The following is a 288,358-nucleotide window of genomic DNA, read 5'->3' as shown; positions in this document are numbered from 1 at the left end:
GGGTAATGGCAAAGCAAAAACTAAAGTGTTACTTTACTAAGAAAATTGATTACTGAAGGTCTGAGGTGAGAAAAAAAGAAAACCAAATCCTGACATTTTTTGAAGGAGACTAAAGCCGCTTGTTGTCATACCATTGCCAAAATTGAAATGCCTGCTCCTCCTCCTCCAAAAACGCTTTATCCTAATATGAATGAACTGTGCTTGACAATCCTTTATTCCAAAGCACTCTTTAATCCTGCTCCTCTGTTGTCTATAGAAAGACACATGAAAAGGTAAAAATAGAACAATTTTGCAACAAAAATCCTAACCAACAAAATAAAAACCCATCTTCCCAACCATAAGCCCACTGCTAACAAACATACAGTGGCAAATTCCTCAAACATTACTCTAAAGCATTTGAATGTCTCCCTTGTCTAACATATGTACAGATGATGGGTATGAAAATCCAGTTAAAATGTGGATGCAGAACAAAAACACAAAAGGGAAAAGTTGGAAGAAGAGACAGGACAGAACACTAGGAAGAGGTTTTAGGAGGAAGGAAGAGGAAGACAAGGGAACATCCACTTAGCTACACTTTGCTGTTGTTAGCTAAATGATAAAAGAAAAAAAATCTGTTCAGCTGCAAACCAAAGATAAACTGGGGCCATGGGAAGACAAAACAAGTCAAGAAGGCGATGAAGTACAACACTGGGTCCAGCAGAGGGCGACACAGGGTGTATGGTTGTGGCTGGAGAACTAGCTGTAATGTGGGTGCTTAGGTGCGGGATCGAGAACGGCTGTGACGGGGCGAGTAACGTGGGGATCCTCTGCTGCGGCGTGGTGAATAGCTGCGGCTGCGACTGTTGCTCCGGCTGCGACTCCTGCTGCGGCTGCGAGAGCGCGAGCGCCCGTAACTCGGGCTGCGGGGACCATCCACCCTTACACGGATGTAAGCTGTCTCACCCTGGGGAACACATAACAGACCACTTTCTATCAAGGAAGGAGAGAAGGCGTCATAATTCAGGAGACACTTACCGCCTGCTGACCTGAAACAAAAGTTATTATAATCTCTGTGACGCTTCCCCCCCCCAAAACTAAGGCAAATGGATAGTAACATGGGAAAACTACAAAATGTAATAATTATGGCTTTAGTAACACCACATGATTGGAACAGACCTGGCAGTAGCTGGCACAACTCTGTTTGGCAAATGCACAGCCCAATGGCAAAATCACTTACATTGAAGTGAGCATCCTAAGCCATTCCTTGGATCCTGCTAGTCCATGTGGCTCCACCATGGGTTCCTGACATCACTCTTACCTTGATATTTCCCAATCCTTAAGCTATGCCCTGTCCTGTCCTGTCCTTCCCAATGGCGGATCCTATTGAGAAACTCAAACCTACCTCGTGTGACCGGAACTTAGTGTTATCCAGCTTTCGCACAGCGTAGGTCATGTCTTCTTTGCGCACAAACTCCACAACACCGGTGCCATCTCGGAAAACATCAGCGTAACATACATCACCTGCTTCACGCATGTGATCCTTCAGGTCCTGCCAGCTTCCGCTAGGAGGGAGTCCTGTGCAAAAACATTCTCTTTCACATAAAGTGCCCAAACATCATCTGCAAGCTTGCTTAACCAACACATGTATCCAGACGTACAGAATAAAGCTTGTTTCACATATACTACCTCTGCCTGGTGTGAGCAACGTGGAACATCTTACTTTTCCTTTCAATGTTCCTGTTAACAGTTCAGCACCTTCATATCGCATATCTAACAAAATATAGTTGTACACTGTGTTGCATGTAGACTTCCCAGTTGGTCTACCAGACTTCAAATGATTCCCTGTTCACAAGTCAGAACGCTGCCCAGAGTAAAAAAAAATGCAATATGCTATTTTAGAAATTACATTTTTATTAAGTGACTGATTTGACTACTTATCTGTTTATCTGTCTTTAAAACTTTCTTGCTGCAGTGCTCTGCAGTATGAACCTTGTAACGGTAAATGGCCCGCATGTGTGAGCTGTGCTCACCAGAACTTGTGCTGTGTCGTTCACACCACGCAGAGTTAGAGGTAGAGATGAGTCAAAAAGGCCTTTAAAAATAGGTGTTGTTAGAATTGTAGGTAGAGGACATCAATACAGAAAAGAGCTTGTATTAAAAGGCATCAACAGTCCAAGCAGAAAGACCTCACTCACCTGAAACTATGACCCTGTACTCAGAGCGCCTGGAAGGAGGGCCATATCTGCCTCTAGGGGCTCCAACTCCACCTCCCACTCCACCTCTGCCACTCCTAGGGAATTCCACCCGCAAACGGTAGCCGTCATAGTCATAGCCATCTCGTCCATATACAGCATCCTCTGCATCTCTGGAAAGGCAAGACAATAAATGAAAGAAAAAAATTAAACAACCAGCTATATATACACACACACACACACACTTGTGTGTATTGCTCAATGCATTATAGCTTGTATTTGTACCTCACTGCTTAATAATTAAGCAGAATTTAGTGTTGCTTTTACCTCTAGTGTTTAGGTAAGCAACCTGTGTGTTAATCTAAAACACCAGTCCACTTATTCCACACTATTTCCTCATTACACTCAGTGTATTTAGACCAAAACGCTAAATACAGACCAAAGATAAAACTTGTTTGTCTTACAGTAGAATGAGGTCTTATTGAGAAGCTTCACTGTGATCTGGCACTAATGGTACGAATCTGCTTCTCGCACTGAGTGAATAACCGGAATCAACATTTAGTTACACTGTGTTTACTGTCTGCTGTTCTGGTTTTCTGTAGACAGAGCTTTTGTATTTGCATGGAAGACAGCTGTACGAAAATCCAACACTAATCTTTCCTAAACCCTCCGATGACAGACAATGCCCAGTTTTGTTCTTTGTCACATCGCGGCATTATAAACTCCATGATCAGATACAGGAATCACATTCAACACTGCTAACCTATGCAGCACTAAATGCATGCCATTAATTGCACAAATAAGTTACAAAATTTACATCTTAATGCTTTCCCCTTCTGCACAAATGTTCAATCCTTCACAAAGTTCAGCAAATAAACAAAAAAATAAAAAGACGGAACAAAAACAACATTAAATGATTCACATGCGTTAACCGTATGTTTTTGTTTGCATTCAGTCGATGTGTAACGCTAACGGTTTGTTGACGGTGCGCAGCGTTAACTACTCCTTTCAAAACTGAAAAAAAAAACTTTAAAATGTTAACGTTAACTAGAAGATATAACCTAAACTGTCACTTCAGACCGGCTAAAGCAGAGAGTAAACTTAGATTAAATAAACTTTATCGTAGGGTGAATCGAAAACAAAAACCAGCAAGCGAACCTACCAAACAGGAGCCAAGAGGCTATGTTGTGCTAGCAGCGGATCGGGTTTTAAACCCCTACGGGAGAAAGATTTACACCACTAACTTAAGTATCGCCAGCTATACAGACCTTGAATAACTAAGGCGGTGGCTGTAATAACCTGTGTGATCTAGTTGTGTGTTTGGGTCAGAGAACTTCGGGACTGAGCCCCAGCGGTCAGAGAAGCTAAGGCTAACGCTGGCTGCCCGCCCTGGCGCTGCGCCGGGGACCGAGGCCTGCTGCCCAAAGAAAGCGCTTCTGTTTGTTTTCACCTGGGGTCCTCGAACTCAACAAAGGCGAAAGGGGGTCCTCCTCTGCGATTTTTCAGGTCGATATCACGAATTGCCCCGTATTTGTAAAAAACGTCCTCGACGTCCTTGGTGCGAATATCGGGAGGTAAATTCCCGACGTAAATCCGACAGTCGTTGTTTCCTGCAGGACCTCGGATCACACCGCCGCCAGACATCTTCTAACAGGAAAAGACGGAAAGACTTCACCGAGAAACGAGAGCTCGGGGTCACGCCGAGTACGCACCGCTAGTAAGTGAGTAATTAACAGAAGTGATGTAGAGGTCAAGGTAATTCTACCGAAAACAACTCGCAACCAAGGCAGAGAGAAAAACACGTCTCTTAAAATGGCGCCGTCTCTTCTTCGCGCTCGGCGGAAGGATACGTGAACGGAGAAGCCCTTGCGTACGCGGAACTCTGTCCGTGCTGGAGGACTTTTACTCTAGAAAAGCCTGAAGTAGGTGTTGATGAGCTGGTGTATGATTTCTTGTTTACTTCTTGTTTTGTTTATCTTATCATAAATCTTGTTATATAGAATGCCACCTGTGCAGCAACAACTGTGGACAAGATCATTTCCTTCCTACGCGGAATAACAGTGTTTATACGAACTATTTGCGCTACCGTACGAATGAAACTGGTCAGACCAATTTCAAAATAAAAGAGGCAACAAGCTAATTTCGCTACATTTAATTCGAGTCTTTACGTGAATGTTAAATTAATTATGTTACAAGACGCCCATGCTTGGATCTTTATAGAGGGCTTTCACTCATTTAAAAATGTATGCATAATTACAGACTTTTTTTTTTACAGTGGTGGTGACTGGAACCTGGGGTCACAATGTCTAAAACGCAAAGACTAAAACAGAAAAGTTGGTCTCATAACTATCATAGAGCTATGCATTGGGCTTCAGACAGCGCTTTCATTGAACAGCTTTTTGTGGTATAGATTTTAGAGGCAATAAACATTTCAGACGTTTAAAGTTGCACGTCTCACCATGTACAGCCAACCATAAAGAGGAATTTCAAAGATTTTTCTTAATTTCTCAATAAGTAAATCGTGAAGATGCAGCGAGTGAGTGAGGAATTCAGAGTGTTTTGTCGTGAAATGCTCGTTTCTAGAGAAATTAACCGAGTCAGAACAGTTCTTGTTGTGGTGACAGGAAGCAGAGGTGTGAATTCCTCTAAAAGCCCCTCACAGAAAGAGATGTTTCACTACTTGATGCCCAAAACGGTGTGCTTTTTAAAATCCATTAACGATGGAGAGATATATGTTGGATGTTCCAAGGCAAACTAGTCTCTAATGAACACTTTTTCAGATGCACCATTATTTTATCATTCTCAACATTATAAAAACTCAGAAGGCACCTGTAGGTTCACTGGTGGTTTTGAATAATAAATAAAATGGCTGTATTTGTGTTGTGGGCATTGTGACCCCTGGTTCCCATCACTACCACTGTAAAGAAATCGGAGTCTATAAGTTTTTCTATAATGAACCATTTCACATCAGACCACTCTGCTTTGAAAAATCGCAGTGCAATTCTTTTTTATGGGCTCTGCCCTTCTAACACTTTACCTCTGCCCTTAATAAACTGCATTTATTTTGATTAGTACATGATATTCCAGACAGCATCTATACGCTGGTCCACTAGCTTGATAAGGTATCTCTTCAAGCATTTTAAATGCACATACTTTTATTTTGTAAAAATAACCTAAGACAATTATTTCAAACCATTAAGAAAAAAATGTATGACTGGGCCTAATATAAAACAATTTAATTGAAAATGTTGCTGACACTGTGCTGGAGTGGTTACAGCTGAATAACCAATTTTATCAAATCAAATCACGTTTATTGTCACATCACATTTACACAGGTGGAAAGTGAGTGAAAATCTTAGGTGCATAACCCCCTTATAGAATTTAAATAAATTAATTAAAAATATCTTAAGAAGAAACAAAATTTATATATATATATATATATATATATATATATATATATATATATATATATATATATATATATATATATACACACACACACACACACACACACACACACACACACACACACACACACACACACACACACTGACTCTGAATATACACATATACACAATATACCCTAGTATTGCACTATTCCAGTATACAGTTGTACAGTAATAAGTCATGAAATAAAACTATGAAATGTGCTGTTGTACACATTCCATATGCGCAGTTAGTCTGAGGTAGATAATAAATGAGATGCAGGTACACAGGGGATATAATACTGATATAGAATCTTCTAGATTGTACAGGATATGGATAGAAGATGTACAAGATGTCAACCTATATGTGTAAGTACAGATTTGCTAGATTGAAGGTGCAGTAAGATCAGAGTGAGTCTGAAGAGATGTGGATAAGGTGGTGATGGTCCATGGATATGATGACTCAGAGGTGCACTGACAGGCCTATAGACCGATACACCAGCACTACTGGCTGTTCAGCAGCCTGATGGCCTGTGGGAAGAAACTATCTTGGAACTGGCTGGTTCTGGACTTTATGCTTCTGTACTTCCTCCCGCTCGGCAGCTGTGAGACAGTGGCTTGGGTGGGTGGAGTCCTTTAGAATCCTCAGGGTCTTCCTAAGGTAGCGTCTAGTATATAAATCCAAAAGGTTTGGGAGCTGGACCCCAGTGATGTGCTGTGCTGTCCGCACCACCCTTTGCAGAGCTTTCTGCTCAATGGCAGTGCAGTTTCCATACCAGGAGGTGATGGAGCCTGTAGAATGTTCTGAGATGTTGAGCCGTGAGATGTAAATACAGAGGAACTGCTGACCCTCTACAGTGGCTCTGTTGATGGTGATGGGGGTGTGCACTCGCTCTTGTTTCCTGAAGTCCACTATGAGCTCCTTGGTCTTGTTCACATTGAGAGAGAGGTTGTTCTCCTGGCAACAGAGTGTCAGAAAGCTGACCTCTGTAGGCCTCCTCTTTCTCATTGGAGAGTATTAACCCTGGCTGACTTTGGAACTAGCACAGTGGAGGCCAGTTCAAAGCACGCAGGAACAAGTGAGAGAGTGTTAAAAATGTCTGTAAACACTCCTGCCAGCTGATGCGCACAGTTCTGCTTAGCCAACAGTGGGCCACCTGAAAAACACAGAGTCATTTGGGACAGTGGGCAGCACTCTGGCTCTGTTCTCCCACAAGCAACAGGTTTTAGTGACCCAATATTGCTGTAAAACAGATCCAGTTAGAACACGAACCACTGAGACACAGCTAGGAAAACTGAAGTATGCATTAGTTGTCAAAATGAGACCCAAGCCAAACATTTATCTTACCAGACTTTACCAATGTTGAGTGTTCACAGCACTGCAGTTGCATTTTTAATGTACAGAACTGTTTTATAGAATTATGCATTTACATTCACAGGTGGCATAATCACCTACAAACATAATTGTTTGTCCTGGAAGGAGTCTCACTGGACGGAAAACATGACTGACTTTTATGGAGTACACTGTACTCCATATATACACACACACACACACACACACACACACACACACACACACACACACACACACACACACACACACTTTTATATATTTACATTTATATTTATATGTATATGTATATATATGTGTGTATGTATATATATATATATATATATATATATATATATATATATATATATATATATATATATATATATATATATATATATATATGGGAATACAAAGCAATAAATAAATAAATATATAAATAAAACTCAAAAGACAATTCTCACATAGTCAACACTGATAGAAAGACTAATAGAAATAGGAGGGTGTTACGAGTGTGGGGGACAAGGGGCCCAGGTAGCAAAGCATCACTCTGCCAAAGTGCAATTCAACAGCACTGCTTGCAAATGTGAAGAAAAAGAGAAATTGAATCCGAACATTTAACACCAATAGCATCCATGAATGTAGAGAAATCTGTCTAAACATTATCCATGAAAACTGAGTCTTGTCTATGTCATAAATACAGAAGATTGGATGAAGTATCAAAATGACACTCTCACCTCCCCCCACATCCCACATCTGTACACCATTATTCAGTTATACCATAGATTCCCAAACATGAACCCAGAGCCTGTCTGAGTCTGTTGGGTCTCATGTGACAAAACAAGAAGCTGTGCAGCAAACAGAATTAACGGGAGCATAGAGACTGAGCCAGCCTTACCCAGAACGCCATGGGCTGCGACTGCAGTGGAAGTGGCGGTGGTAAAGGTGTGTGCAGGTTGGTCAGGTCCAAGCCTTGGTACTTCTCACTGATTAAGGCTAGTGCTTTATCTACCTGCTGCTGGGCTTTAAAAATAGGGGCAGTACTGTGAACGCTTAAGTACCTCCACTATCTTCCACATAATCAGCTCAGCAGTCTTTGATTGGCTGGCCTGAGCCTGGCTGCCACCAAAGTTCTTTTTAATACTTTAATAAAATGTATGTCATCCTTCACAGATCAAGAATCATGGCACTCACCTCCAGACTGGTCAGCCTCTGTTTGACTGCTTCCATTTCGAAAGCATGCCACCTCACACTCAGCCGGCATGTTCTTTGAAGTCAGCACTAGCTTTTCCATACCGACTACATCTGAACTCTTCTGCAGTCCATTTTCCTTTTCTTCAGAACCTCTGGAGATTCCTGATATTTGAATATAGTCCTCTTTGCCTAAATGTACTGCTGAGGACAAACCGGTCCTGAGGAAAGGTCCTTGCGGCAGAGGCCATCCTTCTACAGCTATGTGCTACATCCTGAATTCTTAGTTTTGGTTACAAGCTCTTTGGCTTACATCTTGGGCAGTACTGGGGTCGATTCCAACTGTCCCTGGCAGGACTTTATACACTGCTGCTCTTCTCAGACTTCTTCTGACTTCTACGGACTTCTCCCATACAGAAGGAGTGAGGCAGTCATTGATGTCCTCTGTGATCTGCATGACTCTGAGAGGAGAAGCCCACCTGAGGTGCACAGTGGTCTTCGTCCTTCATGGTTTCCTTGACATTAAAGTAGGTGTGCTGCTGCCTCTGAGGCCTCACAGCTCTTTACTGCCATGACCTCCTGGGTGGCCACTGAGATGTCTTCAGTGATGAGCCTGGCAGCAGGGCAGTAAGGTTCCTTAGTGCTGTTGCAAGTCTCTTTCTGGCCTAAGCCCCCATTCTCATGATGCTGAGCTCCTACAGAATTGTTTAAGGTGTGCTGGCAGAAACAGGAAAAGAGGAACAGTGGGGCTCTCTGGGCCAAGATACTGCTGAAATGCAGCTTGAGTGCATTGATCTACAGCTGCAGGTGTGGAGGATGGCAAGTCATCTTTGCAGGAGGAGATGCTGTCTTTTACTACATCCGTTTGAATATGGTACAGCCAATGGGCTGTCAGCCACAGTGTGAGTGACAGTGGTGGCGGCACATACAGGTTTGTCAGGTCCAAGTCTTGAACTTCTTCTGATCAAGACCAACTACCTTCTGCTAAGTTAAACTGTTACATGGCATATAGTACTTGCTCTGCGTTTCAGAAGGAGCTTTGCAGGCGTGGAATGTAAAACTAAAACAAAACTTTTCAACATACCCCAGATATAGGTTTGTAAAGTTTATAGCCCCTTATGTACCCATAGCCATCCCACTACACTGCAGAAAAGGGCATTGTTAAAATTATAACAGTTCTTGGTGACAACCAGCCTCATCAATGTGGCAACGTGAGGGTTGTCTTGAAACCTTCCTCCTTGCAGTCAGGGGTCCCTACATAGTGCACTACATAGGAATTTAAATACTGACTCCTACGCCAAAACAAACAAACAAACTAATAAAACAGTGCTTTATATAGCTGAAAACAGTTATTTAGGATTCAGTTGCAAAACACAGTGCACTTTTTGGCTGTAGAAGCTAGAATTTGCAAACTTACATAGCACACTATTTAAGAAATATGGAGCCGTGTAAGATACTGCTTAGGTTTGATTCTTTGAGTGAAACACAAATATTTGAAGCATGTAAGCAATTCAGACTTTTACACTGGCATTTTAAAGTGAATCATAACGTACTTTAATATAAACCTATGATGTTAATGATGAAGTTTTTTAGCCTACCAACTATCCTTTAGCTTGCTAGCTGACCAGTCTAGTTCTAGTTTATATATGTTGCCACCCCTCAATTTAAACAACAACAAAAACAACAACAACAACAAAAAATAGGTCCTTACTTCATCAGTACGATCGTTGGTCCAGGCAAACAGTGTTTTTTAAATACACACAAAGGTTATTTATATATGTTAATGCTCTGTTTTTAAATCTATGTCTTGATAACGTTACGTTCTGTTTGAAATTGTGATTTCAAACTTTTGAACGCTAGTGTATATTGTCTTGTATAGATGTCTAACCAACAGATTTATATCTGTGCTTGTACGTCATCCACCCCAGCTTTGAATAGTGATGCTAAAAACCTTTAACAGAGGCTTCCAAACAGTGCGGAACGCACGTGCTCTGCGTCATCACGTACTGGATCCAGTTCCCACCAATCAGTTATTGTATTGCTGCGCATAACCTGTTTCATGACGTCAGAAGCGAACTCGAAACCCAGATTTTGAATCAGCTCAAAGCGACGGAATGATTCGATGATTCGATCCGCTCATCACAATTAAACGCTACTGTAAAAGTCGTCAATAGGTAACGGCGATAGAGGAAAAGAAGAACAACACACTGAACTCGTTCTTTCTCACGCTAATCCGATCACACCATAGTCCAGAGGGTAGCAACACTGGCTGTGTTTACATGCAAAGATTTTCGCCAATCCGATTGAATACAATCGGATTACAGATTCAGACTGAGGTGTTTATTCTCACTCTGTTCAACAGTCTGATGAAAATCTTCGTTTACATGCTCGCTACAATTAATCCGATGCAGAATGACGCGCATGCGTAGAGCAGTCCAGTCGGCGTGAGATGAGTTTCCAGTTGGAGCGCTTGTGTTTTTAATGGCTTTAAACTGATGTCAGACTCAGGAAAACGTCCTTCACATGTACTTATAAAGGAAGACGTCGTGCTCGGAGACACATAAGCTGGACGTCCGTCCCACCGCCGTCTTTTAAAGCTCCTCTGCAGACCAGTTTCTGCTCCGCCGTGTTGAACGGTATAAGCCTCCCGTTATGACGCGCCGCACATGCGCAGAACGTTCTTACACGGTCCGACTGGAGTGTAATCGGATTCCGGCGTTTACACTGATATTATTCTTCTGTTTAACGGGTTATTTAGAGGTTCACCCACCTCGTTCAATCGGATAGTAATTGTATTCCGAATGGTCTCAATCGGATTAGTCTGTTCCGATTGAGGTGTTTACATGGACGTATTCTATACCGATTGAGCTATTAATTGGATTATTAACGGATTATCAGGCTGAATGTAAACGTGGCTACTGCTCACATAACGGACTAACGGCTGTATGATGCTTCGTGTTGTGACCTCACATTTACATGATGACGCCATCCGAGTGCCGCCAGAACATGTCTTTGATTACGGTATTCATAAAGTAAAAAAGATGTATGAAAAACTTTGGAAGTTTAGTGTCATGTATAGGCCTGTATAACATTTACAGCTGTTTAATCAAGGCACACATTGTGTATAATTTGTTTTCCCTTTATTCATTCATAACTTTACAAATAAATATTTTTAAAAACAAGTTTTGTATTCTCAGCCTGCACAAAATTGGGTAAAATGAAAAAAAAAAAAAAAAAAATCAGTAGTTCCAAAAAAACGGTTCATACTGAACCAAAAGTGCTAGGCTTTACACTAAAATCTTTCTTTCCTTCCAGTCATTTGGACAGTGTAATGAAATATGAAAACAATGTGTTAAGCAACAGCAATACAACCTGTTCTAATGAGGCAAGCCACAATCACCAGTCTCTCTCATCATTGAGGATGCTACAGTACCTTTAGGTTACATTATGGTATTTTTTCCTTCACAATTATTGTGGAATCACCAGAGGTGGGCAGACAGGCCTAAAATAAAATGCTAAAAATCTGAGGTGTGACCAGTCACAAAGCAGTACAGATGACGTCACCAACAAAATATAAAATGAAATTAACAACTAAACATGGATGACAAAAATGGAACTGAGTAAAAACCGGATTCCTGTACTTGTTGATTTAATTGTGAAATATGATGTATAAATACTCAGAGTACAAATCTGTCAGTGTTTTACTGAAGTACATGTACTTTAGCCAGAATCTACCCCACCTGGCATCACCATATATGATACATGAGCATATTGCTGCTGTCAGAAGTAAACCTCATATCTCCAAAATGGTAATTTTACAGGAGAAGGAAAAAAAAAAAAAAACCCCACACTTTACTTTTAATGGAAGTCAATGGAACCAGACGTTTTCCCAAGTCATTTTGTGCTGTTTCTTTTGGTCCAATCATCATGAAATTTACACGCAATGAAAACAACAGGCATTTTCAAATTATGTCAAAAACAAAAAAGGTTTTCTTCCGACAGCAGCGATATGCTCCTTTCACTTTGACCAATGTTCTTTAACTGTACTTGTAATCAAATAATAACAAACTTCCCTCACCACAGAAGCTGCCTCAGTCAACGAACAGGAAGCATGAGCCTAATTGGCCAGTTCAATGCTGTTGTGTGACTGCTGATATATTACCATTAATGTACATGTCGAGCCAGTATCGGTACACATGACTCTGCACAAGGGCTTCTTAATGGGACATGAAGGCAGCACATAAAAATAAGAGACATTGAAAATGTGTGAAAGGGCCGATCGAACACAGTTCCAGTGAGTTCTGCATAATTAAATGATTGTGATGGAAACACGGTCATTCAGAGTGGTTTGATGTGAAATACTCCATTCTTGAGAAATTTAAGAGTCAGAGTTGTTCACACTGGTGGTGATAGGATCCAGACATCTGAAGAGCTTAATGCCTCTAAAAGCTACATCACAGAAAGCTTTTATATGAAATGTGTGCTTGACACCTGAGAAATTGTTTTACAGTTTCCAGAAGGTTTTGGCCTAAAATGTAATGTGTTATGGCTATATTGGACGTTATGACCCCTGGTTCCTGTCACCTCAATTATAAAGAAATCTAAGCTGCTATGTTTTCATAAATGCACGACTTTGCTGTGGAAATTCTGAATAATAATAAACCTTCAACTTTATAAAGATTCAAGGTTCAACCTTTAAACATTTTACAATGGACAAATCAGAACAAACTGTTACCAGGAATAACCTTGTAATGAGGAAAAAAAAAAAAAAAATCAGTGCACAGAATTAATGCTCACAGGCACACAACACACACAATTCGCTGGCAGCTTTCAGTCTTTTTTGGCAAGTTTGTCTGCACGTCTTTGTCTGATCTCATTGGCAATCTTCAGCAGTGAGAGCACAATAGGCACACACATCGGCAGGAAAAGAGGGATGTAGATGGCAAACTTCTGGTCATCAGGAAAATATAAAAGATGCAAAAGAGAGGGATCGAAAAACGCCCTCTCAGATGCCAAAATGGCCTCCCTACTGTACTGCAGTGCAAAGGCCAAGTTTCCAGCCTCCAGCTCAGCTACAGCTGCCTGCAGTGATGTCACCGCACTGGAAACCTGCAAAAAAAGAAACATTGCTTAGAGACTGAAATTTACTCCATGTACTTGAAATACTCAGAGCATATGAAGCATGAATATTGTACTGTGTATATCCAATTTGGTACCAGGGCCTTTTGGTTCAAATTAGCTTTAATGTTAATGAGACTGAAAGAAAAGAGTAAGTGCATGCGAATATTGGACATTACCAAAAGAAACTGTAGTCATTTTTCAGTTGTTAGCCGTTTTTGAGAAGTATTTCATTAGATGCTATACATCACTGCCGTCCAAAAATATGGATTTCTGATTTTAATTTTTCTGCATCATTTGAGCACAACAGCTGTCCTTTACATTACACCACAATGAATGAACCAATAGAAATTATTTGAAATTTCTTCAGTGTAGGGTTAGGGGGTCTCATTACACTGACTTACATTAAAAGAAACGCTCATTTTTGCCTTCTCCTATGAAGTTACCATTCTGGAGAAATTCGTTTTTTTCTGGACAGTAATATTTTGCCTAGGAATTTTTCCCATTAGAATTCCTGCTTGATACTAAACCTTCAGTAGATGCTCTAAAAAGCGCAGAGAACAAAGTACTTCTGGGGAGATGGATTTGGGCACATCTGCTCATCTCACCTGCTGGGCAATATTGTCATTGATGACAATGTTGCTGATCTGGTCAAGGAGTTGGGCGAGGGAGGTGATGGTGGTGCTGGCCGTTGCAATGTTCTCCACGCTGCGGCTCCACATCAACCGGTCCAGCTCCCAGTCCGCCAGTCCTTCACTGCCTGCACTCTGCAGGACAAAGCCAGGAGGAGGCTGAGTCTTCTGTACACCCAGCATCAGCCTAAGAGAGAAAGAGGGAGAAATGTTCAATATTAGAAAACTGTCTGTAGGCAACTGAACACTAACATCATTAACTTGTTAAGAGCATGCAGAGTTTAAAGGAGAATGCCACTGATTTAATACAAATCTGCATAATGCAATAATGAGATGTAAAGTCCTTTAGATTGATTTGATGTGAAACGGAGAATTGTAGAAAAAATTTGACTTGGATTTCTTTACAGCGGTAGTAACAGTAACTAGGTTTCAGGATGTTTAGAATGCAACTACAGCCTTTTCATTTACCATTCAAAATGACCAGGGAACCTGCAATAGCTTTGTTTTCATTGAGTATTTAAATTGCAAGCAGTGAAATGAGAAATGGCAAAAAAAAGTTTCCATCATACTTCTTGCTATTTAATGCATTATATAATGATGTCATTTACTGCAAAAAAACTGTTCTTGCATGTTGTTGCACCTTCTCATAACTATTTTAAAGCAATGTCTATGGCACCAGGCAGTGTACTCATAGCAATACACATAAGAACTTTGCTTTTAGAGGCATTAAACGGTTCAGATGTCTGGTTCGTATCACCACCACTGTGAACAATTCTGACTAAGTTTCTCTAGAATAGATAATTTCACACCAAACCACTCTGAATTACTTTGCATAATTAAATGGTTGAGATGTAAGCAGAGATTTTGAAAAAGCTCTTTAGCACCAGCGCCATCAGCAATGTGCATACCTTAACTGTGCCAAGAAGACCCCCATTACTTTGCTCATGCTAATGTTGATATCCACAGGAAATTCAGCCTCAGGCCCATACATGTCATTCACATTGTACACCTAAAAGATCAAGTGAGAAGTATAAAGAAGGCATTCTAATCATTATGCAGTAGAAGTGTGGCCTGTAAACAAGGCCCATTTATTCTTTTAGAATACACATTAAGATGAGCCGTACTCCCACCCTGGACGGTCACAGCGCTACAGAGTTTAGTGTTAAACTCTACCTTATTTAACACCCCCAACCGAACTCATTTACAAAGTAGCGTGGCATTTTAAGGCCTAAGTTAGATGGAAACACTAGACTCTCAATGGCTAGGGCCTTCCAGGAGGTTTGACAACCCTACGTTAGTGGACTGTACCATGATTCCCCCCCAGCGTGGGCTGTGGAAGGCATTGGAGGGAATCTCCCTCTTGCTGTGGTCTCTAATGAAGAGAGGAGAGTGTTGGGCATCAGGCACATACAGGAGGAAGTTCAGCACAGGGTTTGAAGATGCAGCATTGGAGCCTACACATGATACAAAACCCAGTTATCATGTCGTTCTTTTCAGTTTCAATAAAGTGGTGAGATACATGGCTTCCTGTAAAACAGGAATGTCAATCGTTTTGCTCAATGATGGGTGGGTGAGGAAGATGGGGAGGTAAAAACATTACAGGGATTTTGTCTTAACTGATAAATCATACTCATTTTGAGATGATGGTAATTTCAAGATTCTTCAAAGGTGCAGGAATAAACAACACATTACGCTTTAGCTTCCAGAGCCATTAATGTGGATGATACATTTCTCATCTATAAACATTAAAGTTGATATGTTTAAAGTCTAAACATCATCCTCACCAAGTCTGGCCTCCACAGGATTGATGACATGTGCCAAGCTGTCTGCGTTGAGCGTGTAGGCTGACACACTGTTATCAAAACGAGGGTTGACCCCCAACACTGCATAGTACAGGATCTGATGGGAAGAAAAAACAAAATGGTAGATTCGTCATACTTGTTGACAAAAAGCAGCTGGAAAGCAGCAGATGCCCCATCCAAAAACTCTATTCTTAATAACCTGTGAGTCCACTGAGAAGTTAGCTATTGGGTTCAGTTTGTCCAGGAGAGGCTGAATGTAGCTATTAACAGCACCCTCGATGTCCCAATGCAGGCTGTGCGACTTTGGGTCAGGGTTCAGGAGACTGAAGGTGATTTCATAACCTAAGGGTCAGGAAAAAGACATCAGAAAGGCATTAGACGGGGTGCAATCAATGTTTTGATGTTCATATATATATATATATATATATATATATATATATATATATATATATATATATATATATATGCTGTTATAAGAAAGCTTTGTAGCTATATTTTTTAGAAAATCACTTGAAAATGCCAGTCTCACTCATGTATGAATCAAATAAACCAACAGAAAATCTGAAAAGGATGTTTTTCCAGATTAACAATCTAAGAAACTTTGTTATTTTCCTATACAAGCTTTTTTGGTCAGGGACAATACACTGCCATTCTAATTTGTCAAATTAATACATTTCTTTTACATATTTCTCACATCTTTGTAGTGTTCTTCAAAAAGAATATAAACATCATACCCAAAACCATAACACAAGATCATTTTCTGTGTAATTCAATTGTTGAGATGTAAATAAAGCCAAATTGTTTGATGTGAAACAATACACTGCACAGAAAATGACAACGTGTGCAATAAAATGGTTGCACAAATTGACAGTTTCTATACAATGTATATAGCCATTTTATTTTCTAACCAAAACAAGCACGTGTCCCATGAGATTTTATATGTAATGCTGATAGTAAAATGGTGGTAAATCCACTAAAAATAATTTTCTGTGGGGAGTATTTTGCCTTCCAATACCCTGCATGTACACATGCAAATTAGCTTTTAGAGGCATTCAGTGATCTGGATGTCTGGTTCCTATGACCACTGTGAACAACCCTGACTCTAGAACTGTTCTTTAGAACAGACTATTTCACATTCAACCAATATGCATGGCTTTGTTTACATCTTACAATTGAATTATAGAGAAATATAGAAAACTCAATTCCCCTTTAAGATAAAAACAGTGGATGAAGATAAGAATAAAGCACATATATGACCTGGGCTGGACTTTATGGCCCTCATGCTGTCGGCCAGGCTCTCCTTGCTGACCTGGCCGACACGGATGCGGTCGCTCAGGGCAGCCAGGATGTCCTGATGGCTGAAGGACATGGTGTCGACCACTTGTTTCACCTGAGGCTCCAGAGTGGACAGCACCTCTTTCAGGCCAGCAGTGCCTTCAAACAGAGCAGCACGCAGCAGGGCAGTGCGCCGCTGCCCGACATATACCTTCACATCCTTAATGAAAAGAGGAAGCAGTCTATTTTCAACATTTGTATCTTCACAAATTAGGACAAAAGGCTTTGGTATTCTGAAGTACCACCACTGAGACAATTAAATCTAATGTAGGACTATGTGAGAGGAGTGTTTTTATATTTAATAGCCAGCTTGTGCAATTATGTAATTTACACTGACTTTTGCCACTATGCACTTAAATATAGCAAATGGTGTCATCACTGTCGGAACAAAACCTCGTACGTATCTCCATTTTTGGAAATATGTTTTTTTTTTTTTTTTAAACATAATTTGAGAACATTGCTCTTTGGATTTTATGGAAATTTCCTAACAAACAGACTGACAGAATGATGGACTGGAATCAATATATATTCAGATACAGCTACTATACTGCTAAAGCCACTTCCTCTCCAATATATATTGTACCCAATCCCACCTCCCTGTTAGCACTAACCGCCTGTTCTGTTATGTGAGCCAACAGATGCCTGTGCTGACTACTATCGCGCTGAGTGATGGGGCAGAGGGAGGGCAACTGAACCCACTTAGAGAGAGCGAGGCCAACTGTGCTGTCTTGGATTCCCAGTAACAGATAGCTGTAACATCACCAGGGGTCACACATGTGATCTCCTTATGACAGGGCCAACACTTAGGTGGTTGCTTTTCATTCAAATTTTGAACAAAAATCTAGCCTTTATATATGATGATTGAAAGTAAATCCAAAAACATATTATTAAATATATAGTTCTCAAATCTGTGTGCCACATTTGTTGGCACCCCTTCATTTAATACTTTACACAGCCTCCTTTTGCAAAGATAACAGCTCTGAGTAATGTTTAATGAGACTGGAGGACACATGGCAAGGCATCAGAGACCACTCCTGCATACGGAATCTCTCCAGATCCTTCAGACTGCATCGTCCACAGATTTTCTATGGGGTTTAGATCAGAGGACTGGTGTTGCCATGGCCAAAACCTTGATTTGGTCAATGAACCATTTTTGTGTTGATTTTGAGGTTTGCACTTATAAAACCTACACATATAGAAAGTTATTTAAAGGAATTACAAACAAAGAATGAAGGGGAAAAAATAAAAATAATTTGTAAACTGTATCAAATGTTCATGTCTATGAATCTAAATAACTCCTTACATATAAAGCAGAGATGGGAATCAGAACTAAATGTGGATATAACACAGAGTACTTGGAACGAAATATGCACCGAAGCAAGTCTAGTGACCAACTCGAACATCTGGAGAGAATTCAAATGGAAAGTCATTACCAGATATTTCCGAACGCCAGAAAGTGTCAAAGATGGGTCTAACACATAATAGTTCATGTTGGAGAAATTGTGGAGCACAAATTGTGGAGCACAAAAAACCATGTTCACATATTTTGGCTGTGCCTCAAGTTACAGATGTTCTGGAAGGAAGTATTTGATGCTCTTAACGACATGTTTCAGCAGAATATTCCACAAGATCCTAGAGTACCAATACTGGGAGTAATACCAGATAATCTAGAGGGAAGATCTAAGAAATACCTTCTAGGAATATTATTAACAGTAGCTCTGAAATGTATTACAATTAAATGGATGGATCCAGACCCTCTCGCATATAAGTTATGGATCCAAATGGTATGGGACGTCTACCAAATGGAACAAATTACACACTTTTTAAGAATTCAAAAAGATGTATTTACTAAGAGGTGGGGCCCTGTTAGAGATCTACTAATACAGTGAGAAATCTTGTGGGTTTTTTTTCTTTGTAATTTAAAGATCTGTCTAATACATCATTTTCATTTATTTGTATTGTGCTATTGGCTACTTTTATTTTAAAGTGGATTCCCTTTGTTGCTTATTCATGAAAATGTATAGAATACAGCTTGTACCTTTTTTTCTTTTTCATGGAAACACTGCAACACTTATTTAAAAAAAAAAAAAGATTGAGGTTTGCTTTGGATCACTGTTCTGCTGGAAGATTTCATTTAAAAAATATTTGGAACGAGAGTATTTTCAAAAAACATAAAAGAAATAAAAAATAAATAAATAAATAAATAAAAAAGAACAAAGTTTTGTTCCAACAGCAACAATATACTGAAAACTAGTTTGACTCACACTTTTTATTGTATCAATGGTGAGAACTCTGTAGAAGACCACATAAACTGAAAGATATATCAACATGTTTGCCATTCATTTTAGATGGCTACCTCAACTCCTGAACCCCAATTTAACCCCTGAATGAGTGTATGCATGTGTCTTACTGCTGGCAGCAGGGTGGAAGTCTCAGGGATGATATAAACAACCACAGAGCCACAAGCACTCTCGCTAAGCATGTGCAGGGAGAGATCAGCCTCTGCGAAAAGAAAGTCAAGCATGAAGGAAGACAGGCACGTTTGCTACCATGCAATATCACTCATTAAACACAGAAAAATGACTAACCTTGAGCACTGGGCTGGTTCAGAGCATCTTCTTCCATGATAGTAGCAGTGCGATACTTAGTTTCATATCTGTACCGCAGCACTGTTTTAGCTACGGTAGAGAAGACAAGAGAGGGTAAACGTGTTGTCCGTTCTCTCCCGTTTTTTTTTCACGTAGAGAATAGAGAAAAAACTCTTACCATCTATTTGGTGCTCTTGTTCTCTGGTTTGACTGAGTGGAACCTTCTTCTGCTGCTCTGGGCTAAGCGTTCCTCGAGATAAGACCACCTCTACTTCAACACTTAACTGGAGCTTCATACACAAACCACAAACACCACATGGCTTAAACACATACACACAGCAGACTGGCAAATCAACGAACACCTTTGTAGCTACACTTATCAAGTATACTGACCATATAGGTACACACAGTTTACAATTACTGATGGAAGCCCATCTGTCACCAGGTGCACCATTCTCAGCACAGCAGAGACACAAGCATGATACTACTGATATGGATGATACATTCATAACATGCCACTATCATGTTGGCATCACTGCTGCGCTGAGAATGGTCCACCACCAAAATAACATCTGGTCAGTGGTGGTCCTACAGTCATCCAATTCCATTGACAGAGAGGGTAGAAGGGGAGCTAATAAAATGTATTCCAACAGATGGGGGTCAACAATTGTACACCCAGAAATATATGATGGGCATACCTGATAAAATGGCCAATGAGCTATTATATTATACCAAACATACTGGCAACTGAGCGTACATGGAATGGGCAAACAGCAGGATACGGGCACGATGGAAGTTACCTGTAAAGAGTCGAGCTCGTTGATTTGTGAAAAGGGGAGCCAGGCTCGGTATGTTTCGGTGGTCTTCCACCATAGGGGGATGCCCAGCACGATGACCACAGCAGCTATGGCCAGGGCAGCATATCGCCCTCGCTGCTTTTCTGTATTCAGAGGTATAAAACATATCTCAGAGACACAGTGGACAAAACAGGGCAGCACACACATAGAGAAAAATCAAATGAACATATCTGAAGCCCCCCTGTTTCAGACTGAACCCACCCGGCTCTCATCTCTATTAACCACAAACACCGAGCGGATCTCGACTGCGCGCTGGTTAGAACTCAAACTAGCAACGTTCACCCTTCTAGAGCTACTTCAGCAACGAGAGCGGGAACGCAAAATAAACTGAGTCGAACTAAAACAGTAAGAACAGCGCAGAGAAGGAACCGAGCATTAAACACTCGCCTGTCTCGATCGCGGCCATCGCTGCAGGAAACTACTACCGCGTTGGACGCCGACGCAGCGCGCTGGCCAATCAGAGCCGTGAAGGGGCGGAGCTGTTGATGTACGGAAGCCGCGACAGGACTTCTCGTGTTTGATTTAAAAGCGCTCGGGACTCTATTCTCAGTCCCAAGGATGAAGACAGGAAAGGAGTTTTCACACAATAAGAAGCGCTGAGAGTCACACAATACGCAGTTATTACTGATGGCATGAATGAGCCTCTTCACGCGCTGGTCGTTCTTAAGGGACACCGTGTCAGTTTAATTAAATGGTCTAATTGACCCAATTAAGACAATCTAGAGATAACGGCAGACAAATAAACTAAGCAGACTATTTGGGTCTAGCTAAATCGTGTCTGATTTTCTTGGTAGACATTTATGGCAAGATGTTTGTAAGCAACAATGTCCAAAGTAAAATGCAGCCTGTCTATTGATTCGGGTTGTTAGGACATTTGATCTGACCTGCCCAAAAAGTCACCCTCCTAACCCCCACAGACCAATAGGTGATGCTGATTGGCAACCCCTGCGCTATTAACTGGCCAACCCCGACACTCTTAACTCAGCAACCCCGACACTCTTAACTCGGCAACCCCAACACTATTAACTCGGCAACCCCTGCGCTATTAACTCGGCGACGCCTAGACTATTCACTCAGGTAGGTGGGTTAATCAGACCCTGACTCTGCAACAAATTTGTTCCTCAAGCAATCAGGTTTTTAAACTCACCTAACCTGAATACCCCTTAACACACATAGCTGAGTGCTGTGTCTGTGCTGCACTGTCCTGTCTGTTTATTGTATTGTTTTAGTTTAAAAAATGTTTTGCACACTTATGTTTGCACTTTGTACTTTTTTGTTCCATGCTGCACCGTGCTGTTCCTCGTAATTTCACTCCACTGTATACTTGTACATAGATGGAATGACAATAAAAGCCTCTTGACTTGAGCAAGTCCTTGTCACAGTCCTTGAACACCTCCTCTTCAGTGAAGAAGACCCAACAGTGCCTCTACTTCCTAAAGAGCCTGAAGAGGGCCGACCTGCGCCCCAGCATCCTCACCTGCAGCATCACTGATTGGTGTGTAAACTGCTCCTTCTCAGACAACTAAGCACTGCAGCGGGTAGTGAAGACTGCCTGATGGACCTTTAGACATGATCTTTGAATGGCTACCTCAGCCTTACTACTCAATTTCATCTGGTGCACTTTATCTACTCAGCCACTTTACTGCAAAACTTTATGTACACAGTCACTCTAGTCTGGACTTTGCCTGCAGTTTTATTCATCAGACAAAAACATGTAACTATTGCCGTTGCTATGGATCAACAGCTGGCCTGTTTCCTCTGTTGCTCTGTGCTGAATGGTTGTACAGTTATTGTATATTGTACAAGTCTAGTTTGTCTGTGTTTGTCTGCTGATGTTAAATGTAGCACTGTCCTGGAGAAGCTCCATTTCCTTTCTCAACACATCTTTGATGACAAGAAATTACAATAAAGCCGACTGACTATATCGTTACAAAACAGTGTCAAATAAAAGCTTTTTTTAAAACAATTTGAAACCTACCTTCTTCCTTTATGCGCATATTATTTTGCATTCATTTTTGCCCAAAGTCAAGCTTGTCCAATAGGAAAAAAGCTGAGGGACATTGGACATCTATGATCTACTGGACAATCTTCACATTTGACCTACACATTTGGTCAGACTCTGAAGATGGGACTTCCCAAACTGTAGGTTGGTCTGTGTGAACCTGGGGAACCAACTGCAAGTGGGTGGTTTAGTTGTTTCTTACTTTATTTAACTGTTGTGTTTAAGCAATAGGAGAGGGAGTGTTATCGTGAAATGACATCACTGCTGTGATTTGGTTGTGAGGTCATAGGCGATAACACGACCTCGAGTGTTGTATTGCTTTTATACAACAGTTTAATAAATAAAGCAAGAAAATAATAAATTGGGCTCTGAAAGTGGCATTCAGTGTTTTAATGTTCACAGTTCCTTCCACCGAATTAGTTCAACAAGCAGCTCATTTGCTATGTCAGAGTAAGGAGCTCCACCCACTCGCACAGCCGGCAGCTCATTCTCCAGCTTCTCACTAAACTCCCCCAACAGCTGTTTTTTTTTTATTGCGGCAGTTTTATGGCTCAATCCAATTTGGTCAGACTCTGAAGATGAGACTACACGTTTGGCAAATAGTGTTGGGTTCATTTCTGGCTAATTCCAGGTCGTTTAGCTGCTCTTCTGCCACAGCTGCCGAGTGAAAAGCTGCTTAGTGGTGACGACAGTTTGGAAACTTATTGTAGTCTCATCTTCAGAATCTGACCAAATTAGCTGTAGGTCATGATCTTAAAAGTATCCTTTTCTGTTTGTGAGCAAAGTAAGAAGTAACAACGTTGAAATGGCTTGAGTGTTTCCCACAGCTGTCAAACTTGTTGCTTAGCAACAGCAACTTAGCACAGTGATAGTTTGTAAAAAACCTGTGATGTTATGGCAAAATATCAACACAACACTTCTCAACCAATCAGCTTGCGTGGCTGGAACTGTTGTATAAAAGCAACAGAACACTCCAGGTTGTGTCTTTTAGCAAATAACACGAAATAACATGACGGCTGTTATGATCTCCGCACTCGCCTTCGGCCTTGGGCTCGGCCACGGCCACCAGCCATGCTCGTGTTGTGTTGCTTAAGTATAGACTGGACCTAGATGCAATTCCATAGTTATGTAGTTTACATCAAATTTCAACTGAAGTAAAAATATTGCTTAACATTTTAAACCTTTACCCCAAAATGTTTTGTGGCACAATTACTAACAAATAAAATCCAATTTAAGTAAATTATACTTAACTTGCATCTTTAGGAATCCGTTAAAGTGAACTTCGTTTCATTTACTCTTCTGCGAAGATACATTTTAAATTCAAGGTCCTGTTTGTAATTCTTTATGGAATACAATCAGTTGTGGCAAAGAGAACTTCTTTACCAAGTTAAATAATAAAAATTTGCCCCATGTACGTGAGCGAAGATCCCGTATTCACTCGGAATGGCGGTCCATCTGTGTGGGCTATGATAACCATGGCAGGAAGTTTGAAGAGTCATACGTATGAAACACTGGGCAGTATTTGTTCAAAAGCTTCAATGGCAAGTCTGCAAAGTGGGCTATTCACCAAAAATGAAAAGCATCTGAGACGTGGGGATTTTAATCTTTTTATTTTAGAGTTTTTTTTTCTAATCTGACACACCAAGTGCTTAAGAGAACAACGACACAACGACGTCACAGTTTATCTGACTCAGACGTGACTATGCTCCCCCCTAAAAAGCTTCAACGTTTGGTCCGAGCCACGAGTTAAGCCAAGGAATTACATTTTACATTGCACTGTCTATTTTACATTGGAATTTGTCGTCTCCAAGGTCCCTGCACCACTGTGCCACTAAGATAAAGAGGGAGAGCATAGTACACTTAAGCAGAACACAGAATAGCACATTTAATCGCATAACTGTTCATGTCTTTTAAAACCAATATAGTTAGTATTCTATGCTTAATCAAACAGTAGCTGCACACAACCCAAAACCCTCATCACTACAATAGATGAGAATTGAACATTTAGCTAAATGTTCCTCAGTGTTCGGTGTAAGTTGATCGTTTCTGAAAACCATTGTAAGGCTGTGCATTTGTCTTTTCCTGTGTACTGATCTCACTCCCTCCATCTCTCTCTCTGTAGGATCAGACTGATTGTTTTGCTCCTGCTTAGCATTCACAGTACTCTCATCAAGCAATGCTAATGAGACACAGTCTGCATAGCATGAACAGATGAGACCACACAACACATCAACTGGAGAGGCTGTGGCTGCATTTTACGGGAATGGAACATAATGGAACTTCTAACTCTGCAATAAAAACTACAGAAGCTGGAGGAAGCGTGCCTGAACTGAACACTTATACGGGGGGTGGGGTGTTAAAAAAAAGACTTAGTTGTTAATATTTGGCCGTAAAGGCAATACCGTTTTTTTTTTAAATACAGCATGATGACCACTACTAATGGGTATATAACTGATTCATTTTATTTAGTAACTCCAACAATATCAGAGAGCCCGTTAAGACCCTCTTAAATGCCCTTTAAGCTCTCCGTTCCTTGCTTTCCGATCTTCTTCTCAATCAATTTTAAATAGACAGACTACAGGAACATTGCAATGACAACCGTAAAAGTACAGACAACAGCGCAGGCCTGTGATTGTTCGGTGACATGAGGGGTAGTAGTGGTGGAAGATACTATTGGTCGGCGGTAGCTGGAGTAGGTGGGCGGTGGGGGCGCATTAGTAGGCGTGGTTAGCCACGTACAGAGACTGTGCTGCAGCTCCAGCAGTTCCACTGGACACATATTTACCCTGGGCGGCCAGGCCATTAGCCTGTGGGAGAGAAAAAAAAAGGTAATAAAGATGTTCCCCATTTCTAAGTTGGAGAAACAAAACACTTCAGTTCATAACAGCTCAACAAGTCCATTGAGCATTGTTTCCTTCAGCTACCCATCTTAGCGGCATGTCAGCAATCAGATACTAATTAGAGGTAACTGTCTTGCCAATTAACCAAAACCTGTAACATTCAGGCTATAAAATATAATCAATGCATTGTGAAGTATTGACCTCAAGGTGGTAATCCAACTGGATTGGAATTGATTATAGTAATATTAAATAAAGTAGGTGCTCATTTTTGGCTAAAACAATTCTCACTTTTTTTCAAATGTAAATTACACAGACACAAAAAAAAAAAAAAAGTGTGTTTTATAGTCTATATTTCTACTATGGAGTAAACGGTCCCTCCAAATCAAATTTGTGATGCGTCATTTCAAAACAATCAATGCAATCAAACAGCGATGAAATTCAAGACTTCATTATGCATCGGACTGAAGAATGAATCGTAATCTAATGCACCTGTTGTAAAGCCAGTTGTACACCCCTAGTAACAATGGGCCTCTGTGTGGTTATGGGTTTTCAAGGTCAGGCAGGATTTGAATAACTGACCTCAGCACGCTTGATGAACTCTTCGGTGGCAGCCTTCTCATTGTCCCTGGCTCCACGCCAGGCCCCGAGGGCAGAGGCCTGCAGGGCACGGCCATAGGAGAAAGTGAGGGCCCAGGGCTTGCGGAGGGGGCAGGTGTTAATAGCATTCAGATTGATGGATGCCTCCTCTTCACTCTGTCCTCCAGACAGGAAGGTCACTCCTGGATTTAAAAAAAAAAAAAAAAAAAAAAAAAAAAAAAAAAAAAAAAAAAAAAAAAAAAAAATCAATCCAGCCACTTTAGCTCTGCCTTTAAGCAAATGCATTGTTGACAGAAGTGTCAATAGTGGCCACAAAGCATTCCAGACACCACATGCTACTGCACTATTGGATATTGTTGCTAGCAATGAGTGAAAGCATCATCCTATTGAGAAACATTACTGTACGAATAAAAGCAAATCCCCACGGGGATCATCATAAAAGCTCCATTTCTAGGTGAAATGTAGATCTGTTAGTATTATTATGTGTGAAAAAGAAACAGAGCTTAAGGTCTGAAAACTCTTAATTACTACAACCATCAGCAGTGCAATCCATTACCTGGGACTGCAGGAGGTACAGTGCGGCGCAGGGCGGTGACTGTTGCCATGGCAATTTCCTCACTGGAGAATTTGGTGGGGCAGGAGTGTCCAGCTGTTACCATGTTGGGTTTGAGCAGTGTGCCCTCCAGGTAGACATGGTGGTCAGAGAGAGCCTTGTAGCAGGCAGCAAGGACCTACAGCACAGAAGAAACATCAGTGGGTGGATTAGAGACTGAGATTCAGTGATTGAGATCTGTTTTAAGGTCATAATCAAAAATAAGTAAGCACGTAAGGAAATAAATAAATAAATAAAAAAAATGACAGCCACTACACCTATGCAAGAGGTTGCTAAATATCTACCTTCTCTGTGACATACTGGCAGCGCTTAAGGTCATGATCACCATCAGGCAGGATCTCTGGCTCCACAATGGGCACAATTCCATTCTAGAAGAGAGAACAATGAAGAGAACGTTACATATTTGAAATTTTCCTTTGCTCAGTTCAGCAAAACAACATATGATGTTTGAGTCTAGGGTGTCTGTGGTACTCTGGGGAAATTCAGTCCACTTCCTTAAAAATATTATTACAGAAACCACTAATTAATCCAACTCAAAAAGGGCTTTCAAGTAGAGTGAGAACGGTTTTAGAGCTCACTTGCTGGCAGATGCTGGCATAGCGGGCCAGAACGTTGGCATTCTCTTTGATGGCTAACTCTGAAGGTGTGGTCTCACTGATCTTCAGCACACTGCGCCACTTAGCAAAGTCAGCACCATCCTTCTTGTACTGAGCACAGCGTTCTGACAGGCCATCCAGTCCTACAAACACATATGCATGGTGTCAAACTATCTACTAAACATTTACTTTATTTATTAAACAGACACAACAGAATAAGCAACACCGCAGGTCAAATAATTAAATGTCATTTGTTTCTTTTACTGCATCTGTACTAGGCTTAACTAATGGATAATGTACTCACCCTGTGTTGTGGTCTCGCCATTGGTTCCTGCCAGAGGGACAACACCTTTGTCAACCTGTTGGGCAAATAACCAAAATGGAATCAGAAAGCTCGATGTGTAATAGCCTAAACACTTGTTAATCATGTGGGACATTGGGGAGTGGGAGGAGGGGGCAATCATCTGCAAGCGTGTAAATGAGAGGACCACATAATCTTATGCCTGCACTGGCTGGGGTGTTCATATAAGCGCTGACAGCTACAGGTCTTATGTGCGCACACACACACACACACACACACACACACACACACACACACACACACAGAAAATTTTTTTCACATAAGACACCTACACAAACCAACAACAATGGCAATACAACTGCAGAGAACAGCGAGATGGTGATTTTACTGGATGAAGGTTCTATTTGTGTGGATAGGCCATCCGAGATCCTCTTACCTTGATGCCTACAACAATGCCCCTGTCCTTGATCATCTTGACGAAGGGCGTGCCATCATCTGCGTTCTGGTACAGTGTCTCGTGGAAGAAGATGACTCCACCAATGCACTTGTCGATGCGTTCATCAGCAGAGAAGAGAAGCTGGCGGTACAGACGCCGGTTCTCCTCAGTGTTCTCAACACCAATGGGGTTAAGGCGCTTGGCCATGCTGCCTGTTCACACAATAACACATTATGAAGCCAAAGGTTCGTAAAAAAGGTGCAGAAACCGTTTAAATCAGAGAAAATGTGAAGGGAGATAAAGCCATGTGTTCATCCTATAGCCTTCTTCTCTATTCTATAAGTACACAGTGATCCACTATACATCTGACTATTTACTAACTTATATAGGAAAAGCCCCATAACATATGATCGTCATATTCTATATGGTTCACTGAAGTTAATGAGGACTTTCCATAATGAACAGAGGTGACATTTGATATTAATGCACTGAATCGTTTCCTAATGAACTGTAACTGAACTGTGGGGTCAGATATTTACACCCCTAACACTTCAGTGTTCCAAAATGGCTAAATGTTCATATTCTAACCTGTGGACTCATCTGCAGCGAGGATGCCTTTGCCAGGAGCAACGATGCGCTGAGCGATCTCCTGCAGCTCCTTCTTCTGCTCAGAAGTCAGGGCGGGGTACTGGTGCGTCATGATGCCAGCTGCTCAATAAATAAATAAATAAATAAATAAATAAATAAAATGAAATGAAAGAGAAGAAGCTATGGTTACACCCTCATAGCTACAAAACTCATTTGTTGCCATCAAACCTGAAAAAAGGGCGCGTAGAGGCTAACTGTTTGGCAGCTACATGGCTTTTGAGGAACCCAAACTGCAGTTCTTGGATTTCACCATCGCTGTATGGCTCAGCTATACCGCTCATAATGTGTTAGCCTATGTAAAATACACAGGACAACAGGTGAGCCAGGTCAAATTTTTGCACTGGAAATCCACCCAGCATAAATAACCAAGGCCTAAAAATTCTGACTAAGCCACCTGAAAATTACCATTCCCAGAACTCCAACAAACAAGGGTATCAACAAAACTATGATTAAAATTCCTCCAATGGGTCTGCATAGCAGACAACAAAAAGGCTACATTACGTAACCACAGCTGAAGTACTACCAGGCCAAATGGCTACCAGGCCATTTTCAGCTCGCTGCCCTAATACTGGTCACCAGGGAGATGAACAGACAGAGACAGCAAGATTATGTAATCATGCTTGTCTAAACTTTGCTGTCAGTGCTCATTACCTCTGCTTTCTGGTCAGTGTGCTGAGGATAGTGCCCAGCTCTAGTTTTCTAAATATATCCCTACTATTCACTTCAACTGTACATACTGTATACATGTCCTTTACTTAAAACACTCAAAGGCAAATTTACACTCCTTGCAAATCTCATGTTAGTTTACAGATTATTTTCCTTGCTGTGCACTGATGTGTCATTTGTACCAAATGAAATCCCTTATACATCTTACATTTATCAGACAGAAGGGTCTAAGAAACCAGGTACTCTGGTCTCTGTCAGCCTCATTTTAGAAACCTGCACTCTCAGTTTTCTAGTATGAAGATTAACAGAGTATCAGAGATTTTAATAGAGTATCAACTGTCTAAGATATTTGGTCCATGTCCTACTCTCACTTTTACATTGTCGACTGCTTCCCACCCTCCCCCACAACCATTAGTACAAGACAAAACCGGGACAGAGTGGCTAGCGTATTGTGTGAATAACACTAGGCTGCCATGGTCAGCACAGAAAAAAATTATAAAGTGGCAACATAAATAACCAGCATTGTAAACCAAAACCTCACTACAATTGCTGCAGTACAACACAATGGCAAAACAGCATGTGTATGCACAAACAGATCCAACCCTCCCCCCCCTCAATACTCCACTATATCTGCAGTCTCTGCTGTTTTATAAGCCACTGCCCCCCCCCCAGCTGGGCCAGTAGGGGGCATCTTATATTCCCATCAGCATTAAGAGCATGCTTAGCTCTTGTGCAGTACAGGCTTTGTTAGAGGCTACACCTCATTGGCTCAGCTCACCAAAGGAAGTTTCCACTGAAAAACAACCCCAGAGCCAAGGCAACGTACCACCTCATTTATCACCTCCATACACTGGGGATGTAAAGGTGCACATCTAGGCCTCCTCTGTTCCAACTGTTTTGTAACATTGAGTCAAACAGCTTTGTAAGAGGCCCAGATCCTACATTTTTCTTATATTTCAAGTATTTCCCTTTGGCTCCCCAAGCTGTTAAGTCTCGATGCTACTGATCACTAATGCTATTAGTGGTAATATCCAGCTTAAAAAAAAAAAACAAAAAACAAAAAAAAAAACCTGTTGTGCTGTTTTTGACCCTTTAAATTTTACAACTCCATATTTCAGGACCATGGTCCGTTACTTATAACTCAAAAGGTATTTGCAAACTTCACAAGTGGTTTCAGTCTTATTTTGTTATTAAGCAGATTAGCTTAGATAATTTAGTGTGATTTATATCTGCATTTGTAGTGAATTTAGGCAGGGCTTATGTTTCCACTGGCTCTTTAAAAGTGATCTGCACTAGTTTCTCTGAGGTTTTGTTGGGGGGAAAAAAAAAATCCTAGGGAAATGCAGTATAGCAGGGAACCGACCACAAAAATATGACCAACATGCATGTTGGCAGTGGTAGGTATTTGCATACTTCTCACCAAATGAATGAGGATACTAGTGCAACACGCAGTTAGAAACAATGGGGAAATTTCATGCAGATCAGGGTGCCCCAATAAACTCAAAGCCCAATCATCTTGACAATGCACACCAAGTATCACTATGAATAATCCCACTACCACATCATCATCATATTTGTGTTATGAACCTTGAAAAATTCCACCCTTCTTTGAACTTCGCAAGAGTTTTCGCAATACAATTAACACTTCGCAGATTAAAAAAAAAAAAAGTTGGAAAAATTCAACTAAAAGCATTGCAATAAGATGCAAATATTCTAAACAGTACATTTAAATCCTACAAGTGTAACAGTATCAAATTATGAGCTCAGCAGTACAAACACAGAACTCATCAGGATTATGTTAAAAGATTGCAGTTCAACATTATTATTATGTTTTTTTTTTTTCTCCCAATGTTTAAGGCAGCAACTCCCATGACTGAAGACCAAGTATGTTAGGTTCTGTAGCCTAAAAGAGAAAAACTAGTCCTGGCATGCTCACAATCGAGCCAGAGACTGGCAGTTCATCAGGGTGATTCACACTGTGCGTTCAGGTTAATCCAAGGCTTAAAGCTTTGAAATCAATGCACCTCTCTCATGTTCCTCTATAGCTTAACATACATAGGGTATGTAGGCTATACAAGCAATTGGGGGGCCTATAGTGCATATAGACTAAGTGACATGCAAGAAAATATTAAGTTGCATAGATAGTTTGTTTAAAGGTGCTGACTAAGCATCATAAAGAATTCATGACTGGCATCCGGTGTCGTTATTACATTACAGAAGTCTAGTAGTTGAGGAGTTGATGAGTCATGGTGAGCTGTAGTTATGCTTTAAGCCCTCCAGCACATTCTAATTTAAATGATCAAAGGGGAAAAAATAAAAATTAGATTAGAGGAATAAATGAGATGTTTAGATAAAACACAAATTTATTTATTAGACTGGGTGCTGCAATTTCCACTGCCTGTTCCCAGTTCATCTGTTTTTTGCTTGGTCACATGGCTTACATATGTTATGACCAAGAAGGATGATTGTCCAGCGCCATGATGCTTGAGCCGGAGCTAAAAATACCAAGACGCGGATACCCGCTGACTGCAGGCTTGCAGACAACAACTTGAGCACGTAGGCCCCGAGAAGGACATCAGGTGGTCAACTACACCATCTCATGACATGTGCTTAAATGCAAATAATTTCCATAAAAATATATGCTAGGAAGACCATTCTTGAGCCATCCCAATGGAATTAGACATGTTGTAAATGAACAAAGCCTAGTGTTAATTATTTTTAAAAACATCCTACAAATTTAGAATAAGGCAGCTCAGATTGCTGCAGTACATTCAGGGGAAACATGATGGCTTAAAGACCACAGAAGGCACTACAAGGATCTAGAGATCCAAGGATGCACACTGACATCAGGTTCATATCAGGATTAGCAGGAACAATAAAACTCAGCACTGAACAGCCGTTTAGATTGACCAATATATATTTACCAAGTATTTCAGGACACATTAGGCGATGCTGAACTACTGTGCTAATATTCCTTCACTTCATTTTATTCAGTGTACTGCATATATAACCCTATGGAAATGTGTTATTTCTCTGTAATGCTAATGTAGATGGATCTAGGCCCAAAATTTGTTTATGTATCTGTACTGACAGACACCTGCATGATAAAACATTTAACAAACAAAAAAAAACAGAATTCCCACGTTGGGTCATCCCTACACATCATATTCATAGTTATACTATAAAAGAAACTCAATCCGAGTCACAAACTGTTTAGTACTTCATTCTCTGCACAGACATCTTCATGTGGGCAAGCCCTCTAAAAGATCCTAAGAGGGAGCCCAGTATAATGACTCCGTCTGCATCCTGTCTTCAACAAGGTCTGTTGTTCTGCACTGCGTCATGCCAGCAGCCAGCCACCTCCCACTCATGTACCTGTCACATCCATCAGAGCAAGGCCACCACGGCTGGGGCGTACCAGAAAAGGATCTGACAGGAGGCAGGCTACTGCACATGAGCTGTGCTCTGAGCATTTGCAGTCTGAGGATTAGACACCACAGATATGGTAATGTTTTAAAGGACAACAGACTATGATCCAGGTGGTTTCTGAGAGATAAGAGGTTGAACAGGTCAGCACTCAATGACACTGAGAATGACAGAGAAAACATGACAATTCTCTGAGAGAAGACCAAAGGAAAACCATCGTCGAGACTGAATCAGAGGCTTATTGCCGTTAACCCACAGCAACATGAACGGTACCAGCAACGTCATCCGCCCCTAGACCAATGGGAGACCGCCGTCAGCACGTAAACATTCCATTAGGTCATCAAACGCGGGTGGCGTTCGCAGCCGAGACGCGTTAAAGGGCGCAGAGGCTTGTTTATGATCTGGCCAAAGGTGGCGGCGTCCCAAGGACGCGCTGCTGATGCTGCCCTTGTACGTCCTTCCTCAGCTCACAGCAGAGGGAAAAGCAGAGCTTCTCCGGCGTGTAGATTAGAGTCTCCCCCATTTATTTTTCTGGAGTTTCGTGTATTAAGCGATGTGTTCGCGGACTAATGTGCTTTAATGTTTGAGGTTCTGCCGTAAATTAAACTGTTTGCGAGACAATCCAGTTTCTTCCGTCCCTCGTCGTAGAAACGTGATATTAAACGTTAAACCAAATATTGTGGGCTGTGTGTGGAGAATCCTCTTAGGTAACCTACGCCTTGCCCGCACGTTCGTAGATTTCTCAAGTCCTGCTCGTGTTTTATTTCCCGTTTTATAACCCAAGAAAAAGGCGTGAGGCGATGAGTCAACCCGACTAGCGGCGTTTTCCGGTGAAGCTAAGCTAACCAGCTCTGCGGTTGAGGTGGCTACGTGCAGACGGCCACACAGCCCTGAACGAGCATCAACCTCCGCATCCACGATGCGGTCACTGAGCACAGACGAGGAACCGACATCTCCGCTCGGAGAGCGGATACTAAACGGGTCTGAACGGGTTTCAACGTTACGTCTTTTTCTTTCCCGTCCTCTGGCCCACAATGCGGAAGAGGAGGAGGAGGATGTCCTAACTCGTGTTCAAGGTTGCCAGTGATGAGGACGGCGACATTTTTTTCATGATGATGCTGCTCCACTTCTTGCAGCCCGAGGCTCCGTTAAACTACCGTCCGGCACACGAGTTCTGTGCGAACACCAAGCTGACGACGGTTTGATATCCGGCTGTTTTTCGCTCGACTTTCCCCGTTCCACCTTAAACGGTTCAGCAGCCGGAGGCCACAATTTAACTGCTGCACCGTTTAAGGTGGAACGGGAAAACTCGAGCGAAAAGCCGGCGAAGATGAAACCTTAGCCTCGTTTTACAAACTCAATTGATATAAAATGTGCGTACAAGCTCCGCTCTTCAACATAAAGTACCTCCTAGTTTGCCGTGTGCTAGATAGCTAACGCTAGCAAGGTTCGTGAGGGTTTTCCGATGTCAGGCTAAACCACCTGTCGAACAGACGAGTTACCCCAAAACGTGCCTCCTCCGACGTTAGGCCCAAATCTACTTTTCTCACTGCAACGTGTAACATTTCCATTCAAAATAAAGACTTAAAATGCGCGAACACTGTTAGACATTATCCGCTGTAAGATACAGCTGAATGCACGGTGTGTAGTTGTATGAACTTACCTGGTTGAAGTGGCGAATCTAGAGGTCGGAGATGAGCGGAGGGAGAGGATGCGCAGCTGCTGATACTCTGCCGTTCTGGTACCGCAGAGCAACGTGACCGCTTACAAAATCACGAGCCGTTCGTTAATATTCATGAGGGTGATTAATATTCATGACACGTCCTCCTGACGTCTCTACGTCACCGACTTGTTCCTGAAGCATGTCGCGTAGCACGTAGGCTAGTGGGGTGGCGTTCCCCATCAGACGATGCTGAAATGACTCAGATCCACGCAGAACTTTGAAGTGTGGATAGTCATTTATACGTTTTCACTGAACGAAAGAATAACGATATACATTATAATTACTGAGCTTGTTTTTCATATTGGTGGCCGAAAGAGTGTATAGGCATCCTCATACAGAGCCACCCTCTTCATATAAATACTATTTCACTAGCACAAACTTTAAAAGCGCTTAGAATTGCCTTGTATTTGTATATTATATTCAGTGTGGCCAGCATGTTTGTGGTCCTGAGACTCGCCGTTTAAGGAGAGAAAATGGAGAGAAGAAATGCTGAGTCATGAAGCAGTCAACAAGAGTCGAGGTAGATCATTTGATACAATCTGGTTTTTATTAAAATACCTGTACTTGACTACTAAGCAAGAAGTCACACATTAATTATAGTTGTTCAGTTGCTTTTAACTGTAAGAAAAGTAATCAAATGGACACAAAGCGCATGAGACAACAAGCTTGACATCATCTTAAAACTGTCCTTATATTCTGATTAATATACATTTTATGATTTACCATACAAGAAAGGATGAAAGGTGTGAGGCGTTCAGGGCAAACCGTAAGGACTGTCATCTCCGTCAAAATGCAGATATTAAGGGAGAACTGTGCATAGATGTGAAGAGGCTCTGTTCTCTGAAACAGCAAATCATTATAAATACACTCGAACAGTAAATGATGTTGTATTTGGGGCAGTGGTAACCCACTGGTCAGGAAAGTGTCTGTAAAATCAAAAAGCTGGGCTTGATCCCATCCTGATAACATCCTGATACTCCATTACGACCTTGAGCAAGGTGATTCGACCCCAACAGGCCGCGCCTGCAATAGGCAATGGAAGTTGCCTTGAATAAAAGCATCCACTAAATTGTTATCATTTAATATACATATTTTTTACATTGCACTTTCTATGCTCAATGTTTAACTCCTCCACATTTTACTAAAATAAAAAGATGCCTCTCATGCCACAACATATACACTTGTAAACACATGTTAAAAGACAAAAGTGCATTAGGCAGAAGATCTGTGACATACACAGTTTTAACTATAATATCATGCAAAGGTAGAGGTATCCACTGGTGGCGCATACGAATATTGAGGTTTGTAGTTTAGGCTAATCACATTGAGGATAACTGTTAAATGTACTATTCACAACAGCCCTGAGAATTGAGAAAAACCTATGGCTGGGGAACACAGGAGCTTTTTACTTATGGCATAAAATAAACCTTAAAACTGGCTTTTTGCTCAAAACCTGACAAAGAAACAAGAGCACTCTGCAATAATTCTATGTTAAGAAACATACCACAGGAAGGGTCAGATGTACGTGTCTTAACAGGATGCATTCTGCCCCAAACTGTCATACAAGCCTAAAAGCACATTTTATGCACCATGATTGGAAAATCTGCACATCTAGCGACAGACAGATTTGTATGGAATTTTCTTAGTCTCTTAAAACGGGTGTAAATTAGCATCTCAAAGACGTGTTGTTGGGAGACCTCCTTTAACAATGGCAGCAGTCATATGGACTAGACAGAGACACAGGCATAGAACAAGTGCTCAATGAATATTTGCCAACGCAATAAAACTGTATCAACTCTCTATGTCAAATGTTCAAACACCGCAAAATGTCTTCATGCAGCTTCAACATGTGCTGAAAAAAGTAATGCACTGAAGTAAAAATGTTCAAATTTCCACATGAACAAAGCAAATTACATCACCACAATTTCGTCTTTCAGTTTACATACTTTTGAGAATAACTATATTATTTCCAAAAGTATGTACATTTACGTGGAAATGCTATGTGGAAATACAAACGGACACATTTGAATCAAATAAATTCAGTGCTTCATGTTTTCAGTAACATCTGTAATCGATGTCACTGTTTCCAAAAGCCTAGTTTTTGAGTTGGATTTACATCCTTGTAAAATGTATGAACTTTACTTATTAACACTTCTAGCATAGGTTATATGATAAGCTACAGCCTTCGTAAATCACATCTTAGTTTCATGTACATTGTGAGCGCACACTACGGCTGCATCAAGGCACATTTAGTGCAACGGTCTCTCACGTACATAAATGTGACCCAGATTATCTTGCGCAGTTAAAAGTTAAAAAACGACACCTTTTAAAATTCAACCCCAAAATTAGGTAGCAGGCCTGAGCATCAGTGAAAGCGAGACATGATGTTTGATATATGAAATGTAAACAATCATCCCTGTGTCTCACTGCAGACAGTTCTATTCAGTCAGCGTACTGCTACACAAACACTTCCTGCTGTGGAACATTGCCCTGAGATACATGGCCTTGGATGAGGGCCTCCACTAGTTCTATGTTAGCCAGAGTAGGGGACATCTCCTGGGCTGGAGTGGAGGTTGAATCTACGAGGAAGTCGCAGTCAAAGTTGGGGAAGGGTTCCAGGGTGAGACCTCGACGGGCTTTGGCAGGACGGTCGGGCCGCGTCTTCAGCTCCAGGATGAGCTCCATGGGCGTCTTTTGCAGCAGCTGTGAGTCGAAGGGTGTGCCGCGGAAAAAGGTCTGCCGCTTGAAGCGCTCCAGGGTTCGCAAACGACGGGTCGGGGTCTTACACAGAAGCTGGGGAGGGGGTCAAAGAAGATAAATATGACTTCATATTTTGTCCAAAATAAAATTCTCATAAACAGTTTTAAGGACTTTCTTAGGGACTCTACAGCAAGTTCATGTAATTCGTCTTCTATTAACCTAAAGTATTGTGTGAACTGTTGGACCTCCAGGATGATTTCGTGCCTCACCTCAGTGAGCAGAAGAGCAAATGGAGGAGAAAAGGTTCTGGGCATCTCATATGGAAAGCAGCGCACCTTCCTTAGCATGCTGCAATGATCTGGCTCAGGAGGTACAGGGAACTGAAAAAGGAAAAGACAATGCAGTTAGATATTTCATCTTTAAGGCCAAGGATCACAAGTACACACTTGAAATTAGCTGATAAAGTCTAATAGTACTGGTTTATCAAAGGTATGAGACTTCTCTGCTGTAATCATGTTATTTCTCAACAATGTTGTTGATTTTATTTGAAATGTAAAGAACACTCTCCAAACATCAGCCACACTTTATCGTTACCTTGATTAAACAAATCAAAAATAGGACGTGTTTATTGATCCAAACTGTGCCATCAGTGAGCTTAGATTGGGAAAAAAAAAATATCACAGGGCAACAAACAATAAAGGATCATGCATCTTTTATATACTGACAGGAAACAATAGCACACACAAGACGTGGACTGGCTGATGCATTGTACGTTGGCCATTGTAAACATACATGCATCGTAACTCCTCCATCTCTGAATGTACTGCTGGGGAAATGTTTGGTTTGATAGGATTAAAGTGATGGTTTGTTCAAAAATCTAATTTACACAAATGTACTCTAAATATGTTGCATAGTTAAAAAGAGTGGCAGCTATACTGAAGCCTAAATTTCCTCTTGCCTCACATGTACATAATCAACTTACTTATAATCTGAGGTTTCCTTATTAAGCTGGATGAAAGTATGGATGAAAATTCAGGCCTCACAATGGATGCTACTACTGTTTTTTTAGCCGTGCAATGTACTGTATATTAGATTGTGTCAGAAACCAGATTATTTAGGAACATAACACTGTATGAGACGAGTATGAGATGATTTGAGCCTGCAGTTTGCATGATGCTAAGTGGTGGGGTAATGAAACACATTTTATACCCCAAACAGGTCTTACATTGGGCACAAAGGGGAAACTCTTCATCAGATTGTAGACTCAGAGACTCATAGTCTAGATCAAAATATGCCGTGCTAGCAGAGAAGAGGAATGTGCAGAAATATAACATAATGCTCAGATATTCTCTTGTACTCAAGCATCACTGGTTATAAATAACAACGACTGCACAATGATGCAGTCACATGGCAGCGACATGTTTTATGACCTCACCTTGCCAGTGGCCAATGCAAAGAGCAGGATGCCGAGAGACCACCAATCAGCAGCATGACTGTATGGGCCTCCACTGAGCACTTCAGGAGCTATAAGGGAAGAGGCTGCTTTTGCAAGACTATAGAAAACACCCTGGATTTTAACTTCACTTCACAGTGCAGTTTCCTACATACCTGTCACGACGTCATTATTATGTCTATGAGCAGGTCTATGTGTGTTCATTTAAATGATTCACAATGATTCAATAAGGTTACATACTACACATACATTCAGGATTACATTCCTGCATATATGAATGGTTGTTCTGTCTGTACTTCATCCGTTTCTCCTAATATAATTACCCATGTACTGAATAGTGCCACAGATGGTGAATGCCCTCCCTCCTCGCTCGAGCCGTCGCGACAGACCAAAATCAGCCAACCGTAAGTGACCTGCAACACATCCACATACAGATGTTAAATCATTACAATAATCTCGCACATTCATAGACGATTGGTGTAGTATCATGCCCACTGCGCTTGCCTGTGCTACTTGGCTAGCACTCATAAAAGTCAAGGTCATTTCACATCTGTTACATCTGTGTAAGAACAGCAAGCATTTTTGTGTAATTTACTTTAATTTCTACATATTTTCCCAATACTCTCAAGAAGATGTAGGGCTATTTATGTATAACTGCTTACAAAAATAAAAATGAATAAAAAGCTTTACTAAGGATGGCTTTCATAGTTTTTCATATCTTGAAAACAGCATCCTTATGAAAACCATCTTATTTCCAGGACTAATTAAAATGCCATCATTATGTGTGAGAGCATGAATATCTGTCTTGTAAACAGTCTGGATTCTGGAATGTTCTGTGCTGGCAGAATAGAAAGGCTATTCTGTATCACCCTCTAGTGGATGCAGTGCAAGTTACAGGCTGCTCTTACCTTGATCTGTTAAGAGGATATTCTCCATCTAGGACAGAAATGAAAAATGAAAAACTTCTTAATTTACAGACGCCTGATTGAATATCCCTTCATCTGACCACTCATTTATCAACATGGTAAAACACATTGGTAAGTATTTACCTTAACATCACGGTGGATGATCCCAAAATCATGAAGAAACCCTGCAATTTGGAGTATTTTGAGAATCGTGACTACAGCGTTTCACTGTAACTCAAGTAAAACAAAATATTATATGATATTATATATTATATATTCCACATATGTTTCCAGATACTGGACTTTAAGTGGACATCCAATTATTTGAATACTAATATAATTCTAAAACATTTTACACCATGTAGCTTCTGAGACATCAGAAACGCTTACAATTAGTCTTCCCTTGGTTAAGATTCCCTTCACGAACTGACTACATAGTGACACAGGCTGCATAGTAAGTCACATCACGGAACACAGAATGACTTTTTCTTTTTCTTTTTCTGATACTCCCTTGTGTGAAAATATAAAAAGAAAAAGATCTCAATGGTGGTTGATCTGCCAAAGCATGTTTGGTGTGCAAAGTCATTAGATTCTTTAGATTTTCACTGGAGCTACAAGGCTAAAGTAGCTAACAAGTAATAGAGTCTAATAGCTCACCATTAGCATCATGCAAACTGCATCCCTAAATCATTCAACCCTTGTCTCAAACCATGTTGAGATGTTTATTGTTCTCTAACAGACAATGTATGACATACCATTATCAATAAAAATGGACAAAAATGCAGACAGCACTCAGGCTTCCAGGTGGCTGCTATTTTGTTCATGTTTTAGAAAACGTGTTGTATTTGAAATGATTTAGTCTCACAATCCAGACTTCTGTCTATTGTCAAACAGTCTGGTGTGCTTTGTTGCTCAATGTGGAGAAGAACCACTTACTTTAACAGGAAAAGGCCTTTTGACTGATATGTAAAATAACCAGTGTAAGACTGTTGTTTTTGGGTGGCCACTTTTGTAATAAGGCTACAACAAAAGCACACCCTAAGAAACAAAGGGTATGCGTTGGAAAATATTCCACAAAGAGAACCCTTAAATAAGTCTTAAACATGTGATGCCGTGAAATTTACAAACTTTTTTGCCTCGCTCCGAAATACTTGAGGGGGGTGAACTGCTTGCAAAAGTTTATTTCTTGTCTGTCAAACTAGAACATGGAAGTGAATAAACACAGATGTAAAGGATCAGAAGGTAACTGAAAAATCCTGACAGCTGTGGGTGCACCACATAACAGATACACCCTTAAAAGGGGGGTTCTTCAAGGGTTCTTTTATAAAAGCCAAGGATATATATAGAACATTTGAATGTTTAAATAGTTCTCTGCATGGTTAAATGATGCTCTATGATGGAGAAGCTCTTTTATACAGTTCTTTAAAGAACCATTTAAAAATGGTTCTACATAACATCAGAAATGTTTTCACATTTTTATGAGTCAAAGAATGTTGGTATTATATAGATCCCTTTTTGCTGAAAGAGTGCATTACAATATCCACCCAAAAATGAGAGTGGTGTCTTGGCGTGGCTTGATATGTGATGCAAATATGTGATGATTTATTTATGCAGTTGAAAGCAATAACCAAACAAGTCTTGGTTTATTCGCTGCATTTGGGATAAATTGTGTACACTAGATTTTTGGCCACTTTGAAATAATGTGAAACTAGCAGATGTTCAGTATGTTTATCTTTGCAACCAGTCCACGTCCACAACTTACACGGAGGAATTTAAAGAGAGTTTACTTTCAGGACTCACCCAAAGCAGAGCCGAGCTCCGCAGCAAATACCTTCACTGCATCTTCCCCAAACTGACCGATCATCACCCAGTAGGTGTATAAATCTCCTGTACTGCAGTAATCACACACTAGAAAGGGAATAAATAGTGTGTTAGTACAACATACAGTCAAACAAACCCCCAGCAACACAAACAGAAAGTCAAGTGGGCAAACAGAGACAAAATACAGACAGTAATATAGACCCAGATATACACACAGACAAATACCAGGGCTGGCCCTGAATAATTCAAATCCTCGAGCACTCATTCGTTACAGTGATATCCAATTCTCCATTCAGGATTTGTAAGCTTTGTCTTAAGCCACAACAGTTGCAGCTTAAATACATTTAATCTGCAGCAGCCTTTAGATAGAACAGTGGTTCTTAGTGGATTAAAAATAACGACAGTACATACATTTTAGCTATAGATGAGAAACATACTCAATATACAACATGCAATAAAAGGCTAGTATACTGTGAAGGCATCTTACAGTGCTGTGAAAAATTCCCAATTTCTTCTATTTTTGCATATTTGCCACACTTGAATGTTGGAGATGATCAAACTACTTTTAATATTAGACAATGATAACCCAAGTAAGCACAAAATTTAACTTATTGACAATAAAAATGGAAAAATGCTGTTCATAAAAAGTAATTGCTCCCCCAAACAATGGTGAACCTTCCCAGGAGTGATCAACCACGTAAATGTCACCAAGAGAACATTGACAACTCTTCCAGGATGTCACAAAAGAACCCAGATGAACATCTAAAGAACTACGGGCCTAACAGGTCAATTTACAAAATTCCAAGATTGAAAGACACTGAGCAAAATTGGCATCCATAGGAGAGTTGCAGGGTGCAAACCACTGCTGAGACTTTTGAGATAATAGTTTGTAGACTGATGAGTCAAAGGTGGAACTTTTCAGAAGTCATGGGTCGTGTTAAATCTGGCGTAGAGCTAATGTCGCATTCCACCATAAGAACATCATACCAACAGCCGAACATGATGTTGGTAGCGTGATGGTCTGGGGCTGCTTTGTTTCTGCATGAACTGGATCAACTGTCATAACTGATGAAACCATGAATTCTGCTCTCTATCAGAAAATCCTGAAGGAGAAAGTTCGCCGTCAGTTTGTGACCTAAAGCCCAAGCGCCTCTCAACGGCTCAAAAGAAACAAAATCAAGGCTTTGGGGTGGCTGAATCAAAGTCCTGACTTGAATCCCATTAAAATGCTGTGGCAAGACCTTAAACAGGCAGTTCATGCTTGAAAAACACCCAATATAACTGCATTAAAACAAGCCTGCAAAGAAGAGCAGACCAAACTCCTCCACTTATCCCAAGTTATTGCAGTTGGTACTGCCAAGGGCAGCACAACCAGTTTGGGGGCAATTACCTTTTCACGTGGATGATGCAGGTTTTGAATACATCTTTATCTTCCAATACACAGAATGATCATTTAAAAGCTGCATTGTGTTTACTTGTGTTGTCTTTATCTTGTGTTAAAATTAGTTGGATTTATACCAACGGTGTGACAGATCAGAAGGATTCATATTTTGATGAATCTAGGACACACGTCTAGTGTAAACTGAAACACAGATTAAAACCAAAACATTTCTGTTCCATCAGACAGCTGTTTAAAAAGTAAACAATGCGTCCAATTGTTTTTGAGGGTGGTTTTGAGTAATACCAAGTATTCAATTACTCTATTGGAGTATACAACGAGTATTTGAAGTCTGTTCAATGCTATTCGGGCCAGCCCTAACAAATACACAACCGATTCTAACTCAATCACGTACACAAACACATGCACAGAGGTCACGGCTGTTATGCTGGCAGAGTGCCAGACTCAAACCAACACATCTGTCCACAAAATCTCAATCACAGATAAACACACACGATATGTATAGATCCACATACACACACAAAAAAACTGATTGAGGGAAAAAAAACAAAGTTAAATCTGTGTTCCAGATAAACCCAGAACATCCTGTGTGATTAACTGCATCTACAGGCACGCTGCCATGCAGCCGTATCAGCAGCTGACCCACAATAAATAAACACAGGTAGAGGTCATCTATTAAGGCTGTCCCCTCTAAGTCAACTAGTCCTTCTGTAATTTTTTATGTTTACATTTACATTTAGATATTTTAGCAAATGGAAGTTTGGACCATGTTGCTAGCAAATTTGCATATATATTTATATTTCTGCAACATTTAGGAGTTAAAATGGAAACAAAGTCATTCAGAGTAGTTTGATGTAATATTCTTCAGTCTAGAGAAACTCAGTGAACAATTGTTCACAGTGGTGGTGATAGGAACCAGACGTCTGAAGGGTTTAACACACAAAGTTATTACATGAAATGGTTATGGTTATAAAGCACTGCCTGAAGAATGACAAAATGTTTTACAGTAGATTCCTATATGATTTTAGTTTAAAGCCCCCAGAGATTTCTAGATCTACCACTCTTTGGCTATTATTAACATTACAAAAACTCTGAAGACACTGGTGGTTTTGGAGAGTATATAAAATGGATATATTTTTATATAGTTGTAGAGACGGTTTCTTTGCGATGCACCTTTTTACATTAAACATCTCTGAATGTTTACATCGCCAAGATTTCATTATGTAGAAATGACCCTTTTACTGATTTTCTTACTACCTCTGTAAAGGTGATTCTAAGAAGATGGAACACACAGCATTTTATTTACAGTAAGTAGCTAGCCATGATTCAAACGTTGCTAAAATCATTCTCAGTAACATACAGAGGTGAATTGAAAGCTTTCATTTAAGGTGCAACTGCTTTTAAGTTCTACAATATAAGGTTCCTCCAAGGTTTTCCAATATGCTGTTACTTAAGCCTTTATTTTCTTGGGGATGCTTAGTTGGGGACGGCCCTATTATCTACACAGGTGGGTGAAAATCAGAAGTCAAGAAGTGCAACAGTCACAGCCTGGTCTCAACACTGTACCAGGGGAACAAATACCACAGTTAAAGGAAGTAAGAAAAACACACTCTGCTAATTCAGTGAAGGGAAAGAAGGACTGAGGTTTGAACAGGGATGTGATTTTGGTGGTGTTGTGTGGTACAGATCAGGACTGGGGTCACATTAAACGGTGGCATTCCTTGCATTCTACAGTACTGACTTCTGGAGCTGCTTCAGGACAGGGGATACGATGACTTGTTATCAACGATAATTTACATCACATGCGTCTTTCTCTCATAGTCTGCTACTTTTAGAACAGTCTGTATATATTTTCTTCGTCAATTCTGTCTTAACTTTAAGACAACCCCAGAGGTGTCCTAACGTCTGTTTTAACTGCCAATTTCTAGCGTTTTGATAGCATTGTTAAAGCATATGTGACATGGAAACTAAAGCTGCGGTTGAATCTTCAGTTTATTGTCATTTAGTTTAGTTTTGACTTTTTTTATATCAGTAATAGCAGCTGGAACTTACATTTATGACATTGTTTCGATTACGTGTTTACTTTTCAGCTGCGTGCATATCGTCGGTTGCTAGGTAACAGACATGACAGTTGATTGTCGACTTTGAATGAGTAGATTTAACTAGATCTAACCAGAGATAAGATGCTGTAAGATAAAGTTCTTAAATTAAGGTTTAGCTTCTGTAATACGAATTAGTAAAACATTTTGACGTGTCAGATCTTAACTTCAGATAAATAGATAGGAACTTTCTGTAAAGCAGTCCCAGCTATACAGGTCTGCAGGTTGGAGCAAATGAAAAATTTATTTGGACTGCATCTTGAGTTAAGACAGATTGTTACCTCACATCAACAATAAAGTGTTGCAGCTCATGTCTATTTCCACCGCTGTTGTGCATTAAGTTCACATCTAGCCGAAGGGTCTGGTTTAGGAGGCGAAAAAATCAGCAGCAGGCAGAGGAACCAGGTTTGAAAACATTGTTTTATTCAAGACAGGCAAAGGAAAATTGGTAGTTTTCATGTTGCCTCTTCAGCTAAAACTCCAGCTAAGGGTACACTGGATGTTGATGAGAACTCAGATCTGCACAAGATATTTTCTCCAAAGTGGATGATGCCCCACATGATTGTTTCTGGACCCAACATCAGCTAAAGTCTACTCTAGTAAGAAATACAGCTGTGCTACCTGCCTTCATGGTCATGTCCTTAACAACACATACTCTGCCTTGGCTCATGTTCCTGCATTTTTCATTGCACAGCGTTTCATTGAATTGTTCTCCATTTAACTGTAATGAAACAGAGTGAGCACCTGAATAGTGACTGCAGTGTTCAAACACTGGCACCTTGGATGGTTAAGGGTTTTAACATTTTCGCTGTATCGCCAGCCATTACTTCAACACCAGGATTAGGAGCTTCACCTTGCCTTTTCCAAATCACTCTGCATGGCCTACGCGGTGTTGTAATGTAAAACTAACCTGTGTCTCTGTGCATGTTCTAATGAGATACCCTTAATTCTCTGGGTAATAAAGGTAGAAACAGACACGGTAGGTTTGGCCTATTTTCTACTCAGACAGCATGTAATCACTCGGAGTACAAAACAGCAAAGTCTGGTTCCACAGAAAATCACACCATGATATACTGATAATCTGCTTGAGTGCTTTTTAGCCTCTTGGCAGCTATAGACTGTGCAGTGCTGTTTCTTTTTGGCTTTCCGTTAAGTAAGTGCTAGAATGTGCCCGAGTCTGGAGTCCTGAAAACGTCTCTTCAGAAGGCTGACTTGTGTACTTGATGATATAAAAATTAAATAAACAATTTAATTGTCTTTTTTATTTATTTTCTGTAATTACTTATATACAAAAAGTGGTCAAATTGGCTGATTAGCCATTTTGATTTCTAGCTGTCAATACTTAGTAGCTCACTCACACTGCTCACTACTGCCCTCTATATGTAACATGGCATCAAAGTTCAAACTTTTGTTGTTGTTTTAGTGTCTCAACAAATACTTTCTGTAACATTCATTCACCTCAACCCAACTGACAAAATACACCAACACACATTTTGACTGTTGTGACATAAACACAACTAACAACGGTGGCGATCAGCTCAAACAGCTGCAGTCAGGCGATTGTAGCAACTGTGACAGGCCAAGTTCTCTGGGCTCATTCTCTTTTCTGAATTAAAGTGAAAGGTGCTTCACATGATCGTTTAGAGAAAAATCAAATGTACACAATCTTCCTCACCCCGAAGGTAGTCAATTAGATAAGCTGGCTGTTTGGTGTCAGAAGTTTGCTTCTTAAGTTCTGCACTGGAGCTGTGAGGCTTGCTTGCTTATACGGTTTCTTGCTTATATGGTTTCTAAAGAAGCACACATCAGACACCAAACATGTTTTGAATGACTCACTACATTTCTGTTAAGGGAAAAGGTACTTTTTCACCAAACTATAAAGTAGAAAGATTTATAATATAAAGGAAGAGCCTGAACACATGAAAAAAAGAGGGTTTGTGGAAGCTAGGGAAACAGTGATTAGGTGTGAGGAAATGTGGACATTCTGGTGGGAGAAGCAGGAGGAAAGCTGGGCCAAGGAGGGGGCAGGGTCTGAGTCACTCACTAATGTAGAGATGACGCTGGGTCTGCCAGCAGTCCTGCAGATCATGGACGAAAGGGTGGCGGACCTGACGCTGCAAGGCAACAGTCAAACAACAACAATGGCACAGACTAACTGAGTAACTGAACCACTGCGGGTCCACAATTCTGCCTTTTTATGGACAGGGGTCAATATAGGCAAGGACACAAAGGTTGAGCTTTACATTCACCCTCCCTATAGTTTTACCTTGTGAACAAGTAAAATCCAGCACTCCTCTGATTCAATGTAAAGATCCTATGTTTGAACTGTCCTTCAGCTGTTCCAACTTGATCCTTTCACAAAGAATTGGATTCCAAATGCCTGGAAGCTACTTAAACTGTGCCATTTTGAAATTGTGGACTATACAAGAGACATTAGACATTTATAACTGGAGCCAAAAGCACAAGAGAAGGCCAGTACGGATGTGCCTGAACTCACCTGGACTATCACTTCTTCTTTAGACTGGTCCAGCACGCCGAGCCGGAGGATCTCAGATTTTGGGATAACCTGAGTAACCAAGAACAGGTACACCAGTATATGAAAACTTGTGAAGTTTACTGTGATGATCATAATACATTTCAGCCACAGAAGTGATACAGAGCTGCAGGCTTCTATGATTCATACATACAATGTTTTATTGTGACACTATGAAATGGTAAGAGTATTGAATTTACCTTAACTGCATATGTCTTTTCTTTTGATTTATCTTTCACCTTTAAGATGGGGCCAAATGATCCTTTGGCTATGTAACCCAGGACCTGGGGGCACAAAACACAGAGTATTTTAGAGCAAGTGCAATGACCACTGTAATACTTTACCATAATGAAGCACATAACCAGGGAATTTCCCCAATTGTCAGGGCCCTGTTTAAATAGTCATTATGGGCCCCATTCCTAAATTTAAAACTGTACAACTATAAGAAGCAAACTTTTTAATCCCCCGTCCACCTAATGCAGTGTTTACATTGCAGCTAAAGCGAGACCATTTTCATTATACCTCTCATTAATCTCTATAGAGATAGGTGGCAGTTATGCAGAGGGGGATTAAATAAAAAGTTGAGCTTCAAATGAGAAGCACATTTTTCTGGTTGGGAGCCAACTGGATTGTTGTGGTGAGGCACCCACAAAGCGACCAATAGTCAACAAGGTAAGTGTTTTGCTTCACTGCAATGTAAATGCAGCGTAAGAGCTCTGGGTAGTTAGTTCTACTATTACCCCAGTGACAAATACCCTGTGTGTAACTATGAACCCCTGTAAACTGCAGGCTATCTATTCAGTTATTGATTATAAGATTTATTATGACAGATGTTACAAAAGAGGAGACAGGTCACTGGCTGAAAAATGAATAAGAACGTTTTTAGCACTCAACATGACGTCTGTTTAAGGGGAAAGCCCCGCCCTTCAACAAAAAGAGCCAATCAGCTTGCTGATAAAGCCACAAGTGGAAAAAGCCCCTCCTGGTTGAGATATGCAGAAACCCAGTAGCCAGAATAAGCTGCATGCTTTTTGAGTTATTTAAGCCAAATGCTGCAGACTATTGATGCTGTTTCTGTCAGATTTTATCAGTGATTTCAATTATCTTTTTAAAACATTAACGTGGCTTTCAGTGTTTTCCCCATAAAGACAAAAGAATCTGGGCTTGAATGAATGGAAATAAATATCCAGGGGCGTTGCCCAGATTGCCCTTAAGTGGACAGACTTTATTATTAAGTAACTGCAACAAATTATTCAACAACTGTAATGCAAATTATATGCAAGTTATGTAGTTATGAGAGTTACCTTTAGGTTTCTGAACTTTTTGATTCTATCTAGCGATTCACTGCAAAAGTGGCCTACCTGAAAGTGCTCGTGTCCAGGGATGGTGCGGTGGGGGAACTCAGGCAGAAACATGGTGATGAAGCCAGGGAGACTCCACTCCATGCGCAGTTTCTCTGGGCCGGGCATGGAGGACAGCAGGTGCTCTGGGATACGCGGTCCCTTGTCCTGAATCATCCGCTGGGATGCACCGAGTCGGCACAGCGGCGGGGGGAGAGAGATGCCCATACTGGAGAGAAAGCCGCGCCATCCAGACAAATAGCGGCGCTCCTGCTATAACACACAAGACGTGTAACAATTCACAAAATTAAATTTCAATGGTACATAATATGAAAGGTGTCTCCACTTAATACGTGTTTAGGTAATCAACTAAAAACGTGCCTTAGGCTTTTTTAATTCCACAATGTCGTATATCCATTTCTAACAGTCTTGGATGTAAAGAGTCTTTAAAAGAATAATAGCTAACGTATAACGCAAGACACGTCTTTAATTCTCTAATAAATGTGGTCTTAATCATAACAGAGCAGTAATAAGTCTTGCATATGTAAAGCCCACTTTTAACATATAAGTAACACAATATTTGAAAGAAAAGTTGCGCTTTATAGTGTCCCGTACCACCTTTATAGTCTCGTACCACCATCTAGCCACCAGCTAATATGCTAACCCCAAGCTAACATGCTAATCATCATGAAAGAATACAGTATGATGCTGATGTAAATTAAAGATTCCCAAAATTAAAATATCTTGGATTATGCAGGATAAAACATAAATAAAGTACAATATGGCCGAGCATACTGGAACAAGTGCCTTAAAACAAGCTTCCTTAGTAGGGTGTAAGAGGGAAGAAAACTTTTTAGGAGGCGAGTGAACTTATGAACTTCTCAAGGCCAAACGGCCAAGATGGAAAAACACCAGCAATCGTGCTAGGGTGTGCTAACGTGTGCTAGCGTGTGCTAGCGTGTGCTAGCGTGTGCTAGGGTACAATGTCTATTTTAAAAAAAATCACACAGATCTGGCTTGGAGATAATGCTTCCATATGATTCCACAATTGGATATAATATTTCCATAAGTTAGACGTATGGGTGGAAGAAAATCATCAATTTGGACATAATGGTGATGTAATGAGATTAGGAGATAAAGAAGGGGGTTGGGGTGACACCACCCCATCTTTACTGAGGGTATAAATTATGTGTACAAACCCTGTATCTGTGTGAGTGTTGTCCGAAGGCCTTTGGGAAGCATTCTTCATGCTCAAGAAGAATAAATGACCTGCACTTCTGAAATCCGCATTTTTTAGTTCGTTTGATTCTTTTATTTTCCTTCAACAAACCGTTAAATTCGTCTTATTTTACCAACCATAAATAATACCTAGGCTTAGCAGTCGAGTGTCAAGCGATGACAATGCGCTGCCATACAATGCCATTCACTTCTGTACTCTGTATTAATAATTACTATTACATTCATTAACTAACCAGTGATTCAGTGAGGAGGAATAATTATTGTAGAAAAGTTCACATCAGCCTAAATTAAGGTTCACTGGATGACTAACTGAGTGTGACCTAAAACATTCCTTTGCTGTTCTTCAGCACTGCTTGCAGCAACATTGCTCGAATGTTTTATAATTAAAGCATTCAGTGTGTCACCGTGACACGTCATATACATTATGGGTGTGTTTAGACAGCCAGTCAGATCTGATCCTATCTGTACTTTCCATGTGCGTTTGATATTTTCTGCTCTGTCAAAACAACAAAGTGCCCTTCACTCATACTGTAGAAGAATGAGCTTCTTTATGAAAAGTATTTTATTTTTTATTTGTTTGTTTGAATTGTTTTTTGCTTGTTATTATTCACTCGTTTATTTGCAGGAGGCGCGTTTTAAACAATTCAAGGGTTCTTTCATGAAGACAACAGTTAAACATTTTAAAGACTCTTTAAAAGAGATGCCACAAAACATTCTTTGAGCAATGTCCCAGAAGAAGCACTCTTGGTTTCCTAAAGAACCATGTGTGCAAAAAAGATCTGATAGTGTGAAGAACCTTTTAAAGGTTTAAAGAACCTTCACAAAATGTAGAGGTTCTACGCCTTTAAAATTGTTACTCACATTAACACGTCTCATCCACAAAAATAGGTATCCAAAAAACAAAAACACTTCCACCGCAACGTTCTTTAGGGGAACAAAAGTGGTTCTTCTATGGCAAAGGATGCAAAGAACCCCACTTAGGCACCTTTATTTTTAAGAGTGGATAGAACCGTGATAAAAAAAAACAAACAAAAGAACCACCAGCATGCTTAAAAAGTTTTTCTTGATGATGGAGAACATTTTGTCCATAAAGAACATTTTTCAAAAACGGTTCTGTACACTCTTGAAAAAAAGATGGTTCTTCAAGGCTTCTTTAGTCAAGAGAACGGTTCTATATAGAACTATTTCATGCTTAAATGATTCTTGGCATGGTGAAATGGTTCTTCTTATTGATGGAGAAAATGTTGTATATGGTTCTATTTAGAACCACTTTAAATATGGTTCTGCTATTGTGACCATGTCAAGCTTGTAACAGCAGAAGAACGCTTTTTGATGCTACATAGAACCATAAGCAACACATTCTCCATCAATCTGGAAAATCAGTTCACAATGTAAAGAACCATTTCAGCATGAACTGGTTCTACAGTCCTCATGGTTCTACACAGAACCATTCTTTTAAGGAGTGTATAGCACCAAAAAGTTTTTAATTACTGTTACAAGCCATAGAATCTTTGTGTGGTACTATAAAGAGCCCTTATTAGAACCCATTTAAACCAAGCAGCTCAATACTTGTGCATTATGTGCATTCATTCAGTATTATTACATCTAAATCCTGCTCTGTTTACACCTAACCCTGCTAACCCGGCTTTAACCTTAGAAAAACCCTGTATAAATAAGTCAATGTGAACCAGCAAAATGTCTAGCAAACTGGTCATTTGGTCCCCACAAAAAAACGAAACAATCACCACACACGTCAGCCTACATCACACAGATGGGCCCCTAAAAGGCAAAAAAGAGCACCTGTCCAAACTCCCACCGGACTAACTCCCTGTACGCACCTTGCTGCTCTTACTCCCATCGGCGCCCATCACATCAATTTGCGCTGAGAACTAGCTCCATCGTGTATTTCGTTCGTCCATGTCGTGCGCGGCTATAACATTAGCCCGCAGTTTCCCAGCCTCGTAGAATGAGTTAATCTCTCAGACTCTGCTTGTTCATAACCACACGACAACCTGCCCGCGGAGCCGAAATGAGAACGAAGTCACATTTAACTCCTCATGAGACTGACAGCGATGGCGACATAAACAAGATAATCTCTGTGAGCCTTGTTTTTTTTACATCCACCCGTATTCAGACACGCCCCGCCCTCCTGCGCAAGGATTGGCTCGTAGTTCAGACTCCCGAGCTTGTCCGCCTATCGGCAGCTAATCCTACAGCAGTCACCCGCGCTAGAGGCGGGGATTCCCGAATACGGGTGGGAAACAAATTAATGGTCTCCGTTGTCGTCGACGTTCTGCCCACCTCTGATTGGCTAGACTTGATCTACTGTCCAATGAAACCGCTCGCTTGTCTCTGAGCAACGCCTACGCACTTAAGAGCCCTTGCAGCCTTGAGTTCTGAATAATTCACTTCAAATTACTTCCATATGCATGTTTTAAAACGACGTTCCAACCGCGACTAAGTGAAAAATTCACATAAATAAAACTGCAAAGACAATCGCTGCCGCTTCTACACTTCCTTTTAAAGTGGTAGTGTATTACAATATGTTTATCTGATTATCTCCGTTTAAACTGACACTGAACAGTTGACAAAGATACCAAAACCTACCGTAGACTAAACTTTAGAGCTAGGTAAACTGTAACTTAGGTCCAGGCAATATGACAATAAACATCGGTATTGTTATAAATTATGCCATAACACAATATGCTTTTCTGAACAAAGCGTGATATAGTCAGTAACACTAAACAACTGCACGTTCCATTAGAAACAAAGCAAAATTAGCTGGTTTAACTGGATTTAATACAGCACAATATCCAAATACTGAATAAAATTTGAATTAAAAATGTATTGAAGTGGCTCAATATTATATTTTTGGCATAGCACTCACCTCTACTATAACTCTAAATATCTTAAACCCACAAGTTCATAATGAACACTGTGTGAACGCTGAAATCATCAGTCATGATGCTGATGAAGTGAGGGATTGCATAAGGCATGGCTCAGTAGATTGGATTATCTCAGTGGTATGGGGGAATTTGACAGATGATATTTTACAATCTCTTTCAACCCCTTCATGGGCATGAGAGTGACTGCGGAGGCCTGAAAGTCAACCTGTAACATACAGGACACTTTCCAGATCAGCAAGAAGACTAGATCGGAATAGGTCATACATATAAAGCACACTCCAAGAAAACTGTTCAGTCTTTTTCTAAGACCAGCAGAGGGAAATCTAAAAGTTTAAACATTGTGTATGAGGATGGATTTTGAGTGTATTCTCCAAGGAAGCATAACAGAGGCTGCTCATTTGTCGGAAATGAACAACTGCCATCCACTCAGGCAGTTTTCAGAGGGAGGAAGGACCCAGTCATGCCTGAATTAAATGTCTGCATAGTAAGCTGCCTGCTGATGTAAATCCATCTGGCTGATTACTGAAGGCAGTGTAAGAGTATTTTACATTTTCCATAATCCTGTGTATCAGCTGTGATGCAGTCAGGAGGGAAAGCGCCTGCACAGCTGTGGAGATCGAGAGGCCAGTCTATGAGTTATTTGTAAATGTTTAAAATTTCTGATGTGATGTTGCCAGAGTATCTTTCATCGTTTTGGGAATAAAGGTATTTGGAACAGTGCACCTATATGTTGCACTGTTGCAACAACTTGATTTCAGATTGACTTTAAGTTTTGTCCACAGCCATTTATCTCCATTTATTTAGTCTCTCTCTTTTTTCTCTCTCTCTTACACACACACTATACTGCTGATCCTGGGAACAGTAGATTTAGAGCAGTTGTTGCATAATTGCCCATAACGGCCCAGTGAACAAACCTGATTACAGCCTGAATTCAGCCATATACCATATGTGGCCTCTATGACCGTGTTAGCAAACTATAAGATAATAAAGAAAATTAAAGTGTGTGTGTGTGTGTGTGTGTGTGTGTGTGTGTGTGTGTGTGTGTGTGTGTGTGTAAGAGGGATATATTTTTGACACCACATACAAATTCTACTATTCTACATTCAAACGTGGAAATAAACAACAGAAGATGTTACATTTTTTTACAAATTTAATACAAAGTTATGACACAAGAAAATGGGGAAGAATGTTTAGGTCACTATTCAAACAGATTTGTGATCATAGTAAAGCCTTTGTAAAAAAAAATAATAATAAATGTGAGTTTTTCTCAACATTTTTCCTTCCATTTATCTGCATGTCCAGACAGTTCCCAGGTTGGTTTGATCTACTGATCAGCATCAGTGGACCAAGTACACAGATCATGAACTTGAGTTACAGTAGAGATACCCAAGGTAAAATATTACTCCAGCAAAAGTAGAAGTTCCTCGCTTTAGACCTCCACTTGAGTAAAAGTAACAATACTAAAAGATTAAATAACTTAATGCAACTTAGTTACAAGTTTCAGTTCAATAAAAACTTGCTTTAAACTTTAAACTCAGGTTCACAAATGAGTTCTCCTTTACTGTATTTCATCTGTAGATCTGTGTTCATAAACATAAACTAGCCAAAACAAATTTACTATAAAATAAAATAGTGTTGGTATAAATTCAGAAAAAGACGCATCAGTCACGACTGCATACGTGTACATATTTCTACATTGTGGTCTATTTACACAAAGTTGGGTTGGTTCATCATTTATGTTCAACAGAATCCCAAAAAGCTGCTGCGCTGACGTTGAACCGCATGCTTGCCCTGGGTCGGTATGACCAACAGGTCAAAACAAGCTCTAAACAAAGTGACCGCTGTGCCCTGATTGGCGCTCTTGCTTTGTGCTTCTTTCGTTTTGACATGTTACGTTTTTATACACACAGAAACCAAAAGGAACGACAGATTTCTCAAAACGTAGAGGAGTAAAAAGTCAGATATTAGACTTTGAAATGCAGTGGAGTGAAAGGAAAAAGTCGCCCAAAATAGAAATACTTCAGTAAAGTACAGATACACAAAAAAACTACTTAAGTACAGTAACAAATTACATTTACTTAGTTACTGTCCACCACTGCCGATCAGAGGCTCCTACACAAACTTGTCTACGCCAGCTTACGTGTGCACTGTCGTTAAAGGAAAAGAAAGACATACCACGAAGAAATTCTAAGAAATTCAGAAATAACGTTAAAATGTCAAAGGAATGCAACTTACATACAAACAAACACATTTACTGCCTTCTTGCATCCACTCTTTCACTCCCTCGGTGCATTAATACAAGCTCTTTTCACTCCCTCAGTCTATTTAAATAGGCTCTTGTCCTTTTCAGTATTATAGGGACTATTTCAGTGTTACTCTCACTGTTAGGGTGGATTTCTATGGTGTTGCGTCGCCGTTAATCTGCTGTGGCGGTGTTCCGATTGGAGTCTGTATGCTGCCACACTGGCCAGTGTACAGCGGTCTCTAGTACAATAACGTTCCCAGGTTACACTACGTGTAACACTATCAGACTGACTCTGGTCAGTGCACTTAAAAGCGCCTCAGTCAGCTCAGCGGATATCATCATCATCATCATCATCATCATTTTCCTTTCTTTTCACACTTCAAAGAAACGCTGAGTTGATTAGTTAGCTTGTTGGCTATTAGTTAGCTAAATACTCAATCGGTAAAATGAACATGAACATGGTTTGAGAAGTGAAATTCTGGGAAGATTACATTTTTGCTGTCACCATGCTGTGACTCTGGAGCACTGACGGTCAGAAATGTGGCAGAATTTTTCACACTATATCCGAGCGTCAGTGCACAAGCACACGGATTGGAACGCGGCCCTGTACCAGCAGTAAACATGGCGACGCTCATGCGGTTTGCTGGAGGCGTGTGTACAGGACTAGAACCGACATGGACAGTAAGAATCAGCAGATATGTGAGACGCAGTCCGCTGACCGTTCGCCCCGAGTCCGAATCCTCAGGTGTGCGCGACCCGCGGGTTAAAAGCCTAGACTCCGCTCCAGTGAGCGAGACTGAAAGAAGTGTCGGTCAGAGACGTGGAGACGAGGCTCGCGCTGCGTCTCTGCTCGGCGCACGCGGACATCCTCGGAAAACGGAGAGCGGAGAAGCTGCGCTTCCTTCCAGGTTTCCACGTTTAAACCAAATAGACGGCTTGCGGTATGAAAAGGCCCAACCTGGTGACAAGAGACTGTCGTGAGTGTTGGCGTTGGACTTCAGTAAACTGCAGTTAAAGTTCCACATGACTAAATGATTGAGATGCAGACAAACCCGTTGAGAGTGGCTCGGTGTTGAATGCTCCGATCCAGAGTCAGATTCGGTCACAGTGGTGGTGAAGGGAACCAGACGTCTGAGTTTAATATCACTAACAGTTTCCTCACAGAAAGTTATTACATGAAATGGTTATGAATACGCTGCCTCATGCCCGAGAAGTTGTTTTAAGGTAAAGTTTTGGCCTAAAACGTCTTGTTAATCCTTTTATTTTAATTGTGGTGGAGGAATACAGGCATGACGCTGTAAGAACAGAGGACTAGGTTATATTGGGGTGTATTGGTGATGTAGACGTTGTGACTCCTGGTTCCTATCAACACCACTTCAGAGAAATCTTAAAGAGTCTGTCTGCCTCTATAATACACCATTTCATATCAAACTTCTCTAAACGACTTTGTTTACATATGCAAAATTGGATGAATTGCACTTAGAACTGTGTTAGAGTAAATGAACGTCATAAATATGACAATGCACTGCCCCTGCTATCTGCTGTTCTATGCAGATTGCGTAACTGTGAGAGAACCCTGAAGTAGCCTAAGCCACCAGTTAGAAAGTATGTCTGAATACTTTTGGACATATGTATTTATTCTGATCATTTATGTGGGCGACAGTTGAAGTGTGAGTTGATCTGAGAGCGGCAGTCAAACCAGAAATCATTTTCTTATGAACGTTTGCAGACGTTTGGTTAACTTGGCTCGCTCCAAGAAGCTCCGTGAACAACAAGGCAAGATTCTTCTGGAAGGAAGGCGTCTCATTAGTGAAGCTCTGGATGCAGGAGCTTCACCACAGACCATCTTCTTCACCGCTATGGAGAGACTTCAGGAGCTTCCCCTGAGCAAACTCACACAAGCTGGCTTAATCAGAGTCAAGCCAGAGGACATCAGAATCTGGTCTGATGTTGACCCACCACAAGACCTTATAGGTAATGGCCAGGCCTTCTCATTATGTTATGTGTTTTTTTTTTTTTTTAAATATATATTCTAATAAATAAAGACCTATATATTTTACTTAGTCCTATATTCTGTTACATTTGAACAAACCAGTCCATTTATAGTCCTGTTTACATGCACTCCTGAGTAGTCTGACTTAACTACAACGTGTCTTGGGTTGTAACCTAGCTTCACACTTTAACAAGTAAAAACACACAGCCTCATGTGGCTTATTGCTCCTCTTTTGGGGAGGTCCTACAAACCCACAGTAAACCGTTCTCCTCAGTAGTTATTTACTTGGTATATACTGAAAGATTTTGGCTGTGAATGAATGATAAGCCTCAAGTTCTTCTATCATAAAGTAAAACACAAAGCAGACCAGAACAGGGCAGTTGTTTTAACATTGCACAAGTCAGTCTGACCTCATGAACATCAAAAGAACCATACCGAGACCACCTTGGGACATGGTCTGAGTTTGGTACTTTTGTGGGGCCATTGGGTGTGAGTTTGTTTGTTCACATAATCACAGAAAACCACAACTCACAGCAGTCCACTTAAAATGATGAAATGGTCCAAGTGAGAAAATGCCCTTAGACTAATATCAAACCATTGGTGTGCATGTTAATATATTAACTATAAGCAAAGGCTTCCAAGCTACCATTAATACAGACCAGTTGTTACAGGAAGGAGCTTCTGAGGCTCTCTTCCCCATGTATGGTGCTGACTGAAGCTTAAGAGCAATGTATAAACTCACGGTGTTTGACAAGTCAAAGCTGTTATGGTGTTTGTATTTAGTAAAGTTTCACTGGAATGAAGGAAGGCCTGAGGAGGTGCAGAAACTATCTGTAATAGAATCAGACTGTAAGTCTCACTTTATTATGGTCTGTGGTTAGAATTGCTTATAAAAAACCCACTAGTGAAGGGCTTAGGACGAACATTTCCATGTACCCTCTAGCAGACAGACTATGAAACTCACCTGTTATTTGTATTCACAGCTGTCTTCAAGCGTCCTGAAGTGTCTCAAATGCAGTTTTCTGAGGAGAAGTATGGGAAGGCATTGCCATTGACCCTTATCTGTGATAATGTACGGGACCCTGGAAACTTGGGAACAGCTTTACACTGCGCAGCTGCTGCTGGATGCCGCAGTGTGCTGCTCACTAAAGGTATCTGCACAGTGGAAATTTTCAGAGTGCTAAAATGATTCACTTAATTACTGGTGATTTTTAAATGGATGTAGATTTTGGACTTTGAGCATCCATATGTGTAATTGTTAAGGGATAAGATTTGAATTGATGTAAAGTTGCACCACTTATTATAGTAATTAAAGAAGATGGAATGTCTCTGTCAGCTGGTGAGGCTTAAAAACATGATTTTCATCATAGTGGAACCCATCATAGTGGATTTCCATCATAGTGGAAGTTTTTTTTTCTTTCTAAATTAACACTGAGAATGACAGAAGACGACAAATAAGGAAGGACAAGTGCATTCCCTTAAGTAGTAGTGACAACAGATGTAGTGATTTCTTGTATGTGCTGCAATTAAAAGGTGCACACACACACACACACTAGGTAAACCGCATTGTACAAAAACACTATGCATGAACAGACTATGATACACAAATGTACAAATAATGGATATAAACCTTTTTATAAAATTTATATTATAAAACTGGATGATATGTAGGAATGTTTTTTCTTCTGATGCCTGACAAGCCGGTGCAAAGTAGTGCCACAGGAAAAAAAAAAACCCTATCAAAAACCATGAATCCAGTTATTTGTATTCATAATGTCAGTGTTTCCCTACCCATAGGTTATACTTTGCACCAAGGTACATGGACATCTGACCAAGTTTATACTATTTATTTAAAAAAAAAAACCCTGTAAGACCACCACAGCGATTCACAGAGAAGTACATTTTGGTAACTTCTCAAGTAAAAGACCTGAGTCTTGCATCGTCGTTTTCAACATATGTTTAACCCCTTTTGCCAGAGATTATGGCTTTTTCTGTCAGAAATAAACTCTTCCGTTCACTGTTCTTAAAAATAACTAGTAGGCTACAGTGCGACCTACCAGAGAAAGACTCAAAAACAGATCTAAATAGTCATATTTTACACAACTAACAAGATGCTATGTTAAAACTGAGGCAGGAAGCCGGTGTTATGTATATTTAAGTGACCGTGTGTAATTTAACAAAGTTTAAGTATTTCAAGTAATGTGAAGGATGTGAATGTGAAATTTGTGCATGGTTGTTTTCCATGTGTTTTTTCCCAACTCTTAAAATCTGAATCGGTATGAATAGGCCTTTACTCCTACCATGCTTCTTTATTAAAAACACATACAATAATATACAGTGAGGAAAATAACTATTTGAACACCCTGCGACTTTGCAAGTTCTCTGACTTGGAAATCATGGAGGGGCCTGAAATTTTCATCTTAGGTGAATGTCCACTGTGAGAGACATAATCTTAAAAAAAAAAACAATCCAGAAATCACAATGTATGATTTTTTTAAAATAATTTATTTGTGTGTTACTGCTGCAAATAAGTATTTGAACACCTGTGAAAATCAATGTTAATATTTGGTACAGTAGCCTTTGTTTGCAATTACAGAGGTCAAACGTTTCCTGTAGTTTTTCACCAGGTTTGCACACACTGCAGCAGGGATTTTGGCCCATTCCTCCACACAGATCTTCTCCAGATCAGCCAGGTTTCTGGGCTGTCGCTGAGAAACACAGAGTTTGAACTCCCTCCAAAGATTTTCTATAGGGTTTAGGTCTGGAGACTGGCTAGGCCACTCCAGAACCTTGATACGCTTCTTACGGAGCCACTCCTTGGTTATCCTGGCTGTGTGCTTTGGGTCATTGTCATGTTGGAAGACCCAGCCATGACCCATCTTCAGTGCTCTAACTGAGGGAAGGAAGTTGTTCCCCAAAATCTCGCAATACATGGCCCTGGTCATCCTCTCCTTAATACAGTGCAGTCGTCCTGTCCCATGTGCAGAAAAACACCCCCAAAGTATGATGCTTCCACCCCCATGCTTCACAGTAGGGATGGTGTTTTTGGGATGGTACTCATCATTCTTCGTCCTCCAAACATGGCGAGACGAATTAAGACCAAAAAGTTCTATTTTGGTCTCATCTGACCACAGAACTTTCTCCCATGACTCCTCTGGATCATCCAAATGGTCATGGGCAAACTTAAGACGGGCCTGGACATGTGCTGATTTAAGCAGGGGAACCTTCCATGCCATGCATGACTTTAAACTATGATGTCTTAGTGTATTACCCACAGTAACCTTGGAAACAGTGCTGCCAGCTCTCTCCAGGTCATTGACCAGCTCCTCCCGTGTAGTTCTGGGCTGATTCCTCACCTTTCTTAGGATCATTGATATGCCACGAGGTGAGATCTTGCATGGAGCCCCAGTCCGAGGGAGATTGACGGTCATGTTTAGCTTCTTCCATTTTCTAATAATTGCTCCAACAGTTGATCTTTTTTCACCAAGCTGCTTGGCAGTTGTCCCGTAGCCCTTTCCAGCCTTGTGGAGGTCTACAATTTGTCTCTGGTGTCTTTGGACAGCTCTTTGGTCTTGACCATGTTAGTAGCTGGAGTCTTACTGATTGTAACGTGATTGGACATGCACCTAAGATGAAATTTCAGACCCCTCCATGATTTCTAAGTGGGAGAACTTGCAAAGTCGCAGGGTGTTCAAATACTTATTTCCCTCACTGTAAGTGCATCTCCGTGGTCAATTTGAGATACATTTACCTTTTAGGTTCCGCTATACATTTCATACTGTAGCCCATCTGATGCTCATCTGTAGTTTATCAGCTCTACTCTGTCCAATTCTTTGGTAAATGTCTGACCACAGGATAGCTGTTGACTGGAGATTATTTGGGTGGTGAACTATTCTCAACACTACAGTTCGCTGACAGGGCAGTGGCGTGGTACAGGTGTATCAGGCACGGCAGTATTGCTGGGTTTTTACACATATTAGTGTCACTGCTAGGTCCTCCACCAAAATATATCCAACCAAGAGCACTTCTGTGGTAAGAAGCTGACTGTTGATAAAGGGTTAGAGGGTGGCTAAACCAAATTGTACATCAGCAAGGTGGACCTACAAATTAAGAGTTTCTAATAACGTGGCTAATGAGTATAGTACAGGATTGAATATGTATGTGTGAGTAAACAGTCATCTTTCAATCCTTTTTTTTTTTTTAAGGTTGTGTTGATATCTGGGAGCCTAAAGTTCTTCGTGTTGCCATGGGTGCCCACTTCTGCCTTCCCATAATCCCTAGCCTCACCTGGACTGATATTCAGACTCATCTTCCTGCCAACACAACTGTCCATGTGGCTGATAACTGTAGAGGAACCATAAAGGAACCTGAATTCTCAGCAGCATCCCAGCAACAGAAAAAAGCCGGAGACTATGGATGGGTCAGCAGCCACCATAACCCTAGGAAAATTCATTATGAGGATGATTTTAACTATGATGAAGACTACAAGGAGGATAGTTGTAGGTCGACAAGGCCAGTTTTAGACACTCAGCCTTATCATATTAGATGGGCCGGTAGGCATACGGCCGTGGTGATTGGTGGAGAGACTCATGGTCTGAGCCATGAAGCCTTGCATTTGGCTGGTCAAACAGGGGGGCATAGATTGTTGATTCCCATGGTACAAGGAGTGGACAGCCTGAATTCTGCCATGGCTACCAGTGTGTTGCTGTTTGAGGGGAGGAGACAACTGATGCATGTGACTGAATAGAAGAGGACAGGGTTAAAGGAAGACTCCAGTGTTTTTAAACTTAATCTCTTTCTGCCACATCTGTATTGTGTTATCAGTTACCCTAGACAACAAATTTGACCTGTTTTGCTGTAAATGGGAAATATATGAAGTCAAAATACACTGGGAGGGTTGAAGCATTGGCTTCTGTTTGTAAGTGTTTCAACAATCAATGGTTTTCTTGAACTGTTTATGCTCTGCATTGCCACAATACAAAAGTTTAATAAGAAAATCATTTCTTTGCACTTTGAATTGGTCTGTGTTGCATTGCCTTAGAATGAGTGAATTATTTCTGTTTTAAAATAAAATTTATCTCCAAGTTTAATTCTCTCAGGCTTATTTAATATTGGAGGTTTTATTGTGCAGGGTACTCCAAGTACAATGCACAGTAAAATATTAGATCTTAACTGACATTGAGGGCCAAATGTATGTATGAGCGCAGCTGCAGCACAAAATGTGCCTTGCTATGTGCCTGAATTTAACATTCAGTTTACTAAGACTGCAGCTTAGCATGCAAACTGTGTACTGCCCTATCCACTAACAGCTCACTTGGGAGGTGCAGGGCTTAAAAGAGGCAGTGAAATAATGCAGCCAGCAGCACAAGAGACAAGAGACAAAAACAAACTGCTTTCCCAGATAAACAGTCTCAAGGATTGTTCTGTTAGTTTGGCTAAGAAGATAAAAGGTTTGTGAAAAGATGTTGTTGAAAGACTTCTTTTAATATTGGTAGAAGAAACAGCAGCTAGATGGAAGCAAAGTTAGCCTGCATGCACATATGGCTGCATCATGCCGTATTTTGGACTACATCTTTCCACGCATCTGGTCTCGAGAATTTAAACAGTGTTATTCTGATGCTAAACGTTATTTTAGTGTGTGTTCAAGGCTTGTGCGAGGAAGTCTTTCAACACATCATTTGAGACCCTTGAACAAATTTACACCTGGAGTTGGCACAAGTTGTTCAAACTATAGTAAATTGAGTGGAATATGTAATCAGTCATATGTGTAATATTTCTACATTTTGCACAGCCCTCCATCAAATGCGTATGTATGAGCAAGAAATGTGCATTTTGCGTGTTTGCCATGCCCAATCGTGTTTAGGCTCATGTGCTAGTTTCATACATAACACGCATGCAGAATGTGTCCAGGCGTCATTGGACCCTGATGGTTTCATCTAACAGTCATTATAAAGTGCTCAATTTCTAATGTGTTCATTTCTTAATGCTCAGGTGAAATGATTGTTAAAGACGTCACACAAAGTGGAGGTGTTTCCAGTTGCCTCATATTTGCTACCATACTTGTTACTTCTAAATCACTTTAATTCTATTTCTTCAGTGTCCCATCACTCTAACTGGGCTGTAATAAAATGATGCTGATGTGCTATGACACCCAATCTGGGCAAGCTGTTGATCTCTTCTTCAGCTTGTCATCTCTGCTCAGTCTTAAAGAAGCAGCAACCTTTTTCATCCTTTGTTTTCCAGCGAGAGCTGACATTTTTGGACTTAATTGCCTGGCACACACTAATATATCCGACAGCCATTTATATTCAAACGTAATGCTAATGACAGAGAAAATGCACAAACATCTGTTTGAATTAGTGTTGGTTCCAGATTCAGTCTAAAGTGGTTAAAATTTTGAATATAGTAGAGCTGTCACGACTGAAACTTCATGACTGGATTAAAAAAAAGATTCAAATTTGGAAAAACATGCAGGTGGAGAGTAAACTGTTTTGCAGTCTCTGGAAGGGTTTGTTACTTAAGCGATAGAACATACGAGAGAGTACATTGTTACAGGCACAAGCTGCAGCTGTGATGTTGTTCATGATAACATACGACCTTGAGTGTTCTATTGCTTTTATACAATAGTTCAGCAAAATAAAGAGACAAGTAAAACATAGAAGCCCCAAGCAACGAATTAAACATAAATATTTAACATGAAATATTTGCATTTCCATCCACCACAAGGAAGGAAAAGTGGTACCGGTTGCATAACAGTGTTAAATCAGTCACAATATCAGGTTCAGCTCATCTTTTACAGTATTTACCATACTAACTCAAAAGGAATTTTGTTCCAGTCAGTCTGTAAAGCATTTCACAGCCCATTTTGTTTTCTGAATTGTATTCTGTTTTTTTCTGGCAAATTCCAGCGTGTTCAGTTGTTCTCTCGCAACTGCTGACCAAAACTTTGCTTAGGAGCAACGACAGGTTCAGGATTTGATGTAGGCCTGCTGTCACTCTTTTTCAGAATCTGACCAAAGGGACTGCAGGTTAAATATTATTTTATAGAAATGATCTAATGCAGGATTTCTCAATCACCAGGCCATGGACCCCAAGTGGGCCAAAAAGCACCCTATGGTAGTTCTTGTCTCTGTGCTAAGGAAGAGTCAGTGGTGGTCCAGTGGGCCAGTGATGGCACTTAATCATAAAAATCAGAGGAAAAAATAAAAAAAAGTTTTCAATTGTCAAACAATGTTAAAACAAGCCTTTGCCTCTAGAAACAAATGTCCCTGCCCCAACATTTCACTCACAAGTTGTTCACTTTTGAGTGAAAAATAATTTGTCACCATCCCGCCTGATGTCAGGTATAAAATAAGTGTTATATTAGCCTAAACTGTTGATAGTTTATGTTTGCATATTGTGGCACCCAAACATTGCCGCGTTAAAAACGTCCCAAAAAGTATTTTTGTTTTCCTTTGGGCTTTAATAAGTAGGTGATAATTAGGTGGACCTCGAAGTGGAAAAGTTAGGAATGCCTGATGTAACATACCCATTTTATGTTTATTCATTTGCTCAAGTAGAACCTTAGTAACAGTGAGCTGCAGCATAAAGTCAGTTGTTACTTACTAGTATTACAGATATTACATATGTCAGGCTTACCTTAATGGAAAGATGGGTAATATATAGAAACATATCATAACTAACATTGCGGCTAGAACAATTCTCAACCAGTCAGTCTGTCATCAGGACTAAGCGTTGTATAATATGAAGTTAAGTCCATTTATATTGCTTAGCCTTTTTAAAAAAAGCTCAGATTACGCTAATGAAAGTAATGAGAGTATGTTCTATATTTTAAAGAGCCCATATCCTATATTTTTCTTGCGTTTTTCTTTCCTCTAATGTCCACATTAGTGTGCTGTTGTGTACCATGAACTGTCATAATTCATGGCCAGTCTCTCTTTATTCCTGAGATGTAAACATGCTGGCTTTGTTGCTGTCCCTTTAGGACTCAAATATGTATTTTTTCCTTTTAGAATTCATATTTAAAAGATAGAAGACCAAAGTATAGCAAACACAATATGTCTTTCAGGATGCAAACACTGTGACTTCGATGGCTCCCTCAAGCGTACATCTTCAGGCAATGCAGTGCAGTATACCATAGTATATCCGGACTCCAGGCTTTTTAAGGAAAGGTAAAGATATGCCTTTTCATTTAATGTCCATTTAAAACTCATTTAAGGGACAGGTTTGGACCTAAATGACAATGTCGTACCTTTGAGGGTGTAGGAGCCATTTTATTTGCACTTATAGGTAGGTTTTAGTGTAGTTTTAGACTTAGTCACTTGGGGGAGCACTTCACTTTAGCTTAGGTCACTTAGGTCACAGGTATAAATGCAGGTGCCTGTGATTAGTGAGGAGGACGGCTTGGACTGGGGAACACACGGTTCTTACCGTAGCCGTGTGGAACCAGCCAAGACAGCACATTTTAACGCACTGAACAGCACCGAGGTGAACTAGCCTTTGTATTAAATTTCATTTTTTGCAATAAACGGGGAACAACCTCAAAGGGATATTTTCGGCTGGAGCTTCACCTTTTGCTTTGAGTTGAGAACACCTTCAGTCCAGGCTGAGGCTTACAGGGTAGCCTCCATAGAGGGTATATTTGCATGGTTTGTACTTCACAGGACAGAAATCCACCTGGACAAGTCCTCTTTTTTCTGACCATGTTTGTTGTTTGTTTTTCAGTATCATGTGTAAATACGGAAAACGTTCATTTGAACTGATTAACATTCTTTTCTAGACACGCACGTATGGTTGTCTGGAAAGAATACTACCTTCCCTGCTGTGGCGGCGCGCCTCTAACCTAAAAATCCTTACTGTGTGTAACCGAGCAGCAGGAATGACTTCACATGCATGACTTCCGAAGTGGAGCACAGCATGAGACATTGTCAGGCAATTACAGTGGCCCACCCGCACTGACTTACGCTGACTAGAAACATATTTATCACTCTGAAATAAGGTACTAAACGGCCAGGGAGGGGTACCCTCATAGATACGTCTTCAGTAACTTTAGTCAGGCAACATAACTGGACCACATACTATTGCAGTTCTGTTTAACTCCACATGTCCTGCTGTGACTTCAGACTTTTCTAGTTTATTGTTCTGCTTTAAAACATTACATTATAAATAGGTACAAATATGTACCATTTTCCTTTGGGGAAAACTTAAAGTACAGTTTGGCCTTAAAAACATTGTTGTGCACTTTTAAAAAAGATGGTTCTTCAAGGGTTCTTGAAAAGGAATGGTTCGGTTGAGCACCATTTCATGCTTAAATGAATCTGTGCACAGTGAAATGATTCTTTACATTGATAGAGAATGTGTTGTATATAGTTCTAAATAGAACCAAAAGAGTTCTTCTATTGTTATGAAGTCAAGCTTGTAGAAGATACAATAGAACAATAGAAGAACCCTTTTTAACAAAGTTATATACACCTATCAATCTGAAGAAACATTTCACTGTGAAAAGAACTGTTTAAGCATGAAATATTTCTATATAAGAATAGCATTTATGATACATCGTTTGTATCTTGATGAACAATAAATGTGGTAACCAGTCATGTGCACAGATAGACCCCAGAGAGGGCTTGAGCTCTGGCCATTTTGCTCTTTCGTGCAAGTGCCCTCCTGGTAGTCATGGAGAATAACTGCCAATGTTTAGGATCCATTTCACAAAGCGAAATGGAATCGCTCTGGGAATAGAACTAGTGGTTTGGTTTGGCTTGGGTTCAACAAGCCTTACTGCTCTTGGCCGCTCACTTTGGTGCAGCACTTGCCACCTAAAAAGATTAGTTTATCAGTGTTTCTGCTTTACAGCAGTGTTGGAAATCCCACCCATAAAAACGGTTAATGTTTCTTTAGTAGTTGTGGGAGTAGGTGTGTGCGAGAGCAGGGAATTCACTGTGCTGGACTCGTGCCCTCAGTTCCTCACCCCTGCTTTAAAGGGCCCATCTCACATAAAACTGTATAAATAAAATAATGTTATGTTGTATGTAAACATTGTTAATGTTTCAAAATGGATACTTGACTCCAGAGTCCATACAGTTCATATATAGAAACTAAGCTGTCTGCTTTCAATTAATTGTTTTTATGATATCACAAAAATAAAGCATTTGAATATATTTGCCTATTCAGCTGGCAGCAGATTAGTCCTGCCCATTCATGTTGAAGTTACAAAGACTATATTAGACTGGACTGCTTTGACTGATGCTCAAATCAGGACAGCCAAGTGAATTTCAGCATGGGATTGTAACAGGATGCCACCAGTCGTGAAATTTCCTCACTACTAAATATTCCACAGTCAACTGTCAGTGGTATTATAACAAAGTGGAAGTGATTGGGAACAACAGCAACTCAGCCATGAAGTGGTAGGCCACGTAAAATGACAGAGCGGGGTCAGTGGATGCTGAGAGGCATTGTGTGCAGAGATCGCCAACTTTCTGCAGAGTCAATCGCTACAGACCTCCAAATTTCATGTGGCCTTCAGATTAGCTCAAGAACAGCGAAGAGAGCTTAATGGAATGGATTTCCAAGGCCGAGCAGCTGCATCCAAGCCTTACATCACAAAGTGCAATGCAAAGCGTCGAAAGCAGTGGTGTAAAGCGAGGAATTGCCAGGAGAACAGTACTTGTCTGACTGCATCATGCCAAGTGTAAAGTTTGGTGGAGGGGGGATTATGGTGTGAGTTGTTTTTCAGGAGTTGGGCTCTGCCCTTTAGTTCCAGTGAATGGAACTCTTAATGCTTCAGCAGACCAAGAGATTTTGGACAATTTTGTGCTCCCAACTTTGTGGAAACAGTTTAAGGACGGCCCCTTCCTGTTCCAACATGACTGTGCACCAGTGCACAAAGCAAGGTCCGTAAAGACATGGATGAGCGAGTTTGGTGTGGAAGAACTTGACTGGCCTGCACAGAGTCCTGATCTCAACCCGATAGAACACCTTTGGGATGAATTAGAGTGAATACTGTGAGCCAGCCCTTTTTCGTCCAACATCAGTGTCTGACCTCACAAATGTGCTTCTGGAAGAATGGTCAAAAATTCCTATAAACACATTCCTAAACCTTGTGGAAAGCCTTCCCAGAAGAGTTGAAGCTGTTATAGCTGCAAAATGTCATATTAAGCCCTATGGATTAAGGATGGGATGTCACTCAATTTCATATGCATGTGAAGGCAGACGAGCAAATACTTTTGGTAATATAGTGTATCAGTCGTAAAGACACAGAAACAAAATAATTTTTAATACTCATATGTTTTTGTTGTAGTAAAACTAGATTTATGTTAGGCTATATTTACAACCCCAATCCCAATGAACTTGGGATGTTGTGTAAAACATAAAAATATGATGATTTGCAAGTCCTTTTCAACCTATATTCAATTGAATACACTACAAAGACAAGATATTTAATGTTCAAACAGATAAACTTTATTGTTTTTTGCAAATATTCACTCATTTTGAATTTAATACCTGCAACACGCTCCAAAGAAGTTGGGACAGGGGCATGTTTACCACTGTGTTACATCACCTTTCCTTTTAACAACACTCAATAAGCGTTTGGGAACTAAGGACACTAATTGTTGAAGCTCTGTAGGTGGAATTCTTTCCCATTCTTGCTTGATGTACAACTTCAGCTGCTCAACAGTCCGGGGTCTCCGTCCTCGTATTTTGTGCTTCATAATGTGCCACACATTTTCAATAGGAGACAGGTCTGCACTGCAGGCAGGCCAGTCGAGTACCTGCACTCTTTTACTACGAAGCCACGCTGTTGTAACACGTGCTGAATGTGGCTTGGCATTGTCTTGCTGAAATAAGCAGGACGTCCCTGAAAAAGACGTTGCTTGGATGGCAGCATATGTTGCTCCAAAACCTGTATGTACCTTTCAGCATTAATGGTGCCTTCACAGATGTGCAAGTTACCCATGCCATGGGCACTAACACACCCCCATACCATCAGAGATGCCGGCTTTTGAACTTTGCACTGAAAATAATCCAGGCAGTCCTTTTCCTCTTTGGCTCAGAGGACACGATGTCCATGATTTCCAAAAACAATTTGAAATGTGGACTCGTCAGACCACAGGACACTTTTCCACTTTGCGTCAGTCCATCTCAGATGAGCTCGGGCCCAGAGAAGCCGGCAGCGTTTCTGGGTGTTGTTGATATGTGGCTTTCGCTTTACATGGCAGAGTTTTAACTTGCACTTGTAGATGGAGCGACGAACTGTGTTCACTGACAATGGTTTTCTGAAGTGTTCCTGAGCCCATGTGGTGACATCCGTTACAGAATGATGTGGGTTTTTAATGCAGTACTGCCTGAGGGAATCGAAGGTCACAGGCGTTCAATGTTGATTTTCAATGTTGATTTTCTTTTGATGATATTATGGACTGTAGATGATGAAATCCCTAAATTCCTTACAATTGCATGTTGAGAAACATTGTTCTTAAACTGTTGGACTATTTGCTCATGCAGTTGTTCACAAAGTGGTGAACTTCGCCCCATCCTTGCTTGTGAACGACTGAGCCTTTCAGGGATGCTCCCTTTATACCCAATCATGACACTCACCTGTTTCCAATTAACCTGTGGAAAGTTCCAAACAGGTGTTTTTTGAGCATTCCTCAACTTTCCCAGTCTTTTGTTGCCCCTGTCCCAACTTCTTTGGAATGTGTTGCAGGCATTAAATTCAAAATGAATGAATATTTGCAAAAAACAATAAAGTTTATCCGTTTGAACATTAAATATCTTGTCTTTGTAGTGTATTCAATTGAATATAGGTTGAAAAGGATTTGCAAATCATCGTATTCTGTTCTTATTTATGTTTTACACAATGTCCCAACTTCATTGGAATTGAGGTTGTACAATTGTTGTTACCCTAGTCACACAGTGAATAGTACGGAGGCCTGCTGGTGATATCCTGTATAAATAACAGCAATGCGTGGCCACACCTTATTAACGTGTGGGAATGAGATCCTAATGCGTGGCCACACATAGCTTTTATTTATACAGGATGTCACTAGTGGGGTTCCATAGAATAGTTCTTTAATGAATAATTCTACAATTTTAAAACAAGAGATTGACAGTTTGATGGCCTCGTCTGACTCTTGCTGTGTTATTTTTGACTGCCTATAAGAGTGTTTCTCAGAAACATGACTACACTGTATTTCTATACATAGTGCATAGTATATGTTGTAAATTAAATTTCATCAACATTCAGCTTGCCTTTTTTTTCTCCTTTGAATCCCTCCACACCAAAATGTCTGAGGCCTGGTGGTAACTGCAGTGTTGCCTGCAAAGGGAATGGGAAACTGGAGCATAATATCACCACATCAGCAGGAATCAGAGGCAGAATATGATTTCAGCAGTAAGTGCTGTAACATAGTGGGGTATTGACACATTTCCACTGCAACTTAATGAAGTCTGTAACGTAATAATCAAAAGAAAAATCTATTAAGCAGCTCTTGCTTAAAAGCCATCATTTTGCCTTTGTTTTTATTATAAAAATACATTCACTCTTCATCCCTTGAATCAGTTGAACCAGGTCTTTGAGTAAGGAAACTCCAAACTGTCCAGGAATCCATCCCTCAAGGACTGGAGTTCTTCATAGGAATCCAGAAGACTGGTAATTTCAGATGTACTGGTAAATAGCTAGCACCAATGAATCCTACTCAGCTGTGTGTGTGTGTGAGAGAGAGAAATATGAGAATTATCTGATTTTATATGCATGCTTGAATGCACAGCTGGGACTGTATGCCATTTATATGGAGAGGCTTGGAGCCATCATCAATATTATTGAAAATGGTGGTATTTTACCCTATGAGTGGAGTCATATCAGCTCTTTAATGAAGTTCTGGTTGGGAGCTGAGATAAGACATACAATTTCAACAAACAAATTGACTGTTAAAGTGTAAAGCTGTACAGACATTCCAGCTGATCTTCCAGTTGTTTAGGCTCTCACTGCCAGTGGGATTCTGGATATATTTGTCTAAGGCATTTATAAGAGGTACCGTGAAAATGAAATTTGTATTAACATAGCATAGCTTTACATCTAAAGTAGCTTTTACAACAACTTGGGAACTTATCGTTCTCAATCCTGGTTCTAAACCACTGTCCTGGGTTCTCTGATCGCTCACCCCCCCCACATCAGGATGGCCTTCATAATTCTTCAACAGTTGCAGCAGGTGTGCTTGAAGCAGTAGAAACTCAAAAATGCCCAGGACATTTACTCCAATAGAATATTTGCTACTGGTATGAACATCAAATGTTGAATGTATATTGTATGTTTTAATAGAGTCCACTAGAGGGGGTTACTAGACAAGCTAGACAAGTCCAGTAGAGGGGGTTACTAGACAAGCTGGTGCAGCAGCTGAATACACAGATGGCAGACAGAGTTTTAGAAAGTGCAACCAGACAACTTGAGAGAATTACCGCTTTGTAATGTCTTCCAGGTTTCTCAAATGCTAGAGGGCGCTACTGAGCAAGTCCAAAATGAATGGGTTAAAATAAAGCATTTGAGCAAAAACATCAATCATTTTCTAAACACAGAACAGCATCACACATTTCAACAGCGCTGTTATATTTTGAGAGCTTTTTAACTAGAGTTACAGGTGTTTAAGACGTATATGTTAATGAAGTCAGTGAGCACAAGTAGCCAATGATCTACTCCGCTTGCCAACCAATCAGGACTCAGTAGCAGTATGCAGGTAAGTTTCTTTGCTTTTTAGTGAAATACATCCTATTTTTTTTTAAATGAAAGGAAAGTGATTAGAAACTATTTTAACTTTCAGCCATTTAGCTCCATTCACCACTTACTCATTGAGGACTTGCTTGTGGGCACCCTCTGGCTTTTTGCAGTCCTGTTTTTGATATAATGGGGGAAATAGGAAGAGGCCATGGCTCCATGGCATGCTGCAAGCAAAGTTTTACCTTTTTCTGTGCTCACTCCTCCCACACTACTGACAGATCCAAAACAGCTGCTTGCAAAGCACTGTACTACTCTTGTAAGTAAGATGCATCAATGCCATTTTTTCAGACTGACTATGAGTACGTTTTTTTATTTGCCTGGGCTGAGTCCGATACTACACTGAGTAACCTACTTAGAAGCAGTTGTTAGTGTAAATGTGTGTAAACTAAGCTAACAGTTAAATCATTCAAATCTAGCTGATTTTAAGTTTAGTGCATTTGCCAGCTATGCTCATTTTTTTACACTACTTTGGATTGAGCAGCACTGCAGTGGAGAAGAGCGAGTTTAGTTCCACGTCAGAAAAGCACTTCTGGTTTTGATCCTCATCTGTCTCTTCCAATATCAGTCTCTGTAGCTCAGTGACAGCAGGAAACACATCTCAGGCTAATGCATCTGAGAAGCTCACGTGTGGAGTTTTGTTTTGTGTGAGTCATGTGTTTGCCTGGTTGAGCTGTTGCTGAATGTCTTCTAAAGCCAGACATTCACTGTATGAGTGTCACGTACGGGCAAAGCCTAAAATGTATATACTCGCACTATATGAAAACGCTCAATCTGACCGACATGCTACATGAAACACTGCCCTGACAGACAGCTTCATATGAAAAATTTCAAATAAACATTCATTCACTCATTCAAAACAACATACTGTGCACCGAGTACTGTTGAGTACAGAGCACTGAGAAACTGAGCCGTGCTGATAACACTGTGCACTGAAGCTAAAACCAAGCAGTGATGTTCATGGTAGGTCAATACAGTCTCTCCACAGCCAGTTTTCCAAAAAAAATCACTGTACGAATGTTTATACCTTGTTATTCTATTCGGTCATACAGAATAAATTCAGGTAGCAAATGTTGACTTTTTTGCCTCTGTTTAGCTGGCCTACTTGTCTCCACACATATTGGGGAAGCGGTTGTGATTGTGTGCAAAACAGGCTAAAATCACACAGTTTAGGGCAGACGGGAATCTGCCAAGGCAGAAGGTTTACAGTGACCAATGACTTTGTGTCCAACTTTCACAAAGTCAGAAATGCAGCTTTGTGCAAAATCAGACTTTGTCAATGCTGTTGTAACCACTGCTGTAATATTCTTTAGCACATCTAAACCCTAGTTATAGAAATTTCATCAATTCTGCCAAACTTTAGTGAATATATTTCTCCCTTTGAGATCACAGTGAACTTTCTTTTGCCATTTTTGTGATTGTGTAACAGGGAGCGAGGAGGGGGACGCACGTGCTGAGATAAGTGAGATTTATTAAGGGCAAATCCAAAATCAGGGTTGAGACAGTCCAGGGTCATAGAGCCAACACGGATTGAACGGGGGGCAGACATGACAGACCAACAACACACAGTAACCAGAATAACCAACAAACAGCATGATCAAACAAAGCAAACAAATACCAACGAAAACAAAGGGCGATCACAGGGCCTGAATATGACACCAGGAAGACGAGGAACAGATGAAAACAATCAGGGGCGGAGTTACAAAACAAGGGGCAGTGCTACGGATACCAAAACAAAGAAGCACGTGGACTGTACCAAAACACAAACACGTACAGGCCTGCGAGGAGCCAATCGTGACAGATTGTTAGGGACTATTTTGAGCCTAAAACACATTTTCTCTGTTTTGTTTCAGGGTTTGTTCAGGCAGCTGCCCTGTCTTTCTGCACAGGCTGCCCCTGTTGCCCCAGGAGATAGGGGCGGGGAAAATGGTTGACAGAAGACTTTAGCAGACAGTAACAAAATACCATTTTCACACCATTAACTTGAATAGGCACACAATATGTTGGTTTACCTTTACCTTATATACAGAATCTTTGAACATGTCGAGTGATGAAGGAGATAGAATGTCACTTGTTGCTTTTGTGTAAAAAGAGTGCAGATTTGATGACCTTTAAACCCTTAGAATCCCAGGCTTATTACATACTAAGGCTTATTATTCAGCAACTACAGTGGCTGAGTAATAAAACTGCGGGGCTGTGGGTGGGCCCTGCCGTTGAAGGGGTTAATGTTGTACAATTAATGTTGTGCAACTGTGTCTGATTCATGAACCTTTCAAGTGACGTGGAAACAAGCAGAAATTCGAGTGGAGATTTGAGTGCAAATGCTGAATCAGCTTCAGTGCGTAAAACCAAGCACCAGCCTACCAGCACCGAATTTACATATCATTTACGTCAAACGCCTTGAAGATGTTTTGGCAGGGAGCCAATAAATCAACAGCATTCAGCAGCTGGTAAGCCAATGTATGTGCCCATTGGTGGAGTTGATTGAATGCATTGCTTCCTACTGACCACATTCTATACTTAAAGTTGTCATGACTAGAAAGAACAATGTGAAAAATGTGAATGTCTTTTTTACGATGGTAGAATGATATGATTGTGCAGTGTGATTGTTTACCTTATATAAGCGCAGAATTATTGCAATATATGAGATGCTTCTGCACTAGCTGTGTTTTTTATTGTTCATTTATTGGGCGGTGTCAGTAGTTTAAAACAAAAACACACTGTAATATGTCTTTAAATATAACATGGAATAAGTATTTTATAATTTACATCAATATGCATGCAAAATATGTACATCTGTTTTTGTCCTGGATTGCAATGTACGCAAATTATTACTGTTATTGTATATGTTTACTCTTTTTATTGCTATTATAGATGATTATTGATAATAGTTTGGGTTGCTTAGTGCAAGTCAAGCATTTTTCAGGTTTTTAGAGCATTACGTTCAAATTCACACACATTCCTACCAGACGTGAGTTTGAACGTACAGATACACTAAAGAGTAAACGAAACTGTCAGTGAAATATGTGTGCGGTAATTTCAAGAATTAGAACTGATCTCATGCATTGATGAATAAAGGCCATTCTCTATTCTGATGTTTGCACATGAAAAAAGGTTGATCAACTTGAATTTCTGATGAGGAAGGGGTTCCAGTAAGCTGGGTAATAGTTATGTAGGGACATTGCACAGTGACATTGGTACCCCCAACATAAGCCTAAAATGATTACTACTACAGCCTGTCAGACAAAAAAAAATGCTAAAAATGGTTTATTTTTGTATGCTATTCAATGTGGACCCTGTGTCAGTGTTAGAGAGGTTTAATCCATTATGAAAATATGTACCATATGTAGTTTTTCCCTGGGTTTATTAAATTGGAACAGACAAAAAAGCAACCAGTAATGTGACTTTTAAAAAATAACTATAAAAACTATGAATACAATCGTTTTTATTCTACGTTTCACACATTCCAACACACTAAATTCAATTCTACAGGCCTAATTATGCCTAACATGCTCTTGATCACTGTTCTCTAAATACTTAATTGAAAATAGTACAAAGACAACAAATGTTGAAACTGAGAAATGTTATTGTTTTTAGAAAAATATATACCCATTTTGAATTTGACTGCAGCAACATACGTGTATAAAAAAGTTGAGATGGTGGCTTGTTTACCACTGTGTTGCATCACCTTTTAACGACACACTGTAAGCGTTTGGGACCTGAGAAGCCCAAGTGCTGTAGTTTTGAAAATGAAGGGATTTCTCAGTTGCTCAACAGTTCAGGGTCTCCTGTGTCATTTCATAATGTGCCAAATGTTTACAATGGTTAACAGGGCTGGACTACAGGCAGGTCAGTTTACCACTACAGAGCCATGCCATTGTAATATATGCAGAATGTGGTGCCTTCACAGATTTGGCAGACATGGACTGGATGTTAGTCAACTAGCCTTGTGACCGGAGGGTTGCCTGTTTGATCCATTGAGTTAACAGGACATGACTGAGGTGCCCTTGAGCAAGGCACCTAATCCCCAAGTGCTCCCCAGGCACCGTGGATAAGGCTGCCCACTGCTCTGGACAAATGTGCTCACTGCTCCCTATTGTGTATGTACACTAGTATGTATGTGGTTTCACTGCATAGTTGGATTAAATGTGGATGTGAATTTCCCTGTTGTGAGATAAATAAAGGGCACCTTAAACTTAAATGTGCAAGTCATCCATGCCATGTGCACTAATGCACCCCTTACCATCACGGATGCTGGCTTTGGAATGTGCGCTGATAACAAGCTGGGTGTCCATGAGTTCCAAAATGAATTTCTTATTTTTATTTGTTGGACCACAGGACACTTTTCCACTTCACCTCAGTCCATTTTAAATATGCTCAAGCCCAGAGATGGTGGCAGCGTTTCTGGGTCCTATTTATATAAGGTTTCTTTCTTGCATGGTAGAGTTTTTACTTTTATTTCACATTTGTGCATGCAGCAACAAACTGTGGTCACAGACAGTGGTTTTCGAGGTGTTCCTGAACCCATGAAGTGATTTCCACTATAGAACTGTGTCTTTTTTTAATGCAGTGCTGCCTGATGGCCCAAAGATCACAGCCAGCCAATATTGGTTTTTGGCCTTGTCCCTTGCACACAGAGATTACTCCATTAATGTTTTTATGTACTGTAGATTATGAAATCCCTAAGTTCTATGTGAATACAAGGACAAAGGTGAATCCGATCTTGTGTCAACTTATGATTGCCTTGCCAGGCAATGATTAAGTGTTGGTGAGCATGTGGGAATATAATTAAAAGCTAAGAGCTGATGAGATGGAAAATGGACCCAGCTGTTGATGAGGGAGGAGAGGCGAGCTCATTATAGGCTCATTACAAGTCAGCTAAGTCCTAGGTACCTGTGATCCATACACTCAGCCAAGTCACCACTGAAAGTTCCTTCAGTTCTACACACTGATATCCAGTGTCTGAAAGAAACATACCCATAAACATGCCCACACACACACAGTTAAGTGCGAGTGACCTTGATAAGTCACAAACCCACATTGACTGATGCATGCTAACATGGAGCAGACTGAATTGACTAGTGCATGAAGGCTGCCTATGCTTCTACAGTCAGACACCCAATCAATGTGTCCCAGCCTGAAACACATTGCACTCCCTTATAAAGCATTTTCTTTCAGATCAGAGTGAATTAATAACATTCATACTTGGATTGATCTCCACTTAATGAAAATTGCTTGTAGTGTGTTGTGGTCCAGGTAATTATTTTGGTTTCAGCAGACAGAAAAATTGATTTGGCTAATTTGTGTGGTTAAGAGCCAATGATGGTGGCACTGAATATTGTCACAGACTAAGGGTGGGAATATAAGGATATGTTATTGTTTTAGTGATGAATAATGGCACAATAAATTTTTCTGAATATATCCTAAATATATATGTGTATATATATATATATATATATATATATATATATATATATATTGTATGAACTTGGTCATATTAAGCATCATTCACCATGTAAAATGCACAAAAATAGTATTTTTTGAAATGACATACCCGCCTCTAAAATGTCTTCTGGGCTTTGATGACATCATTGTGCACCAGCAGGCAGGGAAAAAAAAACAGCAATATTATGTTTCACCTCCAATGGCTCCCAACTGTCGTAGAGGGAAATGCTCAGCTTAGAGACAATCTCTGATACCAGGTTTCAGGATTCAAGAAAATATTTGCTGCATTGGTGTGTGGAATCAAGCGCCTGTGCGGGAGACCCTTATTTACATATCATTAGCAACAGACATGCTTCAAGTTCCCCTCATATGCATACAGTAGACATAAAGCATGCCCTAATTCATAATTCAATGGTGAGCCAATGACAGAAAAGTATTCAATAAGCGCTGAACTGCGCGTGAGCCAACAGACCTCTGGAGTCATGTTGTCATTCTGTAATTTCAGTAAGGCTGAAACACCCCTTATAACTTCAGAATAAATGGGAAGAGTGAAACTGCTGCAGGCTGAATGAGCAGATATCTGTAAATGTAATTGTTCTCTATTTTTCATCACATCATAGAAACAATTCATTCAAAAATGGCGGATCCTTTTTCTCGTTTAAATACACTTGAAGCAAGCAAAATGATCTGTGATCTGTGTAATAATTTCACTTAATTAAAATAAATAAACTTAAAACATATCAAACAACAACATAAATGTTATTTAACAGCAACATGCACATGTACATGTAATTTGTATTTTTATAGGGCCCTTAGTTCATTTGGGCCCTAAGCAGCTGCTTATTTTTGTCTAGTGCAATGACCGCCCCTGGCATTATTCGTGTTTTGACTACTAAATGACCTCATTATTCAGTGATCCAGTGACGCTTGGGGCAAAACTGTACACAGGACAAAACATGTTCACTTAAGGGCATTTTTGTTTACCACAGTGTCAATTTTCATAAAATGTCATTCATTTCTTCTGTAAAATAGACCCAAAGTTCCTAAAATGTGCTCAATGCTGACAACAGAATGATGTTCTTCAGACTAAGTCTGTTAGGTGGAGTTTGGGGCCTAGCAGGTACTACACTGCCCCATACCACCCTTCCAATAGTGGCCAGAACTTAAACATTAAATAGATCTTTACAGAAAATATGAAACTGATGAATAACTTAACTGTCTGTGAAGTTTGTGTAGCTCATTTTATGACTGATTTGATTTTATGACTAATACAGATTTGACCGTGTACAACACTGATGAATAATGGCCATTTACTTTATTTTGGCAAATGTTGAATGAAAAAACACTTTACTCCTAGTTTTTCAGTGTGTTTTAACTACCTTTTTGCTGGTGCTTTTTATCCATTCCAAATGCAACTTGTGGAAATATCTTCAATTATTATAATGTTATTTTTTGTCATTTTGCCAGCTGTCACTTCAGATTATTCTGATGTGATTATGGGGAATTAAAAAGAAAAAAAAACTCCTGAGAAGAACGGCGAACCAACCTTCCACCCAATACTGATGAGAGCTTAAAATAGTAACAGACAAAATGCAGAGAGAGAGAGAGAGAGAGAGAGAGAGAGAGAGGGAAAGGTGGGGGGAAGAGAAGCTTTTGACGTCAGCACTGCGCTCATTCTCTTGTAGGGTCTGCATGGTGTAACTGGCTCTACACTGCTACATTCTGAACCTCATTCACCTCTCCAAACCCACCATAGCTCTCTGAACCTTCTCAGAGATAGAAGATGAAAACGTGCCGCCCCACAGTCTGGCAGCATTTATTGTGAGCCCCTACACTTGCCACCTGTTGTTTTTTATACTCCCTTTCAACGACCTGATTTTATCATACCGCACCATATTAAATTGCTTTTTCCATCCTTGGCCTTTCGGTTATGGCTTATAATGCTGATCACATGGTTTCATCAAGAGGCATTCTTCTCTCACTCTTAGTGAATTTGAAGATGATTTGGCCAAAAATCAAGATTAGACCATTTAACCCTTGCCTCAAGCTTCATTAATCTGGTATATCACTGAAAAACGTTCTGCTACTGTTACAAACTTGACATTATAATGACGCTTTTTGAAAATGGTTCTGTATAACACCATATGTATATATATATAAAGAACCCTTGAAGAACCATCATTTTTAAGAGCCCACATTGTCTGAAACCAATTGAGACTGTTTGATATTACACAGTAACTCAGTTTGAGGTGAGTGTGTCATGATTATGAAAACAATCTACTATAGTTACAGCATGCCTAAGCACCTCCAGGCTTCAAATCTGTCTTGTTTTACAAGATGTACTCTGATATGTATGCTAAAATGAGGACTCTAAAATGGGAAAAATCATGTTTTATTCATAAAGTCAGTCATTGGGGATGATTTGGAAAGTCAATTGCCTTTAACAACTTTTCTGTTTCCTTTCTCTTGGGACACGTGGGAGGTGAAAAGTGCGTGGAAAATCACTTTGCTAGAGGTAACAACTCGAAGAAGTGCTTCACTCCAGGGAATGATAGAGTATCAGACACCATAGCCTCATTAAAGGAGGCGGCAAAATGGGGTGGAAATGGAAGAATGTGCCAAATTTAAAAAATGGCCTTGGAAAACGTAGCACTGGTGAAAGCTGTGAAAGGAATATTAGAAATATTACGGATTAGTAAGCAAAGATGCAGTGTTTGGAACCCGGCTGCTTAAGCTCCACTATGACTGTAGAAGAGCAAACTGGACGTATGCCATTTAAAACACTGGACATATGCCATGTACACCAAAATGTAAAAAAAAATAATTTAGACATTAATTTATGTTACATCATTATGTTAATGATGTTAACCTGGTGGGATTAAGCCTGCGTTAAGTGTAAGTGTAAGATGCAAATATCAGACAACTAAGAAATATTGGCTCAGCGACTGCATTTAGGGGAGTAAGGGGAAAACTGAAATTGTAAAGTTGATATTTTGCCAAACCGTTAATTTAAAGGGCTCATTTGTGGCCACTTTGTTACAGGAATCTGAATGTAGTTAAAACATGTTGCTGATGACCTTTTAAACTACAAATATTTAGAGTTGTCCGTTCTTGGACAATCTTGGACCAACATGAGGATGTGCAGACCATGGCAGCCAGAGCAACAGGGGCATGCAAGTGTTTAACCCACCACTTTTCAAACTACTGGGGCAATACCCCACCACTTTTTAATATAGTGCATGCTGCTCTCACTAACGGCATGGACCACTCACCTATAAGTATGAATAGACAGCATAAACTCAATGGCAGAACCCATTTAAATGTCTATTTCCCTTAGGGGATGGGGACATGTCCTAAAAAGTGAAACCCACATGTCCCCAGTATACATGCATTTACAGGGATACACAACCTAATGCACTTGGTCACATAGTTTGCTGCCACATTATATGAAATTTACTAAATGGCAGATGCATTTTTCTTACTCTTGCCTTTTTAAGCTAGAATTTGATGTTCTTCAGAAATGCTAACTTGTTCATGGAAATGTTTATTGGGACATTTTATTATATTATAGCCATGCCATATGCTATTGATGGAGCTGAAAGGTTTTTTGCCCACTTTTTGGAGGTGTGGCACCACCATTGGTGTAGGCTGAGCTACACATTACCAGACTAATTACATTGAGGACAACAGTTCAGTGAAGATAAGCAAAGTTACCTCTTAGACCTTGCATTAATGTATGTTTTATGTCTGGATCATATCTGGATAAACTCTAGCAGGATTACATTTATAAGCTTAGACTTTGGGGCAGTCGTGGGCTGGAGGTTAGGGATCTGGCCCTGTGAGCGAAAGGTTGCCGGTTTGATCCCCAGGGCCAACAGTCCATGACTGAGGTGTCCTTGAGCAAGACACCTAACCCCCAACTGCTCCCCGGGCGCCGTGGATAGGGCTGCCCACCGCTCCGGGCAAGTGTGTGCTCACTGCCCCCTAATGTGTGTGTTCACTAGTGTGTATGTGGTGTTTCACTTCATGGATGGGTTAAATGCGGAGGTGGAATTTCCCCGGTTGTGGAATTAATAAAGTATCCCTTGACCTGGATGATTTTATTGTCCCCGAGTGAGAAAAGGCTCTTGGTTTGGGGCCTTCACAAATCCTCTATCGTTCAGTTCCTTGTTTATCCTCTCATCTGCTAGTCAGCGCTTGGCTCATTTTCGCTCATGCAATTGTGGACGGATATTGGAAATGCATCCTGATTACACTTGTCAACCATCTCCAACCACCTCCAATTGTGCATTGAGCGATCCATTCGTAATCTGTTCACAGTGCGTCCTGAGGGTGTTTACACCTGGCTTACGCTTGTGGCAGAAAATCTTATGAAATCTGAATGTGATACAATCATTGAATGCACCTCCTGTTGCAAGTTGTAAACCAGCTTTTAGACAAAGACAATCAGCTCAATGATCCTCAATACACATCACCTGTACCAGTCCTAATCAAATCAGTCTAACATGGCTAACATGTATGAACATCTGTGTTCAATTCATGCTATATAAGGAAGACATTCCTCAGAGATACATTTAAAAGCATCTTAACACCAATACGCAGTCCAAAGGTCATTTTTGCAGTGTCAAGCTTTATTGATATTCTATAAATGCAACCTTTTGAGGCAATTACCTGAAGGCCGAGGTGGAATGAATGCAAAAGACTAGTGCTGTTAACGTGGCCTTAACATTGATTTGCAATTCTTTACATGTATAGTTTGTGCAGATTATGCGGCGTGTTTTGAATTTTGAGTAGGTGGACTACAAATTGAAAAAGTACACACGACACGCCTCAAGAAGTATGAAGATTCATGTGGTTAATCTTGTACACAGCCAGCAACTGAGAGTGATATGTGTTGAGGCACAGAAAACAATCTACTATAGTTACAGCATGCCTAAGCACCTCCAGGCTTCAAATCTGTCTTGTTTTACAAGATGTACTCTGATATGTATGCTAAAATGAGGACTCTAAAATGGGAAAAATCATGTTTTATTCATAAAGTCAGTCATTGGGGATGATTTGGAAAGTCAATTGCCTTTAACAACTTTTCTGTTTCCTCTCTCTTGGGACATGTGGGAGGTGAAAAGTGCGTGGAAAATCACTTTGCTAGAAGTAACAAGCCGAAGAAGTGCTTCACTCCAAAGAATGATAGAGTATCAGACACCATAGCCTCATTAAAGGAGGTGGCAAAATGTGGTGGAAATGGAAGAATGTGCCAAATTAAAAAAATGGCCTCGGAAAACGTAGCACCGGTGAAAGCTGTGAAAGGAATATTAGAAATATTACGGATTAGTAAGCAAAGATGCAGTGTTTGGAACCCGGCTGCTTAAGCTCCACTATGACTGTAGAAGAGCAAACTGGACGTATGCCATTTAAAACACATGTACACCAAAATATAAAAATGTTAAAGTCTCTAAATCGAACTTCTATAAATTCAGTAATATTATTTTCATTATAATTACTTAAACTGTGGTTAGGTAAGATATCTATAGATCCCTCTATTACATGATGTTGCCTCAGGGTAAGTTTTCCAGTTAACCAGTTTACCTCATCTTACATTCAACACTTTAGTATTTGTCATTTTTGATACAACAACAAAAAAAAAGATTCATTTTTGTATGTTATGGAAATTGCTGAAATTTCTCTGTTGCCTTGAAGCAACATTTTGCCACTGTGGAATTGATTTAGCCAGGAGCAAGTGAGGTGTCACTTATGCAGCCAGATAAATGTACATTGTAGTTATTATTTAGTTTTTCATGCACAATTATTTTTTTAATTAAAATCTTTTTGTGATTTTGCTTATTTTAGTTGCAAATATTTAAATAAAAAAAAATCCATTTTCCTAATTAACACTGTATTATTTCTTTCCATTGTTGCACAACGTTGCCTCAAGACACACCAAATGGACCCTAGCATATTTTTTTTTTTTGTTTTTAATTGTGGGCCCATTTTATTTTGCAAGAAAAGTGAATCAAACATTTTTTAAAGTATTACTCTCATAATGCATGAAATACAGCAATATGTATCAATTCTTTTCACTAAGCAATGGGATAAACAAGGGCTGAACAATTGGGGATGAAATTGTATTGCAATATTTTATGTTTCTTTAAAGCAATATCTCAGAAACAGAAATCTACCCAGATGCTCTGTTTTCAAATAGAATTAAGGGAGAGATTAGAAAGGGACTTAAGACACTTGTTCAATATTCTGACTAAATATCATATCACAAGTATATTGTCTATGTATTGCAATTACAATATTCCAACCAATCCCTTCTAATATTCCGACAAAAAAATCAGTGAACCCTTAAAAATAACGTGTTTTGCATTGTAGTTGATGTAGTAGGATCATAGGATGTAACAAGCCTTAGATTGTAAGGGGGTCTGCAATACTTTGACCAAAGTTATTAATGTTTGTTGGTGTGTATATATATATATATACAGTGCATCCGGAAAGTATTCACAGCGCTTCACTTTTTCCACATTTTGTTTTGTTACAGCCTTATTCCAAATTTAATTATATTAATCTTTTTCCTCAAAATTCTACACAAAATACCCCATTGTGACCATGTGAAAAAAGTTTTCTTGAGAGTTTTGAAAATGTATTAAAATTAAAAAACAAAGAAATCATATTTACATAAGTATTCACAGCCTTTGCCATGAAGCTCAAAATTGAGCTCAGGTGCATCCTGTTTCCACTGATCATCCTTGAGATGTTTCTACAGCTTAAATGGAGTCCACCTGTGGTTGATTGGACATGATTTGGAAAGGCACACACCTGTCTATATAAGGTCCCACAGTTGACTGCATGTCAGAGCGCAAACACCAAGCATGAAGTCAAAGGAATTGTCTGTAGACCTCCGAGACAAAATTGTCTCGAGGCACAAATCTGGGGAAGGATACAGAAAAATTACTGCTGCGTTGAAGGTCCCAATGAGCACAGTGGCCTCCATCATTCGTTAAATGGAAGAAGTTCGGAACCACCAGGACTCTTCCTAGAGCTGGCCGGCCGTCTAAATTGAGCGATCGGGGGAGAAGGGCCTTGGTCAGGGAGGTGACCAAGAACCCAATGATCACTCTGTCAGAGCTCCAGCGTTCCTCCGTGGAGAGAGGAGAACCTTGCAGAAGGACAACCATCTCTGCAGCAATCCACCAATCAGGCCTGTATGGCAGAGTGGCCAGGCGAAAGCCACTCCTTAGTAAAAGGCACAAGGCAGCCCGTCTGGAATTTGCAAAAAGGCACCTGAAGGACTCTCAGACCATGAGAAACAAAATTCTCTGGTCTGATGAGACAAAGATTGAACTCTTTGGTGTGAATGCCAGGCGTCATGTTTGGAGGAAACCAGGCACTGCTCATCACGAGGCCAATACCATCCCTACAGTCAAGCATGGTGGTGGCAGCATCATGCTATGGGGATGTTTCTCAGCAGCAGGAACTGGCAGACTAGTCAGGATAGAGGGAAAGATGAATGCCGCAATGTACAGAGACATCCTGGATAAAAACCTGCTCCAGAGCGCTCTTGACCTCAGACTGGGGCGACGGTTCATTTTTCAGCAGGACAACGATCCGAAGCACACAGCCAAGATCTCAAAGCAGTGGCTTCAGGACCACTCTGTGAATGTCCTGGAGTGGCCCAGCCAGAGCCCAGACTTGAATCCGATTGAACATCTCTGGAGAGATCTGAAAATGGCTGTGCACAGACGTCTCCCATCCAACCTGATGGAGCTTCAGAGGTACTGCAAAGAAGAATGGGCAAAACTGCCTAAAGATAGGTGTGCCAAGCTTGTGGCATCATATTCAAAAAGACTTGAGGCTGTAGTTGCTGCCAAAGGTGGTTCTACAAAGTATTAAGCAAAGGCTGTGAATACTTATGTAAATATGATTTCTTTGTTTTTTAATTTTAATAAATTTTCAAAACTCTCGAGAAAACGTTTTTCACATGGTCACAATGGGGTATTTTGTGTAGAATTTAGAGGAAAAAGATTCATTTAATTCAATTTGGAATAAGGCTGTAACAAAACAAAATGTGGAAAAAGTGAAGCGCTGTGAATACTTTCCGGATGCACTGTATATATATATATATATATATATATATATATATATATATATATATATATATATATATATATATATATATATATATGAGCATTTTGAATCATCCCACCACCCAAAGAACATCTGTGATCTGTAAGCACACATTAAAACATTCATTAAGAGTCTTTTTGAATGTTGCCTACTTCTGCAATAACACTGTGAACGTTGTATTGTGTTAACATTCTAGGGACAGTATATTGTGCAGCTCTATATATATATATATATATATATATATATACACACACACACATATATACATATCTATGTGTGTATATATAATTCACAGCTCAGTTGTTCAGTTGTCTTCTACAGCTGGACTGTTATGGGTACTGATACTTTGAACTTGATAAAAGCATTTAATCTGGGCTTGGTTTTCATTACTTCCACCTGATGTACCCTATCATTTTAATCAGATCATCTCTCCTCTGACACTGCACTAAATTAACTGTGGTTGTGTAGGAGAGATGTTCCAGATAAGCACATTTTCACTTTCTGGAAGCTAAAATTACCCACCAACAATAAGTCATGGCATAAACAGACAGCAGTATGGTTCCTCTGAGAAATACCCAAAAGAGAACAGGTTCTTATCAATCCCTTAGGATGATCCTGGTACCCTGTCCAAAAACATCTAGACACCCCACAATTATCTCAATAAAAAAGCATTGACCAGTCTAATTGGATGCTCTGGAGCTGAAGGTCACCATGCCCAATGACAGGCATTAGCTAGAGGGGTATAAAGCCCCCCCAGCATAGGACTATGGAGCAGAGAAATTGTGTCTTAGCAGTGTTTGCCTGTATTTCCTTTTTGTTTTTGTTTCCTTCTTCCTCCTTTTCTCTGCCCTTTGGTCATGTCCATCACCTGTGTCTTGTCTATTACTGTGCCATGTAATTGTGCTCAGGTATTTCTTGCTCTGTTGCACCCTGTTTCATGTATCCCTGTTGGATGTTAGTATTCTTCTCTTTCCCCAGTTCTTTATTGTCTTTCAGTTTAGTATCTTGCTATCTAGTGTTCTTTGTTTTCTTTCTTATTTCAGTTATTTTGCTTCATTGCTCTTGTGAATTCTATTTGTTTCCATCATGGATTGCAATAAAACCTCTGACTTGCACGGCATCCTGTTTCCTTCAGCATTACAGTTCTCTGGAGTTATCAACCTCCATCTAATACCTTTGGGATGAGTTGGAATCCTCACAGCGATGTTAAAGTATCTAGTGCAGCCTTGCCAGAAGAGTAGGCAGAAAACACTATTAATGCCCTTTATTTCAGAAGAATGCACTGGATAAGCAGGTAACTACAAACATAAAGTTTTCTGGTAAATTTCATTCCACACTGTAAAAAACTTATGGCAACAAGTGACACGTAATTGAGTAGATTTTACTTACCTAAACTTTGATTAAAATGCATTAAATAAGTGAAGTAATTTAAGCAAACAAAGGAAGTAAATGTTAATAAAAGCAACAGTTAAAATGTGTGGATATTTAGTAATAGAATTAGGAATTAATGTAGCCCATAAATATTGAGTAAATACAAATTAATTTAACAAGGAAAATGTTGTAATATCTACCAAGTGTCTGAGCAAAATTGCTTTACATTTACTCAATACCTGGGGAAAATGTATTGACATTTACTAAACATCTGGTGAAAACTGGTTTAGGTTTACTACACTTCACTACAGCTGTGGTTGCCAGATCTTCACAATAAACATATATAGTGGAAAAGTATAAGACTTTACAGTATGCTTTTTTGCCAACCGTAAATTTCTTATATTGTAAATCTGTATACAGTAAATTATTTTGAAATCAACAGATATACTATTAACAATTACAGTCTATAAATGATTAACACAGTACAATATTTTATTGCAAAGTCCAAATTTACATTAAATTACCAGCAGCTGTGGTTGCCAGAATTTCATTGCAAAAAATACAGTACAACCCATAAGGAATTACAATTAGTTAGCATAGATTTAACAGCCAAAAACTGTTTATGGTAAATTACAAAGGAAACAACAAATAACACCCATTACAATCCAAGGTACAGACTACATTGGTGAACTTCAAGAAACTTTTCTTGGTTGATTCAATAAAATGTCCAGGATACTTACAAAGCTATGTTGAGATGATGGAAAAACAGCACATGTCCATATATAAAGGCTGATCAAGAATAATGAGCCACCGAGTCCAGACTTGACCGAAGATGGTGCTCAACACAGGATACAGTCTCACGCGGACATGATGTTGGATGATGACTGGAACGTAAAGTGTGAGAACTAAAAAAAAAATACAAATGAATTTACATCACTGTGCTTGATTATATGTATATAATTACTGGCCACTTTATTTACTTTTCTATTGAATCAGGTCTATTTAAAATATATGTGCACTTTGTAGTTCTGCAATTGCAAATTCTAGCTGATCTTTATCTCTGCATACTTTTTAGCCCCCTTTCCCATGATTCATCAATGATCAGGACCCGCCCGGACCACCACAAAGCAGGTATTATTGGTTAATTCTCAGCACGGCAGAGACGCTGTCATAGTAAGTGTGGTACTAGAATATCAGATACAGCAATGCTTTAATCACCTCAGTGTCACTGCTGGACTGAGAATAGTCCACTGATGAACGACTACAGGATGACCAACAGAAACTGTGCAGCAGCAGATGAGCTATCGTCTCTGACTTTACATCTACAAGGTGGACTGACAGGGTAGGAGTGTCTAATAGAGTGGATACTGAGTGGACACAATGTTTAAAAACTCCAGCAGCACTGCTGTGCCTGATCTACTCGTACCAGCACAACACGCACTAACACACCAACACCACGTCAGTATTACTGCAGTGCTGAGAATGTTTCATGAATAATACCTGCTCTGTGGTGGCAGTGTAAAAAGGGAAGGGGGGGGGGGGGGGGGTCACTGTGTACAAAGAAACAGATGGACTCCAGTCTGCAAGTCAGGAATGCTGTAAAAATAGCCAGTGAGTACATGTGTAGAGTACGTTTGGGAGAGAGAATGAACATCTGAATCCTACCTGTTAAATATTCTCAGCTCTTGACAGGTGTGGTCAATTTCTTTGTCGCTTGCAGTTTGTGAAGATGGATTCCTCATGACTGCATGTAAAATGAAGAAATAAGTGAGCAAAGTTAATAAAGTAATAAACACCATACAAAACATAAGGATAAATAATCCTGAACAAACAGTAAATGGCATCAAAAATAATGCTCTACAAAGTAACAGCAGGTTACTGTGAACAACAGTGTCTTTTACAAAAGCACACAATCTTTAAAGTTCTATTGTTTTCATAAACGTTTTGCAAAGTAAAGAAAAAAGCAAAGCAGGTGAATCAAATACATGTTAAAATATTTAGTATTGACAATGTCTTGTGCTAAAAGACGCAATAAAATATTTAGCGTGATATGTAATAATATCACAAAGAGCAACACCATAAAGATACTATAAATGAAAATACCTGGGACAATTCCTGATCAGCTGAGAACCAGAAGCAGCAGTGGAAGGATGGCTGTAAAAGATAAAACATTTGGTAAACGTTTAAAAGACTAGCTTCAACAACTGAAACAGATACAGGCACATTTATGTTGGCTAACTGCATTTGTATAAGCATTCATGCTCTGTGCTGGCCACCAGGCTAACAGCCCCACACGTCACATACCCAGCTCAGACCTCAATATGGGTGGATTCTTCCCATATGTTTATTTTCCAACACATCAGAGAACGTCACCTCTATCTGTACCTCAACGGCAAAATCTATAATTTAAGTCCAGGCCTGGCTTTAACGCTAATCAAAACTAAAATTAATCTACTAGCTACTAGCTTAAATTTGACCTGACCTACAGCACAGGAAATTTGACATGTTTGGTAGCTGTAGTAACTTAAAAGAATGGGCAAACATACTTGGCAAATGTTTGTTTCCTAGCAATAATTAAAAAGGTCTTACCTTCGGGAAGTTGAGGACTGCAACCCCTGAAACGTGTAGTCATAGGCGTCCATGATGCACAAAATGCTATTGAAAATCTATCGATTTTCTGCATCGTCGTTGTTCCTCATAAAACATAAGTAAATTCTACTCAATGCATCACAGCTAATTCCAATTAAAATCAAATTAATAAAACATTCACATTTATTGGATTGAGCTCAGTTTGATTTCTAACTGAACATAGTCTTTTTATTATGTAGAGGTCACTATTAGTTATCTAGTAAATATTAATTAACCCCAGTCCCACTTTTTACAGTGCAGTACATTTGCATTATCCAATGTAATTCTCTTTAAATTTGATGCAATCAAGCTCAAGTGATACCATTTAAAAGCTTTCACTGTGGATCCGGCTAATACGATTTGGGTGATTGGTCAAGAAGGTCATATCCCATTTGCCTCTTCTCCTGATAACACTCAAGATTACTGAATCACTGACCTTTGAGCGACTGTTGAAACACCATTTTTTTTACACAGGATTATGAGCTTGTCGTCCACTCCCACTCACACCATAGATGACAGGATGAGATATTTATATCTTGCGTCACGCTCTCTTCATCTGAGGTAGCACTGAAATGTGAAAAATGCTGGGTAGATGCAGCCGAGGACACCATTATCCATTATCAAAACATCAGTGGTTATCAGTAACCGGAAGAACATTTGCCTGGACCCTCTCCACCCTCGTCTCTATGCTTAGATATAGTCTTGTGTACTATTGGAGGTTACCATCGATGACTCCTGGGTGCAAAAATGACCTCTTTATGTCAGTCTTTCACATTTCACAAAGCATTTCGATGCTTGCAGTTGCTATGGTGCCATGTTCTCTTCACTTGAGGGCTTTCTCCACCGTTGCTACCTCTTTCACCACTCAGACTACACATTCACTGCATGACAGCCTGTGATAAATAAATAATTAGGCTTTCTACTGTAAACCTTCCCTTAATTGAAACAACTTGGACCCCTGCGTTCCCCCAACGAGATCCACTTAGAGTGAATGTTTTCTTCTGACGGTGGCACTCCTGAAAGCCAATTAGTCTGATTAGTTTTCAGGAGGCTGGCATATTAGTTGCAGCGGATTTCTCCAAGATCACTTTAAAGACGTAAATCAACACGTCACCTCTAAATGGCTAATATGAGACAAGAATGCTCAGAAATGTCTTAGACACCCGTGTTGATTTAAATCAAGCAGGTGATGGTGAAATACAGAGGTGGGTAGTAAATATTTACATTTTCTCAGTTATGTGTACTTGCAAGTGTAGTTTTGATGGACACTTTCTTTTCCACATGTTTGTCATTCATTTAAGGCAAATTCCTTTTTGGGTCTGATTCTGTTCTGTCAGGGTAATAACAGCACCTGGATTGCTTTGAGAGGGAAGAATAGCATCAGTTCATTTCCAAGATTCTTTAACAAAGGCAAAGGTTATGCAGTCCTGCGCAAAAGTCAGAGACCACCCATTATGTATTTCATTTCCAGTCAAAACAGCTGATAAGTACAAGTTATTCCTCCTTCAGGAGATATGTCTGTGGAGATTAGATATAATATGACCCACTTGCACATGGAAGATAAAAATCTATAGAAAATAAGTGTTTCCAGAGAGACGTAGCGAAAATGGGACTAAGAATTGTGCAAGACCTGGACCACCAGAACTGTCACCATTACACAAACACATCTGTCTTTAAGAGATAGAAAAAGATCAAGGTCCATTCTTGCTTCAGGTCTGAAAAAAATCCACAGGTGAGTCTCTCCATCATTCCATCATGAGAAGATAAGTCAACACTGCTGATGAAATAAACAGAAACAAAGATCATTTTAAAACCAAATGAGGAGCTGCTGGTGTTCTCAGAATGACTCACTGCCTCAGTGTGCAGACCCCAACATCACTGAATGTGTTTGGGAGTGTTTGGAGTGTGAGAAGCAGAAAATGCAACCAACTTCTCAGGCTGAACTTTGGGGGTGTGGAAAGATTTCTTTGAAACACTGAAAGTGGGTCTGCATTGACTTTATTTGGTTAAAATGTGCAAATACCTCCGTATGAATCAAACACACCACATATGCCTAAAGTAAGTAAAGACAGTGTTTGATGTAAAATGGAAATTGTTGTTCAATTCAAACTGTTGTTCAGTTCAAATGACGTAAGTTCAACGAATCTCTTTTCAGCCTGTAAAGGTTCCACAGGAAACCCAGTGCTTGGGATTTTTACTCCAGCTGGAGGTGTTTTTGTTTACATCTACTCGAGCCATCGCTGCATTAAACAAACACTGATCTCACGTGTGTGAAATATATGCTGCTCTCTCCAGTTCTAGCTACATTTATTTCGTGTATGAGACACGTTCATGTCCCAATGCTGAACGAGCTCCGTCCGCTGGTTCTAGTCCGTTCGTAGTTCTTCAGAGTTTTGGGTAGAATGGGAATGGGAACTCCATCTATGACGTCAGCGCCATGACTGCGACAGGTGATTGGTTGCGGCTAAATTAGCATGAGGAGGAGCGGCCAATCAGATCAGCCGGAGCGCCGAGGATCAACAGTGATTCGTCAACTTTCCCTCGCTTACCTGAGCTGGAGGAAGCAGGTCGAGGGGCTTTCATGGTCGAGGGGAGAGAAGTGCAGGGACACCTTCAGTCAGTCTGACAGGACTCCGACCGCCACGGAGCCGACGCTCACCCCGCCGAGCGGCCACTCAGCGCACACACAGCCGCGGCACCCAGAGGAAAGGCAGAATGGCGAAAGACACGCGTGAGAGAGGTAAGGGCTTTTTGTTCCACCTGGCCGCTGTTTCTCGGTAAGCCGTCATTAAGGGCTAAGATGGTGAAGTGGATCCGAGTGCAGTTTGCCCTCAGGAATCCAGCTGCTGCGCCGCGGTGGGAAAGGCAGTGGTGGTGGAGGGTGACGCACTATTTCGACGAAGTAAGACATGCCCGAGGCGGCAACTCGGCAAATCCGATTCGTTACCAGACGAGCTCAAACTTACGAGCTGAAATTCGTTACTAGCGCGGCGCCCGTGGCCCTTTTCCTCTCCGTGGAAATTAAAGGAAGTGTCTCAAACTGTGTCCGCAGAACTGCCATTAATGTTCAGCGGACGTTTTTCCCAGAACAGCAGGCTGTAGCTTCTCGGAAGTTCTCACGCTCTCCCTGTAGGACAGGCTTCAATTTCATTTCTGACTTCGACCGCACACGCCGAAAAATTGGGTTACGTGAGTCGTGGTTGCATATAAAAGTCTGGGTCACCTTCGCTTCCCTCACGAATTTGACGGCTGGGTGATTTAGACCTGGCTGTAACTTTCAGTCAGTGGGAGGCTTTCAGGCTCGGTGTTGGCTGGGCTGGACATCATTCCGTGTGTGCTGTGGTTTTAGCTGCGTCTGTCACACGTGAGCAACATGAATAAATCCCAGCTGATTTACATACAAACTTACTGCTCGTGTTGTGGCCGCTCACAGTGGTCCTGAATTGCAGCAGGCATAACAGCTGGCACTCTAATACCTGAAACATAAGAGTTGAAGAGCTTATTAAGGACATGCGTTGATCTTTGAGACTAGGGTGGGCAATGTGGTGATATGTCAGTGTAATCGTGATGAGTTATGACCAGAAAATTCACACATTTCACTTGTGAAGTGTATGAAAACCACAAGTAATCACGCTTTCACATTTTTTCACATGTGAAGTGGGCACTGCAACACTGAATTGCTTTGTCGTAAAAAGACATTTATTCCATAGATCATAAGTTACAGAGAGCATGTAAACAGTTATAGTAACTGCATAAAGTGCACTGTAGGAAGTAGCTACAAGGTGTCAGCAGTTTACCCGCACTTTTTCTTGCCTTTCTTAAATGTGAAACTTTTCCTGATGTTTTTTTTCTGTTGCAACCTGTTTACATACCTCAGAAAAATGAAAGTATCATCACATATACAGTGTAACTCAATAAGTATCATGATATTATATTTTTGCCATATCGTCCAGCCTTAGTTGGCGGCAATGAGTGACACTGTAGGTGCTCCCTGTGCTATTAAACCTGTTCTATTAAACCTCACAAAGAACAGACCAGAAGAATGGACCACTTTGTCCTACCCTATGCTTTTAAGGACGCAGTCGGGGGGGGGGTGCATAAATATTGAAGACCGCCAAGAATTTGGTGACCCTTCAGGTTCTTGTAATTTGCCAAGTGTGCTTGGTTAAATCATAAGGGAACACTGTATAACATGTAATAATCACAGCATCTCTGTACTATATCACTATATCCCTCATTTATTACCTTAGAAGGCCAATATCTCACAGAGATACAGTAGTCAACCCAAACCTGTCAACGTTCATGAACCTGTAAGAGATTTATATACATTTTAAGGAAGTGACAAAGAGCAGGGAGGATTTTCAGAGTGGGCTGACATAAAAATTCATCTGTACCAACAGAGATGAAATGCTCATAAGTTTACATCTCGTAGAATTGTATTATTTCAGCAGAGAATTAGCTACACCAGCATTTCAGTCATAAACCACCCCTCCATTTTCTTTACCTTATGAAGTCTTTGTTCCGCAGCAACAAGCATGTTGTAACTATTACATTATCAGGCTTATTACATCATTTGCAAATCATCTGATCCTTAATGTATAAGAAGGATGAATGGTAGACTGGACTGACTGGTGAGTCTGGGGCATTTAAGGAGCTGTTAAAGAAATACTTGAGTGTTTTTCTGCCTCATCTGCCACATCTGTTGCAGATGCTTTTGCCTCTGACCATAATTAAGACATACATCTTTCTCTATGGCTTTGTTCCAAAATGCTGTATATCCATTTGTGACAATTTGGGATATTTTTGTAAAGAATACCAGACGATATATAGTTGAAAACACTGTTTTATTCCTCAGATAAAAGGAGTATTAATCATAATATCTAATTGATATTTCTTGTGAACTTTAAGCACCCTGTCTAAAGTGTATAGAATGGAAAAAAAAGAAAACTCTTGAATGTTGTCTATAATGCATTTTGACAGAACTGATCATTTATTGTTTCAAAATAAACGTATTAATAAAGCCAATGGGAAGATTTTATCAGCAGTTTAATGATATATTATTTTCAGGTTTGAAATGATTTTTGATTTCTGTATCAATTTTTGACCGTGTGTTAAAAAGTCTCTATTATGAAATGCTCTAATTATGTTGTATACTACAACAATATCAGGTTTGGATATAAAAAAAAATTACTGACCACTTACATGGCCATGGGCCCAAAGCCTTATTACACACTTCTGTAATGTAAGAATAGCACAATCCGTTTGCATTGAAATCCCTGTAGTTACTGAGTAATAAGCTTTATTATGTAATATGCCTGATTTTAAGGGCTTAGTGTTGTAAGACAGTGCAGCTGAGCTATAAACAATACAAAACTTCCTCATATGCAGTTCCCGAACTTCCTCATATAAAACCTTTTTCAACCTCCCAAAACTGAAAGGTGAACATCAAAAAGCCACAAAAGCACAATTTAACTGTAAGACTTAAGCAAGTGACTGCGAATCTGAACGACAACACTTGTCAATGACCATCTGAATAGCCCAGAGGACATATCAGCAGTATAGTTTTAAACTTAAACTTAAACTTAGTTTGCTGTTTATATTTAGATTTTTAATGCTATGTTGAAATTTTTACACCCGTAGTTGAGTGCAGGTTGCTTGTGCTGCAGATGGAGAAAAGGCTGGAAAATGCTGGAGTATTCCTTTAAGACAGAACATGCTTTCATGAAAGAAGAAAAGGTCTTTGACTTGATTTACATCTGATACATCTAAGACCTGAACTCCGTGTCCTTATATAGTGAGACACAAGCACTTCAGGTATGGACATTCATTGTGTTTTGTTTGACACTGGGAGCACTTGGCTCACCTTCTGAGCCAAATACTCTTGTAGACACAAGAGCATTTTGTAACCAAATGTAGGCAGAATATCTGATCATATTTATTACAGTCTTATCTGGCATATCTCATTTAGAACATCAAATAACAATGTCTTGCCAGATGTGTTTGAATTGCCTTAATTAAACCCAGTGTCCAGTTCTATTCAGGCCCACTCAGTACATGTGTGATAGGACATGATTACAGACACAAAGGCGGCGCTATGTTTTGTATATGATGCTCTTGTTGATGGGGTTACAGATGTCAGGACAGCTGTGCCGTCAGAAGCTTTTGTTCTGTTTTGGGAGGTTGGATTTCTCTTAGAAAAACAAATGGAGTGATGACATGGTTTGAAGATTGTCTGATTGTCTTGTGTTTTACAAAAGAAGGCAGATAGAAAATACAAAATACCCTTCTTTCTTTGAGAAGTGTTGAAATGGCTTGATTCTGGTATGAATGTTGTATTCATGTGGAGATGATGTGCTCATCTGTGTCAAGTAAATTCAGTGCATCTTTTTTCAGTATAAAGCACGTTGAAGACTACCATGGGTGGCATACACACACACTCACATGCTGTTGTGCAAAGTCATACTGTGAGCTGATACACTCTAACAAGTTTCTTCAAGCTGCTGAAGTGTTAAAAGCTTGTGCTCCCATCAAAAAGACCAGTCAGGGTTGCAGTGTTTGTAACACCTGAAGAGCTTGGAGGCAACATCAATCTCTCTCTCTCTCTCTCTCTCTCTCTCTCTCTCTCTCTCTCTTTCTCTCTGCTCATCCTCACATTTCTTTCAGCTTGAAATATCATGTGAAGGGCTGGCATGATTACCTCAAGATGTGTTTGTGACTGCACAAATGAAAAGTGCCTACTGAAGGTATAAAGGCAAAGAAGACAGTATGTGCTGAAGTTCTAGAGGTGTGTACAGGGAAGAGTCAGAATTTTTTAATGTTGACATAGTTACAGAAGTGTGACTAATCACAATAATATAATCTTATCATATACAGTGTTCCCTCGTTTATCGCGGGTGTTACATTCCAGGACCACCCGCGATAAACGAAAATCCGTGAAGTAGGGACGATCGTTTTCGATGTGTATTCAACCACTGCACTATGCACTAGAGAAAAAACCGCAATATATTTTTTCCATTAATATTTTTTGAAAACCCGCGATGCATCGAGTCCGCAAAAGGTGAACCGTGAAGTGGCGAGGGAACACTGTATTCATAAATATGCATATAATTTTTATATGCAAATTGGCTGCATCATTCTCGTATTAAAGAACAATGAGGTGTTTGAACTACAGACTACAGCAGTGTAGAGCCTGTGTATTACATTATGGTCAAAAAAGAAGCTCCATGCTGCACCTCTAGAGAGTCTCTGGGTAGCAGATGGTACAAAGCGCAGCTATAGCACATACACTCTATTGCCAAAAGTATTCACTCACCCATCCAAATCATTGAATTTAGGTGTTCCAATCACTTCCGTGGCTACAGGTGTCTTAAACCAAGCAAATACGCCTGCAGAACGCTTCTACAAACATTTGTGAAAGAATGAGCTCAGTGAATTCCAGAGTGGTACTGTGATAGGATCCCACCTGTGCAACAAGTCCAGTCGTGAAATTTCTTCAATACTGAATATTCCTCAGTCAGCTGTCAGTGGTATTATAACAGTGGTATAAGTGGATGTGATTGGGAATGACAGCAACTCAGCCACGAAATGGTAGGCCACGTAAAATGACAGAGTGGGGTTCGCGGATGCTGAGGCGCATAGTGCGCAGAGGTCACCAACTTTCTGCAGTCAATTGCTACAGACCTCCAAACTTCATGTGGCCTTCAGATTAGCTCAAGAGCAGCATATAGAGTTTCATGGAATGAATTTCCATGGCTGAGCAGCTGCATCCAAGCCTTACATCACCAAGCGCAATGCAAAGCTTCAAATGCAGTGGAATAAAGTGCCGCCACTGGACTCTAGAGCAGTGGAGACTTATTCTCTGGAGTGACCAATCAAACTTCTCCGTCTGGCAATCCATTGGATGAGTCTGGGTTTGGCGGTTGCCAGGAGAACGGTACCCATCTGACTACATTGTGCCAAGTGTAAAGTTTGGTGAAGGAGGGATTATGGTGTGGGGTTGTTTCTCAGAAGTTGGGCTCGGCCCCTTAGTTCCAGTGAAAGGAACTCTTAATGCTTCAGCAGACCAAGAGATTTTGGACAATTTCATACTTGCAATTTGTGGGAACAGTTTGGGGACGGCCACTTCCTGTTCCAACATGACTGCGCACCAGTGCACAAAGCAAGGTCCATAAAGACATGGATGAGCGAGTTTGGTGTGGAAGAACTTGTCTGGCCTGTAACATCCTTTAGTCAGTATATCACATTTGATATTTTCAACTTTCTTGCTATAAAAACATTTAGGAATGTCATGCATCCTTCGAGTACCTCTTTGGATTTGGACTCAATCTCCCAGAATCCTCTGGGAGATTGCATGACCTCCACACAGCCAACCAATGCTGACACCAACCTGGACTCAACCTCCCAGAATTCTCCGGGAGATCACCAGACTCATTACGTGACTTCGCGTTCCTATCAGCGCTCTCATTTGCCTTAATTCTAATGTGTGTCACCTGTGTTCTTGATCATGTGACAAACCTAGTTTAGTTTATAGCCCAGGCTTTAGCATAGGGCCATTGCAAAGTATTGTATTCGCTGCGTGATCTACTGAGCGTTCTTTCCATTGTATGTTTGGATTATTTGCCCTGGTGTATGATACGGATTTTTGACCTTTTTGACTGTTTACCCAACCACATCTTTGCCTTTCCCTTTTTTGGACGTTTTGCCTGGTGTTATGTTTGTGTGTTTGTTTCTCTTTTGCCATGCTTGTTTTGTGACGATGACTTTGGATTGTGATTTTATCAGTAAAACCTCCTTTGTGTTTTATATCTGCGAGTGTCTGAATCTGCTTGCAAGAAGGTACAGTAGACTAGGGCTGAGTGATTTGGGAAAAATATCTAATTGTGTTTTTTTCTGCCCAATATTGCGATTGTGATTTACATGAGAATATGTTCTATAAATGTAGCTCTAGGCCTTTTTTCCCTCAGGCTTGAACCTTGAATACTAAACATACCATGTCCAACTGCCAGTTCAGAAGCTCTTTGTCTCCCCACTTCAAACTTGTTAAGACAATGTTTAGTGATGTAGGATATTAAAATTGCAGTTTTTGTGATTTGAAAACGACACTTTCAAATAGTGATTTCGATATAAAAACAATTAATTGTTCAGCTCTACGTAGTCAAAATCTTTGCCAAATTCAGTGAGAAAAATGCCCGTTTGAATGTAGAAAATGTCCATTCGAATGTTTGAACCTCCTTCTGCACAAACCCATTATGTTTCAACGAAGGGGTTAGTAGCATTACTACACATGATGGCCATTGTTTTCCTTTAACAAACAAAAACAGCAGTCTGTTTGGGCCTTATTTTTAAAATAAATGGGAATATATGCCGTCATCCTACAGCTCTATAACCCCAGTCACTCTGAACAAAGTGATACATAAACCAAATAGCAGTAGGCAGGATTAGGCTCTCATATGAGCTGAATGAAATGAATAGTCTGCTTCAGACCTTTACTTTTAATGACACGTTAAATGTAGACATTTCGTAGAGTAGTAATTTAATAATTATGTACATTTGTAAGTTGTTGAGGTAGGTTGCACACTTAGCTGCTTGGCTAAGCACTGCTGCACACTGCCTAAGGTTTGAGATATTTACTTACAGTGCTCATGGACATGGCTTGTAACTTGCACACATTTAACAAGACTGTCAGGAAGGAGGAGCTACTGGAACTCTAGTAACTAGAGTGAGAACAACCTTGTGTTAGCTGAAAAGGCTGGGTCTTTTGAGGATTGTGGACATGTGAGAAGTGCATGCGTTCTAGGACTTTTGGGGTGCTACAGGCTGGTGATTCACACTGGTGTTCTTGTTATTTCTGCATCATTTGCAGCCACTCTCTTTTTTTAGCGATTGACAATGGGACATCATTAGCTTGGATATTTTACCCTAAAATGTGTGTCAAAAGTAGGTCTACGTACCTTTTTTGACAGTCATTTTGTGACTCTAGGCTAGTAGTGAGTGATATACCAGTTCGTCCAGTATAGCTTAATGAACTTATTGCTTTCACTTACCACCAGCTTTCACTTACCACCATACGACTCTGAAAACACCTGATCTCGTCTGATCTTGCTAGCTAAGCAGGGTCGGGCCTGGTTAGTCTTTGGGTGGAAGACTGTGTGGAAATATTAGTTGCTGTAAGCTTTTCAGCTCAGGTATGACATAAATAAGCACAGATAATGTGACATACAAGCAGTGCAAAACATTCTAAGGTTCTAAGGATGACTGACTGATTGAAGAATGTTTCAACAGTCCCTCATCTCCTGCTGTTTAGACAGTTACAATCTGATATAATTTTAGTCCTGTTTGTCCAGTTCGTACCTACTATGGACACCAGGTTGCTTCAGCAATCTTTGCAATCAGCCTTTATTTTGACTCAGAAGTACATTGAGGGCAACCTTCATTTTCAGTGTAGCCGAGCATTTACAAAAACAGGGATTGGCATGAAAGGAACATAATATCTATATTTAATCATTTTAAAAGAAAATTTAAAACTAACTGAAAAAAGTAAGTGCTGCTTATTAAATGTGCTGCTTATTAAAAGTGAAGGGATATTCCAGAATAATAAGGCACTGTTGGCCTACAAAAGTAGATTTTCCTACATTATGACCACCTCCTTACATCATTCTTACTACACTCGCTGTCCATTTTATCAGCTCCACTTACTGTATAGGTACATAGTGGTCAGGACCCCCATGGACCCTCACATAACAGGTACTATTTGGGTGGTGGATCATTCTCAGCACTGCAGTAACACTGATGTGGTGGTATGTTAGTATATATAGACTTAAACCATCAAAAATTTCAATTATACCATGATATTATTATTTTTGACCTTACTGCCCACCACTGCTACATGCTAAGAACCAGTGGTTTATGAGCTTTTGGGGGACGCTTGAAATTTGCTTGACACTTGTGGGTTTAGTAGACATGACATTGATTGAATTTAATTTCTGAGCCAAGCTGACAGACATAAAAGTAGGGCTGCTCGATTATGGCAAAAGTCATAATCATGAGTCAGTATTGACATCATGATCAATTAACACAATTGCTCATTGGCTTTAGACACATCATGCATTTGTTGAACTTGAAAAATAAATAAATAAATTAACAGCAAATTTTCTTGGACTTTGACTTGGAAATATAATTTAGCTGAAAATAAATTATTTTTTAAAAAGATGAATAATTATATAAAATATAAATCTAATATAAAAATAATGATTAAAAAGATAAAAAATGTAATAAATCATCTATGTGCTACTGCACTTCAACAACCTACTGAAAACTACTAAACTTATCTAAAAAAATAAATTAGATCAAAAGAAATCACATGAGTTGGCTTCGCGACTGGCTTAGGAACAAATGGAATGCTTTTTTTTTGTCTATACACTTGTTGGTAATTCTTGGTAATTCAGAGTTCTAGCACCAGGGTGAGATATAATAGGGATGCCTCAAGCTGTTAGCTTCCTAATCTGTGTGCGAGCCAGGCAGAGATGTGGTGACGTAGATTCACGGTCACCTTTGTCCGCTGCAGTTTCCAGACAACAGGGATTCTCCAGCCTTGACTCTCTGAGGACCGATCCTCAGTGTCAGAACCTGTCTGTTGCAGAGACATGGCAGATGACAGGAAGATCCAGCAGCACACAAGGTAATACATGAAGAGAGAGAGAGAATCATGATTCGTATAAGAAGGGTTTTGTACATGTGGTTTTATATTATATATATATAGTGCCCTCTGTAAATGGACAGTACAGTGACACGGTTTTTATTGTCTCTACTCGCACATTGGATTTGAAGTGGAACGATAGCTATTAAAGTGCAGAATGTCAGCTTTAATAAGAGCTTGCTTACATCTGTAGTGGGTGAACAATCTAGAAAATCACAGCTCTTTTGTATAGACTGATGAGCCAAAAGGACAGGAGCTAGTTTTGTGTAGGACCCCCTTTAGCCTGGTGAAGAGCAGCAACTCGACATGATATTGATTCCACAAGTAGACAGAAGTTGCCTGGAGGGATGTTGAGCCATGCTGTCTGGATAACCACCCACAGCTCTGTGGGTGCAGGATCTTGGGTGTGATTGGATCTCTCCACCACAACCCATATATACTTGATTGGGCTCATGTCAGGCGGATACGGAGACCACACCGCTCATGTCGTATGGCATGGTGCATTATCCTGCTGGAATATCCCATTATTGTGGAAAGTCCAGAAGGGCTGCAAATGGACACCAAGCAGTGAAACACAGAAGCCTGGTCAATGACGTGTTCAGGTGGACCACTGGACCCAAACCATGCCTTGAGAACACACCCCACACCAGTTTGGAGCCATCACCAGTCCACACAGTGCCTTGTTGACAACTGGGGTCCATGGCTTCATGGGGTCTGTGCCACACACGAATACTACTATCAGCTCAAAACAATTGGTACCATGACTCATCAGACCATGCCACATGTTGCCAGTCTCTTAGGGTCCAGTTAGCAACCTCACAAGCCCACCATTTGAAAATGATAGCCACCCTCTACATGGTGTGAATGTTTTATAAGGAATAGACTAAAAGATATATGCAAACATGACCTGGAATTAAATTTGTTCACATTAACTTACTGTAAAATTAAAAACGCCTTCCCTTTTCCCATCAAGTCACATTGATGTGAGAGAAAGGTTTTGTTTTGACAGAGATCATAATGGTCTTGTCGATACTTGTTTAGTAGTTGGCCACAAATTTTCTGCATTCAATGACGTCTGCAGCCCATGGACATGTCTAGACACCGGCTATCGTCCCTGGTGATGTTCTGCATAGCCTATAATGCAGCCAGTTTCAGTTCCTGTTTGTTTTTGCCTTAGTCTTTCTGCCAGTAAGTGAAATGCATGTACAGTGAGTTTCAGCTCGGGGGACTGACTTGGCAAGTCAATGGCATTTCACATTTTGGCCATGAAAAACGTAGAAATAAAGGTTGTGTAGGTTCATCAAGGTACAGACAATATAAATATACCTTGAAAGATACAACAGTGGTTTTAAGGTCTAGTTTTGTACCCCAAATATGTTTTTTTTGTGGGTGAAAAGTAAATATTTGTACATTTTCATAACGTAATATTTTAGAATAGAAAATAAAATAAGAATAAAATTAAAGGGCTGGGGACGAAACAGGGTGTGTGGTGTCAGTTCAGCTTAGAAAATATTTCAATGAATTATGGTACAATTGTGTTCCCTGACTAAAGGTACTGAGATGTACCCTTGAGAGTACCACCCCACTGAGAAGAGGGGTACTGCCCCAGTGACAGTTTTGTACCTTTTTACTGAGAGTCTATGTTTGAAGTCATTGTCTTCCTGCAAGGTGTAGCATGCTTAGCTGGATTTAAGCAGTTAACACTTTCGTGGTGCAGTCCGAGTTACTTTAATACTACAGAGTATTAAAAAAAATTCCATCTCATTTAACTACAATTAAATGATTTGGGGACAATATCAAATTTTCTGACCAATACAGTTTAAACATGATTAGTTTCTATATATTCAGTCATGATTTACTCAAGCAGACCAGAGTGTCTGTTTTGTCAGACTTGAGGCTTGAATGCTGAAGGTAGTGTGCCAGAATGCCAGTCCACGAGTTCTGTGCTATTAGGTCAAATTTATCCACTCAACACTTGATAAGACAACGTTTAATAATAGAATTAAAGTTACAGCTCATCAGAGTTGAGATTTCAGATTTTGATGTAAAATGATTAACTGGTCAGCTTTACATTCAGCTATTTTTTAAAAATTCATTCTAAAAAATGAAACCACTGTAGGATTGATTCCAAAAGATGGTTGCATGACAAAATTCAGCACTTCCTCAGTTTATGCACATAAATAAGACACGTGATCAATATTGTTGCATGCAAAAGCAGTTTATGTAATTCTGATTGGACCCAGCTAAATTGACAACATGATTACACAGACAATGTGCATTTCAAAACCTCTGTTTTGAACTCAGACGTCCCCAAAGAATCAAAAACCTTGAGACTGTCTTACTGACAACACTATTTTTGCCTTTTGTCCAGGTTTTTTTTTGGTTTTGTGAATATGGATGTGTCTAGTTTAGTGATGACTATGAGGGTTGGATCGCCCATAGTAAAGCTAACCAGCACATGTTCCCTGTCTCAACTCCTCATTTGTTACATCTCAAAGGTATTTTAGGTGGAGGTTCTTTAAACTTTAAAAAGGTTTTTCCATCCTCGCACATCTCATTTAAAAAAGGATCCTTTAATTTAAAAAAGAACCATTTGAACCATCAATTAAAATGTACTTGAGGGAACTAACATTGGTTCTTCTGTGGCATTGCTCCAACAAACCTTTTATGTCACCTTTGTTTTTAAGATTGATAATAGTCATCTCCTATGGTCTGACAGCTTGTTTGCTATTGCTAAACTCAACATAACATCAGCTGAAGTGCTAAATTGGGTTAAGGTCTTTGTTTGAGGCCATAAAGTTGGTAGAGCATGACATATTAACGCCTGCCACCATGGCTGAGTATGCTCTGTAGCTTTGGGTGCTCGCTTACTGTTAGTGCTAGAATGGAAATATAGTGTCATGCTGGGTTGCTGAAGCCAGGAACCCAAGGCCCAGTCTTATTTCTGCATTCTTTACTCCCTGCTTCCACTCCAGCTGGCAGACATGTTTGATGTATATAATATGACACTTGGAGGCAAAACAGTTGGAACAATGGCCTCACAACAAAAAAAGAAAAAAGAAAGAAAGAGTGGAAGATCTGTTGAAGAATGTTGGCTCAAGTTCACATCTTCACACACTCACGCGCTGATGTCAACATCACAGCCCACAGCAATGAGCTGGGCCTCGCTTTGAAATGGAGGTGTGGTTTTGCGAGAGGCTCCTCTGAAAGAGAAAAGCCAATGCAGTTGGGGTTGAATTAAAAAATGTTGTATTAAGATTTGCTTTGAAACTGCTTGTTCTGATGGCAGTCAAAGAAGACAGACAGAGTGCCCACAGTCACATCTGGCCTCAGTTTGCCCTTTGCAACGCAGGTGTGCAAATATTCATGGTTCACATTCACAGTTGGCACAGCTTATCACGTCACATTCACTTGCACTAAATCTGTCTAAGGGTGGATTCACACCGACCTTGTTTGGTGTGACTGAACTTTTTCTTTAGTTTGGTCATTTTTTGGCAGGTGCGATCACTCCACTCATGCTCACACCCAGATGTTGATATTATTCTTGCAGCACGAGTTTCTGCTAATAACAGCAGACATGCAATAGAATAATAACAAAGCAATGCATTTCATTTTGCCACATGGATCACAAAATGTATTTCTGGCCAATCAGTGATTGGTTACAATCAAAATGACAAACCATTCAATCACAAAGGTGCAGAGATCAAACAAAGTTTCTTCATATTGCCTTGGTTTTGATTCGCATATTGCTGTTGTTGGAAGAAAACCTTCTATCTCCAAAATGGTAACTTTACAGGAAAAGGGAAAAACCAACTCAATGAAACCAGACTTTTTTCCAGATCATTTTGGGTTGTCGTGAAATTCGTCATGAAATTTCCGTAATTGTGAAGAGCAACAAGCATTTCTTTGTTATTATGTCAAAAACTGAAAAACAACAGCAGCGACATGTTAAGCGTCTGTATTTTAATACAAAGTATGGATAAAATGATACATTCAGCTTTTTCAATGAGAGAAAAAATGGTCTCTATTGTAAAAATAACACAGTACCCCAGCCAAATGTCTGACCAATCACTTGTACACACGTGCTCTTGTACACATGCACTGTGAAAGCAGCTGAACCAACTGAAAAAGATTAAATGTCAAGCCCTGTCTTGTTCTTCTGCATTATAACTACAAATCTTAATGTCGTCTAAGATAAATCATCAGGTTAACTGGGAAACCCTTTGTAACGAGGCATGTGATAACCCCGTAAAAGGTTTACAAACAGGAGAAGTGTAGAAGCCATTTGAGGCTATGGAAATCCAGCTCAGTGTCTCGGCAGGGAGCATTCCAAAAGCGGAACTGTGTGGAGTTACATTAATTGAGTTTGCAGCACAGATGTAAGAGAGGAATTAGTTACCAAGACCACCTGAGGTGAAACTTCAATCGTGGTTAGCCTTTCAGATGTATAAATGAGTTCAGTTTGAGTCAGAGTGTGGGAAGTGAAAACAGACTTGATGTAACTGAGCAATGGAGTGAATTCAAGGGTGCTAAAATTCTGTTTGGAATAACTTTGGTGGTGAAGGTGTTATTATGGCAGTTTGATCTGTTTCAGTACAACTATTGTGCCAGTCCACCCTGGTCGCTATACATTTTCAGTACTTTCAGCAACTAATAAATAAATACATTTAGGGATGGGCAATGGGACGATGTTTTGTTGTTATTGTGTTAAGTCACAATATGCTTTTCTGAGTATGTTGTAAAGACTGTTAGTTCTTAAAGGGCAATAACTGCATGTATTGTTACAAAGTGAGCCTAATTAGGTCTGTTTATATTTGGATTTTGCGCAGTACAGTTTGTAAAACACTGAATAAACATCATTATAGCTGTAGGTTTGTTATTGTTATAGTATATTTTATATGTGGCATTACTGGTTCTGCTTTGTCTGTTCCAACATATTATATATCAGAGAAACTAAATATTGTGATGCATTTTATGGATCAGGAAAATGTCTTGAAGTTTTGTGATGTAATAATTCTGGCATATATCTGTCCACCCCTACATAAGCAGCAGCATGTAAACTGTGGATTTTGACAAATGTCCTGTAAAATATTTCATATATTAGGGCTTCACATTTGTTAATTGTTATTGTTATATTGGTTTTTGCAGTGCTGATATTGGACACACTACAATTTGCAAATAAACCCCCTATCCAATCCCATTTTTTCTGTTTATGGTGAGCATCACACATTTGGTAAATCAGATATTTGTCTGATCAATTTTGGTCTACAAAATGCAGACCAATCATCCAATGACCCATGTCATATTATTGGTTTACCAGTGCACTGTATTGCAGGTCATACTGCAATCTCAATAGGAAACAGTATAATCACAATAGTTGTATTTTGGGCAACACTAGTTTATATACTGTAGGTACTGTAACCAGACACTCCAATGTTCAAAGAAATACACTACCAGTACAACAGGATGCTCTGGAGCAGCTGCACATAAACCTAAGGTCACGTTGCCTAATGTCAAGTGTCAGTTAGACGGGTATGACGCCCCCCTTCATTAGTTCTGTGGAGCAGTGAGAAGTGTTTTCTTGTGTGATGGAGCTTGTGTGATCCAGAACTAATTGGCCAACTGACCTCACTAGTGCTGTTGTGGCTGAACGCAAACAAATCCTCACAACAGTGTTCCAACATCTAGTGTAAAGCCTTCCCAGAGGAGTAGAGGCTGTTACAGCAGCAAAGTTAGAGCAAACTCCCTATTAATAACCTTAATTTCAGAAGAAACTATGAATGGCTTTAGGGCATATACTGTATTATTAAAGATAATCATTTTTAATATTCTGATGAATTCTCATAATCACCCCATGGACATCAAAGTCCTGAATCAAAGCTCTTGATAGCTCATTTCAAGAAATGTGCATAAACCCTCCTGTGCTGTTCGAACTGCAATGTTACAGTTGGAAGTTTCTTTAATTAAAATAGTTTTGCTTCTTCAGATCTTCCCAAAAGGAGGGGGCCCATATTTATCAGACATCCTAGATTAATAAAGCTGATCTGATGTCTTTTTGCACCTTTTACGTAGCTTAGAGTAAGACTACATGGGCAGATGAGGCCTGATCTTAGATAAGTGATCTTAGTGAAGGTTGGATTTCTGGACGTTCCAGAACTGATGTGCTCACTGAGCTAAAGCCTGAGCTGGTACGTGCAGCGTCTCTAAGAACTTTCTGGATCAGTTTGGTTTAAAATGTTATCCATTTTGAATCTAACAGGTGTTTTGGCTCGAGTGACAGATAAAAGAGAGTGAGACAACCTGTGAAAGGCTGTATATATTAGGGTTCTCTAAAGGATTATTACCCTAATGTATTTCTGAGAACAAAATTGGGTTTTAGAAGCTGGATTGTAATTATGGGTCCTGCTGCTTTTGAAGTGCTTGATCAGAAGCGGTGCTGAATCTAAAAGCTTTTATGAATGAACTCTCTGATTCTCCCATTTCAGTGTAGGGTGTGAAAATACCATTTAGGATTAATCTATTTTTGTACTGCAGTGGTATTACATAATTTTATTAACCCTTTATTATGTCATTATAAAATCCAGAGCACACTGATGACAAAGACTCTGCATGTTTGTGGAGTGTTAGCGCAGGGTTTAAAAAGAGTTTTTTAATCTCTGGAAGCAGCACTACTTTGTCTGATCCACTCAAACCAGTGCAACACACACTAACACACCACCAAGTTAGTGTTATTGCAGTGCTGAGAATGATGTACCACCCCAAAAGTACCTGCTCTGTAAGTTTCCATGGGGGTCCTGACCACTGAAGAATAGGGTAAAAGCTATGCAGTGAAACAGATGGACTACAGTCTGTAATTGTGGAACTACAATTACTGATAAAATGGGTGCAGAAACAAGGAGGTGGTCATAATGTTATACCTGATTGGTGTATCTACTCCTGTTAAGGCAGCTGGGTAAAGGGGAGATGTTTTCTCAATCATATGCATTTTTTTGAGCTTTCAGCTTTCAGCAAATTATGACAGATTGAAACATCATGGGCCAGATGTTCACATCAGGGTTATGCAGCAGGTGCCACAGGCAACATCATAGCAACAACTATAACGTCACAGCACATAGCCATGTTTATTAGCAAGTTTTTGTTATTATTTCACCGTGAGTTCAATTCAGACAGGACTGCTATGTCTGATGGACCTCCGTTCAGCCAATAACTTCAATCACTTTTAGAATTATTATTGTCTCAGCCATTACAGATTCTGGATTAAAATCACAGATCTAGAAAGTAATCCCTTAAATTACTGTACCACAGTACAGGTAAAACTAATCCAGCTCGAACAGGAATAAAGTCATATATTAATCAAACTTGACCAAATTCAATTAGTCTTCCCTGTGATTTATGACCATTATGCCAGAATATTCAGTCTTATCATATTTTGCCCACGCTAACATTAATATGACAACATAAGGAGAACACTTTGCCCTTACGGGTAGCGCTGTGCCTCTGTGTAATCTCCACAAGGAGGATATTAGAACGAGAGAATTCATTAGACATTTTAAATATTGAAAGCTGTTTAACACATGTCCCCTCTAAGCATGGTCTTTATCAGTAGAAAACCCGGGCTGCATACAAATGTCCAGGTTTGTCACCTTTGTCACATGTAGCCAAATTTGTTTTCAAGGTTTGAATCATGAAGCAATCTAAAAGCCCAAGAAATATGTTTTGTTTTTGAGCTCCATCTGTCCGAAAAGAACTTAAAACACTGATTTAATGCACTTCATTCATCAAAGTTGAATGTTAAAGGAAGTCATTTGTCACAAAATGGGGCATAGAAGTGATTTATGATACAGATTAACCTAGTCTTCCTGCTTCTGATGATTTCTGCCACTGCTTCCTGCCACCACTAAGGCTGTTGGTAAGTTTCTTGAAAGAATGAAACATGAATCACTAAAACAATTTTTATTATCTGCCATTTTTCATCTGTTGAGGTTGGTTATTTCCCATCTGTCAACTTAAGAAAAACATTCACTTTAATACTGTCATTGCTGTAATATTGGAGATAGATAGCTAATGTTGTTGTGTTTTCTGCGCTTACTAGCTGGAGGGTTTGGTTTTTTTGTGTGTCGTTTTCCTGCATTAGAGAAAGAGCTTCTTCAGAAAGCTGCATATGTATGCCAGCTCTCAGTTTTGGCAAACATGAGACTGCAAACACCATCAACCTATTGGCTTTCCTCCAATTATTTTGTGAGCTGACCTTTTGCTGCATTTCCTTAGAGGGACTGAGATGCTGCTCATATTTTGCAAAGGAGGGACAACATGCATGAAGGAGCAGAGAGAGCTTCAAATTTGAATATTGTAAGCGTAGTCTGCCCACGAGCTCTGAAAGCTGATATGGTTGGTACTGGCCCAGGGTTTATAATACAGTTTTTGCATTTATTAATCTAAGAGTGCAGTACTGTGCAAAACTCACAGTTACTTACAGTTATGAACTCCAGCAGCACTGCTGTGTGTGATCCACTCAGACACACAATAACACAATAATGTATAATTACACTACCATGTCAGTGTTACTTCGCTGCTGAGAATGATCCACCACCCCAATTTTATATATACATAACATATTTACATAATGTTATACCTGATTGGTGTATCTACTCCTGTTAAGGCAGCTGGGTAAAGGGGAGATGTTTTCTCAATCATATGCATTTTTTTGAGCTTTCAGCTTTCAGCAAATTATGACAGATTGAAACATCATGGTCCAGATGTTCACATCAGGGTTATGCAGCAGGTGCCACAGGCAACATCATAGCAACAACTATAACGTCACAGCACATAGCCATGTTTATTAGCAAGTTTTTGTTATTATTTCACTGTGAGTTCAATTCAGACAGGACTGCTATGTCTGATGGACCTCCGTTCAGCCAATAACAGAAGGTTCTTCAATTTTATATATATATATATATATATATATATATATATATATATATATATATATATATATATATATCACTGCTGGTGGAAGAAAACCTTGTATCTCCAAAATAGTAACTTTACAGGAGAAGGAAAAACATACTTCACTTTCAATGTGAGTCAATGGAACTAGAATTTTTCTCGTTTCATTTTGGGTCATTTCTTTTAGGCCACTCATCACAAAATTTACAAACAATGTAAAGAGTAACAGATACTTTCAAATAATGTCAAAAATGAAAAATGCCAAAAATAGAGATACAAGGTTTTCTTCCAACAACAACGACATGTATACACACACACACACACACACATACACACAAACAAACACACACACACACACACACACACACACACACACACACACACACACACACTATATTTCCATTCCAGTTTTCACTCACCCATCCAAATCATTGAATTCAGGTGTTCCAATCGCTTCCATGGCAACAGGTGTATGAAACCAAGCACCTAGGCCTGCAGACTGCTTCTACACACATTTGTGAAAGAATGGTTCGCTCTCAGGAGCTCAGTCAATTCCAGCATGGTACCATGATAGGATGCCACCTGTGCAACAAGTCCAGTTTTTCTTCACTACTAAATATTCCACAGTTAACTGTCAGTGGTATTACAACAAAGTGGAAGTGATTGGGAACGACAGCAACTCAGCCACAAAGTAGTAGGCCACTACTATGGCCACTCCACACGGGTGGTGAGGCGCATGGTGCGCAGAAGTCGCCAACTTTCTGCAAAGTAAATCGCTACAGACATCCGAACTTGATGTTGCCTTCAGATTAGCTCAAGAACAGCGTCGACAGCTTCATAGAATGAGTATGGTGTGGGGTTGTTTTTCAGGAGTTGGGCTCGGGCCCCTTAGTTCCAGTGAATGGAATGCTTCAGCAGACCAAGAGATTTTGGACAATTTCATGGTCTCAATTTTGTGGGAACAGTTTGAGGACGGACCTTCCTGTTCCAACATGACTGCGCACCAGTGCACAAAGCAGGTCCATAAAGACATGGATGAGTGAGTTTGGTGTAGAAGAACTTGATTTGCCTTCACTGAGTCCTGACCTCAACCCGATAGAACACCTTCGGTATGAATTATAGCGGAGACTGCAAGCCAGGCCTTCTCGTCCAACGTCGGTGTCTGACCTCACAAAAATTTGCATAAACACACTCCTAACCCTTGTGGAAAGCCTTCCCAGAAGAGTTGAAGGTGTTATAGCTGCAAAGGGTGGGCCGACATCATATTAAGCCTTATGGGTTAAGAATGGGATGTCACTCAAGTTGATATGCGTGTGAAGGTAGACGAGAGAATACTTTTGGAAAAATAGTGTATATATATTTGTATTTAGTGATATTGCTACAGTAGCTTCTTTTTTTTTTTCAAATTTGCCAGAATAATCAGGTGTTTCTTCACTTTGGAAAATCTCTGAAGACAAAGCTACACTGTGGTATACAAAATACACAGTACATTTTGTTACTTTCTTGTTAGTGTTAAATGTTGGTCATTGTTGAGCACCAGCCATGTTTGTGGCAGACCAGCTTGGAAAATAACAGTAATTATCCCCAAGGTGTCTTTGAATGAGTCAGAGGGGGAAAATGACAAAGCTGCAGAGGTGCAGAGTTGCCTGAGGTGGAGAGAGAGAGAGCATCTCTCCAAATATTGTCAGCATGCACCGTTTGAGAGAGGGCAATTAGATCTGCACGCTACATCACCTGTCAGTCGTTACTGCAGTGTGGCATATTATAATTGAAGCCATTTCACAGATATCACGATATTTACTTTTTCTGAGGTTTGCTGAATGGCAATTCCTCAGTTGCACAATTGCAGAACTAATATAGTGGTATGTAAACAGTCACTGAGCAGTGAAAACAGATTGTGAAACATTTACTACCCACAAAGGCTACAGGACAGAAAGATATTACATGAAATGGTTATGAAAAGACTGGCTGATGCCTGAGATAAGGAAGAGAGCTACATTTTTTCCAGATTCATTTTTTTTTTACCATTTTCAAGATTGCATATCAACTCAGAAGTCACATGGTCATTTTGGATAGTAAAAAAATGACTACATTGTAGACGATGCAACCCCTGGTACTATCACTGTTAAGAAAACAGTCAGTAAATTTCTTTACAATGCAGCTTTTCAGTTCTAACTAATATGATTGATCGTATTTACACCTTATTGATTGAATTTTGCAGAAATGTTAACAATTGGTAAAAATAAATAAAAAAGCTAATGGCATAATGGGCTGCAGAGGTGGTCGATATGGCAAAAATGTAACATCACAAGACCTCAAGAAGTGTTTACGATACACCATGTCATATTTCATTTGTCTTACCTATGATATGTTGGAACAGCCAAAGTAGTGTCACGTTTAAAACATAATATCAGAAACTATGAAAACAGTGATTTGTGATAAATCTAACTACACATTTGATTTCAAAACTCTCTTTACGGCTTTGCTGCGTAACCAGGGGCAGGCCCTGGGCGGCAGAGCTTGGGACTCGCTCTTTGATCTGGTGCCTCTTGTGGCTGGCACCAGCGTCCTCATCGACTTGGGGAAGCTTGGGCTTTGTGCTCCACCCCCTCCACCCTCGTGGCTCTCTCCCTGCCGTCCTCGCCAAGGTTCATCACCGCTGGTTGTTCGGGCCCCGCCTTCTTGCCGGGCGCATGCCACAACTGCTTTACAGATTCTTTAAGTGCTCTTTTTTATGTTGAGTTGTTTATTATAGAAGTACTGATGATACCCAGGATACATTCAAAAAGCATGTTGTGATGTAATTTATCATAATAATGATATTATATCATGTTGCCCATCTGTGTTGATGGTCTATTTTCCATAATCCATCTAAAGCAAATTACTGTGGTCAGAATATTGCTGGCAAATCTTCAACTGTGTCAAACCATTGATTCATCGGTGTATTTTTAATACATTGCGCTGCATATTCCAATCATAATAAATGGCAGTATAGTTGCAATACTGGTATTTTGTCCATACTGTACATCCCTTATTTCTAATCTCTGCTCATTTCTAGACTGACAGGGTGATGCTACAAGACATTAAATTGATTAAATTCGTAATCATTATTACTGTTCTGCCCTTTAAGTGCCCTAACATGTGGCTCCGGTCACTGACTGCACCATCTTATTTTGCCTGTCTGTAAAACTGAAGATAATATAGGTTTAATATATTGTAACACAGCTTTGATGATGGACTTTGGGCAGTCATCTGCATTAAATACTCTATTGGTTTGCCCTATTGATCTCTACTGTAATGCCTGGCATCCCTCTTTTCACATAAATTTCTGACGAACTTCGGTGCTTAGCCTACTTTTGCTGGCAGGCCTCTGTTGTACTCTTATGCATGTTGTATGCTAATGTAACTGCAGCCACTGGCACTGAAATCCCCAGACTTATTAAAATCCCAGCTCTGTTTATAGTTGCATCTATTCCCAGGCATTTTTATGAGTTGGAGGCTGAAGATGAATAGCTTCATTATAAGCTCATAGGGGAGGTAAAGTGCATTTACCATGGCTTGTGGATGTGGATTGGGTAACGTAATACCTTTTTCTAATAAGGAGGGAAGGGCATTTTTTTCCTCAATATTGCCTCATACCAGCACAAGTGAAATTGAGCTGTGTTACAACCAAAGGGGGCTAAGGTATTTATTGCCAGACATAATGTCATCCTTTAATTAGGGCTGCACTAATTATTCAGCAAAGTCACAAGAATTCTACAAAAAATTTTCACTGTTGATTTTATCTCCTGTTGTTGCGTTGTTTGCTTAAAAAGGTGCCTAGTAATGTTAATAAGACAGAGTACCATACAGTTTATACACACAGAGATGATATGGCTTCTGTTGCTTCTTTGCGTCACAAGAAGTAATAGTTTGTGCCAGAAAGATAACTTTGAACATTTTAGCGGTTCAGTAATGAAATGATAAAAATAACACTGACCTGTTTAATCTGTTTAAATATGTTTTTGGGACAATAACACAATTGTTATTTTTAACACAAGCCTGAAGCTGGGGAGAGTACCACAACTGTGGAAAACATCTTGTGTGGTGCCATTGCCAAAAACACAGCACACAAAGGACCTCAGCAGCTACAGGCCGGTGGCACTGACGTCACACCTGATGAAGACACTGGAGAGGCTGGTCCTTAGACAACTCCGCCCTATGGTGAGCTCATCTATGGACCCACTTCAGTTTGCCTACCAGCCTGGCATCGGGGTGGATGATGCCATCATCTACCTGCTGCATGGAGCTCTTTCTCACCTGGAGAAGCCTGGGTGCACTGTGAGAATCATGCTCTTTGATTTCTCCAGTACTTTCAACACCATACAGCCTGGGCTCCTGAAGGACAAGCTGGAACAGGCAGGGGTGGACCATCACCTAACACACTGGATCCTGGACTACCTCACCAACCGTCCACAGTATGTGAGGACAAGGGACTGTGTGCACCCCAAGTGTGTGAAGGAGCGCTATCGCAGGTCCTTCCTTCCTGCTGCTGTGAGACTGTACAACCAGCACTGCTCCCAGTAGACCACATACAATACAATATACACTTACATTCAGAATGCAAACATTTTTCATTGTGCAATAGGCTAAGTGCAATACAGATTTATATGCAACTCTTATTTTATTTTATTTTATTTTATTTTATTATTATCCTTATTTTGTTGTACATAGTCTAGAGATTTAGCTTTAATTTTTATTATTTATAATGTTGATAATGTTTATACTGTTTCCCGTTTCTACTACTGAGTGTCTTACTCCTGTTACTCTGCTGCTGCTGTAATACTGTGAATTTCCCCGCTGTGGGACTAATAAAGGATTATCTTATCTTATCTTATCTTATCTTATCTTATCTTATCATTTTGAACTTGTATTTAATCATAGTCTTGATCCAGGAACAGGTTCAACTGAGAAATAAAAATAATATTAATGTAAACAAAAGCCATTTAATGTTTTCGATGATGAATTTTTCAAGTTTCTTATGCCATTGGGTAAATGTGTTCCTTGCTGAAGTAATAACTCAGTTAATGAACCAAAGTCAATAGTTGAACTGATTATAGAAATAATCATTGTGTGGTTCTCTGGCTGTGTTATCCTTACACAATAACCTAATTTGGTGAAGGCATCTACATGGTAATACATCAATTACCCAACTTCTTCTGTCTAATCACATCGCAATTGCTATCCAGGTTTTGTGGAAATGCCAACAGTTTTGTCATTTAGACCAGAGAACCAGTGAGTAATCACTTTGAGAGGTGGATTGTCATACCCCTTTGATCCACCCAGATTTGAGAACCAGCGGGATGGCTCTCTAATGAAGTAGAGCTGGAGGAGCATTGATTGAGGTTAGAAGGCCGAAAATGACCCTTCATCAGACGCTAAGGGGAAAAAAGATGTGCCCGTAGGGATTATGGAGCAGCCATTTTAACGACCCGTCGTCAGAGATGCCATTAAAAACTTACCGCTTTCATCCAAAGATCTGTCAGAATGAGACCAGGTGATAGACAGGGGTAGAGATAGGTGTTAGAGAGGCAATGAAGTGATGAAAAAAGCGATTCTGTTGCTAGGCCTGCTGAAATAAGATGCTTTGTATGCTCTCTTATGTAGCTCAGGGATTTTACTTAAGGTCCTCTGAGTTGGTGTAATGATATGGAGCTAATTTGTAAGGCGTCACGGTACGAGAGTTATTCCTTACAACTTTAATTGAAATATTACTCACTCTGGAATACTATTAATTTTACTCCAGCTTAAATTTTACGAGAGCAAATGGAGAATTTCATCAGCCAACACAGGGTCATAGATTGCAGTACTAATAAGGGTGAACCGGTCACATTTATAATGAGTTTAAGTTCCCCCCACAGAGCTTATGAAAAGAAATACTCAAGCACAACATCTAGTGGTATTTCTCAGGGACTTAATAGATGTTTGAGGTCATGCTGCCCAGCACCAGGCAGTGGCCACCTGAGCCCCAAAGATGAATCACTTTAACCCTGCTACAGCTCAGAAGCTCAGTAGTCTGCTTTATTCTCCATTAAGAAAGGCTACAGGTTATATTACTGTACTAAACCTGTCTTGTGCAAATGGCATATTTTTAGAGTTTATCTTCATTAATCCAGAACATTAATCAAAAAGTATGGTTTACGTCTCTGCTGGGACTTGCCAGTCTGAGGCTTTTGTTGAAGAGCGCACAAGCCTCAGAACATGCATGTAGATCCCCTCTCATCTCTGAAGCTAATGTGTCTGCTGTCTGGCGGGGAGAACCAGATTGTCGTTGCTTTCAGTTAAGATGTAAAGGGAGAAAATGTGCCGTATCTACAAAGAGGCACAGAACAATGCAGCGTGAATGCAGGGGTCTTTTGCAGGCTTATCAGAGCTTGGCTAAATCCAATGCTGGCTCTCAATTTGCTTCTCCAGCGGCGTGGGCGCTTTTCCGTTTTAATTAGCCACGCTCAGCTTCAAAGTGGCACTCCCTCAGGGAGATGTTTTCACAACTGTATTTCTCTACAAGAAGAGAAGCTGTGGGACAGTGCCGTCGTTCTTCAGGGTTCAGCTGTTTTTCTCTGTGTTTACTGTGTTCTGATGTCAGGAGACAAGACACAATAACAAACAGCAAGAATGGTGTCAGCCCTGAAACATTTCAGTACTGTTGTAGATCAGGGCCTTATCAGTAGTTTGTTGCCAGTGTTTTGAGAAATGCAGGCATTTGAAGGACAGTTTAATACCAAAAATGTGTTTCTTTGCGTACGACAGCGTTCTTTTAAGAATAAACCTGGTCATAATTCTAGATACAAATTTAGATAAAACCGTTGTAAATTCAGCCTCAGAAAATCCAACAGCAGCAACATAATTTTTAAGTATTGACTTGGCTGCATTGATGCCAGGACTGTGCATTGATTATAGGGTTAGGGGTTTTTGGATTTAGTAATTGGTGTACAGAAATTTAAAAAGGTAAGACTTGGTATAGATATGAGCATTTGGGAAATGCTTTGCATTTAAGCAATTTATTGCCCTCTTTTGTTTTCTAGTGCCCTCACGAAAGTTTAGTGCATCACACTGGAGGCTCCAGAACATTGCACAGGAATCAATGGACAGCTCAGATGAGGAGTTCTTTGATGCCCGAGGTAAGTGGCAATTTAATTCATGCTTTAATTCATGCATGCAATTTACAGCTTATTTTGAAATGCTGATAACGTTTTGTTTAATATGAGATAAATGTAAATATAGGACATGTAACTGTATTATAGTGGTGAGCAAATTGTTGTAAATTAGGCCACAGTTTGTTTTTCTGAGTGTATTGTTGATATTGTCAGATCATGCTCACTTCGTTACTAAGTGATCATAATTATGCCTGTTTAATTGGAGTGAAGTGTAGTTTGCAGACCATTAAATAAAAATAATTGTAGTCAGTTTTTTTGTTATTATTGTATTTTATATGTTGGACTGCAGGTTCTATTTTTTCTGTTCCAAATGATTAAATCCCAGAAAAATGAAATATCGTGATGCTTATGGTGTTTCATTAAAATGTGTTGGAGTATTATTTTGCCCTCCCCTGTTATAATACTATGCTAAAAACCACAATTCCAAAAACGTTAGAACAGTGCGTCACAGGCAGAAAACAGAATGCAGTGATTTGTTAATCCAATATGACCTTTCTTTAAAAAGGACAGTACAAAGACATGTCATGTTTTACCCTATCAAGTTTTTTTGTAAATATACACTCATTGTGAAACTTGCGGACTGTAACACATTAAAAAAGAGTTTAGCAATTTAAGACGAGAAACACTGTGAAATGTTCAGAAAACATCCAAAACAGCTGATACAGTCATGCTTGGGTAGAAAAGACTAAGAAACGTATCAGCAAATAATCAACAATGATCCTCAATGAGCAATTGCATGGATTTGAGCTATTTCACCCTCTACGGTGCATAACATCATCAGAAGATTCAGGGAATCCAGATTTAATTCATCACATGGGCTTGAGGCTACATTGCTTACATGGATACATGCAACAGCAAAGGCGTTATGTTATGTGCACTGTGCTGTTGGCAATAGTAAAATCTTTTCTTTTTTTTCAGTACATCAATTTCAGCACATAGAACCAGAGCTTTCTGTATGCTACCATGTTTCTACAGTGTACAAACAATGGATGAAACTTTTAAGCTCATTTCAACCTGACAATGCCAAGCTAAACTCTGCACACAGCAGCATGGCTGCGTAATTAAAATGTGTGGGTGCTAGACTGGCCTGTCTGCAGTCCAGATCTGTCTCCCATTCAAAACATTTGGCACATTGTGAAGCGCAAAATACGACAATGAAGGGCATTTACTGTTGCCCAGCTGAAGAGTTGTTTAACAGAAGAATGATAAAAAAATCTGTGTTCAAAACTAAATCATTTGGTGTCTTCTGTCCCCAAATGAATATTAAGTGTAGTTAAAAGGAAAGGTGATGTAACACAATGGTAAACATCCTCCTGTCACAACTTTTTGGAACGTGTAGGCATCATATTTGCAACAAGCCTATATTTACCAAAGAAAGGTGAAGGTAACATATGAAACCTTGTGTTTTTGTAAGGTTTTCAATGTAATACAGAATTTCCTTATCACTGCTCACTGTTTTTATTAGCAATTTTCATACTGTGCCATTTATTTTTGAATTGATGTGCCAAACAAGGCAGTTTATTGTGGATGAACTCAATGTAGTCAGAGCTTTAACAATAATTCTTTATTTTTTTTTATCTACTTTAACACATATGCTACTGCATTCATATCTGAGAGTACAGTAACTATGACAAATAAGCATATGGTAAACTGACACCTAACATGCAGTGAAGTAACTACTCCAGCCTGTTATTTTATTTATGAGGAATATGAGGCAACCATACCATCTGCAACAAAGTAAGCCTTAAGACTCATATGTCCAGGCATCATCCTGAAGGTTTGCAAGCTATTAAGTCATTGAATTGAGACACTGTTTAACAAATAAAAAGTGTCAGTTATGTGGTATGTCTAGTGTATTGTGTTAGTCTTGAACCCAGCCGTAAACATGTCATGGCATTTGCATATGCTATCGTGAGTTGTCATGACAGATTTTGTCCAGCAATATAACAGTCATGACAGTTGTCACAATGTTTGATGTCATGACAGCTTATGTCACATACAAAAGTGTACTGTACTTAGCCGTCATGACACCAAACATTATGACATATGACGGTTATCGGGAATGGAAACATGACACTCATGACCGCAAAAGAAATCTGCCATTACATGTTTATGACATGTTTATATGAGTGTTGTGTAACATGGTTCAAGGGAAGTCTTACCAGCTATTGCATGATAATATGTATCATATTTTCTGCCAATTACTGGCTAATCACCACTCATTTTCCTTCTGTCTGTCTCCCAGCAACACTCAAAATCTCTGAGCAATCATTAAAGTGTGGATAAAACGAATCTGTCTGTCTAATATTTACCCCTGAAATTTGAGTGCAAGAGCTCTGTTCAATTTCAAGGCTCTTCTAATCTACTCTGGAGTGAGTCCTAAACTACATCTGATAGCGGTGGGCTCACACAAGCAATAAATGACTCAGGAAGACAGGACGGATATGAACAAAGAGTGCAATAGTGCTTTCTGTTAGAAAATTGCTGAAAGATCACAGAGGTGCAGGGCACATACCAATAAAAGCATGACTGAAGTGTCTAGATAGATGACAGAGGTGCATTTTACCCTATTGATTAGTGCTGGCTCTGTAAGCACTTCTGACTCAGCAGATTTTATGATGTAGAACCCGTCAGAATCAGTAAAAGTGTGTGGTCCTGCATAAGAAGTGTTGTCACACTGCAGCTCCTATTTGGGTTTTTGACACTAGATTTCAAGAAAACAATCAAAACTGTTCATATTATGTAAATTTATGGAAGCGCAAGTAGTGATGAACTCCTTATGTAATATTATACACCGTGAAATAGGAAAGTAATAGTACAGTAGTTATATGTGGTCTTTGTAGGTGCAGGGTCTCGGGGGTGAATGAACCTCTCCACCACATAACATAATATTCATGTGCCTTTCCTGAATTAAAGCCTCGTTTTGCACCTGCATCCAGTCTAAGCCGTGTTTTTGACAGAAGCCATACTGAAAGTGACTGAGCTGTTCGCTGCGAAAGAATGGCATCACAGCTGCACTGCAATAAGTTTCCAAACATAAGGTTTTATTTACCATGGTACCAGGCTTTACTGAGGTTTTCATCAAGCAGAATTTCACGAGTCTTCAATCTAGAGTTGTAGTTTGAGGTCTAGTTATGAGTGAGTCAAGTCGTCATGCAACTCATGTGGCTTGAATCTGAATCTCTAGCTCGAGCTCCCATCTGACACACACACATACAGAGCTACAGCAATAAGAGTGCTTGATTTTGACTCATAACATTACGTTCTCCTACCAACACACGGTATAAGAAGGTTTGCTAAAGAAGCAAATGTTTTTACGGTATTTGTCTATATCTGATATAGTCATGATGATGCAACATTAATCAACAATCTTTTAAGTCTTAAACTCACTGCATTTTGCATATGAATTATACATAATGTTTTAAATGTAAGAACTTGTTTTCAACAGTAAAATTAGTTATTGATGTATCAGTCAATTAAGTATTAGGTGCTGAAAAAAACAGTATTTTGCTAGTGGCTTGTTTATGCAAAATAATTGACTAATAATATATTGTTAAGTTCAACTGTGTTCTGACATAATGAGGTGGTGTTCACCAGGAGGTAGAATATGGAAAAGATATGAGGTGCTTTGTTTTGCTACAAATGAGTGATATAATAATAAAAATGCAGATTGATGTCATAACTCCTCAGGCTGCAGCATTATTTAAATGGTTTAACACTTTAAGCTATGTGTGAATAGGTTTCCAGGGCGAGTGTGAAATGTGGAAACATTGTACATTAAGCTAATTAATCAGTTATATATAGATAGCTTGTTAATGTATGTAATTTTGTCACAGGATTTGTCACTGAATATTCAATATTCTGCTGAAGAAAAAAAAATGTAATTGTAATAACTAATACAGCTTCGAATATTCAAGTGAATAAACTTAGTAATGTAACATAATGAGCTTCAGTGATGTTTATGAATAATGTTAGCTCATTCTGACACACCTCCACAGAAAGTGTTTTAGTTTGTAAGACCTCTGGCATGGAGGGAAATGTACCATTTACTGAGTGTGGTTGTATGTAATGGATGTATTGTTGTGAAAAGCTACGCAGACTCTATTTTTTACACCATTTGAACATGGCAGCTGTCCTTTACATGCTACTAGTAGAAATGTTTCAAAATCACTTGAAATTAAACTTCTTTTCATTAATGTTTATTAAAAGTTAAGACCATTTTTGTCTTCTCCTCTAACATTTCCAATTTGGAGATACCCTTTTTCTTTTTTGGACAGGCATGATATGTTGTTTATGACTATCCCTGATTTTTAAGAAAATGCTCCCAGACTTCACACCTTTTTTAACTTTCAGCTATAATTGTTCTTTTTCTTTAGCTGCAGTGCTCTGAAAAAGTATTTGCCCCCTTCCTGGTTTCTTTTATTTTAGTCCTTACCTGGCTCTATGTGAAAAAGTAACTGCCCCTTAGCTAGTAAATCAACCAGTTAACCAAATAGCCACAACCAGACATGTTTACTCCCAGACCTGTTGAATCTAAACATCACTTAAATAGAACTTGTCTGCTGATGTGAAGCAAACTACAAGGTCTCAAAAAGCAGCACATGATGCCAGTCTTTAAAGGATTACAACGCTATTGCTAAGGCTCTGGGTCTCCAGAGAACCACAGTAAGAGCCATTGTCCACAAATGGAGAAAACTTTGAACAGTGGTGAACCTTCCCAGGAGTGGCCACCCTGCTAAAATTTCACCAAGAGCGCAGCGGCGACTCATCCAGGAGGTCACAAAAAAACCCAGACAAACATCTAAAAAACTGCAGGCTTAACTTGCTTCAAGGCACAAATCACTGCTGACCAAAGGGAACCCAAGACTCATCTTGCCAAAAAACATCCAGCTGACCGCCAAGACTTTTGGGATGATATTCTGTTTACTGATGAGTCAAAGGTGGAACTTTCTGAAAGACATGGGTCCTGTTACATCTGGGATGAAGCTGTTACTGCATTCCATCATAAAAACATACCAGTAGTCAAACATGGTGCTAGTAGTGTGATGGCCTGGGGCTGCTTTTCTTCTTTCCTAATTGATGTGACTTGTCCTAATAGATGGAACCATGAATTCTGCTTTCTGTCAGAAAATTCAGAAGTAAAACATTCACTCATCAGACTTTAACCTAAAGCCCAAGCGCAGTTGGGTTATGCAACGGGACAATGATCTGAAACACACAGGCCACCTTTGAACAGCTCAAAAGAAACAAAATCAGGGCCTTGGAGTGACTGAGTTAAAGTCCGGACTTAAATCCCATTGAGATGCTTAAACGGGTAGTTTATGCTTGAAAATACTCCAGTGTATCTGAATTAAAACAATTCTACAAAGAAGATTGGGCAAAAGATTCCTTCACAGTCATGTAAAAGTCTGTGCAAGTTATTGCAAATGTTTGATTTCAGTTTTTACTGCCAAGGGTGGCACAAGGTTAAGAGGAGAATTTACTTGTTCACATAGGTGATATGGGTTTTGAATAAATCTTTATCTTCATTAAATGGAATGATCATGTAAAAGATGCATTTTGTGTTTACTCATGTTTTTTTTTATCTTAAAATAAAATTTGTTGGTCTAAAACATTTAAATGTGACGAATTAGCAAAAATAGAAGAAATTGGGTGAGGGGCAAACACTTTTTCACAGCACCGCACCTGCTCACGCAAGCGAAGTGCTGCTTTCTTCAGGCTAAGCTGTACACTCCCTTTAGGTTGGTTGTCAGCACCATTGGTAATGTTAAATAATTTATTCAGACCTCTTATTATTAGCAAGCGCTGTTAAGTCATTTCCAACTGGTGACCATATCCCTGTCTTCTCTTTGGATCTTCAGGCTTTTGAATGGCTGGCTTATGATTCCTCTGATTGTATCCATCCATTGTGTAGCTGGTTATCCAATTCCTTTTTGACCTCTTCCAAGCATAAAGGTCTTTTCTAATAAAATGATTCGTCTCAGGATATGTCCAACATAAGATAGTTTAAGTTTTATTATCTGGGCTTGAGTTGAGAGGGCAAGCTTGATTTGATCAAGGATCCATCCATTAGTTTTCTTGGCTATCCAAGGTACTTTTATCCTTGTTCTCCTTAATGCCAGTCATAACCATAGTCTTCTTCATATTGAGCTGAAGTCTCATCTTTTCACTCTGTTCTTTAACTTTCCTCGTAAGGGCCTTCAGCTCTTCCAGATTTTCCGCTCTGAAGGTTGTATCATTTGCATATCGTCTTCCACCAGTTCTTCTCTAATTATACATTCAGTGTACAGATTGAACAGGTATGGTAATAGTATGCTGACTTGTTTAGCTCCTTTGCCAATATGGAACCAGTCTGTTTCTCCATTATTTGTCCTGACATTTCTTTTCATTCCCATTTTCCTGAGGACATTCCATAATTTACGCAGTCAACATAGTCGAAGGCTTCGCTGTAGTCAATGAAATATTTGTTGACTTGCTTCTTGAGTTTTAGCTCTGTAATGTATTAATTATAGGTTGTCATTATTAGCTCAGAAATCACATGAAGCTGAGCTCAGTGCTTGCATTTCATTTGTGCCCTCATGTAGGTGGCAGTGTCTGGTAATAGTCTATACTGATGTTCTGTTTTCATGGTGCACGCAGCAAACGGCCAGTGTTGAACGATGAATTGTTCATTTGTGCCGAACTTGTTTTAAATGGACACTGCTGGGTGAAATTCAACATTGTAGGTGTTAATTCAACCATGGGCATTTTTTTCTAAGTAAGATTGAAACCAACTAGACTAATGCAAAGTGCAGATGCTGATGTTATAGTCTGAGGTGCCCCCTTTTCTTCTAGTTAACCAGTCACACAATGCACCATTCAAGCTTATAAACGTTAGTGGTGTGCACCATTGCTCAAGCATGGCAAACACACACTACTGTTTTCTCCATGTTTACATCACTTGGTTCTTGCAGCTCTTCATGCTCATGTTACAGTGGGATACATACACACTGGGCAAAGAAAGGGATTGAATGTACTGATGTAAATGTTTGCATTATTTTTATGTGAACAAATTTTAGCTTTTAGTTTACTTGGCTTTAACCATGTTGATGTATTTTATGTGGAAAAGATGAACACATTTGAATCAATTTAATGCATTATTTATTGTAGTGCAGCAGATTTTTGTAGAAAACACACACACACACACACACACACACCCACACACACACACACACACACACGTATATGGATATGTCTATATATGTACAATTATTGGCAGCCCTGGCGATCTCAATCCAAATAAGCTGTTAAAAAATTCTTAATTACTTATTTATTTGATATTTCATTCAAAATATTATCAAAACTAAGGAGACCCCGGGGAAGACCCAGGACATGTTGGAGGGATTATATCTCTCGACTGTCTTGGGGACAGTCTTTGCTTAGGCTGTTGCCCCCGCGACTCGGACCCGGATAAGCGGTTGAAGATGGATGGATGGATGGATGGATGGATTATCAAAACTTAAACCTTTATTTAAGGTACAATGGTTGAAAGAAGAACCTACATCTAAATATTTTTCTTATTTATAGGGGTGCTGATTAGGACCAAATGGTAAGCCATAATTTCCTGTTGATGGATGAAACCGAGGCCAAATTCCCTCTGTCATCCATCTCTGTGTAAAAGACCAGAGAATACAGAAAAAATCAGCAAATGGCTACAAGAAAACAGCTGAACAGTTTCCACTATCATGTCAGTAATTAAGAAGTTTAAAACAATTGGAAATGTTAAGAATCTGTCAGGAAGAGGACGCATGTCTGTACTGACCCTAGGCACACTGAGGATGATGGTTGGAGTGGACAAAGAATCTCCATGGATCACAGATGGTGAACTGCAGACATTGGTTAAGTCTTGGGGTCACAATGTCTCCCAAACCTCAATCAAACACCACCTGTAACCACAAATTGTTTAGGGGGGTTGCCAGAAGAAAGCCTCTGCTGTCAAGGCCCAACAAACTCAAACACTTACAATTGGCCTTTTACTGGAATGTTCAGTGGGACTATGATTTACGGTCAGATGAGACCCAAATAGAGGTTTTTGGCAACAAACACCAGAGGCAAGTTTGGTATGGACACAAATATACCTCATTATTGTTGTGAAGCATGGTGGTGGATCTGTGATACTGTGGGGCTGTTTTTTCTTCCGAAGGCCCTAATTTATTTTCCATTTATTATTTATTATTATTTATTATTTATCATTTACCTCTCCATGGATCACCACCTTATCGTGGTGGAGAGGTTTGTGTGCTTGAAGGACCCTAGGAGCTATGTTGTCTGGAGCAAAAGCTCCTGGTAGGGTCTCCCATGGCAAACTGGTCCTAGGTGACAGGCCAGACAAAGTGTGATCCATAACCACCCCTATGAGGACAACAAAGCAGGACTTGTGTACCCTGCCCGGATCAGGGTTACCGGGGCCCCACCCTGGAGCCAGGCCTGGGGGAGGGGCTCGCCAGCGAGCGTCTGGTGGCCGGGCATTCACTCATGGTGCCCGGCCGGGCCCAGCCCGAAGGAGCTACATGAGTCCCCCCTCCCATCGACCCACCACCGATGGGAGGGGCAGTAGTAGGGGTGCGGTGCATTGTGGATCGGGCAGTGTCCGAAGGCGTGGGCCTTGGCGTTCTGATCCTCGGTTGCTGAAACTGGCTTTTGGAACTTGGAACGTTACCTCACTGGCGGGGAAGGAGCCTGAGTTGGTGCGCGAGGTTGAGAGATACCGGCTAGATATAGTCGGGCTCACCTCAACACACAGCTTGGGCTCTGGGTCCAATCTCCTTGAGAGGGGCTGGACTTTTTTCTTTACTGGAGTTGCCCATGGTGAGAGGCGGCGGGCAGGTGTGGGCTTTCTCATAGCCCCTCGACTCGGCGCCTGTATGTTGGGGTTTTCCCCGGTGGACGAGAGGGTAGCTTCCCTACGCCTTCGGGTTGGGGAACGGGTCCTGACTGTTGTCTGTGCTTATGCACCGAACAGCAGTTCAGAATACCCAGCCTTCATAGAGTCCTTGGAAGGGGTGCTTGAAAGTGCTCCTCCTGGACACTCGATTGTCCTACTGGGGGACTTCAACGCTCACGTGGGCAATGACAGCAAGACCTGGAGGGGTGTGATTGGGAGGAATGGCCTCTCTGATCTGAACCCGAGTGGTGTTCAGTTTTTGGACTTCTGTGCAAACCACAGTTTGTCCATAACGAACACCATGTTTGAACACAAGGATGTCCATAAGTGCACATGGCACCAGGACACCCTAGGCCGCAGTTCAATGATTGACTTTGTTGTCGTGTCAGTGGACTTGCGGCCATGTGTACTGGACACTCGGGTAAAGAGAGGAGCTGAGCTGTCAACTGATCACCACCTGGTGGTGAGTTGGATCAGGTGGTGGGGGAAGATGCCGGTCAGACCAGGCAAACCCAAACGTATAGTGAGGGTTTGCTGGGAACGTCTGGCAGAAGAACCTGTCAGATTGATCTTCAACTTACACCTCCGTCAGAGCTTCGACCAGATATCGGGGGAGGTGGGGGACATTGATTCAGAATGGGCCATGTTCCGCTCCTCCATTGTTGAAGCGGCTGACTGTAGCTGTGGTCGCAAGGTAGTTGGTGCCTGTCGGGGCGGTAATCCTCGAACCCCAGGTGAGAGATGCCGTCAAGCTGAAGAAGGAGTCCTACCGGACATGGTTGGCCTGTAGGACACCAGAGGCAGCTGGCAGGTATCGACAGGCCAAGCGATCTGCGGCTTCAGTCGTTGCCAAGGCAAAAACCCGGGTGTGGGAAGAGTTCGGTGAGGCCTTGGAAAGTGACTTTAAGTCGGCTCCGAAAAGATTCTGGCAAACCGTCAGGCGACTCAGAAGGGGAAAGCAGTGTGCCACTAGCACTGTATATAGTGGAGATGGTGTGCTGCTGACTTCGACTGAAGACGTCATTGGGCGGTGGAAGGAATACTTTGAGGACCTTCTCAATCCCACCAACACGTTCTCCAGTGAGTCTGGGGACATGGGAATAGGCTTGTCCATTACTGAGGCCGAAGTCGCTAAGGTAGTTAAAAAGCTCCTTGGCGGCAGGGCTGCAGGGGTGGATGAGATCCGTCCCGAGTTCCTCAAGGCTCTGGATGTTGTGGGGCTGTCTTGGCTGACACGCCTTTTCAACATTGCGTGGACATCGGGGGTGGTGCCACTGGATTGGCAGACTGGGGTGGTGCTGCCTCTTTTTAAAAAGGGGGACCGGAGGGTGTGTTCCAACTACAGGGGAATCACACTCCTCAGCCTCCCTGGTAAGGTCTATGCAGGGGTACTGGAGAAGAGAGTCCGGCTTATAGTCGAACCTCGGATTCAGGAGGAGCAGTGCGGGTTCCGCCCTGGTCGTGGAACACTGGACCAACTCTTTACCCTCTCCAGGATTCTGGAGGGTTCATGGGAGTTTGCCCACCCAGTCCACATGTGCTTTGTCGATTTGGAGAAGGCCTTCGACTGTGTTCCCTGGGGTATTCTGTGGGAGGTGCTTCGGGAGTACGGGGTACATGGCTATTTGCTACGAGCCATTCAGGCCCTGTACAAACAAAGCAGGAGTTTGGTTCGCATGGCCGGCAGTAAGTCAGACTTGTTCCCAGTGAGAGTTGGACTCCGTCAGGGCTGCCCTTTGTCACCGATTCTATTCATAATTTTTATGGATAGAATTTCTAGGCGCAGTCAGGGGATGGAGGGTGTCCGGTTTGGTCACCTCAGGGTCACATCTCTGCTGTTTGCAGATGATGTGGTCCTATTGGGGAAATCAGGCCGTGAACTTCAGCTTTCACTGGATCGGTTTGCAGCCGAGTGTGAAGCGGCCGGGATGAGGATCAGTACCTCCAAATCCGAGGCCATGGTTCTCACGCGGGAAAGGGTGGAGAGCCCTCTCTGGGTCGGGGATGAGCTCTTGCCTCAAGTGGAGGAGTTTAGGTATCTCGGGGTCTTGTTCACGAGTGATGGTACAAGGGAGCGGGAGATTGACAGGCGGATTGGTGCTGGGTCAGCAGTGATGCGGGCTCTTTACCGGTCTGTTGTGGTAAAGAAAGAGCTGAGCCATAAGGCAAGGCTCTCGATTTACTGGTCGATCTACATTCCCACCCTCACCTATGGTCATGAGCTTTGGGTAATGACCGAAAGAACGAGATCGCGAATACAAGCGGCCGAAATGAGTTTCCTCCGCAGGGTGGCTAGACTCTCCCTTAGAGATAGGGTGAGAAGTTCGGTCATCCGGGAGGGACTCGGAGTAGAGCCGCTGCTTCTTCACGTCGAGAGGAGCCAGTTGAGGTGGTTCGGGCATCTTGTTAGGATGCCTCCTGGACGCCTCCCTTGGGAGGTGTCACAGGCAAGTCCACCGGGGAGGAGACCCCGGGGAAGACCCAGGACACGCTGGCGTGGCTATATCGCCCAGCTGGCCTGGGAGCGCCTCGGAATCCCTCCCAGGGAGCTAGTGGAAGTGGCTGGGGAAAGGGAGGTCTGGGCTTCATTGCTCAGGATGCTGCCCCCGCGACCCGAACCCTGGAGAAGCGGAAGATGATGGATGGATGGATGGATGGATGGATGGATTTATCATTTATCAACCAACCTTCATTTATTAATTTCCAGTTAAATCGTGTGAGTGGAGTGGCAGATGTTTCTGCTCCTCGGTCAAAGCATTTCTGTAATCACTGCACTCTAGCTTTGCTCCAGGTTTTCTGTTTTTCGTTTCTAGATCACTCCTCGCTCACACATCAGAGAAACTGCCCCGCTCCGCATCCGCTTCTCATTAAACATTCTTAAAATATTTTCTTAAGATTTTTTATCTTGCATGTGTGGACACAGCACACTTTATTCATTAATTATTTATATGCTTCATTAATTATGCAGTTTATGGTCATTATTAAATGAAATTTAGTTAAATATTCTGCACCAGATTTTTTTTGGTTTAAGGCATGAAGCAATGACCCGATCACAAGCTAGAAAACTGCTGAGAGTAGGCTAAACAAGTTTGTGTACGAGCTGTTGTATACGAGCTGTAGCAGTGATGCTGACGCGCCGCACCAAATCCGTTCCTACTCCATACGTGCTCTGCTCCAGACCTCAACATTTACTGAATGTGTTTGGGATTATTTCCATCATGTGAAGCAGAAAATGAAACTTTTAACTTCTAAGACTGAGCTTTGGAAACATATCCCTGCAGATTTCTTTGAAAAACTGAAGGCAAATCTGCTGAAAAAGAACAGAAGCTATACTAAAGGCAGAGCAGACACACGTAATATAAAAAACCTTTATGTAGGCTGAGTGAGCGACCGACCAACCCAAGTATTAATCCCGGAGGGAAGTTCTTCTAGTGCAGCAGTACAAAGCACAGCGAACGTACACCATTTACAGGTATATAAAAGGAAAGTACAGATAAACTATAGAATAAAATATAGTAAACAGTAAAGAATAAGAGTAATGTGTGGATGCGTAAACAAAGTGACAGTGCAGTGTTCAATATAATATTTAGTTGTTGTATAATATTATATTTAGTTTATCAGTTGTGTAATATTTAGTTGTTGAGTCTTTGGTGTCATTTTCTCTATAATCTATAATTCTGCTTTTTTCCTGTTTCTGATAAGTGAAGATTTTTTAAATTGCTGTTTAAATTGTTCACAACAGATTCCCAACCCTGGTCCTGGAGTCCCCCCTTCCCTGCACATTTTGGTGTTTTCCTGCTTTTCTGCATTGGAAGCAGGGAAAACATGAACATGTGCAGGGAGGGGGGGGCTCCAGAACGTGGGCTGAGAGCCAATGTTGTAACGTTTAATCAGACTTATCTTAAAATTGCATTTGATGTGAATTGTTGTTTAGAAAAATGCTTCCATGAAGGTATAACAAACATACATTTGGCTGCCACTAACAAAGAATTCTGATCTTATCTGATGATCCATATAGCTTTTGGAAAATGAAACATACATGCGTTTTAGCTTGTGGCAAAACAGCCTGCATGACCTAAAGACATGCATGCTTTGCTCATGTTCTCTAGAATCCTCTGGGTGAATACTGCTTTTATAACTGCTGACAAGAGATTTGTAAGCAGATATACACAAAATATGTGCTTGTTTACAGTGAACTCTATGTAACAATAGGCATGTGCAAACATGACAAACCTTAGAAGACCTTAACATTCAGTATCTATTTTTTTTTTATTATTAGAATTTGTGGAAATATGTTTGTTGCCTAGAAGCAACTTTGTCCAGCTGTGGAATGTACACTGCTCAAAAAAATAAAGGGAACACTTAAACAACACAATATAACTCCAAGTAAATCAAACTTCTGTGAAATCAAACTGTCCACTTAGGAAGCAACACTGATTGACAATCAATTTCACAGCTGTTGTGCAAATGGAATAGACAACAGGTGGAAATTATTGGCAATTAGCAAGACACACTCAATAAAGGAGTGGTTCTGCAGGTGGGGACCACAGACCACTTCTCAGTACCTTTCTACTTTCTGGCTGATGTTTTGGTCACTTTTGAATGCTGGTGGTGCTTTCACACTTGTGGTAGCATGAGACGGACTCTACAACCCACAGAAGTGGCTCAGGCAGTGCAGCTCATCCAGGATGGCACATCAATGCAAGCTGTGGCAAGAAGGTTTGCTGTGTCTGTCAGCGTAGTGTCCAGAGGCTGGAAGCGCTACCAGGAGACAGGCCAGTACACCAGGAGACGTGGAGGAGGCAGCTAGGAGAGCAACAACGCAGCAGCAGGACCGCTACCTCCGCCTTTGTGCAAGGAGGAACAGGAGGAGCACTGCCAGAGCCCTGCAAAATGACCTCCAGCAGGCCACAAATGTGCATGTGTCTGCACAAACAGTTAGAAACCGACTCCATGAGGATGGTATGAGGGCCCGACGTCCACAAATGGGGGTTGTGCTCACAGCCCAACACCGTGCAGGACGCTTGGCATTTGCCAGAGAACACCAGGATTGGCAAATTCACCACTGGCACCCTGTGCTCTTCACAGATGAAAGCAGGTTCACACTGAGCACATGTAACAGACGTGACAGAGTCTGGAGACGCCATGGAGAGCGATCTGCTGCCTGCAACATCCTTCAGCATGACTGGTTTGGCAGTGGGTCAGTAATGGTGTGGGGTGGCATTTCTTTGGAGGGCCGCACAGCCCTCCATGTGCTCGCCAGAGGTAGCCTGACTGCCATTAGGTACCGAGATGAGATCCTCAGACCCCTTGTGAGACCATATGCTGGTGTGGTTGGCCCTGGGTTCCTCCTAATGCAGGACAATGCTAGACCTCATGTGGCTGGAGTGTGTCAGCAGTTCCTGTAAGATGAAGGCATTGAAGCTATGGACTGGCCCGCCCGTTCCCCAGACCTGAATCTGATTGAGCACATCTGGGACATCATGTCTCGCTCCATCCACCAACGTCACGTTGCAGCACAGACTGTCTAGGAGTTGGCGGATGCTTTAGTCCAGGTCTGGAGGAGATCCCTCAGGAGACCATGCGCCACCTCATCAGGAGCATGCCCAGGCGTTGTAGGGAGGTCATACAGGCACGTGGAGGCCACACACAATACTGAGCCTCATTTTGACTTGTTTTAAGGACATTACATGAAAGTTGGATCAGCCTGTAGTGTGTTTTTCCACTTTAATTTTGTGTGTAACTCCAAATCCAGGCCTCCATTGGTTAATAAATTTGATTTCCATTGATGATTTTTGTGTGATTTTGTTGTCAGCACATTCAACTTTGTACAGAACAAAGTATTCAATGAGAATATTTCACTCATTCAGATCTAGGATGTGTTATTTGAGTGTTCCCTTTATTTTTTTTGAGCAGTGTATTTAGCCAGTCACAAGCCAGGTCTCAACACTTTAGGGAACACACATCATATCTTCACATTATTTACTTCACATTATTATTTTTTCATGTTTTTGAATTTAATAATCAGGACCGATTATTTAGAATCATTTTATAAATGTATGATTATACAATTTAATTTAAAGAACCATTTTATACAAGAAAAGTGATTGCAAGACAGTGAAGTGTTTTGAATTGCTATCATAATGCATGCAGTAGAGGGTGAAGTGGATATACTATAACTAAATACATTTTATTACATCAATTTGGCACATCATGTCAAAAGTAGTTTTATATATGCCAGTCTCCACTCTGTTTTCTATTAGTGACTCGCTACCTTATTGAATCGCCTGAAATAGTAACGTAACAGCATCATATTTTTCAGGTTCATCAAACATTTTTCTGTTGCGTGGCAGCCAGCAGGGTCATAATTGACCAATTCAGTTATTCATGAAGCACAAATTGGCTGATGGTGTTTTTCAAGTGCCAAGCACACTCAATGAAGCAGTGAAATGAATTTTGGACAAACGTAGTTATCATCACTCTTAGAGGATTAGGTTGTATAGACAACTAATATATAAGTCTGTATTTGCTGGGAAAACATGGATTTCTTTGATACATGTGATTTCATTTTGTTTTAATCCAGCTGGTTTTTGTCATGGTCCATTTTTTAATACTTATAGATTTCTCATTGTCTTTAGGACTATGGTAGATATATAATGGCATCATAGTAAGTATGTGCAAATTGGTCACCCCTAGCCAGAGGGTTTGTTGATTTGTGAACACAACATCTGCAGCAAGCTATTTGAAAAATGCAGCTTTCTGTATTTTCTATAAAAGTTAATGCACATTTACTTTATATTTGTTTATCTTGAAAAATAGAGAAAACTAAACTGGTAATTGTGTCTTGTGCAAAGGTTTAGAGACCCTTCCAGGTGTTAAGTCCTGGAATGCACATTCTCCAGCATTCTGATGGCAGTGCAGAAAGTCGACCCAAATCTTTAATGAGCCCATCTGTACAAGCCAGGCAAGCAGGGCTTTCCATTTGTCAGCAGCATCCCCTTATCATAATGGGCTCTCATGGGCGTTAGGCCCACACTTTTCACCCATTCATTACCCCACTATCTGTCATAAAGTGCTAAATATGGCACCCGCCGGCAAGACTTTAAATAAAAATGATATAACGTGCCAATTACTGGGCATGCAACCAATTAGCTTCCCAGTTTCATGCTTACTGAACAGAGTTTTCATCAAAGTGTGGAAGTCTTCGAGGCACATTGGTAAAGTAAAAATGATTTTTACCATCTAAACTCTAAACAAATATATTGCTCTTAACAAGACCCACGCTAACAGGTTTTTACCTTGTGGTTTTCCAGGATAGTTTTGTTTGTGGGACTAGAATGCTCGCTTTTGATTGTACATCATGGTTACCATTAAATTAAAGATAGCCATGAATTATTGAAGAAGTGAATCACATAGTAATGTTCTGGGATGGTTCCTATAATTTCCCTTACCTTTTAAAATCTCAGCCATTTTGATGTAATAGCATTTTGACAACGTGTTGTTTTGGTCCCCACAATTTTTTTATGTTTTTTAAGTTTATGTCTTCATAACCTTGAAATTGAATTCTTCAGAATGTTGTAGCAACATTATCTGATAACATTCTAGGAGTTTGTGACAATGTTATGGAATGGCTCCCAAAAAATTACCAAAGTAATATTCTGACTTTAAGGGTGTGTGTTCAGTTTGTTGAACTGGTGTAAGTCACCAAAAATTTTATTTAAATGTCTGAGACCTCCACATTTTTTTTCAATTCTTTATTTTGAGAGACAATCACATCTTGTAATGTTGGGGAGCGATGTTGAGGCGGATGCATGTGCGGAGACAAGCGAGATTTATTATGGGCAAATCCAGGGTCATGGTCAAAACAGTCCAGGTTCAAACAGCTGATACGGAGAGCAGGAGGGACAGACATGACAAAATTAACACAAAACCTCAAACAAGAACCAAACACCATGAGAATACAATACAGTACAGCCAACACATCAAAAACGATCAAACAAAGACCAGCGAATACAAAGGGCAAACACGGGGCTTATAAAACACAGGGATAACGAGGGACAGGCGGAAAACAGGTGGCGACAATCAGGGGCGGAGTCACAAAACAAGGGGCTGGACTAGGAAACCAAAACAAAACACGAACACATGGACAGGACCGGGAGGGGCCAGTCATGACACATCTCTACTTTTAACCACCTTCCAGGTCAATTTTGTCTCTGAATAATTATTTTTTAAAGCAAACAGTCAACTACAATGAAGAGAAAGAAAAAACAAAAAAACAGTCAACTATATACATTCTGTCAGGGAGCAATATACAAACAGTATCGTGAGTGGGGAAGTGTACACAGATATATAAACAAATGTCAGAGGTAGATACCTAAACATGAAATTATATAACAACTTTCAAAATGTATTTCAGTAAAACAGTAGTTCTTATTCATTGGGTACTTCCATGAAATGTGGTCATAATGGTTTTATATAAGTAACCCACTTTGACCAAGACTTAACAAGTTTATTCATTTATAAGCGGAGTGAGAAAGTCATTTTTTCCATCATATATATTTCATTCACTAGATCTATCCAGCTGTCTGTTATAGGAGGCTGGGAGTACACCAGCACCTTGTTAGATTTTTTTTACAAGCAGATATCAAAATCAAGAGACCTTCACATTTTAAGATCATTGAACAAAAAAATTACATATGAATAAAAAATAAACATATATTTTTACTATTCCAAAATGTTGTTGATCATCAGAGACAGTGGAGTGGCTTCTTTAGTTGCATTTTATTAACATGTAATAGAATCTTATAACCTACCTCTGTTAACAAGGTGTGGACCTTGTAGCTCCAGTACATAAAAAAATTGACTTTCAACTGAAATGTTGCTTTAAAATCATTGGCCTATTATTTCTTTTGCCACACATTTGTGTACTAATTCTCAAAGATATGATTAGATGTTTCCATGCTTGTCTTTCAGTTTTGAGAAGCCCTTAATGCGACAGAGAACAGTTCACTGAGTCACTGGCTACTGACTGAATCTTCCACAGACAAGCTGTGAGAAAAAAGCCATGACATGCCATCCTATGAAGTGTGTAATTTGCTTGTTTTTAATGAAAAGAAGGGACTCTCTGATGATGAGTCTGGAATGAAGCTGTATTTCTAATGTTATGGACATATTCTGTCAGCATGTTTTATATTGTTATATTAGTATGCTGCCTCTGTTTGTGTCTGCAGGGAGAATTATTTTTGGTTTGTTTTCTTCTCTTTTTCCCCCCTTTGATGTCACAGTCTCTCATTTCTGCAGCTTCTTTGTCCTTTTCCATCATTTGCCATTGTTGTCTGTCAATTTCTTTCTTTCAAATTACAAATATTCAGGCTGAGTGCTGCCAAAATGGTCCTGAGGTGCTTGTCACCTCCAATGTGACAGACCGTGCTTGACGTCTAGTGCGCAGTTCTCAGAATTTCTGAAACCAATAACTATCTGGAGAGCTGTTTTAGGGTAATTTTGTTGTAAACATTCGTATACCCGCATTCAGAAATCATGTATAAACCCTGTTTTCTATATTCTGTCTGTCCCTCTCTCTTCCTCTGTCCTATTGATCTGTCCGTTTTTTCAGTCAAAACACAGCAGATGCACACACACAGAACAATGCGCAATGTTACAGACTATTACAGTAACTTCAATCACCCTTGGCCTGGTGCTAACAGCACCCATCTGCAAGCAGTCAGATGGATGCTCCTGGAAGCTGCAGATCCTCCAGCAAAGCCAGAAGACTTGTAGGCCTTCAGAATGCCTGCACATGGACACCACATGTTTATAGGACTGAATTAGGGATGTGGATTCAAAAGAAACATGATATTTGAATATCTGTAAGAGTTTATAAACTGATACCCAGTTTACCACAGGCAAGAGCAAAGAAAGCAGAGACTGTTTTAGATAACAGTACTGGTGTTGCACAAATATATAGCAATACGGAGAAGTGCCTGTTTCATTATTGAGTTACATGATACTACCAGCACTAAGAGGGTGAAGGATAGTACAGGCTTCCTCCGAGACCTGTGAAGCCCACCACCGCATCTTTTCGTACTACTGATGCAATGTCATTGGACAGCTGAATGGGCTCGGAGGAAAACGCTAACTGCCAGATCTGTTACATCAAGTTACAGATGCCTGCACTGACTAGTGTTGCATTGGGTGATGGGCAGAGAGGGAGCCATCCTTCCCACCCAGACAGCAAAGCCAGTTGTGGCTATAGCATCACCAGGTATCGAACTGGCGAGCTCCCGATGATAGGGCCAACGCTTAGATGATTATGCCATTCGGGAGCCCCATGGATTAAATTGTTGACCATTTACATTGTAAAATGTGACATCATGGCAGGTGAAATTTCATAAATCTAATTAATATATATAATATTACTAATTGTGTGATTATTGTAAGAATACTATAAGATTGCTAAATACTGAGGCTTATTATTCAATAACTTCAGGGCCTAACTGGCTGAGCTAGTTTTAGGTTATAGAAGTGTGAAATAAAACTTTGGGTCCACCAGCAGGCCCTGGCCATTTAAAGGGTTAACTTATTTCTAAAGACTTTTAGTAAAGTGATTTTGCATTCAAATTGCTGAACATCACAAACAGTAATCAACAACAATCACTGCAATTGCAGAGAGCTATTTTTCTCAATAACATGTGAATATTTTAGAAAAGGTTATTTTAAATCAACATTACAGTATATCTAATTTGTATTTTCATGGAACTCCTGGCTTGTGGTGACCCAAGGGATCTTTGTACCTTTTCATAGTGCAAGGACCCCCTCTAGTATAGCCACATTGCAGTATAGAAAACTTGTAATACTATGAATTCTTCCCACGAATGCCTGTACATTTTGTCCTATTTACTCCATGACATTGTTGAAATGCACAGGAGTATAGGCTCACTTGAAGTATGCATGTCGCAATATTTGTATTTCTGTTACTTTATGACCCCATAATTTAGAGGACCCAGTGTCATTCGTGGGAAGAATGTACACAAGACAAAACGGATTAGTTTTAGAACATTTCTGTTTACCACATGGTACGAAGGGAAAATGCCATTCATTTTTTCCATAGACAAAACCTGGAGTTCCTTATTTGGCGATAGTTGCTGACTACAAAATGAGCTCCAGCCTTGGTGCTTTTCATTTCAGTTTCTCACTCTTGTAAATACATAGTTTACATATTAGCATCATACTTACTGAATAATATATATTACTGAACAGTAAGTCTTAGGGTGAATAACTTAATAATAAATGTGCAATTTAAGGGTTTTTAAGTACCATGTTTTTATTGGATTGCAAACTCTGCTATTCTAATCTGCTCAAAGCTTCATTTTTTACCCATCGTCTCTAAGACATTGTCCCTTTCACTTTCACCAGAGCCTGGAGAGCAAATCTGAAGGAAGTTCATGGGGAATAGTGTGGCGGGACGTTATTTTTGTGTGAAATGACCCCACAGCCTCTGGCTAGTGTTTAATGAGCAAATTGAAAGATAATAGAATGGGTATCTGGAAGTCCATTTGACATAACAGATTTCCTTCTCTCAGACACGCCTAGTTAGTTCACAGCTGGAGGTGAAGTCCAGAGCTGGCAAAGAGACATTTATCTTCATTAGTTCTTTCTGTTCCTTCTCTCTGCTTTCTTCTTTCTTTCCCTGTTGTGTCCTAGAGAGCTATTTTTGGCCTTGCCCTGCAACTGCAGTTCTTTTTGCCTCTCCTTGGTTTACTTTTCTCAACTTCCAGCCGTGTTTGTCTGAAATTTTTCCCCAGAGCACTGGGCTCTCACTTACTCTACTTCACTCTTAAGGGTCATTCAGAAGACATGGCCTAGAAATGGGCACACAAAACAAGCCCACGATGCCCATAAGGATTTTGCTGAGGATTCTTTGAATGTTTTACAGATTTATCCTGCTTGTTACATCTAGCCGGTAACAGTGTGTTTGTTTTTGTATGTTTCCAGGATAAAAATGTCCTGACTATGTAAGAAAACCAGAGAAACACAGTGCTAGTCTACAGTTTCAGACAAAAACTGGTCATGTCTTTGTAAAGTGCTTTATGCAACATCTACATGTTTCAACAATTTAATTAAGGTTAATCATGTAAAAGTCGTCACTTTTCCTGCCATAATTTTGAACAAGACACAGCCAGTTATGATTAAATGACTAGAAAGATGCAAGTGCATTTTTATTCATCAAGGTAGAAACACTGTAACTATACCCTCAAAGGTACAATTATGGGTTTAAAGTTTAATTGTGTAAAATTGCAATCAGCAATTAAGGTTTTTCCTAGCGAAAATGTACATATGTGTATCTTTTCATGACCTAATATTTAAAAATGCAAAAGTAAAATCAAAAGCTTGTAGACAAGACAGGGCAGGTGGGGTCAATACAGTTAAAAACATAAAACTGCAATGGAATATGGTGCCATTATGTTACCTAACTAAAGGTACTGAAGATGTACTTTGAGAGTACCTCCCCAGTGAGAAGCAGTGCGCCACATCAGTGACAGTTCAGTATTTTTATTTCTGAGAGTGTATTTAGGTGAGTTTAAGGCTCTCTCTTCTTGATCATGGGGGACTTTATCCATTTCATATTAGTTTGTTTAGATGCTTGGATAGATTAATCATTGAGTTTAAAGTGGTGGAAGGTTTTTCGTTCACACTGCACTCGTCATGCTCATAGTCAAAGGCGCTGTCCAGGCTGGCACACTAATTCAAATTGTGTACAAAGACAGATGTGCATGATTTAGATGTTGGAAATTTAGGTTTTAAAGTTGGGCTGTCAAATGATTAAAATAATGAATCTCAATTAATTACATGTATCATATTTGCTTAAGCAGCTCATTTGTTTAAGCATGTATCATGAGTTGACCATTAGCAAATGACTTTTTTTTATTTAAAAAGCATGGTCGCTAAACAAATAGACAAAATGAGCTTTATCAGGATGTACTTATTAAATGAAGTAATTCAATTTGAACTTGAACATAAGGTCCCCTGAACGTAAGGTGAATGAGAAAATAAGGTGAATGCATGGCTGACATGTCGTGAATTTGTTTATCCCTGAAGTGTGTCAAGTGCGAAGCATTGCTTTATTCTGAAGTATCTATTTTGTTAATAAAATTTCATTAATAAAATAAAATACCAGCTTACTGGTGATTGTCGCCTCTTGCTCTCATACTGCTGTGTTAGGTCTTGTTTCGAGGAGCTGGAGTTTTCTTACTTTACTTCTGCTTTTGTTAGTTTAAGGGTTGTTGAGGTATTCACAGTGTAGCACTATTCAGTGTAGCCTCCTCTGATGCTGATATTGCTGCTATTGGCACTTGTAAGTGGACTTGACATTCTTGGGTGATAAACAAATTTATGACATGGCAGTAGATAGAGATAGCTTTTATCAAGAACATCTGTGGAAGCCGCCATGTAAAAGCTGTCTTTGAGGGAGACGTCTACACAGTGGCAGAGTCATAGCAACAACATGTGAATAACTGAGCTTTAGGCTGGAAGTACGGATTGCCTGAAAGGTTCAACTGTGAAATTGTGCCATTCACAGCGGCAGTAAAAGAATTGTGCCCTGAATAATTTAATGCTGACACCACTATTTTAATCGCTTTTCACAGAAAAGCATTTTTAGCCTGCTTTGGAGGTCCCTCAATTCAGCTTTGAATTTTAAATTGTAATATTATATTAACTGAAGCAATTTTATTAATAAAAAAATCTGATGTCAATTTCAATTCTGCTGGTGGAATTGCAACAAAGAGGCCAGCAGAAAGAGGTCAATGCATTGCACATAATCAGTATTGTTCTATTATTGTTCTGTTGGCACACATGTCATTATTATTAAGTCAGTAACTGTAAGCTGATTACAAGAATATTTTAAAATGTAGTGCATTACACTGCTTCAGTACAAAGTTACATCACTGTAAGGCTAGACTGTGAAACATAGATATGATGCAAGATTTTAGATTGGACATGGTACAAGACTACCCTTGCACTTAAATGAACTTAAATCTTCTTCTTCTTCTTTCGGCTGCTCCCTTTAGGAGCATCTGCCTCCATCTTGCCTTATCCATTGCCTCCTCTACTTTTACACCAACCATCTCCATGTCCACCTTCACTACATCCATAAACCTTCTCTGAGGTCTACCTCTTCTCCTTCTACCCGGCAGCTCCATCTCCAACATTCTTTGCCCAATATATCCACTATTCCTCCTCAACACATGTCCAAACCATCTCAACCTGGCCTCTCTGGCTTTATCTCCAAACTGCTCCACCTTCACCGTCCCTCTGATCTGCTCATTTCTAATCTTGTCCATCCTTGTCACTCCCAACGAAAATCTCAGCATCTTCATCTCCGCCACCTCCAGCTCAGCCTCCTGTCTTTTAGAAAGAGCCACAGTCTCCAAACCATACATCATAGCAGGACGCACTACTGTCTTGTAAACCTTCCCTTTCACTCTTGCTGCTGACACTCGTCTCCACCCACTCCATCCTGCCTGCACCCTCTTCCTCACGTTTTCTACACCGTCCATTACTCTGGATGGTTGACCCAAGATATTTGAAGTCATCCACCTTTACGACCTCTACTCCTTGCATCTGGTTGACTCATTTAAGAAGTCATTAGGGATTTAATTATCAGCATTACCTAATAATAGCAAACATAAACACGTTAGGGCAACAGCAGTGAGCCAAGGAAATTGTTCTGTAATAACCACTGGAGTAAACTAAGTTAATTGTTTCTTGCAGTGTGTGTGCAGACCTGTTTTAAGTAGTGCTTTAGAGGGGATTTGAGTGTGTTTGTGTTTCGGTTGGCAGATGTGATGGAGGGGAAGACAGCCATACTGCTGGGGATGAGTCAGTGGAACTCCAATGATCTGGTGGAGCAGATTGAGACGCTGGGACACTTAGAGCGCTCACGAGGTATGAGCCATACCTTTCAGTACACTCATACAAATGATTTATGTCTGCTCTGGTCTTTGAAAATGTACTGCGTTTATATGAACAGTATCAAACTACTAATAGCCTGTCATCAAAAAATGAAACATAAAACTATGAATAGCGAAAGTACAGTACCAGTCAAAAGTTGGGACAAGCCTGATTAAATGTGTTTTTCATAACGTCAGACATTTTCATAATCACACTTATGCTTAGTTCTTTAAAATCTGAGGGCTTGAAATGGGCCTACACTTTAATTCAGTTCTTGTCAAAACTTGTAAATACTAACATACAATACTGTGCAAAAGTCAGAGATTACCCATTTATTTAATCTCTGAAAGTTATTAATTTTTCAGCAGCAGGAAATCTACAGGGATGTTTTTGTCACACCTCTAAAGTTCAGTTTCAGACGTTCTTGACAGCTACACATCCTTTTAGACTCAAATATGAGTGGAGCTTGATTTTCTCCTCGCTCTCGAAAAGCTAACCCTAACCCTATTATTCGCTGATTGAAAAATAGAATTATTGTCATCAGTGTAATATTGAAGTTATGGCTGATAATTACAGCCAGCGCTTTGGCATACGTAGCCACTAGTGAATGAATGCCTCAAAGAGTGTTTCACAAATGAGTCATTCAGTGAAATGCATTGCTTAGTGAATAAAACTACTGTACCACACGCATTTCAACAGGAATACCACAATCTCTTTTCATGGTCTCTTTACAGTATCTGTAACGTTTGCTATTGCTGTGTTTCTTTAACCCATTTTATAGCTACTGTTCTTCATATATGGTTAACATAATGGTTCATATGATAAAAATAAGGCTTTCTGTGAGAACTTTTATATCTGGCTCTGTAAGTCACAGACTCATTTCGTTTTATTCTGCCAGGAACAGAGGCACAACTTATTTTCTGCTATGCAACTAAATGGAGTTAGGGAGAGAGGAGGGAGATCACACGATGACTAATTCACCCTATGTGTGATAATCACTGTATTGCTTTGCTGACTCTCTTAAAGTCTTATTAGTTCCATGGGATGCACTGCAGCTCAGTCTATCAGAGCAGCATAGCCTAAAAACTTTTACACACACATTTAACCTCGCTGTTGCCTCTGTGTTGATTTAAGGCTTGAGTAATACGATGTGGCACCTTATTTCAAATGAAGAGAAATAACCTAGGGTCGTGAAATTCATCTTATAATTTCATGCATTAGCTATCAGGCTGGCAAACAGGCCATTAACAGAGCTTCACTGAGCAGAGGATGATTGCCCTGCCTGGACCAAAGCAGTGGGTAAATGCTGGGAATAAGATTGAATTGCTTTTAAGGGTGCCCATGCAGAGTTCTAGTTTACATTAGGGGGTCTTACGCTAGTCCAGCAAGAATTGTAAGGTTTTATGGGGCTAGTAGGGGTGTAGCAATGCAAATGAAGGTGTCTGTTCAACTACATTAAGATTATAAGAGACCCACAATGGGGAAATTTCACCTCCGCATTTCACCCTTCCGTGAAGTGAAACACCACATACACTGTAGTGAGCACACACACACTAGGGGGCAGTGAGTACACTTGCCCAGAGTGGTGGGCAGCCCAATCCGTAGTGCGTTAACCATTACGCCACGTAACCGTATCATAGGTTTTGGAGTGCTAGAACTGCTTATAATCAATTATAATAAAAAAAAGAAGTAATACACAAAAGGCAGTGTCTAATTCTGCCACAGTTAATGGGTGTTGAAGGACACAAAGCAGAGTGTAATAATCACAATATTGTGACACATATCATTCAGCCAAAAAGTGTTCTGTTAGCAGTTAGTTCAGACCACACATGATGTACTTCTCTTTTTACATCTAGATGGTTGCTAAGTAACAGCAATGATCACTTTACTAAGCTGCAGGAACTACCTTTGGTGGAAGAAAATGGCAATATTAAAACAAATATTTGAAACAATGTACAGGACTTGTCTTCCTTGTATAAATAGTAAAAGAGCACTCATGTGAGGTTTAAGAACACACTCATGTTCTTTTGGCTTTAATGGGCCCAAATAATGAAAACATTTTCTTTTCTTTTTAAATAAGCACTTAAATATATTATGGAAACACTGTTAAAGTTTCAAAATGTATTGTTAACTCTCTAGTCCATAAAATACTTATATTGGAGCCTAAGCAGCAACAATGAATGAATGAATGAATGAATGAATTGCTTTTGTAATTTCACAAAAAACCAAAGTATTAACTTATATCCAGCTATTCAGCCTACAGTAGTTTTGTTCTGCTTGTTGTGCCACAGACGTGCTTCAGAATGACCTGCTTTTGGAATGAAACACAATACAGGGCAGCCAGTTAGAACAGAAGTCATTTACATATGTCAGTCCCAAAGGCAAAGTACTAAAAACAGCCTGTTTGCAATACTGTATAAATTGTTCTTCATGGTATATGTTTGTGTTCTATGTATTTTTAGTAATAATTCAGAATCTTAACAAAGTAGCCTAATCACACTAATCCTGCTGAAATTTGAGATTTGATGATGAACTGAATTATTTCTTAAAGAACTGAATGAAGGTCAGAGATTTAATGGCTGAGAAAGTAGCAGTGGTGTTTTGTATTTTGGCTCCAGTGGGAAAAGCTTTTCTGTCTTAAAGCTCTCTCAGTGTTTGAGTTTGGTATTTGTGCTGGGATTTACTGAGAGCTTAGAGCTCAGAAACGCAATATGTGGACGTAGTATTTCAGAATATCAAGCCAGGAAGGTCACTGCAGAGAGATAAAGGAAGGAAAGAGAGAGCGAGAGAGAGAGAGGGAGAGAACTGGAGAAAGAGAGAGAGCGAGAGGGAGGGAGAGAAGTGGAGAAAGAGAGAGAGGTGGAAGGAGGATTATCTCCCTCAATTATTTGGCCGTGTTTGGCAGTTAATATGAAATAAATTGCAAACTTTTCAGTTGGTAGTGAGGAATCATCTCACAATGTAGAATCTTTAAGCTGTACAACAATGGAGAAAATATATATATAGGTGTGTGTGTGTGTGTGTATACATACATATACACACACATCTACATATGTATAGAGATGTGTGAGTATATCATGTTGAGGCTGGGAATTTTTTTTTTTTGGAGACATTAATGACCAATTTGAGTTTGATGCCAACAACATGTTTCAAAATAGTTGGGACAGGGGCATGTTTACCACTGTGTTGCATCACCTCTTCTTTTAAAACACTCTGTAAGCATTTGGGAACTGAGTAGAGCAACTGCTGTATTTTTGAAAAGGAAATGTTTTTTTGTGTTCTTGCTTCATATAGGATTTCACCTGCTCAGCGGTTCAGGGTCTCCTTTGTTTTATTTTTGGTTTCATAATACATCAAATGTTGTCAGTGGTGGCAAGTCTGGACTGCAGGCAGGCCAGTTTGTGGACCTGTTTTCTATAGAGCCATGCTGTTGTAATACATGCAGGAGAATTTTGTAGAGGTTTGTCATTGTGTTGCTAAAATACGCAAGGCCTTTCCTGAAAAAACTAAACAAAAAGAGTTTTAACTTGCAGTTGTGGATGCAATAATGAACTGTGTTCACAGACAGTGCTTTTCGAAAGTGCTCCTGAGCTCATGTGGTGTGTCCACTAGAGAATCAAGTCATGGTTTTAATGCAGTGCTGCCTGCGGGCCCGAATAGCATGGCCAGCCAAAATGGATTTTTGACCTTTTTCCCTAAACACAGAGATTTCTCCAGATTCTCTGAATCTTGTAATGTTATAATGTACTGTAGACGATGAAAAGCAAGTTCTTTGTGCCATCTTTCACAGAGTGAACATCATCTTTACTCCTGAAAGACTCAGCCTCTCTGGGCTGCTCTTTTTGTACCCATTTATGTTACTGACCTGTTGCCAATGAACCCTTTTTTTACACGTGATTGTATTCTGTTTTTATTTATATTGTACACAGCGTCCCAGCTTTTAGGAAACAGGGTTGCACTGTCCATCCATTATTATTATTATTAGTGTTAGTACTAGTCATTTATTGTTTATTTCGATGCTGAATCGAGATGAATAGTAATGATAATGATGGTGAGGATACATTATTTATACTTTATCTTATAAAACTTCAAAACTTTATATTTTGTTTTATTTATTTATTTTACTTTATTTATACTGTCATACATTTATAAAGAAGCTCAAATCAGAAGGAAAGTAAATGAAGTAAAACTAACATGCCAGTAAATAAAAGGAGAATAATAAAACCTAGTTAAATGCTAAGTGAACACTCACATTTTATTTATTTATTAATTTAATCAGTCAATCAATCAATCATGGTGAAGTATTGTTGGTAATGTGCTACAGATCTTTGGTGCATAAAATTCTGGATAATCTTAGGACATAATCTGGCACTTAGTTTAGCAGACATTCAGGAATGTATGAAGATGCTTTATTGCCATTAATAGATTTATCCATCCATCCATTTTCTAAGCCGCTTCTCCGTCAGGGTCGCGGGGGGGGTGCTGGAGCCTATCCCAGCAGTCTTCGAGCAGAAGGCAGGATACACCCTGGACAGGTCGCCAGTCCATCGCAGGGCAGACAGACAGACACAGACAGTCACTCACACACACACACACACACACACACCCAGGGGCAATGTAACAGGTCCAATTGGCCTGACTGCATGTCTTTGGACTGTGGGAGGAAACCGGAGAACCCAGAAGAAACCCACGCAGACACGGGGAGAACATGCAAACTCCACACAGAGAGGACCCTGGTCGCCCGGCCGGGGAATCGAACCCAGGCCCTCCTCGCTGTGAGGCAACAGTGCTACCCACCACGCCACCGTGCCGCCCTTAATAGATTTAAAATAAGGAAACAGGCAGCCAGTGTGGTGATAATGAAATTACTGTGATGTGATCTTGTGGTTTGACATGTTAATATTCTTGTGGCTGCATTTTGCACAAGTTGGAAGTCCTGTGATCGGAGCATTACAATAGTCAAGGTGAGAGAACTGAGGAAATAAGACTTTTAACAATATTTTAACTGTTTAACAATATTTAAAAGCAATGTGGTAAATAATGCATATAAATAAATGTGTCCATCAGACTGTGTTCCTGTGAGAAACCAGTAGGAAAATTCAAAGTATGCATATAATTATGCAAATTGCCAACTAATCACTGCTGATACACCGAGAAGACAAATTTGAATCACTACTTTTTCTTGAATTGAGTAATTGAGGGTAATTGATGAATTGTGGCAGCTCTAATTGTGATGACGGAAAAAAGAAACAGTTGTTTGTCTGAGCTGGAAGCTCCTCTGGCGGCTCTGGACCCTCTGTTTGTCTTTTCTGTTTCAAATGGGCTTTGAATTTGAAACACAGCTGAGCACCACTGGCTTAAGAGAATGCTGCTGCAATCTTCCTTTGATGAATGAGTATCTGAATTGTATTGGAACTGTGATGAGGGGAAAGGAGAGAGAGAAGGAAAAACAAAGAGATGTCCATCAAAATGTTTGCCTAGAGAGGAGGAAGACGAAAAACAAACATTTACATTTACATTTGAGAGGAGACATGATTAGTATTTCCTGGATCAAGGGATTGATTATTTTCAAGCTATTTATGGTTCCTTCATGTTGCCATAATCATAAATCCAACTGTAAACAGGCAGAATATTAACATTATGCATCCTCTCACACACAACACCAACACAACACTCTGCTCTGGATGAACGCTTAGAGTGTGGAAATATATCACTGCATGTTTGAGTTATCTACTTTGATTCTTTGAATTCTTTAGTTTATATCTGTGGACGTTGTGCTGCTCAGTAAAATGTGTGCAAATGTATATGGAAATTCTGTAGTAAGATACTGTATTGCATTAGATTGCTTCAGATACAGGTGAGGCTTCTTGTTCAAGAAGTCTGAAAATGTCAGATTTCTTGTTCGCAGAGCATTTCAGGAAAATGGCTAGTAGTTTGTGTCTCTGAGCGTTGTAGTGTGAGGGGGCGGAGCTTTCCAGCATTTCTTGTATTTTTGTTTGTTTCTGTTAAATAGCTTTTACTTTCTTATCGTCGGTTTGTGTCACAGATGTTCTTTTTTATTATTAGAAAAATATACTTCAATGCATTTCACATGCTTTATTACAATTGTATTCAAAAATTCACCACTGGTCATATTAAATGTTTAGTTGTTTACTTTCTAAGTCTCCTCTATAGAGAATACCCTTAACCCCTCAAAATCCCCATATTACATAACTACATGAAATACAATCTGGCTGAGTTATTATTAGTTTATAGAAGTGTCTCGTAAAACTTTGGACGTGCTGGTGGGTCGTGACCACTGTCCTTCCTGCAGATTTCAGAGCACAATTATTTAACATATTGGAAGACAAGTTGGTATAAAATAAAAAATGTCCATGGCAGAAACAGAAAAAATAGGCATAAAAAAACAAGAACAAGAGTAAAGCAAACAAGAAAAGAAACAGAACTAAGAGGCAGAACTAAAACAACATAACAAAGCTTAACAAAAACATAACAGCTTAAGTATGACCAATCCAGAACAAACATACATGCACGTTCACATTCAGTGCTAAGCAAAGACAAGACTGAAACAAGGGTCACAGTCACAGGGGCGGAGCAAAGAGCAAGAAACAAGTTAAAGGTGCGACCAAGGGCGGAGCTGGAAACCAAAACAAAAACACATGAAAGATATAAACAAAACACACGACACAGGAATACAGCAAAACAAACAAAGACAAGGACAAGGCACAACAGGACATTATAGTGTCAACTTTTGCATGGGCCATATTTAGTTTTGTTATATTTGTGTTATTATTATTATTAGAATTATTGTTTTATTTATGTCTTAAATTCAGCAAATAAACAGTAATTGTGTAAAGTATAAAGGATGTACAAACTTTTTTCACTTACAAAAGCAAGAAAACATGTAATTTATCTATAGGTGAGTGAACTTTTCTGCGCAACTGTATGCCAACAAGGACGATGTTTTGAGTTTAATCTTATTATATTATCTTATTCAGTAGCAACTGTAATTTTTTGCAGCACTTCCGAAGTTGCACATATTTCTCATATTTGCAGCCTGTTTGTGAAATGAAGCTCAGGTTTTCATTTTGATGAAAGTGTTTTCTGAATTCGCTACTCATTTATGAGTTTGCCACACAGTTTTCATTCCACTGTGCTTCGGGTTGTGTCGGCCTGAAATCCGTGGAAATACTCCAAAAGATAGCTTTACGAAACTGTGTTGTTGTGCTTGTGTTTGCGTTTGTGCTCTTTAACACGAAACCAATATGTATCTTTGCAGATCAATATGTTGTAAATTAACATTGATTTTAGCTGGGGGTAATGAGTAATGTCCTCGTTGGATGTGAGCATCCACACTATTGGAAGTTCTATCTGCTCAGACAGTAAAACTAGCACCATTCCAGCATTAACCTCCACAGACATCTGTGGTAATGAGTACTCTGACCTCGTAAGGTGAGCCTGTCTATTTCCTACATGCTTATAAAACAACACGAAGGGTAAAAGCCATCAACATTCAGTAATTATGTTGTTTGTGTGGCTAATGTGTTTGGTGTAAGTGGTTGTCTTTTAACCATGCCTCTGAGGTTTTTGCAGTAAAAGGCCCCACAGGGCGACTCATAGAAGGTTTTTACGATGGTTGATGGCTGAGCAAAGACTGCGGTAAACATACCAGTATCTTATTTGAGTGTGACTTTTCACATAATTAGTCATCAAACACATTTGCAGCAATTATCAGCACTGAAAGTGAACTGTTTTGCCCAGTGAGATGTTTATGATCCGCTCTGAATTCGGTAACAGCCTGTGATTGATGTGTGCTGCGTAATTGCCGTTTTGTCGTGCTACGTGGGCACTGAGCACCATATCAAACATTTATAAGATGAACAAAGAAAAATAGAAACAAGACAAACTGTTGTTGCCCCATGGATACAGCCTGCAATTTGAGTAATAGCTTGTGTGGAGAAGGCTAATGGCAGAACAGTAATTTGAGGGAGGATGTTTATGTAAAAAAATTGCTACTTCAATTTCTCCTTCTCTGTCTCACCCCTACCCTCTCTCTCTTTCTTTCTCCATCACACAAACACATACAGTGCGTGTTAAAATTCAGTGGCCGTAAGGGCGCACGCTTTAGCAGCCTACTTGTAATCCTGGATAAGTCTCGTATTGATTGGCAGAGAAAAAATGTTTAATAGCACTTGTCTTAAAGGGCTTCAAGGGTCTGGTTAATGTAAAACTAAAACTTTTTTAAAATAATAGAGTTTGACTGTTTTATCAAAGTACAGTCAGTTCCAATTGTGCTGTCGGTTCCGTATGTACAGTTGGTTCCATATGTCAGTACAGTCCATATATGGAATCTGAGCTGCAATGAACAGTAAGTCTCCCAAACAAACTGTTCAATACCATTCATCTCAGGGGGTATGGCCAAAAATATATCAACAGCTAATTAATATTACTGATGATTTCACTACATAACACTGTGACACCTATACAGGTAGCTAAATGTATATGCTACACCGTTTAAGATGGAACGCAAAATTGAATAAGAAACCATTATCAAATTTGTCAAGTTGTTTGTATCATACATGTGATCCATAAACTGAATTTGGAAAATATTACAGCCATTAATGTTTCAGTATCAGCTGGTTTATGGCTTTTTTGTGGTAAGCCGCAGCTTACCCAGTCAGGTGGTTTCTCAGATAGTACGAGAGAAAGGGTAGCATGGTGTCCATGGTGCTTCAGAAACAAAGTGGGCCATTTCAGATATTACAGACAAAGCAGCAGGAGGAGAATGAGGGTCTGCTGTGTTTTTATTTACCTTTAAAAAATCACAGCTTTGATTCCAGATGTCACCTCGATTAACCCAGCCATCACAGTGGTTTGTTCAAATCCAACACAGGCACACCTGATTAAACATAATGAAGTATTTATCAGGTAAGCCAGAAATTGATGATAACAACTAATATGACATCTAATTTGTGGTCTTCACTTACTGTTAACAAGAATGTGTGTTTTATAGCTTATTATTTAACATTCAAATAACTTGACATTTTAAAGTGGACAGGTAATTGACTTTTATGCTGAAACCTCCTTTTTTACACTGTGGTTAAATAAACACATTCACATACGTAAAATTACATTAAATTTGTATGTGTAAAACACTTTCTGCCCAGATAACTGGCTTTTTAAATATCATTTACTCAAGTGCCTAAAACTTTTGCACGGTACTGTATATCTAGCTATACAGCCTACAGCAGTTTAGCTTCACCCATTCATATTGTTACAGGAGTATTTCAGCTTGGACTCCTTTTTGTAAGAGGCACAATACAGGGCAGCCAATCAGAACAGAGTCCATTTTAAAGGTACATTAACAACAACCTGTTTAATTCAAAGAGATAAAGAGAGGTTGGAAAATAGTCATGCAAAGATGAATTATGACTATTTTTGAGCATAAAACCAAACACATCATAAGTGGACCTCAAAAATATATTATGCAAAGTTTTATATTGCTGGTTATAACAGTGTAGTTGTGATATCAGTTATAAAGTAATATTAAAGCAACCTGAGCACAAGTGCAAAGCGACAACAACTGCTGCATTAATTTTTCATTAACTGATAAGGCAGCTTTGGACTTTGCAATTAGCAGATTATGACAGGCTACAATTAATCTAATCTATATAATAAAACACCTGCTGCATATAAATATACGCTTTATAGTTACAAAAAGCATTCACTGCATGTGTGCTCTACTACAGCGTGGAAATGACAGTGTGTGTCTGCTGTGAACTCGGTGACCAGTTTTAGATGTTCCTGTTCACTGTTCCGTGAGAGGTCTGGAAAAAAAACAGGTCTGTGTGTCTTCACTCCAGCTGTCCTGAGTTCAGCTATGACAATTACATCCCAAACAACCTGATTGTCAACTTGAAATCAAGGCTGCGATGTTCACTCATTCAGGCCAATCACAGGCTTTCGTACAGTGTGCTGTGAATTGTAATTTTGCTGTTTAAATCTGTTTAAAGTTGCAATTAACTGTCTCAGTCAATGACCACCTGATGGCTGATATTATGTTTGTCATAATTATGCAGCCATTAGACTAAAATCCTCATAACAAACATAAAATACAGTCACAAGCCACATGTCAGGAAAACGCAGAACGGGAAGAGTGACCTGCTGATGGGTAAAGAGATATCGATTGAAGACGATGGGAAAATGTCACAGTGATCATCTTTTCAGCCAAAAAGCAATCTTGTACAAATAACTTTACGAAATCGCTGGTGGGGCTCATTAAGGCATTTCCCAAAGGCTTCATAGCCATTTGGCTTGATCTTAAACTGTAATAATGAATATCACTTTATTTTTTAGGAACACATTGGCGGTTATTAAAGTTGTGTTCTTTGTGCAAAAAAGCCTTTGACTGTTTTAAACAGTTTATGTACTGCGCATTATTGATTATTAGCTGTATAATACATAGCTGTCCATAGATTCTGCATAGTTTCAAATGTATTGCTTCATTTCCATTCATAACTATTATAGATATTAAGAGTTAAATAACTTACTAATACTTTGAGATGTTTTCTGAAGTGGCAGTTTTAGTCATCGTTTAGTCACATGCCGATATATTTGTGAAATATTTTGTCTTTCTTGGCAACAAAAATGCCATGCAGAGGTATCAAATTTGTGAAGGAAACTGACTTATTGAGAACATGTTTAGCACTTTGCTTACCTTCTAATTAGTAATGATGAAAACGGCTCTTTAGAGTACAGAACACATCAAGTGTTTGTAACCTTGTAACGGTGTGGAGAGATGAGGAGGCGGATGCATGTGCCAAGACAAGCGAGATATATTAAGGGCAAATCCATAATCAGGGCGAAACGGTCCAGTGTCAGAGAGCCAACATGGAGAACAGGAGGGACAGACATAATGAAAGAAACACAGGATAATCAACACGGGGGCTGGAATAAACAAACAGCACGAGAATACAACACACTTCAAACAGTACATCCAACAAAGACCAGCAATAGACTAGGGAAAAAACAGGGCTCAAATACAAACAGGGATAACGAGGGTTCACAAGACAGGTGGAAAACAGGTGGGAACAATCAAGGGCGGAGTCAAGGAACAAGGGGGCAGAACTGGGAGGAAACAAAACAGAAGCACATGGACATGTAAACAAACGCACATGGAAGACTGGGAGGGGCCAATCGTGACAAACCTGTTAAACTCTCATTAGCTCTAAACTAATAACCACAAGAAGTTACATGACACTATCTAGAATTTAAAGGAATAAAATACAGCAAATTATGCACTAATACATGCATTATACATTAATATATTGAGCTGTACTACACAGCATTGTGACATATAACAGCAACTGAGAGTTAAAAAGGCATAAACTGTCTGAAAAATGTGTATTTGCATTTAAATCTGCATTCTTAAGCAGGGATGCAGAAAGGTATTTTATATTGGGGGGACTAAAATTTTAAGTAGCATATAAGTGATATGCGTGATTAGCCTTTTTTCATTTGAACATTTTTAATCATTTACACCAAATGCCTACATCTTTGCATACCCTTCCCTTTTAGTGCCACAACCAACTTTAGTTTTAGAGTCACACCCCCAAAGCTGGCAACAGCTGTAATTGACTTAAACAGTCCGCGGATAAAGAATGTTTTAAAAAGACAAATTATTACAAAGTTCATATATTTTAATATATTTATTAGCAGTTGTCCTGAAATCTGAAGTTGCTGCAGCATCTCAGCGCTCTTAATTTCCACTTTCCTGTACTTGAGATATTCTGTGCATACACAGTGAAAAACATGGTGAATAATTGTGTCAAATGGAAAATTTTTTTTACATAATTTATATTAGAGTAACTCCTTAAAATCACAGACTTACTACATATTAAGACGTATTATTGAGTAAATACACTGACTTCAATGCAAACTACTGAAGCTATTCTTAGGTTATAGAATTGTGTAATAAACGACCGGCAGGCCCTGGCCTTTTAAGGGGTTAACAAAAATAACTATTTAAAGGTCTAGATAAAAAATGTAAAGTCATTTCAATTCTTTTGGTCCATGTGCTGATACAGCTGGTATTTTCTTGTTAATTTTTGTTAATATGGTATAGAAAATTACTGTCAAAGTAATGCAACTAGTAATTTACTGTAATTTTACATAAATTTTTAATCTGTTTTTACATGACCTTTTTCCAGTCTCTCTCTATGCATTATAAAGCAGGCTGTTTGCTACTGTGCCTTTAAATGATGTAATCTGTGTTCTGACTGGCTGTTCTGCATCGTGCCTAATTAATAAAGCAATCCAGGCAGAAACACTTCTTATAACTTCCGATCAAGTGTAACATCATGACCACCTCCTTGTTTCTATGCTCGTTGTCCATTTAATCAGCTCCGCTTACTGTATAGGTCCACTGTGTAGTTCTACAGTTACAGACTGTAGTCCATCTGTTTCTCTGCATACTTTGTTATCCGTCTTTTACCCCGTTCTTCAGTAGTTAGGACCCCCATGGACCCTCACAGAGCAGGTACTATTTGGATCATTCTCAGCACTGCAGTAACACTGGCGTGGTATTGGTGTGTTAGTGTGTGTTGCGCTGGTATGAGTGGATCAGACACAGCAGAGCTGCTGGAGTTTTTAAACACCTCAGTGTCACTGCTCGACTGAGAATAGTCCACCAACCAAAAATATCTGGCCAGCAGTGTCCAGTGGGCAGCGTCCTGTGACCACTGATGAAGGGCTAGAGGATGACCAAAACAAACTGTGCAGCAGCACATTTACATTTACATTTACAGCATTTAGCAGACGCTCTTATCCAGAGCGACTTACAAGTAGTGCTTTATCTGTCTAGAGAAAGTATCTTTGCTAGTTACCAATAGGTTAGAGAAGAAGGCTGTCTTGAGCTCAGGTACTGCTAGAAACAGAAGTCACTGTAGATGCCCAGATAAAAATGAACAGAGTTGAACACAGAACTCTGTGCTGTACAATACAATACAATACCAGTAAACTACAATACACAGTGCATTCTACAATAAAGTAAACTACAATACACAGTGCAATACAATAAAATATATAAGTGGAGCACAATATATTGCAAACATTACTTAATTCAATGCTCATTTAAGTGCTGTGTAAAGAGATGAGTCTTCAGTCTGCGTTTGAAGACAGCAAGAGACTCTGCTGTTCGGACAGCCAGTGGGAGTTCATTCCACCACTTGGGTGCCAGTACAGAGAACATTCGCAATGCTTGTCTTCCACGCGCCTTATTGGATGGCGGGTCAAGTCGAGTTGTACTCGAAGCTCAAAGGGCTTGTGGTTCGAGATTTCACCGTTGCCATCAAGTAGGTAGGGGCTGGTCCATTTTTGGCTTTGTAGACAAGCATTAGGGTTTTAAATCTAATGCGTGCAGCTATAGGAAGCCAGTGAAGGGAGCGCAGCGGTGGGGTGACGTGGCTGAACTTGGGCAGTTTGAAGATGAGCCATGCTGCTGCATTCTGGATGAGTTGCAGATGCTTGATGGCCTGCATGGGAAGACCAGCCAAGAGCGAGTTGCAGTAGTCAAGATTTGAGATGACAAGAGACTGCATTAGCACCTGGGTGGCCTCTCGGGTGAGGAAGGGTCGGATCCTACGGGTGTTGTACAGGAGAAACCTGCATGACTCAGTCAGGTTCGCAATGTGAGTCGAGAACAATAACTGGCCATCCAGAGTCACACCAACACTTCTTGTCTCTACAGACGGAACAATCAGAGAATTCTTGAATGAGATGGCAAGATCATGATTAGGACCTGTAGTTGCAGGGATGAATATCAGCTCAGGCTTGCTAGGAATGAGCTTCAGGTGGTGAACTGCCATCCATGAAGAGATGAAAAGATGAGCTACTGTCTCTCACTTTACATCTACAAGGTGGACTGGCAAGGTAGGAGTCTGTAAGGCAGCGGACAGTGAGTGGACACAGTGTTTAAAAACTCCAGTAGCATTGCCGTGTCTGATCCACTCAGACCAGCGCAACACACACTTACACACCACCACCACATCAGTGATACTGCAGTGCTGAGAATGATCCACCACCCAAATGGTACCTGCTCTGTGAGGGTCCATGGGGTTCCTAATGTTATGCCTGATCAGTGTATATCAATCATTCAGTTCTCATGACATCACAAATACAAGTAATTCTTAACACCCTATTTCCGCAGCTTAGATTTCCATGTACAGACTGTGTGGACTGGGTAGATAACATGTTGATACTTCAACAACTTTAATACTACATCAAACCATATTTAACATAATTCACGTACTGCATGAAAATACATTAACGGCATTTAATTTAAAAAGTGAGGAAAATTCAGTTTTCTATGAAATGGGCCCAGCTGTTACCAGTAATAACAGCAGCCTGATGAAATGCTTGTTTCATAGCTCACTAAAGCAGTACAGATCACTGAGCTCACTGAAACAGCAGGAAGTGCAGATTGTGAACTTTTCATTGATAGCACATTTGTGTTTGTAAGTAGAAGAGATATTTTACTGTGATTAAATTTGATAAAACCTTACTGTTGTCTTTACATTTGAATAGTAAAGATAAATGCAAAAACAAGTAGTAACTCTTGAATTTTAAGGGTAGCAAAGATGAAGAACCTCCATGTTCATTTTGTCAGTTTTTCATGGTGCAGAAACACACAGTCTCTTGGTTTTCATCAAGGAACCACTGATATTCTGTTGGAACAGCTTCTTCCACTGAACTGCCGCAGAGGACAACATTTGTTTTTCAGCTGAAAGAGTTCAAAATATCTGTTTTTTCACTCTCTCCCACAGAAAGTTTATACAGACTGAGGCATCCTCGTTGTGCACCACAGAGCAGTGTGGATGGCCTGGAGGATATGGAGGTAAGTCTGCTGATTTTTTTTTCCATCTGAAGGTGACTTTGAAGTATACTCCTAAGCTCTAGACACAGTGTGGGTCTAGAGGTGACATGGATGGGAATTGTTGTCTGAAAATGATTACATAGAGTGTCCACATTGGAGCGCGATTGATTACAAACGTCTGCATGATTATTATGTATGGCTGGGACTTTCTAGGAACCTTACTATTAAATATGTTTTTGATTCAATGTGCTGAGAAGTGATTATGAAACAATTCTCAGTGCATCTTCATTTTCAAATCTACTATTGCCTACATTATGACTGGAGCTGAACACCACTGCCACAGAGCCCTGCAAGATGATCCACCTAAGCAGATGTGCAAATATAATATAGAACAGTGTTTAATGTGATGTTTTATGGCTATTATGAAATTAGCTTTTACATGTTAGAGGAAAGCTAATGCTGTTGTACCTTGACATACCCAGACTGCTTTTAATACTATATCATATGTATTCAATAATATATTAAATTTATTGTGGTTCTAGCCTAATTATGGATATTTCAAGATTGTTCCATTCAGGTAACACATTTTTATGCTACAGTTTTACAGCTAATCATTCAGTAAATTGCTGCTGTCGGAAAAAAAACTCATATCTCCATTTTTGTCGTTTTTCAGTTTTTGACAATTTTGAAAATGTCTGTTGCTCTTTATATTTTGTGTAAATTCCATGAAGAATGGACCAAAAGAAATGGCCCAAAATGACTTGGAAAGATGTTTGGTTCCATTGACTGACATTAAAGGTAAAGTAGTTTTTTCCTTCTCCTGTAAAGTTACCCTTTTGGAGATATAAGGTTTTTATCAGACAACAGCAAAGTGTATCCAGCCCTTCTAAGAAGTGAATTCATTTATGGCAGATACTCTTGGCAGAGCAACTTACAGTCTAATCCGTCTACATAGGTAGGCGATGGTAGTGTTAGGAGTCTTGCCCAAGCACTATTATTGGTGTAGCAAAGTTTGGTTGCCCAAGTGGGGGATTGAACCCCAATCCACAGCTTGGAGGGTAGAGGTGTTACTTCACTCCATTACACCAACCACTATTCAGCTACATGAAGGTGCACCCATTCCTGACACGGGTGTTCAGTCACGCACAGCTTCTATCATCTCCATAGGAAAGCAATGCCAAGTGGTGACAGTGCTGTGTGTCATTTAGAACAAATCATCCAACATCAGTACCTGACCTCACTAATGCTCTTGAAGCTGAATGCAGTCAAATCCTCACAGAAATGTTCTAACACAAATGACCTGTTAATACTTTTGTTTTCAGAAGAAACATTGAGTGAGCTTGTATTTACAAACTTTTGAACATTGTATTTAAACTTAAAGCGTATGTCTATTACTGGATTAGCTTGTTAATCTGTAAGCAGTTTGCTGGGGTATTTGTTAAACAAAGGGGTATTTTTACATAGAGTTTGTTTCATTATACATGAAAACCGTGTTTCCTATTTGTGACAGCAGACGTGTGCATTATTTACAGTGAGATTCTGCAATTTTTTCTCCTCTATGCTGGGCTGTGCCAACGTATCCGACTATAAATTCTCTGGATGCACATAAGTTTTTGTTTTTGTATTTTAACAGTAGAATAAATGTAGAGCCCACATCACAGTCTGATTATATTTTGTAAATCATTCAGTCTTTCAAGAGGAAGAACTACACATCTAAAAATGTCTTATTTTTTCACACCTGTTTTTATGGCATGAAAAGATGGAATTGTCTTAATCACATCTTAAAAAGTACCATGTATCTTTCTCTTTATACTGTTGAAAATAAAGGTGCCTAAGAGGCTCTTTAGAGTGATTCCACCTTTTGGTCATTTAAAGAATCTTTTAGTGGTTGCTTTGTTAGAAGAACCCTCCAGAGTTTTTTCAACGCAATTTGTGTCTTCTCCATTTGTAGCATAATTTCACTTATGATGGATAATAATATTAACAATTTTCCCTGTACTTATAAAAAAACAAAGCCACCTGCTATCACAAAACTCCCTCATAATGGAAGGCTGCCGAACTTGCCTATTTCAAAGCTGCTTGTTTCAAAAGAGGTTATTCTATGATGCCGTTCCAAACAACCCATTTGGCACCTTTATTTTTAGGAGTGTACTTTGAGTCAGGTAACCTTGACTGCACCAGTTTTTCTTCTGTTCACTCATCTCTTTCTTTCCATAATGCTCTCCATCCGTACTCACTCTTCTGCAGAGGAAGTGCAGGACACAGCTGTTGATACTGGTTGTTCATGGAGGTCATATTCTGGACTCTGGAGGTGGTGACCCAGGCGGAAAGGCGGGTGACGCTGCCATGCTGGCCTCAGTACTGGAGCGGGTGTCACGGGCTCACTTCCAGGAAGCAGCAGACGGCCTGCTGGTGCGGCTGGTACCCTGCCCGCCAGTCTGTGCTGAGGCTTTCTCTCTCGTCTCTCAGTGAGTTCAGAATGCTTTTTTTTTTTCACTGATGTGGTTTTACTCCAGCAGAAATACATACACTGAAAAAAGTGATGTGCTGGTTAGTTAATTCACACATGTGGATAATTTCCACGTGAATCAACACAATTTGTCTTTACCTACTCTTGGCAGTGATGTGGGGAGATTATTATAATGAAGCACCTTTTGCAATTTACCAAGGCTAATAGTAAAAACGGCCTGTGCACCATTTTATTTTTGGTACTAACATGGCTGCCTTTGCCTGCGTTTAGAGACATACAAAAGAGAGCATTTGAACACATTTAGTGATTTTCAATGGGAAAAAAAACCATCTGAATGTCTGCCATGCGTTTCACTTTATTCTTAATGAAATAAAAAAACGAAATAGTTTTAGACTAAAGATGTTTATTCACTTTAGGTATATTTTTGGAATTTGGTTTATTTAACTATATTTAGGAACATTTTTGATATTTTTGTTTTCCCAAACAATTGTTAAAAACACTCTTTTGGCTTTGCTGTTGCTGCATTGCTAAAGCTGCTTGTCACTTTGCACACATTGTGGCTTGTGTTGGAGATTTGTTACAGCCTTCGATGCGCTGAAGGTGTCTAGAAGGTTACGCTCACCACCAGTTCAGAATCATAAAGATCCTAAATGACCGGAATGTGCTGAGTGAAATTAAACCAGAATTTAAAATAATACCCATTTTCCAAATGTACCTGGCACAGAACTCACAAGAATCCCACAAGAAATGAACATGTCATGAAACAGAAAGTTAAAAAAAGTTTATAAGTAAAATATGATTTCTTTTAATTCTTGATGTATTATGTCAAAATAATGTCCTACTTTCTCAAAACAGTTACGCATGTCGAAATAATCACATGCTTTCCCAAAGAGTAACTAATTTCTTTAACTTTATTTTTTAGTCTTACTGAGTCAAAATCTCTAGAGGTCATTATTTTGACTTAATGGGACACAATTTTCACCAAAAATCAGAGAAGAATAAAATAAAAAATTTTCTTCTAGATGGTGGAATTAGGGTCACAGAAACACAAATGACCTGTTAATACTTTTGTTTTTACAAGAAACATTGAGTGAGCTTGTATTTACAAACTTTTGAACATTGTATTTAAACTTAAAGCGTATGTCTATTACTGGATTAGCTTGTTAATCTGTAAGCAGTTTGCTGGGGTATTTGTTAAACAAAGGGCTATTATTACATAGAGTTTGTTTCATTATACATGAATTGTGACAGCAGACATGTGCATTATTTACAGTGAGATTCTGCAATTTTTTCTCCTCTATGCTGGGCTGTGCCAACGTATCCGACCATAAATTCTCTGGATAGAGAAGAATAGTAGAATAAACATAGAGCCCACATCACAGTCTGATTATGATGTTTTGTAAATCGTTCAGTCTTTCAAAATAAGAACTACACATCTAAAAATGTCTTCTTTTTTCACAACTGTTTTTATGGCATAAAAAGACGGAATTGTCTTAATCTTAAAAAGTACCATGTATCTTTCTCTTTATACTGTTAAAAATAAAGGTGCCTAAGAGCCTCTTTTATTTAATAAATAGTTTAATAATAAAATAAAATAAATATTTTTTTCTCTTCTCCTAGATGGTGGAATCAGGCTTTCATGTGAGCCAAACATGGGTTCATATCTGATCTTACTGTACCTTCAATCTAGCAAATGTAAACACATAGATTGTCATCTCGTCCATTTTCTGTCTATATCTTGTATAATCTGGAAGCTTTCTACATCAATATTCTATCCCCTGTGTACCTGCATCTCATTTATTATCTACCTCAGAGTCACTAACTGCACATACATGCAACAGTTCCTATCAGTTTTATTTAATAACTTATTACTGTACAACTGCACATTGGAAATAGAGTTGGTGTATATATATATTTCATTTTTTCTTCATATATATATATATATATATATATATACATGCTCATTTGCATAGATGTTCTTAGACAACCTGCTAAATTAGCCCCCACTGGTGCAGAGAAGAACAATAATGGCTGATAGAAAAAGAAGTAAAAGAAGTCTGGAAGAATTTTCTCAAAATGAAAGATAAATTTGTCACGCACAGCATATGAAAGTCTGGCTTTCCACAGAAGCACAATGTTCTTCAGCCACTGGAAAAGAAGAGATGCTGCTGTTGATTCTGAAGTAGCAGAATGGTCAGTAAATTGTAACTTTCCATCAATGTATTCTGACATATGGAACTACTCCCTGAATGATTTGTCAGAATGAGCTAATGTTATCCTTATCACTAAAACTCATTATGTTATATTGCTAAAGTTGACCACCGGAATATTCAAAGCCAAATCAGTTTCTATTAAAGTATTTAGGAGTCGAATTCAAAGAACTATTGAACATTCGGCAGCTCATCCTGTGACAGAGCTACATACGTTCATTAGCTCACTACGTGCAACTGATTAATTAGCGTAAAATATACAACTTAATTTGTAAACATAGTTTTCATTTTGAAAAATGCTGTCTGCTCCTCCTGAAAGCCTGTTCACATATAGCTGGTCTACTAAGCTGGCCTGTTAAAATTTTAGCTCTAAAATATATGCAGGGTTAAACAAATCGCCACAGTTACAGTCCACATTTAAGCTGATTAATAGATTATCGATTTTTCACATCATGTTTCAAAATATTTGTTTTTGCAGTCCTAATTATCATAGATTTTTTACATTATGTTGCAGATTTTTAAATCTTTAAATCTTCTAAGGCCCATGTGTCACACAAAGGACACCGTGGGGCCCGATCAGGCCTGTAGCATAATGCTGTTTGGCCTGCAAAATTATCTTCATTTTCTATTTATATTAGCCCATTTCATAGTGCGCTGCACTACAGTCTCCATCATGCACTGCAGCATAATGTGCTGTATAATGTAATGTAGCCTATTGTAACGTTCATAAGCCTGTTTGTTTATTTATTTATTTAAATATTTCAGGTATTCATTATGTAACATTTCAAGGTTCATTACAACTGCCTTCATTTTAATGTTGGTGTTTTGACGTATAAACATATATGGTGGATAAACAGTGACCAGCTCAGGTTATAGCAAAATGATTTTTAACAATAAAATAAAAACACAGACGTTCTCTGGCCAGCAGATTTGTAGAGGTTTTTTAATATGGCCCTTTTACTGGTTGTGTTTTTCCTTTTTTCTACCTTCAGCCTATAAAACCTCCACTGTCAAAGGCTTATTTTTAGTGGGGAATGGCATCCACCAGATCACATCAATGGCTTTCTCTGTTGGTACACATATGCCTAAGGAGAAAGCTAACGGAGGCTTAACAATCTCTCTGTGGAGTTCTGTGATCGATTATTAATCAAACTGCCACTGTCTGGAGCAGAACACAGGCGTGATCTGAAGAAAAACACAACATCGGGGATACAGGAGCTTTACTGCTTTAATTAGACATGCATTTCTCTGCGTGACTGGAAGTTTGAGCCTTTCAGTGTGAACTTTCTTCCTCCACTTCACCCACTTCTCTGAGCCTTCTCCCAGTGGATTATCCCCAACAGCTTCTGCTTAGCTCTATTGATCTTCACTTGTAGTTTTGCCATTGAGCTAAGATGCTGTTGAAGACCTTGGCTGCAATTGCCTCATGAGAAACCTTCCACATTCTACCTATTTAATCACCTCAGTTCATTTTAGGTGCACTTTAGACTAGGGCCCATTAACATTACATTGTCAACACATATTAATTTTAAGGAGGCAGACAGTATAATTTAATATTGTCAAAAACAGTTAAAAACTCCTCAATTAAACAGTCCTTTACTGGCTGATATCCTTTACTGGCTATATTGGAAACATAATCTCCACTTGCAGAGAAGATTATATATAAGATAATCTGCTTCCATACAGAAGGGGAAAGTCAAATGAAAATAAGTGTGAAAAGCAGGATGCAAATTAAACAGCTGGTGTTCAGAGCAAAGGATTGGGTATCTCAGAATCCAGACCAACATGACTGCAAATACTTGGATCATGAGAAGCAGAAAATGCAACCTACTTCTGAGACTGGACTTTGGAGGTGTGGGGAAAAAAAATCTGTAGATTTCCAAAGTTCTTTGAAAAACTGAAAAAAGAAAGGAAACTGGAATAAAGGCAAATTGTAGATGCATTAGACACACAGAATGATATTATATAAATCTAAACAATGGCTGGATTATCAGTTGCATACACTTCTTGTGTAAGAAATGCTACGTAACTAGAAGTCATCCAGCCATTACGGTAACGGTGGCTGCTGAGCCACTAAAAGTGAAACTTATCAGACTCTGTTGGAGAAACATTACTTGCACAGTGCAGTAGCTCTTACAGTTAAAAATGAAGACCCTGATGCGTTTAGTGCCTGCTGCTCATCATACAGCAAAAAACACAAGAACCATAATGCTATTTTATCACCCAACAGATGTATCAGCTGGGCCCGACTCTATATGCCTTACAAACTGTCATCCTGAGTTCAGCGACTTGGATTACTCCTCATTATATGCGGCATAATTGAAGAGTTGTACGGTGTTACCATCTTTGTAGTAGTGTTCTACTACACATGGCAGACTTGTACTTCTCTAGAATACTTAAAACAAAACGTCTCCGCTGTACTTGGTATTCAGCCCACATTGGCAATGGACAGATTATGTTTCAGTGCACAGTTGAATGTGTCGAAGGTTACGAGAGTTTCATAATGTTTTTCTGCTGCTGAGGTCGGTGTTATGCATACAGCCCTGACTGTTGACAAGAACACTTCAGGGCCTAATGTTCTTCTTGTTTCCTTTGTAGTTTGAATCCATACAGCTATGATGAGAGCTGTGTTTCCAGTAGTGTGGACCATCTGCCATTGGCTGCTCTCCCTATCCTCGCCATTGCTGCTCCACGATACCAGGATGCTGTGGCTTCAGTAATCACTCAGGCCAATCAGGTCTACCACAACTTCCTTCAGTCTCCAGAGGGCCTGGGCTTCTCTGGGCAGGTACACATTACTAGAGAGTGCAAATACGCTCAGAACCTGCAGTGTTAGTGGCCAGTAGGGGTATAAAAAATTCAATTCTTGATGGTGCCTATTCAGCTGAATTGATTTTGGAATCAATTCTTATGTATTATTATGTAGGTAATTTTAATATGCTGTGAGATCTTAGCACCCAAGTGACTGCATCACACCAGTGCCATTATCACACAGTATAGCTCTCGCTCTTGTCTATTATTGCACAATCATACCACTGTTCATTCTGTCCTCACAGTGTGATAGGCTGAGACATTCTTCAAATGTGTGTATCTCCCAGTAACAGCACCCTGAACAAATCTCTTCAAATATCACTCTGCCTTATTTGCCTGCACAACAACCAACTGTGGAAACAGTAATAACCACAACTTCAGTACCAGTAACTAGCCTGTCAGAGCTATACTCATTGAGCACTTTATTAGGAACACATGTACTCCTACTCATTCATGCAATTATCAGAGCATAAAATCATGCAGATATGGGCCAGCAGCTTCAAGTAATGTTCACATCATCCTTCAGAATGGGGATAATTGTGATCTCAGTGATTTTGACTGTGGCATGAGTCTCTAAAGTTTATTCAGCAATAAAGCAATAAAGAAAAACATCCAGTGAGTGACAGTTCTGCAGACGTGTTGATGAGAGAGGTCCACAGAGAATGGCCAGAGCTGACAGAAAGGCTATACTTACTCAGATAACCACTTTGTACAACTATCGTGAGCAGAAAAACATCTCAGAATGCACAACACACTGAACCTTGAGGTGGATGGGCTACAACAGCAGGAGACCACAATGGGATACATTTCAGCCAAAAACAGAAAGCTGAGGCAGCAGTGGGCACAGGCTCACCAAAACTCATCAATGTAACAACAACAACCAGCTGTTAAAAAAAGAATACAATAATACAGAGTGACACTTAAAGTCAGTCACATTACCACATAACTGTGGCATAAAATCTAATAATACACTCAAGGCTGTGTTGTACTGTGACATATTTTCACTGGTGTGCATTGTGGCATAAACATATTCATTTGTCTGCATCATATCGGTGCCAATATCTCACAATATAGCACAATCTTTAGTGTGTTACACCACAGTTTCACTATTGGCATTTTTGGTAGGTTTTTACACAGTGATGATACAAAAATGAATGAACAACAGTGTTAATTCACATATTATGAATGTTTATTCACAATTTGTCCATGAAAAATAGTTCCATTAAACAGTCTACATTCTAGCAGCTGTTATAGTAATCCAGCTGCATATGGTACAGTGACACGTAAAGAACCAATGTCATGATTTTAAAAAAATTTCAATGTATTATATAAACATCAGTGACGTTTTAGCCCGTCCATTCAGTTCATATATGAACAAAGCTGCTAAAAGCTAGTTTTTAGTGATCTTTGTAATCCACTTTTATGTCATCATAGTCTCAAAAGCTAAAAACAAATACCAGTAACGACACTGTGGTACAGTATACTGAAGGTCATTTTAGAGAGAGAGATTTTGGCACCAATGTGCTGCAGTCATTGATGTGCTACATGACCTCGAGTAAATTACCGCATAATAACACATTATAATCGATTCTGAAATTCCAAAATCAATACAGCTGAACTGCCACCAGCGGTGATGGAATGGTTTTATACACCTGCTGGCCACTGAGCTGCCCACATCCAGATTGCATGCGCTTTTTGAATTTTGTGCAGCCAGTCATAACATAGCTCAGTCACAAATGGGTTATTCTCATAAACATGTCTGGGACAAAGCTGGGACCTAACTACAAAAAAAAATGTAAAACTTTCTAATATTAAAAGTTTATGTTTGTACTTTTTAGATTAGCTGAAATGCCTGTGTTAAAGATTTTTATAGGCCATTTTCACATGCCTGGCAGGAGAAACTCTGCACAGAGACAGGCATGTTAATTAGGCAGAAATGAGGCCACTGAATCAAATGAAGCAAAGGCATTATTAGTGTTATTAGCATTTCTCACACTGTGATTACACATTTTGGCAGAGTCTTTGCAAACACTGATTTGAGTGTGTAATATCAGTCTCCTTTCTCACATTCTGTCGTTTTCTCAGGTGTGCCTGGTGGCAGACTGTGTCGGTGGAGTGCTGTGTTTTGATGCGTTGTGTTTCAGCGGTGACAAACAACACAGAAGTCCTGAAGCTAACAGCAGAAACAACAGCACTGAGAGCCTTAAGGTATCCACACACACACAGAAACAGACACACACACAGACACACACACAGACAGACAGACACACACACACACTCACACACAGAAACAGACACACACACAGACACACACACACAGACACACACACAGACAGACAGACACACACACACACTCACACACACACACACACACACACACACACAGACAGATACACTCACACACACACACACACACACACACACACATACACACTCACACACTTGTTTTTACACAGATTCAACATCTGGATTGGGTTGTACCAAGTTTGCATATATACACTCACCGGCCACTTTATTAGGTACACTTTTGGTTGCTTATTTGACTTACTGTTGCCTTTCTATCATCTCGAACCAGTCTGCCCATTCTCCTCTGACCTCTCACATCAACAAGGCATTTTCGTCCACACAACTGCCGCTCACTGGATATTTTCTCTTTTTCGGGTCATTCTCTGTAAACCCTAGAGATGGTTGTGCGTGAAAATCCCAGTAGATCAGCAGTTTCTGAAATACTCAGACCAGCCCGTCTGGCACCAACAACCCTGCCATGTTCAAAGTCACTTAAATCACCTTTCATCCCCATTCTGATGCACTGTCTGCACTTCAGCAAGTTGTCTTAACCACCTCTAAATGCATTGAGTTGCGGCCATGTGATTGGCTGATTAGCTATTTCTGTTAACAAGCAACTAAACAGGTGTACCTAAAAATAAATTTGGATGCACCACAGATCCTTAAATCATGTCTTAACTAGTAAAACTAACTAATGCATATGTCACTTCAGCATGGAAATGCGACGGCAGTTGGATCTGACTTTTTCATGGAAAAAATATCCAGCCTAGAAGAAAATGATGTGTACGAGTTAAACTGAATAAAAAGTATGTGTAGCCATTGTTTACTCTTTAATATGTCCCCAAGACAACCAAATATGCAGCTGAAAAAATGCATACAAATCTCTGTGTGTCTGTGATTGTATGAAAGTCAGGGGTTAAACTGGGATATCTGAGGTAGAGGATCTGGTTGACGGGAAAACCATCATAATCATAAATGTTGGCTACGAAATATATTGAAGAAAAAAAATTCATTCACATAAAATATGCTTAGTGAGTGAAGACATGTTCAGGTTAGCTACCTGGTGACATTTTTATTATATTTTATTATATTATTATATTTTATGGATATAAACTTGAAACCTCTGTGATAGGTGCTTTAGAATGACTTAAAATGAGTTACAGCAGAGTAAACCAGCAGCAATAATCTGTGCTTAAAGGTTGAGTCATAATGAGCTAATTTATCAGTTCAAACAGCATGAAGTAGCAGAAAGGCTTGAAAAAGTGTTTATATGATGGTGAAAGTTAGCATAACGAGGAGGCGCTGCTTCACAAAATTAGATTTATATTAAAAGGCAAAACAAACAAACGAAAATGAGCTTTGGACACAGAGGGGGGCAGATGGGGAGAGTAGCTGTGTAATGGATGTGAGTTGCTGTGGTTTATCACATGAAATGAGATCATTCATTTGGTGAAGATTGTATTGCAAATGATTCACATTTCCATCAAATATTAATACTAGAGCTCAGCTTTGCTTTCTGTTCACAAGAACTAAAAGCGCTGGAGCACTCTGTTCATTTCCAGACTGCCGTGCAGTGTAAAGCAAAAGTCTCCACAAAGCTGGCAAATCGGTAACGTCACTGCAGAGTCCTGTTCATAACAATACATGACACCTGCATAAGGTTGCTATGATAACTGACATAAATGACAACCCTGCATAAATGTTTAGAAATGCTTATTCTAGTAGGCATCATCTGTCATAAAGACCACTTTTAGCTAACTGATGAAAACATAATGTAACCTTAATAGTGACTGACGTCTGTTGGAATAAACATTTAGAAATATTAATGTAAGGTTATGTCAGTTGTCATGACAAGCTTATGTGGGTGTCACATAGTCATATGAACAGGAGATTGCAGTAATGGTAAAGTAGTAGTAAGTGCACTGAGTGCTGTTGCTTTTACTATTATTCCATTCACAGTCATTTTTGTGGGTCCCAATGGGCTTCTCTCTCTCTGTGTCTCTCTCTCTTCTCTCTTTTTTCTTTTTTCTCACTTTCTTTCACTTTTTGTCTGTCTTTCTTTTTGTCTTTTTTTCTATTTCTTTCTTTCCTGTTTAAACTGACTCTTTTCTCTTATCCTCTCTCTCTCTTTCACTCTGTCTCTTTCTTGTTGACTGTCTCTCTTTTTCTCTCACTCTTTCTCTTTCTCTCTCTTTCTCTCTGTCTGTCTATTTCTTGTTCACTCTATTTCTCTGTTTCTTTCTCTTCTCTTTTTTCTTTTTTTCTCGCTTTCTTTCACTTTTTGTCTGTGTCTTTTTGTCTTTTTTTTCTATTTCTTTCTTTCTTGTTTACACTGACTGTTTTCTCTTATCCTCTCTCTCTCTCTCTCTCTCTCTCTTTCTTGTTGACTGTCTCTTTTTCTCTAACTCTTTCTCTTTCTCTGTCTATTTCTTGTTCACTTTGTCTCTCCTCTCTCCTTTTCTGTCTCTTTCATTCTCTATTTCTGCAAATGAGTTAAATCTACAAAACAAGTCTTTCTTCTTCTTCTTTCTGCTGCTCCCTTTTGGGGTCGCCACAGCGGATCATCTGCCTCCATCTTGCCCTATCCATTGCCCCCTCTACTTTCACACCAACCATCTCCATGTCCACCTTCACTACATCCATAAACCTTCTCTGAGGTCTACCTCTTCTCCTTCTACCCGGCAGCTCCATCTCCAACATTCTTTGCCCAATATATCCACTTTTCCTCCTCAACACATGTCCAAACCATCTCAACATGGCCTCTCTGGCTTTATCTTCAAACTGCTCCACCTTCACTGTCCCTCTGATCTGCTTTTTTCTAATCTTGTCCATCCTTGTCACTCCCAACGAAAATCTCAGCATCTTCATCTCCGCCACCTCCAGCTCAGCCTTCTGTCTTTTAGACAGAGCCACAGTCTCCAAACCATACATCATAGCAGGACGCACTACTGTTTTGTAAACCTTCCCTTTCACTCTTGCTGCTATCCTTCTGTCACACATCAGCCCTGACACCCGTCTCCACCCACTCCATCCTGCCTGCACCCTCTTCTTCACCTCTTTTCTACACTGTCCATTGCTCTGGATGGTTGACCCAAGATATTTGAAGTTATCCACCTTTACGACCTCTACTCCTTGCATCTTCACCTTTCCACCTGCCTCCCTCTCATTCACACACATTTATTCCGTCTTGTTTCTATTGACCTTCATTCCTCTCCTCTCCAGTGCAAACCTCCACCTCTCCAGATTCTCTTCCACCTGCTCTCTACTCTCACCACAGATTACAATGTCATCTGCAAACATCATGGTCCATGGAGCCTCCTGCCTGACCTCATCTGTCAACCTGTCCATCACCATTGCAAACAAGAAGAGGCTCAAAGCTGATCCCTGATGTAACCATACCTTCACCTTGAAACCATTTGTCACTCCAACTGCACACCTCACCACTGTCTCACTATCCTCATCCATGTCCTGCACTGCCCTAACATACTTTTCAGCTACACCTGATTTCCTCATACAGTACCACAGTTCCTGTCTTGGCACCCTATCATATGCCTTCTCTAGATCCACAAAGACACAATGTAGCTCCTTCTGACCTTCTCTGTACTTCTCTACCAACATTCTCAACGCAAAAATTGCATCTGTGGTACTCTTTCTGGGCATGAAACCAAACTGCTGCTCACTGATCTGAACCTCTCGCCTTAGCCTTGCTTCAACAACTCTTTCTCATACCTTCATGGTGTGGCTCATCAACTTTATACCTCTGTAGTTACTGCAGCTCTGCACATCACCCTTGTTCTTAAAAATGGGGACCAATACACTGCTTCTCCACTCATCAGGCATCCTCTCACTCTCCAGGATTTTGTTAAACAACCTGGTTAAAAAGTCAACTGCCTTCTCTCCTAAACATCTCCATACCTCCACATGTATGTCATCTGGACCAACTGCCTTTCCATTCTTCATCCTTTTTAAAGCTGCCCTCACTTCCACTTTACTAATTCTCTGCAATTCCTGATCCACTATCTCTCCCCCCGTTGCCCCCCTCTCTCATTTTTCTCATTCATTAGTTCTTCAAAGTACTCCTTCCATCTACTCAACACTCTCTGTTCACTCACTAGTACATTTCCCTCTCTATCTTTTATCAGCCTAACCTGCTGTACATCCTATCCAGCTCTATCTCTCTGTTTAGCCAAACGATACAAGTCCTTTACTCCTTCTTTACTGTCCAGCCTCTCGTACAGCTGATCATAGGCCTGAGCTTTTGCCTTTGCCACCATTCTTTTCGCTATGCGACTAGCCTCACAGTACTCCTGCCTACTTCCTTCATCTCTCTGGTTATCCCACTTTTTCTTAGCTGCCTTCTTCATCTGAATACTGTCCTGGACTTCCTCATTCCACCACCAACATTCCTTGTCTTCTTTCCTCTGACCAGACGAAACACCCAACACATTTTTGCCAGTTTCTCTCACCACCTTAGCTGTAGTTTCCCAGTCCTCAGGTAGCTCCTCACTGCCCCCAAGGGCCTGTTGCAATTTTTCCCTGAACTGCCTGCAACCAACCTCCTCCTTCAGCTTCCACCATCTAATCTTTGGCTCTGTCTTCACTCTCTTCCTCTTCTTTGTTTCTAATCTCATTCTACAGACAACCACCCTATGCTGGCTTGCTACTCTTTCCCCTGGCACCACTTTACAATCTCCAATCTCCTTTAGGTGGCATCTCCTGCTAAGGATATAATCCACCTGTGTGCTGCACCTCCCTCCACTCTTGTATGTCACCCTCTGTTCTTCCCTCTTCTGAAAATATGTGTTCACCACAGCCATTTCCATTCTCTTTGCAAAATCTACAACCATCTGACCTTCCTCATTTCTGTCTTTCACACCATACATACCCAGCACCTCTTCATCCCCTCTGTTCCCTTCACCAACATGTCCATTGAAGTCTGCACCAATCACTAATCTCTCCTCTCTAGGGACACCATCTACCACTTCTTCCATCTTATTCCAAAATTCCTCTTTCTCCTCTAACTGACAACCAACCTGTGGTGCATATGAACTGACCACATTCAAAATCACACCATCAACCTGCAACTTCAGGCTCATGATCCTGTCTGACACTCTCTTTACATCCAGAACACTTTTCACAAGCTGTTCCTTTAGGATTATCCCTACTCCATTTCTCTTCCTCTCTACACCATGATAGAACAGTTTGAATCCACCTCCAATGTTCCTGGCCTTGCTTCCTTTCCATCTGGTCTCCTGGACACACAGAATGTCTACCTTCCTTCTCTCCATCATGTCTGCAAGCTCTCTGTCTTTACCAGTCATTGTCCCTATGTTCAGAGTCCCTACTCTAACCTCCACACTTCTGCCTTTCCTTCTCTCTCGCTGCCTTCTAACCCACCTTCCTCCTCTCCTCTTTGATGGTCTTCAACCTACAGTAGTCCAATTTCCACCGGCACCCTGCTGGTCAACAGCACCGGAGGCGGTCGTTGTTAACCCGGGCCTCGACCGATCCGGTATTGCAATCATATTTGTGATCTGCATGATAGTTTTGGCTAAACTTTTACGCCGGATGCCCTTCCTGACGCAACCCTCACCATTTATCCGGGCTTGGGACCGGCACCAGAAGTACACAAAGTACACCCCTAATGGCTGGTTTAAATCTACAAAACAAATAAATGCAAAAAAGTAAAAGCAAGTGTATTGATCTAATAGATTTTGTCTGCATCCACTTGAGACATTTGAGTCATGAGCAAATATTTTCAGTGGATCTCTCTCTCTCTCTCTCTCTCTCTCTCTCTCTTTCTCTGTCTCTCTGTTTGAACTTTAGTTTCTTGCCACTTGTATGTCTTTATCAGGCGTGAATCAGTGTTTTTTCTTTGACAAATTCTTCACCTCCTCTCTCATTTTCTGTCCTTCAGAACACTTCTGTCCTCCCTCCTCACTGCTGAAATGTGGCAGGGCACTCCTTTCTATCCAACGTGTTCCTGTCCTCTCTTCTGCCCTTTGTGGAACTGTCATATCTGTGGAATTTGAAGAAGACTCTTATGAAACATACTCTGAAATAAACTGAAGAAGCTGAACAGAATCATTTTAGTGTTGGCACAGGCTGTTAAGAGGCTTTTTACACAGCAGGAAACCAAAGCTATAGCTTCATCTGCTTGATGTCACACATAAATTTTGTTTTGAATAATAACAGTGCGGATATGCCAGACGCTAACTACCATTTGAACTCTGACTTTGAGCATAACAGCAGTATTCAGTACACAGATTTGCTGTATAAATCATGGCAAATCAGAGCAAATGCAAATGATCTCAGCAAAGTGAAAACAATGAAAATGACTGAGAATGAATTTCAGATTGTAAACTGTTGGAAGAGCATGATAGGATGTCAACGAGCAAAACTGATGTTCCACCTATGTTGAAAACTAAGCTAAAATTGCAAAAAAGGCATCAAGATAATTGATTTTAAGATGATTTCAAGTAGAGTGTTGGTTGATTACTTGACAGAACCTTGGTTTCAATCTTCCAACTGAATCTGGAACAATTATCAGCATTGAAATGAGTTTTTTCATCCTGCTGAGCATGGGTTTGATGCAGGCACTCTATGCTGGGTTACTGCAGCTTGGTTGGCAACTGCTTCCCAGGCACTGATTCCCAGCAGCACTGTCTGCCTGGCCGCTTTGTGCTGATGCTTTAATGAGCGCTCAGTCACCTGTGCAGTGCCAAGGGGGGCAATAGAGACACCAGCTGCTGCATTAGCTGATGACAGCCCAGCTGCTCTGGGACTAAGAGGAAGGAAAGTCCATAAACTCCAGGTATAGATGCAGAAGGATATTAAGTGGAGCACATGATGGTACCTTGTAACAAAACCTTGTATTTCTGAAATGGAGAAAGAAAAATGTTTGAATGTATGTTAATGTAAACAGATTTTATTGAAATATTCATAGAATTTTAACAGCACCTTCTGAACAAAATTCTCTTCCAACCCAACTGCAGAATGACAAAGTGCTCTCCCAGTCTGACTGCAGCCTGACAGAATCGTCTCTCAGTCTGACTGTAGCCTGACAAAGTTCTCTCCCAATCTGACTGCAGCCTGACAGAATCCTCTCTCAGTCCGACTGTAGCCCGACAAAGTTCTCTCCCAATCTGACTGCAGCCTGACAGAATCCTCTCTCAGTCCGACTGTAGCCCGACAAAGTTCACTCCCAATCTGACTGCAGCCTGACAGAATTGTCTCTCAGTCCGACTGTAGCCCGACAAAGTTCTCTCCACTGTCTGACTGTAGCCTGACAGAATCGTCTCCCAGTCCAACTGTAGCCAAAGTTCTCTCCCACTCTGACTGTAGCCTGATAGAATCGTCTCCCAGTCTGACTGTAGCCAGACAAAATGCTCTCCCAGTCTGACTGTAGCCTGACAGAATCGTCTCTCAGTCCGACTGTAGCCAGGAAAAGTTCTCTCCCAGTCTGACTGTAGCCTGACAGAATCATATCCCAGTCCGACTGTAGGCAAAGTTCTCTCCCAGTCTGACTGTAGCCTGACAGAATTCTCTCCCAGTCCGACTGTAGCCCGATGGAATTCTCCCCAGTCTGACTGTAGCCTGACAGAATTCTCTCCCAGTCCGACTGTAGCCCAATATAATTCTCTCCCAGTCTGACTGTAGCCTGACAAAATTCTCTCTCAGACTGACTGCAGCCAGACATCATTCTGCCCTTCCCCGACTGCAGCCCAGCAAAATTCTCTCCCATCTTCACCGTAGCCCTCTCTCATTCTCACTGTAGCTCAACAAAATTATCTCCCAGTCTGACTGTAGAGTGATAAATTCTCTCCTGAATCTGATTGTAGCCTGACAAAATTCTTTCCTAACCTGACTGCAGTCTGACAAAACCTCTCAATTTGACTGTGGCTAAAAGGTGCGTATAAACTTTACATAATGTGCTGTTCTCTTCCTTGTGGACTGGGTGTGAGAGCTATCAGAAACATTTGAAATTTTAATCTTATCTGAGCTTAACAAATATTTGAGAAATAATATCTGAACCCGACTGAGCAGTTGTGAATAATCAGTACCTGTTAGGTTCAAACAGATATTTTAAGCTGTACTCCAGGTAGACTGAGCCTCTCTCATGGTTGATGTTTGTAGGAAAAGCCCAGCATGATGAGCAGTTTGAGTCCCACTCTGAGGGGCAGTAAGCGCCTCAGCAAGAGCAACATTGACGTCTCCACTCCCTGTGAGTCAGGCCCAGGCATCCGCAGTCCACTTATCCGGAAGCAGAGTGACTCATGTGACGCAGACGTTGCAGGAGGTCAGAGAGAAGTCTTCTTCAGCAGGTTGGAATCTTTTATTGATTTGCTTAACCAGTTTCAGTTAGTTATGATGATAATTATGACTTGGGTAATTTCATGGCATGATCAGTTTGTTTACCATGTTAGGAAATCTAATGACAGACCTATATTGAGTTTTATAGTTACTCACCGTTAAGCCTTGTAGTTCATACCTAAAACCTAAATTATCCTGTCACTGAAATTTCTGAATGTTTTTCCACAAATATACCTAGAGTTTACCACTGAAATGAAGTGCTCACCCAGAGTCAGTACAGCAAAACAAGTTCCAGGTCCTTTACAGCCAAACTGACAGATGACCAAAATTCACAATGACCAAAATACACAAACATACTAATTTTTATTTTTTGGCTAATTTTTTGTAGCCTTTTTTAACCTGAAGCTCAAACTGTGTGAGGCAAATAGAAAAATTAAATTAGCACAGTATTAGTCAAAGTTATGTACAAAACAATGTGAACATCTTTATGCTCTTTAAATGGCCAAACAGGTGTTTTAAATTTGTAAATTAAAAATTAGTTGCCTACTCAAATTATGTGACACAAATAAAGTGCTAAGTGCTAATGGACATGCCTGCCTTTCATTATTTAAATTTTAAAACTGAAACACAGATCAGCCAAAATAAAATTAATAAATAGGCGGATTAACTTATAAATAATAAATAATAAATTCATAATAAATTCCAATCTCAGCCGATTCCAGGCATGCACTCCTAATTGTGTCAGTCAGCTTGCACAAAATTCCAAGCATTGAAAACTACAATTTTGTGCAGTAGTGCTTGATTTGACAATTCCAAATTTACCAGTCTGAGTTTTCACTGCTGTTAGTCATCATTACCTCCTTCATAAAGGTCAAGGAAAGCGTTGATCTGCATACGTTACTGTGGGAGTTCCCTCAGCAATCTCATTAATTCTGTCATGCTTGTGTTGTAAGTGTTCCCCAGGCCTGGAAGAACTGTTTAACATGCAAATACATTAGCATGGCTGGATGAACTGTGGCAACATGGGTGGACCTTGTTTCACAGAATTACTATTGAATAATTTGAATAATCTCATTACAGCTGTTCATATATTCCATAAATCTATATATTTGTCCACAGATCCATTGATTCTGTTTATCAGTACAAATGAATTATGTTTTTTAATAGTAAATAACTGGATAGTCCCCACTGATACTGCTGTATACTCTAACATAGACCATACTGACATAGAACTTACTGTCATTATTTCATTACCGCCATATCAAAACCTCATGTGCTCATTATTTGCTATTTGACACTATTTGAAGACAACACCACAATTTTTCATCAATGGACCAGTAGAATCTGTCTCAAATAGCATGGAGCAATATCTTGTTATGTTAATTTACAATAAAAAGAAAGAATTTTCATCCTCTCTCCTGAAAAAAAAAGATTGGTGGTGTTGTTCCTACAAGGACAATATATTACATTATTTTTCATTACTCCATTATTATTAATCAGGAAATATGTAATTATTTGACAGTTCCTATGAAATTAATGTTGTAGTGTTTTAAAGGTATATAAAACTATTTTTATTAATTTATTATTCAAAAAGTCAATAATAACTTTGTGATATTCCTATTAGAGGTGTTGAAGGTACTGAGCAAATGTCCTTTGAAGATGCATGAAAAAAAAATCAAACAGGCAGGACATACATAGTGTTTATGTTTTTTCTCTGGCTCTCAGTTTGTCTCAGGATGAACAGAGCAGCTCAAAGCACCCAGGCTGCTTTGACTTTGAGGTATCAGACTGCTTTCTGCTCGGCTGCCCTCTGGGGCTGGTGCTTGCCATGAGGAGAACTGTGTTACCTGCTTTTCAGGGTGACTATGACCAAAATACACAAACATGCACACCCTGATTTTAAAAACATTTGTTGACAGTGGCAAACAGTAGTGCAAAAAACTGTTTGTGTGAATTTTAAAAATAAATAGCATGTTTTTCTTGTAAATTTTTTTTTTTTTAATGATTATTGTTTACATTGCACCCATTCCAAGCCACACACACTGTCCACTGTAGCTTAGACCTACTTTCTGTTCTAGTTTGAGTTTACATATTTTATTAAACATTAATTGATTTAATGAAAATGTTGTATTTATGCTATTTTTAATTAAATATAGGATTTAAATTATTCCCTGTGACCCAGAAGGAGAAGAGGCTTAGAAGATGTGTGTGTGTATTATACTATATAATATTTTATATATATATATATATATATATATATATATATATATATATATATACAGTACTGTGCGAAAGTCACATTTTCAATATCTATTTATTTGTGTGAACCATTGATTGATTGATAGATAGACAGAGATATATGTAAGTGTATTGTATGCTCAGGACTGAAAAATTTGACAGTATGTCAACCTCATCTCTATCTGTGCATCTGTATATATAATATGGTTGAATTTTAGTGTTGACCATTTTGAGGCACTTCAGCACCTGCTCATTGGCTCAGTGGCTATTACAAGTCTATTTTGAGTCATTTCTAAGTACAGAGAAATGCATCCGAATGACTATTCAGGGTAATCAGCCAAATGCTTCAGTTGCTGCAGTTAGCGACTCGGTTGAGAAATGCAAGAGTATTCTTTTAAGGGCCTTTGCACTGATAGCCTCGCTCACACCCTCTGCTGGTCTCTCTCTCTGCAGTGTCCCAGCTACATCCAGCCTGCTCTCAAATCTTCAATCTCTTCTACCCGTCGGACCCCTCCGCCTCACGCCTGGAGCCCCTGCTGCACCCTTCTCTTACCCAGCTGCCCCCCTTCCCTGTCCCCCGCTACCAGCGCTACCCATTGGGTGATGGACGCTCCAGTCATATCTGTAAGAACTCTCTTTACCCTTAATTGTGAGTGTTATTACTGTCATTTTTTGGGGAAAAAATGATTTGTGATGTCTACAATACAAATAGCCATTTTATTTACTAGCCAAAACAACCAGGCAACATGCATAGTAAGTGTTTTTGTGTAATTTTGATACTGAAAATAAACATCCTGCATGCATCCACCACAAATGGATTTTAAATGGATTTACATTTAAGACCAGAACTGAACATAAAACACTGCATCAGGGAAAATTTTTTATAAATAATAATTTGTCAACCCTAAATTTGGATTGTAGACATCATGACCCCCAGTTTCTATAACTACCACTGTAAACAATTCTGTATCTGTAAGTTTTACATCAAACCACTGCAAATGTTTACAATTGAATTATACAGAAATATTGAAACATCTGAGAAATATTTGTTTAAACCCACCTGAATAGGGCTTTCCACTACTATATATAGAATGTGAAAAAGTAAAATGATCACTTATTTGATGTTGTTATGAGCTACAACAAGATGTTAATTATTGTTTATTGATATATAAATGGTGTCTATGCATCCCTACTACTATCTACAAGGAGCATCGATGTTGCTTTGTTCACTATAATATGCACACATACAGTACAGTATCCTGCATGTAAGTACTTATTTCACTTCTTTATATAAGAAAGTAAGGCAGAAACTTCAACAATGAAATTAATTATATGAAATATGGAAGTAATGTAGTGAGTGACAGCCTCTCGCAGGTTCTCTTTCCTGGGCTCTGGATGAGCAGTATTGCACTGTATGTGCCAAAAGCTCTCTGAGCCAGAAAATGTTCTCAAATTAGACTCATTTAGACAGCCAAGCTAAGGTCACAGCAGCTTCACACAGGGGTTAAAGCAGAACTGTTGCTGCATGCCAGGCCAGTCAGCTTAGTGTCTCTCTCTCTGTCTCTTTCTCTGTGTCTCTCTCTCACACACACACATACACATGCTACTTTGTTAGTTCTGGTGCCAGGATCAGAGAAGGGAATTAGAATATTTCCAGACTAAATTACTTTGAGTCATCACTGGACATTTGAAGTGTCCATCACAGCCCTCTGCAGGATGCAAAAGGTCATTTAATGTTAAAGCAAATCTTACAATTTCTTAATCAAGTTTAGCTATGTTAGCTATGAGGTCCTGTGTTCTATTGTCAAATGAAGAATAGTGCTGGTTATTTTGACTGACAGATTCCTGCACCTTTGTACTCTGTTGGATTTGAGTTGTGCAGAATAAATGTGAGAGGAAATTAACGTCAAGGTTTTCTCATAGCAGTTAGACTTACAAACCTAAGTCTCTTTAGTTTAACCTGACTGACTGCCAGTGAGTCAAATAGCTAAGTAGCATTTTGAGTGTTTTGTAGACCATATCATTTCCAATTCAATTATCCCTCTGCTTCATTCCCATGTTCCTTGAATAGCAGGATACATGTTTGAGCAAGCTTTATTGGGGTAAACCAATAAAGAAAAAAAGTAGGGATCCTTATACAGACAGGCAGGTACACAATCAATAATTTGAAATCAGGAACACAGATTATTGGAGCAAGAGTCTAAAACACTGCATACAGGGAAAACTAAAAACAAAGGAAAATGGAATAGAAGTGTCTGTGACAAAACTTAATAAAGAACAAAGGCAGGGATCCTCAGTAAGGCTGGGTGGTGTCTAAAAATAATTAGCATGACATTTTAAGAGGTTAAGAATAAGAGACCCTTATTAGTCCCACAACGGGGAAATTCCACCTCCGCATTTAACCCATCCATGAAGTGAACCACCACATACACACTAGTGAGCACACACACACTAGGGGGCAGTGAGCACGCTTGCCCGGAGCAGTAGGCAGCCCAATCCGCAGCGCCCGGGGAGCAGTTGGGGGTTAGGTGTCATGGACACCTCAGTCATGTGCTGTCGGCTCTGGAGATCGAACCGGCAAAAATAATAGTAATACTAAGTAGCCCAGCATCTGTTGAAAACTACTTGTCATTTTAGTAGTTGTTACTGTACACATGTGTGCTTGAGCTCCTTCTAGTGTAGGTTCATAGTGATTTGTGTGCTAATAGCGCTCTTTGCTGGAGAAACTTCATACTGCAAGTGATTTCAGTAGCCATGCCCATGTGTTTTACATATTACAAAAAGGAGATGTTTCTTATAGCCTAATGTTTTAACCTTAAAAGTGAATAAAACATTGTGTGCGAGTCTACTCTAATTCTCACTCAGTTCTTTTTCCCAACATGGCTGCTATTGCTTTTTAGGCATGATCATTGGGTTACTTGTAAATCATCAGTGATATCCGATTACATCACCATATTGCCAAGGCCTAGTCCCCATCCTTGGTTCTGTGATTTATTGTCATGCAGAGTTCCAGCTCCATAAGAGCTATATGATTTTAGAAACATATCACAAGAGCATGTAATAAAGGTGGGTGGAGCCAGAGTGGAGCTGGAGCCAGTGGACAGTCTATGTGTTGGACTCCAGAGCTCTAGAGTGAAGAAACACAGTAACAGATTGCCACTTAACCAACCTGCACTAGCCACTAACTTTGCATCCATTATCTAAGAGGAAGTGAAAGTGATTTCAGAGCATTTCTATTGGTTCAATCATCATGAAATTTTAAAACAATGCAAAGCATGGCTAGCATGTTGAAACGATGGAAAAAGTTTTTATAAGTGAGCCCTTTTAAACCCTTCAGTAAAACAAATATGCCCTACCAGGATATTCTGTGAAATATTTCTTTTCTTTTTCTTTCTTCCTTTTTTTAAAATCCCTCTAGCTGACACAGTTGTCAAACACCCATCGGATGGCAGCGGAGCTCCAGATGCCATTCAGGCTCCGTGCTGCCCTGGAGGTGGTTGCAGGCCAGGAAGGGCAGTGACTGACCCTGAAAACAGCACACCTGCACCAGGCCAGCCGGACTGCACCATCTCACAGCGTGAGTCTGCAGAGCAAGCTTTCAGCAGTTACAGGCACTGTGTATTTGAACTTGTTGATTATGAATGATTACAATCATATAAATGCCGAATAGAGATTTATGTGATGGATTTTCTGTTCGTTTTCCTGACATTTATATAGAAAAATGTAGTGTTAACTGTTTATAACCTCCAGTGCTGTGATATTGATTTCAGGAGCACTTTTGAAAAATGCTACACAATATAACGGCCTCTAAAAGCAGAGGTGGGTGCAGTAACCTAAAATAATAACTGGGTAAAAGTGTTATTACTTTATTTAAATTATTGAACAGGTAGTTTTAGTTGACTGGCTGAGCCACGTTCAAAATTACTACATCTTAGTATCGTGAAACACATTCTGTATTAATAAGTCAAGTTATTAAAAAACATTATGCTAATCATAGAATAATCCTTATGGTAATATGGTAATATGGTAATGTAATATAGATGGAAAAACTTCAATATTAATAATAAATTTAATTATTTATGAAACATTGGTGTATTTTATCATAATATAAAAGCTCTATGTCATTCCAACAGCACTGTTATAACCGTGGTATAATCACTGCAATGCGCAATTATTATCTTATTATTATCTTGAGTTTAGGCAAATGTGTTTAGTAAACACAACTTCAGTAGGAGTAAAACATATCAGGTCAAAAACCTCTCAAGTGCTGAGTTCACTGTGTAACTGTAGTGGAGCTTCCTACATCCAGAAACCTTTAGCATAACGCTGTTGTCGGAACAAAACTTCGTATCTCCAGTATGGTTTTATATTTATAACTTTATAGGAGAAGGAAAAAACCTGCCTAACTTTTAATGTAAGTCAATGGAACCAGACATTTTTTAAGCAATTTTGGCCTGTTTCTTTTTGGCCCATTTATCATAAACATTTGACACAATGTAAAGGGCATTTTCAAATTTAAATGTAAAAAACTGGAAAACGGCAAAAATGGAGATACAAGGTTTTGTTCCAACAGCAGTGATAAGGAAATCAAGTCTGTTAGGCACTATTATTCAATTTTGGTATTATTTTGGTCTAAAAAGTGAGAGGCATGAGCAACAGGAAAGCAGTCCAGATGAAATGGAACAGAATGAAAACCCACATGTAAGTAAACAGGAATTAATAACTATGTAAATTTCCTCCCAAACCTATATAATTGAGTCTGTTTAATGTTACATTTGGAGAGTAGTAGAAGAATACAGGTCATCAATATTGCTGCAACCTCTGTCTAAAAAGAAGCAATGCTATATTTCCATTTCACCCCAGCCTTATGTTGTACAGGGGCACACTTTGCTAGAGCCTTATTTTGTTTTCTGTCTAGGCCGATCACTCTTTCCCTGTTGCTCCTCTTTCTCTCAGTATGCAGTCGGTGGTGGGGCTGTAAGCGGATGGATTATGTGCTGTACTGCCCGGACGTGCTCAATGCCTTCCCCACTGTAGCGCTGCCGCCACTCTTCCACGCTTCCTATTGGGAGTCTACCGACGCCATGGCCTTCATTCTCAGACAGGTTAGAGTGACGACCAGTACTGCATCTCCAGACACTTCCAACTACACTAAGTATGTGATTTCATCTGAAATTGAGTGCTACATATTGCCGACTTTTTTGCAGTACTATTTCCTGCTTACGCAATTAAAAATAACAGTTTCTAAATAGTTGGCTTGAATAGGATTTTAGAAAACCCTTTAATTGGCATTAAACATTTCTATTATGTGGCGCTTCTTTAAATTTAAAAATGTTAGTGTACAAAACTGGTTCTTTGTAGACTTATCCATTTAAAGGTTCATTAGGGAACCTTTCTTCGGCTTTGCTCTAGAGAACCCCTTCGGGCACCTTTATTTTATGAAGTAAAGAATGGCATGAAAGTGAGTTTAGAACTTTTTTCATACTACAACATCCTATTTAGTTACCCTTTTTACTTAATTTACACTGTTACCTGCTGTTGCTGGTTGACAGTTTCTTCATAAAATTCTCCATTCATTCATTCTTAGAATAAATTATTTCATGAACAATTCACTCATTTATTTTCAGCATTATTTTTGCTCTCATCATATGGTTCCACTGCTTCCACAATCCTACTGCTTTCCCATGAAGTGAGCAAACAATATGGCATGTTCCAGTATCAAAATCTTTTAAATTTGACTATAAAGTGTACAACTCTCTGATTTACAATTTATTGACATATGTAATTTCCCAAGAAATGCATGCAAAAGTCCAGTACAACACAGTACAAACACTAAGCTTAACACTTGTGAACATGTTCACTACTGAGGAGACTATTCAGTTTGTAGTTACTGTAGTAGTGCTCATCACATTGATTTATCAGTCTACTCAGGCTTTAGCAGAGCTCAATAAAAGAGAGGTATTTTTTAACAGGTCTAGTAGCAGTCTGTACAAGTGGAAACAGCTACAATCTGCATTTTTGTCCCATAAGAGGAAGAAGAAGAAGAACATATAGATAGATAGATTGCTGCTCAATTTCGTTGTACACTGTGCAATGACAATAAATGCATCTTATCTTATCTTATCTTATCTTATCTTATATTTCATCTTAAAAATTCTATGGGGTGTTCCTGACTGTGAAGAAGAGAGATGTTTAGTGTCAATTATAGGTCTATTTAATGTTTCTCTTTGTTCATCATTAAATGCTGGAAGAGTTTGATTTTTTTTAAATGCAGCCAATTATTTATTAACTTCAGAACTATATTGCTTTTCATAAAATTGCAGAACAATAACATTTGTTCTTTTATTATTCATTACGAATTGGTCATTTTAATTGTAAATCACAAAAATATTTTTTGTTTATTCCTTTCCTTTGTATATAGAGAATACAAGGACTGACCCCATGATGTAACATACACAATAAAATAATATAGCCAGATTTGAGGGGGAAAAGCTTTACGTTTATAGAGACGTAGCATTTGAGAATGCATCACTGAGCACTTAAAGACTAAAACAACAAGTAATTATCCATTTTCTCAACTACTGAAGCAGAATCTAAGTAAAGAGGTAAAAGAAGGAAAACATTAAAAGGAAAGAAAAAAAACTGCTTATACCCTCTGAACACTTAACAGGACAGAGACCAAAACCACAGAAGGAAGTTAAGGCCACAGAAGTAAGTCTGAGCCACGGCATTCAAAGACAGCCTTGCGGGATTAACCAGTGATGAGAATCTGTATTTCATCCAGCCCCCGTTCCAGTACTTTTCACCAGTCTTGCATTTATAACATTTTCTTTTTACTGTAAAGCCTCATGTTAGAGTGTCCATTTATAAAGTCAAATTAGTAGAGAGAAGAACAGAAAGCCACCATCCTTAGCTTTAAAAGCATACACAGAGTGGGTGTCTTTAATAGCTTTCAAAGCTAAAATCATCAGTTATTATATCCATCCCTGGAGGCAATAAAGATTTTAATGAGTGTGAGGTATTGAATTGTCTACCTCATCCAAGCACCAAGTCTCCTGATCGCCACAATTTCGGCCCTCTGTTCTGTATAGCGACTGAAACTCCTGGTAAAGTGACACTTTTCACCCATCTACACTAATTGTCTTTTGGCTCTCTCTCACAAGACTTGAGTTGTCTTGATAGTTATACAAATGCAGCAACACTGCTCTGGGTCCAGTGCTTGGCGCTGGCCTCCAGGCTCTGGTGCGATGACACTGCTTCAGTTTAATTTTACCACTGTTCACTGCAGGATTTCAGAAATCCATTTTGCAAAAATGCAAGTTAGTTTTCTTTTAGACGGAGAATTCTTAGATGCCACCAGCTCCTGTTTTCAAGGACTACGATCCATCGCTTTGTGAAAATGTAGGTTGAATCTTGCCATGAGTGGCTGTATTGCCAGCTTCTAGGTCTGAAACTCATTCAACCCCATCCACCATCCATACATGGCTGATTTTGATGTGTGAATGGCATTCAGAACATTTGTAATATTGGCAGTGACCTTACTAATAACATAGTATTAGCATCTGTCACAGCGCAGCAGCATCACCATCTTGGTCTTCTTTCCCTTGTGTCTCCTCATTTTCTTTGGCATTGTGGGCTGATTTTGAGAGAATGTGTTTGGACCAAAGTAGTTGTTAAGTGACATTATTCATTGATGCGTTGTTTACCAAAGTTTCACAGCTGAACACAATACAGCTTCTTTTGGTGAGCTTGGCCGTCTCCTTCTAGTGCACGGGCAGGCTGTGTAGTGAGGCTTTAGCAGGAACTTCATTGTAAAGAAGTAGTTTTTCAAGTTCTTTATATACTGTTCTGTGATTTTCAAATAGTTAATAAACAAGCGCTGATGGTCTTTCTTTTTTTTTACTGACTCAAACATCTTCACGTGCATTCGTCCTAGAGGGCAATAGCATCTGCTTCAGAAGCCATAGCCCTCATACAAGTGAAATTGTGGGATTGAATAGTGGCAAATTTTGACTAGATGTAGTTTGGCTTCCAGATTCTCCTTGTTTAGTCTTTTTCTATCACTGTAGTTTTATGTAGTTTTATGTAGTTTATGTAGTTTTACCGTGTTATTGTAGAATACTACTGTCATGCTAATCAGTAGACCAATGTGAATGTGCATGCAGCTCAAAGTTGTTGCTTTATTTGCAGTTATCTAGACCATCAAGTATCTAGATGGTCTACGAGTGAAGCAAATAATCATTATTAGCAATTTTGGCAAATGGTAAAAATGCAAAGTCTCGAACTACCAGTTACAAAAAAAACATTTCAAGAGAGCCTCTCCTTTCAACACTGCTCCATCCTCCAGGCAGCTATGTCTCTGCTGTGTAAAAGCCTTTCAGAGCAGTATTTGCTCTTGCAGACCTAAAGCTAACAGCATGTTTGTTATCTCAATGAGCCTCCTGCCAGTAGGCCCAGAGTTGCTCTCATGTAGCTAAAGCTAACAAGCTGTTTGCTATCTCATTGCAGAAAAAGAGACTTGTGTTTAAATGTGTGAGGCTAATAAAACATTTTTAAAAGCATTTTCTTCTGTACTAGGCTTTCAGTGGAAAACAGACTTTAACTGTCTTTACAAAGTGAACATGACAGATACAGAAGTACAAATCTACTATTAAAGACTGTTACTACTAAAGGATTGCAGTCTCACAGCCTGTCTCAACAGCAAAAATATAGACAAAGTTCAGACACTTTTTTATTTTCTAAATGTTACTATGTATCTCACTCTGGAATGGCAAACATGATGATACGTTAGTGTGATCAGTTGAGCCACAATGCGCTTTTCTGAGTATGGTCAGTACTTTGAGAGCAATGAACAACTGCATGAGTCCAATTATAGAGTCTGTAAACGGTTGTATAGTATTGTATTGTGTACAGTAGCTACAAAGCAACATATAAACAAGTAGCTATGTCTTTTTTATATGTCATTTTATAGCCAACTTGTTCCAACATGTTTGCAAACTATGCAATAAACAAACTCACAGCATGGCAGTTGCTGTAAATTACTTTAGTTTGGTTAGGAGGGCCATCAGTGAAACTTGTCATTTAAAAGCTGTATTTGAACTAGAGCACTACACTTAAAGAGTCAGTCATAGCAACATACAGTACAAGATGAGGTTCAGCCTGAAAATATGGATGGTTTGAAGGGTCAAATTGGGAAGAATTAACGGTGGAAAAAATTGCGTCATTAGTCACATTAATGTGTTATTAAAACATGATCAGTGTGTTAACTTTGACACAACTACTAAATATGCAGATTAATGCCTGTTTGAATATATGTTTGAAACTAAAAATAACAATGTGACTTTGCTTGTTTGTTTAAAAATGGGCTAAAATCACACAGTGTATATATTTGGCGGGAATATGCCAAGGCAGAATGTTTAAAGTTTCCAACTGATCCTTGCTGAATAATTAAATCACTGAAATGAAATTTATTTATTGACCTCTGTTTAATTGCATCCAGGGCATGTCTACTTATTTTGCCATCTCCGTTTTATCTGTCCTCCTGTATTACCTTCCTTTGGGTGTATGATTATATTATATATTTAAATTAATTTCCTAGGCTTATTATTTTGGCGTTACCATATTCTCTATTGCTGAGCATGGGTCTAAACTGATTGCACAATATTATTACCAATTTTAAACAAAGTTAAATGTTAAAATCTGGTTAAATAGGTTGAACCACACACACACACACACACACACACACACACACACACACACACACACACACACACACACACACACACATCTTCTAAGCTGCTCCTCCCTCAGGGTCACGGGGGGGTGCTGGAGCCTATCCCAGCCGTTATCGGGTGGAAGGCTAGGTTGAACCAGCACAAGTTAAATGAACACTAGTTAATCAATGAATCTTTATGAGTCCAGAATGACAACATTTTTGCCAATTTTGGTAAATTATATGGGATCAACATTATTGCCTTCTTTTGAAAGGCAGCACTGGATTGAGATAGTAGTATTGAGTTGATTTGCCTGGCTATAGTATTAGCTGCAGTAACAGTGTTCAAGGGCAGGTTTGAAATATGCCTGCAGAGCAAAATGATTAAACAATTCTCAAGAAAGAGGTAATCTAAACTCTACAGAGAAAGCAGAGAAGGTTGATTTTGGCCCTTTCCATTGCTTCCTCTTTATTTTCTCAGTGTGTTCTCAAAGTGGAAAGAGAGCCCAGAGGCGGAATTTTTATATTCCCTATTCTGCCTCCTTGGATTCACCAAGGTCAGAAACCGAACAACAGCAAGGCATCAGTATACAGCATTCAGAGCAGCACTGGGTTTTTTATGGCAAGCTGGAGAATTTGAATGTTGAAATGTCAGGGTCAGCCCTGTTGCGTGCACACACACAATCTCTCTTTTTCCCATACACACACACTGAGAGGCATGCATACATGCATGAATTACATTGTGCTCTCATGGTTATCGGCAGTGCTCTACTGTAGCATAGATCTCCATATCATCAGGATAGGCTGACTCACAGCAGCATCTGCAGGAGATAACGGTTCAGCCATTCAACATCAAACAGTTATCTTTTCTTAACACTACTAAGTAATAAAAAGAGAGAGGGAAGGGGGGAAAACAGTGCAATGCAGGCTATTACTAGATACATGCACTCATTCATTGATGAGAATAAAAGATACTGAAGAATGGAGATAATTTATCTCTGAATCCAGAGCAGGGGACAGATTTTGACACAAAGTCCCATGAGAAGTGAAGGAGAAAGAGAGCAGTTATTTGGAGAGAGCAAGAGGACGGAGCAGAGGCCACTGTAAGAGTGATGTCTGGAGATTAATTTGTTATTTTGAACAAAAGCAGGTTATATCCATAATATGGGTAGGTTATATACCGATATGACATCATGACAATATATTTTGTCACAGTAAGCTTTCTATGCATTACATGAATATCGTCAGAACAAAAGGTACATTGAACATCTGCAAATTGTCCTTTTTTATTTGTATATAATTTATTTATTTTTTGTGCTTATAAAATCACCTTACACCAATCAGGCTTAACATTATGTCCACCTCCTTGTTTCTACGCTCATTGTCCATTTTATCAGCTCCATTTACTATACAGGTGAACTTTGTAGTTCTACAATTACAGACTGTAGTCCTTCTGTTTCTCTGGTCAGGACCCCCATGGACCCTCACAGAGCAGGTACTGTTTGGGTGGTGTGTTAGTGTGTGTGTGAATGTATTGAATATCAGTCTCTGAATTGTTCTTTCTGTTCTCAGGTATTGCGATGTGACTGTTTGAAGGCAGGTGAAGCAGACTGCTCAGACGCTATACCCATCTCCCCCTCCAGCCCACGAGAGAAGTGGCTCCGCAGACGAACACATGTTAAACTGAGGGTAAACAATAACCAACAATCAACAACCAACAATAAACACTAACAATCACACATGGACAATGTAATTGTGTTTGTTCCTAATCTTCTCACTATGTGCAACCAACACCTTTAAAGCAGTGTGAAATGAACAAATTTATTGGCTGACAATATTGTCATTGATTAAGTAATCATTATACACTGTATTGCCAAAAGAAATCACTCGTCTGCCTTCAAACGCATAAGAACTTGAGTGACATCCCATTCTTAATTCATAGGGTTTAATATGATGTCGGCCCACCCTTTGCAGCTATAACAGCTTCAGCTCTTCTGGGAAGGATTTCCATAAGGTTTAGGAGTGTGATTATGGGAACTTTTGACTGTTCTTCCAGAAGTACATTTGTGAGGTCGGACATTCCGCTCCGCTCTAATTCATCCCAAAGGTGTTCTAACGGGTTGAGGTCAGTCGCATTCTTGTACATCGAACTCACTCATCATTTATGGACCTTGCTTTGTGCACTGGTGTGCAGTCATGCTGGAACAGGAAGGGGCCATCCCCAAACTGTTCCCACAAAGTTGGGAGCATGAAATTGTCCAAAATCTCTTGGTCTGCTGAAGCAAAAAGAGTTCCTTACTAAGGAGAACTAAGGGGCCGAGCTCAACTTCTGAAAAACAACCCCACACCATAATCCCCCCTCCACCAAACTTTACACTTGGCACAATACAGTCAGACAAGTACCGTTCTCCTGGCAACCACCAAACCCAGACTCGTCCATCAGCTTGCCAGATGGAGAAGCGCGATTCATCACTCCAGAGCACGTCTCCACTGTCCTAGCTTTACACCACTGCATTCGACACTTTGCATTGCACTTGGTGATGTATGGTTTGGATGCAGCTGCTCCGCCTTGGAAACTCATTCCATGAAGCTCTCTATGCTGTTCTTGAGCTAATCTGAAGGCCACATATAGTTTGGAGGTCTTTAGCAATTGACTATTGATTGACTGTTGGTGACCTCTGCGCACTATGCCCCTCAGCATCCGCTGACCCCACACTGTCATTTCACATGGCCTACCACTTTGTGGCTGAGTTGCTGTCGTTTCCAGTCACTTCCACTTTGTTATAATACCACTGACAGTTGACTGTGGAATATTTAGTAGCGTGGAAATTTCACGACTGGACTTGCATAGGTGGCATCCTATCACGGTACCACGCTGGAATTCACTGAGCTCCTAAGAACGACCCATTCTTTCACAAATGTGTGTAGGAGCAGTCTGCAGGCCTAGGTGCTTGGTTTTATACACCTGTGGCCATGGAACACCTGATGTCCAAGTGATCACCTGAATTCAGTGACTTGGGTGGGTGAGTGAATACCTTTGGCAATATAGTGTATCCTTCTTTTCCCATGTGTGACGCTATACTAACCCTAATGATGCAAATGACCCTAATCCAAATTAGAATCACTTTATTTTGCCAAGTATATTACACATGCAAGGAATTTGTCTTGGTGAATACACACATGTAGGACATGTAACATGCTGAACAGATTAGACAGACTAATAACAAATATTTCATAAAGGGACTAGAAAAACAAAAATACAATAAGTAAAATAGAGTAATAATAAAGGGCCAGTGTGAAAGGACCTAAAGAGAAGAGTGGATCTCTGTACATAATCAGATATGAATATGTACACAATATGTCTGAGTAGACATGTAATATAATAACTATTATATGCAGAATTTTATTGAATGATGTGAACATTTGTAAAAGAAAATTAACATTTGAACAGTTGTGCAAACAAGCAGAAGAGTAATACTGTAGTACAGTAAAGAAGGTTTGTTAGATTCAGTTTAAATTTAAAATTACATCTAAAGTGCAGGGTATTTTGGTTAATGAGCGCTATGGCTCTGGGGAAACAGCTGTCTAGCTGGGCTGGTTTTAATGGCCCTGAGTCTTCTACCAGAGGGAGGTGATGTCCAGGATGAGAGGAGTCAGCCATAATTTTGCCAGTATGCTTCATTACCTTGCTATTGTAGATGTCCTAAAGCGTTGACAGACTACATCCAATCAGATCAGCAGATTGTCTCTGCTGTCCTGATTATGCAATGGATGTTGGCTTGTTTTTGTGAGGTGGAGGAACCAAACCAGATGGTTATGGATGATGTGAGGATGAACTGGATTATCTATGTGTAGAACTGGATCATCAGACTCTGGGGCAGGCTGACTTTCTTCAGCTGTCTCAGAAAGAACATTCTCCACTGTGCTGTGTTCAGTAGCAAGTGGTTGCTTTAGCACCAGACACTAAGAATGACCAACTAGCACCAATTTTCACAAACATCTTCAACAAATCACCAGAACTTTGCTCTACTCCCACTAGACTAAATGACTACAGGCTCGTAGCCCTGATCTTTATAGTCAGAGAGCTTTTCTCACTTTCTGTCTGTGAAAAGTCTGATAATGTCCTGCTCATTGATGCTGAGGTGAGCAGAGGGCAGAGATGACAGAGCCAAGGTGGGGGAAGAAGCTGGGGGACTGATGGGGGCAGAAAATGTCGTTTGTACATTCAAATCTGCAGCAGAACTCATTGAGGTTGATGAGTTGGCTGTCATTCAGGAGAAAGGGAGTTATTCTCACCTTGTTGTTGGTGATCTCTTGGAGGTCTTTCCAAATTTAAGTCCTTGGCAGAAATGTGGCATTTCAGCTTTTCCGAGTGTCTTTTCTGCTGATTTAATCCCTTTCTCCGGCCTGTATGTATCCCTTTTTGTCAAAAATTCTGTGCCCATTGCTGAACACTGCCCCCCCATTTCCCCCTGAAGACAAAAATCATGGTTTATTGTTACTATTATGGTTTAACTGGCATAACATTGGCAAGGTTTTCCTGGCAATTTGAAGCAGATTCTAATTTAACCCCCTTTAACCCTGTTGTTTAATTGTCTGGATGCCCACAGGACCTGATCCACTCATACCAGCACAACACATACTTACACACCACAGTCATGTCAGTGTGACTGCAGTGCTGAGAATGATTCATCACCCAGATAAAACCTGCTCTGTAGGGGTCCTGTGGGGATACAAGTAGTATGTACATGATGTACTTAATGAAAAGACTAGTCGGTGTGTATCACAGTATACTTTTAGAAGCATATCGTGGATATTGTCAGTGCTTCTAGAACACTAAACAACTGCATATTGTCTTAAACAGAAGATCATAACTAGGTAACCAGGCCTAATTAACAGGATTTAGTGCTGTGCATTGTGTGAAAGCCATTGTGTTTAGCCAAAGCAGCTATTTGAAAGATGAGATACATGAGATAAGTAATCTGACTGACTGAGAAGCGCTATATATTGATAGTTATTTTCTTGAGTACACAAAGTGAATTTTTGTAATTTTATGCTTTACCTAAGAAAAAATACTTTGCAGAAAAATGTTTGGAAGTGGAATAGGCAAAGCATTAGATGAACATGCACTTATTTGATTATGAAAATAACAATATGCCATAGATGTAGCAGCAATCTCTGTGCACCAGTGCAGAATAGGGCTGTTTGTGTTTTACACATGATTTACATCATATAAATAAGGCATTTTTGTATGAACATACATAAAGAACCTACTTATAAGTGCAAGCTATGGCTAATGATGTTACAGTGATGAGAATAGTGGAAAGACATTGGAAAGAAATTGTGTTCCACCTCTCTAGATTTTCACGCAGGTACAGCGGACTGGCTTTGTAAATGCATGTGGAACTGCGTTTTCTTTTGTCATCCATTGAGTTAACGGACGATTTACCTTCTCTGTGAATTTGCAGTGATTAGTTGGCAATTTGCATTGTGATAATGCATTTTAAATGCTCTCACTTACAAACAGAGCGTGATAGACACACCTATTTATTTACATTTTGGCCACATAGTTTTTAGACATCCTTTATTTTTAAAGGGGCCCTAGTTTATCTTTGTCCAGTAAAGTATTTTGTCTTTGAAAGGTTGCTCAGTTAAGTCATTTTGTTGTCTGATCTTGTTTAAAACTCTGATTACTTGAATAATCATCTAAATAATATGTAGGTTTCTTGTTTGCTAATATAATCAACAGTGACAGCCCTGCTTTTGATATTTTGATTCTGGTGATTGAGCTTGAATATCACTGGCAAATATGCCCTTGAAGAGCATTGGAAATCTCTTAATACACATTGTTCTAAGCCTAGAGCCTTACAAGAAGTGACAAAAGCAAATTTCCAAATACACTCTTGGCTGCCAAATTGAAAATAAAATCTCTTGAGAATTGTGAGGTTTTCTTATTTCTCAGTGGCAGCAAGCAGCCTCTCTACTCGTCTGCCGCTAGAGAAAAGCAGTCTTGACAGTAGCATAGCTCTTTATTAAAATGGCCATTGAGTTGTATTTTTCATTTTCAGCTGAAATAGAATGTGCAGGAGAAAGACACTTCATATTTCTCTGTGCAGGAGAGCACAGAACTACTCTAAAACTGCTGTACTAGATTGCTTGCAGCCACCTCCTCCACCTAGAAAGACATGGTTTTGAGCAGAGGGGAGCAGAAAGAACGCTGCATGGGGATTAATGAAAAGTCCATTGGTGAACTGCTATTTGAAATGAGCCTTTTCTTGGGTGCTTAGCCTCAGATGGGCGGGTAGTGAGTATTACTCACCAAGAAGGGTGTCTGCCTAGCCATTAAAAATCTGACCAAAAATAAGAAGAAAATAATTCTTTTTTTTGTCTCTAATTGATGATAGACCATTTTAAATGTGTCGCAAGACAAATTGTCTGGAACAAGAGCAGTATTACATCAATTGTCTACAGGCTCCAGTCAAAACTGACTCTAAGAACCAGTTATATGCTTGTAAGAAATCATTTTTTGCTTTTATTACAGCTTCTATTCTTTATAATTATAGAGACTTGCTTACAGCTAGAAGAAATTTGCAGGGATATTTTTCCACACCTCCAAAGTTCAGTCTTAGAAGTTGGTTGCATTTTCTGCCTCTTATAATCGAAATAAACACTTTCACTTAAGAGCATTACATGGTCACACTGTTCCTGAGCTTCTTTATTATGTTATTCTTTTTTTAGTCTATTTCTGTTTCTCAGTAACAGGTTCTTGACAACTACACATACTTGTAGACCCATAGTATTGGGGACAAAACACCTGTAGATGTTTTCAGAACTGAAGCAAGAATGAGAAAATGATTTTCTCCTCTCTCTCAAAGATGAAAAGCTTTACGTCCTGTTTATCTGAGGAGGACAGGTTTGGTTGTCTACCAGATTTTGCACAGTTGTCAGAAGTCTCATTTTTTTCAATGTCTTTCAATGTCTTTTCAGGTATTTCACTTAATGTCCTTTTATTTTCACCTTCCTTATGCAAGTGGATTATCTAATTTAATATTAACTAATATCTAATCTCCTCAGAAATATTCCTTGAAAAAGGAATAACTTGCACTTAATGGCTGCTTAGAACGTGAATTAAATAAATAAAGGGTCTGCTTAGCCAACTTAGCTTGGTCACCTAGCTTTTGTTGTGTGTTGAGTTTTCCTCTTACTTTTTGAGTCAAGTCAATAATGTTTGGATGATGAAAAAATTGTTCTGCAAACACAAACCAAAGAGCTTCTTGTGCAGAGACTGAGCTTACACTTCAGCTGACCCTGCTTCTGGTCACTTTGCCTCATTTTTAAAATTTTCCCAACCACTGTTTCATCCCTGTCCACAGAACGTGACGGCCAACCACAGAGTGCATGACGTGATTGCGACGGAGGACGGTCCACAGACACTCGTGGGCAGGTTCATGTACGGCCCTCTGGACATGGTCACCCTCACAGGCGAGAAGGTTCTGCAAGGATTCTAAAATTAATATTATAGAAGAATTATTTGTAGAATGATGGAATTCAGGTTTACAAGCATCACATGTGCTGTATGAATGTGTTGTGACTGTCTTGGAGGTACAGAATCAAAATAATGGTCTTACTACTAGTTTCCTGCTAGCATTGTATGTTTACTGCTCTATTTGTGGATATTTATATGACATACAGTTGTATGCAAAAGTTTATGTTCTTAGTAAAAATAAGTACACGTCCTCTGCAGAGAACACACATCTGCACATGGTAATGCACACATACTGTTTATTTGCTTAATTTAACATGTTAAGATAAAATATATTCTGTGCAAACATTATGGAATATTTTATATTTACATTTTTTTCAAAATGTTAAACTCAAGTAATTCAAATCTGAGATAATCTGACTCAAATAAATAGAAATTGTGCACTAAAGTTTGCATAAAAATCATATTTATGTGTGTTCTCTGTAGAGGGTATGTTAACTTATTTACATTTAGAAAATGAACCTTGTGTTCTGTCAGCCTGCTGTAATGAAGTAAACTATAACTGAAGTGAACTAAAACAGAGACAGGATATTCAACCTTATACATTTTTCTGTAAATGTGATCCGTATTTCTCAGAAGTGCTTTATGAACGCAACATGCAGAGTTTTGTTTTCTTGTGCAGAACTAATGGAAACTTGGTTAATTCACATAATGTTTTTGCAACATTGCAGTCGTTCACTTGAAATTAATTAGACAGCTGGATGGACACCTCCCTAGTGACTAGCACTAGGGGACTAGCACCTGGAGACTTTTGTCCTTGAGTTCAAAACGATAAATCTAGCTTGTCAAGTCTTGAACAAATTGGCTTTTTCTGGCCATTGTAGTTTCATAGTTTCTGCATCTGAAGCCACTGTGAAATGCAATCTTCTCCCCTCAGGTGGATGTATTTTTGATGACTCAGCCTGCATCTGGTCGCTGGGTGCTGTTTGACACTGAGGTGACCAGCAGCAGTGGCCGCGTAACCTATACCATTCCTGCAAATAAGAGACTGCCTGTAGGCGTCTACCCCATCAAAATGGTGGTGAAGTGAGTGATCATGTATTCTTTACAAACAACAATATTCAAAACTTTATGTACTGAAAAAAAGCTTAAATTGTTCACTAGAACATTGAGCCTCATTCATCAGCCGCTCTTAAGAAAAAAATTCTTATTAAAACTCACTTAAGCAGTTTTCACGAAGTTGAACATTCACATGTTTTCTTATTTGGAAATCTGCACACACTCAAGAGCACAAAGTAAACGTCAACTCTTATAAAGATACATAGAGTACACTTACACATAACCTTTTTTATTGCTTTTTTAAGAGGTGACCAAACGAGTGCAGAGGCTTTCCTCACTGTGCTGCCACAGGGAATGGAGTGTGTGGTGTTCAGCATTGATGGCTCATTTGCTGCCAGTGTCTCACTCATGGGTAGTGATCCTAAAGTCCGCCCTGGAGCTGTAGATGTGGTGAGGTAAGCATCTATATGTATTTCTAACAACTAACAACAGTTCAGCTGATGCAGCCTGATGGATTGAGAAGCGTTCTATAGATACTGTTATTTGTGATAATGGCACAGTTTTATCATTCTGCTAAGCACTAGTTGCTAAGTAACTGTTCACTTTACACTGCACCTAACGGATACTATATTTCTGCTTCAGTAAATACAAAAATAGAAAATAACTTACATAGTATAATATTTGACCTGCAGACTGTAGGTTGGATTCTAAAGAGTTTAATAACAAGACTACAGCAAATTCTGAACCTGTTACCAGGTTTATGGACATCTGGCAGAGTATATTTTGAACATTAGAAAAGTTGAGCACACTTATTAAACAAAACAACATGCTTTGAGTGAGAGAGACAGCAGGAGAGTGAGCAGCAAGTGCAGCATATACATGAAGTCAGCTACTTACTATACATAACTAACAAAGTTGTTCTGGCTATATTTGCTTTCTGTTAGTTTGGAAGAATGCATAATTTTGGTTACACTAGTGTTTCATTTGATATTTATCTAACAGATGAGTAATGAATAATATATTAAGAAAAAGCCATATGGGGAGAGACTCATAGCTCAGGTACACTGATGTGTGCAAATTCACAGAGTCAAGTATTCTTCAGTCATTAAGCTTGCATAAACCTTAGTGAAATACTGTCAGAAGACATGGCTGTATTTGAGATGAGCGTTTTCATCATGCCAATATTAGAGGAAGAGATATTTTTGACTCTAGTTTGCGTCTTTATTTTTGGTGTTTAATCTCTCTTCTTTGTCATAAAACACTTCAATTCACATGAGAAAGTCTAAAAGGCTGTAGTATGATCTACCAGAGGCAGAAAGCTCAGAAATAAGTCACTGACATACACTACATGGACAAAAGTATTGGGACACCGCTCCTAATTATTGAGTCCGGGTGTTTATGGGGCTTAGGGGGGAGGGGTGTAAAGCACACCACTACTGGACTCTGGAGCATTGGAAACATATGCTGCGGAGCCACAAATCACACTTCTTTGTCTGGCAGCCTGATGGACAAATGTGGGATTGGCGAATGCCAGGAGAACGTTACCTGCCTGACTGTTACCTGTGCCTAGTGTAAACGTTGGTAGAGGGAGGATTATGCTGTGGGGTTGTTTTTCAGGAATTGGCCCAGGGCCTTTAGTTCTAGTGAAGGGAAATCTTAATGCAGACCAAGAGTTTTTGCACAGTTGTATACTTCCAGGTAGAACTTGACTGTCCTGACCTCAACTCTATTGAACATCTTGAGGATGAGCTAAAATGACGATTGCAAGCCAGACCCTCTTGTCCAATATCAGTGTCTGACCTCGCAAATGCTCTTCTGGATGAATGGAATGGTGGAAGCTGTTATAGCCACAAAGAGGGACCAACTCCATATCAATGCCTATGGATGTAGAATGGGATGTCATAAAAGCTCCTGTAGGTGTAGGTGTCCCAATACTTTTGTTTTGGGCTTTGAAATGCTTTAAAGACTTTCAAAACAACAACATTCAGGCTAATGTGGCAAGTATTATAAAAGTTGAACCTGGTGCTGTGACAGCTTTATGCCTGCATATGTAACACAAAATGATGCCAACCGCTTTCTTGCTGTAATAAGTTGCTAATAATCAAGCACATTTGATATAACCTTCAGGGCTTCTTCTGTACTCACCTTCGGCCAAATTACAGTCATGTTGTTATTCACGGTAACACTCCATCTCATGTTTGATTGCTTGAGTGTGTTTATGTGTGTGATTTTCCTCAGGCACAGATTACTCTTTTAATACCGAAGGCCATATTGCTGTTGTGTTTCAGACACTGGCAGGACCTTGGTTATCTGATCATTTATATCACTGGTCGGCCAGACATGCAGAAGCAGAGGGTGGTGTCCTGGCTCTCCCAGCACAACTTCCCCCAAGGCATGGTGTTCTTCTCTGAGGGGCTCGTCCACGATCCCCTGCGTCAGAAAACCATCTTTCTTAAAGGCCTGGTTAAAGAGGTAATGTAAACATGTGCACACTCAACAAACACAAAGTTTTCATTGCATATTAAAAAAGACATTTCTAGAGTCCTGGAGTTGAATGCAATTTAAAAGCATTCATTTCCAGACCTGGAGAAGTATGGAGATTCACTAAATGTAATGGGAAAATACAGATGTTCTATTGTTCAAATAGTATAGACTCAAGATACTAAAATTTTAAATCCCAATGTTTTTAGATATTCTTTTTTTCTCTGCTTTGCAAAGAGCTTTCCTTAGAAATGTCACATTTCACGGGTTGCCTTGCCATAGTGCAGATAATGGCTTAACAACTTGCAACAAAACTGAATGTAGAAAGTTTGAAAAGTTCAAAAGAATCTCAAAATGTTTCTAAAAGGTGTACAATTTCATCATAAGGAAAAGACCCTTGACTTGTCTACATTCACTCTGCCCCAAGCCATACAATGATGTCTGTTACAGATACCGTTTCCCTGTTATAGTTGAGTGGAAGGAGTCTGATTTGTTGTACGCAGCATGCAGAGTGGAAAAGGGCTTAACTGCTGGCTCTGTAGCCTCATCTCTGAAAAGATTTAATGACTTGAATAAGAAACACACCCTACGTTTCCCAAAATGAGATTCATGCTCAGCGGTGCAAAACTGTTGCCTGGAAATGAGGGCGAGTAAACAACAAAGGTTTTCAATAGATTCCTTTTTGCATTCATTTAAAACCTAGTCTGTGAATTTTAGTTTGCGTGCCCCCTTGACTTGTATTCTCCTCATAAGCTGCGTGTGTAAACACAGGAAGTGATTGTTAAACTAAGCTTGCAGCTCATATTTACATATCAGATAGGTATTTACAGTAGGATTATGGGGATAATATTTTGAATTGTATATTTGTTTATTTCACACTTTACAGTTTTACCATATTTTACCTGTCTGAGGAACTAGAAATTGTCTACATGGGTATAAAACCGAAGCTCAGTCCAAATCCCAACTCTCAGCTTTGAGGATTATTGGAAACAGGGTTTAAAAGTGTTTTGCTTTGTGACTAAATGCTTGAGTTCACTGTCATGCTAGGATAAATTGGTATTTTGCACATCCGTAATACACAAACAGTATTTATTATCAGTATATGTTTTTGGAGTTGCAGGTTGTACCTGGCAGAGAACAGCATGGATGCTCCTCTGATTTACTGTTAGCCCCACTTTGTTGAAGTTCCTCATTTTGGACATGTTCCCCTTAGAAAAAAAAGTCAAATGAATTTCACATGTAAACAAACACGTGGTTTTTGCACACTTAATTTTAAACATATATGATCCCATGTGAAAATCTGTTCACATGTAAAAAAAAACTTGATTACTTGCACACTTCAAAAGTGAAGAATGTGACTTTTCTGTAAGGGTTAATACTGTTTGTTATTTATATTTGAATGTTGTCATCTTTCTAGCTTAGTGTTCTCTTTGATATGCAACTTAAATGTATTAAGCAAGTGAAAATGCATATAAGATAAATTACATTTAATTATCATTTTGACACTATTGTCATCATATTAGGCATAATTATGTTAGTTCTGGAAATACATTTTAAATAAAAAAAAAGCTGCTCATAACGCTTCTAAATCTTTGTGTAAATGAAATGTCAATACTAGTATACCAAATAGCCAATTAAAACTGCAGTATTTAATTTGAATTTTTTATTTTCTGCTCAACTTATATGAGCATATGCAAGAGGGAAATTTAAATGCAAACATACAAATAAACTGCCATTTTACATATTACAGTTTCATTTTAATTTTGATACTATATGCTTCCATAAGATAGACTGTGGCCAGTGATTTCACCAACCAAACATTTGTGACTTCAGCGGATGCACTGTAGAAATTCTTCCCTGCTTTCAATCAGGGGCATGTCCACTAACTCTGTAGCTATTCCCAACACAGTTAATGTTACAAACACTTAAGAGAAAGACAGAGCATGTACTTATGTAAGAGAGAAAGTGAAAATCTATTGCATAAAAATTCACTCTTTAGGAGCCCAACTAAGAGTGATGTTATATGTGAAAAATTGTCCCAAACCTTGATAAGTTAGACCCTGTCGGGCTTAAGTCATACAGCAGATCTCAAATGCCAAATAGATTTACAGGTGATTGTTAGCCTTCCAATATTACATCAGTAAAAACTCCAAAGTATGGTAAGAGGCAAATACCATTGTAACTCTAACCATTTTGCGTGTTTTCTGCTCTGTAGTGTCACATTAAGATCAGTGCATCGTATGGCTCTATGAAGGACATGTCTGTGTACAGTGCTCTGGGGCTTGAGGCTACTCAAATCTATATTGTCGGAAGGCCATCAAAGAAGCACCAGCACCAGTGTCAGGTACTGCTCATGCCTTTTTATTACCCACACATAAACCTTAATATTAGTATTAACTTAGCACGACAGTGCAGAGAAAAATGAGGGCAGGCAACTGCAACAGACAACAACAAACAACTGCAACAATCTGTTCTTGTCCACTAGAGCTGTAGATCTCTGACCTTTCAGCAATGCAATTCAATTAGATTCTCTTTGCTATTTTGGTATAGAGTTAGATTTAGAATTATATTTATACATAAACCAAACATGTTATATTCAAAATGTTTCATATTTCAACAAAGCCATATTTCAATTTTTAAAAATTCATTAAATGCATGCTATATGAATGGTATATGAATTCACTACTTGAGTAAAACATTCCAAAATGGGTGGATCAGCATCTTTAGATCAACATACTTACTATCCATCCTTTCTTTAAAACATATTTTGTAGCCATTCATCTTTCTTGTCTCTCTGCTCTTCTCAGTTCTTGAGTGAGGGCTATGCGGCTCATCTCTCCATGCTGGAGTTTGAGCACGGCTCGCGCTCTAAGAAGAACCGTATGATCCTTCGTCAGGGCTCTTTTGGCCTTTCCTCCAAGCCTGAGTTCCTGTCGCCCTCGCCAGACTTCCTGTCCTGCAAGCGCACTCCACTCCTGCGCCGCGCCATGTCTGTCCAGCAGCCCTCTCCACCCTCCTCCTCGGCCTCCACACCCAAACCTGAGCGCGCACAGAGCCAGCCTGAGTCCCACAAGGACGGCCCAGAGATCCGTATTGAGCTGGACGATGAGGACGAGGACAAAGGGGGCTTTGCAGCGGTGCTATAAGGGGTCACTTAGTGGAAAGAAAGCGATTAGTCTGGGCCTCAAATTCTCCACCTTCAGAGTTACAACTGTCTTTTGTATATTGAATGCTAAGGTGGCCTTAGCTATCACAATCCTGTCAATTACACTCTCATCGGCTATCTGCACGGATATGTGTGCACATTAAAGTGCACTACTTTGACTGGACACATTTTTGTTCAAGTTAAATTCTACCTAGTCACCAGTAGCAAGCAGTTCATCGCACTGCACACTGTGACAACCATGAGCCTTTTGGAGCAAGATGTAGTCAGTGGAGTGAAAAAAAATTGTGACGTTGATGCCAACCCATTTTTAAAAATGATTACAATTTCTTTTGTGTCTCCTGGTGGTCACTAAACCATCATATAATAAGGTCTGTTTTTGTTGTAGCATCGTTTTGATCCTTGTGCCCCTACAGTACTGTGAAAAAGCATTGCCCCCTTCCCAGTTTCTTCTATTTTTGCATATTTTTCACACTTGAATGTTTCAGATAATCAGACTACTGTGAATATTACACAAAGATAACCCAAGTAAAGACAAAATGCTGTTTTTAAATGATGATTTCATTCATTGAAGGGAAAATGCTGTTCAGCAATACCTGGTCCTATGTGGAAAAGTAAGTTCCCCCTTTGCTACTAAATCAACAAGTTAACCTAATTCAGTTGATTGAAACATAGATGTGAAACAAAGTCATTGAAATCTCCCAGACTGGCAAGGATTACAGTGCCTTCGCTAAGACTCCGGGACTCCAGCAAACCACGGTGAGAGTCATTATCCAAAAAGGAAGAAAATTTGGAACAGTAGTGGTCGGCTTACTAAAATTTCCCCAAAAGCACATCGACAACTCATCCAGGAGGTCAGACAAACATCTAAAGAACTGCAGGCTTCAATTGCCACAATTAAGGTCAATGGACACAACTCCACCATAAGAAAGGCACTTGGCAAGAATGGTATCCATCACAGAGTTGCAAGGTGCAAGCCACTGCTGACCAAAATGAACACAATGGCTCAACTTGCATTTGCCAAAAAAAAACATCTAGATGACCCCAAGACTTTTAGGATAATATTCTGTGGACTGAATATTATATAATATTCAACCATAAGAACATCATGTGACAGTTAAACATGATGGTGGTAGTTTGATCGTCCGGGGCTGTTTTGCTTCTGCAAGACCTGGATGACTTGCCCTAATTGATGGAACTATGAATTCTGCTCTCTATCAGAAAATCTTGAAGGAGAATATCCACTTTTCAGTTCATGACCTAAAGCTCAAGTGCAGTTGGGTCATGCATAATGATAATGGGATAATGGTCTGAAACACACAAGGAAGACCACCTCTGATTTGCACAAAAGAAACAAAATCAAGGCTTTGGAGTGGCTGAATTAAAGTCCTGATTTGAATCCCATTGAGATGCTATGACAAAACCATAAACAGGCAGTTCATGCTCGAAAACCCTCTAATGTAGCTGAATTAAAACAATTCTGCAAAGACAATCTGCAATTGTTACTGCCAAGGTTGGCATAACGAGTTATTAGGTTTATGGGGGCAATTTGTTTTCACATGGGTGTTTTAGGTTTTTAAAAAATCATAATAATCTTAATACTAAATGGAATGGTCATGTAGATCAAATCTGCATTTTGTGTTTACTTGTGTTGTTTTTAACTTATAATAAAATTTGTTGATCTGAAACATTTAAATGTGACAAATTAGCAAAAATAGAAGAAATCTTTTTCACAGCAATGTACATGCCATACAAAACAGTAATTTAGTAGTCAGTTTGCATGTAGTTCAAATAATCCCATCCTATCAAAGTAGGCAGATCTTGGCTGAAACGAAGGTGTGAAATCTGACAGCCTTTTTGGTGATAGTTAGAAGTCAGGCTTGTGAGACGGCAAATGAAATGAGGTTTTATGACTTTGGTGACATTTTTGTTCATCAAAATCTGGCTAGTCACCAGTAGCAAGCAGTTGCCTGCTCTGACAGCTGTGAACCTTTCTGAGCATCAAATTGGCATCACGTTTATTCAGTTTCTGTGGCATTTACCAGTTACCACTAAACCATTATATACCACTGTTTTATGCAGGTCTATTTCTGTTTTAGTACCATTTTAACAAGCTTCTGCCCCTAGATAAGAACAAGTAGTAGTTGGCAGATCTTGACTGAAATGATAGCTAGATGTCTGGCTTTTGAGACCCCAAAGGAAGTGATGACGTTATTCCTGTATCCTTTATCAGATATATTATTCTATGGCCTATAAACAGTCTTTTTTGAGTTGAAAGGTTCATAATAGTCCTGCATAATACACTTGTTCCTTATCTGACATTTTTGCCCAGCTAGACATGCAGAGGTTAAGTGCCAAGGACAATGGAAATGGCAGTGGCAGGATGTTACTAGCTAAGATGTCGTTGTGGGTCACACAGCTCTATTCCCATGCTGCCAGCTTGCCTTGACCCCTGGAACAAAATTCATAGTTTAACATGAGCTGTTTCACAGTTGCCATGGAAACCATGTCATTCAGTAAATCCTTCATTCGGTGATGTTTGATGAAGTGTACTGACAAACACTCACGCAGAGCTCAGTGCAGGCTATCATTTGTGGCAGGGTTTTCATTTGCGCCGGACTGCTGAGAAGCCAAGAGGCCCATTGGCTTACTGAGCTCCCATTTGGTTTGCACTGACGCACTCGAGCTGCTCTGCGTCACCCAGGCCTCCACAAGCTGTCAGGGGCTGAATGAGCCCGTCTGCATGAGACCAGCTGAGAGTCCTGGAGAAAATAGCCCTCACTGCATTGTCTAGCTGAGAGTAGAGAAGGGCTTCTTAAGTCTCCTTTTGCTCTGGAAGGAGTCGATTGGGTCCCTGTGGCATTGTTGTCCACACAGTGGGCTGATGGTGCATTTATATGGAGTAGTTAGGGTTCGTTTTCTCCCAGTGGCTGTTAGAGCTTATTGGTACTGTCATAATAAAAACCCTTAACAGGAGATAATAAAATGTACATTAATATATTGTGATTTTAGTCCTAATTTTTTGGACCATCTAGGATGGTCGTGAAATGTTCACAAAAAATGTTCACAAGGTTTTGATGTGGCAGCAACAATAACCTCCTTGTTTTATTACAGCAGGGTGCCGAGCATGAAAAAAGGCTTGGTTACTTTGTAAATGAAGTCTAAAATGTCCAAGTAATTGATTTACTGTGCTGTATTACACGGAATAGTCTTTTGAGAGGAATGGCAACATTCCTGTAAATTATTTCTAGGCAGTCCACGATAATCAAGAGGAATGATGACATTTAAATCATTTGCACTACAGTGTAACACCTACCTGTGTGCAAAATAATAGAAGACTCTCATTTATTGAAACCGACGTCTTATAGCTGTTTTGTCTTACTGTCAGTGAAAACTGAGGCTACGTGGTGAAGTGCACAAACACTGTGGAAAAACAAGAGTCTGAATGTTGTAGTCTGTTATTTGACCTTGAGATGTGCATGTTCTCTGAAGATCATCGTGAACCTTGTGAAGTGTTCATAACTGATAAAACTCACGCTCCAGTTCTCTTTCTCCTTCAGTAGTACCTGAATGCACATGAATTGATTTGGCAGTTTATTAGGTATACCTACACTAAATGGCTATTTTATTATAACAATGCTGCTGTGCCTCACACATTAGTAACACTCACTAACATTCTACTGTCATATTAGTATCACGGCTGTGTTCCATTACCCAGGTGGTCCTGTCGTGGTCCTTTACCACTGATTAATGGGGCCGAATGCAGTGGTGTAACAGATGGGCTGCAGTAATTGCAAACCTCTAAATTAGGGCCTGACTGATATTTTGGTTGATCCAGAGGTTCTGCAGATTTAGCAGTATCAGTTAAAGCACCAATACCAATACAGATACCTTGGATGTGATGAAAACTGGTCACTTCATAAAGATTACTAAGATGAGGGTCAGGGCCTGCTCATTAATTATTACAGTACAGGCTGAATCAGTACATTTGAACAAAAAACACCACTGTGGTTAAACTAACAAAAATGTGGAAAATGTATCCAAACAGAGGCTGACAGGTGTGTATCATCTGACAGATATCAGCCAATATTGGCAATCCACAATTGTATCTGTCAGTGACAATATTGCCAGTAAGACGTTGATTATTTGTTGCTGCCGAGCTCATGGAGATTTGAACTCATGACCTCTTGACAACAGAAATCCTAATCAGTTTTGTCACTGGGGAACCCACTGTGAGACTCTGACTGTTAACCTACACTACATTTTTATTCGCTTGTATTCGCTTGTCTACCTTCACACATATTTGAACTTGAGTGAAATCCCATGCTTAATCCATAAGGTTTAATATGATGTCGGCCCACCCTTTGCAGCTATAACAGCTTCAGCTCTTCTGTGAAGGTTTTCCACAAGGTCAGTGGTCAGACATTGATGTTGGACGAGAAGGCCTGGCTCGCAGTCTCCGCTCTAATTCATCCCAAAGGTGTTCTGTCGGGTTGAGGTCAGGACTCTATGCAGGCCAATTTCTTCTTTACCAAACTCGCTCATCCATGTCTTTATGGACCTTGCTTTGTGCACTGGTGCACAGTCATGCTGGAACAGGAAGGGGCCGTCGCCAAACTGTTCCCACAAAGTTGAGAGCATGAAATTGTCCAAAATCTCTTGGTCTGCTGAAGCAAAAAGAGTTCCTTACTAAGGAGAACTAAGGGGCCGAGCTCAACTTCTGAAAAACAACCCCACAACATAATCCCCCCTCCACCAAACTTTACACTTGGCACAATACAGTCAGACAAGTACCGTTCTCCTGGCAACCACCAAACCCAGAGTCGTCCATCAGATTGCCAGATGGAGAAGCGTGATTCATCACTCCAGAGCACGTCTCCACTGTCCTAGCTTTACACCACTGCATTCGACGCTTTGCATTGCACTTGGTGATGTAGGGTTTGGATGCAGCTGCTCAGCCATGGAAACTCATTCCATGAAGCTCTCTACGCTGTTCTTGAGCTAATCTGAAGGCCACATGTAGTTTGGAGGTCTGTAGCAAGTGACTCTGCAGAAAGTTGGTGACCTCTGCACACTTTGCGCTTCAGCATCCGCTGACCCCACACTGTCATTTTACATGGCCTACCACTTTGTGGCTGAGTTTCTGTCGTTCCCAATCACTTCCACTTTGTTATAATACCACTGATAGTTGACTGTTGAATATTTAGTAGAGAGGAAATTTCACGACTGGACTTGTTGCACAGGTGGCATCCGATCACGGTACCATGCTGGAATTCACTGAGCTCCTAAGAACGACCCATTCTTTCACAAATGTGTGTAGAAGCAGTCTGCAGGCCTAGGGGCTTGGTTTTATACACCTGTGGCCATGGAAGTGATTGGAACACCTGAATTCAATGATTTGAATTGGTGAGTTAATACTTTTGGCAATACAGTATATCTATGATACATACTGAACTGGTGAATTTGAACACAAAACACCATCATGGTTAGAATAACAAAAATGAGTTATGTATTTTAACTGAACCTTTAGCATGAGAATCATAAAACGTTTATTTTACAAAAAGTTTATTTTAATGAAGAGCCGTAATGGAAAACTGCAGAATAAGAGGTAAAAAACAGACACAAAGCCAGAAAAAAGTGGTTTAGCTCCACCCCCAATATTACAATATTTGTTATTTAAAAGTTTTCTGTTGTTTGATGATAACCAGCAATCACATCTCTCTAAAAAACGAAATATAAACAAAGAATTACATCAGCTGCTGTTAACGGTTATTGGAATTTTTAATCAGTAAAGGCCACGAAATATTCATGTCTGTTGTGCCTTAACCTTCAGCATGAGAATAACATGTTACAACACATAAAACCTTTCTTTGAAGAGAACTGATGAAAAATGAAAAAAAAAAAGGCAAATTAGGTGAAACAACAAAAAAAGCAAGCTGGTGAGACTTTTTAACGAATTAAACGGCCGATGGGCCCAGTTTTATTACACGCCTCTAACCTAAGAATAGCTCAGCCCGTTTGCATTGAGTTCACTGAATAATGAGTCTTAGCATGTAACAAACAAATATCATTTCTGCTGTTTTAGAAATTTGACATCTGACAATCATCAGTTAGTTAGGCTGTCTGCTACATTTTATGCCCATATTAAATTCATTAGTTTTACTGTTTTATTTTATTATGATGTTATATGGCAAAATGTTTTATATCAGTCAGGCCCTACTTCAAAGTGCACATATGGTAGGTGTACCTGATAAAACTCAGTGGGTATATTTTTTTACCATCTCATGATTCTGTTCTTATGTAAGGGAGCTGCTTATCTGTTCTTTTACTAACTTTATATGGCAGATTCACGGAAATCAAGAGGAAAAACATTGGTAGACAAAGGCAATTAGCTGACTGTTCCACATCACTGAACCACTGGGAGTGATGGAGATGTATAATGATACAGCAGGGAGATCTTACCAATTGCACAGCAACAAAGAGGTGATGCTGCTGAACAATGAAAGCAGGGGGATGCATCATGATGCATTAGAGATAGCCAAGAGAACGCAGCTTTGAAAAAAAGAATGTAAGAGGAGTTGCTTTCATTAGAGCTGCAGCTACTCAGCCGTGGAGCTTTCCTTTGTGTCCGTGGTGTGCATGATGTCTACTGAATGCTGTAGTGGTCTTTTGTGAAGGTAACTATGTGCGTAAGCATTCGAAACTGCACTATTTATAGCAGCACAGCAGGCAGGGGTCTGTATTTGTTTGGATTATTCTGTGGCCTTCCCATGCATTCTCCAAGACTAACTGCTATTTTGGCAGTTTTCAGGGCTGCTGAAAGAAAAAGAAGTAGAAGCTGACAAAGAACGTAGGAGCCATTGACTATACAAACCCTGTTCTACATTCACACCAGTGCCACCTTAAAAGGTTGACTCTAGATTGCTTGCATGCCCGCCTCCCACAGAATTCTCATGTGAAACACAGCACACAGTGAGTGTTTATGTGTAAAGTATTCAGAATCCACTGGTATTCACACAGCATGTAATGCCTCAGCTTTAGTCTCGTTTCACTGTTGCTTTAACTGTACTTTGTGACAAGTCGTAGTAAACTGTAGTTTTGCTGGCCAAGAAGCCAAAGCTGTATAGTTGTACTGTAAAATAATGTAAATAGTTGTACATACGTTAAATGGATGTTGTTTGAAGATATCTTTTGTAAAATAAAAAGTTGGAAAGTAACAGAGGTTGTAGTTTAATACATAAAGACATATGAAGTTGTATTCCAAAATGCTGTATATAAATTTGTAACAAATAACAAGAACACTAGCTGATGTATGATAGAAGACTCAGTTTAATTCCTTTAACAAAGTGCTTTTAATCACAATATAGCTTTTTTCTATATTTTATATTTTCTGTGTGTGTAAAGCTTACACCTAAAAACATACATCATGAAAAAAAATATGTTGAAAGTGGTCTGTAATGCGTTTTGGAACGAACCCCTTCATATGCAGCGTTTCACATTTCTCAATAGTAATTTATTTATTCCCCTCTTAAGTTCCACTTATGACATGTGCATGGCGGTACCAAAACTGTTGCTGTACCTTTAAGACGCATAAGTAAATTAGCTCTGTTCTCATTGGCTGTCCTATATTATGCCTCATTCATAAAGCACTCCAGGATGCAACACTCCTTATAACTTCACTGAGAATGGATGGGGCTACCCTGCTGTAGCCTGGACAAGCAGATGTACAGTATATAAATGCATAGGTTTAGATGAAATCACTAACGAATCAAAATAGATTATTTCAGCTTTGTTTCCATAATATGGACTATAGGGACTGAATGGCACATTTTAAAACTTTAGCAATGTCTACATGCTACATCAAACTCTAATTTTAAAAAAGTGAGGAAAATGAGTTTTTCCATGACAAGTCCCCTTTAATGGAATAGTTTGGGAAGATCAAATTTATAGTTTTTCCAGTTTCTCCAGATACTGTCAATCAGCCAGTAAAATACTGCATCTTTAGTTTGGTGCTGGTTTTGATGTAGCTCACAAACACTAGAAGTCGGTAGCCACTATTGAACCTGCTGAAATTACATCTAGGTCTTCCTGTGTGATTGAGGACACAGTACGGTTTACTGTGAGCTATAATATACAGGCACAAGGACTCTCGACTGCATTTGTGATGTCAGTTTCCATTTATGTTTATCTAGTAATCTTGAATTTTAATCTGAAGATACATGTTTTGAAATAGAAACAACAGAAATTAAATCTAGTGCCCACATGCCCATGTTATATCTGTGCACATTAAAGGAAATCAGATTGTGCAAGACATTCAGCGCTGTGTTCAGCTACATGAGTAAGTCCTACTGTGTCCTAACACACATCATCAAGGCTTTGCAAGCTTGACGAAGACCTGGATGTGGGTTGAGAGGTTTTGGGGTGTATTCACGGAACAGATTTGGATTACCTGTTTACGTTGGCCCTAAAGAAGCAAAATGAACACAAACTGTTTTGCCAAACTTTTACTTTAACATGCTGAAGGAAACAATAAAAGATGAATGTAAGGGACCATATTATAGCACATCTATCAGGCCATTATTTTACTTTTATACATAAATACCAAAATATTCAGTCATAGTTGCATGAACACTTTGAATATTGTGTACTTTTTTATTATACCTTTTATAGCAAAATGATGAAACATTTTATAGAGGAAAACTGAATATAATAAGAAAAAAGCATATAAAAAAAATCACAGTAAGCATCATTTGTTCTGTTTAACAAGACTGAAAAAAAGTCATTTGTAGCCATTTGGCATTTCCCAAGGTCAAACTGACAGACAATCCATTGCACAATGTATTCTCCCTTAGTGTGGACCACACTGTTAAGTTACAGTATGCAGCGATTAGTATTTAACATATAAAAAAAAGGGGGGGGGGGGTGATAGAGTCATATAGTGTAACATTAATCGCTCCTTAGAAATGATAAAGAACACTAAAACCTCAAGAAGAGGTAGTTTAAAATGTAGTCAGTAATATACAACTAGAAAGCTAGTTAAGTTAGTATGCTTTTCCCCCACCATTAGGGCCACTTAATGTTGGTATATCAGTATAGTGTTAGTACAGTGCAGTAAATATAAACACAGATACGGTTGTATGCAAAAGTTTGGGCACTCCAGTCAAATTACAGTTTAATCAATTTTCTAAGTGAAAATAAGTCACATCCTCTGCAGAGGACACACTCCTGCACATTTCTAACACACAATTACTGTTTATTTGCCGAGTTTAACACATTAAAAAAAATCTTAAAGCCTTTTCCAAACACATGGCACATTTTATACCTTACGTTTTATTTTTTCCAATGTGTTTAATAAATAGAAGTTGTGTACAAAAACTTAAAATGGCATTTTTCTGCACATTTGTTGTCTGTAGAGAATGTGTTCACTTATTTTCACTTAGAGAAAAAAAAAATTAAAAATCAACAAAATCTGACCTGAGGTGTTTGAAGTTTTGCATATGGCACCTTTTAAACAGGATTGTCCTTTGGTGTAACTGCAGTGTCTTTGTATTACATGAGCACTCAGAATTTCTTGTATTTAGCAAGTATTTTTAACACAAATTTGGTATTCATCTTTTGCATATTTGCCATTAGTAACAATTTGATGGCTTTTGACAACACTGGCAGTAGAGGAGGATCATTAAATAGTAACAGCCTGATAATAGTCCTGCAGAAAATCAATTAAATGGACTGAATACTTCTATAGTTCATCCTATACACATAAAAAGGACGTGGGTGTGGACAGTTACCCTGAAGAGTATACCTCCTCAAAAGGCCACAGCTGGCAGACAAACACCCCCCCCCCCCCCACCCCCACCCCACCCCACCCCCCGCCCACCCCACCCCACCCCCACACGACAAAGCAGTGAAAGAAGAAAGCTGCATCCCTCTTTAAGTGGCTTTGTGGATGTTTGAGAGCGCACTGTCAGTCCAGCTGCCCACTCTTTGTCGGACGCGGCGGGTCTGCTGTTGGATAGAGGCTCTGGTCAATTTTCCAGAGACACTACTATGCGTGAAGCTGTGGCCCTGGGTCATCACACTTTTGTAGTGCTCCATGGCCTGCTTCCTGCACACACATGATTACGAGATGAGCTTTAGTGTTACAGGGATTAAAAACAGTTCTTAAAGTCTTAGTCTACACAAGGACCTGACCAATTGATCAGAATTCGAGGAAATCCCACTATTAAGCACTGACAGTGTCACTTTAAAACATTGTACATCACATTCAGTAATGCCGTTATTTTGTACGGCCACCAAACATAATTGTCAGGATTGTTACAAGGCCTTTAAGATATGAAAGCCACACACCATCAAGACAGTAACTGTGTTTTGAGTTGAAGTGAGTAGGCAAATGTTACCTTTTCTTTCCACACAATGATCAATTAGAGAAGTGCAAATATTATATTAAAATACTTGCAAAAAGCTAATTTTTCATCATAGCAAAAGCAGGGATTTATGGGGGGTCATACTTGACAGTATCAGTGAATTAAAGCAGTTTAACTGAACCATGTAAAATGAAATCAGTTGACAATATTGGTTATCAGAATTGTTTGGCTTCTGTCTATTTTTATATAGGTCAGACCCTGGTGTACACCCAGGTTAGGGGGAACAGGCTGTTTTTGCACATGCAATTTACTGCCAAATAAGCTGTATTAGCACACATATAATTACTGCTTAAGCACAAAAGCTTGTGGGGGAAAAATTGCAGCAGCAGAAGCTGTGTTCGGCCTTCATGCATTTAAAACACATTCTTGTTCTGAAGGTGCCACTTTAGATCAGCCTTTGAAATGATTTTACCTTAGCATTCACTCCGAGATGAGAGAGTATGTGAATTTGCTGGTGACAAAATGGAAAAGAAGTTAGCCTACATTTTTGCATTTACATAAAATGCACAGACTCTCCAACATGCACGAACAGAAAATGATAAAATGAAGCCAAATGGCCAGAGGGGGTGCTGGAGTAAGTCAGTCAATCTCTTGCAGCACACGTATAGGTCAGTGCACAGCTGCCCCAAAGCCTTCTTCATTCTCTTGATGCTACAGGGCTTCATCATACTTAATAAAGCACAATCCCCAGTTCAAAAAAACTACAATCGAAAAATGTCAGTTATATTTGGAATAAATACTAAACTAGAGGTTTCTGTTGAATTCATCACACTGTTTATATGAATATGTTCTGATTCCATCAAAAACGTGGGTTTTTTAAATAAGATTTTTATTAATGCTGTGATTAGACTGGCTATTAAAATCTCTCATCTAGAACATGCTCTCTCTAGTGGTCTCACCACTACTATTTCTTATAATTTAAGTTACAATATTTGCTTTGGAAGGGAGAAAGAAAAAAAAAAACATTTGTGCACTGATGCCCATATTAGCTCAATTTCTCTGAATGGGATTTTTGAAATTCATGCCCTGTGGTATACCAACAAATTCTAAAATGAATACATTTTGTCCTACATACATTTTTCCAAGGCATGTCTCTGGATCCACAGAACTGGGGTTGTTAAGAAATCAAAATACACATATCGCTACATCTGTGCTAATAACAAGCTAACACCCTTGCACTCTGAAATGATGTCACATAAAACTGTCTATTGAAGTTCAATGCTATTATATACCAACACCAGCTACTCCTAATGTACTCCTCTACTATTGAAGCAACTCAACTACCACTCTGAACAAAGCTTACTGATTTGTGTGGGGTATTTGTGTATTTGCCTGCCATATGATGCTAATCCACTGCTCAGCATGTTGCAAAATTTATATTTCTCCTTAACAACCTCATAATTCAGAGGATCTAGTGACATTCAGTGGACAAATTAACACTTTGGAACCATTTCATTAACCACAGGGTGTGACAGCAGTGATTTTCAGAAAGTCCGTTCATTTTTGGCATGTTTCTAATGAAGCTGACTACGGAATGCCGACACGACCGTAGTGGTCTATAGATTCCAAAATGAATAAAACTGGAATAAAATCTTGTTATATTACTTTACATGTAAAGAACAATATTCTTTTTACATTTTGGAATATATGGACAACATTACTATAGGTGGGGAAAATGGCAAAAATATCTATCACAATACACAATGATATTCATGATATTCAGACAGACACAAGGTACTCTGCATTTAAAAAAAGCCACCAAGAACTATGAATACAATGATGATTTTTTCAGTGTTTTACATACAGCACTACACTAAATAATTAAACGGGACTATTTATGCTGGAGCTGCATGGATGGTCCGTGTTCAAGTACTGATGATATCTATGAAAAACTCAGAAAAGCACAGTAACCATACAATATCATCCCAACACCCATGACTAAACATAATAAGTAGACAAAGCACCAGCAGGTCAGAAATTCATGTGATGTTGGGTAAACACAGATGAGAACAGCAGCTGCTCTGTGTTTTTGCTACGTATACAGAAAGCATGTCTGTAACGCATTATCATGACTTCCTTCCATGGGAAGGGACTTGAAGTAGTTTGAAAATGTTGGCGGGAGAAGAGTTATGTGTGGAATTCAGGGGGGTGGGGTACACAGCACAGAGATAATGGGAGAACACTGGGAGCTCTACAGACTGATACAGTACAATGAGACATTCACATCCAAACAACACCCTGTCATTAATGCTGTGTTTTGACAGACCACTGTAATGTGAATTTACCTAAACACATGAAGCCATGATAGTGGAGTGCAACACTAAAAACATGTAGTTTTTAGATTAGCAGTCAAACACTCAAGTCAATTATACGGTGTAAACATATTTATAATTCATTATTACTTTAAAAAAAAAAGTCTGCATAAAGAATGTACAAAAGCATCCGTTATTTCTACATATCTACTAAGCATCATAACTTATATGTATATGTGTATATGAAAGCCCCTGGAAGTCGCCCCAAATCAGCAACAGACCCTGCCCTGGTGTTAGCCTCCCCGCCCAGAGTTTTTTTTTTAAAGGAGGGAGCTGTGGGGACAGAGCAGCTGCAGTGAGAGCAGTCAGCCGTTGGAAAGCCAACGCACCCTCCCAAATAAACAGGAAACAGACCAGTCCCCATGCTAGAAAACAGGACACGGGGATGTGAAGAGCTGCTGTATTTCAAGCAACTGCGTATGTGGACTGCATTAAAATTACTGAGATTTTCTTCAGCAGAAAAATAGATAATAATGATATAATAATGGTGTAAAGAAAGTCACTAGAACTTTAAAATGTGTTTATTAAGGTTGCTGTTTGAATCTTAGAAAGTCAAGGTTCTCTGTGATTCTGTTGCTAAAGAAAGCATTAAGAACTCACCGGTCATCTCTACTAATGACATCATTGAAGGCCTGGGAGATACTCCTTAGTCTCCTAAGGCCTTTTGCTACACAGTCCAGATCCTGATCAAACTGCCTGGGACAGGAGAAGAAAGAACTCATGAGCCAACACATACATCACACACATCTCCAAGTTTTAGCTTTTTTATTTAGTTTTTATCAAGTTTGCAGTTTTTATTGGTCATATTCCACTAATGGTAAAAGTTTCTCCACCCACATTTGAATATGCTCACACGTGGTGAAATCTGAGACCAAACCATATTTTAAAGAACTGAAAACTAAACTGCAAGATTAGAGATTTATACCCCTACTGCTCTTGTTTCTTATGAAAGGTTCAGAAACAAGTCCATTAAAATGAACAGTACGTTCGTTTACATTTACGGCATTTGGCAGATGCTCTTGTGTAGAGCGACTTACAATCATTTTACACAGAAAGGCCAAGGTGGTGTTAGGAGTCTGGCCCAAGGACCCTTATTGGTATAGTGTAGGGTGCTTGCCCTGGTGGGGGATTGAACCCCAGTCTACAGTGTAGAAGGCAGAGGTGTTACCCAACCTGAAGTAAAAACTGACCTTTTTTACTTGGTAAGTTCATCTCCCTGGTCATATTAAGTATGATTCTAAAGTCCACCATTCATCATGAATCAATTCCCTAACATGTGCTCAGAAGCATCAATGAGCACAGAGCAAGAAGGAATAAAGAGCAAGGAAAAACATTCTGCATTCAGTGCAGATGTCTTTTTTTTATTATTGCATGATAAAACTGACAGACTAAATTTGTGTGAATCATGCTCATATCATACTTGATGAGGTAAAATTTTAAAGCTGCACTATAACAGTTTTGGGAATTTGGAGACCCCTTTGGTGTAGTTGTGTACTTGCACATTACATACAGAACAGCATATAATTAAAATATAATTAAAACATAAAGGCACATGATGTGGTCTAGAAAACTGCGAAATCCTTCCTGACACCTATGACTTTTAAACTTGTTCAGGATTTGTTCAGGACTTCCCAGACCAAAGGGTCTGTGGAGATTAGCATTTACCCTCATATAATGCTCTGAAGTCAGCATTCATGATGGCATTGCTCATTACCTGATCAGGTGAATCAGGTGTGTTTAATTTACATTTTACATTTACAGCATTTTGGCTGACGCTCTTATCCAGAGCAACTTACAATTTGATCATTTTTTTACACAGGTAGGCCAAGGCTGTGCTGGGAGTCTTGCCCAAGGACTCTTATTGGTATAGTGTAGGGTGTTTGCCCAGGTGGGGATTGAACCCCAGTCTACAGCGTAGAAGGCAGAGGCGTTAACCACTACACTATCCAACCACTGTTTAATAAGGCAGTGTGCTGAAGTCTGCAGTGTCTTAGCCCATAAGGACTGGAGCCTGGCACGTGCTTTACTGGGTGACTTGCAGTAGTTGCCCGTTGCATGATGCATGGTTAAAGATATGGCACACCCAGTATGATAAAGCAAGTTATATTTATATAACATGACAGTAGCCCATGAAGAATAGAAAGGTCACTCACCTCCTGTTGGGTGAAGCAAATGGGCTTCTGAGAGCTGCCATGCGCACCAGCTGTCTCCTGCCACCTCCTGTTTTTACAGCCCTCACCGCAGAGCCATGAGCCTCTGGGGTGCGTGCTCCTCGAGGGGTGCGTGATCCTCGAGGAGTGCGCTTGCTGGCTGACCTGGGGGTACGCCTTGGGGTTACTGCAGAGCGAGATGCGGGCCGTTTTGGAGTGCATGTAGTTGTACAATCATTTTCTTCTCCTTCTATGATTTTTCCAGGTGTCCTTACCAGACACTCCTCACGTGATCCTAAGCTCCTCTGAAATTTCTGTGAGCAAAGACAAATTAATTATTTTCATTTGAAAATAATCACACAGAGGCTGTAGCCTTTTTCAGATACATATGTGTCTGGGGGGTGGGGTGGATGCTTGGAGGTGTTTCTTAAAGCTGGATTTCTCAATTTAGCCAGACAACATCAGCCCAAAGTCAAGCCTGTCCAATAAGAGAAGAGTTATGGAACATTCCTATTTTAAAATCCTCATCTTCAGGCTTAAGTTGCTTTGTAAAGCGTGAAAGTGGGTTAATTTTTGTTTTCAATCCAGTACCAAGTAATGCTTTATAAGCCACGTAAGGCTAATATCCCAATACCCATGCAGATTTTCATGCTTTTAAAGGGAGAATTCTTTAATTGTGTGATTTTTACAGTAAAACCCAATTTCAAAAAAGAGACATTAAAGCCTTTGCAATAGTATTAAATAGTATTAAACAGTCTAATTAAATAGTATTAAAAAAGTCTATTTATGGAAATAACTCCATATTGTCTGTCATTAAAGAGCATTCCCTGTATCTCTTGTGGCTGTCTGTCCTTATGAATATGTGAAGCAGAGGGAGAAAAAGGAAAGAATGTTGTGTGAACCATCAGTGGTTCTTGCGCTGCGACATGTGTGGTTAAGTTAGGGTCCTAAAGCAGAGGGAAGTTTTCTGATGATTACAAAATTGCATGTTATAGTGACCTCAACATCATCAACAACTAACACAGGTCAAACGGACCCCAAAGAACACCAATGCGTACAAAATGTGTACAACACATTGCAAACAATTCATTGTGTTAGTTTCATGTCAACACAGCTGCCCACATTAAATTAAGAAAAGTAATTGATATGAAGCAAAACACGATGTCAATCATTTATTCAGAGATATTAAACATTTCTCTGGGTTCCATGGCAACGTACCTGATATGCACTGCCGATGGAGTTCTTCGCACTGCGCTTTATCTGGGTCACAGCGCTGGTCCTCTTGTTCATCTCGAGTGACTCCCAGGTGGGATTCTCCTGGACATTTGTGTTGGGCTGAACGGTCTTCAGCGGCAGCCTCTTTCGCAGGGACATCCTGAGAGAGTTGAGGGAGCTGGAGGAGCGGAGCTGGCGGAGGTTCTGCTGAGGGGCTTCGGGGGAGCTGTCCGGCTCCGAGTCCGCGAGCACAGTGTGCGCGCGCCACAGCCCACTCACTACAGCCGCCATACTGAGAGCTGAACAAAGAGGAGGGTCGACCTGCGGGGAGGACAACAAAGCGGACGGGTGTGAATATGCGAATGGCTGAGATTTATAGGTGTATATGTGTCGGACAGGGTGATTTTAGCGGAGTCCAGACTCCAGTATCCTCGGTTTAAGTTTAAACCTGAAGAAAGTGACTCCAGTCATCGGGCAGTGGCGGTTCCTGTTCTCCTCAGTTTAGCGGCACTGAGCGACGGCTAACTTCTCTAAACGGCCGGTTGGTCGCCAACCTCAAAGTCCGAAGCTAAAGTTTCATTTTCGAAGTTTCTCATCCACCTTTTCAGATATTTCACTGGCAGAGTTTTAACTTCTAGATAACACAAACTGGAAAGAAGATGTGCGTTGGAGCTGTTCGTGGATGTACATGTAAGTTAAGCCCACTTTTCCTGTTACTCTTTCAGTTTTGGCGAGCTAACTTTAGCTAAATTTAAGAAGCTGAGGTTGGCTTCCTATTCAAAAATATCCGTTCCGCCTTAAATAGCGTTAATGTAGCAGATTGTAGTAGAATGTAGTACATTCTGTAGCAGAATGTAACTGCTGCACCATTTAAGGTGGGACGGGAAAATTTGAACGCGAAGTTGACTTCAGCTCCGTAGCTAGATTTAATGTTACATATTAAACTTTCTGACTAGTCGTCCGCCGAAACCAGTAAACATGTGCACATTATCCGGAGGGAAACACAAAAAACCACTGACTTGAAGGGTTAGCTTACCGTTGCTCTGGCTGTGGCGACTCGCTGCTGCCTTTTCTCTTTCACTGTTTGAATTTGGCGGACCTTCCATACACTGGACATGTAGGACCGCCCCAAGCCCCGCCTCTGCTCTTGATTGGTCAAAAAAACACTTTCACGATTGGCAGGTTTAACGTCCTAAGTCCCGCCTATTATTCTGATTGGTCAAAATTCCTTCATGCCGTAATTAAAATAAGACAATTAGGCCAAAGACGCTTCACTGCTCTGCATTGTTGTGTTCATCCCAACAGTTGCTGTATTGTTATGATAAACGTATCATAACATGAATACAACAAAGTCTTTACAATCTGTTAATAAATGTCTTTCTGAGTACATCACAGACATGTTTTAAGGAGAAATACTGAAAATACATGAATTTTAGAGAGTGGAAAAATGACAGCTGTATTTTGAAATATAATCTGAAATAGGTACTGGTAGGGTTGGCAGGCCGTTTGAGGGTGAGTCTGTATCAAGATGAACACAACCCAAAATATAGATTTATTTTTTATTTGAAAAGATTTCAGTTTAATTTAACATATTTTATTTGAGCAAAACAGTGTCTAATTCACAAATTAAAAAGGAGTTTGTTTAGAATAAATTGTGATGTTTTAATATAGACTAATGAAGGGGAAAAAACGAAATGGGTTAAGTGGTGTTGTTTTTCTTCTTATTGTTTTGCTTATTAATCTTAAATACAAGTCAGTAATACACTAAACATTCCTGACATGAAACTGCTTCAGAAATGTCATTTAGTTGCCATTGAGTGTTTATATTTGTTTTTTTTTAAATAAAAAGTTTATTTCCATTTGTTGCTTTATTCTTTGAAGCTAAGGCATTTTAATGTTGCACCAACGAACCTTTACAACATGTGCCAATTAACCCCATGTTGCATGTTACAAGTGCATGACGTGAATATAGTCATGAATGCACTAATCCCAGGAAAAAAAATCCTGTTTTTTTTTTCAGAAATGAAGTTTGATTCTTATTTGCTTTCACTCGCAGAAGACACAAACCACACCGAATGTAAACAGGTCGTTGAGAATATTATGTTATGTTAATATTAGTTATATTTATTTAAACATATTAACCCCCTCCCAAATAAATACACATTATAGTTCAAATCATCAACAGTATTTTTTAAAATTTATTCTTCATTCTTCTACTGGGCCACAGCGTCTCCATGTTCAAATATACTGTGATAGCATGGCTTGAATTGTGGGAGGCGCTGCTGCTGCTCTAATCCGACACCGCCGCGGTGGCGCTACCGGAGATTTTCTAGCAGGAGACGGCAGCGCTCTGCCGTGTAGACTTGGGGTAAAGTGTAGTGCTGGCTCAGCCAATCATATCAGACCTTGTAAGTTGTAAGCCAATCATATCAGACATAATAAGTTATAAGCCAATCATATCAAGCCTGGGGGAGGGTCGCTGGTGCTGCTCACTCTATGACGTAACATCAGTGGTCAATCTCTGGAGTTGTGACAGGATTTTAGCAAAAAACTAAAGATTTTAGGTAAAACTAAAGATTAGGCTCGATTCAAGATATGTAAAATATACAGCATGAGCCAGTAAATAGTTACAAAGTGAAGGGGCCAACCTACAATGCGGATTTGTCCAGTATAGAGGTCAGTACAGGTGGCTCTCTTGTTTTTAGCCGGTTGCTTATCAGCCTTGGTTAAGCTTCTGTTAAAGTGGGTAAAGTAAAGCGGGTGGGCCATAAAGCATGAACAGCAGCGACCCGAGGACCCGGCTACTTTAAGAATTTAAATGAACTTCTCAGGTTATCAGGTTTTCATAGTATGTTGAAACAGTCACAACAGTGTCAGCTATATATTGTTTAGAGTAGATAGATAATCCTGCTGTTGCGTTGACTTTAACTCGTTTTTGAACTATTCAGTCTGTTGATGGTGGTGAAGTGGTGGCAGCTACATAGGAGGTCAGTCAGGTGAGAAGATTTTTGCCAGTTCAAAAAAAAAAAAGACCTAAATGGTTCTTGAGTTCTCGTAAATCTGAGCTTAATAAAAATAATGTTATTAAACAGCCAAGGAGAGGGAAGGAAAGAAGCTGAAGGAGACTGACAGGGCTGAAGAAGTCTGAAGAAGGTTGATGATCAAGAAGAAAGTGAGTATTTAAGCTTTCAGTTAAGATTAATACTGCATTTGTAGAAACCTCAATAAATCCTCATTTGGGAGATTGGATTAAAAACACAAAAGTACAACACAAAAACACAACTACGAAACAATCATGGTCTTTCTGATTGCACGGTCTGAGACTTTATAATTGTATTTGAGTAGCATATTTAGCAGCGTATTTAAAAGAGCGGAGATAGTATTGCTTAACTTTAGTACCTTTGTTTGATCTCTGGTCTGGGTACACGTACAGATATAGTGTTTAATTCATAAAGTATCTGTGCTTAATTTACTATGAAGAGACAGATTTTCAGATTTTTGATCATTTTTTTTGCTTATTTCTGAACAGACATTTTGGGGTCATTGAAACATCCTCTGGAGGGAGCATGGCCCCGGACAATGTTTGGTTTAGTAAGTTTCAAGGTTTAGCCCGTATTTATAAATGTCTGTTGATGCCATAGTACATTATGAAAACGTGAGTTATATGAGTTATTGTGAGAATAAATGCAAGGAAAACATTTGACCTTGACCTTGGGAATTTGTCATTGTTGGCAGTTCTTTTTAATGGGCTTATATTGCCATGACATATATTGCCATTTAGATACAAGGCAATGAACGTGCCAGGTGTGGCACTATTTTTTTATGCAGCAGCAGTCAATGTATAACACCTTTTTTAACAAGCCTCAGGGAACAAATTTACAATGTCTTTTGTCTGTGGATGCACAAGGTTTACAAGAATAAAAAGACGTTCCTTCCCAACTTTTATGGTTTGTTTCATCGTGTTCCTCAAAGCTCAGTGCAGACAGTGTGTGCTTTCACTCTTTAATTAGGCATGTAAGATTTTCATTTGAGATGTTTTGTTTAGAGAATGTCCCATTTGTTATTGAGTGTTGTTATACAGTAACTGTAACTTGCATTCCAGCAGATCTGGTCTGGTATTCCTCCGAGTTCAACGGCTGTGGTTTAAATTCCTGAGATGGTGGCTCACTAATGGTGATCTTTTTTAAAGCACTGCAAGACAAAAAAGCAAGAGGAAAAATCATAACAAAGAATTTCAAAACCTTGAACATATTGAAAACCATGAAAATGTATGTTTTAAATTAGGGGCAATTGTGGCACTAATGTCTTGCTGGTGCATTTTGTTTGCTCCAACCTGTATTATATGTCATGAAAATGGCTTAATATATTGTGATATTGTTTTAATGTGAATCTATAGTCTTCAACAATGTTTAAAGTGTTCTGCTATTCTCCTGTTACCAATGTAGTATGTTACCTTTGTAACTTTTCCCCATCTGGAAAAAATAGCCAGCACGATTGTCAAGACCACCACCACCAGGCCGGCAATCGTGGGCCCCAGTGGGAACTTCATTACTTTGTCTGTTTGCAAGATAAAAAGGAGAATTACAGGGATTACTCATTTTGATACACAGACCTGGTACAGCTTTAAATATGCTCAGAATACTGCACTATGTCAAGACTACTTAAAGCTGTATGAGATTTATATGATGTGCTTTGTATGATTTTTTTGGTGATATTTAAAGAAGTAGCAATACTGAGTCTGCATGCAATTACACATTTCCACATCTTACATAGTGCAGCTTTAAAAGTGACCTCATACTACTAACTTCCTTCCCGAAGCTCAGAAGATTTTCAATTTAAGTCTTGAAATTCCCCTTTTCACATCTCACTGATCTTCACATATTTTTTTTATTATTCTTAAACTGCTACTCCAGCATTTAATATTTCTATTCATTTTAATATTAGACTCTTTTTTAATTTGGAAATCCCTGACTGAGCTTTTCCAGCTTAATTGCTTCTTTCATAAAATATGAATGAGGCATGAAAGAATATCCAGTAAATTGCATGTTACAGAGAAATAATACCACTAACATGAGCCTGATTGACAATGAACAACCTTAGGCTTATGTTATGCAAGAGCAACAACAGTGATATATTAGCAGCTGTTTAACCAAACATACTAAAATCTGAGCTTGTAAACAATATCCAAAAATTGCTTGTACTGGGAAACAGCTTTGTCAAAAAAAATGATTATGTCCATAACAGTGATTAAACCTAATGACGTAATGTCAGTGGAGAACAGTGAGACATAGAAAAACAGCATAAACTGTGGCATTATTTCTGGAAAAGTAGAATTTATAAACTCTAGTGAACTGTGTAAAATATGTTATTTAAGGAGAAACAAACCATCAACAGTGATAATAAAACTCTTGCTCTTGACTCCATAGTGGGAGGAGGTTGCCTCGCAGATGTACAGGCCCTCATGTTCTTCACGTTTAACATTGGAGAGGGTGAGCGTAGCAGTAATGCCGTTGTTGCTGGTGTGGTATGCACTGGAGGAAAGATCCAGAAGAGCACCATCCTTCTTCCAGACTACAGTTACTGGAGGATAAGCATGGACATCACAGGATAAAACAATGTCACTTTCCTCTTCTGCCCACAGCTCCTCACTTCCATTCAGGTCAGGGGCATCTGAAAGAGACCCAAATCAATGATCATAGTAATAATAATCAAAATAATATATATATATATATATGCATTACTGTTATTGTTAATAAATTAAACTAGACCAAGTAAGCCTTAAGATTATATTCTTAAAATTAAAGGTGCCAAAAAGGGTTCTTTTGAGTAGAACTACGTTTGGTTCCCTAAAACACTTTCAATGGGTGCTTCTTTAAGGCTGAACTATGTAAGTAGTGTTACTGAGTCAGAGGAAAAAAAACCTGCTAAAAATATACTGCAAGTCCCTCTGTATATCCTGAAATAATATTTAAAATGTTAGATGTGTTGGGTCAGATTTTATAGGAGTTTTTCTGACAGCCATACCTGTTTATACATCACATGCACAGATTCAAAAAGAAGGTCTAGCTCCATGTTTAGGTCTTAATTGTAAAATCAACATTATAATAATGACAATATGATGACAAAAGTACATCATTTTCTTACATCTTTGGAGAAAACTTGTTTCACTAAGTCCGAACTCAAATTCAGTTTATAAAGGTATTGCCTGTTAGCTGATGAGCTGAATCATAAGTGTTAGTGAGGCAGAATGGTAAACTCTATAGTACTGTGACCCAGAAAGAAACCAGTTTGACACTCTAGGTGTAAATGTTATATATTAAAGATGTCTATCAAGATGTCCAAGCCAAGAACTACCTAAGAACTGTTCTTTGTAAGAGTGCAGAAGGGGGCTTGTTTGTAAAGAATTGTTATCTGGTAACAGATAAGGCTTTGAAAGGAACCAAACTTTTTGACCTGTTTCACAGAAACTCTCATCTGTACTCAAGCCATTTTTCATCTGAGCTTACGCATGACCACCAGCTGGATGGAGGCTTTCCTGGTAGCGTTGGTTTTTAGCTGGCAGGAGAAGAGGGCTCCATTATCGTCTGTGGTGGTGGGCTGTATACACAGGTGACTCTGTTCCAGACGGTTTTCATCTTTGAGGCTCACTAGTGCTCCATTGCGGTACCACTGCAGTTCTTCTCCATCAGCAGTGCCCTGAACCACACAGCTCAGAGTCACAGTCTTACTCACTTCTGTCACAATGGAGCTCCCATTTGCTGATGGATTGGACTGAATGATGACTGCTGAGTTTTGATAAAGCACAAATTAGGGCAGAATTAGAAAGACACAAGCAATGGATGAGATTAGATAATCCACAGAGTCTGGCGCTCACATTGACACAGTGTAAATATATCTAGTGATTAATCTGCACTACCAAAAAGGCTTTAGCTGTACAGTTTAAAAATATCTTCAGTACTGTAAATCATAATCTCCCAGTGTTATCAGATCCAATTCAGGAGTTCCACCCCATTGTGCATGAAACTAATATTGCCAATTTATGTGGTTAAGGGAGTAATGAGTAATGTAATTTATATTGTGTATGCATTTTTTTGTGTGTGTTAGAAAGTAAACAGACAAAGCTGTGATTAACTGTGTTAAAGTGTAATTTCTAGAATATTTGTTAGTCTATTTTGGTGGCATGTCTTATTTATAACTATTTAGACTTGTTGTTTTCATACCCATCCTTGGAACTCAAACTGCTGTGCTAATCATCTCAAGGTACTATGGACATATTTGTTCAGTACAAAATACAGTACTTTCATACATTTTCTTTAGCTTCATTGGAAGCATTTTGTAGTTCATGTTTTTTTTTGCCCCAACTCTGCACTTAACTTGTGAGCTAATTATCAAGCTTTTCATGTGCTGAATCAGTGAGTGAGGACTTCAGGCCAGCGGTTGGGAAACACTGATGTAAATGATTTAGCTTAAGTATAATGTCTTCCAAATTAAAGATACTGTATGTATGCAAGGGTTAGCATTACATACTCCACATAATACAGAGAAATCAGCTTAAATCAGCTTAAACTCACCCAGAATGACGATCTATAAACATGCTTCTGTAAGATGTACCAGTTATTTTGTTCATCAGTGCACAAGTTAATATTCAGATAGCAGCTCATCTGTGCTGTATCGCACCATGAGGGTAATAAGTGAGACGGTAGCATACAGAAGCTTACTGTATTTGTAAACAGAAGAGCTTCAGAAAGTCAAGTTAAAAAACATAAATAAATATAATATGTCTCTTCACTGTCAGGACTAAACCTTGTGTATTCATTCACACTGTGTCAAAACTTCATGATGAAAAATCTAAGAGAAATGGTTCAAAATTAAAATAAACTTTCATTTAAAGTTTCATCTAAAGTTATATTGTACTGATTATCAGAGTACAATATTTTGTACTGAACAATTTCCAAGATACCTTGAGATGATCTGAGTTCCAAGGATAGGTATGAAAACAACAGTTCTAAATAGTTATGTCATATTTATTTTATATTTATGTATGAAAGGCACTACATAAATAAAAATGTCTGGTTCCACTGACGTACATTAAAGTATGCTTTTTCCTTCTCTTACAAAGTTCTTATTTTGGAGATACAATGTTTTGTTCTGAGAGATACATACATCTGTCTCTGTCTGAAAACTCTACATCTGCAAAATTGTTACAAATGTAAATACAGCATCTCCTTATGCAAAACTTTGATTTCCAAAACGGTATCTTTACAACCTTAACTTGTAATGGAAGGTAATGTGACTTGAGTTATTGTGGGGAATTTCTATTGGTCAGTTCATCATGAAATATTTACACAAGGCACTTGTAAACTGTATTTTTTGAAATACGCAAAATAAGCAAGAAATATATTTGTAAAAATGACTAAATAGAGATATAAGCTTTTTGCTCAACATATGCATATTTTAACAGTGTATTTGATTTTCAGGGTATCGTTTACTGCTTTGCATGTATTTCTCACCGTCAGTACAGTAGATACTGCAGACACAGGAGAGCAGGAGTAACTGGATACTATGCGACAGCTTCATTTTTCACAGACTTCTCTGCCGTCTTGAATCACAAACTGAAAGAATGTGATAAAACCTGCATTTTTCTCACGTTCTGTTCAACTGTTCCACTTACAAACATCCACAAATATCAAACTAGGAAGCTGCTCAAATAAATCAAATCTTTTGAATTGTAGAAAGTATTTTGTAAGTTGTAATTGAACCACAGCAAACAGAATATTAGACTAGTGTTTAGGAATAAAGGAGGAATGTGAGTAGCACAGGAAGACTTCTGAAAGAAAAGATCTGACTGTAAAAATCAGAAACACTAAAACTATTTCAAGCTACTTACCAATCCTGTGTGCAGCGTCCCTCAAACAAAGCTGTCGGGAATCCGAAGGTTACTCAGCAGAAGTCAAAGAAGGCTGGAGTGTTTTCAGCAGGGCTTCATATTCTGCAGGTGAGCTGCTTTATAGCAGATTTACCACACCTTCAATCACGGTCACAGACCTTTTGTAATGCTATACAGATACAGTGAAGGTGGCTCAGGCAGGGCCACTTTATATTCTCAGAATGGGTTGAGGACGTGTTCTGAGATTTCTTTACGAGGGGAGATAAATGTCATAAAGACATGAGACTAATTTCATGACTACTGATATTTCAGATAACATGGAATTTGACATTCATGTAAAACTATGAGATGTCATTGATCTGAGTACATTACAGTACCTATCTGATGCTATGACTCATTTGCTCTGCCGGGACCTTTACTATGTGTAATCTTTTAGTAGATGATTCTGTAAAGAGTGTAAAGAACATAATCTAAAGGTTGTATACCAGTTAAAGGTTTTTAAAACCCTTAAAAGGTTCTTCACACTCACACCTCACGTACACAGCTTATATACTTCTCTAGGCTTGATGTGATTTTCAATTCATGGTCACGGTCGCGATTCAGTTCCATTTTCTGTACTTTGTACATTTGAGTTTTAAAAACTATTTGACAGAGCTCTAATCATAAACTACACAGATTTGTTGGCTCAAAGAAATAAAGGTTCACTGACAGAACATTTTGTAATGCCCTCTAACAACATAAGCCCTCATAAGCAAAATAAGCAAAAATCACAACCCCTACTATTTATAGTTGATTTATAAAATCCCAGTGTTTTTGATCGTTGGGGTGTGCATAACATAAGCCCCTCCCCTTGTCTGCCTTCTTTGCTTCGATGGGATGCACCCAAGTGTTTCTTTGACAGTGGTTTCTATGAAAGATGATACATGAGTATGAAACTTTTCATGTGTGTTAATCTCTGATTGTTAATTGTGCTCTAAAATTTGCAGAAAAAGTGCTGTAAGTTAAGTGAGTTCTCTTTGTGGATGTGTTCACTTATTTTTACGTAGAGCTGACTGAGACTTTAATTTTGTATGTTTCTGTGTTGCTTTTTCATCAAAAGCTTGAAAAGTACTGATAATAAAATCAGTATTGCCCAACAACTTTGCAAAAAAGCTGGAACTACTGTATATGTAAAATGCCAGAAAGCAGAAAGCAGATATTTTAATTCTCTTTGATGTGTATTAAATTGAAACAGTGCAAAAACACAATATTTGATGTTTTACCTTATGAACTTTGCAAAATTTTTTTGTGTGTTTTGCTAATATATGTTTGTTCCAAATATGATACATGCAACATTTTAGAAAACTTGGGACTCTAGCATGTTTACCACTGTTTACATCACCTTTCCTTATAACAACACTGAAGATTGGACCAGTTGATTAAATTTTGAAGGTGGAATTTTTTGCCATTCTTGCAACCGCATGGGGCCTTTGTTGTCATATTTTATACCTCATAATTCCCTACGCTTCTTCAGTGGGAAACAGACAGGCCAATGGAGCATCAGTCTTCTCTGATTATCCAGCCATGCTGTTCTAACATATGCAGAAGGTTTCGTGGCACCATCAAATTGAAGTAGGCAGAAATGTCCTTAATAAATGCAGCCTATGTTGCTACAAAATGTGTTTCTTTCAGCGTTAATGGTGCTTTCATAGAGGTGCAAGTTACCCATGTTATGGGCCATAGTAAACTCCAATGCCAAGACAGATACTGGCTTGTGAACTTGCTAATAAGAGTCTGATTGGTCTTTTACTTCTTTGGCCCAGAGAACATGATGTCCATTATTTCATATTTCATGAAAGTTGGCTCATCAGATCATAGTACATGTTTTATCAGTCTGTTTCAGATGAGCTCAAGCCCAGAGAAGTCATCAGAGTTTCTGGATGTTGTTAACACATAGTGTCCACTGTGCACAGTACAGTCGTGCATTTGGACACATTTGGACTGTCTACTGATGCAAGTGACAAGCCTCAGTCCACCCTTGAACATGCAGGACAAGACCTTTTGTGTAATAGTCAAGTTTTTTTTTCCGAATGAGTGCATTTTTACAAAAAAGCAATAAAGTTGATGAGATAACGCATTAAATGTCTTGCTTCTGCACTTTTTTGTTAAAATACAGGCCAAAGTTGATTTACAAAGCACTGCTTTTTTGTTATTCTTGCATTTTACCTCCTGTTCCACATTTTAAAAATAGTGTTTTTAACTGGAGCACTTAAGATGAGCATCGAAACCGTTGAGTCACTCTGTTACGACAGAGGAAGAAATACACAGCTAACAGCATTACACAGTGTGAATGTGGGACACTTTTTTTAGCTAAGATTTGTTACACACTCTTAATAAATAGTGGTTCTTCATGGGTTCTTCAGTGAAAAAATGGTTCTAGAATGATCAACGAACAGTAACAGAATAAAAGGCTTAATTTCATCATGAAAGGGATTTTTCAGATTGATAATATGCTGTAGATGGTCCTATAAAGAAGGGGATCTATCAAAAAGTGCTCTACATAGCATCCAAAAGGTTCTTCTATTGTTAGAAGCTTGACATCATAACAAAAGAAGAACCTTTTTTGATGGGATATAGAATCCTTTTTAAAAAGTTCTAGATAGAACCATCTAAAGCACATTCTTAAGAAAGATCATACAAAGGGTTCTTTGAGTGTTCATGGTTCTTTCTAGAACCATTTTCTTCACTAAAGAACCATTAAAGAAATGTCCTTTTTAGGAGTGCGGGTCTGGTTCTGATGAATTTTGTTTCCTCTGAAATCTGATCCAGATCTAGGGCATGTCCAGTTCTACTGGTTCCTGTAATTTGCCCTTTCCCTTATATTGTTTTATGTCATGTTTGCTTTGCTGAGGCATTTTATGTGAGTTTTCCTTGTAAACAGAAATGCCATGTCACCACCAATAAAATAACCTTGACAAGGTCCTATGTGTCTAGTAACGAGCTTTAGCACTCAAATATCACAGTTGTATGCAAACGTTTTATTTTCTTATTTTCATTGCAAATAATTGCAACTCAGGTTATCTGAAAAATATTAGTCTGTCTGCATTAAGACGGGACATCACAGTCATAGCTTTTTGCTATAAACCTTATCTGTTAAACTTCACTCTCATCTCACACCAAACTACTAGGATTGTAACTGTACAATGTATGGCATTGCTCTATATGAGTATTTTACTTGAATACTCACAGGCATCAAACTACATTGAACAGCAAACAAAATAGACAGGAGCAAATAAAGTATTCAGTTTAATAGATTTTATTCCACAGTACTCCCCCTCCTCTGACAATATTGCTTCCTTTTTTATCTTAGGGTTAAGAGCAGGGAAGACCAGCACACTCCTCACAAGCATTTATGAGCTTGTGGCTAGCAAATTATTAGAAAATATATTAATGTTGAATGCTCTAATATACAAAAAAGAAGATTCACAAGCACTTCCTATTTTTGCTGTATGAAACATGTCACAAATTTAGACCAACACATTATGAATATCACACAGAATTATGAATTTTGTGAATTGTTACATCCAGAGGTATCATTTTCAGGGGAGTTTTACTGATACAGTAAATGGTACTGCACGTACATTTATCAGTATTGATAATGCTGATATAGCAAATATTGTTTCAAATATTTTGGTAGGCCTTCCTCCCTCTTTCTCAAAAGACATGGTTGGTCTGGATTATCAGTATTTACACCTTGTCGCTGTCAAATCCAGTAGCAGTAGCTGACCATGGTTGCACTTATCTAATGTACTCTACTATATCACTTGGAAGAGGGTGGCTTCTCTAACTTTGTTTGACTAACCATTCAAACTACTTCATATTAACATTGGAATTCTTGTGCTGAGATTAGATTGTTCAATTTGTTCATATTTCTAAAAGCTGCATACCCCTGGACCTTCCCTCACCCTGCCTAGTGTTCATAACCCAATGATACACCTTTGGTTACACCCATAAAAACGTCTTTAAGAACTTTCAGTCTTATTGCTGCCCTCTCTGCTGGGAAATGTCTTCATTGCAGGATTTATTTGGTAGTTATTTATTCCACAACATTAACCCTTAGAAATCTTAAGTTACTGTGCTATCAAGGTAAATACATCATTACATAATTCATTACAGAGCTACGCATGTGACTAATTACATTTATATTTACATTTACATTACTGTATTGACAGATTTGGGTTTGCTCTTTCTATTGTTCGTGATAGCTAATGACGTAGTAAAAATATAAAGAATATCCTTTTTCTCTAAACAAAACAAAACTGTAAGCAGAGCCATCATTTTTGTCAAATTCAAGCCCAAATATATATATATATATATATATATATATATATATATATATATATATATATATATATATGCTTTTTTCTACTTACAAATAAAAATTATGTATCAATTGAAAGTTTAGAATCTGCAGAGTGAACAGAATACATGAACAAACACCAGTTCATCCAGGTGGTTTTAAACTAGTTTGTTTTAATTGTATGTGTTATATTTGCTCCTGCAATTCTTAGATCATAGATCATGATACACTGACGTCTAAAGCTTTTTCCAGTTGTGATTCCAAAGGGAACAGTTGCAGTCGGCTTCATTCATCCACCAGATGGCACCGCTCAATTGCTGTGAACTCGCAGGGAGAGCTGGGAGAGAAAAGTCCTTCACATAATGGCCATTTCTGGACATTTGTGGGCTCTCGTCCTCTCCAATTGTATTATTTTATGTGCAAAAATGAATATGTATTAATAGTTAAGTTTACACACATGCTATGGGAAACATGTGAAGAGTCATTAACCATATAAAGGGCAAACAGAACCTTTAAACAACAAATTTGTATCAATAGATAATAATTGAAATGAATTACAATGTTTGTGTAAGTGATGAGTCCAACATTTATGCTTTCCTGATTTTTTGGACAGAAATTTTTTAACAGTATCTTCATAAGATTTTTCTTCTGCTAAAATCATGATAGGCACAATAGGCCAAATTTTTTTTTTCACAAAAAGTATGAATTACAGTGCTTTGCAAAATTCAGATGCCTCTCTTCAATTTTAATTTACAAATAATAAAAAAAACAGCCATAAATTACAAGCAGAAAACAAATGTGTAACAGAAAATTACACAGAAAGCTCAACAACTAAATATAATATTAAATGTTGTCATATTTAGTGTTTGCTTTTTGCTTTTATTACAGTTTCCATTCTTTTTGGGTTACTTACTTTCAGTTTTCCATAGATGTCTGCAGGGATATTTTTCCACACCTCCAAAATTCAGTCTCAGAAGTTGGTTGCATTTTCAGCTTCTCTTTATTCTTCATCATCATCATCATCGTTAATTGCTAGTCCAGATAGGGTAGCAGTTGAGACACCAGAGAATCCCAGACAACCCTGTCCCCCACAACTTCCTCCAGCTCATTCCCGGGGACCCCAAGCTGTTCCCAAGCCAACTTGGAGATATAATCCCTCCAGCGGGTCCTAGGACGACCCCAGAGTCTTGTCCTGGTCATGCCAGGGTGAAAAGCTGGTCCATTGTTCCACGGCCAGGACGGAATCCGCATTGTTCCTCCTCAATCTGAGGTTCAACTATCGGTTGGAGTCTCCTTTCCAGCACCTTGGCATAGACTTTCCCAGGGAGGCTGAGCAGTGTGATACCCCGATAGTTGGCACACACCCTCCGGTCCCCCTTTTTAAAAATAGGGACCACCACCCTGGTCTGCCAGTCCAAGGGTACTGTTCCCAAGGTCCATGAAATATTGCAGAGGCATGTTAGTAACAACAGCTCCACAATATCCAGAGCCTTAAGCATCTCTTTATGAATCTCATCCATGCCCTGGATTTTGCTTCTGCCACCATTGCGGCTGCCACCTTTTTTGCCTGTCGGTACCTATCTGCTGAGTCGGGAGTCCTTTGGGCCATCCACCCCATAAAGGCCTCTTTCTTCAGCTTGACGGCCTCCCTCACCACCGGTGTCCACCGGGAGGTTCTTGGGTTACCACCCCCCGACGGGCACCCACAAGCTTTTGGCCACAGTTATGCCTGGCAGCTTCCACAATAGAGGTTTTGAACAGGGTCCATTCAGACTCCATGTCCCCTACCTCCTCCGGTACATGAGAAAAGCTCTCCTGGAGGTGGAAGTTGAAATCATTCCGAACAGGGGCCTCCAACAGTCATTCCCAGCACACCCTCACTGTTCGCTTGGGCCTACCAGGTCTGACTATCAGTCTACCCAACTCACCATCAGTTGGTGATCAGTTGACAGCTCAGCACCTCTCTTTACCCGCGTGTCCAGAACATATGGTCCCAAGTCAGATGAAATGACAACAAAGTCAATCATTGACCTTTGACCCAAGGAGCTCTGGTACCATGTACACTAATGAACATCCTTGTGTTCAAACTTGGTGTTCGTTATGGACAATTCATGCCTGGCACAGAAGACCAATAACAATTCACCATTCGGGTTTAGATCGGGCAGGCCATTCTTCCCAATCACGACTCTCCAGGGCTCCCAGTCATTGTCAACGTGAGCATTGAAGTCGCCCAGTGGAGACTGTATTGTGAGCATTGAAGTCTGTAGGTGGGACCCTTTCCAGAACCCCACCCACTCGCTCCAAGAAGGCTGAATACTCGGACCTTTTGTTTGGGGCATAAGTACAGACAACAGTCAGAGTTTTCCTCCTCTCTGTGATTTTAATTCGCATTGAGGCAACCCTCTCATCCACCGGGACAAACTCCAACTGCATGGTCACCAGCCGTGGACTTGTGAGTGTCCCCACACCCGCCCAGCGCATCTCATCCTGTGCAACCCTTGAGTAGGAGAGGGACCAACCCCTATCCAGTGAGGTTACATCCCACATACCAAGAGTCAGTTTCTGCTGCAGGGGCCTAGGCCACCAGGGGCCTCCATGCAATCTCCCACTGCCTATACTGCACTGCACCGCTCCCCCATGCTGGACCTTGTGGGTAGTGGGCCCACATGGTCTCTCCACGTTGCCTCTTCGGGCTAAGCCCGGCCGGGTTACGTGGGCTGCCCGACCACCAGGTGCTCGCCAAGGAACACTACCCCCAGGCCTGGCTCCAGGTCTAGGTCCCAGTGACCCTCTCCCGGGCAGGGTGCATGATTTTTTGTGTGTGTTGTGCATGGTGGGGTTTTGGATCGCGTTAGTCTGGGTCTTCACTCCAGACCTATTTGCCCTGGGAGACACTACCAGGAGCATATTGCTCCCGAAGACTTAGCTCTGAAGATGCCTAGACCACACAAGTCCTTCTGCCATGGCAAGGCCCCGATCCAAGAAGGGCTTTATTCAATTCTCTTTTTTCAAGTCATCCTGAACACATTGACTGATGTTTTGTTTTGGGAACACCATCGTCTTATCTGTTTTGTTTGCAAATTTCCTTCTTTTTTGTGTCTATTTCAGACACAAGCATTGAGTTGTCTTCTCACAGTGGAAGGATGAACAGAAACACTTGTGGATGTTTTCTAGATCTAAAGCAATAGTGCAGCTTGAAGTTCCAAAGCTTTAAGTGCTGTTTATCGGCTGGTGAGCTTGTATGATTCTTTCCTGTTTCTCTATTTTCTATATGTTTTGATACATATTTGATCTCCAGTTTCAGTGGATTATTATAGTTTATATAACAACTATAACAATTATATTGTTATCCGATTTATATTATTATTATTGTTATAGTTGTGCATTGTAAAGGATCCTTTAAAGGTTCAGGTTATTTATGTAATCTTTTAATTCAGTTCAGTTTCATGTTTTGCACATTTATGTGAAAAGTGAAGACTCTTATTTTGGCTGAAGCTGCTGCGCCACTCACTTACGCTACTGCCTGCGAAAAAGGGTCAATCAAAGGGGACAATCAGAAGGAAAGTGGGTAGTGGACTCTCAAAGACGGCAAAATAGCACCTAGCTGAATGGCGAACAAGATAACTTTTTTTTATAAGGTTGGTTCTGAGTACAAGGTGTTTCATGTCATAAGCTCGTTACTCGTTTTTTGCTCAGTGAAATACTAAGGGCAAGCGTAGTTTCTGTTTTTCTGTTTGGGTTGTTATGGGCATTTGAGTGAAGCTGGATTGTATGTATTTTTCATTTAAGTGATTGTGAACTCAGTTATTTTATGCTGAAACATGTTATGTTCTGTATTGCATCTGTATAAATGGTAATTGCGAACTTTATTTTGTTTTTCTTAACTAGCTCTTACAGTGAATTCTGGAGCTAACGAAAATAAATCTTCACGAATCATCAGTTGTCTAGTTTTGACCATTATTCAGCTCAGCTGGGGTCGCTAAAGTAAGAGCTTGACCCTCATCAAATCCTGATGACTGCTGCAAGCAAGGCTGGTTTTAGCGATGAAAGGTTTTCATGGTGGTACTTCATCGCATTGCTAGCTTCCAGTCCTCCCATGGATCACAGCAAGGTGTCTAACAGTGACCTTGCACCTCCTACAGACCGTGGGTGTAATGGAACTGATGTGATGGTCAAAAATAACACGGTTATTAACAATCACAATGATCAAACTGTGAGTATCATCTGCAAGTTGAGAGCTGAATAGCAAAGGCTGAAAAGAAGAAAATATCTTCTCAAGTCACAGTGAGTAAAACTCAATTATTAACCCTAACCCTAAAATTCTAACTCACGATTCATACATAGTCATTTCATGGACTCTTAATTGTGCAGTTTAATGTGGTATACCTTTATTGCTGGGTCGGTGATTAATTGCTTACAGTGTTTTTATACTGTTTTGATTTGTTTATTTCTGATAACTTTGTGCTCTACTGTGCTTTCATCATGTTAAAACTGTGCCACAATTCAGATCTAAAATGTCAGACCCAGTTACCTATTGTTTGAACTCTGAACAGCTTGAGAAGCAAATCGACAGTCCCCAACATGTGAATATCATTGAAAATGAAGCTGAAACTACAGCAAATTATCAAATAGAAAGTCAGTTTCAAGAAACTCAAAATGAATCCAGCTTACCTCGCTGCTCAGAACGTATATAAAAACCTACAGAAAAAATGCTCTCCTTCCAAAAAGAGGAGGCTCACAAAAAGGAAAGACAATTTATTTCCTTGTACAACCAATGGAAAGTCCAGGCCCGAGATGCATGCCAGCAGCTCAAATCAGACATTTCAGACAGCCAGTTAACCACTCTAGTTGACAATTTAGAGAAGGCAAGGAGTGATGTTACAGTTATTTATGAAGAAATTAGGCATCATACTGCACCTCCATACTGCATGTATGTCAGGAACTGCAGATACTACCAAAATCATTTACGAAAGGATAACAGGTGTGGATGGAGAGTTTGATGCTGATAGGGAAAGAAGTCGTCTACTCACGCTGCTCGATTGTGACCGTGCTTGTTCCATTTATGGATCTACCATCTCATGAGTGAGCCACAAGTCCAGCATTCATTCTAGTCATTCCTCCAGTCATCACTCAGTGACTTCATGCTTGGCAGCTAAGTGTGCAGATGCTGCAGCAGATGTGGCAGCTAAGGAAGTAATGTACGAAGTGTTACTGGAAGAAAATAGAAAGAAAAGATCCAACTTTTGGAACAACAACATAAATGTGCTCTTGAAGCTCAAAAACGCGAGTTAGAATGGTTAGAGGCAGAGAAGGATCTAAAGGCAGCTCAGGGTAGGCTAGGGGTCTACAGCCAAGAAGCAGTATGTGCAACTAGTAATTCATTCATAGCGTGTAAACCAAAGACAGAACAAAACATTAACCAACCCTCTTTCCTAAGGTCATCCAACGTTGTGACTGCAGCACCACAGACAGACATGTCTTCACTTGCGCAGGCTCTTCAAGACAGCATAGCCCTCAATAGACTTCCAGTGCCAGAACCCTTTGTCTTCAGTGGTGATCCAATTCAGTTCGTTGTGTGGAAAATCTCCTTTATGTCACTCATTGATCGAAAGAGTGCTTCCTTTGTGGACAAGCTGTACTATCTAAAAAGGTATCTAGGTGGTCCAGCTCATAAGAACCTAGATGGTACCTTTTACAGGAATGATACCGAAGCTTACCAAGATACTTGGAACAAATTGGATCGTTGATATGGCCAGCCATTCGTCATACAAAGGTAATTTAGAGAAAAGCTTGCAAACTGGCCAAAAATTCAACACAAGGATGCTGTAGGACTGCAAAAATTTTCTGACTTTCTGAATGCTTGTTTGGATGCCATGCCTCATGTTAAGGGTCTCCAAATATTAAATGATTGTGATGAAAATCAAAAGCTCGTGCAGAAACTGTCAGACTGGGCAGCTTCTCGTTGGAATAGACAGGTTACACAAACACTGAACCAAAGTCAAGAATTTCCTACCTTTCAAGAATTTGCTATCTTTGTGTCGATGGAAGCAGAGGTTGCCTGTAATCCAATAACCTCTCTATATGCTCTCTGTTCTTCGGGACCTGCTCCAGAGAAACAAACCACCAGGGATGTCGAGAGAAACAAGGCCAGTGTTTTCAGCACTCAAACAAACGCAGATGATGAGAGGTTAGCAAAGTCATCTATTAAACAGATATGCATGCTCTGTCAGGACAATAAACATAAACTTCACAACTGCTCTGCATTTGCAGCCAAGCCTCTAGAAGAGCATCAGAAATTTGTCCAAGAGAAGAGACTGGGTGTTTAAAGCCTGGGTATAGTGCAAGAGACTGCCGTCATTGTCTCCTATGCAGCACCTGCAAGAGACAGCATCCCACATGTCTTCATGACATGACAATTCCGGTGTGAAAACTGAGAAATCGACATCTCCTATAGCCTTGGTGCATGCTAATACCAGTAAGGCAGTGAAAGCCATTGATTTCAGTGTGGCTAGAGAAGAGCAGTCCATCAACACTTCAATGATTGTGCCTGTATGGGTCTCGTCAAAGAACAGTCCAAGTTCTGAAAAACGTTTTATTGCTTTTATGCTCTACTTGACACACAGAGTGATACTACATTCATCGAGCAAGAGGTGAGCGATGGTCTACAAGCAGACACTTATCCAGTGAGGCTGAAATTAACCACCATGATTGGTAAAGGCACAGTTCTAAGGAGTACAAGAGTGTCAGGGCTTCATGTTAGAGGTTATAGCTCTGCCGTTCATATCGACCTGCCTCCTGTGTACACCAAGAATTGCATACCAGTAAATCAGACCCATATCCCTACCAGTGACAGCAGTGGAAGCATCTTGCAGTCATTGTAAATGAAATTCCACCACTGAACGATTGTGAGGTTGGCCTATTAATAGGCTACAATTGCTCAAAAGGCTTGGCACCAAGAAAAGTAATTGTGGGTGGGTCTGAAGAACCATATGCTGTGCAAACGGATCTAGGGTGGAACATCATGGGATGTTCATTATCATGTCTCGACGTACCTAAAGCCAGTAGCATGTGTCATCGTGTGGCTGTCAGGGAGCTTCCCCCAGTCACTCCAGCAGATGCTGTTCACATTTTGGAGTCTGACTTTAAGGACATTGATAATGCAAGTAGAAGAGCATCTCAGGAAGATATTCTTTTCCTGAACAAACTAAAGGATAGCATAAGGAAAAATGCTCAAGGCCATTACGAGATGCCTTTGCCTTTTAAGGAAAGACCCATTCTGCCCTGCAATAGACATCTTGCTACGATTAGACTCAATCATCTCAAGAGAAAGCTATTAAGAGATGAGACACATAAGAAACATTATGTCATGTCCAGTAATGAGGTCATTGAGAGAGGAGATGCAGAAGAAATAAGGAATGAAGGAGTAGAAGGAGAGAAATGGTACATTCCTCATCATGGGGTCTACAACCCAAAGAAACCAGACAAATTGCGTGTAGTACTTGATTGTTCAGCACGGTATGAAGGTACAAGCCTCAATGATCATCTTCTTTCTGGACCAGATTTAATTAACAGACTTTTACGTTGACGACGGGATTACTAGCATAGACAGTACAGAAAATGCTATCAAGCTTGCTAGAGAGGCACGAGAACTCTGTGCTCTGGGTGTTTTATGGTTACACAAGTTTGTATTAAATAACAAAGCTCTTCTGGAAAGTATACCATCTTCAGAACGAGCAAAGCATGTGAAAGAACTGGATCTGGCCTTTGGTGACTTGCCTTTGGAAAGGTAGGTATTCTATGGCACACACAGTCTGATTGTTTCAAGTTCAAGATCAAGCTAAAAATACAGCCAACCACTCGTCGTGGAATACTGTCAACTGTTGCCTCCTTGTATGATCCCTTAGGGTTTGTGGCGCCCATACTGTTCATTGGAAAACGGATTCTACAAGAGATGTGCAGACATGGCACAGGCTGGGATGAACCCCTGAAGGTTGAACTTCAGCCGAGGTGGGAACGCTGGAGAAGTGATCTGAACAACTTGGACAGGATTGACATACCCCGTAGCTACGCACCCGCTAGCTTTGGGAAAATTGTCAGAGCAGAGTTGCATCATTTCTCGGATGCTAGTATCAGTGGTGAAGTAATGAATGACGGAGATGGGAGAAAGACATGCACTTTCCATCAGATGTTATCCCAGAACTACCCATCAGAGACCCAGAAATCAAAGTGGTCCATACCCTGAACACGGAAGCTGCAGGAAATCTAAGCCTGATAGATCGCTTGTCCAAGCAGTTGCACGCACCCTCAGACGAATCAACAAAGACAAGTCTAACAGCTTAACTACCGTGACTGAACGTGAAAACGCACAACATGTCATAATCAAGGCTTTGCAGGGACAGGTGTATCAAAGCGAGCTGAAGAGAATAAGCGAATAAGAATAAGAGAAAGGAGCCTCTCTGCCATCTCATCATGAATTGCACTCTCTTAATGCCTTCATAGATAAGGATGGTGTACTCAAGGTGGGAGGGAGACTTCATGACTCATTTCTTCCTGATTCATTCAAACACCCTGCAATTCTTCCAAAAAATCACCCCATTACAAAATTGATCATTTCTCACTACCATGAAAGGGTCCATCATCAAGGCAAAGGTCTTAAAATAAGCAAGATCAGATCTAACGGCTTTTGGATTCCGGGCATCAATAGGACTGTAGCATCCTTTATTCACAAGTGCGTTACCTGTAGGAAGCAAAAAATGGCTGATCTTCCACCAAAAAGATTGGAACCATCACCACCATTTACTTACTTTGGAATGGACTGTTTTGGTCCCTTTCTGACAAGGCAAGGTCAAGGCATTCACAAAAGGTATGGTCTCCTATTTACCTGTTTCTGCTCTCGTGTTGTTCATCTAGAAATGCTCACTGACATGTCAACAGATGTCTTTATCAATGGGCTGCGCTCTTTTATTGCCATAAGAGGGACAGTACGGCAGATCAAGTCTGACCAGGGAAGCAATTTCGTGGGGGCCAAAAATGAATTGAAGAAAGCAATGAATGAAATTGATACAGAAAGACTGACAGTGTTTCTCGCACAGAAGCAGTGTGACTTCTGTATGAATGCACCCCACTCAAGTCATGCTGGTGGAGTATAGGAGCGGCAGATCAGGACGATAAGAGCTGTCCTGAACAATACACTTTCACTCTCCTCAGGCTGACTAGATGACTCTTCTTTACGGACATTCTTATATGAAGCAATGGCATTTGCAAATAGTCGCCCTCTAACTGTTCACAACCTCAGTGATCCAAATAGCTTGGAGATCCTCACTCCAAATCACTTGCTTCCTTTGAAGTGTACTACAACTCTGCCCCCACCAGGCACCTTTGTCAAGGAAGATATGTATGCACGGAAAAGGTGGCGGCATGTTCAGTATCTGACAGAGCAGTTTTGGGGCCGTTGGCATAAGGAATATCTTGATACTAGGCAGCGCTGGCATGTACCAAGAAGATATTTGCAGATTAGCGACATAGTGATGGTGAAAGATAACAACTTACCAAGAAATGAGTGGCAGCTGGCTAGAATCGTGGAAACCATTATGGCTAAAGACGGACTAGTAAGGAGAGTTTAAGTACAAGTGATCGAAAGTTAAGCAAGAATGGTGAGCGCCTTAGCACCCCATCTATAGTTGAACGCCCCATTCAGAAACTTGTACTGTTGTTGGAGACTGAATAAGGTTTTAATTTCTCTCTTTCTCACTCTCACATTGCTCAACCGAAAGTCTAGTTCAAGGTTGTAAATAAGATGTGACTCAGATTTCAGATCATATGTAAACTCATTACTGTTCATAGGACTCCTTGAGCTATAGAAATCACTCATGACTAGGAGATGATTCACAGTATTGGATTTGTGATTTGGTGTGAGTGTAAAGGATCCTTTAAAGGTTCAGGTTATTCGTGTAATCTTTTAATTCAGTTTAGTTTCATGTTTTGCACATTTATGTGAAAAGTGAAGACTCTTATTTTGGCTGACGCTGCTGTGCCGCTCACTCTCGCTACTGCCTGCGAAAAAGGGTCAATCAAGGGGACAAAGCTCGTTCCTCTTTATTTTTTCCTCAGTGAAATACTAAGGGCAAGCGTAGTTTCTGTTTTTCTGTTTGGGTTGTTATGGGCATTTGAGTGAAGCAGGATTCTATGGGTTTTTCATTTAAGTGATTGAGAACTCAATTATTTTACGCTAAAACATGTTATGTTCTGTATTGCATCTGTATAAATGGTAATTGCGAACTTTATTTTGTTTTTCTTAACTAGCTCTTACGGTGAATTCTGGAGCTAACGGAAATAAATCTTCACGAATCATCAGTTGTCGAGTTTTGATCATTATTCAGCTGGGGTCGCTAAACGCATTGCTTTGCAAAATGACAATTTGTGTGGGTTGAGGTGTGTTGAGTGTGTGTTCTGTGTTTATTGTGTGTGGTGTGTTGAGTGTGTGTGGGGCGAGGTGTGTTTATTGTGTGTGTGTTGTGTGGTGTGCAATGTATTGACTGTGTGGTGTGTGTTTTGTGTGTAGATTGTGTGTGTTGTGGGTTGTGTTGAGTGTGTGGTGTGTGACATTTTGAGTGTGTATAGAGTGTTTTTTGTGTATGGTGTGGAGTGTATTGAGTGTGTGTGGAGTGTGTGTTGTGGGGCGTGTGGGGTGTGTTGGGTGTGTGGTGTGCGGTATTTGATTGGATGCACGGATTCTGAATAGCAGCCGAAAGTCTGGGGATTTTTGTCTCTCAGCATTCCCACCACACATAATGATTTTTTAAAGGTGGAACTGCACTTAGGTAACACTGAATTTTAAGGCGGAACTTCTTTTAAGATAGCACTGAGTTTACACTGACAATGAATGGGGTGAAAAATTGGACGATACTGTATTTCTGCTTGCCTGAACGACACCGTTTCGCATACACTATGTCAGAGCAGCCCCCAAGCATGAATTCACTCTTTTATTCCCTCCCTCGTTTCTCGCATAGACTTCCATAGAATCTGCTGCACAACTATCCTGAGTTTCCTTCAGGAAAAGCACATTTCTAGTTTTATATAAAGTCTTGGTGGCTTGGAGGCCCTAAACAACTGTCCACATCTCACACAGGATGGACTGTGTGACACATAGAGTTGCAGCAGATCTCGTAACTGTTTGCACATGTAAATTTGTAAATTCGTCCAAAAAAGAAATATTAATTTGTTAACATCACAAAATGGAAAAGGAGAGCAAAACTGAAATAAAAAAAAACCCAGACCTGTGATACAGAATGTAAATCGAATGAACATGAAAATAAATAAATGAAAAATAAATAAATGAAAATAAATAATGAAACTACCTTTGTAATTAATAATGTAAAATAATGTTAAATTGTAATGTAATTACATTTAGTGTAGTAAAAAGTATTTATGCTTAGAAGAGCAGAATAATGACAGATAGATTTCTAAGGGTTAATATTGTAGAATGAATAACTGTAAATAAGCCACTGCCTCACAGATAGGTCAGTAATCAGAGTTCAGACAAAGGTTCAGAGTCAAGCTTATCTGATTTAATTGATAAATACTTTGCAAGTCAGTCAAATTAGAGTTGGCTTGTCTGTGGAAATCTTAAACATTTGTGTGTGCATGTTTTCTTAGGTTCTTATGGCTTGATTGTAATAAATCCAGTCATTCTAATTTAGATATGCATTTGATGCTGGAGAGGTAATTGTATGTAACTAGCAAGTGACTGAATTATTCTGGCATGTTTCGGCTTGCCATCTGTGCAGTTTGAATGTTTTATTTTTTTCACATTTTCTGACAAATTGCTTATATGGCATGAGATATTTAGCATTAATTTCCTGGCAATAGGGCAAGAAACACAGTGGATACAGCAAAGGTGAAGATGAATGAAATGAGTTTAGTGTAAGAGAGGCTACATCTTTGTTTGTAATGATTGATCAGACTGGTATTTGTGTTTGGGGTTGGATAAATAATGTTTGTTCATGTCTTCTGAATGCCCTTTGTACATGCATGTATATAAGAAACACAAAGAATGAGAGAAAAGCTAAGATTGCTTACATCTGTCACTTGTGCTAATCACTCACTGTCTTTTACTGTACTGTATGTTCTGCATTGATCTCCCCTTCCTCTTTCCTGCTTGCACATGAAAACCAAAGGTTACCTCTGATAACCACATACCTGACAAACGTTTAGAGTCAAATGCATCCTCTGCATGTGATCATTTCTGCTGTGTATGACACATAATTACAGTACTACTTCATACTAACAGATTCTAGATCTCAGTTTAATAAACCTTTGCCAGCTTGAAATAAGCGTGAATTAAGTCTAATGCTGTATGAGTGACCTCACTCTGTAGAAGATACTATAACACTGATGATAATCTTGTAACAAAAAGTGTTGGGCTCACTAGAAGTTGCGCAAGCCCAGTCGGGTTGATGAGGTTAAACATCACAGTTTAACTGGTTTGGAACACTGTGGCCAAAGGTTATGTGTGATATGCAATGTTGTAATCCTGCCACTTGGACCTGCTTGGCAATCTTTCTGAGGTAGATCAACCTGATTACTTCACTCAGTGATGTTCGGATGGTTCAGATGATAATGCAAACTGAGGGAATTAATGGATGAACATCAAGACACATTTTTAAAGAGTCTTCTCAGTTGTGATTTTTTTTTTGGATTCCATCTGCAAAACCAGGAGGCTGAGATTCATGTGGTGGTACTGCAGGGACAGCAAGCCAAGAGAGAACCACGTGTACAAACAACAAGTTTCGAAAGTCCAACTCAGGTTAGGGAGGAATGCTCAGCCTGCTTGAGCTCAAAGTTCATGGGGTGCCTCATGGGCCATGGGGTGGCCCACAGCCACTTCCCCAACACTCTGTCTTCTACGCTCTCATGCTGCCCTAATTAATTAATGTTGGGACTTATGAGGCAAAGGCTCCAGCACGGGCCCATCAAAGGCGCAACAGCCTGTTATTTACATAGGCATTCCTGATAAGATTACCGCTGTGTTGAAGAAGTAAGGCCGCGTTGCCCGCCCCTTGCAAACCACCCCCCTTCCCTTTCCAAGTTTTGCTGGGCTTCATACAGGGAATTGTAAAGAGCTTGATTGTGGCCTGCCTCTCTTGGGCTGCCTGCAACAGCTTACTAAATCAGTAACTCCCTCTCTGCCGTTCTCTCTCTCTCTCTCTCTCTCTCTCTCTCTCTCTTTCTCTCTCTCTTTCTCTCCTTTGCACTTGTTGTTTTTGTAACTTGGCCTGCATGGATTGACAGTAAGGTTTCTGGACTCACTGCAGGACAGGCTCTCTCTCGTTCTCGTGTTCTTTCTCTCTCTCTCTCTCTCTCTCCCTCTCCCTCTCTCTGTGCCTCCCCTCTCTCCCCCTCTTTCCACGGTTGAATGGACAAAGCTGGGATCCAGGAGGCTGCGAGCCCCCTGACGGGCAGCGGGCAGGTCGCCGAGGCAACAGCACCCAGTTCTAGAGTGTTCCGCTGTGCCTTTGTCCAACGCTGGGTGCCCCTGGCCTACAGAGAGGAGCTCTATCAGGTTCTGCGCCTAACTGGGCCTCTGGTGAGTCACCTATTCTCACACATACCTCGCAGAGCTGGAGGTTTAATTTTTTTAAAAGCCAAATGTTAATAGAAATTGTGAGTTTCCAGTCACAATATTTTGATAGTTTTGTAGGCATTTTTAGAACTTCTGTTTTTCTTTTTACACCTCTCAGTGATATTAGGTTTGGGATCTATTCTTGGTGATGTGTCAACATGATCTTTACAAATGAAAACTATTGATATATTTCTTATTTTTGAAAGAGAAGATGGCTGTAAAATTTACAATGAACGTCTGCACACACGTGTAAGGCACATTCATAAAGATTACGGTGGTACATTAGCTACTGTGAGAATGCACTGTTCTGCATTATCTAATTATAGCACGATTATTTTATTGTGATTTTATGATCACAGTTTATCATGGTAGTAGTTTTCATTAATATGTACAGTACTGTGAAGACACTGCAAAAAAAAGACCAATTATTTATTTAATTTCCAGGCAAACTGGCAATTAAGAACAAGTTCTTCATTTTTCAGGACATATTCACTTGCATAAGGACAAAGTCAAGGGAAAATAAATGAAAAAGCAGGAGTTTCAAAACCTAAGGATGTAGACAAATGGGGCTCCTAACGCTGTGCTAGACCTGGTAGACCACCAAACTGTCTCTATGAGAGAAACAGCTTTCATCTTTGAGTCACCATCAAGCTCTGGTCTGGCCTCAGATCTGAAAAAAATCAAGAGGTTTGTGTCCATCCTTCCACTCTGAGAAGACAACCTAACATTGTGAGTCTGGAAGGATGTGTAGCTGTTCAACAAGGTGCTGAACAGCTACACAAAAAGAAGAAATATTGCAATTAAACCAAGAAGGTGCTGGTGTTCTAAGAGCAATGGACTGACCACCCCAGAGTCCAGACCTAAACATCACTAAATGTGTTTGGGATTATTTGGATTGTAATAAGATGAAAATGCAACCAACTTCTAAGACTGAACTCTGTAAAAATACCCCTGCAAATTTCTTTGAACAACTGAGTGTAAATCTTTGAAAAGATAGGCACACTAAATATTAAAAAGTATTGATATTACATTTAGTCATTGAGGCTTCTGTGAAATATTAAGTTTCTGCTTGTAATTAATGGCCATTTTGACTGGAAATGAAAGTTTTGCCTGTTGTGCCGACAAGAGAACATGCCTAAATATATCAGTGTGGTGCTACAAATGTAAACTTCCATACATATTTAAAATGCATTTCCAAACATTATGATGTCCAGAAAGGACACCTAAAGTGACTGAAATACATTCAGTTTTGCAAGGATACAATTGATTAATTAAAGTTAAATTTTTGAAGATATAATTAACGGATCCAGTTAAAAATGATTTACAGACAGACTGATGTTACCTTCTAATAACAGCCAGTTTCACTTCTACCTCACTTTTATGATACTTGCACCTCTGAGGTGTAAAACTATTTTGCTCTTACAAATGATATAAATTCATGCACAGAAGGTCAGATTACAAAAATTATAGCACCCACAGTTGAAAATGAACTGAAGTATACAGATTGTTTTCAGGTTGTCACAACAGAAACAGCTCTGAGACTTTTTAAATATGTGTGTTTGCTACTTTTGCATGCTGGAAGAGCTTGATGTTCCCTCATTCTTGATGTAATAATTTTCACAATTTCCCACATATAGCTGATCTGCCAAGATGGGTTTGATGTTTGAAGTTTGCTTCTTTATTTTAACACTATTGGACAGTAGAACTGTGAGGCTACTGTATCTAACAAGTAAAGAAAGCTTATAGCCTTATATCCCAAACTGCACTTGCCTGAAAGTGTATGAAGTTGTTAATTAATCTCAAGTAGACTTGCCAGTGGTTTTTGAACCTTTGACTATTATGTAAGAAGATGGACAATAGTACATTGCTTAAGTAGAAATGTATCAGCTATCTTGAAACTTGAATTTCAGCTATATTTTTGTCCATCTGAAAAAGCAAACTATAGCCACTAAGCTTGTCTTGGCTGATCAACAGCATTTGGGGTGAGGGGAAAATTGTGCCTTTTTTGCCAAGCTGTCACAAATAGCTTTCCCATTATCTGTACACTGCATTACCTAAGCGTTTGTCTCATCTCTTATAATGTAGACAAAAAAAAAGACAAAGTTCAGGCAGCAATCAAATATTTGCTGCATAATTATTGAATTTGGCCTTCCTGAACTTTCTAATAACAAACCCATAGACATATACACACAAAGATACTGTATTGGGTTCAGCCAAGTATGTCAGTGGCATTGTCATTTCAGGGTGGTCAATAGAACTGCTGGACTGCATTCGGTTACAGAGTGGCAATTTTAAAAAAGGGCCCATGCAAAATTATACTATTTAACGAATGTAGCACTCAGGAAGTGTAATATGAGTGAGAACTGTTTGTGCAATGTTTATGTCTATGACCATGTGGTTGGTGAATCACTAGTTGGCGTAAATATTTTTCTTCTGGTTTAGTATTAAGTTTATTTAATTTACTAACCTATATAAGATATCTTTACTTGATGTGAAGTAGTTATACTATTTTATTTGCACTGATTGTTAGTGTAAGTGTGCATTGTAAGTCCAAGAAACCATAATCTGTATGGTGTGTTCACATTAGATGAGTGCCTTCTTGCTCTGTTTTGGAGGTTGTATAGCATTTTTAAGTACAGGAACTTTAGAAGTGATTCACACATTTATGGATTTGCTTATGTGTGTGAGACTACTGTGTTTTTACTGGAACTTGCAGTAAATTCCCAGACTGAATACTTTTTCCGCTGCTCTGGACAGCTAACTAGCTCATCCATAGTTATGAAACAGACATAAAAGCAGCCGAGAGCAATCCGTGCAACCTGCATACCTGTGTATTATTTATATTTGCTCTTAGCACTCCATATGTACGCAGGTGCTCTACCATGTGTATCTGCTATGTGTTTTTATGACAGCTAGTAAAACAATGATCATATTTTTGAAATCGAGATCATAAACATATTGCTTGTCATTTGATCTGCTGTCTCCCTGCTCAAGAGAGATCCCATCACTGTCTGTAAGCATCAGATGAATATAAATATAAATACTATTTCATTTAGACACTATGGCTGTAAATTTGGATGGGTCTTGTATTACCGTTACAAATATAGCACTATATAAATCAAGTATTAAAAAAACAGCATGCAGAAATTTCTGAGAATTATTATTACAACAAAGCAAATTTGGTGACAGTTGGTTGAGTAACGAGGAACTTATGGATGATTTAATCATGAACACTCATTAGTTCACGTGTGTTTGTTTACAAGTGGACCTTACAGAAAAACCTATATTCTTGCCATAGAGCATCACTGTTGAAATGTAGAGCGTCAGAGTAAAAATGTAACAAGCCTCTCTTTGCACTTATAATCTCCATCCTTCTGCAGCTGTTTGCAAGCCCATGAAACATAAGGAACCAGCATCATGGCCAACTTTAATAAGGTGTATGGCTGCTGGGCATCTTTCTTCTTGGTTTCTGATTGCACATTGAAGTTCATAAAAATCTTACAACCCCAATTCCAATGAAGTTGGGACGTTATATAAAACAAATAAAAACAGAATACGATGATTTGCAAATCCTTTTCAACCTATATTCAGTCAAATACACTACAAAGACAAGATATTTAATGTTCAAACGGATAAACTTTATTGATTTTTGCAAATGTTCACTCATTTTGATGGCAATTTGATGCCTGCAACACGTTCCACAGAAGTTGGGACAGGGGCATGTTTACCACTGTGTTACATCACCTTTCCTTTTAACAACACTCAATAAGCGTTTGGGAACTAAGGACACTAATTGTTGAAGCTTTGTAGGTGGAATTCTTTCCCATTCTTGCTTGATGTACAACTTCAGTTGCTCAACAGTCCGGGGTCTCCATTGTCGTATTTTGAGCTTCATTATGCGCCACACATTTTCAATGGGAGACAGGTCTGCACTGCAGGCAGGCCAGTCTAGTACCTGCACTCTTTTACTAGCCACACTGTTGTAACACATGCAGAATGTGGCTTGGCATTGTCTTGCTGAAATAAGCAGGGGTGTCCCTGAAAAAGACGCTGCTTGGATGGCAGCATATGTTGCTCCAAAACCTGTATGTACCTTTCAGCATTAATGGTGCCTTCACAGATGTGCAAGGTACCCCTGCCATGGGCACTAACACACCCCCATACCATCAGAGATGCCAGCTTTTGAACTTTGCGTTGATAACAATCCGGACAGTGCTTTCCCTCTTTGGCCCGGGGGACATGACGTCCATGATTTCAAAAAACAATTTGAAATGTGGACGCGTCAGACCACAGGACACTTTTCCACTTTGTGTCAGTCCATCTCAGATGAGCTCGGGCCCAGTGAAGCCGGCGGCGTTTCTGGGTGTTGTTGATATATGGCTTTCACTTTGCATGGCAGAGTTTTAACTTGCACTTGTAGTTGTGTTCACTGACAGTGGTTTTCTGAAGTGTTCCTGAGCCCATGTGGTGATATCCGTTACAGATTGATGTCAGTTTTTAATGCAGTGCCGTCTGAGGGATCGAAGGTCGCGAGCATTCAATGTTGGTTTTCTGCCTTGCCGCTTACTTGCAGAGATTTTTCCAGATTCTCTGAATCTTTTGATGATATTATGGACTGTAGATGATGAAATCCCTAAATTCCTTGCAATTGCATGTTGATAAACGTTGTTCTTAAACTGTTGGACTATTTGCTCACGCAGTTGTTCACAAAGTGGTGAACCATCCTTGCTTGTGAACGACTGAGCCTTTCAGTGATGCTCCCTTTATTAACCTGTTCACCTGTGGAATGTTCCAAACAGTTGTTTTTTGAGCATTCCTTAACTTAACAAGTCTTTCGATGCCCCTGTCCCAACTTCTTTGGAATGTGTTGCAGGCATCAAATTCAAAATGAGTGAATATTTGCAAAAAACAATAAAGTTTATCCATTTGAACATTAAATATCTTGTATTTGTAGTGTATTCAATTGAATAGGTTGAAAAGTATTTACAAATCATCGTATTCTGTTTTTATTTATGTTTTACACAACCTCCCAACTTAATCGGAATTGGGGTTGTATTTTTAACTGTTATTTTGTTTTCCCACATAGCTAAGACTGCATAGATAAATATCTAAATAAACCACAAAGGTCGTCAAACTCTGAACACCTTGTTCATTTGAGGATGTGTGTCATTGTTCTGTGTCATCACTCAGTTATGTACTATGCAACTGTAACATTTAAAGTTACCCCCAAAATTTTAATAGGGAAAAACATTGTTTTTAACCAAATGAGCTCAAATGATCAAGATTAGAAACTCTTGTAACAAGAACTAAAAGGATCTTGAAAAGCTTGACTAACCTGGGGATCGCTATTTAGTACATACCAAATCAGTTCACAGTGTGTTTCTGGGAAATTTGACTGTATGTAGACATGAAAGTGAGTGATGTATAATTATTTAATGCCACAATTGCTTAACAGAGTGTCAAACAAACTTTTTTTCAGTGAAGACTGAAGTCGACCTGTTCTACTTTCTAAAATTAGGAAGATTTTTATTTGTATTGAATATTTTATTTAAAATTTTATAATTAAACAAAAAAACGTGTAAATATAAGTCCAACTCAACAAAATAAAATCTGAAATATGAGAATTGTTAAATGATAGATGCCTTTTGTTGGACTAATGCCGAACACACTGGCTGTTTAAAACAACTTCTGTGTTTTGGCAGCATTTTCACTGGATCATTTGGGTTCTTTGTCACAACAAATTTTAAGTAATGGCCATAGAGAGCAATTTTTGATGCAGGCTTCTGGAAGTCATTGAATGATGTATTTTTCATCTCAGCCATAGACCACTTTCAGTGTGGTTGACCTCCCTGTTACATCCCTAAACAGTTTCCTCCAGATTCAGAAGCTCAGGCCTGTTCTAGGCATTGTTCCTGGTGTATGATGCTCCTTTGTTTTTGGCTATATTGTACTGCTCAGTAACTATAGGCCTGGTTTGTTTTGAGTGCACTTTGGTCTTTTTGGGTTATTCTGTTTATTTGTTGTCTGACAAACTGACAAAGCAGTAATATTTTCTTACTGCCAGAATTAGTGGTAACAAACGGAACCACCATTGACTCATTAAACCAATATATTCAGTCATCATTGGCTAGGTAAGCTAACATATTCAGTCATCACTTGCCTGTTAAGCTAGTACTCTGAATTATCATCCATCCATCCATCCATTTTCTAAGCCGCTTCTCCGTCAGGGTCGCGGGGGGATGCTGGAGCCTATCCCAGCAGTCTTCGGGCGGAAGGCAGGATACACCCTGGACAGGTCGCCAGTCCATTGCAGGGCAGACAGACAGACAGACAGACACAGACAGTCACTCACACACTCACACCTAGGGGCAATTCAGCACGTCCAATTGGCCTGACTGCATGTCTTTGGACTGTGGGAGGAAACCGGAGAACCCGGAGGAAACCCACGCAGACACAGGGAGAACATGCAAACTCCACACAGAAAGAACCCTGGTCACCCGGCCGGGGAATCGAACCCAGGGCCCTCCTTGCTGTGAGGCGACAGCGCTACCCACCACGCCACCGTGCCGCCCTCTGAATTATCATTGGTTGCTAAATTAATATTGGACTTAAATGACCTAAATTAAGGCTTGAAAGTGTGAAAGTATGTAAGCTATATTAGCCTAATAGGGCAATGACAGTATAATATATTAGTTAACAAGCCAGTGATGATTCAGTACATTAGCTCATCAAGCCAGTGATTATATAGCACATTAACTACACTCTCATCTGTTTAGAAAGTGTGCGTCTGTCCTGTTGGTGCGCTGGTTTGTGACCGTCCATGCTGATGCAGCTTGTCTGTGTTTTTCGAGCAGCTCTTTGCAGTATAATTGTCACACAGTTCTCCTCGATACATTCATTTTGCTGTTTTTCTGGTGAAAACACTGGCAGTAGAGAAATTGAGTATTTAACCTTTTCAGAACTGTCTGTTGGTACTAAGTCACATATCCAAGCGCTCATTGTCAGTCCTCTTTATCACAGTCCACATCTATCATCTGCTGATTTCACAAGAAACTCCATTACCATGCTTGTACTAGTTTTTTTGTTACTCAACTAAGATAACAGACAGGGAAATTGTTGTATTATTCCATGGCTGGTTTACCATATGTTGACAGAGTAGTTTAAAGACAGTAGTTAAGGGCTCCCGAGTGGCACAACGGTCTAAGCGTTGGCCCTCCTATCATCAGGTTGATCCCTGGTGATGCTACAGCCCTCCGTAGCCAGGAGTCCAAGAGAGCACAATTGGCCTCGCTGTCTCTGGCTGGGCAGGATGGCCCCCCTTCTCCTCCCATCACTCAGCGCGATACTAGTCTACATAACAGATCTGGCGGTTGGCGCTGTGCTGTGACGTTGCGTGAGCAGCAGTTCGAAAAGAAGTGGTGGTTGGTTTCACAGGTCTCGGAGGAAGCCAGTGCTAGCCCCACCCTCCTAGCGTTGGTGGCATCCTGTGATTGGGGGAGTCCTAAGTAGTGGGGGGAATTGGAAACGACTAAAATTGGGGAGAAAATCAGGTAAAAAAAAAAAGAAAAAAAAGACAGTAGTTAATAATCTAAATAACTCCATCCTGCCACAATTACCCTCCTCTCCTCTCACTGGACATGCCCACACTGCTTTACCACTGAACTGTGATGTGCTGATGTTTCTGTGTTTGTTCTTTTGCAGCTTTTTTCCCGGATCTTAAGCTTTCTTCAGCCGTTTGTCAACACCATATTTGTTGGTCACCTGGGGAATGCTGAGTTGGCTGGATATGCCCTCACCTCTGCAGTAACGTACACTAATTCATATTACGACTCCAGTTGTGTTTGCTCTGGGCTAGTTCTGTAGCCGTATCCATAGTATATCATTCTTTTTTAATGTTTTTCAGTGAGCTTTTTTACTGTATCTTGACTCTGCACATCCAGGGTGCTGATACATCCATTTCTTGTCATCAAAGATAACATTTTATTGCCTCTGACAGCACAACCTTAAAGGCACTCCTTAGTACACCTTTAAAAGTGACCTTAACATGGATGGTCCTTTAAAACTGTCACTAAAAACGCTCAGCTGAAAAGTTCAGGTGCTAGTGGAGCAATGTACTGTTTATGGCTCTGGTCATAGGGAGGAAGAATTGACCATTTGCAGAATGCTCCATGTCCCTTAGCTACTGTTGCTATGTCAGTCAAACTTTCAGCTAGACCACTTGAAAGCATAAGGAGCTGAACTGACTAAAAGCTTCAGTAACATGAAGTCAAATAAACTGTCTTTACTGGTTGTTCACTGGATATGGATTTATTTAAAGATCTGCCATGATATAAATGCTGGCTGATTTAAGGAAGCATGTTTACTTTGATCAAACCAGGAATTTCTTTTAGGCCATAAAGCAGTAGGTTTTGTAATATATCTAATAAGGAGAAGGTTTGAGGTAAGAAGGCTGCCCGTTCAGATGAGTCACGTCAGATTTTATTCATTTCAGATGTGGAACTTCTGTTTTTTTCAAAGGAATCCATTTTACTTCTTTGAAGTCTATCTTTACATGGTTCTAGGACTAGTATAGGACATTCACATGATGTGGAGGTTCTTTAAACTTTATAAAGCTTCCTCAGGCTCATATATCCCATATAATGGTTCTTTATAAAGCCATCCACCATCCAGGAAACCAAAAGTGGTTCATCTATGGATTCACTTCAAAAACCCCTTTTAAAACTTTAAAGCTTAACAGGTGTGGTGTCCATTTCTTCCACACCAAAGCAGTCCAGCTTCTGTATTTCTAAACAAGTAGACTACTTGAGGAACTCACTTTAGAAAATCTTTATTCAAGCCCTCAGTACACAACTGATGAAAATTCAATACATGCATTCCAAGAAAAGAAAGAGTGTGATGAAAGAATTGAGTGATTTCATATCTTTCTTCCTCTCAGACCATCAATGTGACCACAGCTGCCACAGGATGTGGTCTGGCCCTGGCATGCGACACTCTGGTATCTCAGGTGAGCTCACCTAATGAAGTCCAATATTAGTTTGCTAAGATCAATTAGCTTATGAACATAGTTTAAATACTGATGTTCTGATCTTTCCACAAACTACTGGATTGCAAAATATGCTTTGAAGGGAGATTTGTGTAAATACTTTAACTTCAAGGGAATAAAATTTCCAATAATACTGTCTGATATAATTTTATATAAAGTTACTAATTATCAGTATTTAATCAGCATAATTTTAGCCCAAACCGAAGTTAACTGTCTATATTGGTTAATATTCTATACAACCAGCTGATATAAAGCCAATTAATGTATCAACAGTTCTAACAAACTGCAGTCTCACACTAATACAAACATTAAGAAAACAGTAAGTAATCAGATCTTCGATATTTACAAGGACTATGTTATGATTTATTTGAACCCAAGGCCTTAATTGAGATGGTAATAAGCTAAATATATCCAAAATCATTATTTATTGGGTACTATTGGGAGGAGGCTGTGCCAAGCCCTAACCCCCAACTTTCAACTTGTGAAATACAACTTAGATTTTTTTTTAAAATAATGAACATTTAGATTTATCATCATTTCTAATATGTACATTTTTAAACATATTTAATAAAAAATGTTTTCATGTCATTACCAAAACACAAAGAGTTTTAATCCTTAGATGGAGCCTTATTTATGCCATTTTAGAGCAGGTAGTGAGACTGCATTCCTGTCCCTCATGGCCACACGTTGAGCAGTTAGATCCCGTTGTTTTGAAGTAAATGTGCCCCACAGTCTGAAAGTCATTGTGTAATTTTAAGTATTTCCACTACAGAAATGCAGAAATTAGTAAACGTTTTTGTTTTTATAGAAATATTATAATTTTTTTGTGTACAGCTGTTTAAAGTTGTGTTTGCTACTCACCTACTGGCCAGCATTTCTGAGCTCTGCTCAAAATCAACAGGACTAGTTTCACTAGTGTTATGGATGTTTGGTTAGTGACAAAATGGAATATTCAATCATTTAATTTGATAAAATAAATGTAGTTAAGGGTCATTTAAAGTAAAGGAATTTCAGTCGAAAGTCTCAGTCAGAAACGTGTTTTGAACTCTGACTATGAACCAGTTCAGTAGAATGATCCATATTGGTCAAGCCCTTATTTTGTGTGCAGAATTTACACAACAAATCAATTTTAATTTCCTTTTAATGCTACATTTGGATACATAGTTGACATGTTTTGCGTTATTAACCATGATGGTGTTTTGTGACTATTTATCAGCATGTTATCTCTTACATTTCAACCAACACTGATAAGTCGTCAATACCAGTTGATATTATCAGACAACAGACATATAAGTCAGGCCTTTGCTTTGTGTCCAGTGTTTACATAACAAAGCAACTGAAATCAACACTGTCCCAGAAGGAAGTTGTAGGAAGGCTCTGTGCATCTTGTATGTTATCATGGACACAGATTTCATACATCATACATTATAATACAGATATCTGCACTGTTTGTGTTTGTGTTGGTAGACGTTTGGGAGTAAAAACCTGAAGCGTGTGGGGGAGATTCTACAGAGGAGTATTCTTATCCTGCTGCTCTTCTGTCTGCCATGCTGGGCCATCCTCATCAACTCAGAGTCCATTCTGCTGGCCATGCAGCAAGAGGCCGAGGTGGCCAGGTGAGGATAATCAGGAATATGTGAGATGGCTGTTTTAAAAGGACTAAAACAGGCAATTATGATGATAAAAATAATGATAATAATCTTAGATTAAGATTATTTAAAAGAATACTTCACCATTTCTCCCTTGATTCATTACACGCTTCAAAATAAAGGTGCCAAAAAAGGTTCTTTAGTGTGATGTCACAGAAGAACACATTTGGTTCCTTCAGGAACCTTTCAGTGAGCACAATAATGAGAACATAATGTAATATGAAGTAGTAGATTTTCTCATACACTCAAGCCTTGAACAATTTAGGAACCGTCATTGTTGAGTGAAATATACAATAGTGTGGAAAAGTATTTGCCCTTTCCTGATTTGCTTCATTACTGCAATATTTGTCACGGTGAATGCTTGTAGGTCTTTAAACAATTTTTAAAAATTAATATTTTACGTGGTTTCATTTATTCAGGGAACAAAGATATCTGACATGGGGCTCAGCAGTGTGAAAAAGTAATTGCCCCCTTACAATTAAAGATTTGTTTTGTGATTTTTAGCCACAACAACTGCAACATACTATAGTTTGATACTAGCCTTTCACGTTTTTGTGGAGAGCTGCAGAACATGTTGGTGGACATGTTGGTAGATTTTTGAATATTAACTGCCTATTTAAGATCCTGCCACAGTGTCTCTATTGATCTCTAAAGTCAGGACTTCGAGAAGGTCACTCCAAAGCAATAGAAACATTCATTTCTTTTTCAGCCATTCAGATGTGGATTTGTTTTTACGTTTTGCATAATTTTCTTGCTGCACAACCTGATTATGTTTCAGCTTCAGCTGATGAGCAGATGAACAGACCGTCTCCTTAAGAATGATCTGATACAGAACCAAAGTTGTGGTTTCTTCCACAAAAGCAAGGTGTCCAGTGTCAAGGCAGCAAAACACCCCCAGACCAGCCCATTATCACCACCATGTTTTTTGTGTTTTGTGTTTGAAACGTTTTCTTTGTCTAGTATTACATTTCTACATTCTAAAGCATTTGCTGTTACATATATGCACAAATAGAGAAAGTCAGGAAGGGGAAAATGCATTTTTTATGGAGCTGTATCTACTAGGCCTGTGACTGGTCAATAAATAGATGTAACTATGTAAGTAAGGAGCTACAGTATATATTGTGAGTCTTGAGATGTCACTGTAATTGAACTGTATTAGGTTAAGCTGTGACCTACATTTTGGCCCATTTAAATCCCATTACGGGACAAATGAGTCAGCATTTTAAATCTTTTGAGGAAAAGCCCAGTACTAACATTTCTCCCTGCCAAACTCATACATTTGGACATAAGAACATGGGTGAAATTTTTAAAAGTTGAGGATTTTACATGCCTTCATAAGCCAAAACCAAAGTTTACTGTAAAGGTCACATAGAGGTCTATTATTTGTGTAATCATCTTACTGTGTGTGTGTGTGTGTGTGTGTGTGTGTGTGTGTGTGTGTGTGTGTGTGTGTGTGTGTGTGTATGTTGGGAGCTGGCTCAGTGCTTTGTGGTCTCCAAACACACAGTGAACTAATTAATACCACATTTTAATCATGCTCATTTTAATCTTGCTCAAATTCACATTTCCAGCCCATGTTCTATTTAAAGCTTTATGCAAAGCAAAAATAGCTCTGAATAAGATCAGCACAGTACTGAACTGCTGAAGGAATTTGAGTTTTAAAAGAGGAACAGAAAATAATGATCGAGTTTTCTGTGTAATGTAAGTCTGACACAGTGAATGCAGACACCTCAAACTAGAATGGACTCTTGACCAACTGAGAGGTAAGGAACTGAAGCTTGCTCTGTTGTGATGTATAAGAGTGAATCAGTCCTAGGAGGCTTCATTACTGAAGGTGTGAGTAGACAGATATGAGCTTAAACTAATCTGTGTTTTGCTCTGCGGGACATTACTGATATGACACTGATTGATGTGTGATTATGAGACATTATTGTAGTTGAGCTTGATATAATGTGTCACTGTTCTTCCCCTTAGAATCGCACAGCTGTATGTCCTCGCCTTCCTGCCAGCTGTCCCTGTAAGTGGCTGCATTTATGGTGGTGATGATCCATCTGAGCTTCATCTGTGTGTTTCTGTGTGTTTTAGTAGATGCATTTAACAATAGATTATACTGTAAGAATATGTAATAAAAAAGCAATCATATCAATACAGAAATAAATATGATTATGAAATATTATAGATAATAAAATAATACCGTTTCAACACACAAAAATGTTAAAATTTGTGACAGATATGTGACAATTGTCATAACTTACAGGATTTTGAACATGTAAATATTGATTTGGAAGACAGTGCACTACATATAGAAGCAATCATTTTTCAGCCTAGCTTTATTAGGCTGTAAAAGGCAGCATAAAATGTTAAAATTAATATATTTCTTAACAGTACATGTGTGCAGAAGTCTTAGGCAGCTGTGAAAATTCCTTAAAATGATTTATTCTTATCCAGTAAAAACACTATATAACATACACACACACAAATAAACATAAATACCATAAAAAGTTACTACAATGTTTAAATATTAATATCTTTTTTTAGAATAAGACCGTTTAAAAGAGAATGAAGTTCAGGTCCTAACCTGCTGCACTTGAATTGGTTCAATCAATTCAGTAACAACTGATTTAATGACGGATTAATTCGCTGAAGCAGGTTTTGGATGTAAATACTGGAGTTCCTTGAGGAAAGCTTTGAAAATGGTTTAACTGTAACCACAATGTAGAGTTTATTTATTTATTTGTATTTATTTTAATAAATGTGTAGATGTAAATTGTTTTACACATTTTAAACAATGAAGATTTTAAAAGTGTATTTATTTATTTATTTATTTATTTATTTCAGCTGCTTTGACACTTTAAGCTACTCTGGACATATTAATTAAAAACACTTGTGTATAAAGCAATATTTTTCTTAAATGGTACAGTATATTTGTATATTTGCATGGGCTGAGATTTACTATAACTATAACACCAGTAAGAGTCCTTGGGCAAGACAAGTGACACTACACTCACCCACTTCTGTAACATAATTCAACTGTGTCATAAATGTAAAGCCAATGAATCCAAATGTCATAAATGTAAATGTAACTTTCCTCCCTTCTTGTCCTCAGGCCATGTTTCTGCACCAGCTGCAGGTGGCTTATCTTCAGAATCAGGTAAAGCGCTTTGATTTTTAAGATTTATGCCCTAAAAGACAGCATGAGTGTTCTGACTGCAAAGTAACACGCTGGTGTTTTCATGCTTCAGGGTATTATTCTGCCTCAGATGTACACTGCAGCTGTAGCCAATGTGCTGAACGTAGCGGTCAACTACATCCTCATCTTCCGGATGGGACTGGGAGTGAAGTAGGTGTGCTTACACGTTCTGCCTTCAACTGCATTTTGAACATTATTTTATTAATGATTAATAATTATTAATGAATATGTCGCAGTTGATTATTTGGCTTTCATCATGGCAACACTTTTTATACTCCTTTAAAGGAACATTGTAGCATTTCACAAGCTAGTCTCTATCTGCACTGTCTGCAGCTCTGTGTATCTGTGATCAGTTACCAAGGACTAGAATATTTCTGTACTCAGAAAAGAACAGAAAATGTGTTTATCATAGAGGCCAGTGGGCAGATGGTGAAGCAGCTTCCCACTGACTTTTATCATAGGAGTGTTTTGAGTCAATGCGTTTGTGCTTCTTTACTGAGAACAGGAGAATGGGTTAAAATAATTGTTTAACTGTATATTACAGGTGTAGCAGACACTACAGTAGGTTAAGAGAAATTATGGGATTTTTTACGGAAACAATTTTGAGTTTTTGCGTGACTGCTGAGTTCTAGTGTTAACAGCATTAGCCTCATAGCTCAGTTTCTAAACAAAGAAGCAAAATTTGGACTCAAATTGTCTTGGCTGATTGACTATTTCTAAATCAAGTCAAAAATTGGGTAAATCTGATTTTTCATAGCACATCCTGAAGATGTGTAAACTCCTTTTCAGAGCTACTCATCAGCTGTTTGTAGAGGGTGTTTGAAGACCACTGTGTAAATGGGTATACAGTTTCAATGTGTGTGGTTCTGCAGGGGCTCTGCTGCAGCGAACTGCATCTCTCAGATCTCCATCTGCCTCCTGCTGTTCAGCTACATACGCTGGAAAAAGCTACACGTCAGGACATGGGGTGGTGAGCAATCCACACAAAGAACAACACAACATATGTTATACAGAGGGCTGGTCTGACCCCTAGTGTCTGAAAGTGGAGAGACATAAGCATGATTCTTATTAATTCTCCCTTTTATCTAATGAGGGCCACATTCTCTTCAGAGCACAGTGCCTCACACTGAGGAAACAAATTAGTTTTTGATTGTCACGTTTATCTTGAGTGAGTGAGTGCTGGAGGGGGAAGCCCTCAGGTTCATTTAGACTGTCTAATTATTTGTGCTAATTGTGTCATTTGAATTTCGGTGAAATAGTCTGAAAGTAATGTGTTGGAGCTGATTTATTGAGGATTTGAGGAGCATTTAGCTAAATTATTCTGTAACTGTGGGCACATGTAATGTCTTTTGGACATTTTTTTCAAAACATTTTTAAAAATCTTAAAGAGCCCATATCCTTCATTTTTCTTGTATCTTTTTCCTTTGAGGTCCACTTCACACATAGCATTTGTGTTTTATGTACTAAAATGGTCATAATTAATTCTTACTTGACCTTTCATCATCCCTTACAATTGGACAGGCTGTTTTTGTTACTGTGCTTTAAAGACAGCATATGAAAATGATCTCTGGTCTGATTGGCTGCCCTGTATTTTGCCTCATTTAAAAGCACATGTGACTTCAAAGAAGCAATGAATTTAAAAACAGGCTGGCTTACAGCATGGCTTCCATATGTGGACTGTGTGGACTAATTGGTGAATCTCCTTTATTACAAACTCCTTTATTACAGAAAAGCAAACTCCTTTATCACAAACTCCTTTATTACAAAAAGCAAGGGGAATTCTTTAAAAAAATTATATAGTCACAACAAATAGACAATTATTACAAATTTGAATTAGGTCAGTAAATCAACAACAAAAAATTATTCCATTATCATATGACCTGCACCACATCATGCGGACATCATGCTGGGAGGACTGAAAGTTATTTTCTGTCTTTTCTTTCCAAATACATTTTAAAAAGGTAAATCCCCTTTTTAAGATGTAGTCAGATTATTTGGTAAAATATAATTGTGTGTTTGTGTATATATATATATATATATATATATATATATATATATATATATATATATATATATATATCACAGACATATCAGGCACATATGAAACATACTCAAGTATAGAGTGACTCAGCTAAAATAATATTAAAAGGAATGCTCATATGGATGTCTGATCTACCTCTGCAGTGTTTCATGAATGAGTGAACTGATGAATGAAAGTGTCGCCCCCTGCAGGCTGGTCCACTGCATCACTGCAGGAGTGGGACTCCTTCATGCAGCTGGCCATCCCCAGTACGCTCATGCTCTGCTTCGAGTGGTGGATCTATGAAATCGGAGGCTTCCTTGCAGGTATGCTGGCATACGTACATTGCAGTTCAAAAATTTAGTCGAGTTTGAACACTTATTATATTCAATAATATATATTGTAGATTTAAATATTACAGAGGTTTCACCAAAAGGTATTTTTACATGATTTAGTCAGCAATTCAAGAATAAACACAAGCACACTCATACTCATACTCAACTATACCTGCACTCTCAGTGCTAGACAACTTTCATATCATTTGTCTCATCATTTCTGCAGCTCCATTAATCATTCTGGACATATTTAAAATGTCTAAAATTTACAACATTTCCTTATGTCTTATTGATTATCTGGAAGCTGTGCTAGCATTTATATACACTTTATGCACTTGTCTGCAACCAACTTGGGTTTGTATTATTGTACATGAATCTTGGGTGGCCTGGCATAGTGAAGCCTCTGCCCTCCACACAGGAGTCTCCTTCCCTAACATGATTGCATTATAAGTTACTCTGGATAAGAGTGTCTTCCACATGTAAAAATCTTTCTTCATTTACTTATTAAGACTACTGTTACAGTTTGCTGGATTGTTTTAAAACATTTTGACAATATTGCCTTTGATATTACCTACTGTCACACATTACCACGCTTTAAATCTGATGCAACATGTTCAAAACAATATTTTTATGACACTGTTATATCTTTTATGTCAGTGTTGTCTCTTTTATCTTAGTGATTCAGTACTTTTGATTACTTCTCACAGCTTGTAAAAATACCATGCATTCCTGCCCCCCACCCCTTCTCATTGATAGGTATGCTGGGGGAGGAGGACCTGGCTGCCCAACATATCCTGCTGGAGCTGGGATCCATTACATACATGGTGAGGATGCAAAATGCTGCCTGTTGTTTCTTAATTTCAGCCAAAAATCTAATTTACCCAATTCTGCCTTCATCCAAAGTGTAGTCAAACAGCAAAAAGGTGTCTGAAGTTTGTTTCATTATTTTGCAGTGGTGCTAAGAGGCTCAGGTAGAAAACAAGTAATGGAAGCTTATTGCCTACTGCTTAGCACTTTTCTAAATCATCATCTACTTGCCTCATACCGTGTTAAGTAACGTCATTACTTATGTGTTTTTGTGACACTATAAAGTGGATGTACAGGTAAAAACAGTAGTAGCTCTCTGTCTATTACTATTTTTTATCAGTTATACAGCGTGAGAATCCAAGTCTAATTGAATTTATAGCTCGAAATGGTTTGAGTCAAATATGTGATGATTTCAGACCTGCAGTTTGTACAAAGTTAACCTAGCAGCTACATATAAACGTACAGCCCACTCCAGAATTATTGGCAGCCCTCATAAAATCAGGCAAAAACTTTTAATATAAATTTATATAAAATAAACAACACATTTCATGATTCAAATGTTTCTCCAAAGTGTTTGGAGAAATTGCTTTATTCAGTTTTCAATAGAAATATGATGAAAAAATACCCTTTGTTATCCATTAGCATGGGTAAAACCAAAGGGATTTAAATTCAAATGAAACAGAAAGTTGTGGACCTGAACAGATTAGGAACTGGCTATAAAAATTGTAGCAGTCAGTTAAAATTACCATTAAGCACAATCAGGGTGATAATGAAATTTAAAAAGCAGAACAAAAAAGAAGAACATTTGCCAGTACAACGATAGTAAGAGAGCACATAGGAACCCAAAGATCACAGTTTCAGCACAGTGTAGTTGAATCTTGGGGTTTTCAAATTTCATAATCCAATCTCAGACGCCTGGTATGACTAGAAGCTGTTTATAAGAGTTTCACGAAAGAGCAAGCCACAAAATGCAGCTCCTGAAGTGTGCAAAATGTCATTGGAACTAAAAAAGAACTCACATGATGTGGTCAGATTAGACAAAATGGAACTTTTTCATCATAAACACGGTCATCACATTTGGTGGAGAAACGCAATGGCATACAATGAAAAACAAATGATTCCTACTGTCAAATATGGTGGGGGTCACTGATGCTCTGGAGCTGTTTCGCTGCTACTGGTCCAGGGCTCTTGTGAAATTCAGTGGCAAATGAGTTCCACAGATTTAAACCCAATTGTAAACCCATGGTGTTTTCTGAAGAGGGCAGTCTACTAGCAAAGACCAAACAATATCAAGGAGGTGGAAATGTTCTGCATGGAGGAGTGGTCCAAGATCCCTCAACAAGTGTTCACCAACTTTGTTAAACAATACAGAAAGTATTACAGAAATTCTTGTCAGGGGAGAATTCAAAATTACTCTGACACCATGTACAAGGGGGAGGACACCCTTGTAGACACAGGGAGAACATGCAAGCAAGCAAAGTTATTTTTGTAGTGCTTTTTACAACAGGTGTTGTCATAATGCAGCTTTACAGAACAATCAGTATTACAGAAAGAAAAGAAAAAGATCCAGGTCCGAGTCCCCATGAGCAAGCCAGTGGCAACAGTGGTAAGGAAAAACTCCCTAAAAGAGGAAGAAACCTTGAGAGGAACCAAGACTCATAAGGGGAACCCATCCTCCTTTGCTCGACACTGGATAGCAAACATTGTTACTATGAAGTTTATAGAACAAAGTGGGGGGAAAAGCAGTGGTTAATCTGATGAGTTTATGATTATTCAGCAGCAGCAACAGTGGTCGTCAAGCCGAAGGCTGGTGAGCAGTGGCACCTGATCAAGGCAGAAGGGGCAACAGCATCAGACGCACAGGGTGGGAAGCTGTTCAACTCGGCAAAGAAAGGAGAAAAAAACACACACACAGTCAGTTCTGTAAAGAGTGACTGATCACAGATTACAGTATAACAGAGCAGCAGAGACTCTGGAAGGTCTAGATATGACAGGGAAGACTAATCACCAAAGACTTGACTGTACAAGTAAGTTTTTAGCCTAGACTTAAAGACTGAGGCTGTGCCTGAGTCCCGAACATTAACAGGAAGATAATTCTAGAGCTGGGGGGCTTTGTATGAGAAGGCTCTCCCCCCTGATGTAACTTTATTAATTCTAGGTACCAGTAGTAAGCCAGCACCTTGCGATCTAAGTAGGCGTGATGGTTCATAGTAGGGGAGAAGTTCACTCAGGTACTGAGGGGCGAGTCCGTTTAGAGCTTTATAGGTCAGTAGTAGAATTTTATAATCAATGCGAAATTTAACTGGTATCTAGTGTAGGGTTGATAAAACTGGGATAATGCGGTCAAATTTTCTGCTTCTTGTGAAGACTCTGGCTGCGGCGTTCTGAACTAGCTGAAGCTTTTTGAGGCTTTTGCTGGGACATCCAGACAGCAGGGCGTCACAGTAATCTAGCCTTGAAGTAATGAATGCATGAACTAACTTCTCTGCGTCCTGTAGAGATAATGCATTTCTTAATTTAGCAATATTGTGGAGATGCAGGAAGACTGTTCTAGTAATATTAGTTGTATATGCATCGAAGGACAGATCAGGGTCTATCGTGACACCAAGGTTCTTAACAGATGAGCTTGATGCGACTGAGAAATTGTTAAGTTTAAATGTTAAGTTAGACAGTTTGCTTCTAGCTGTTTTTGGACCAAGAAGGAGGACCTCTGTTTTATCCGGGTTAATTAAGAGAAGGTTACTCGACATCCAATCTTGTATGTCTTTTACACGGTGCTCAATCTTGCTAAAAATTTGCTGGAAATTTATGCTGTGTTTACTGATAATGGTGCTCAGTGGTAACATATATATTGTGAATAATATAGGTCCTAAAACAGAGCCTTGTGGAATGCCATACTTTACTTTTGCAAGGACAAATGATTCACCCTCTATATGCAAACTCCACACCGAAAGGACAAACACAAAACAATAAAATATAACTATGCAGCTAATCTTTTTGTGTAAGCATGAAATATCATTCATTACATGTGTGGTTTATTTAATATATTATTTTTTTTAAGATAATTTTCTTGTAGGATGCCAATAATTCTGGAGCTGGCTGTATATTACTTGTCAGTAACGTTGTTCCATGTCTTTGCTGCCCAAACCATTGTTTTAATACTCATTGACAGACATATGTTGACAGCACCGCTGATCTGTCTGTCATTGAGTGCAGGCCTGTCAGCCATTAGCCAGCAGAGGCTCTGACTTTGCAGTTGTTGTAGAACAGAGGTCATGAGGCGATGAGATAGGAAGGGAGCTGTGATGGGAATGGGAGGGGAAGTGCAGTGCTACTGTAATGTAAAACAAAACTGGTACTCAGGAGCGAGCCCATGTAGGGCTTTATAAGTCAATAAAAGAATTTTATAATCAATATGGAATTTAATAGGCAGCCAATGAAGTGATGATAGCACTGGACTAATATGATCATATTTTCTAGTTTTAGTGAGTACCCTGGCTGCGGCGTTTTGGACTCTGGACAGTAATGCGTTACAGTAGTCTAGCCTAGAAGTAATAAAAGTGTGTACTAGTGTTTCTGCATCACGCAGGGACAGGGCATTTCTTATCTTGGCAATATTGCGAAGATGTAGAAAAGCTGTCCTAGTGAAGCTGCCTATGTGTTGATCAAATGATAAATCTGAATCAAATATGATGCCAAGATTTTTTGCTGCTGAGCCAGGTGTAACCTCTGTTTTGTTACTGTTTAGTAGGAGGAAGTTCCATAACATCCAGCATTTCACGTCTTTTACACAGTCCTCCATTTTCTTTAACCTGTATTGGTCATCAGGCTTGGCTGATATGTACAGTTGAGTATCGTCTGCATAACAATGAAAGTTAATGCCATGGTTACTTATAACTGTGCCTAACGGTAACATGTATAGTGTAAATAATAATGGTCCTAAAATAGAGCCTTGTGGAATTCCAAATCTCACTTTTGAATAATTGGAAGATAAATTGTTTACATTGACGAACTGATAATGTTCTGATAGGTAAGATCTGAACCATGACAGGGCTGTCCCTGTGTTTCCAACCATGTTTTCTAACCTTTCTAGGAGAATAGTGTGGTCTATTGTATCGAAAGCCACGCTAAGGTCAAGTAGCACTAAGAGAGATATGTAGCCTTGATCAGAGGCAAGAAGATCATTAGTTATCTTAACTAGAGCTGTCTCAGTGCTCAGATTTTTTCTACAACTGTGTTTTGTTTTATATCAGCCAAGTCAAATGACAGCCAAGTTGGATTAAATACTGTGGGTTGAATTTGTTGTCTAATATTTTCAATTTTATTATTAAAGAAGTCCATAAAAACTTCACTGGTGAGAGTTGCCAGAATTTGTGGTTCAGTACCTGCCTGATTTTTAAAAATTTTTTTATATATATTCTGGAAATCACACTAAACAGAACTCTAGGATTATATTTATTATACTCAATCAACGAGGCCAGATTTGCTGAGCGAGCTTTAGTGAGAGCATTTCTATACTCTGTAAGGTTGTCCTTCCAGGCAGAGTGGAACACTTCCAGCTTGGTTTGTCACCATTTCCGCTCTAGTTTTCGAACTGTTTGTTTTAAGGTCCGGGTTTTATCGTTGTACCACGGGGTGAGCCTTTTCTGCCTTATTCTTTTTTATTTTAAGAGGCGCCACATTTTCTAAAGTAGATCGGAAGGTATTTTCTAAATAATCGGTTCCGATTATTTAGCTATAAATCTAGCTCCATTGGGTCTGATGGAGTGAAAACTGGGATTGATAGCTCTAGGAGATTTTCTATAAATTGTAGGGCGGTAAAAGGTTTTATTGAGCGCTTTGTAGAATAACGAGAGAACATACATATATTATGGTTAAGTCGCAGCTCATACGAAATTAGGTAATGGTCGGAGATTGCTGAGGTTTGCGGTAGGATATTAAGCTTGTCTATGTTAAGACCTAGTGTCAAAACTAAATCTAAAGTGTGACTACATTAGTGTGTAGGCCCTGTTACATTTTGGGTAATACCAACAGAGTCTAGAATTGAAGTAAATGCCTTTTTAGTGGGTCGTCTACCTTCTCAAAGTGAATATTAAAATCTCCTACAATTATTACTTTATCATTGCACACAGCCAGGTTTGCAGCGAAATCACTAAATTCTTTTAAAAATTCAGAGTAGGGCCCTGGTGGCCTGTAAATGTTAAATAATGAAAATGTGTTCTTTTTTGTGACTGGATTTGTAACATGAATGAAAAGGACCTCAAAGGAAGTGAAACTGTCACATTGTTTCTGACTAATATCTAGAGTATTTTGGTAGATTACACATACACCAGTTCCTCACTTTCATAGTTACATAATGTACATATTACTTTCTTAGTAATTCAAATGAGTCATGGATAGTTACTTAATAGTAAGTCCTAAGATTAATAACTGAATAATACGAGGTTAACAAGTGAAGGAATAAGGCTTGTTTGGTGAAAATGTGTTTTCAATTGGACACTTTTCTATCTAGTTTCCACTGGGTGTTCATGCAGCAGCTTGTGTACGTGTGGGTAATGCTCTGGGGGCAGGAGACACCACCAGAGCCCTCATCACCGGCAAAGTGACTCTCATTGTCTCAGGTTGGAGAAGCACTCACACATTTCCTTTACTAACACAAGAACATCTTTTTATAACACCATGATTATTTGATTAAATTATATTAGTCCTTGAAAAACATATTGATGCATCATGAACTGTGAAATTTTGCCATGATTCAGCTCAATTCAACTCTTTTGGTACAATTCAGTATTAAAAAAATACATTGAATACAGAACTTTTACTGAGTGACCAAGTGACTGAGTTACTGACTGTGATACTGAGACTGAATGAATGACCGACTGCCTGACTGACTAATAATGACTGACTGCCTGTCTAGGTGACTGACTGCCTGATTGAGTGACTGACTGCCTGACTGAGGGACTTACTGTGATACTCCCTGACTGAGTGACTCTCTATGATGCGGACTGGCTCAAAAACTGACTGAGTGCCTGATTGACTGAGTGACTGACAGATTAAGTGACTGAGTGTGATACTGACTGACCAAGTGACTGACTGAGTGACTGACTGTGATACTGCCTGAGTAACTGACTGACTGACTGGCTGTGATACTGATTGGCTGAGTGACTGACTGAGTGCCTGACTGACTGATAGATTAAGTGACTGACTGACTATGATACTGACTGACTGACTGACTGACTGACTATGATACTGACTGACTGACTATGATACTGACTGACTGACTATGATACTGATTGACTGCCTGCCTGCTTGCCTGAATGTCTAAATGATTGCCTGACTAACTGCAATACTAAGTGACTGTTCGATGTCTGAATGATTAACTGTCTAAGTGACTGACTGAGCAAGTTTTAAAAAAAACATGATTACCTTTGAAATAATCTGAGGACTTTTGCTATTTTATTATGGTAGCTTTGTTTCAGTGAATGTGCTTTAAGTACCCATGTCATAGGGTCTCATTGCTGTTTCTTTTGTTTCAGGAGTATTAGCAGTATTACAGGGGATTGTACTTGGATCCACAAGATCAATGATGGGTTTTATCTTCACCTCTGATGAGTAAGTTATTAGTGCTCTGAATAATAAGCAGTCTTTAAAAAACATATAGCTCTGTAAAACTGTGGCAGATCATTTATGTTAAATTAAGAGATTGTACATAATGTTAAACAAAAATATGGAGTGGTGTTTCTAAAGTTGTTCTCTGCTTTTGTTTTTCCCTCAGGAACATTGTTGGGATTGTCTCGGAAAATCTGACCTTCTATGTTTTCTTACAGTTTTTTGATGCCCTCGTGGTAAGAAATCATTCCTGTGTCTTTTATAATAATGATATTCACTTTTCACTGATGTCATAATGAATGTTTTTTCTTCGTTTGATTGTGCGATAAAGATTAGCTTTGATCATTTTATGACTAAGTGTTCTGTCATGATGCCTCAACTGCACTGTTTAAGATATCTTGCTAATCTTTATGATGTAACACAGCATTATCTGTTCTTGTTATTCCTCTAGTGTGTGAGTTCAGGGATTCTTCTGGGTGCAGGGAAGCAGAAGATAGCAGCCATATCCAACCTGATCTGTTACTACTGTATCGGACTACCTTTGGGAATATCCTTGATGTTTGCGGCAGAGCTAAGGATTCTGGGTAATTCCAACTCCTTACATTTCCATCCCACTTCTTTAAATACCACTTGTGCTCTTGATTCAATTATTAACCTATTAATGTCCAAAAAAATAAGTTTAGTATAAGGAGAAACGGCACAGAATTTGTTCTTATTAGTCTAAATCATGGATGTCTAAACCTTTCTGTTAAAAGCCAGTGTGGTCTAAATATATAGTAACCCCCTCCAATTTAGTCATGTCCAACTCTGCCTGCTAGGTATCCAGCTAGGTATTCCCTGGGAGCTGGGAGTGTGAAGGCTAAAACATGCTTCCTCTGAGTCATGTGAAGCAACACCACATCTTTTCAAGCTGTCAACATGCTTTGATGAAAACACTAACTGCCAATCTTGCTATGCCAGTTGACCATATGCCTGCTAACTGAGGGAGGGCCATCCTACCCACCCACAAAGAGCGAGGCCAAATACGCTGTCTTGGACTGAACTCGCAATCTTCTGACAATAATATAGCCATTTTATCATCATTCACGTTTTCAGAAACAGCAGAAATCTTCCTTAAATTAGTAGTTAAAGTCAAGAGATGTTTATCCTTTTTGGCAAATGATGGACACACTATTGCCCAGCAAACTGCGCTTGGCTTGTCCATTTGCAACCACTCATGTGTCTTTATGAATTCATAAAGAACAAATACAGATGTGACAATAAAAGAATCTTATCTTCACATATTTATCAAAACCATGACTTTCTCTTTTTGTTTTGTTTTTTAACTCCTCAGGGCTTACACTCGGTCTTTTGGTGTGTGTTATCATCCAAGCCTTCTTCTTCATCACACTCATCTTCAAACTCAACTGGCAAAAAGTGACAGAGCAGGTATGGGTTGAGGCATGGAACTTCTGCTTCTTCTCCTTAATGAAAGTTTATAATCTTATAAAATGTGTTAAGTTTTCTGGAGTATGGAACTCAAGCCTTGTCTTAGCTTCACTATGCTTTAACTCCAGGCTCAGAAACGTGCTGGAAAGAATGCAAAAGTGGCGTGTGTAGCGCAGAAAGGGCCTGCTGGTGTACCAGTCATTGACACTGTGGTCCCTGAAGGACAGGACAACCTAGAGCAAACGCCTGATGGAGGAAGTGTGGTGAGTTTTTATCAGGAAGGCAAGATCACTGACAGTTTTTATCATGTTTATATGTGAAAACCAAACATTGACATGCACTGAATTGACAGCAATCTGAAGTTGACAGTTCAACTGCATTTTGAAATGTTAGTGACAATTATAATGAATTCTAATAATATTCAATTTTGGCCAAAATACAATTCTCAAGCTATTTCAGCTCCACAATTATTGACACTCTTAATGAAGATGGGTTTAAAAAGGCCATGAAAAATGTCCTGGTGGTTAGTAAGCTCAAGCTCAAAAATTTACTTAAAATTTCACCCAAAAAAATTCTTTTTTCATAATTTTTTTTAACAAAGCTACAGTCTGAACTGTGTCTGAATGAAATGATGTATTCCATCTATACTGATTTCCAAGTAAATTGTGCAGACCTTCATGTGTGAAAACACACATATCCACTGTTAGGGCTATAATTAAGAAGTTTAAAACAACTAGAGCTACAATGAATATTTCATAAAAGTGGACAAAAGTGTAGGTTGCACAAGCTACTAAATTCAGGGCTGATTAATTTGACGTGGTATTATTAAATATACTGTATTTTATATATATTTTATTTTTCTTACACCAAATTTACTTTGATTAAAGGTTAGCCTTTCTCATAATTTCAGATCTCAATAATTAAGATGCAGAATGTACATTTCTTTTTACTGTCAATATTTCACTGCTCTCTCCAGTCACACTTGTGTATTTTTATCTCCAATTCTGAATCTGACAAAAATTAGCAGTGGGTTTTCAATGCTGTATTGAATCATTTTTGTTAGAAACCATAATCTAATCAAATAATTGCAAGATCAGAGACTCAAATCCTTATTATTTGTTCATCTTTCTACCACAATAAGTTAGGAAATATATCTCTTCTTTCCACTTTAGGTGCAGTCGGTAAGCGATGCCTCTAAAGCGAGCGGGTATGCTCTGGTGAGCACGAAGGAACGAGAGAAAGGTGAGAGTGGAAATGCTGGAGTTGAGGATGAGGAAGGAGGAGAAGGCCAGCCCAAAAAGCTGCTCTCTGTCCCGCAGCTGGTGCTGAGGAGAGGGTTCACTCTCCTGGCTGCTGTCTTGATCCTGGCAGTTGGGATTGTGGTCCACGTGACCTGCCCCCCACCAGAGCCCTTCATCCAGGTTAAGAGCAACCTCACCATGGACTTGTGGAACTACACTACCCCTGCTAGCTTCCCCAACTCTACAGCCAGTTAACCTCTCTCCACTGGAGCTGATTTCAGAACGTTTTATGCCCGTCTTCAACATGTACAGCTACCTGTTTAGTCAAAGCTATCAGGAGGAATATGCTGTTCAGCCAGTTCTGAGCAGGTTTACCAAACCAGTGTTAAGAAACTCCTCCCTGCATTCTAACCTCATTTTTAATGAGGTTTAATGAGCTTTCTAACCCTGACTGAATGCCCCTTAAACGATGCATGACTGCATTTTACACTCCATTCTATATTGGCATTGGCTGCAGTATACATATACAAATATATATATATATAAATATATATAAAAGCTGCTCCCCAGCGGTGAAGCTATACTAGAGAGGACAAGTTTCCTTCACAATGATTTGAAAGACTGCATGCTAGTTATACTGCAAAGAGGGAGAGATACCATTATGCCTATTTTAGTTCATGTTCCTTTTTTAAAAAAAATGTTTTAGTGAATATCAGGTGCAAAAGGAAACTGTTATATGCTATCCAATTACTTTCATAAACAATATGTATGATTGTATAGTAGATATTAATGTAAATTATTAGTGAGTTGACACTTGGTGCCTGTCAGGTTGCCTTTGTGATACTACTCATAATGCGGCATAATATATGCCATTATGAATGTGCTTTATTTTTCAAGGAGGTCAAATATTCAGTGTGACAGACGGTCTCAAGTGTAGTGATCCCAAATTATCAATGAAATTCATTGAAATGAAACTCCTTCTTTTTTCCTGTTTCTAGACAGTCTGGGCCCTGAAGCCGTATTCGATGAATGTGTACAATGATCTGTATTTTTCTACAGTCAGTCCTCCAATGATATGTTCTCAAATACAACAGATTCTTAATTACTCACTTCATTGTTTAATTAAGCATAAAACAAGTGCACAGAAAATATAATAAAAATTGTGCGTAAAACAAGGCAAAAAATATTACCTTACATGTCTTTTGTAAATGTCTAAGTTATTAAGTACAAATCAAGTGTTTTAAATAATAGTTTTTTTAAATATCACTTCAAAAGCAACAATTTCATTCACTGATGCCTAATAAGCATAAAAATTCCCTTTCTGGCTAGTCTTAGTTTAGCAACTTCATTTCATAATAACTGTCATGATAACAGCTGCTCTCTAAAGTTAGCAAAAAATAGTATTTGCAAAACAATCCTCTAGTAACTTATAGGGGTAGATACTGTTTAGTACTAAGTTTAGAGCTGGAGAGCTTGAAGAAAAGCTTAACTTGGCATAATGTATGGCTGTCAATGAAAACAGTTTGTTTGTTAAATTCACATTTAGAGAACTGTCTCCTCCACTCACACTAGCGCAACAGACACTAACACACCAACACCACCACCACACAAGTGTCACTGTGATGCTGAGAATGATCCACCAACCAAATAACACCTGCTCTGTGGTGGTCTTGTTGGGGTCCTGTCCATTGAAGAACAGGGTAAAAGGGGTTAGCAAAGTATGCAGAGAAACAGATGGACTAGAATGCTCCTTATGGTAAGTAGAGGTGAGAAAATTGACAAACACTGTAATGATAAAGTGGCCAATGAGTGTGAATATGGATATACATATATGGTTTCTTAATTGAACTAACCCTTTAGGTTTGTAACAAGAAATGATGTCAGATTCTAATACAATTAAAATGTCAGTCAGAATTCCACAGGTTATTCAATTTTGCAGTGCAGTAAAATTTCATCTGCGATATGCACACATTCAGCATGATTTTAAATGGCTGTCATCCGCATGTTTACAAATTTCCAGCAGAATACTTTGGCACAAAATTGCTCAATTTGTGACTTCAAGTTCGACAGCTCTTTGGCTTAAGTTTCCACAGCTTATAGCATCATTCACTGGCGCGATTTGATACATATGAAATTTTTACAATCATGTGATCTGACAAAAGCACTAGCAGACTTGGTTCTGAAGGTTGTGCTCCTTGTTTTCAACTTCCCAGAGAGCGTTTGACCCTCGGTTTAGAAAACAAGATAGCATTTCCACCCTTCCTGTGTCTTGTTGAGAAAGGTCATTTTTGGCAGAGGAATTATTAGTTCTCATGCTCGCTTGAGGAAATCTGTGAGAAATATGTTTAACACGATCCCACCCGCGAGAATAAGCAACATTAGAAAAACAGCAAGTCCTCGACGAACAACCAGCTGCCTGGTGGTCAGCACATCACCTACAATAACCGCTGCTCCATCCTCTGCAATTCCTTCTTCTTGTTCATCCTGGCCCTCCACATCATGCTTTTCATGAATCTGTTCTTCTATATCAGGCTTTGCCCCCTGAGATTCATCTGTGAGGAGATACAAACAAGGTTCATACTCCAAAAGCAAAGTTTCAAAATGCTTCTACGACGTCTACCTATTTTAAAAAAGCCATTAAAATTTCCATAACTTGTTTTCCCAATATCAATGAAAGCAGAGTTGAACATTTACTTTGAATCTGGTGTACGGCTTTCGTACTATGCTGCTTTTAATGTCAACTGCTAACAGGTAGAACATGATTATAGACAGTGAAATGATGGGAGAAAGTAATCATTTACTAAAGCAATAATTCGGGAAATTTGATGACAAGACAATTCAAAACTCAAAACATGTTTATACTAGAAGCCAGTGGGCTTCTATATAATAAAAGTAAAAGGGTTATTATACAATTATATGCAAAAGTGTGAACACACTCAGTTAAATTATGTTTTGTTGATTTTCTAAGTGGAAACAAGTCAAAACATCTGCTATAAAGAACAAACTTTTGAACAAAATGGCATTTTCAAGCATTATTAAAGAGAAACTTCTTGGAAAAAATTAAACATAACACATTAAATGTGCCATCACTTTTGTGTCGGCTGCAATTTAGGTTTTATTTTTTTCTACTTTGTAAAATTCTGCAAATAAATTGTAATTTTGCATTAAAATGTGCAAAAATGTGTTCTCTGTGGAGGAAGTGTTACTTAGAAATACAACAAAAACATATTTTACCAGGGATTCTCAAATTAAAGTGACTGTAAGTGTGTAAGAGTCATGAAAAAGTGCTGCAATTATGTCTATGTCTAGTTGTTGTCTATGTCTATGGTACTCAACCAGACGCTACAAATGGAGATTAAGCTAAAAATTGCTGGTATATTCCTTTAAGAGGAACATTGCTAGAAACTCTCACAATGCTAGCTCAGCTGTCAGGCTGACACATCTGTACACCAGAAACAAAAACTTTTCCAAAAGCATTTTCTATATTTTTCTATAATCCATGAAAGCTACAGTGCTACATGCGGAGATGCAAAGAATCCTGTAAGTATTACCTTCTTCACAAGACTTATTTTCCATGGCATAAGATTCATCTTTTGTCTTATCTGGCAGAACACCTGCTCTCACCAGAGCCTGAAAGACAACCAACCACCAAAAGATGTCACACATAAAAAAAAAAACCTTTAAATCATTGTAGCATAGTAATAGAATCTTCAATCAAAAATAGACATGAAAAGAAGCTACAGAAGACTTACCTCCTGAGTTGCATTTTTCCAGTTAAGTTTGCAAATGAGAATGAAGAAAAAAACAGACTGCAAGAAGACGCACACAAAAAAGCCAGACCACAATCCTTGTGAGGGCAAAAAAAACACATTTTGTGAACATTTTGTCAATACTGTAGTTTCTCATTAATTATATTCAGTGCTTTATTTGCATCTGATGTGCTGCTATTTACCAATTATTCCCATATCGAGTGCGAACATCAGAGACACTCCTAGTGGGAAGCCCACAAAATAGTAGCCAACAATGTTACACATAGCACCAAGCAGCTGCTTTCCAGCACCTCTGACGATACCACCTGTAATACACTACGGACAAAGAAAAACTTCATCTATCAACAGTTTCTTTAAATCTATACAGTTTGAACTCTAAGCAAAACATTACTTAGTATGAGTATATTTCAATGTGAACTTTATGGATATGTGGAATCAAATTTGAGAATAAAGTTAACTAAAACATTTTTCAAACATATTTTTCCATTCATTCATTGCATTCAAGTTGGTTTACGGCAAATGACTAAGCTCATTACCGCAATTGCATCGAACAGATGGAAGAAGCCATACATAACCATGACTCCTGAAACTCTGTGCACAATATCCCTGTAAGAGAGAGAACAATAAGATACTGATGACCGAAGGGTTGTGAAGCACCTCCGAGGAGTGAAGGTCATACTGTGCTATGCCTAAAGCTGCACTATGCATGTTTTGGAGCTTTGGGGACCTCTCTGGCGGAAAGGTGCAATTGCATGGAACTTGTGAAAGAACATTTTGTAACATGGGTTGTGCTGACCACTGGAAACCCAGAAAGTGACATAATTAAAAATATATATATATAATCATGTTAAATACACGTCTATAATGTTTCTATTTAGGGAGACTCAATTAAGCATCTCTGGCCTACTGAAACAGATTATTGTTATCATTCAGATAACAAGCTCTCTTAACAATGGCCAGACATACCAAACAGCTTATACTATAACTACTTAAGGAATACAAAAATGAGGATAGGAAGGGGGGTCTCTATTTGAGAGGTTTTATAGGTAAATATTTTTTAGATTAGCTAAAACACCTTTGGGTTTCCTGCTTGGACTAACATACTCTGTAAAACTGAACACTCTGGCTTACTCACTCTTCCGTGGTGAAGATATATGCAATGATGTCCTTGGTTCCACTTATAAGTGCAGCAACCACACATGAGGCCAAGACTACAAGGGAAGAAAGTAGACACAACAACAGTAACAACATGTTCAAAACAGGTTCACTGAGCTATTTCTCTTGATAACTTTGCTCTGCACTAAACTCCATGTCCTAAATGCCTGTATGTTTCTCGTACAATAGTCACAGTCATTATTCTGATGCATTTGCAAGCAAAATGACCACCAATGAATGTTTGGTCACTCTGGGGGGTTGTTCAACAAATAAGCAAAAAAATCCTTTCCCAACTTCTACTCAAAGTCATTCATTTTTTCCTTCTCATGTAACATCATGTTTTTTGGAGATTTTGTTCTTATAGTGGATACGATAATGGTGGATATAGAACGTTTAAAATCTAAAAATGCTTTATAAGATAAGCAGAACATTGGAAATCTGCAATATTACACTTGAAATACCAGTACAGTTACTAACTGTAGAACATAAATAGACCTAATATATAGTAGAAAATGAAATGACTAGTTGGAACTAAAAGTTGATTTACACTTACTTCCACACAGCAGGGACACTTTGCTGGAGAGTTTGGCCTGTTCTGTGTTTCCAGCTCCAAGAGCATTGCCCACTCTCACACTGGCTGCCACTCCAAATCCCAAAGGAATCTGTTGGGGAAAAGACCAAAAGTGAATGAATCAATAATTACAGTATTTAGAAAGTTAGATGCTTTGAACAACTTTCATTTCAGTTCATTGAAAGAAAGTTCCACTGTGCCACTACGTTAATTCATTCTTATGGGTTCATTTTTTGGAATAAAGTTTTTGGAAGCATAAGCATATTTATTAATTGCATTTTCTGTTTGTGGGATGCAGCTTCAGCTGTTTACCAGTCCATTAGCAAGTTTGCAAGTTGTGAATAAATAAGCTAATGGAACATTTAATCTTGCAATATGTTGTATCTAAATATAATAATCAGTGAGAACTGGATATTTTTATAAACCAGGCTTTAAATTTTTTGTTCTCCATCAGAACATCGCTAACCTCAAATTAAAGATTTCAGTATTTCTCTCAATCATTTACTAAGCTGCACTAACTCAGAAATGAAGGGATGTTGATGTACTCTAGACAGAAGACAACATGATACTGTTTTGCTTGAGGAACAGGATAATCCTTCTTGTTATACAACCTTTTGTCTAAACAGAGAGATGATGTCTTGGGTGGTGTAGGAAAAACAGAAATGTAGCACCTTTTAGTCACTTCATATCAACAAAAAAAGGATTACATTTCTACTTTCATGCTGTAACAAAACATGCTAACTCTGGCTTTTGACCTTTCACACTACAGCAAATACTGCTTAAGCTTCTCCAAAAGTGTAATTAACTAAGCTTTCTGGCAACAGAAAGCACAAAAGCTAGAAGAATCAAATAGAAAGAATAGTAGTTGCAATAAAAACATTTTGCCCTAAATATCCGGTCAATGGTTTTGTTTATCTAAAACTGAAAATGATGCATTCCCAAATGACGCATTGTGTCTTTTGCTTTGGAGCCTTGAGTATGGTACCTGTATTGTATGTTGACCCACAGACACATAACACAACAACAAATTTAACTCTTTAACTCTTAGAACCTATCGGCATGTCCAGATGTACATTCCTCAAGCTCATAAATATTTAAGATACATATTAGTTCCATACAGGCTAAAAACTACTGGGGTGTTTTTTCTACCCAAATGCTGGCTTGAGACTATTGTTGCTTTTGGTGGGTTATTTCCTGAGTGTTGGGTGAATCTGAAACTGGCATTGATATTTAGCCCAAGACTGGGTTTTAAGGAATTTTTTTTTTCGGTTTCCACAACTTTAGTTTATGTTATCTGCCACAGTGTATAGTGAATGTTAGGAAACAGACGTGTATTTTTTTTTTTGTTGTTTTAGAGTAGTTTTATAACTACTCTAATTAGCTAACCAAACCCACACAGTCTCACATACTCAACCATTCACCTTCTCTTAACACACTTTTGTCACTGTCAGAACAAAACCTTGTAAACTTTGCAAGCTCTGCCAAACAAAAATGTCCAGCAGAAAACAGTCAAAAATGACACTAGGTTTTTGGCCAAAAGAGAAAATCAGCTGTATATTTAGATTAAAACAAATGAATTAGGTCTACGACAAAGTTTCAAACACTAAAACTTCACAAATAATGTTAATAGTAATGAAAACATTCCTTTCATTCCTTTTACTCAGCATTTAAACAACTTGAGCAGCAGTAAATAAACAGTGAAAATCAGTTGTTTTAGACCCATTTCACGAATTCTACAAGGGACACCAGATGAGTAATCTTATCATTTCTGCTCATGTCGATTACCAAGAGAGGCTTGATTCTACTTAAAAACATGAAATCCCACTGAATGTGCAGAATACAGCAAAACAATAGAGATAAACACCATCTATAGCCACAATTTTAGAAATGATGAAAAAATTCACAGACGACAGATCCAAAATACAAAGTAAAAATAAAAATGATGAAATGTATTGCCTCGGTTAACCAAGCATTCTCTTTGTTCAAGGATGTTGGGTTTTGTGGCACATACTGTACATACTGTGATAATTTTATTAGTTTATTTTATGTAAACTGTTCTTCTTCATACTCATATTGTCCAGAATTTTCCTTTTGGTGCATCACTAACCATATAACAAAAATGTAAATACAGTATCTGTATCTACAATAAGGAATATTATTTTTGAGTGAATGCAGCTTGAAATGTTTGTTGTTTGATAAGCCTGTTTTTTTTCATTATTTCTGAACTCCTCTTTCTGAACTCATGCCAAAACATCTGTGCTGATGCAAGCTAAAAAAAACCAAGATTGAGAGATTTATTCATTGAATATACAGTTAAAGTTTGAGTACTTTGTTAAAAAAATGCTTGTTCATTTAAATGAAAATACATGTAGGCATTATACCTGTAACAGTATTTCCTAATTTACATGTACATATTATTAATAAAACATTTGACTGTAATTATTTAGCAGTAACCGTGAGCCACCATAATGTCTTACCATGTATGCGATAGTGGCTAACTCATAGATAACAGACTGGGCCCCCAACTCAGTTTCACTGATGAGACCTACAATGAAGAATGATGAAGAGTGAAGAATATTAAGTGAGTAGAAAACAGATTATAGAGATGTGATAAAGCTGAGAGAATAAAAAGATTCTCAACCTGCCAGGAATCCTCCAATCTCGTAAGTCCACCACTCCACGCACAGCATTAACATGCTGGGTAAGGCCAGGCGGATGAAGGCACCCCACTCTTGCAGGCAGTCTCGAGACCAGCCTGTCAGTGTCAATGACCGTGTGAGAATTTTTAGGAGAAGAAGGAAAACTGAACTTTTAATCTTCCTTTCTAGATAGTAAAGTGAATCAATTGTAACTACACACTACACATTTGTGATTAAATTGCTATTTGTCATTAAATGCTTGAATATATCAGAATACAACAGAAACACTATTGACTAACCAAGAATCAGTTTATTAATGTAAACTCTTAAAAGTTACCTAGGAGAACACACTTTACACAATTCAGTGCAGAATTTAATGCATAATTATTGTTTATTTGCTGAATTTAACATATTGTAAAAAATAAAACATAAAACATGACCATGCAAAAGTTAAGGCAACCTTTAAAGTTTATATTTTTATTATTTTATTCAATATGATAAACTGCTATTTTTAAGTATTGCCTGCAGAGTTAACTTATTTTCACTTAGAAAATTAAGAAAACAAACAATGTGACCAGGGCATTTAAACTTTTGCATACAACTATGTCCTATTTTAGTGTGAACAGTAAAACTAAGCCTTTCTGAAACTACAGCATGAGAGAATTCTGAATAAAACTGCATCTGTAGCATATAGTCTATTACCATTAACAACAATACTGATGTATTTCCCTGAAAAGAACAGAAAATCCTGCGACTGAAAAATCACATATCTTCAGTCAAACGTACGTGTGGGGTGTTTCTCTTCTCCAGCCGAGTGTAGGTCAGTCTACTTTTGTTTTGATTTAGTTTTTTGGGGTTTTGTGTTACGGTTATGTCTCAAGTTTTGATTTTGTTTGTTTGTAGAGTCTGTTTTGACCAAGCTGATGGTGACCTCATGGCAGTGGCTCCTCTGGACTTTCACTTTTCCTACTGTTAAACAATTTTAACCTCTTACTCTCCAGGGTATATTTTGGTTTTTCCATCTGATTTTACATTACCAAATTATAAGGCAAATTATTCAGTAACTGGATTAAATAAATGTAAAATTTTATTTTATTTATTTAGTAAAAGTTCCCCTCAGATTAACAGAAATATGTTTTATGATCTACACATGTTGCTATATGCTTACAATTTACTGCTGAAAGCCAAAAATCTTGACGCTTTTTGTATTATTTTATAAGTTGTATAGAGCTGATCACTGAAGAGGCACCATCTGTTTATAGTTTATAGCCCAGATTTGTGGAAAAATGGGTCGACTTTCAGCAGCCCAAAAAAATCATTGTAAGTTCAGCTTCTTCTATTATAAGGGTTTAAAACTACATTACCCATCTATTTGACTGGAAAGAAGACAGTTACAGGCTAATATGACTCCCACCATTTGGATGTAGCTTATTAAATACGACAGTTATGAAGAACATGAAAAAGTGCGTTTTGGAGCCACTGGTTGTTCCAAGGAGGTTAAGAGGTTAAAGATTATTTTTGTAATGATAAGCTCCCTTTTTATTTGTTAGTGTTGAGCCAGCTGTTGATAAGACATTATTCAATGTCTGTCTCACGTCTAAGACCTGTACTATTAGAGCATTTTATTAATGAATTCAACAACGGCCCAATGGTTTCTATTATTAGTAATTTTAAGTCAAGACGTTTTCTGTTCTGTTCTAAGATTTGCGGTATTCAATGTTATAATACAGATGCAGCAGATAGAAATGAGGTTGAAAAAAAGTGAAGTATTCTTTTAAACGCACTTGCTGAATACTAGTGGGTTTCTCACATGGTCGAGTCATGCATTGATTAATCCAAATTACATAAAAGAGTCACAAAGTAACCCAACCTCAGGTAAAATATTAAATAGAAAAAAAAACATGTGCTGTTAAATAATTCTCTTAAGCAAGATGTGTGCATGCCTGACTGAACTTCGTAAATCTGGTGAAATAATGAAAGAATTCCTGTGAAGTCTAATATTGGCTTACGTCTTCCGATTCAATCTACCTCTACTCTAGTCTTGTGACATGACTTGCAAATCTTATAAGCAGAGTATGTGGGACATGTTTGACATTCTGAAGGATCAGGTTTTAACAAATTAACTATGTGAGTTATTCAAATATCTAAAAAGGGACAGAAGAGTGGACATTACACTGATTCACTGATTACACAGACATATTTTGCTGACTCACCATCCCAGGTAGCCTTGTGTAGACCCTTCCAGCGGATGTACACGTAAAGAAACACAGCCAAGGAACACTGAGAAATGGAGTTTGCTGCAGCAGAACCGCTATGGACAAACAAGGAGATAACTTCACAGAGAGCCTCAAATAAAACAATAAAATATATTTATTTGCTTCTCCACATTTTTTATATGTTTTAAATACACAAAAAGGGTACCATGAGGAGGATGCATCAAGAGACAAGATATTTAGAAGTAAACCTGGAGCAAAATTACTCACGCTACACCCAGATGAAGCAAATGAAGAAAGATGTAATTTATCAAAGCATTCAAGACGTTTCCAGCAGCTCCTGTGATGACCTGAGGCCATATGATGCCCTAAAGGACAGCAGAAATGCCTTTATCATAGAATTTAAAATAATGGAAATTGTACAAAAGCAACATTTTCTTGCTGTCTCATGTAGAGATGGCAGAGATCCAAAGCCAGATATCAGTATCAGGCCAATCTTGACAGACAATTCTTAATTCAATATCAGAGAGGGGAAAAAGATCTTCTTTGTGATAATCTAGTTGTAGATTCGCATCTTAAACGCAGCACTTTAATTAAAAATAGCTCATATTAACGTCAACATGAATCAGAAATCAGAACAAATTTTTCTTCCTTAATGTGATGAGTGAAACACGGTATTCAGGCCCAAAATACAGATACTCCTAGTCAAATTACAGGTTATTTTATTGATTGAACATAAGCGAACACATCTTCTACAGAACACTAACTTAAATATGGCCTTCATATGCCAATTTTAGTGCTCAACCTGTAAGGACAGAAAACGTAGTATCGTCTCCAGTCTCATGTCATGAAAATCCAGTGTATCAATACAACATACTAGAATATATATTCAACATAATTTGTTGTATAAAGTAGAAAGTCTTTACCTGATTCTGCAAGTATCGAGCTTGCAACTGGTACATAAAAGCAGCCTGAGAAGACAATGAAAGTAAAATGAACAAATCACAAATTTAGATGAAGTAACACAACTGTTTTCACCTTAATCCATTTCAAAATGTCATTAGAAATGAATATATAAAGGACAGCCCTGCAGCTTGAAAAAGAAGCAAAAATACTAACACTGATTAGGAAGCTGTTCAAAAAAGAAATGTTCTGTTTGTTCTGTTGAGATGTGTGGAGAAGGTAAAACTCACAGGCAGAGAAGGCATGTATATCTTTACATACAGCTGTGAGAGACTGTGGAGGGAAACAAAAATCACATCAGTTGTGGCAACTAAAGACTTCAGCATTATTGAACCTAATCTGAATATAAGGGACTTGTTCAAAAATGCATTATAAACAACATTCAAGAATTCTGTTATGAGTGGATTTTACACATAAAAGAAATAAAAGACTACATTATGATTAATACCACCTTTACTACTGAAATAAAAATGTGTTTTTCATCATATGTCAGCTGTTGTTCTTTTCAAAAACTCTTCATATTCTGGATCTGTAAAATGCAGCTGATGAATAATAGTGTATTTCCCTGTACTTAGTGTACAACCTAGTGACTCAATATACACTTACAACAGAAGCCAAAGAGTCACTGAATTATGTCCATTAATGTTTATTTAAAACATACGTTCATGTACGACACTTCCATGAATTATTCAGTCAGAATTATGTAAATTAAGCTGTACAACCATACAATCTGTGTAGTTTTCACAGGCTCCCACCTGACTGCACATGAATATAGCAGGTTTCGGAAGAGCATCAGGAGTTAGAATCACTTTTTTACAGTGTGAAAAGTCAGAGAAAACTTTAAAGAACAGCTCTGTCTCACCCACACACCCGTACATACTATCAGAGTGTAGTGGCTCAACTTTGCATTATATAGTCATATAACATATAGCTACTGTTGGAACAAAATCTCCATTTTTGTTGTTTTTCAGTTTTTGACATAATTTGAAAGTGCCTGTTGTCCTTTACAGGCCTGTCAAATGATGTCAAAAACTGAAAAACCACAAAAATAGACACAGACCTTTGTGTGTAAATTTCATGATGAACAGACCAAAAGAAATAGCCCAAAATGACTTGGAAAACAGTCTGGTTCCACAGACTTACATTCAAAGTAAAGTATGTTTTTTCCAGGTACAAAGTTTTTTTTCCAACAGAGAAATAAAAATGTTCATTCATGGAATTTAGCCACTGCCCTTTGGCATCTGGGTCAATGGTTCTCTGTTTTTTACAGAAGAACACATCATAATTATTGTCTAAGTCTACCTACTTTTTACTTAGTCATATTCATCTAGTCACTTATTCCTGATGTTTTATTGGCAGCATCTGTACTGCTTTGTGACTGGTCACAGCTTTAACATTTTAATTTAGATCTAAGAGTCCCGAAAAGAAGACTAGAGCCTAAAAAATGTCAACTCCTGCGCCGACAGACGCCACATATACTAAGACGTTCCACTGCTGTTTTAGAAGTTACTACGTGAAAGGTTTTTGACCTGATACTTTCTGACTCAAAAACCTTTTGGGAAAGTAATTTTACTTGTATCATTATTTTACCCAAGTATCAAAACTTTCACTTTAGTACTGAGTTAAGCTACTTTATACACCTCTGATTAAACAAAGTAAAGAACCCACTTTACACACAGAATGTACTTCATGAAGTCAATGGTTAATGGTCATGGTGCAGCACATACCTGGCTACCCTGGGGCTCTGTCTGACGGCCAGCAGGATGGGCTCTGTGTTGATCAGTACGGCCCAGCAGGGGAAGCAGGACAACAGGAGGATGAGGATGCCCCTCTGCAGGATCACCCCAACCCTCTTCAGGTTATTACTGCCAAATGTCTGCAGAGAGACCACAAATTTACCTTTACTTATAAATGTCACAAAACATAACGTCTCCAGAGGGGTTAGAGAAAACTCAAGAGTGCACAAACCAAAATATAATAAAAATGAACAAGGTTCAGTAACGAGGGGTGCTAGCACAATTATTCAGACAGACAAGTGATTCTGGACTGTGCGCTCTCTTGGGACCATACACTATTAAAACTGCCACATCATCTGTTCACAGTTCAACTTACCCACATAAGCACAGCACCCTGTTGTGCCTCTAATGTCATTTGGCAAAATATGGAAAAAAAAAAATCATACAGTAGATAATGGCAGGGTCAGGAAGCTCACCTGAGAAATTAGTGTGTCGCATGCTGATGCCAGCCCAGCACCAATGGACAAGCCTGTGACATTAATAACCTATCAAGAAAAAGAAAGCATAAGCTAAAGTGCTTATCATCATCTTTACAGACATAATCCAAAACGAATGTGTTTTACTCACAGCTATAGCCAGCGCTACACCGGCTAACTCTGTCTTCCCCAAGTGTCCGCAGAACACAGTGCTGACAAAGCTGATCAAGAAGATCATCAACTGTGAGATAAACTGTGTGGGGAGAAACATTAGAAATGAATATTAACAAGCAGCTGGATGCTGCACAGTATTTCACACCTTTTTTCTTCAGGATTTAGAAAACGGCTTCAAATCATCTCTAAACATACAGCACTTGATCTATAAGCACTATGGATTAATTCGCCTACTTTAATTCTACACTCTACCATTCAAAAGTCTGGGATCACCATTTTCAAAACATGAAAAAACAATAAATAATTTCACATGTGAGTAAATAAAATTATTCCTATTTGTTTCACAACTTCATTAGTAGTAAAAAAACATTTTAAAGATGTTTTACATCCAGAAAGATGAACAGAGGTTTCTGAACAGACTCAAAAAAGAGAACAGCATCCAGAATGCTTCACCTTTCAAAGTGATGGTTAAATCTCCAGGCAGAAAACCTAACAAAAATGACTGATTTTTCATGTAGTAAACTTGATCCCAAAATACCAAAAATACTGGTTTAATGTAGAATATTGTGTATTTTAAAGGTATTGTTGTATATAAAATAACCAAATATATAAATTTTTAGAAATCATACTGGGTGATTCCAAACAGCTGAACAGTAGGATAGGTCTGCACAATAAAATGAATACTAATAATCGACTAATAATACTCATAATACTGTGTACTACTAAAAGGCAAACTGACAGAAAGAAAGAAAGAAAGAAAGAAAGAAAGAAAATGCTGTATCACTTCACATGGGCTTAGTATTTTACACACAGTAAGAAAAAGCTTAGAGGCGGTGATGGCATTTAACGGCCTGACTGAGAACCGTTAGAAAAACAAGCTCAGTGTTAGCATTTTCACACCAACAGCACAGGCTGTGTTGTTGTCATACCACTGGTCCAGCTAACTGCAGTAACTGGACGGTTTCTCTTTTGTAATTCACAGGTATCCAGCTACGAACTTTCCTCCCACATCCTCCACAGGCAGTCTGTGAACTTGTTTCCTGAGCAGCGGCGTTTTTCTCCGAGGCTGAGACTCCGTTTGACTGAGCTTCTGTTTTGGTGTCCATTCTTCTGGACGCTGCCCCTGTGAGGGCGATCTGGAGGGGCTGTGAGAGGAACTGTCAGAGTGGTGGAGTTACACTCCGACCAGGCGGAGAGCCGCACTGTACACACAACATTAACGGGGTCTTCCTCCTGCATAATTTATCCCGTCCTGACACTTAGGCTAAGTTACTTCACGAGATCATTGCATAATGCGTAGCTGGTCAGCTCAGGTTGCGTTAAAGGGCCACGAGCATCACCGTCCCATCACAGGATGCTCTCATGAACACGTCCAGCTGGGGGTGCTATTTCATATCACGCATGCGCAGTACTTTCAGACTCACCACCTACTGACAATCTCAAACAGCTCCCTACTCCCTGAGTAAAATGATGACTTTTACACCCCCACAGTGCACTACATGTCTCAAATGGACCTCTTGGACATTTATTTCACTATTTAGCCAGACTTAGCCTGATTTTACAGTGGTGCTGATAGATGGACAGATACAACAGCAATATAGCCACTTTATTTGCTATCCAGAGTGACCAGTCTACTAAGTCTACTGTCTTCTAAGTTTTTACATGTAATCATATAATGATCATAGTAAAATAATGGGCAGAAGTACTAATGCCTTTCTACTGCCTATGTAATGCACTACGTAAAAACTCCAGTATTGGCTTCAGGGCTTGGACAGTGTACTTCATACCGGAAAAGCCAGAGTTTTTTTTAAGTTATAGTGCTCTATACAAGAAGCAGGGAGCCACTTGAGATCCAGCCATATTTTTGCCGTACAACACTAAGTGTGAATACACCACTCAAGCCTTACTCCATCACTTCTGCTTATATTTTATTACTTTTCTTATGTGTTAAAATCATTAACACAAATCTATTCATAGTCTTATCCTTACACTGTCAAAAATGGCTCATCAGATCAACCTAAAAAATACTTCATGTGGTAACAAGTACATTAACTAGGTCAATTCAACCTAAATAAACACTATGAAAGAACAATTAATTCAGTGTCATTTTTTGAGTTAAGTAAAATGTGTAAAATTGCTTGTTATCACATCAAGTATTTAAGTTGAACTTTTTTTTTTTTTTACATGTTTGTGTTTTTTTACATGATAGTGTGTTTCCAGTTCAGCCTGGAGTTATGAGAGCAAACAGAATGAGTGATTCTAGTCTGATCTATACCATTTATTCCTTATATCATGACTGGCTCAACATCATGACAAATAAAAGGGTACTTTATTAAAAGAACATGGAAGACCAATTATTTTGGTCTGTTCACAAATTTGATGTTTTACTCTTAGGGAGTGACACCAGCAAATGAAAGAGAAAAAACAACACTCTCTATGAAGGAGGCAAAACAGATGATCTCATGTGTTGCTGTTTTTTTTATTTAAAGATTGCAACACTTTTCAGATTTTATCCTCTCTTTAAATGAGTATATCAATTGATTGTGTGTGTGTGTGTGTGTGTGTGTGTGTGTTTAAGGTTTGCAGCTTCTACAATCCGCAGTCATCTCCTTGGTTGTTGAGATATTCATATCTAAGGATAATGGCTCACACTGCTCTGTAAATGATCTCTCTCTGATCCAGAAAGCCAAGACAACAAAACTGTATCATCTGCACCTTTATAATATGGTGATCTTCACTGGCTCTCAAAGGGATGTACACAATGAATAAATACCAAAAAATGATTTTAATAAGAAATAAACTTAAGGTTCTGGTGCAAAAATCTCAAGGACAAAAAAGGTAAGCCAGAATAACTCCAAAATAAACTGAAGCATAATGCCCAAAAGAGCAGAAGAAAACAGCTCTGATTGTGCAACGTCATGTCCCTGTCTCTCCATCCCAAACAGACAGTTCAGGATTACTTGATTTGGATTTAAAGCTTTAAAGATTTAAAGCCTTAGCAAGACTTAAACTCACTCAGTCTCTCGTTATTAAGTCAGCCAGTGTCTCTAAACTGGCTAAAATTGCTCACGTGAATAAAACCACCAGACTGACCTTTGCTGTACACTCTTTAAAAAGATGTTTCTTCAAGGGTTTTTTAGAAACTATCATTCTATATAGAATCATTTCATGCTGAATGTGCTGTTTATTGTTTTATAGCAGTTTTTGAAAATGATTCTATTTACCACCAAAAAGGGTTCTTCTGTTGTCGTGCTGTGATAAGGTCGGTGCCAAGGATGTATGGTGTCCTTTGCTATTCATCTTGTATACGATGACTGTAGGAGAGCCAGTGAAGATCACCATATTATAAAGGTGCAGATGATACAGTTTTGTTGTCTTGGCTTTCCGGATCAGACTGAGATCATTTACAGGGCAGTGTGAGTCATTATCCTTAGATATGAATATCTCAACAACCAAGGAGATGACTGCAGATTTTAGAAGTTGCAACCCTTAAACATACACACACACACAATGAATTGATATACTAATTTAAAGAGGGGATAAAATCTTTAAATAAAAAAAAACAGCAACACATGAGATCATCTGTTTTGCAGACTTTAAATGTCTCCTTCATAGAGAGTGGTGTTGTTTTCTCTTTCATTTGCTGGTGTCACTCCCTAAGAGTAAAGCATCAAATTTGTCAACAGACCAAAATAATTGGTCTTCCATGTTCCTTTAATAAAGTCAGGCTTTATTACATGAACAACAGAGCAATTTATTCACCTGATTAATGACCCTTTATATATCCTCCAAACTGCTTCCCACCATTATCGCTGCCCTAGGTGTCGATCTGTCTGAAGGAGGGCCATTTGTGCAGGTTAACCAGTGACCCTTCATGTTAAGCCATTTTTCATAATTTTACAAGTTTATCATTAAAATCATTGTTGTAGCATTTTTTTTGTTTTTACTTAGTTGTTTTATTTATCTTATTACTGATAGCTTAATAGTTTCATTTGATTGTTTTGTTAATCTTATTTGTTTTAAAGTTTCCTTTTTTTCATTTGTATTAGGTATTGTTTTAATAATTTTCTGGTCTTATTTTCCTTGCTTAACTTCTACTACCATAAATTTACATTTATTCTTTGCCTTTTTTTATAGAGCACACATTTAAATTGTAAATGAGATCCACGGTCGACATAGTTTACGCTGATTGCCAATTTCATCAGTGATCACTAATGCAGGACTAGACGACGACTAACAAAATGTGAAACAACAGATGAGCTCTTAGACCTGTACAGTGTTTAAAAATTCCAGCTGCAATGCTGTGTCTGATCCACTTGTACCAGCGCAACACACACTAACACACCACCACATCAGTATCCTAAAAATGTTCCACCGCCCTGCACTGTGAGGGTCCTGATCACTGAAGAACAGGGTACAAGGGGGCTAACAAAGTATGCAGAGAAGCAGATGGACTACAGTCTAAAAGTACAGAACTACACAGAGTATATGATAAGTGGAGCTGATAAAATGGACAATGACTGTAGAAACAAGGAGGCGGTTTAATGAAGTGGCTGGTTGGTGTACATCACACACACATACACTCTTATCTTAGCAGTTCATGTTTGTTCATTTCTAATTTTATTAAACATCAAACAAGACCTCTCAGTATGGATAGTGGGCAGTGTGTACGTGTTATTGTAGTTCATCAAAAGAGGACATACTGAACATACAACTCAACTGAACCTTCTATGAAAAACTAATAGATATGAATGAAGGTTTATGTCAGTGAACATAAATCTAACAAAACACTTAAAACTTGGGTTAACAATGCAGCTCTCTGCGTGTAACATTAAGGCTCTAACCATTAACAAGAATAAAGGTAATATGTGATGGAGTTGCGTGATATGTGACGTTAAACTGAAAATAAATCCTGGTTTAGGTATGAGGTCCTGGAGTGCAGGGTAGTGTTTATGATAGTCATGCTTGACAAGACACATTTTGAGCCAGAACGCAGACCAATATATTTGAGTCTACTGACTGGATTTAATACGATTGGTGGTTGCAGTGATAAACGAAAGCTGTAATCTACCCAGCTGACATCTCGAGGTCCAAACCGCCTACTGTGCACTAAATAGTACGCAAAAAACATTTAACTATCCCTTAGAAGGGCCCTCATTATTGTAGCAAATGAAGTACAGAAGTATGCGGTTTGTAGTAGTGCTGCTGCTAATAATAACCTAACGAGCTTGATATATAAAGGCGTTCATTAAGAACTTTGACCGCCTCTTTTCACGTCTTAGTAAATATCACTCACTGGAATTTTCTGAACTCTGGAGACAC

The 288,358-nt window shown here is 39.3% G+C and overlaps 10 protein-coding genes and 2 long non-coding RNA genes across 18 annotated transcripts in view; 4 read left to right on the top strand and 8 right to left on the bottom strand.

Moving 5' to 3' along the window:
- srsf1b (serine and arginine rich splicing factor 1b) overlaps positions 1–4,021 on the bottom strand; it is a 5,212-nt gene extending 1,191 nt beyond the window's left edge. Inside the window, exons 1-4 of one of the 2 annotated variants that reach the window (XR_001858145.1) lie at positions 3,622–4,021; positions 2,175–2,344; positions 1,382–1,554; positions 132–943 (exon numbers count right to left, since the gene is read on the bottom strand). Coding sequence is in view for 1 of the 2 variants with exons in the window: in XM_017704389.1 (XP_017559878.1) it covers positions 755–943; positions 1,382–1,554; positions 2,175–2,344; positions 3,622–3,815 (726 nt within the window). In the remaining variant the exon portion in view is untranslated. Of the gene's footprint in view, positions 944–1,381; positions 1,555–2,174; positions 2,345–3,621 lie in introns of both variants that reach the window. The other variant, XM_017704389.1, reaches the window with a different exon arrangement.
- Positions 4,022–12,010: 7,989 nt separating this feature from the next.
- pigs (phosphatidylinositol glycan anchor biosynthesis, class S) lies at positions 12,011–21,315 on the bottom strand. The gene is made up of 12 exons (XM_017704390.2): positions 20,837–21,315; positions 20,393–20,532; positions 19,771–19,882; positions 19,593–19,682; positions 19,415–19,506; positions 16,927–17,164; positions 15,869–16,011; positions 15,652–15,766; positions 15,176–15,321; positions 14,776–14,876; positions 13,844–14,054; positions 12,011–13,226 (listed from the first exon to the last, which is right to left on the bottom strand). Exons 1-12 carry the CDS (start codon positions 20,853–20,855, stop codon positions 12,948–12,950), a joined length of 1,686 nt encoding a protein of 561 aa, XP_017559879.1. The 5' UTR covers positions 20,856–21,315; the 3' UTR covers positions 12,011–12,947.
- Positions 21,316–24,045: 2,730 nt separating this feature from the next.
- aldocb (aldolase C, fructose-bisphosphate, b) lies at positions 24,046–34,389 on the bottom strand. Its single transcript, XM_017704391.2, has 9 exons — positions 34,238–34,389; positions 28,423–28,542; positions 27,835–28,046; positions 27,402–27,456; positions 27,080–27,240; positions 26,786–26,869; positions 26,445–26,619; positions 25,871–26,070; positions 24,046–25,258 (listed from the first exon to the last, which is right to left on the bottom strand). The coding sequence occupies exons 2-9, from the start codon at positions 28,532–28,534 to the stop codon at positions 25,166–25,168; spliced, it is 1,092 nt and encodes a 363-aa protein (XP_017559880.1). The 5' UTR covers positions 28,535–28,542; positions 34,238–34,389; the 3' UTR covers positions 24,046–25,165.
- Positions 34,390–34,822: 433 nt separating this feature from the next.
- rskrb (ribosomal protein S6 kinase related b) lies at positions 34,823–51,904 on the bottom strand. Of its 2 annotated transcripts, none has more exons than XM_017704392.2 (12): positions 51,625–51,904; positions 48,569–48,820; positions 47,408–47,491; positions 47,172–47,240; positions 46,719–46,788; positions 41,156–41,263; positions 39,500–39,540; positions 39,359–39,386; positions 38,774–38,863; positions 38,433–38,521; positions 37,267–37,377; positions 34,823–37,090 (listed from the first exon to the last, which is right to left on the bottom strand). In XM_017704392.2, the coding sequence occupies exons 1-12, from the start codon at positions 51,652–51,654 to the stop codon at positions 36,755–36,757; spliced, it is 1,308 nt and encodes a 435-aa protein (XP_017559881.1). In that variant the 5' UTR covers positions 51,655–51,904; the 3' UTR covers positions 34,823–36,754. The 2 variants fall into 2 exon arrangements, with proteins under 2 accessions (XP_017559881.1, XP_017559882.1); XM_017704393.2 differs by having other exon boundaries at positions 48,569–48,817.
- Positions 51,905–55,415: 3,511 nt separating this feature from the next.
- Positions 55,416–62,020, top strand: mrm3b (mitochondrial rRNA methyltransferase 3b). Its single transcript, XM_017704395.2, has 4 exons — positions 55,416–55,914; positions 56,667–56,911; positions 57,914–58,081; positions 61,136–62,020. Exons 1-4 carry the CDS (start codon positions 55,559–55,561, stop codon positions 61,675–61,677), a joined length of 1,311 nt encoding a protein of 436 aa, XP_017559884.1. The 5' UTR covers positions 55,416–55,558; the 3' UTR covers positions 61,678–62,020.
- Positions 62,021–87,145: 25,125 nt separating this feature from the next.
- On the bottom strand, positions 87,146–89,387 carry LOC119265441. The gene is made up of 4 exons (XR_005131648.1): positions 89,224–89,387; positions 88,738–88,788; positions 88,300–88,378; positions 87,146–87,539 (listed from the first exon to the last, which is right to left on the bottom strand). It is a non-coding gene; the product is annotated as an uncharacterized LOC119265441 (long non-coding RNA).
- Positions 89,388–91,758: 2,371 nt separating this feature from the next.
- plrdgb (PITP-less RdgB-like protein) lies at positions 91,759–200,399 on the top strand. Its single transcript, XM_017704396.2, has 19 exons — positions 91,759–92,002; positions 116,968–117,063; positions 140,861–140,965; positions 155,794–155,864; positions 158,091–158,311; positions 163,122–163,311; positions 165,420–165,542; positions 173,757–173,944; positions 175,659–175,792; positions 176,625–176,795; positions 179,590–179,748; positions 181,128–181,276; positions 187,456–187,572; positions 193,257–193,373; positions 194,304–194,452; positions 194,731–194,880; positions 196,714–196,897; positions 199,122–199,250; positions 199,714–200,399. Exons 1-19 carry the CDS (start codon positions 91,978–91,980, stop codon positions 200,050–200,052), a joined length of 2,817 nt encoding a protein of 938 aa, XP_017559885.1. The 5' UTR covers positions 91,759–91,977; the 3' UTR covers positions 200,053–200,399.
- Positions 200,400–209,967: 9,568 nt separating this feature from the next.
- LOC108431330 lies at positions 209,968–218,252 on the bottom strand. Of its 3 annotated transcripts, XM_017704398.2 has the most exons (6): positions 217,207–218,251; positions 216,174–216,491; positions 214,959–215,269; positions 213,406–213,501; positions 210,906–210,944; positions 210,047–210,174 (listed from the first exon to the last, which is right to left on the bottom strand). In XM_017704398.2, exons 1-5 carry the CDS (start codon positions 217,285–217,287, stop codon positions 210,914–210,916), a joined length of 837 nt encoding a protein of 278 aa, XP_017559887.1. In that variant the 5' UTR covers positions 217,288–218,251; the 3' UTR covers positions 210,047–210,174; positions 210,906–210,913. The 3 variants fall into 3 exon arrangements, with proteins under 3 accessions (XP_017559886.1, XP_017559887.1, XP_037401581.1); XM_017704397.2 differs by lacking the exon at positions 210,906–210,944 and having other exon boundaries at positions 209,968–210,174; XM_037545684.1 differs by lacking the exon at positions 210,047–210,174 and having other exon boundaries at positions 210,191–210,944; positions 217,207–218,252.
- A 382-nt stretch (positions 218,253–218,634) lies between these two features.
- Positions 218,635–222,743, top strand: LOC108431332. 2 transcript variants are annotated; one of them, XR_005131598.1, is made up of 5 exons: positions 218,635–218,846; positions 219,119–219,166; positions 219,263–219,342; positions 219,700–219,761; positions 222,635–222,743. It is a non-coding gene; the product is annotated as an uncharacterized LOC108431332 (long non-coding RNA). The 2 variants fall into 2 exon arrangements; XR_001858148.2 differs by lacking the exon at positions 222,635–222,743 and having other exon boundaries at positions 218,637–218,846; positions 219,700–220,109.
- tmigd1 (transmembrane and immunoglobulin domain containing 1) lies at positions 219,889–225,572 on the bottom strand. Of its 2 annotated transcripts, none has more exons than XM_017704400.2 (6): positions 225,058–225,572; positions 224,681–224,782; positions 222,677–222,952; positions 221,556–221,840; positions 220,624–220,727; positions 219,889–220,361 (listed from the first exon to the last, which is right to left on the bottom strand). In XM_017704400.2, the coding sequence occupies exons 2-6, from the start codon at positions 224,745–224,747 to the stop codon at positions 220,338–220,340; spliced, it is 756 nt and encodes a 251-aa protein (XP_017559889.1). In that variant the 5' UTR covers positions 224,748–224,782; positions 225,058–225,572; the 3' UTR covers positions 219,889–220,337. The 2 variants fall into 2 exon arrangements, with proteins under 2 accessions (XP_017559889.1, XP_017559888.1); XM_017704399.2 differs by having other exon boundaries at positions 222,677–222,955; positions 225,058–225,570.
- A 17,238-nt stretch (positions 225,573–242,810) lies between these two features.
- Positions 242,811–270,313, top strand: slc47a1 (solute carrier family 47 member 1). Its single transcript, XM_017704402.2, has 17 exons — positions 242,811–242,981; positions 250,719–250,820; positions 251,953–252,021; positions 253,528–253,676; positions 255,684–255,726; positions 256,816–256,860; positions 256,952–257,049; positions 257,772–257,869; positions 259,132–259,245; positions 260,011–260,078; positions 265,574–265,682; positions 266,598–266,673; positions 266,837–266,906; positions 267,122–267,254; positions 268,004–268,098; positions 268,227–268,361; positions 269,271–270,313. The coding sequence occupies exons 1-17, from the start codon at positions 242,811–242,813 to the stop codon at positions 269,592–269,594; spliced, it is 1,899 nt and encodes a 632-aa protein (XP_017559891.1). The 3' UTR covers positions 269,595–270,313.
- Positions 270,314–270,441: 128 nt separating this feature from the next.
- slc47a2.1 (solute carrier family 47 member 2, tandem duplicate 1) lies at positions 270,442–284,452 on the bottom strand. The gene is made up of 17 exons (XM_017704403.2): positions 283,966–284,452; positions 283,014–283,115; positions 282,863–282,931; positions 282,378–282,526; positions 280,881–280,923; positions 280,614–280,658; positions 279,958–280,055; positions 279,688–279,785; positions 277,477–277,590; positions 277,313–277,380; positions 274,818–274,926; positions 274,245–274,320; positions 273,646–273,715; positions 273,292–273,424; positions 273,092–273,186; positions 272,891–272,969; positions 270,442–271,891 (listed from the first exon to the last, which is right to left on the bottom strand). Exons 1-17 carry the CDS (start codon positions 284,140–284,142, stop codon positions 271,650–271,652), a joined length of 1,767 nt encoding a protein of 588 aa, XP_017559892.1. The 5' UTR covers positions 284,143–284,452; the 3' UTR covers positions 270,442–271,649.
- Positions 284,453–288,358: the final 3,906 nt, after the last annotated feature.

Source organism: Pygocentrus nattereri, chromosome 16, assembly GCF_015220715.1.
Source record: "Pygocentrus nattereri isolate fPygNat1 chromosome 16, fPygNat1.pri, whole genome shotgun sequence".
Classification (NCBI taxonomy): Eukaryota; Metazoa; Chordata; class Actinopteri; order Characiformes; family Serrasalmidae; genus Pygocentrus; species Pygocentrus nattereri.
Note: the sequence above shows the minus strand (reverse complement) of the source record. Positions and strands in the feature narration are given on the sequence as shown.

Coding starts and splice junctions, on each gene's coding strand:
- mrm3b (XM_017704395.2), top strand. CDS start 55,559: ATGGCGACGCTCATGCGGTTTGCTGGAGGCGTGTGTACAGGACTAGAA. Junction 55,915..56,666: donor CCTGGTGACAAGAGACTGTC/GTGAGTGTTGGC, acceptor GAACGTTTGCAG/ACGTTTGGTTAACTTGGCTC. Junction 56,912..57,913: donor CCCACCACAAGACCTTATAG/GTAATGGCCAGG, acceptor TTGTATTCACAG/CTGTCTTCAAGCGTCCTGAA.
- plrdgb (XM_017704396.2), top strand. CDS start 91,978: ATGGCGAAAGACACGCGTGAGAGAG. Junction 158,312..163,121: donor GCTTTCTCTCTCGTCTCTCA/GTGAGTTCAGAA, acceptor TTTCCTTTGTAG/TTTGAATCCATACAGCTATG. Junction 179,749..181,127: donor GGACTGCACCATCTCACAGC/GTGAGTCTGCAG, acceptor TCTTTCTCTCAG/TATGCAGTCGGTGGTGGGGC.
- pigs (XM_017704390.2), bottom strand. Junction 19,507..19,592: donor GAACCAGCCCAGTGCTCAAG/GTTAGTCATTTT, acceptor TTCTTTTCGCAG/AGGCTGATCTCTCCCTGCAC. Junction 14,877..15,175: donor CACGCTGGGGGGGAATCATG/GTACAGTCCACT, acceptor TTGATCTTTTAG/GTGTACAATGTGAATGACAT.
- tmigd1 (XM_017704399.2), bottom strand. CDS start 224,747: ATGAAGCTGTCGCATAGTATCCAGTTACTCCTGCTCTCCTGTGTCTGC. Junction 221,841..222,676: donor CATCCAGCTGGTGGTCATGC/GTAAGCTCAGAT, acceptor GGTCTCTTTCAG/ATGCCCCTGACCTGAATGGA. Junction 220,728..221,555: donor TTTTATTATCACTGTTGATG/GTTTGTTTCTCC, acceptor TCTTGCAAACAG/ACAAAGTAATGAAGTTCCCA.
- aldocb (XM_017704391.2), bottom strand. CDS start 28,534: ATGACGCACCAGTACCCCGCCCTGACTTCTGAGCAGAAGAAGGAGCTG. Junction 26,620..26,785: donor GCCAGTATGTCACAGAGAAG/GTAGATATTTAG, acceptor TCTGTGCTGTAG/GTCCTTGCTGCCTGCTACAA. Junction 25,259..25,870: donor AGTTCATCAAGCGTGCTGAG/GTCAGTTATTCA, acceptor TCTCTCCCACAG/GCTAATGGCCTGGCCGCCCA.
- LOC108431330 (XM_017704397.2), bottom strand. CDS start 217,287: ATGTCCAGTGTATGGAAGGTCCGCCAAATTCAAACAGTGAAAGAGAAA. Junction 215,270..216,173: donor CCATCGGCAGTGCATATCAG/GTACGTTGCCAT, acceptor CTTTGCTCACAG/AAATTTCAGAGGAGCTTAGG. Junction 213,502..214,958: donor TTTGCTTCACCCAACAGGAG/GTGAGTGACCTT, acceptor CTCCTGTCCCAG/GCAGTTTGATCAGGATCTGG.
- slc47a1 (XM_017704402.2), top strand. CDS start 242,811: ATGGACAAAGCTGGGATCCAGGAGGCTGCGAGCCCCCTGACGGGCAGC. Junction 255,727..256,815: donor CCTTCCTGCCAGCTGTCCCT/GTAAGTGGCTGC, acceptor TCTTGTCCTCAG/GCCATGTTTCTGCACCAGCT. Junction 265,683..266,597: donor AGTGACTCTCATTGTCTCAG/GTTGGAGAAGCA, acceptor CTTTTGTTTCAG/GAGTATTAGCAGTATTACAG.
- rskrb (XM_017704392.2), bottom strand. CDS start 51,654: ATGGGCGCCGATGGGAGTAAGAGCAGCAAG. Junction 48,821..51,624: donor ATGGGAGTAAGAGCAGCAAG/GTGCGTACAGGG, acceptor TGTGTGTTATAG/CAGGAGCGCCGCTATTTGTC. Junction 47,241..47,407: donor AAAAGACATATGCAGTTAAG/GTAAATTCAATA, acceptor TTGGTTACTCAG/GTTATCCCAAAATCTGAGAT.
- slc47a2.1 (XM_017704403.2), bottom strand. CDS start 284,142: ATGGACACCAAAACAGAAGCTCAGTCAAACGGAGTCTCAGCCTCGGAG. Junction 277,591..279,687: donor ACACAAGGCTACCTGGGATG/GTGAGTCAGCAA, acceptor TGACACTGACAG/GCTGGTCTCGAGACTGCCTG. Junction 273,716..274,244: donor TATATCTTCACCACGGAAGA/GTGAGTAAGCCA, acceptor TCTCTCTTACAG/GGATATTGTGCACAGAGTTT.